Here is a 288,358-nt window from a genome sequence, read left to right as displayed (position 1 = left end):
CGTCGGGATTTTTAACAAAATGGAGATTTGCGGGTACCTAATATTAAACTACAACTCCTTCACGGAAGGAGACTACCAGGGACGCAGTATCATTGTGCATTACCGTAACACTCTTGGAGAAAGCTTTTAACGTGGATGACCTACAATTGTAGAGTAAAGATATATAATAAATTTATATGTCAAATCACAAGTCTGGGAGTAAACGAAATTACCGGTAACCACCTTATAGGTTTTATAATGTGTTTGGACCTGTGACTACGAGAAACTTAAATGTCTTCTTTGGCTGTGGGTCATGAGGATACAACATAAAACTGCAGAATAGATCTTTTTTTTTGACCCTGTGAAATATCGTTTAGGTGTATTAGAGTGTAACAAACAAAATTTACAATGCGCTCTCTTCGCTCTGTGTCAATCAAGTCCATGTGGTATCAGCTAACTAATAACTTAGAGAAAGACTGCTGTGTGGTTTTTAACAACATACTGCTGTTTGGCAACCGTGGTAATAAGAGTACTTGAAAACTGAATGGTGTACGGATAACCCTTCATGGACTCAAGACAGAGAAAAGCTTAAAAATTATGCTCTGTCGACATACAGTTTTAATTATATACTTTCAAACTACGAGGAGACTCTTAACACTAATTCCAACAAAGACAACATGAGTGTTACACACATGTGCTGTATGAAAGCAGGAGAACCATATTTCGTTCTCCGCAATATCGTCAAATAATTATATCGCCGAATTAGATCTGTTGCCCGCAAACAATGTTATCCCAGAAGTCCTATGAAAAAATTACGCCTTTAAATGCAGTTACTGTAGTGTGTATGCCAAAAAACAAACTGAAAATAGAAGAGATCGAAGCAAAAGAAAAAAAGAAACGAAAACTGGAGTATATGGTGAAGACAACTGCCAGAAAGGAAGAATAAAAACTGTAATTGCAAAAATAAAAAGCTACTGAAGGAATGCAGAAAAGTCTTGGATATTGCTTCAAACTCTGTGTACGGCCAAATCTGCTACGACCGGGTAATATAAAGTATCTGCATTTACTGAAAACAGCACTGATAGGTGGTCATATGTTGGAATCCTTCAGAGAAATGATGGCTTGGAGCATGTTTACTACATTAAAGAACAAACGAAAAATCTGTTTATAAATATTACTGCCTGGATCCGGTCACAAGGAATTGTTATACTGGATCAGGTCTGAATTTCGTGCACCTAGCAACAGAACTACCGTTTGCAGAGCTTAAAGCAAATGGAATAACAACATTTAATCATTTAATCGTTGCTGCAGAAACATTTAGTTTACAGAATCCTTCTGCTGATAACGGAGACACTTTATAGCACACTTCGCTGTGCTACGTCACTTAATAAACTAATTCTTCGCCTCTCACTGGATTTTGCTAGTGTATTTTACGTCTACAAGTAGGGTAACTTTGAACCTCTTTATGTCGAAGACGGTTAAAGATATCAAGAAAATTTCAAGATTTTTCGAGATCTGGAACGTAGGAATATATCTTAAAAATGACACTCATGTGCCATGCACAATCGGGAATCTGCAACTCGGTTTGGTACCCGAAAACGAAGCTTTCGGGGTGTTTCTCGACAATGGGTAAAGATTTTTGAAAACAGGAAGTTAGAACGCGTAGAAAAATTCCTAGAGAATATAATGTTAAAATTTGACCAATTTTCTACAGTTATTTATTATTTACGTTTCGTCTCACACCTGATTGCAACAGGGTATTTTACGTGTACATGTAAGGTAAATTTGAAGCTCCTTATCTTGTAAACGGATAAAGATATCAATAAAATTTTCAAGTTTATGCGATGTCGGTATCTTAGGAATACATCGTAAAAATTTCAGACTTTTGCTGTGGATACCCGTCTTGGAATGTGCAGCTCTGTTTTGGTACGAAATAATGGTAGAATGACTTTTTTCTTGTTTTCTAAGGAACCGCAGATGAAATGATGGTACCTCCATAAGCCCCTTGAGGCCTATCATAGATCACTTCAAATACAAAAGGAATACACCGATTTGCTGCATTCGTCTTAGCAGGATAAAGTACGTAATGTTCGTGTGTTCGTACGCCACCCCTTTACTGTAGGATAGTGATACTAAGCCCATCCATCTGATGAAAGAAATGGTTCAAATGCCTCTGAGCACTGTGGGACTTAATATCTAAGGTCATCAGCCCCTAGAACTTAGAAATACTTAAAACTAACTAACCTAAGGACGGCACATACATCCATGCCCGATTCGAACCTGCGACCGTAGCGGTCAAGCAGTTCCAAACTGAAGCGCCTAGAACCGTTCGGCCACGACGGCCGGCCATGTGATGAGTTTTGGAGCATATTAGGTGGCACATGTTGTTCTATGCATACTGATACCATCCCAGCTTTGTGATGGGATTGAAGAGTTCCTAGAAAATACAACAAATCTTCCCACACTCAACGAACAGAAACTTACTGATGGAAATCTCCAAGTGAACCCTAAAAAACTGTTACATCATTGTTCACTATATTTATAAATGACGTAGTGGATAAGAGCGGTTCCTCCTAAAGGCCTTTGGTAATTGATCATAGTCATAAGAAAATTTTAGTTACTAGCACAGAAATACACGGAAAGACCCACTAATGAAAGATGACACGATTGCAGAACACTCACTGGAAGCAATCAGATTCGTTAAATAGCCTATTTGCATATACAGCAGTTTAAAGTGGAATGTGTGCTGGCATATGCTGGCACCAGCACACCATGCAGCATAGAGATCACAAGAAGATCAATCGAGGCCAACGATAGACTCGCTAGAAACGCGCTGCCTACCCCCTCTCGGCCGCCAGTGTTTAGGATCGCCGTGTGAGTTCAAGCGTGTCCCTGATACGGAGTCGTAGCCACAGCCTGTAGCTTGGAATCAGGCAGCACATAGCGAACATAATAGTGCTCACAGCAGGCTTTGCACTTCAATAGTGAGGCTAAAGTGGACAATATAGGAGAGCTTGTACCACAGCACATGGAAGGTTAAGTTAATTAGCTCTTTGTTTATGTTAATAAAGAATCAAGTTAATAATAGGACACAGTTCATGTTATAGAACGAGGATACCGGCCACCAACCAACATCCTCTAAATGGTTCAAATAGCTCTGAGCGCTATGGGACTTAACATTTGAGGTCATCAGTCCCCTAGAACGTAGAACTACTTAAACCTAAGTACATCACACACATCCATGCCCGAGGAAGGATTCGAACCTGCGACCATAGCAGCACCCAGGTTCCAGATTGAGGCATCTAGAACCGCTCGACCACAGCGGACGGCCAACATCCTCTCCTTGCTTCCTATGGCACAGTTCCAGAGAGACAACGAGACGACATGACCTGGTAACAAAGATTCAAGAGAATGACCACATATAAGTAACCATAGAAATAGCAGCTGGCAGACTGAGGAATGTTCAAAAAAAGTCTAGACTACCCATGAAAGTTTGTATGCTTCCATATTACTTGTCTGTCTGGAACTGACAGATGAAACAGAGAAGATCTGATTATGAGTAGCGCGTTTCGTCACAGGTTTGTTTAGTTAATTGAGAGGTGTTTTGGAGTTGCTCACCCATCTCCTAAAAAGAGGTGTAGTACATCACGATGTGGTTTTCTGTTAAACTTCCAAGAGCATACGATTCTAGAAGAGATAACTAATACATACTGGATAGTTATAATTGAAGTAGAACTGAAAGGTGGTGTGAGTCTCCTCTCATATTTCCATCTTACTCTGAGTAATTCGATTTTCCTCACTTATTGCATGCGATGAAAAGTTGCTACACCTACACATGCGGACTTCCCAAGCAGCGTCTCTGTTCCCCCGGGTGGTCCGATGACAGGTGGGTACTGCTGAGCTTGAAAACGTTAAGCAAACAGCCTGTATCTCGTGGTCGTGCGGTAGCGTTCTCGCTTCCCACGCTAGGGTTCCCGGGTTCGATTCCCGGCGGGGTCAGGGATTTTCTCTGCCTCGTTATGGCTGGGTGTTGTGTGATGTCCTTAGGTTAGTTAGGTTTAAGTAGTGCTAAGTTCTTGGTGACTGGTGACCATAGATGATAAGTCCCATAGTGCTCAGAGCCATTTCAACCATTTTTTAAGCCGACAGGTGTGAAGGAGTCTAGCGGATGCTTTCCAGTCCCCGACATTACCATAAGAGCGGGCGCGACACGCCCACAGGGGCCTGACGGAGCGGCTCGGCTAGAGATTCCGTTACTTCGCAGAAACTTAGTGAAAACACTTTCTGGCGGGCTACCAGCGAGGTGTGGGAATGACTTGTGTTCCCAGGCAGTCTTGGCGAGCAAATTCCCGCGTTTTCTGGAAAATCATAACTGTGTTTGGCTTGCTCAGGGAATAGCTCCGTGACATAGCAAAATTGGCGCCAAGTATCTCCATTGGTGGAGTAGTAGCGCGTCGGCAATAGAGTGGAATTTTCTGCCGGTTTTCGAGTTGCTGATTGGCATGTTTTAACCATGGCCACTGTCGTGGGGGCGGGAATGTTCTGTGTTCGGCTTGTATGGGTGCTCTTCAGGGAGTCGGCTCTCGCCTTTCGGATGGATTAGATTACAAGACCGAGCTCTCGCTGCTCTGGACAGCCTGCCTTCCGTTGGCTGTATAATATACATTCACTTAATTGTAACTGTTTGGCGAAGTTGATGAAGTTTTGACTTAAAAGTAACTTTCCGAGTACAGTTGGCAATTCAGCGTTCTGCGTACAAGCGGCCTATGTTGTCCATCTTGAGCAGTTTTAGCTAAAGTTGACTGTATCGGAGTTACTGTGTGACTTCGCTTGTTAAAAACAATCACTGTACTTTCAGTGATTGTGTGGTGAGCCTTCTTCGTCTCCCCCAGAGGCGCATTTGTATTGATAGGAAATCTTTAGTCTGAAACAACCAGACCAGGATAAAAAGTTTTGGGCAATACTCCCCCCATGAAAAAAGGACCTTGCCGTTGGTGGGGAGGCTGCGTGCTTCAATGATACAGATAGCCATACCGTAGGTGCAACCACAATGGGGGGGGGGGGGGGGAGGGTATCTGTTGAGAGGCCAGACAAGCGTGTGGTTCCTGAAGAGGGGCAGGAGCCTTTTCAGTAGTTTCAGGGGCAGCAGTCTGGATGATTGACTGATCTGGCCTTGTAACACTAACCAAAATAGCCTTGCTGTTCTGGTACTGCGAACGGCTGAAAGCAAGGGGAAACTACAGCCACAATTGTTCCCGAGGGCATGCAGCTTTACTGTATGATTACATGATGATGGCGTCCTCTTGGGTAAAATATTCCGGAAGTAAAATAGTCCCCCATTCGGATCTCCGGGCGGGGACTACTCAAGAGGACGTCGTTATCAGGAGAAAGGAAACTGGCATTCTACGGATCGGAGGATGGAATGTCAGATCCCTTAATCGGGGCAGGTAGGTTAGAAAATGTAAAAAGGGAAATGGATAGGTTAAAGTTAGATATAGTAGGAATTAGTGAAGTTTGGTGGCACGAGGAACAAGACTTCTAGTCAGGTGAATACAGGGTTATAAATACAAAATCAAATAGGGGTAATGCAGGACTAGGTTTAATAATGAATAAAAAATAGGAGTGCTGGTAAGTTACCACAAACAGCATAGTGAACGCATTATTGTGGCCAAGATAGACACGAAGCCCACACCTACTACAGTAGTACAAGTTTATATGCCGACTAGCTCAGCAGACGACGAAGAAATTGATGAAATGTAAGATGAGATAAAAGAAATTAATCAGGTAGTGAAGGGAAACGAAAATTTAATAGTCATCGGTGACTGGAATTCGACAATAGGAAAAGGGAGAGAAGGAAACATAGTAGGTGAATATGGACTGGGGCTAAGAAATGAAAGAGGAAGCCGTCTGGTAGAATTTTGCACACAGCATAACTTAATCATAGCTAACACTTGGTTCAAGAATCATAAAAGGAAGCTGTATACATGGAAGAATCCTGGAGATACTAAAAGGTATCAGATAGATTACATAATGGTAAGACAGAGATTTAGGAACCAGGTTTTAAATTGTAGGACATTTCCAGGGGCAGGTGTGGACTCTGACCACAATCTATTCGGTATGAACTGTAGATTGAAACTGAAGAAACTGCAAAAAGGGGGGAATTTAAGGAGATGGGACCTGGATAAACTGACTAAACCTGAGGTTGTACAGAGTTTCAGGGACAGCATAAGGGAGCAACTGACAGGAATGGGGGAAAGAAATACAGTAGTAGAAGAATGGGTAGCTTTGAGGGATGCAGTAGTGAAGGCAGCAGAGGATCAAGTAGGTAAAAAGACGAGGGCTCGTAGAAATACTTGGGTAACAGAAGAAATATTGAATTTAATTGATGAAAGGAGAAAATATAAAAATGCAGTAAATGAAGCAGGCAAAAAGGAATACAAACGTCTCAAAAATGAGATCGTCAGGAAGTGCAAAACGGCTAAGCAGGCATGGCTACAGGACAGATTTAAGGATGTAGAGGCTTATCTCACTAGGGGTAAGATAGATACAGCCTACAGGAAAATTAAAGAGACCTTTAGAGAAAAGAGAGCCACTTGTATGAACATCAAGAGCTCAGATGGAAACCCAGTTCTAAGCAAAGAGGGGAAAGCAGAAAGGTGGAAGGAGCATATAGAGGGTCTATACAAGGGCGATGTACTTGAGGACAATATTATGGAAATGGAAGAGGATGTATATGAAGATGAAATGGGAGATACGTTACTGCGTGAAGAGTTTGATAGAGCACTGAAAAACCTGAGTCGAAACAAGGCTCTGGGAGTACACAAGATTCCATTAGAACTACTGACGGCCTTGGGAGAGCCAGTTCTGACAAAACTCTACCATCTGGTGAGCAAGACGTACGAAACAGGCGAAATACCCTCAGACTACAAGAAGAATATAATAATTCCAATCCAAAAGAAAGCAGGTGTTGTCAGTTGTGAAAATTACTGACCAATCAGTTTAATAAGTCACAGCTGCAAAATACTAACGCGAATTATTTACAGACGAGTGGAAATACTGGTAGAAGCCGACCTCGGGGAAGATCAGTTTGGGTTCCGTGGAAATGTTGGAACACGTGAGGCAATACTGACCTTACGACTTATCTTAGAAGAAAGATTACGGAAAGGCAATCCTACGTTTCTAGCATTTGTAGACTTAGAGAAAGCTTTTGACAATGTAGATTGGAATACTGTCTTTCAAATACTAAAGGAGGCAGGGGTAAAATACAGGTAGTGAAAGGTTATTTACAATTTGTACAGAAACCAGATGGCAGTTATAAGGGTCGAGGGGCATGAAAGGGAAGCAGTGGTTGGGAAGGGAGTGAGACAGGGTTGTAGCCTATCCCCAATGTTATTTAATCTGTATATTGAGCAAGCAGTAAAGGAAACCAAAGAAAAATTCGGAGTAGGTATTAAAATCCAGGGAGAAGAAATTTCATTTCTGAAAGCATTTGTATGGAGTGTAGGCATGTATGGAAGTGAAACATTGTCAGTAAATAGTTTGGACAAGAAGAGAAGAGAAGCTTTCGAAATGTGGTGCTACAGAAGAATGCTGAAGATTAGATGGGTAGATCACGTAACTAATGAGGAGTTATTGAATAGGATTGGGGAGAAGAGACGTTTGTGGCACAACTTGAGTAGATGAAGTGATCGGTTGGTAGGACATATCCTGAGGCATCAAGGGATCACAAATTTAGCATTGGAGGGCAGCGTGGAAGGTAAAAATCGTAGAGGGAGACCAAGAGATGAATACACTAAGCAGATTCAGAAGGATGTAGGTTGCAGTAGGTACTGGGAGATGAAGGAGCTTGCACAGGATAGAGTAGCATGGAGAGCTGCATCAAACCAGTCTCAGGACTGAAGACCACAACAACAACAACATACTCGCGACATTATCCTCACCACAACGAGACGTCGAAGCAACCAGCCATCGCCTCCGGTAGGCCAGTTGGCTGGGTGTTTCTCTTAAGATTTGAGTTGCAAGGAATTGGCTCCATATACCACTTGGTCATAAACGTCACAAGCTAGTTTATAGACAACTTCACCTTCACAACATTTATTTGAGTATCCAATTTGACGTATTGTAAATGTTTCATGTGCTTTGTTTATTATTTTGAGTTTAGCCATAGTAAATCAAATTGTTATTTTGGACAGAACTTCCATTCTGTGGATCGGTAAAGCAACCCTTTCTTTTCTCACTACGTAGAAGAAACTGTCCTTTATAAAATTGATTTCTATCAAATTAAATTATTGCAGGTGCCAAACACTTTTCTACTCCTCTTGCAGGGTCGATGACAGTCAGTTCGCGTTTCTTCTCAATCCATGTGCAGCAGCAAAAGTCGGAGTTAGAAAACGGGGGCTTAGTGCATCAATTCCATATGAAGATTCTAGAAGAATTTAGTGTTAAATACACTGCTAGCCCCGGCTCCTCGCAGAACTACTCACGTAGGTCCAGTTTGGGCTGTAATTATCGTGCGGCATTGAAACTTGTTATTTATGCTAACACATTAAAGCGGAAGTGATTTACATTTTTAAAAAAGTGCCAGTTTTCTCCACCATGTACAAATCTGGCGCTATGCACTATTTATATGATGGTACGACATCCATGTTTTCATTTTACCGCCTCGCGGAATGACCGCGCGGTTTGAGGCGCCATGTCACGGATTGTGCAGCCCCTCCCGCCGGAGGTTCAAGTCCTCCGTCAGGCATGAGCGTGTGTGCAGTCCTTAGCATAAGTTAAGTTAGTTTAAGTATTGTGTAAGTCTAGGGACCGATGGCCTCAGCAGTTTGGCCCCTTACAAATTCACACACAGAATTGTTCAAATGGTTCAAATGGCTCTAAGCACTATGGGACCTAACAACTGAGGTCATCAGTCCCCTAGACTTAGAACTACTTAAGACTAACTAACCTAAGGACATCACACACATCCATGCCCGAGGCAAGATTCGAACCTGCGACCGTAGCGGTCGCGCGGCTTCGGACTGAAGCGCCTAAAACCGCTCTGCCACAGCGCCCGGCACAGAATTGTCATTTTACCATCCATAAGGAAAGTTAACAGTATGGGAGACCGTGCGCTGTTACTGAAACTCTTTTTATATGAATGACGGCCATTACTGTGCTGCACTGAGAGAGTAAAGAGTGCCGATAGGTTGCTGTAACTGACCATACAGCACACGTGCCCAGAGTAGTGTTAGTGCACATGCCTGTCACGAGAGGTGTCCATCCCACGGTCAACAGTACTTTGGCAGTCTATTTGCCTGGTACCCGGACAAGGTCCAGACAGCGCAGTAGCTGAAACCTCATGGTTCGCAGCAACGGTTTGTAATTTCTCTTCGGTTTCTGGCGTGGATCAACGTTAATGATATGTAGACAGTAATATACTATGGAGTAACTTGGCACATTTTACACGAGAGGATGCAGTGAAATCACAGGACTCCGGCATTTAGGTTACTGTTCAACCGCTTGTTAAGGAGAAAGAGTCACTGCACTCGTTTTATGTGACGGTGTGGTGCGGAATCATAAAAAACCTTATTCACTGTCCGTTCTTCTTTGAAGGCAATCCTCCTAGAGGGTCTGTCAGGTGTATTATAATGCGTGCACGTTATCGGTACCTCCATTCACAGCATATGAGTCCTTTGGAAGGGTGCAACTGTGTGGTATTCTCAGTTTCCATTCAAGATGGGGCAAAACCTCATGTCACTCGACCAGTGAAAGATCTGCTTAATGAAACCTTCCACGAATGTGTTATCTCCAGAGGTTTTAAATGTGTGTGGCTTTCAAGATCACCTGCTCTGTGCCCATGTGACTTTCGGCTCTGGGAATATCTAAAAGATGCTTTCCCCGAGGACGCCCGATATGCAAAGTCCGGAACCGCGCGACTGCTACAGTCGCAGGTTCGAATCCTGCGTCGGGCATGGCTGTGTGTGACGTCCTTAGGTCAGTTAGGTTTAAGTAGTTCTAGGTTCTAGGGGACTAATGACCTCAGATGTTGAGTCCCATAGTGCTCAGAGAATTTTTTTTGATGAGTGATCTAAAAGCCAGTAGACACGAGCACGGTGTTCCAATTCCACCGGAACTGTTGCGAGCAGCTGTCCATCACGTCGTTTTAGGGGTGCAGCATCTCGTCGACGTCGATATTGAACAAGTTGTGGAAGTGATAGTCAGTAATAAAAAGAACATTATACCTTTATCATTTCTTTGAACTTTTCTGCCCACGCTCCATTCCTAATCCATTACATATGGAAACATGTCTCTAAGTCTTTCTTGCATTCTCAGCGCCAGATTTGCACCAGGTGGCCAAAATTGGAACTAACTTTTTTTTTACAACATAAATCGGCTTCGCATTGACGCATTAGAAGTTTCACCATGCTTCGGAGCCACACGATAGTTACAGCCTGCACTGGACCTTTGTGGGTAGGGGCACATGAACTATAACCATCCTGTAGCTCCCTCATACGCATATTACACGAGAACGCTGTTGTTGTTGTGGTTGTTGTTGTGGTCTTCTGTCCAGAGACTGGATTGATGCAGCTCTCCATGCTACTCTATCCTGTGCAGGCTTCTTTATCTCCCAGTGCCTACTGCAACCTACATCCTTCTGAATCTGCTTAGAGTATTCATCTGCTGGTCTCCCTCTACGATTTTTACCCTCCACGCTGCCTTCCAATACTAATTTAGTGATCCCTTGATGCCTTAGAACATGTCTTACCAACCGATCCCTTTTGCCAGTCAAGTTGTGCCACAAATTTCTCTTGTCTCCAGTGACGTTCAATTCCTCCTCATTAGTTGTGTGATCTACCCATCTAACATTCAGTATTCTTCTGTAGCACCACATTTCGAAAGCTTCTATTCTCTTCTTGTCTAAACTATTTATCGTCCACGTTTCACTTCCATATCTGCCTACACTCCATACAAATAGTTTCAGAAACAACTTCCTCACACTTAATTCTATACTCGATGTTAACAAATTTCTCTTCTTCAGAAACGATTTCCTTGCCATTGCCAGTCTACTCCGACCATCATCAGTTATATTGCTCCCCAAGTAGCACAAGTCATTTACTACTTTAAGCGTTTCATTCCCTAATCTAATTCCCGCAGCATCACCCAATTTAATTCGACTACATTCCATTATCCTCGTTTTGCTTTTGTTGATTTTCATCTTATATCCTCCTTTCAAGACAGTATCTACTCCGTTCAGCTGCTCTCCCAATTCCTTTGCTGTCTCCGACAGAATTACAATGTCATCGGAGAACCTCAAAGTTTTTATTTCTTCTCCATGGACTTTAATACCTACTCCGAATTTTTCTTTTGTTTCCTTCACTGCTTGCTCAATATACAGATTGAATAACATTGGGGAGAGGCTACAGCCCTGTCTCACTCCCTTCCCAACCACTGCTTCCCTTTCATGTCCCTCGATCCTTACAACTGCCATCTGGTTTCTGTAAAATTGTAAATAGCCTTTCGCTCCCTGTATTTTACCCTGCCACTTTCAGAATTTGAAAGAGAGTATTCCAGTCAACATTGCCAAAAGCTTTCTCTAAGTCTACACATGCTAGAAATGTAGGTTTGCCTTTCCGTAATCTTTCTTCTAAGATAAGTCGTAAGGTCAGTATAGCCTCACGTGTTCCAACATTTCTAGGGAATCCCCGAGGTCATGTTCTACCAGTTTTTCCACTCGTCTGTAAAGAATTCGCGTTAGTATTTTGCAGCCGTGACTTATTAAACTGATAGTTCAGTAATTTGCACATCTGTCAACACCTGCTTTCTTTGGGATTGGAATTATTATATTCTTCTTGAAGTCTCATACATCTTGCTCACTAGATAGTAGAGTTTTGTAAGGCCTGGCTCTCCCAAGTCTGTCAGTAGTTCTAATGGAATGTTGTCTACTCCCGTAGCCTTGTTTCGATTTAGGTCTTTCAGCGCTGCGAGAACACTATGAAGGTAAAATTAAAGCTCACCCGGATGCTTACCAGCTATCGTTCTACTGGCGAAACATTCGCGACTCCAATAGGAGCAGGGTGACAGGGTGTAATGGTACTTGAATTACGTAACCATTACGGCATCTCACCTCAACCTCCCGATACAAGCAATATTCTTCTGTGTTTCTGTAAAACAGTTAACAAATTTCTGTGACAACATTCAGATTTGATTTCGTTAATGTAGAGGTACTTCGACACTTAGAGAAACAAGCTTTGGTCGTCATGTTAAAAAGACGCAAATTGTAGTCAGTTTATGAAATGTGAACTTTAAGAGTGAGGAAGATTTTTCAAGTATGTTTTATACTGTGAACTGTTGTTTTGGAACGAGTTACGTGATATTGCAACAAAAGTAATAAAGAAGAAGTGTAACTTAAATTCGGAGTGCTGATTACCTTTTTACATCACCATTGTCCTAACTTGCAAAAGTTTAATCTTCAAGAATGATTTATGAAACACATCTATAAGACTTTTGAATATCGCAGAATAACACCTAGGCGTCTTCGTTTAGTCACCTGATGAAGACGCCGAGGTACGACGTCAAAATATTGTGTTAGAGAAATGCAGACCATCGGCAGTACACCTGATTCAATGAGATGTCCCAGAATCGCCGGGAAAGTCTAAGAAATTACAAAATTGAACGTGGTAAACTGTACATTTCACCTGCTTTCTCTGTTCAAAATTTGTCCAGTAACCTTCCGTGGGAGAGTGGTAACGAAATATTTCGCAGTTTGTTGACTTCCGCCTGATCAGGTAACCCGTTGGGGACCAGTGAGCAGTTTGCAGATTAGCTGGCTAACGTAGATTTCTAAAACGTTGGGAGGTAGCACTCTGGTTGAATCAGCGTGATTAGAGGAAGTCTTACGAACTCATCTAATATAAGTTCCTTTGCAGTTAGAATCTGTTAATTCAATAGTTCAATGTAGGGGATCGTTGCATTATTTAAATTCAGCCACCCGGAGAATAAACGCTCTCAGATGATGCATGCAGCCATGAGTTTCTACAATTCACATTTGCACGTGCCGATTTTTACCATTTTTAAATGTTTTTCGGAAACTGAACTGAAGGTGAACGACCACCTACAACAATACCATACCATTGTGTACTACATAAATTCTTGACCATTGCTTCCTGTGAACAGCTAGTTCACAACGAGGCCAGCGTGGGAAACACGAAAAGATGAGTGCCTAGTTTATCCATTACTTCAAGAAATGACATTATTAACTGTGCTCTAATGACACCTGCCACATAATACAACTTTGTTGTTGCCCGAAAATGCAATATTCAGCAGCGTGAGCAACACTACAATCATAATTAATTTTTGACCTTTGTTGTGGTAGGGTTGTTCGAAGGGGCACAGCAAACATCCTTAGTCGCACAAAATGGCTGGCGATGTTTATTTATCGAGAGAAAATAGCACTGTGTTGAATGTGGACCAAGCACATTTGGGAACATCGTGAAGAGTACAGGTACCGATAGTTGATGTTTGTCTGAACTACGAGGTGCATTCAAGTTCTAAGGCCTCCGATTTTTTTTTAATTAACTACTCACCCGAAATCGATGTAACTGGCGTTACTTCTTGACGTAATCGCCCTGCAGACGTACACATTTTCACAACGCTGACGCCATCATTTCATGGCAGCGGCGAAGGCTTCTTTAGGAGTCTGTTTTGACCACTGGAAAATCGCTGAGGCAGTAGAAGCACGGCTGGTGAATGTGCTGCCACAGAGAGTGTCTTTCATTGTTGAAAAAAGCCAAAAGTCATTAGGAGCCAGGTCAGGTGAGTAGGGAGCACGAGGAATCATTTCAAAGTTGTTATTACGAAGAAACTGTTGCGTAACGTTAGCTCGATGTGCGGGTGCGTCGTCTTGGTGGAACAGCACACGCGCAGCCCTTTTTGTTGCAGTGCAGGAAGGAATTTGGTCTTCAAAACATTTTCGTAGGATGCACCTGTCACTGTAGTGCCCTTTGGAACGCAATGGGTAAGGATTACACCCTCGCTGTCCCAGAACATGGACACCATCATTTTTTCAGCACTGGCGGTTACCTGAAATTTTTTTGGTGGCGGTGAATCTGTGTGCTTCCATTGAGCTGACTGGCGCTTTGTTTCTGGATTGAAAAATGGCATCCACATCTCGTCCATTGTCACAACCGACGAAAAGAAAGTCCCATTCATGCTGTCGTTGCCCGTCAACGTTGCTTGGCAACATGCCACACGGGCAGCCATGTGGTCGTCCGTCAGCATTCGTGGCACCCATCTGGATGACACTTTTCGCATTTTCAGGTCGTCATGCAGGATTGTGTGCACAAAACCCACAGAAATGCTAACTCTGGAGGCGATCTGTTCAACAGTCATTCGGCGATCCCCCAAAACAATTCTCTCCACTTTCTCGATCATGTCGTCAGACCGGCTTGTGCGAGCCCGAGGTTGTTTCGGTTTGTTGTCACACGATGTTCTGCCTTCATTAAACTGTCGCACCCACGAACGCACTTTCGACACGTCCATAACTCCATCACCACATGTCTCCTTCAACTGTCGATGAATTTCAATTGGTTTCACACCACGCAAATTCAGAAAACGAAGTATTTAAAACAGTTCTCATTCTCGCCGCTGACGGTAAAATTCCATCTGCAGTACGGTGCTGCCATCTCTGAGACGTATTGACAAATAACTCGGCCTCATTTTAAAACAATGCGCATGTTTCTATCTCTTTCCAGTCCGGAGAAAAAAAATCGGAGGCCTTAGAACTTGAATGCACCTCGTATTTAGTAGCTTGAGCAACACTACAATCATAGTTAATTTTTGACCTTTGTTGTGGTTGGGTTGTTAGAAGGGGCACACCGAACATCCTTAGCCGCACAAAATGGCTGGCGATGTTTACTTATCGAGAGCAAATAGTACTATATATACGAAGATAGTAACTTGTTCTCGAAAGAACAGTTATTGTTGATGACCGTGCAGCTTTTCCCTGGAATAAGTAAAGACTTACTGACAACCTCAGCTGCCGATAGGTGTTGTTGATATAACTCGATGTGAACAGCTGAAAATGTGTGCCCCGACGGGGACTCGAACCCGGTATTTCCTGCTTACATGTCAGACATCTGTGTCCTCGGTGGCTCAGATGGATAGAGCGTCTGCCATGTAACCAGGAGCTCCCGGGTTCGAGTCCCGGTCGGGGCACACATTTTCAGCTGTTCACATCGAGTTATATCAAAAACACCTGTCGGCAGCTGAGGTTGTCAGGTAGTCTTCATTTATAAGTAGTACTGAGTTGAATGTGGACCAAGCACATTTTAACATCTTGAAGAGTACAGGCACCGATAACTGATGATTGTGTGGGATTAGTGGAGCAGTTGAAGAGAGAGGTTGAGGTGTGAGTAATGCAGTAGGAAACGTGCGGTATGAAGTGTGGCGGCTCGGCCGTACATCGCCCCTGCGCGTCAGCGGGGGGCCGACCATTACTTGGCGACCGCGACAGGACGTCGTTAGCAGGTGGCGCGTCAGCTGATTACCGCCGGCAGCCGACGATCCAAGGCTGCCGCCTACCGGCTACCATGTACCATGTACGTGTCCTGTACGTGTGCGCGGCCGTGTACGAGCCCGGCGGCGCTAATATAAGCTGCGCTCGGCGGTAGCTCGTTATGACCTGCGCAACACGCCGGCTAAAGGCGCTACATCGGCGTCCGTCATGTGTACTGCGTATCTAATGCGCACCTCCGGTTTATACACAACTCTGGCTTTCGCCGCACACCAGAGGCGTTCCCTCTGCTCACCTGAAATTTTCCATAGATGGATAATGAGAGGCTGACTAATAGCAAGTGCAGTTATACAAGGCGTTTTTTTTTAAAAGTAAGTACCGTTTTGAAATTTAAAAAAGACGCGGTAAGATATCTCAATAAAATGGTTCAAATGGCTCTGAGCACTATGGGACTTATCATCTGAGGTCAACAGTCACCTAGAACTTAGAACTACTTAAACCTAACCAAACTAAGGACATCACACACATCCGTGCCCGAGGCAGACTGAAGCGCCTAGAACGCTCGGCCACTCTGTCCGGCTGTCGTTTACAGTATTGCATCATGTATCATATGGCCTTACTATATGTGGACATTATCCCCATGTCGATAGCATTTTAAAAATGCAAAAGAAAGTTTTGTGCTTAATTTGTAAGACAGGTCATTTGGAACATTTTCGTCCTGTCTTCACCAGTCTCAAAATAAAATACTTACTGATATATATATATATATATATATATATATATATATATATATATATATATATATATATATATATATGATGCAGGACTTCACATTAAAAATGACAAAACTTCTTGCCAGGGGGGAAGTTCATGACCACAATATTTGGGCTAAGACGAAGTTAGATACACGAGGCGTGTTTTTTTAAAAAAGTACCGTTTTGAAATTTAAAAAAAAGACGTGCTAAGATGTCGCAATAATTATATTTTTACATGAAAGCTTGTACCTTAATCTACGCACTGACGCCATTACAGTCTGATTCTTCCTTGTTTACGTCGTGTTCTGAGTGTTTAAGATGCCTCCGATAATCGTGAGTCCCACCGATTGTCAAGTGAAGGCTGTTATAAGATTTCTTAGTACTAAAGGCCTAAAATGGATCGATATTCATCGTGAGACCTGTGCAGATTACAGACGAAGCATTATGAGTGGTGGAATGGTAAGAAAGTGGGTGAGAGCATCTAAAGGCGGCCGCACAAATGCGCATGATGAACAACAGAGTGGGCGTCCTTCGGTCGTTAATGAAAGTTTGGTGCAGGAAGTGGATAATAAGGTGAGAGAAAACAGACGCTTTACGATTTCCTCCTTGCGGGATGACTTTCCTAATGTTTCTCTTAGTGTTTTGAATGGCATTGTGACCGAGCACTTTGAATTACCGAAAATTGTGCGCACATTGGCGGATGTGCACAAAACCAAACGTTTAGACAGTGCATTGTCTTTCCTTGAGCGGTGCCTCAACGAAGGTGATGATTTCTTAAGCCAAATTGTTACAGGTGATGAAACATGGGTAGCCTACTTCACACCAGTATCAAAGCAACAGTCCATGGAAGTTGAGAAAGGGTATCGTTTTGCTGCAAGACAATGTCCGTCCACATGTGGGGAATCAGACCTAAGATCTCATCACATTTTGTCGATAGGAAACTCTAGATCGCCAGCCGGAGTGGCCCAGCGGTTCTGGGCGCTGCAGTCTGGAACCGTGCGACTGCTGCGGTCGCAGGTTCGAATCCTGCTTCGGGCATGGATGTGTGTGATGTCCATAGGTTAGTTAGGTTTAAGTCGTTCTAGGGTCTAGGGGAGTGATGACCACAGCAGTTAAGTCCCGTAGTGCTCACAGCCGTCTGAACCATTTTTGAAACTCTAAATCATCCTCCGTAGAGCCTCGATCTTGCACCCAGTGACTACCATCTGTTCCTTGAAGATACACCTGGGCGGTGAGCGTCTTCAAGACGATGACGAAGTCAAAACATTGGTGATGCGTTGGTTAGCATGTCAGGGGGCAGACTTCTATGAGGAGGGTGTTCAAAAACTGGTACAACGTTATGACAAGTGCCTCAATATCGACGGAAATTATGTAGAAAACTAGATTAAGGCTTTCATGTAAAAATAAAATCATTGAGATATCTTAGAATGTCTTTTTTAATTTCAAAACGGTACTTAATTTAAAAACATGCCTCGTAGCAATTCCACTCCGCTTATTTGCAAACAAATGCTGTCAGTTAATAAAATTATCCTGGGTATGTGACCGCACTGTGAATGTGTAGTATTCGCCGACGTCTCGGCCACTATTGCAAGTTTCTTATGTCCATCCCTCTGTTTGAAAATTTAAGGGACTTCAGCCGCTCACTTATGTAATAAATTGGAACACCTTCAGGCATCCTTTCGAAGTTCCTTATTGTATGGCTACAGGCTTAGGTGCTTCAGGATACCACCATCAGGCCTTAACTAGCACTGAGGGGGCTAACTCCAGTCGTGTACACGATTCCATCAACGGCCAACAGCTATGAACTGGTTTTCGTAAACTGTAACAACGATGGTGTGTCTCCAAACATCGTGGTTGGAGCGCTACGCATGATCCCATGTTACGACGAATATCAGTAATGCTACGGTTCCTATCACCGTCTACGTCTACGTGATTACTCTGCTATTCACAATAAAGTGCATGGCAGAGGGTACAGTGAACCACCTTCAATTTGCCTCTCTACCGTTCCACTCTCGAAAGGCGCTCGGGAAAAACGAGCTCAGAAATTTTTACGTGCGAGCTCTGATTTCTCTTATTTTATGATGATGATCATTTCTCCCTATGTAGTTGGGTGCCAACAGAATGTTTTCTCAATCGGAGGAGTAAACTGGGGATTGAAATTTCATGAGAAGATCCCGTCGCAACGAAAAACGCCTTTGTTTTAATGGTTGCCACTCCAATTCATGTATCATTTCTGTTTTCACTATCTCCCCTATTTTGCTATAATACAAAACGAGCCGACCTTCTTTGAACCTTTTCGATATCATCCGTCAGTCCCACCTGATGCGGATCCCACACCGCACAGCAATACTCCAGAATAGGTTGGAAAGCGTGGTGTAAGCAGTCTCGTTAGTAGACCTGTTGCAACTTCTAAGTGTTCTGCCTATGAATCGCCGTCTTCGGTTTGCTCTACCCACAACATTATTTATGTGATCGTTCCAATATAGGGTAATTGTAAATGTAATCCCTAAGTTTTTCCTTGATTTTATAGCTGTCAGATTTGTGTATCGAAATTTAGCAGATTTCTTTTAGTACTCATATGAATAACTTCACACTTTTCTTTTCTTTATTCAGGGTCAACTGCCACTTTTCGCACCATACAGATATCTTATCTAAATCATTTTGCAATTAGATTTGGTCATCTGATGACTTTACAAGACGGTAAATGACAGAATCGTCTGCAAATAATCTAAGAGGACTATTCAGATTGTCTTCCATGTTTTTAATATAGAACAGGAGCAATGGAAATGATCTCCGAAAGTGTTTTTTATTATGAGAACTAATGTGTTCCCGAAACCTCGCAAAAAATGATCTCTCCGTGTGTCGCACATACAAACAACTGTGTTCACCACAATTCTATTTTTAAACACTCGTTCTATTATATTTGCCGTCGCTCATCTCAATTTTATGTCTTAACTTAGGCTTTAGCACATTGAAAGTTTTAATTGCAGGAACTACACTTGACTTCCGGACATGTCGTTCAGCTTTGTCCGATAGCTTTCCTGTATATGTCGTGGGAATGTATTTTAATTTAGGTTTTAGCTTTTCGCCTTGATCTGCAGTAACACTGCCTTCTTATCTATGCTTGACTCCTTGTTTAGTTTTACATAAAGATTTTCGACTAAGATATGAGAATAACCATTAGCTACAGCAATATGTTTAATGTTGCTAATTCCTAATCCACACTTTTGACATCCAATGGCAGCCTTAACATTCTGTTCAACATTGTGTTAAAATAAGCCGTCCTATAACTCAATGAGTGCCATGAAGAAGCGTAAATAATCACACCAATGTTCATCGATTTCCAAAATATGATGAAGGTATGGTTAGCATTCTGTTGCTTATTGGCGATATCCAAACGATTAATGGCACTATCTTTGTCCATTTGGAATTTAATCTGCTTTTTTATGCATTCTGTTCGAAGTTGTTGTATAATTCTGAACATCTACTTCACTACTTTTTATCAGGGCGATAATGTCATTTACGAAACGTTTAGAGTACATTGTTTTTTGTTAGAGATCACTGTTCTGACGAAAAAAGTTATTTTCTAAGTTGTTGATGAAGATGTCTGCTGTGGTCCCAGGCAGTCTGTTAACCATGGCCAATCCCTCATTTTAGAGGTAATCGTCAACCTGTGGCTACAGCTGGATGCGGCTAATCGGAAGGAGCTACCGGTCTACTTTGGACCCACTATCAAGGCTAGGAGTGATGACGCATAGGGATGATCGTTTGGCCAGTGTGCTTTATATATACAGGGTGGTCCATTGATTGTGACCCAGCCAAATATCTCACGAAATAACCGTCAAACGAAAAAACTACAAAGAACGAAACTTGACTAGCTTGAAGGGGGAAACCAGATGGCGCTATGGTTGGCCCGCTAAGTCAAACGTATATCAACTACGTTTTTAAAAATAGCAACCCCCATTTCTTATTATATATTCGTGTAGTACGTAAAGAAATATGAATGTTTTAGTTGGACCACTTTTTTTTGCTTTGTGATAGATGGCGCTGTAATAGTCACAAACATATGGCTCACAATTTTAGACGAACAGTCGGTAACAGGTAAGTTTTTTAAAATTAAAATACGAAACGTAGGTTATGGTTGAACATTTCATTTCGTTTGTTCCAGTGTGATACATTTACCTTTGTGAACTTATCATGTCTGAGAACGCATGCTGTTACTGCGTGATTACCTGTAAATACCACATTAATGCAATAAATGCTCAAAATGATATCCGTCAACCTCAATGCATTTGGAAATACGTGTAACGACATTCCTCTCAATAGCGAGTAGTTCGCCTTCCGTAATGTTCGCACATGCATTATCAATGCGCTGACGCATGTAGTTAGGCGTTGTCGGTGGATCACGATAGAAAATATACTTCTACTTTCCCCACAGAAAGAAATCCGAGGACGTCAGATCAGGTGAATGTGCGAGCCACGGTATGGTGATTCGACGACCAATCCACCTGTCATGAAATATGCTATTCAGTACCGCTTCAACCGCACGCGAGCTATGTGCCGGACATCCATGATGTTGGAAGTACATCGCCATTCTGTCATGCAGTGAAACATCTTGTAGTAACATTGGTACAACATTACGTAGGAAATCAGCATACATTGCACCATGTAGATTGCCATCGATAAAATGGGGGCCAATTATCCTTCCTCCCATAATGCTGCACCATACATTAACCCGCCAAGGTCGCTGACGTTCCACTTGTCGCAGCCATCGTGGATTCTTAGTTGCCCATAGTGCACATTATGCCGGTTTACGTTACCGCTGTTGATCAATCATCGCTAAATAGAACGCGTGCAAAAAATCTGTCATCGTTCCGTAATTTCTCTTGTGCCCAGTGGTAGAACTGTACTCGACGTTCAAAGTCGTCGCCATGCAATTCCTGGTGCATATAAATATGGTATGGGTGCAATAGATGTTGATGTAGCAATTCCAACACTGACATTTCTAAGATTCCCGATTTTGGTACAATTTTTCTACTATTGATGTGCGGATTAGCCGCGACAGCAGCTAAAACATCTACTTGGGCATCATCATATCATCATTTGTTGCAGTCGTGGTTGACATTTCACATGCTACTGAATACTTCGTGTTTGCTTAAAAAATGTAACTATCCGGCGAACGGTCCGGACGTTTGGATGATGTCGTCCAGGATACCGAGCAGCATATATCGCACACGCCCTTTGGGCATTTTGATCACAATAGCCACACATCAACACGATATCGACCTTTTCCGCAATTGGTAAACGGTCCATTTTAACACGGGCAACGTATCACGAAGCAAATACCGCCCGTACTGGCGGAATGTTACGTGATACCACGTACTTACACGTTTGTGACTATTACAGCGCGATCTATCAAAAACCGAAAAAAGTGATCCAACTAAAACATTCATATTTCTTTACGTACTACACGAATATGTAAAAAAGTAAGGGTTCCTATTTAAAAAAAGACGCAGTTGACATCCGTTTGACCTATGGCAGTGCCATCTAGTGGGCCAAGCATAGCGCCATCTGGTTTCCCCTTTCAAGCTAGACGAGTTTGTTTCTTTGCAGTTTTTTCGTTTGATGCTTATTTCGTGAGATGTTTGGTCGGGTCACTGTCAATGGACCAATATATATATATATATATATATTGGTCCGTGCAGCAACCCCCGTCGGAGCTTCGAGCTTCGAGTCGTCCGTCGGGCATGGGTTTATTTGTGTGTTGTCCACAGCGTAAGTTAGTTTAAGCTAAATTAAATAGTGTGTGGGCTTAGGCACCGATGACCTCAGCAGTTTGGTCCCCAAGACCTTACCACAAATTTCCAATATAGAGTGTGTACCCGTGTTGGCTACTTCATTGCAGCGAACTTTCTTAGCAATAAGTAATATCGAGGTTCGCTGTAAGATTCCTAAAATAGAGTGAGGCGCCGCTGTCAGAAGCACGGCGCTACTTCCCGCAGAGCTGTAAGGCGCCAGACCGGACCTGGGATGCGTGGTGGGGGAGACTGACAAAGTAGCAACAGCGGGCGCGACCGCGGGCCAGTGAAAGGCACGTAGCGTGTGGTGTGGCGTGGCGCGGCGTAGCGTGGGGGCGTGCATAATCGGCCGAGCCGCGAGGGTGCCCCGGGCTCACTCTATACTCAGCGGCGAGCAACTGGGACAATGATCTCCTCCTACCTTATGTACAGTCTAGCGGCACAGCATCAAGCCAGGAGAAGGACCACTGCCTTACACGTTTGAAGGACATCGTAATTACTCAAAAAGAGCTGCTGCAACGATGTCTCCTTTACTGTCGAGACTAGTTTCGATCAGAAGATCCCCTTCATTTAGCAGAAGTTAATACTCTTAAGAAAAAAGGAAATGGGACTCCTCCCTATCCTCACTTGCATGATGTAAGCTTCCACCACTGACTTCTCTGGCTATACAGTGTTATTCACCTTCCCTTACCACTGGGTTTTATGCAACCCGCATCGCTTTCAAATACCACGTGCAAGATTTTCACAGTCTCTCGCTAATTACATGCAAAGTAATAGTCCTACAGGTAAAATTATGTTTAACTTTTCGTACAAAATTTAATGTAGTTAAATTCTGTACTGGGAACATTTTCGCTACAGGCCAGGTTTTCAAGAAAACCATACAAAAGTGACGTTCAAATGCAGTTTTCCTGAATAATTCGAAAATGATAACTCGAGCGAGAATGTATCCCTGTACAAAATTTAACTACGCCGAATGTCCTACATAAAGGTCCTGTTCATTTTTTCTGTAGGACTAATAGTTTGCACATAGTGAGAGAACATATATGAGAATCTCACGTACAGTTTTTCTAGGTGCTGTGGGTTGCATAAAGCCGATCGGTAGGAGCAGCTGAGTCACTCTGTGTTTTGGTGGTTATTAACAGTCAAAAATTAAAGGCAGCTGGATGACCTTTGGTTGGGGATGGAGGACTCACACATGGGCAAAGAAGTGAAGGTTAACAGCTCTGACCATGTGCCTAGTGCCATTCACATGTCACTGTTTCGTTTTTGGTCCAGTTTCTGAGGTACTACAAATACACTCCTGGAAATTGAAATAAGAACACCGTGAATTCATTGTCCCAGGAAGCGGATACTTTATTGACACATTCCTGGGGTCAGATACATCACATGATCACACTGACAGAACCACAGGCACATAGACACAGGCAACAGAGCATGCACAATGTCGGCACTAGTACGGTGTATATCCACCTTTTGCAGCAATGCAGGCTGCTATTCTCCCATGGAGACGATCGTAGAGATGCTGGATGTAGTCCTGAGGAACGGCTTTCCATGCCATTTCCACCTGGCGCCTCAGTTGGACCAGCGTTCGTGCTGGACGTGCAGACCGCGTGAGACGACGCTTCATCCAGACCCAAACATCCTCAATGGGGGACAGATCCGGAGATCTTGCTGGCCAGAGTAGTTGACTTACACCTTCTAGAGCACGTTGGGTGGCACGGGATACATGCGGACGTGCATTGTCCTGTTGGAACAGCAAGTTCCCTTGCCGGTCTAGGAATGGTAGAACGATGGGTTCGATGACGGTTTGGATGTACCGTGCACTATTCAGTGTCCCCTCGACGATCACCAGAGGTGTACGGCCAGTGTAGGGGATCGCTCCCCACACCATGATGCCGGGTGTTGGCCCTGTGTGCCTCGGTCGTATGCGGTCCTGATTGTGGCGCTCACCTGCACGGCGCCAAACACGCATACGACCATCATTGGCACCAAGGCAGAAGCGACTCTCATCGCTGAAGACGACACGTCTCCATTCGTCCCTCCATTCACGCCTGTCGCGACACCACTGGAGGCGGGCTGCACGATGTTGGGGCGTGAGCGGAAGACGGCCTAACGGTGTGCGGGACGGTAGCCCAGCTTCATGGAGACGGTTGCCAATGGTCCTCGCCGATACCCCAGGAGCAACAGTGTCCCTAATTTGCTGGGACGTTCCTATTGTAGCACAAACAAATGTGAATATGGTACAGTTTCAGTAGTATTACAACCACATTGAAATACGATCCTATTGTATCATAAAAAAGTGAATATGTACTTGGCAGCGTTATGATTTAAAAGAAGGAAATTAGTTTTCCCATTTCTGTGGTAATGCCAAAGACATTTAATTCAAATCACCTTGACATATTCGCGCCTTTAATCCACCCTCAGAAATTTTATCCCTGCGAGAAAATCTTTTGTGGATGTTATACGTATGCTCCTTAGCTGTACGATATTATATGTTGTTTACTATAGCTGGCGAATCTTCTGGCTTTTGTACACAGGATCGGGGACTGTAATTTATAAATTCCAAACTGCAGAAGTGCCAAAGCCGTGCAAGAGCTCATTGCTCTGGGGAAGCAGTTTTAACTCGTAAAAACGAGGGAATATGTCAAGATGTTTTGATTTAAACGTCTTTGAAGCTGCGAGATTTACTAATTCCCTTCTGTAGACTTCTAAGTCTCCCCACGACGTATTTGCCTTTTCTTGTGCTGTATCAGGAGAATTTCTCATTGTTGTTCCCTACTTTTACTCTACCATAGTTAGACCCGCCATAGCCTGACAACCGACATAAATATCTATTGACTCGGTTGACCACTGATTCGATATGCAGTATGTGATCAGAAGTATCCCGACACTCTCAAAAACATACGTTATCCGTATTAGGTACATTGTTCTGCCAGGTACTGCCAGGTACTCCATACAAGCGACCTCAGTAGTCATTACACATCGGGAGAGAGTAGAATGGGGCGCTCCGCGGAACTCACGAACTTCGAACGTGGTCAGGTGATTGGGTGTCACTTTGGTCATACTTCTGTATGCGAGATGCACACACTCCTAAACATCCCTAGGACCACTGTTTCCGATGTGATAGTGAAGCAGAAACGTGAAGGGACACGTACAGCACAAAAGCGTACAGGCCGCCCTCGTCTGTTGACTGCATCAAGACTGCCGACTGTTGAAGAGGATCGTAATGTCTAATAGGCAGACGCCTATCGAGACCATCACACAGGAATTCCAGAATGCATCAGGATCCACTGAAAGTACTATGGCAGTTAGGTAGGAGTTGATAAAACTTGGATTTCGTGGTCGAGAAGCTGCTCATAAGCTACACATCACGCCGGTGAATGACAAACGACGCCTCGCTTCGTGTAAGGAGCGTAAACATTGGACGATTGAACAATAGGAAAACGTTGTGTGTAGTGACAAATCACGGTAGACAATGTGGCGATCCGATGGCAGCCTGTGGGTATGGCGAATGCCCGGTGAACGTCATCTGCCAGCGTGTCTAGTGCCAACAGTAAAATTCGCAGGAGGCGGTGTTTTCCATGGAGGAGGGTTGCACTCTTTGCTGTTTTGCGTGGCACTATAACGGCACAAGGCTACATTGACGTTGTAAGCACCTCCTGGCTTCCCACTGTCGAAGAGCAATTCGTGGATGGCGACTGTATCTTTCAACATAAACGAGCATCTGTTCATAGTGCATGGCCTGTTGCGGAGTGGTTACACGACAAAAACATCTCCGAAATGGACTGCCCTGCACAGAGTCCTGAGCTTAATCCTATAGGACACCTTTCGGATGTTTCGGATCGCCGACATCGAGCCAGGCCTCACTGACCGACATCGATAACTCACATCAGCGCAGGACACCGTCAACAACGGGTTGTCATTCCCCAAGAAACCTTCGAGTACCTGATAGAACGTATGCCTGCGAGAGTGGAAGCTGTCATCAAGGCTAAACAGGGGCAAACACCATACCGAATTCCAGAATTACGGATGGAGGGCGCTACGAACTTGTGAGTCTTTTTCAGCCAGGTGTCCGGATACTTTTGATCGCATATTGTAAGTTTTATTATTATCGTGGCAACAGAAGAAAAGCGTTCTGATGAAGCTACATTTTCGACAAAGACTTTAAACAATCGTGTCTCGACAATGGACAAAGATTATATGATTAAAAAATTTCATTTTGATTTTATCCATTTACCTACTTTCGTACAACGTTTCAACCGGTTCGTACAAGTTTAATGTATAGAACTGACGTGTTAAAAAGCCTCCCAGGACAAAGTGGTTTTACCACGTAAAACTTAGTAGACCAAGATCTTCTACAGCTGTGGATCAAATCAGAAGCATCAGTCTAGCTCCAGACCGGACTTATTGAAGGATGACTATCTTTGCACCTTAAGACCTATCGGCACTCATAGAAAAGGTACCATTAGCTGAGCATCAATGTTAGTCCTATTAAAATCTTTTGCAAAAGGAATTACTCGATTCGCATAATTTTCCTGGGTTCCAGCTCTGGTTCGTCGTTCAAACTTTGCTTTAAGTAGTGTAACATAGCCACAGTAAGACAGATGTTCTACTGGCTATACAAATGGCTGCTGGTCTGGGCTAAACCAAAAACTTTCTACCACGTATTCTTATCTCATTATAGACTGAGCAGCAAGATCAATCTCCCCCCCCACCCTCACAAAGCAAAAGCCATTCTACGTGCGACATTTCGATACACAATTGTTACGGAGTTTCCGTGTGTAACAGTAACTCGCTATTAGTTTGCTTTCTGAATGAACATTATTCTAACCAAATCGCAACTATGCGGCCTACATTATTTATGGGTCCTTAATTTAGTTACCGATATTATTATATCTTATGTTAACTTTGCATTTCGACAACTTCCTATCAGCCACACGATTTAACCAAAGGCTCACAAGTGTCTAATTTATGGCGTGTAATGCGACACGTGCGGTTCAAACCTTAGACGAATTTAACCCAAGACATTTCGACGAAGAGGAACCGGAAGTGAGCCCGAACGTCTTTGGGATGTTAGCTCGCTGGTTGTACCCTGGATCATGGGGTACTGGATGCTTGTGTTGTCCTCATCATTTCATTACCATATTCATCATTCGTGACAGTGGATGGATTGGATTGTGTAAAAAAATTGGACTGTCAAAATATTGGGACTTCGTACAGGGGCTGATGACCGCGCAGTTGAGCGCTGCACAAGCCGAACATGATAATAATAATAATAATAATAATAATAATAATAATCATCATCATCATCACCACCACCGTCATCACAGTCACAGCGGTCGACAACGCTCTTCACGTCGCCGGCGGAGCCGCTTAAATCGCCTTCAACCGCAGTGCCCTCTATCGGCTGGCCAGAGAAGTCGTACAATTTTCTGAAGAAATTTGGGCGAGCTTAATAACCATCGATACGTGCACTCGAATCGATCACTCCTAATGGAACAAAAAGAATTTATTGTTTTGTGTGAAATCACACCAAATACGCTTCCTTGCTGTCAAGCACGACTCCAGCTGGTTGTAATAGCAGAGGTCTCTGTACCTAGCAAATGCCCACCCGTCTAGTCGCTCTCTTTCTTACAAAAAGCAGAAAGTAATATACGACTAAGGATCACTCATTCTCGAATCACTCACTCGGAACATTTTCAAAGCTCAGCTCCGCCTCAAAGTGTTTACGACTCCAGTTCTACCCTCGCCAGTGGGACTGGACGGTTCCCAATTGTTGCTAGCCCCAAGTAGCGCTCCATAACGTTGTTCCGCGAGCCACATTGGGCCTCAGAGACCCGTACGCAATGTTTAATATCTTCCCTACTAGTAGCTATACAATCTACTTTTAGGAAATTTTATATATTTTCCTGATTTGTTAAGTCAGTCATGACACTGAAAAAAAAATTATAAAAATTTACTTATGTGGTTATTTTAAAGTGTTGGTGCACGTTTCCTCCCGTATGAGCCTCGCAGGCCCACACGGTTAGAAGCATTTTTTCAACAATCAGATGTCTGTCTGTGCAGCGTCTGTTACTCCATTGGCCATCGTTGACGCGCGCTGTTATCTTGCAGTGTTCAACAGTCCTCCTTCTGATAAACGCACGTCTATTCTGGTGCTTTATTTCATAACAGCTGTCTGTTCTACAAGCTGAAAATGTTATGGATAACGAGGACGACATGAGGAGATAAGGAAATTGTTGGAACAGTCTTCAGAGTCTTAAAACCCACGTAGTGAATGTGAATATTCCAGTGACGATGATAATGAGGTAAATGTCGCTGAAAACTCAGATGATGATGATCATGAAAAATCCCTTTGCGTAGATGGAGAACAACAGTTTAACGCAAATTCTGTTCAATATGACTTATTGTTTTCTCGTTATGGAAATGTAATACGGGCTACAGCTCTTCAGGCTCAAATTTGTGAGTTAACGAGCGTTTCGCTCTCATTTAAGTATAGGACTGAAAAAGTCAGCCTACAGGAATTGTGAAACGAACTCTGTATTAATGATGAGATTGTGAATGGTCGAACTGTGTCAAATGGATACGTGCTCGATTGTAATAGTAACTCATACGACCACTTACGCTATTAGTTTCCTTTCTGGATAAAAATTATTCTAACCAAATCGCAACTGTGTGCCCTACGTCATTTACGGGTCGTTAATTTAGTTCCCGATATTATTATTATTATTACTGTTACTGTATGCTACGAGGGGGGACCCAAAAGAAACCCGACTCCGAGGGTGCTGCCACTCGTAGACGTAGTGCAGAGTTCTCACGCTAGATGGTGTTAGTAGAGACCTTCATGAAAGAGCTGTGCAGACTGCGTCAGTGTAGAGCTGAACGTGCAAGGTGGTATTGTGTTTCTCTGACTGTTGGCTGGTTACCTCTGCGAAGTCGTTATGGTAACTAAAAAAAAAAAAAAAAAAAAAAAAAAAAACCGAAGAGTGTGTATGAAACCTTGTTTCCTGCTTAAAAAAAAACTGCAACGGAGACACACCAAATGCTCCAGGAAGCTTCCCAGGAGGACGCTATGAGCCACACACAGGTATTCGAGTGGTTTGGGCGCTTTAAACGTGGTGAGATGTGTGTTGAAGACCAAACTCGTTCAGGACGCCCTTCAACACCGCGAAATGAGGAGAACATTGAAAAGGTCCGCCAAAAGATCAACAAGGATCGTCGCCAAACGATCGACCAAATTTCAGCAGAGACAGGAATCAGTTGGAGCTCATGCCAGCGGATTTTGAGTGAGGAATTGCACATGAGACGTGTTGCTGCTAAATTTGTTCCGCGCCTTCTCACACAGGAGCAAAAAAACATCCGCATGAATGTGTGTCAGGACTTGAAAACAGAGACCGCACGTGATCCAAACTTCTTGAACGAAGTCATTACAGGGGATGGGAGTTGGTGTTACGGGTATGACCCAGAAACCGAGCAAGCGTCAAGCCAATGGAGGACTCCCAACTCTCCCAGATCAAAAAAGCAAGGCAAGTGAGGTCAAATGTGAAGACGATGATCATTGTCTTTTTTGATGTTCGTGGAATTGTGCATCTGGAATTCGTACCCCCTGGCCAGACTGTTAACCAGCACTTTTACTTGGATGTTTTAAGGCGTCTGCGAGACGATGTGAGGAGGAAACGCCGGGAACTTTGGCGACCAGGTGACTGGTTTTTGCACCACGACGACGCTCCAGCACACACGGCCTTACGAGTGACCCACTATTTGGCATCTCAGAGGTGGTCTGTCGTTCCCCACGCTCCGTATTCGCCGGATCTAGCCAAGTGCGACTTTTTCCTATTTCCACGAATGAAAAAAACGCTAAAAGGGGAGCGTTATGACGATGTAGAGGCAGTAAGAACAGCTTCGCAAAGGGCACTGGAAAGTATCGAACTTGAAGAGTTCCAAACATGCTTCCAACAGTGGGGAAAGAGACTTGACAAGTGCATCGCATGTAATGGAGAGTACTTTGTAGGTGATTGAAGTAATTTCGTAAAAAGGTTCATTAATAAATTTTTTATGACAACAATCCGGTTTCTTTTGGGTCCCCCCTCGTATGTTAACTTTGGATTTCGCAAACTTGCCATCAGCCAGACAGTTTAAGCAAAACGTCAAAGTGTCTAATTTAGGGCGTGTAATGCGACACGTGCGGTTCAACCCCTAGACGAGTTTGAGCCTAGACATTTCGACGAAGGCGAACGCACCTGAGCGCGAACATCTATGGCATGTTAGCTACCAAATTTCTGGTAGGTGGAGCAAAAAGGATGTGTGGAAAGAAGGCCAGGAACCCATTAGTTATTCGATTAGGAACTTCGATAATGAAGAATCTTGTTTTAAGTGGTTCTTTCGTGTACCCCTCCTTGACGAAGTGTGTATGTGAACCAATAAGGAAGGTCGAATCGCTTACGAGGGCTGGTTGGGTATAGATATGCATGAAATGAAAAATTTTCTTGGTGCTGTGATCCTGACTGGAGTTCACAGCTCAATAAATGAGGAAATCAGTCAGCTATGCGGTGATGTGGATGGCCCACGACTCTTCAATGAAATAACGTCTCGTAACGTCTTACATGCATTCTGAGGATGTTGCGCTTTGACAATGCAGCAGCCCGTCATAATTACAGGTCATGTGGCAAATTGAAACCAATCAGAGAAGTGTTTGAGCTGTGGTAAATTACCCTTGGGACGCCTACATTCTAGGATGAACAGTTGGACACATTTCTAGGTAGGTGTCCATTTCGACAATACATCAATTAAAACCTGATAAATACAGAATAAAGTTCCGGGCAGTTTGAGACAGTGCAACAAGCTTCTGCTGGAAGATGAAAGTGTGTTTGTGGAAACAGGAAGAAACCAGAACCGTGTGACTTGGAGAGAATGTTGTGAAAACACTGGTTATTGAACTTGAAAGATCTCTGCACCATGTCACACCTGATTATTTGTTTTACGTCTCTCGATTTAGCTGATTATGTGTTGCCACAAGATCAGACCGGCGCTGGTGTTCACATTAAGTACCATTACTTAAGAAAAGGTACTGCCGAAAACGACATGTTACTCTCGGCTGCACAATTTCAGGGTAGTTTTACAATTATGTGCTTTGTTTGATTATTGTTTCAGAAATATAAATTTCAACGGTACTGACGTCCCCAAAAACATTGTAATAGGGATGAGAACAAACAACCAGTTAAGACAGAGAGCGAAAATTTACTTCTGAATAATTTTTCGGTATTTCTTTGGTATCAGTTGTAATAGAAATTTTTATTTTTCATTGATAACCGGGTATTATATATATCAATTTTCCATAGCAATGTTGCTAAGATGTTTGCTAAAATGTTTAGGATGTAGTGTCAAAATGGACACCTACCTAGAAACGTAACCAACTGTTCATCCTAAAATGTTTAGTTTTTAAATAAAACTTAAAAAAAATACAAGTTCGACAGAAAGTTCTGTGGCGTCTAAAAGTTGGTTTTGTGTTGACTGGTATGGATATGGTTTCTAATGAAAGAAGTCCACTTAAGGATCAACTCATTATTGCAGTATTTATGAAGAGATTGACTGATTATTGAAATTTGAACTGAAACTTCCTGAATCATCCCCAAGGTTGTGGCTAAGCCATGTCTCCGCAATATCCTTTCTTTCATTCGTGCTAGTTCCGCATGGTTCGCAGTAGAGCTTCTGTAAAGTTTGGAAGGTAGGAGACGAGGTACTGGCGGAAGTAAAGCTGTGAGGACGGGGCGTGAGTCGTGTTTGCGTCGCTCAGTCGGTAGAGCACTTGCCCGTGAAAGGCAAAGGTCCCGAGTTCGAGTCTCGGTTCGGCACACAGTTTTAATCTGCCAGGAAGTTTCGTATCAGTGCACACTCCGCTGCAGAGTGAAAATCTAATTCTGGAAATTTGAACTATTTTCATGGGATTGTCCCTGGTAAACGTTATATTTTGCCTTCTATCTAAACTGTTCGTCTCCATTTTTGGAAAAAGTATGTTTTATTTTGCCACTATAATATCAACTGTATTTAAATACCCGTTACAAACTCAAGATACATATTTGACTAAAAACCAGATTTTATTCGAAGTAACACAAACGTTTGTAGTTTATGTATCATCTCTAGGAAATAATAGAAGAGAAAAAATTTTAGGAGAAAACTAAAAATTTGAAAACTTAACAGTTCATTCATATTTTACAACAAAAGCAGAAAGTTGGTAATTTGCTACTTTATCTACATAATATGCCTTTATATACCTGTACTTCTTGGAAACGAAATACATAATAGTTTCATCCTTTAGCACTGCCTATTCATAAAGCCCAAATAGTGGTAGGAACCTTGAGTTCAACATGATTTTTGGGCAGAGATTTGAAAAGATATTAGAATCGACAGGAGAATACTGGTGAATTTATTGTAGTATTCAACCCCTAATTACTTTTCGAGAAACTCAGGGAACGGTGTGACCGCAAAGTTTCCTTTTTTCACCTATTTTATTTGACATTTTGAGTCTATGTATCTTCAAATGTATGATAGAAAAGTTTGAGTGAGTCTTAGAATTTTTCAGTCTTTTCTTCGATGTCTAGTCTATTGCTGGAAATAATAGCTACATGAAACTTAAAATCCGTTATTTCAGAAACAGGTTATTTTGGTGGTTTCAACAATCAGGTTTAACTACAGATGACAAAAAACGGAATAACTGAAAACTGGTTGTTTAACCGGTAGTCGCCTTCCCTACATGGTACCAACGTTGAATTCGCACAAAAAAACAAATATGCCTGAGCACAGGCTACAAAGTCGGTAACTTTCAAGAACTTTCGAGCTTTTGGGCAGGTCATGCACTTTCCATACCATTGGGTGAGTTAGGTAATTCCTGGCTTACATCATCACAGACATCAAAATTTAGTGTTTAACAACCTAATAAGACACCATTCAAACAAGCTTCGCCAGTCCACTTCTTGGGAGGTGCATTCTTCTGCAGAATTTCTTAGCATCCGTTCGGAACACCGGCGCCGATTCCACTTTATTTCAGAGCTATTTCTATTCGGCAGCAGACGAGATCGTTAGGGTATCCACGGACCAGTTCGATTTGCATAATGTATTCAGAAGCGGCGCGGAAAAAGTCAGACATCTGTTCGGATCTGTTTATGCGAAGAAGCTTTAAAAAAAATTTAGGATATGAGAAGTATTCCCGACTAAATATCGTGTCGAGTTTTCATATGTTCCGTAGGGCGTGTGGCTACTGCCACGGCACTTCATTAATGTGAAGGACCTTTTAGTTTCAGTGTGAAGAGCTAGCAGTTTCAACGTAATATGCCGAACGTATCCGCTCTACACTCAAGTATTTATACGGAATATTTACTCGCAACATCGAAATGCCGACAGTTGGGCAGATCTCTTGCAACATCTGCAGACATAATCGTAAGTACACGGAGTGTATAATACGTGTGCAATGTTACGGACATATACATTTGATCAGATTCCTCATGACTATTTCATTTTATCAGATTATGTTTCTTCGGGAAAAGTATTTAGTATAATCCTGTACTAGCAGTTGTGGGAAATGTTTCTACTTTTCCAGGCTTCCTAAGGTTTACAGTGAGCCAGAACATTTTGTGGTTGTTCAAAGAAGTTATAACCAGTTATATTACGGATGTAGGATCCAAATGAATACTTCAAAATTCTGGTGATTGTGAATTAATCACTACAGTGAGACTACAGAACCTCAATAAAAGTAAATATCAGTTGAAAGAGAAATTAATAAGCTCTGCATTTTGATCCACACCAAAACAAAAAATATTGAATGTATCAGTGGTAATGTTGTAGCACCTTAACTTGTTGCTCACAAATAATGACTGAAGAAGAGAAAAATCTTTCGATTTTATAAGTTCGCTTAAAATTGCGGTAAAGTACAGTGATCGGTTTTTAACACGTTATACGGAATAATCAACAATCATCTTAGGAATTGAGAAGCCGTTTTGGTTATTTCATGTGACATCTCTATACAATAAATCATGAAACACTAGCAGGCCTTAAAATCCCATTAATGTGACAACTTACGTGGTTAAACCATAAGATTTAAGGTGCCTGGAAAATTGAACCTAACATTCACTGGTAGACCAAACTAATAAACCACTAAATTGTGGTACGTCAATGAATCAAAATGAGCCAATTCAAGTTTTGCAAGGGTTGGAACTTGCGCCAGCGAAGTGTAAAAAAATGGAAAGTAATATGACTGACATGTAATGCCTCATCCCATACCGAGAACAGATTGAAAGGATTTACGTAATAACAAACGAATATATTTTCAAGATGGCCGTGCATAAATATAATTCGTATTAGAACAGAGTATGTATCGCAAAAGAAAGAAAAGCAAGGTGCAGTGTTGAAACAACCAGAACTGATGCATTATACACTACTGGCCATTAAAATTGCTACAACACGAAGATGACATGCTACAGACGCGAAATTTAACCGACAGAAAGAAGATGCTGTGATATGCAAAAGATTAGCTTTTCAGAGGATGCACACAAGGTTGGCGCCGGTGGCGACACCTACTACGTGCTGACATGAGGAAAGTTTCCAACCGATTTCTCATTCACAAACAGCAGTCGACCGGGGTTGCCTGGTGAAACGTTGTTTTGGAGCCTCGTCTAAGGAGGAGAGAAATGCGTACCATCACGTTTCCGACTTTGATAAAGGTCGGATTGTAGCCTATCGCGATTGCGGTTTATCGTATCGCGACGTTGCTGCTCGCGTTGGTCGAGATCCAATGACTGTTAGCAGAATATGAAATCGGTGGGTCCTGGAGGGTAATACGGAACGCCGTGCTGGATCCTAACGGCCACGTATCTCTATCAGTCGAGATGACAGGCATCGTATCCGCACGGCTGTAGCGCATCGTGCAGGCACGTCTCGATCCTTGAGTCAACAGATGGGTACGTTTGCAAGACAACAACCATCTGCACGAACAGTTCGACGACGTTTGCAGCAGCATGGACTATTAACTCGGAGACCATGGCTGCTGTTACCCTTGACGATGCATCACAGACAGCAGCGCCTGCGATGGTGTACTCAACGACGAACCTGGTTCACGAATGGAAAAACGTCATTTTTTCGGATGAATCCATGTTCTATTTACAGCATCGTGATGGTCGCATCCGTGTTTGGCGACATCGCGGTGAACGCACATTGGAAGTATGTATTCGTCATAGCCATACTGGCATATCATCCGGCGTGATGGTATGGGGACGCATTGGTTACACATCTCGGTCACCTCTTGAGCACATTGGCGGCACTTTGAACAGTGGACGTTACATTTCAGATGTGTTACGACCCGTGGTTCCACCCTTCATTCGATACCTGCGAAACCCTACATTTCAGCAGGATAATACACGACCTATGTTGCAGGTCCTGTACGGGCCTTTCTGGATACAGAAAATGTTCAACTGCTGCCCTGGCCAGCACATTCTCCAGATCTCTCACCAATTGAATACGTCTGGTCAATGGTGGCCGAGCAACTGGCTCGTCACAATACGCTACTCACTACTCTTGATGGCTCGTCACAATACGCTACTCACTACTCTTGATGAACTGTGGTACCCTGTCGAAGCTGCATGGGCAGCTGTACCTGTAGACGCCATCCGAGCTGTGTTTGACTCAATGCCCAGGCGTATCAAAGCCGTTATTAGGGCCAGAGGTGGTTGTTCTGGGTACTGATTTCTCAGGATCTTTGCACCCAAATTGCGTGAGAATGTAATCACATGTCAGTTGTGGTGTAATATACAGTCCTGGAAATTGAAATAAGAACACCGTGAATTCATTGTCCCAGGAAGGGGAAACTTTATTGACACATTCCTGGGGTATGATACATCACATGATCACACTGACAGAACTACAGGCACATAGACACAGGCAACAGAGCATGTACAATGTCGGCACTAGTACAGTGTATATCCACCTTTCGCAGCAATGCAGGCTGCTATTCTCCCATGGAGACGATCGTAGAGATGCTGGATGTAGTCCTGTGGAACGGCTTGCCACGCCATTCCCACCTGGCGCGTCAGTTGGACCAGCGTTCGTGCTGGACGTGTAGACCGCGTGAGACGACGCTTCATCCAGTCCCAAACATGCTCAATGGGGGACAGATCCGGAGATCTTGCTGGCCAGGGTAGTTGACTTACACCTTCTAGAGCACGTTGGGTGGCACGGGATACACGCGGACGTGCATTGTCCTGTTGGAACAGCAAGTTCCCTTGCCGGTCTAGGAATGGTAGAACGATGGGTTCGATGACGATTTGGATGTACCGAGAGCTATTCAGTGTCCCCTCGACGATCACCAGAGGTATACGGCCAGTGTAGGAGATCGCTCCCCACACCATGATGCCGGGTGTTGGCCCTGTGTGTCTCGGTCGTATGCAGTCCTGATTGTGGCGCTCACCTGCACGGCGCCAAAAACGCATACGACCATCATTGGCACCAAGGCAGAAGCGAGTCTCATCGCTGAAGACGACACGTCTCCATTCGTCCCTCCATTCACGCCTGTCGCGACACCACTGGAGGCGGGCTGCACGATGTTGGGCCGTGAGCGGAAGACGGCCTAACGGTGTGCGGGACCGTAGCCCTGCTTCATGGAGACGGTTGCGAATGGTCCTCGCCGATACCCCACGAGCAACAGTGTCCCTAATTTTCTGGGAAGTGGCGGTGCGGTCCCCTACGGCACTGCGTAGGATCCTACGCTCTTGGCGTGCATCCATGCGTCACTGCGGTCCGGTCCCAGGTCGACGGGCACGTGCACCTTCCGCCGACCACTGGCGACAACATCGATGTACTGTGGAGACCTCACGCCCCACTTGTTCAGCAATTCGGCGGTACGTCCACCCGGCCTCCCGCATGCCCACTATACGCCCTCGCTCAAAGTCCGTCAACTGCACATACGGTTCACGTCCACGCTGTCGTGGCATGCTACCAGTGTTAAAGTCTGCGATGGAGCTCCGTATGCCACGGCAAACTGGCTGACACTGACGGCGGCGGTGCACAAATGCTGCACAGCTAGCGCCATTCGACGGCCAACACCGCGGTTCCTGGTGTGTCCGCTGTGCCGTGCGTGTGATCATTGCTTGTACAGCCCTCTCGCAGTGTCCGGAGCAAGTATGGTGGGTCTGACACACCGGTGTCAATGTGTTCTTTTTTCCATTTCCAGGAGTGTATTTGTCCAGTGAATACCCGTTTATCATCTGGATTTCTTCTTGGTGTAGCAATTTTAATGGTCAGTAGTGCACTTATTTTCAAGATAGAAATGCATAAAGATTTTCAGTATTAGGACAGAGAACGTAGCGTAGAACGTTACGGCGACCAGTGAAGAAGCTATTTTTCCGAAAGCGGGATGTTTACGTTGCTGGTTGTTTGTATGACAGTGTCTACGAGGATCGGACAGGATGGCATACTGGAGGGTACAGGTTGGCCGTGACTTACTGAGCAGGTACGAGACGATAGTGCAGTGCCTGTGTTATACAGAAATACGATGCAAAGCTCTTTCGGACATGCATGCACGTCCGAAGAAACTTTGGATCGCATTCCTGATTACCACATGTCCTGCAATATCGCATTTATCCGCCGACACCGGGAAAGAGACTTTCAACTGAAATGTCTTACCTGTACGTGAATACACGCAATGAATGTACGATGCGGAATGTACACACTTGGTTGAGGGTTCGAGTCCCGGTCTGGCGCAAATTTTAGCTGTTGGTTTCCATTATCTCCTGATGGCTGTCCAGATTCGCAACTGCGAATAAATTTAAGGTGTACTGAAGAGGTAGTTACCAGGAATACAGGCGCTAATTTCCTAGATTATTACCTAGAAGCTGGCTGTGGGGTGCGGGTGGGGGGATGCACAGTAGCTACCTGCCATGCACACACGTGTGACGAGGAAATTATCCAAAAAATGGCAGTACCAAAAAATAATCAGTGTATAGTAATGAAATTTAGGGAGTACGTTTATCTAGGTAACGTATTTAAATGATTAATATTGCAAGATCACAGGTTAATAGAAGCGTTAGATAAGCTATTGCGGATGTGAAATGCTGGTACATTAATAACCGCTGTAACCACAAGAATGCTGAATGCAAGCATGCAGATGTGCATGCATTGTGTTGTGCAGGTTCCGGATGTCAGTTTGTGGGATGGAGTTTCATGCCTGTCGCACTTGGTCAGTCAATACTGGGACGGTTAATACTGATTTTGGATGACGCTGGAGTTGTCACCCGATGATGTCCCTTATCTGCTCGATTTGTGACAGGTCTATTGATCGAACGTGACAGGGCAGCATGTCGACACTCTGTAGAATATATTGGGTTACAACAAAGGTATGTGGGCGAGGGTTACCCAGCAGGAAAACGTCTACTGAAATACTTTTCAAGAATGGCAGCACAACAGGTCGACTCACCAGACTGATGAACAAATTTGCAGTCAGGTGGTGCCGGATAACCGCGAGAGTGCTCCTGCTGTCCAGCAAAATCACACTCCAGACGACAGCTCCAGTGCAGCTCCAGTGTGAATACCATGAAGATAGGTTGGTTGCTGACCCCCAATTAGCCTCCTCCTGAAATATCATTGGCACCAGGGCAGATTCAGATTTCATCAGAAAACACAACAGACCTTCACCCTCTCCACAGCTCTCGTTTCACACCACTGAAGTCGCAAATGTTGGTGGTGTGGGATCAGTGGAATGCATTCTACAGAGCGCCTTGTTCTGAGATGTACTTGAAGTAACCGATTTGTAAGAGGTCGTTGTGTCACTGTGGTTCCAACTGCTGCTCAGATTGCTGCTACAGATGCAGTGCGATGCGACAGAGCCATACGCTGAATACGGCGGCACTCTCTCTCTCTCTCTCTCTCTCTCTCTCTCTCTCTCTCGATAATGCTATATGGCCGCCCGGAGCCCGGTCTTCTTGCTGTCGTACATTCCCGTGAACACTGCTGCCAGCAATCATGTACAGTGGCTACTTTTCTGACAAACCTTCCTGCAGTATCGCAGAAGGAACATTCAGCTTCTCGTAGCCCTACAACACGGCCTCGTTCAAACACAGTGAGGTGTTGATAATGGCGTCTTTGTCGCCTTAAACGTGTTCTTGACAACCGCCCACTCTTCACACCCAATCTCCGATGGTAACTAACGCTCATGACCGTCACAGCGTGTATTTAAAGCTAAACTGGTTTGCCTCCTCGTAATGAAACTACTTGCACCACTCTTATGCGACTGGCGCGAAATTTGAGTAGACATCATCTTTCACACGTAGAAACATGCCTACAAATTTCGTTTATGCCGCATAAGTCCTTCTTGGGGTTGCGATTTTTTTCCCCATCACTGTATGTTGCGAATCAGTACTGCTCTACAGTCAATACTACTTTTCAACAATATTGTCCTAAAATTCGCAGGAACTGAAGACCCTGTTATGTCGCTTTTTCTCCAAACCAACCAACCAACCTACAATTTACCCAGAAAATCTCTAAAGTCCCTTCTAGTTTGCTGCCGGATACTGAAATCAACTAGACTCGATATTTCGGTGATCCAACTCGTCGCCATCTTCAGGAGGAAGCTGCTTCTGCTGATGAGTCCCGCTGAGAACTGACGCAAGGCAGCCAATCGACGTCCTGTATAGTCCACCGTACCGAACATAGCGCATGCGCCGTCCATCACAGTTCTGCATCTACATCTACATCTACATCTTCTCGGTTACTCTGCAGTTCACACTTAAGTGCCTGGCAGAGGGTTCATCGAACCATTTTCATACTGCTTCTCTACCATTTGTAAGGGATCCGTAGGCACTTACAATAACTTTGCACTCGGCACAGGTCGATAGGGCGAACAATTGATTGTGACGTGTTGAGAGAGCGAGTCTCGGGATGCGCCAGAGTCGTTGGCGGGAATGGTGTGTGTGTGTGTGTGTGTGTGGAGGCCTTTATTGGAATACAGGGTTTTCAACCGTGAACGGTGTCACCATCGTCGTGGCTAGATCCCTAAATAATAAATGAGTACTGAGAAAGAGATGAAGTTCAAATGGTTCAAATGGCTCTGAGCACTATGGGACTCTACTACTGTGGTCATTAGTCCCCTAGAACTTAGAACTACTTAAATCTAACTAACCTAAGGACATCACACACATCCATGCCCGAGGCGGGATTCGAACCTGCGACCGTAGCAGTTGCACGGTTCCGGACTGCGCGCCTAGAACCGCATGGCCACCGCGGCAGGCGATTGGCCTTCCCCACAATATTGTCTATGTGGTCTTTCCAATTTAAGTTGATCCTAATTGTAATTTCTAGGGATTTAGTCGAATTGACATTAGATTTGTGCGATAGATCGGATGCCCAAAATTTATCGGATTTCTTTTAGTTCCCATGTGGATGACGTCGCACTCTTCTTTGTTTAGTCCCAATTGCCACTTTTCGCACCATACATACATTCTCTCTAGACCATTTTGTAATTGGAATTGATCGTCTGATGATTTTACAAGACGGTAAATTACAGCGTCATCTGCAAACAATCTAAGGGGGTTGCTCAGATTATCACCTGGATCATTTATATGCTCTCCAAGACTGGGCAGGTGGCGCCGCCCTTAGGAGAACACTGGCGACAACAGTAAATCGCAGTCACCGGCGATATTCGAATACTCGGGCTGGCCGCACCGAAGAACGTTCTGTTTTGATGCGGGATAATACAGGATTCCACGCCCTGGAAACCTATGGTCTGTGTTCATTAAATTATCCTCGAACCCAATTTCAATTGTTTCTTTGTAGACACTGTTCTAAAAACTAAAGTGTTAGCAACTACCACAGTTTATTCAAATTTCATACCGTGTTCCTCACTTAATGAGCTTCCTGCTCCTGCCGATTTTTCCGGCTGTTGCAGCCTCGTATGACGGCGATGTTCCACATACCTGTCATGAACTGTGCGAATCGGACGACCGATGTAAGCCTTCCCACATTGGCACGGAGTTTTGTATACACTGGGTTTCCTAAGCCCCGAATCACCTTTCACAGAGCACAGTAGTGCCCTAATCTTAGAAGGTGGACGGAACACACTGTTAAAGGTAAATTACTTAAAATTATTCTTATTTTAAACGATATACCCCAGCACAAGGGATGAAGGCCACTGATGAACACTACTGTCCATTAAAATTGTTACACCACGAAGATGACGTGCTACAGACGTGAAATTTAACTGACAGGAAGAAGATGCAGTGATATGCAAATGATTAGCTTTTCAGAGCATTCACACAAGGTTGGCGCTGGTGGCGAAACCTAAGACGTGCTGACATGAAGTTTCCAACGGATTTCTGATACACAAACAGCAGTTGACCGGTGTTACCTTGTGAAACGTTGATGTTATGCCTCGCGTAAGGAGGAGAAATGTGTACCATCACGTTTCTGACTTTGATAAAGATCGGATTGTAGCCTATCGCGATTGCGGTTTATTTTATCGCGACATTGCTGCTCGCGTTGGTCGAGATCCAATGCCTGTTAGCAGAATATGGAATCGGTGGGTTTAGGATGGTAATACGGAACGCCGTGCTGGATCCAACGGCCTCGTATCACTAGCAGTCGAGATGACAGGCATCTTATCCGCATGGCTGTAACGGATCGTGCAGCCACATCTCGATCCCTGAGTCAACAGATGGGGACGTTTGCAAGACAACAACCATTTGTACCAACAGTTCAACGACGTTTGCAGCAGCATGGACTGTCAGCTCGGAGAACATAACTGCGGTTAGCGTTGACGCTGCATCACAGACAAGAGCACCTGCGTAGGTGTACTCAGCGACGAACCTGGGTGCATGAATGGCAAAAAGTCATTTTTTCGGATGAATCCAGGTTCTGTTTACAGCATCATGATGGTCGCATCCGTGTTTGGCGACATCGCGGTGAATGCACATTGGAAGTGTGTATTCGTCATCGCCATACTGGCGAATCACACGGCGTGAGGGTTTGGGGTGCTATTGGTTACACGTCTCACTTTGACAGTGAACGTTACATTTTAGATGTGTTACGGCCCTTAGCTCTACCCTTTATTCTCCACATCTCTCACCAATTGAAAACATCTGGTGGCCGAGTAACTGGCTCGTCGCAATACGCCAGTCACTACTCTTGATGAACTGTGGTATCATGTTGAAGTTGCATGGCCAGCTCTACCTGTACACGCCATCCAGGCTCTCTTTAACTCATTGCCCAGGCGTACCAAGGCCGTTATTACGGCCAGAGATGGTTATTCTGGGTTCTGATTTCTCAGGATCTATACACACAAATTGCGTGAAAATGTAATCACTCGTTAGTTCTAGTACAATATATTTGTCCAATGAATACCGGTTTATCATCTGCATTTCTGCTTGGTGTAGCAATTTTAATGGCCAGTAGTGTATGTTCCTCTTCATGCACCTCTTGGTCCACACTCCATATCCCGACGAATCTGCTTGTCAGAGTAACCTTTTCCTTAAAAATCCTGAGGTATCTGGCATCAAATGGTTCGAATGGGCCTGAGCACTATGCGACTTGACTTCTGAGGTCATCAATCACCTAGAACTTAGAACTACTTAAACCTAACTAACCTAAGGACATCACACACATCCATACCCGAGGCAGGATTCGAACCCCGACCGTAGTGTTCGCTCGGTTTCAGACTGTAGCGCCTACAACCGCACGGCCACACCGGCCGGCATTTTGCATCGAAAGAACGGTCCTCGGTGCTGTCAGCCTGAGTATTCGAATAGAGTCCCTGAGTGCGATTTATCGGTGCCACCAGTGTTCTATTAAGGGCGGCGCCACTTGCCCAGTGTTGGAGGGCAGCAACTGTGACGGTTGGCGCATGCGCCGTGTACGGTACGGTGGTCTATACAGGGAGTCGATTGGCAGCCTGGCGTCCGTTCTCAGCGGGACTCATCAGCAGAAGCAGCTTCTTCCTGAAGATGGCGACCAGTTGGATCGCCGAAATATCGAACTGAGTTGATTTATGGGATCCGGCAGCAAACCCGAAGAGACTTTCAAGACTTATTACGCCGGGAAAGCCTACGATGTCACATCTGGAAAAGTCTCACTTGGCTGTTTTCTTACTGACTACGCGACCTTTGCGGATTTTAAGAAAACGCTGGCAAGTAGCATTTGCACAGTTTTGGAGAGGTGCCATAAACCAGAGTTGACACAGATGACGCAACGGACCGCCCGACACGCCGTGCCAGACAGGAAGGTGGACACCAGTGGCCGAAATCTGCGCCCTTGCCTCTCGGGCCGCCTCGCCGCCGGGTCCCAACCGCCGACTCCGATTGTGATCGGAGAGCGGCGACTGGCGGCGCGCAGCGGCGTGAAAGTGTCCGGCCGCTGGCTGCGTGAGTGACGGCTATTGTGCAACGCGCCGCTGCCCGCTACCGGGTAGGGCTGGCTACGCTACGCTAGGGTAGGGGACACTCATTACGGCAGGGCGCGGCTGCGGCCAGATAGGCATCTCTCCAGCCGGCAGCCACTGCTCCACTTCCCTTATCCGGACCTGGCAGCCGGCTGCCGTCGCTATGGCGACGCTCGCTCCCTCATTCAGTCACATATGGCACCCGCACGTCTCAAAAGCCACCCTCCCCACAGCGCCGGTACTCACTGTTGCATATTGGGATCTTCAACAGCGAGAGAAAAAAGCTTTTTACTTATTTTTATCACATCTTGTGACTGCTTTGACGCGGTCCGCTGCGTGTTCCTCTCATCTGCCTGCCTCTCCTCATACTAACACTTCCAGTTATGTCTTGAATTTACCCAAATCCCTGTCTTCCCCTACAGTATTTTCGCTAATACGACGTCTGTCCAGAATTTATCTGACTTTCAATGGTATCAGAGCTCCCACGGTCTCTGTTGTTGTAGACAGTGCGAGTAATGTAACGGATGATGATAAACAGAAGGACGAAATTATAATCATAGCTTCCAAAAACTCGTTTACGGTAGTGGACTGCAGCACCATTCCCCTTTAAATCATAGAACATTCGTACCAGGTCGGGTTGACAGAGGAGATAGAGAAGATCCAAATAAGAGAGGCGCGTTTCGTCACAGGGTTATTTGGTAAGCGTGACAGCGTTACGAGGATGTTTAGCAAAGATGTTTAGCATTCTTGGGATTGGGTGGTCGCAGTCTGACTGGGAATTTCAATTTATAACTGCTCGTCATTCGGCGAAGTTTGAACGTTTCCTTGGCTCAGTGTCTAATTCTAATTCTCGACGTTCTGTGATCAATCTCACGGAGAAAACGTTAGACGACGCAGCTTTGTCTGTGCTGGGGAAAGGTTTGAACTTCGCACCGACGCCTAAGAGTTTGCCAGTCGTTGATTTTATTAGTTCTGTTGGACAGGCTGTTTATAAACTACCTTCCGAGGCTGCCGAAGAGGTTAGGAGGAAAGTTTGTCGTGTGTTGACTGGCGCCCGTCCACCCAAGTGTAACATTACAGCAGCTGAGGCGGCTGCCTTACGTTCACTTAGAATGGATCCTGATATTGTTATTTTACGTGCGGACAAGGCTAACGCCACCCTTTTTTAGAACAAGCACGATTACATTCAAAAGATGCAGTGTCTACTTTCTGATTCGGCCTATCGGAAAATCGGTGCTCACCCTACTAGTAGTGATGAGACAAAGACAAATAACCTCCTGAAGAAAAGTTCTTTGTCACAGGAGACTATCAAGAGTCTTAATTCTTACTGTGCCTTACCACCCAGATTATATGGCCTCCCTAAGGTCCATAAAGCGGCTGTCCCGTTGAGGCCTATTGTTTCTAATATTGGTGCTCCGACATATCGTGTAGCTATACATCTTACTAGTTTGTTGAGCCCACTAGTAGGTAGGTGTGGACACCACATTAAGAACTCTGCAGATTTCTTACGTCGTTTGCAGGGATTGCGTTTGAATGACTCTGATATTTTAGTCAGCTTTGATGTGGTTTCTCTTTTCACTCGCGTTCCTCTCTCTGATTCGTTGCAGCTAATTGAGGTTAAGTTTGGTGTCGAGTTAACAAATTTGTTTCGACCTGTGCTGACTTCCACTTACTTTTCATTCAATGGTCAGTACTACGAACAGATTGATGGAGTTGCAATGGGAGGCCCGTTGTCACCTATTGTGGCCAATTTGTTTATGGAGGACTTTGATGAACGTGCATTGGAGTCAGCGACCTTGAAACCTGCGTGTTTTTTCAGATATTTAGACGATACTTTTGTTGTGTGGTCTCATGGTAGTGAGAATTTAAACCGGTTTTTGGAACATCTGTATTCAATCCACCCGAATATTCAGTTTACTATGGAAGTGGAAAAGGATGGATGCCTTCCCTTCCCTGATATGGTGGTCAAAAGGAAGACTGATGGTACGTTGGGACATTCTGTTTATAGGAAGCCTACCCACACTGACTTGCATCTGCGAGCTGATAGTTGTCACCATCCAGCTCAGCGTGAAGGAGTACTTCGCACCTTGGTTCACAGGGCCCACGTTATCTCAGAGCCTGAAAGTTTGGCAGCTGAGCTAGCACATCTCGAAGTCACCTTTCGTCAGAATGTTTATAGTGAGAGACAGATCAAACGTGCGTTGCGCCATCAGCCTTCTGTGCAGCTGGTGAGTGACGACAGCAACGAAGTGGCACCCAAGTCTACGGCCTTTTGCCTTACGCAGGAAGCGTTTCCAAAAGGATTGGCCGTAGTTTGCGGAAATATGATGTGAAATGTGTTTTTCGACCACCTTCTAAGATTAAGGTCCTGTTGGCCTCCGTAAAAGATGATCTTGGTTTGCTTAAGGCTGGGGTCTCTCGTATTCCTTGCAGTTGTGGCATGTCATACATTGGTCAGACAATCAGGACAGTGAAAGACCGGTTTACTGAACATAAGCGTCACACACACTTACAACAGCCGAGCAAATCCGCTTTTGCAGAACATTGCCTTGACACCGGTCATCCTATGGTATACAACAACACGGAGATTCTGGCTTGCACTTCAAACTATTGGGATGGTGTTATTAAGGAAGCTGTTGAAATGGTAGATTTTGTTTAAATGCTGCTTGGAATCCGGCTCTGTCTCTCATCAAAAAACAGAGGGACAGTATTAGTGCTACCTCACCTGTTCATTAATAGTAACCATCGATATTTCTGATGTTGGTTATCTTTGGTTGTGTTGACACTTGTTCTGTGTGTGGTGTCTTCCTTGTTTCTCCTCTATGAACCGAGGTATTAAATTTGCTTGCACATGTTCTCTTCCTTGCATTTGTGCCTTGAGAATGGCAGGGTGTGCTCCTGTCGAAATATCGGCGGTGTTCGACGACGTAACCCGGCAGCAAACCCGTAAGTTATTTGAACAAACGCAACACTATTCAACACTAATTTGAAGCGTGTGATTGCTCTGTGTTCTTAATTACGCTAGTAATCTGGAATGCTTCCGTTTCACTTTTGATCGGCAGGCTTCATACTTACAGTAATTACCATTTACTTTAAAAATGAAGCACTTTCGGAAATAACGCATTACGTGATTATTATCTTCCCCCATAACGAAAAAAGTCAGAAAGCCACCTGTGAACCATTGAAATGCTAATTTTTCTTTTCCGTTTTCATTATTTCAACCGAACGGCAATTAGTGGTTTTACATATACAGTTGTTGGTCTCAGCTGTGGTATAGGTCCGTTTTTGGATCGACTGCTGCAACATATGAAACGACGAAAAAACAGGATTTCGACAGAGCTGTAGATTAAAATTGAAAACGGTAATTATCAGATTCTAAGTAAAATCGATTAACCATAGATTAAACGAAAAAACAAAATTATTAATTCACTCACAGCATTCTTAAAAGCGATAATTATGCTGTATTTACAGAAAATTATCATTTTCATTCTTGAAATATACGTAACTGGAAATCTTAATAATGTAAAACATGTGTGTTTTAATTATGAAAAACCAAAGAAGAAATCGTTTGCCATTGCGGCAATATTCACCACATTGAGGGCTGCTGTTCTTCGTAAACTGAACAATTTAATGAATCCAAAATGAAATTTTCACTTTACAGCGGAGTGTGCGCTGATATGAAACTTCCTGGCAGATTACAACTGTGTGCTGGACCGAGTCTTGAACTCGGGACCTTTGCCTCTCGCGGGTAAGTGCTCTACCATCTGAGCTAACCAAGCACGACTCACGACCCGTCCCCACAGTTTCAAGGAAATCTGGACGGTAGGAGACGGGGCACTGGTGAATTGAAGCTGTGGGCTCCTTTCGCGAATCGTGGTTGGGTAGCTTAAACGGTAAAGCACTTACCCGCGAAAGGCAAAGGTCCCGAGTTTCAGTCTCAGTCCAGCACACAGTTTTAAATCTTCCAATGTAATGAATCATCCTTGCCGGTAACAATCCACCACCCCTTCCCTACCCTCCTTACGTGTGTTATAGGTGATTTAACTTTCAGGTCCTTTTTCGTATGAGTCACACACATACTACCACGTTATCCCACCAGTGTATGTGTGTGACTACTGACGACGACAATACTGTTATACCGCCACATTCATAACAGCGGCACGGGGAGCAAGGGGTGCCAGATGTGTTTCTTCCACGACGAACATTTTGGGGAACTTGGGAAACGTGTGGGGTACTCACCGGAAGCTGGCAGCCTGGTGCCGGTCCTGTCGTGGAGCTGGCGGATGATGCTGGAGAGGCGCCTGCAGCCCCTGCAACACGCACAGCACGTCTGTGAAGCAAGTGGTCTTCCTCGAGGGTCAAGCAAACGACAACAGCACAGTACGTCTGCGCCTGCCGTGCGTAATGTTTGTTAGCTGTAATCCTCGATTTTAATTCGCACTCAGATCTTACGATGAAATTACCGGTATAAATGTGCACAAGTGTTTTGTAATATTTCGACGATGAGATGTCGTTCAGCTAAGTCTAACATTTACTGACTTCATTCACCTTTGCACTTGAAAATATCTCTGGCGGCCGAAAACGCGATAGCGAAATAAATGAAAAATAAACACTTACAGTCAAACGATGGTAAAGATTTCCTCAAAAATGAAAATTGCCTGGTATCTCGTTTACGTAGGTCTCTAAATCACTTTTAAACCTCAGAATAGAATCCAGACGCATTTTTGGATAACGACTATGGAAAGGACGAAAGACAGACGATTCTTAATAACAGTTATTGGAAACAGGAACTGGGAATCTAAGAGGATGCAAAGCTCAATAAAGACTTACCTACAAAGGAAATTAATACTGCTATAACTACAGAAAACAAATTGAAAAAAATACGGTGTTTTACAACTTCTGATGATTATCCTAATTTGTGTGTTTCCCGTCGCTTCATAGTTGCTTTTATATTTATGAATATTTATTCCGTCTTTGCAACTAAATGAAAGGCAGTCTGGTTTGTGCCACAGGCGTTTCATTTATTTTATTTGCGAAGCTTGTTCGTTTTGTGTTCGCGATGTAGTCACAGTAATGTGACAACAGCCTATGTTTGACATCAACGTGCAGTAACCAGTCACAGACGGCAGTTGTTAACAATGCCAGTGGAGTGTGTGTAAAGCGTTTCAGGGGAACGCGGAAAACAACGCAATCGTGGTCGGAACGCAGAAACGGAACGAATTATTTGACGTCCAAACGGACACGATCATGGGCTTTCGGGTAAAATGTGGAAGCATTTCCGACATGACTATGTTCATAAACTGTTCGCGTGCCGTCGTGGTTAAAGTATACAGTGCATGGCAAAATGGCGATATCTAAAGCCGGCAACAAGGAAGCTGTGGTGCACCTCGGGCCATTGATTTCCGGAGTGAACAACGGCTGTGGACATGTGTACGTGCAAACAGGTGTGCAACTGGTAAGCAGCAGACCGCACAGAGGAACCAAGCGGCAACCAACAAAGTCCTCTCAGCGACCATTTAGCGAACCTTGCCGCGTGGGGTCTCTGAAACAGGCGTTTAGTTCTTGGACCGCTGCTGACTGCTGTTCATTGACGTTCACTGAGAAGAGAAACGGGGGCTTTTGAGATGACAGGTGGCCGATGTTGTCTACGGGGTGAAACGTGTCAAAGCAAACATCCTCTATGTGTAATGGTCTGGTGAATGTTTTCGTGACACTCTCTGGAAGATCTCGTCATCCTGGAACGCTCAGTGAATCAACGCAAGTATGCACCTGTTTTTTTTTTTTTTTTTTTTTTTTTGTTTTAGGGTGAAAGAACAGGTAGAGCCATACGCGCCCATTCGAAACTGTAGAACACGAAGGCAAAGAGAGGAGTTAAGAACGACTACACGTTCATCCAAACAGACGGAAGGTAAGACAGCTAAAAACAGGGACGTGGAGAAATTTTTATAAAACACTCTATAAAGAAACGTAGGTCCTGAACTGAAGATTAACTTCCTTCATCATATTGTTACGACGGATAAAAGTAATACGCTGTCGACAGTCCGCGCGTCGTTAGCTGAAATGGCCAATAACTCAGACGGCAAACACAAATGAGGAAGTAAGTGGTTAAAACAAATGGTATTCCGTCAGGAAATGGCGGACCGTCAAAGGTCGAGGGCAATCACCACAATGCGGTGGGGGAGCACCACTTAACAAATGGTAAAAAAAATGGTAAAAAGACAGTGTCCAATACGCAACATAGCTAAACTGACCTCCTCAAGGCTAGAGGGCCTAATGGAGGTCGTCCAAGCAGTTGGGAGAGGCTTAATAACCCGGAGCTTGTTCCTATGATGGGAGGACCAGTGGTGATGCCAGAGTGACACCACCTGCTGACAGGCGGCAACACAGATATAATCGGAGGGAATGTAAGAACTGGTGGGGTGAGGTACGAGGATTGCAGGCTTGGCAACAGCGTCAGCAGCCTCGTTTCCTGGCATATCAACGTGACTGGGAACCCACGTAAACATCACAGTGGTTCCATAAAGAATGAGCAAGTGACAGCTTTCGTGGACCTGTGGCACGAAGGGATGAACTGGAGCAGATGACGCAATTGAAAAGCCTGGCCGCCGGATGCACTGCATGGCCTGATACAGGGCGAAGAGCAATGCTGTAAATACTGATCAGTCTTGTGGAAGCCGATACCGTAAAATGGCGGTGGCAATGACGGTGGCAATGACGGGTGCACACCCGATACCACCGGCAGTATGAGAGCCATCACTTTACACAAAGGTAGTATTGCGAAGTTCTGTGCGAAGGTTATGGAACTGTAGGCGACAGAGCGAGGCTTGAGTACTGTCCCTAGGAAGCAAATGATGGCCAATGTGAACACGGGCCGGCGAACGAAGCCAAGGTGGTGAAGGGTTCACACCCATCGGGAAAGTGACAGGTAGATTTAGTTAAGCAGCCGGAGCAAGAGCCGAAAGCGAACTCCGGGATGTAGCAGAGAAGGGGGACGTGCCTCATACTGCCGATCCAAGGAGTCATAGAAGAAGGAGATACACGGTGGGTGGTCACGCATGGCATACAAACGTAATGCATATCTTCTAACGATAAAGTCATGGAAGTAGTTCGGCAGCTTCTGCACACAGACTCACAACTGGGCTGGTGTAAAAAGCGCCAGTGGCCAAACGGATGGCACGATGATGGATAGTCCTTGCACAACGCAAGAGGGACTGACGTGCAGGTGCATAAACGAAACACCCATAGTCCAGTTTCGAACGGACAAGGGACCGATACAAGCGGAGTAAGGTGCCTCGACCGGCTCCCCAGGAGGTACCACTGAGGACTCAATGACACTGAGCGACCGTATACAGCGGACCACCTGATAAGACAAGTGGGAGGACCAAGGAAGTTTCCTATCGAACATGAGCCTCAGGAATTTCGTAGTTTCAACGAACGGAGGATCAACATGCCAAAGTTGTAAAGACAGTGGAAGAAATTAATTGCGCCGCAAGAAATTCATACAAACGGTTTTGTCAGTGGAAAAACGTAAGTCATTGTCGACGGCTCATGAGTAAAGACGACCGAGAAAGCGCTGAAGACGCCGCTCAATGATACAGGTACGTGGATAACAGCAATAGATCGCAAAATCGTCAATGTAAATTGAGGTGGAGATGCCCAGTGGAAGATAGGCCATTATAGGGCTAATGGTGATGGAGAGAAGAGGACGCTCAGGCGGGACCCTGAGGCACACCGTTTTCCCGGTAAAGGTATTAGACAAGGCAGAACCCACATGTATCTTGAAAGGTCTGTCTTTTAAAAATTGTTGAAGGAAAGGATAAAATGGAAAAGTGCGTATGGCATCGTTGGCCGGGAGGCCCCATACGGGGGAGTTCGGCCGCCAAGTGCAGGTCTTATTTCATTCGACGCCACATTGGGCGACTTGCGCGCCGGTGATGAAGATGAAATGATGATGACAAGACAACACCCAGACCCCGAGAGGAGAAAATCTCCAAGCCGACCGGGAATCGAACCCGGGCCCACTTGCATTGGAGGCGAGCACGTTGCCACCCAGCTAAACAGGCGGACGAAGCAAAGGAGACACACGGCCACGGCAGCCTTAGATGTAGACAGTATGGAGGATACCAGTCCCACAGCAGGTGTCGTAGGCTTTCTCCAATTCGAAAAACACAAGCAGTCTGGGATTTCCACAGAAGACCATTCATGACATAGGTGGACAAAGTAACGAAATGGGCAACTGCAGAACGGCGCCCTCGAAATCCACACTGTGCAGTGGTTAGTAAATTGAAAGCTCGAGCCACCATACCATTTAGGTGAGGAGGGGAAAATGCGGACTGTAACATCTTTGAGCCAGGTAGTGAGGGGGAAGAGTTAAGTACGAACATCATCCCAGATTAGCGGAATTAAGCCCCTGTGAGGTGGAATGCCATCCTCGGGGGAAGGTCGAGGTAGACCGGGAAGAAGTACGCAGTTTTGTTTCCTGGAGGCAGAGTGCAAGTGGACGGTGTGATACTGAGAGCAGCCGTAAGTCCTCTTTGTTGGATTGAAGGCCACAAACGTTCCATTGGAGTAGAGTCATGATGAGGAAATATGAAGGTGTGTCACCTCGTCAGGTGCCGAGTGCCAGCCTTCGAAGACAGGACACAGAATGTCATTTTTTCCTATGAGGATAATTTAAACCGGTGGAAGTCGTATTACGCTCTTCAGTTGTTAGAGGCCGTATTACGATGTTCACTTGTTAGAGGACATATTACGCCCTTCAGTTGTTACAGGACGTATTACGCTCTTCAACTGTAGGCAACTGCTGTCCACCAGTGTAGTAGTGCATTGTCTGTAGAACTAATGGAGCGATACACCTGGATTGAGTACACTGACATGGTTGGTGCATAATACGTCGCGAACCACAACGGACGAGCTGCACAGCAGGTTTATCAACAACAATATCCTAATCTCCGTATCCCGCATCAGACGACCTTTGCTGCTGTGTACCAACGTCTGCGTGAGACCGGCTCATTTAGCAGATTACCTGGACAGGGGCGCCGTCGCACGGTAAGAACGCTGCAATTTGAGGAAGCTGTCTTGCAGCACGTGGAGCGGGATTCTTCAATCAGCACTCGTGCAATTGCACGTAACATGGGGACGAATCATACGAATGTAAGAACAGTTCTTCGAGAGCAATTGTTACGTCCATTTCACTTACAGTGTGTCCACAACCTGGAACCAGTTGATTATCCAGCCAGAGCACAGTTTTCGCAGTGGTACCTGGAACAGTGTGAAATGCATCCTACATTTCCATCGTCTGTGTTGTTTACCAATGAAGCATCGTTCGGGCGTAATGGAGTCTTCAACATACACAATTCGCATGTTTGGAGCGAGGATAACCCACAGTTACTAGCGCTCATCAAGTGCGGTTCTTTGTTAATGTGTGGGTCGGTGTTGTTGGGGACTGTTTAAATGGGCAGTATCTGCTACCTAGGCCATTAAATGGCAGGCACTATTACAATTTTCTCGCCAGAGCATTGCCAGGATTGCCGGAAGACGTCCCGCTCCCTACAAGACAACGCATGTGGTTCCAACATGACGGGGCGCCGGCACATTTCAGTCGTCGTGTGAGTCGACTCCTGGACCGATGTTTCCCAGAAACGTGGATTGACAGAGGTGGTCCTGTACCATGCTCGATCCCCAGATATGTCCCCTCTGGACTTTTTTGCGTGGGGAGAGATGCGCAACCTAGTTTACGCAACTCCTGTCGCTGCAGAAGAGGATCTGGTTGCCCGGATAGTAGCAGCAGCAGGAACAATTCAGGATACTCTTCGGGTTTCTGCCCGTGTCAGACAGAAGATGATCCGACGGTTTGTTTACGTGTCACTGGAGGCACTTTTGAAAATGTACTGTAATCATTAGGGAAATATATTTGTTTTGATGTCCTCTACAGTCTCCCAGAGTGTGCCGGTTCAAATACTTTTCACCCTGTATGAGGTCTACAGAGGCGTCGGCATTCTCCACTGTTTGTCAGCGGAGTCCAGGGAAGAAAAAACGCATGGAGGTCGGCCGGGCGAGCATATCACCTAGCGACACCGTCAAAGACGACCTCTGAGTCGGTAAAGGAGAAGACTGTTTCCCTTTGTCTGACTTCTTGGATCCTTTCCGGTCGGCAGAGGAAAACTCTGATGTTTGTTGGCTGGAGTGGCGTAGGAATTCTTCGAGGGGGTATTTCTACTGTCTTCTCCGGCCTGCCGGTTGCGTAGCAGGTAAATTCACTCTGTGGGGAGAAATTTTGTTGGCTTGTTGCACAGCTAGAGGAGGAGACGTGGATGCTACCATGATGTTGGGCGATTTCACAACCACGGTGCTAAATTTGAGGTTGCATGTCTCCTTCGTGGAGCGAGATGTGGCAAGAACAGTACTGTAGGTGCCAGATGGTAGAACGCAGGGTTTCTAACTAGCAGACAACTTGCGAGCGACCGGGTATGGCAGTTTCTCCTTCACCCGGATCTCCTGGACAGCCCGCTCATCGAGATACACAGGGACAATTGCGGGAGGAGGCGGCATGGTCACAATTGCTGTTGACACAGTGGGGAGAAGGAGGTGGAAATCGCCCTCGTGAGTATCCCTACCACAGGTTACTCATTTGGCTGGGTATCGACAGGGCTCTCGAAATTAGTTGTAAAGATGACAATGGTAGCTACGCATCGGGTTCGGAATGTACGGTCATACTGCAATAACTTCATAGCATGCCTTGGTCTTTGGCGGTAGGACCAATGTATCACACGTGAGAGAAAGATTGTATGCGGGCTCTAAGCATGCAGCTACTTTTTTCATCACCCAACGGACTGCAGTGACACCCTGATCAGAGAGGTACGTTTTGTTTTCTGCCTTGGTCAGACCATAGAGCAGCCTAGTGTAAATAACACCTGTTGAAGAGTTCAGCGTTCGATGGGCCTCGTCACGGCCAGGACAGCTGTGGAGGAGCGAAGCAGCAAGCAGTTGCTGTGCTTGAGAATCAGAAGCAGTCTCCGCAATCGAAGTACTATTCCGTAAACAGAGCAAAATTTCACAGGGCCAGAAAGTGCATCAACACCTTCCTGAATAATAAACACATTTACCGTAGCAAAGTACTGACTGTCTTCAGTACCTGAAACCATGAGGAACCGTGGTGCAGCTGGGAGGATCTTTGAACAGTTAACCTAATTCCGTTTACGTTTAGTAGACGTAAACTGAGGAAAAGATGTTTGGCTCATTCCGAGAAAATCCCCCATGATTGCCAGCGTCTCCGATGGCGCGCTCCTACCAACTGGTGGCTCCCTCTCACATCTCCCACACACCTGACATAGGGACCAATCGACAATTTAGAAAGGCAGTAGCTCAGGTAATCATTCTTCATTGGGCCTGGCCTTTACAAGGGGGTACATGCGAACCCCACTGGTCAACCTGCGCCTGGGAATTACGCGTTACCCAGTCACCTGCTACGCGTGGCCTTTCGGAGCGCACAGAGAGGAAGAAGAAAAAGAGGGACCTCAAATGCTGAAGAGGAGGAAGGATAGGAGAAGGGGAACAACGAAAAAGAAGGAACGAAAGACAATGGAGGGACTGTTCTGATGTCGGCAACTGGATCTGCACAGCACATTTCGAACGACATCCCAGACATCTTCCCCAGATGGGGGAAAAGAGTAAAAGGATAGACATGCAGCAAGGAGGGAAAAGATACTGCAAAGGCTGGGGACCCGTGGTAACAAAGCACGAACCCCTCAAAGAGCGGCGAGCCCTCTATGGGTCTCGGGGTCCATGTCAGCCCCTACACGCTGTTTGTTTTTCCTCGCCACGATGGCCTTTACCAGCGGGACAATGCAACGTGCACAAAGCTCACAGTGCACGTGCCTGGTTTGAAACCAGGATGAGCTTACCGTATTCCGCTGGCCACCGAACTACCCCAATTGATATCCAATACAGGATCTGCAGGACCTTCTCGATCAGGCTGATGGCGCCATGGATACTCAACGGCGGAACCTAGTGCTAGTCAACATGGGTCCACATTCCTGTCGGTACCTTCCAAAAGCTCACTAGTTCTATTCAAGCTCAATTCACAGCGATCAGCACAGCAGTAGGTGGTTGTTCATGTTTTTGACAGATGATGTCATTAATGTGACTGGACAGTGTTTATTTTAATTATAATACATAGCATTAAAGACAAATATCTCACTACATTGCACATTTTCTTTTTACTCTTGATTTTAGTTGAGAAACAACTTTTTCAGGCCAAGTGTCGTGAAATTACCATTTGGTACCACTTACAATTTCTGATGCTGTTAATCCATGTGTGTTTTCCTGGAGTTACATATTGCTGGTCTGTGTACACCAAATAGTCGAATTTCAGATTTTTTCGAACAAATTTCATTGAATATCTCTTTACACTTCTCACTGTGTGGTCCTTGTAATTACGTTGTGGTTGATTATTCGTCTTTCGTTCGTGTTGTGGTGTCTACATGTAGTTTAGTATCAGTTTCTCCTTTATATAAGTGCGTGTGTTTTTATATGTCAATAAGTGAATGTGTCTTCTGTCAGGGATTTCTCTCTCTCTCTCTCTCTCTCTCTCTCTCTCTCTCTCTCTCTCTCTCTGTGTGTGTGTGTGTGTGTGTGTGTGTGTGTGTGTGTGTGTGTGTGAGAGAGAGAGAGAGAGAGAGAGAGAGAGAGAGAGAGAGAGAGATTAATTTGTTACTTAGTTTGGTTATGTAATAAATGTATATTACTGTTTTAGTGATTAATGTGAACAGTGAATTGGTACTTCGTGCGGCTGGTCCCGGCGGAGGTTCGAGTCCTCCCTCGGGCATTGGTGTGTTTGTCCTTAGGATAATTTAGGTTAAGTAGTGTGTAAGCTTAGGCACTGATGACCTTAGCTGTTAAGTCCCATAAGATTTCACACACTTTTGAACATTTTGAACGGTTGGTAGTTTTATATACTTGGTGGCTGGCTCGTTATATGTGAATGTGTTCCTGTAAGTTAGAGTCATGTGTTGTAGTTGCTCATCCTAATAATTTTCATATCCTTTTCCACGTTAGACGGTCCATGTCCTTGTTTTATCAGTGCTCAGCAGAGGAGGAATGTCCATGTTCAATATATCTAGCTTTGAAATTTCTGCCTGTCATTCCCAGACAAGCTGATTTGCATCCTTCATATTCTGATGACTATATACCAGCTGCTTAGTATTTTTCTATTGGTGTTTGTAGATGTGACTTGAGAGTGTTTTTTGTAGTCTGTAAGCAATGCATAATCCTTCTTTCTTATGTTTATATATTTAAGCGTAAAATTTATTTGTGCTACTCACGTTATGAGTTTTCTGTGTGTTTGTGTATACTTCAAAGTCTGTGTTATCCGTGTCTTTTTGTGGTGTTGTTTTTTCTGCATGTTTTCATTTTTTGCCTGGCGTTGTGGTTGAGTATTTGTACTGTATGGATGTTATATCCATTGTTTTGCGCAATGAATTGTATTGTTCGTAATTCTCTTTCAAAGTTTTTTCAACTGAGTGGGAAGTTATTCAGTGTATGAAACACGTTTCGTAGTGCTGTCAGTTTTTTTTGCGAATGATGTGATGAGGCATGTATAATTGTCTCTGGTGCTGTCGGCTTTTTAAAGATGTCAAATTTCTGCGTATTCTGTCTCTCTTTAATGTTATATCGGAGATGTATAATCTATATTTTGTTTCTTTTTTCCACAGTGAATTGGATATTTGTAGGTATACTGTTAATCTCTACATGTAGTTTACCTATTTTCTCTCTGGGATTATCTACAGATCTGTAGCAGCAAACCATTTTTATCCCTACTTTGTGATAATTTTGTCAAGGATAATATTTTTGGGGTGGTCGATGAATATCTCTGCAAATATTGCAGATAACTTTTGTAAGTAATGTTATTTTTTAAACGAAGTACTTTCGGGGTTGATTACTTCAGGGATTTTGGTTATTTCTCTAATGTTATCTCTGCTGTAATCATGCATACACAGAAGCGCGCGCGCGCACACGCACACACACACACACACACACACACACACACACACACACACACAGACAAAAAGTCCCTTACAGAATAGTGCATTCACAGATATGCAGATACAGAAAGAACAAACAAATACTAAACTATATAAAGGCAAAGAAAAACGAACAAAAGATGAGTAATAAACCTATAGAGACAGTTGTCAACAGTATACGCTGCATACACAGACAATCACCACACAGTGGAAAGTATAGTAAAGAATTTAAATAAACATGTTCGTCGGAAATCGACTATCCGGAGTATGCAGGCCAGCTTCATGACGATACATATGTAATAATTACATTAGTAATCGTAAAAAAATACCAAATGCTAATTTAACCTCACGAAAATTGTGCTACAAAAATTTTTCTCATCTACAAAACAAGAGAATAAAAGAGTAATTTATAATGTAATATATAATGTAGTTATATGTTTGAAATTAACATACTTCATAATTTAAATATACACAAAACAAACATGTAATACAAGCTACTGAAGTTGTTTCAAAATTAAAAGAATCACAAAACTAATTGCCTTTTGTTTAGTTGCAAACACGAAATACATTTCCACAAACACAGAAATATGATTTACTTAAACTTTTTCCTTTCATTTTAATCTTCTGTTTGTATATTTACTACATCATTTGTAAGCAAAAATCATTTACTTTAGCACGAGCTGTCAAAACAACACAAACAAAATTCAAAAGGCTCTGAGCACTATAGGACTTGATTGCTGTGGTCATCACTCCCCTATAACTTAGAACTACGTAAACCTAATTAACCTAAAGACATCACACACATCCATGCACGAGGAAGGATTCGAACCTGCGACCGTAGCGGTCGCGCGGTTCCAGACTGTAGCGCCTAGAACCGCTCGACCACTGCGGCCAGCACAACACAAACAGTTAAATTTTTATATTAAAACAACTGCAAATATGTCGTCATGTTTATATGTATGACACCTTTTTCTCGGTTACCAACATTTCGTTACTTCCACACCCGTTTGTCCCCCACATCATGGCGCTAATGCAGTGTGTGTTTTTATACAGCCTAAGAGCTGAAACTGTGAAACGAAGAAAAAGTTTTAATAAATAACGGCCTAAGTGGAAATAAGCGGCTTTAATTTAATAAATTTGTATCTGTGGCAGTTACATTAAGGAAGATGTATAAAAAAGAACATACAGTGAACTTAAGAAATAATCCATACTGGATTTGAATGTAAAGAAAGAGCTACGATAGTAAATAGAAAATGGAAAATAGAATATTAAATTACACCATTGTAAAAGAAAGTTTTTTAAACCTATGGTTGAGAGTAGAGAGAGGAAACATTACACTAACAGCCGTATATGCCCAAGAAGAAACAAAATAATGGAGTGTGAACAATCCCATGACTATCTTAAATTGGTGGTAGGCCAATTTTATAATGGTTGTGGCTGGAGGTCTCAATGCTAGCGTAGGACACAAACTAATTCTAGTGGTAATAGGAAATAAATGGGAAACCACATGGAATAGTTAAAAGTTAAACATAATCTCGCTAACCTTTACGACCAACTATTTTTGGGGTCTATTATTAAGAGGAAAGCCGGGCTCATCCATATTATAAATATACTCTGGTTTATAAAACAAATCATATCTCTTTAAGATTTCTTCCAAATTCTGGAAATATTTACTTACTTTCGCTTTATTTAAGCCTTCAGCTCAGGCTCGAGAAAGACCCTCTGGTTTTGTCAAGCTATGCCTCTTAATAAATGCTGTAAACCAATCATAATATAATAACTAAAAGATTCAAGACGATAGTGTATGCTGTTTTCATCGGAATAACAATGAACGGAACAACTAGTCTATAGATAATTAGTTAGCCTGTAACAGATGTTGGAGAAAAGAACCTAAGAACTTTTACTTCCAATGTTGACTTTCAAAAGACTGTCGATAAAATAATTCGGGAGCAGCTGTGGAGCATAACGTAAAACAATGGATATCCGAAAAGTATGATCCACGTAATACAAAATATGTACAGAGAAGCGCGGCGTGTTAACCAGAGTACTCTGTACTGTTGAACTGCAAAGTCGGAGTCACTGTACCGGCGTTACAGTGGCTTCTATTGGACTTAGTGTTGCGCAAGCAACCGAGAGCACTTGCCGTGCAGAGCGCCAGAAATGAGTAAACGTACACTGTTTATATTTGAGGAAATGTTATTTACTCGTAATGCAAAACTAGTGTCAGAAAGCTCCAAGGGTGTTTTGAACCTAATTATAACTCGAAGTCGAATGAGTGGAACAAGTTACATCACCAACCCACATAACGGCAAATATTTTCTACTTAAATTCACCAAATGTAAGAGTAAGTACTGTTTCCGTGTATTATATAACTAGAAAAAGACTTCCGGAAAATCAAAATCTTACATCACACACGGAGGAATACTACAGCTTAATAGCTCGTACTTGAATCTGAACTGACATAAAAATCCAACTACACAACTAAGAGACCTGAAAATTCTAGTTCACTACTAAAAATCTTAAGGGCACATTAGTTTAGGCCAAAATCTCTCTCTCTCTCTCTCTCTCTCTCTCTCTCTCTCTCTCTCTCTCTCTCTCTCTCTCCTGAGTAGTTATACCTATAGATGAATATCATTTGCTTCCTAATTCCTTTCCCGTTTAACACTACGGCGTAATCAGAACTTGCTTGTCAGTTGGTCGTAATGTATAGTAAGATAACACGATCTTTGAATATTAACGACAGTGCGTAATTCCTATTAAACTTCGTTACCTATTGTTATTTATTCAAACTAACAAATTACTGACCTGGTTTATTTTCTGTTACTCTTTTCCCTCTCTGTTATGGTAACTAGCCGGAAATATCAAGCAGTGTTTCTCAACTGCGTATTTAATTTCATTATAACCAGAATTTACAGCCAATGAGCAAGAGCTGTTTTACATTCAAAGTGAAAACTTCCCTTTCTGTAGCACTTGCGGATTACCGTATTCTTCATAGGAACCTTTATCTTTTAGCAAATTCACAAATTCAATTACTAATTCTGATTTAGGTAAATTTTACAAATATTAACTGTCTTTCTAGCTGACTTTATCTATGTCAACCTCACATATTTAACGCAAATTCTCTGATAGTGATTTCAGAACTACCACATCCATTTACAACAAGAATAATTCTTTTATAGCGGTGCACACATATCCAGATGGAGGTCGTATCGGCCACACAAATTATAAAAGGGCAGTGCATTAACGGAGCTGTCATTTGTAGTCAGGTGATTCATGTGAAAGTGTTTAGGATGTGATTGTGGCTGCACGACGGGAATTGACAGTCTGAGAATGCGGGATTGTAGTTGGAGCTAGACGCATGGGACATCCCATCGTTGGGGAATACAGTATTCCGAGATCCACAGTGTCAAGACAGTGACGAGAATACTAAATTTCAGGCATTCCCTCTCCACGGACAGCACAGTGGCGACTGCCTTTGCCTTCACTTAACGACCGAGAGCAGTGGCGTTTGCTTAGAGTCAGTGCTAACAGACAAACACCACTGCGTGAAATCACGGCAGAAATCAATGTGGGCCGTACGACGAAAGTATCCATTAGGACAGAGCGGTGAAATCTGAAATTAATGATATGGCAGCAACCGACAGACGCGAGGGCCTTTGCTAACAACACGACATCATCCACAGCGCTTCCCCTGGGCTTGTGACCATATCGGGTTGGATCTTAGAGAACTGTAAAACCATGATCTGGTCAGATGAGACCAAATTTCGGTTGGTAGGAACATAACAATAGACGATCAACCTATAGAACAAGCTTCCACTTTTACATACCTGGACTGTTAAGCATTTTTAATTAAAGCAACGAAATAAAAAGGGTATTCCCGCATTTAGGCATATTTGGAACAATTTCTCGAACTCAAAAACGTGAAGTATGAGATGAGAGTGAACAGTTACAGCCTGGGTTTTGCACTGTTCCTACACATAATGTGAAATGTGGCGGTCTACCTAGTCAGCTGCAGGGTGCGTTGGTCAAAGGCAATGCTAACAGATCTGTCGGTCTCTAACTTTATCCTAAGAATGCGAGAATGCCCTGTGACTCACATCCACATAGAGAAAGATCGAAAGTTACTCACTGTGATAGAAGTACTAGAGATATGTACGTCAGTGTCTGGTATACTTTGGTGTATATGTTCGAGAATTAACAATGAAAGAAGATCATCTACTTACATTCGCGATGGTACTCGCAAAGTAGTGGAGCGGCTGTTTAACGACGATACAAAAATTGGTAAGCATGCTGCCGTGTAATTTGTCGGTGTCGAAATTACGATAAAATTGCTAAAATTGGTGGCACTATCAGCTGTGATGCTTATTATTTCAGTGTATTAAAATTCTTATGAAGGAACAGTACACGAACCCTCTTATGTGATTGATAGTCTGTTGGATGCGGTCGTCCTGTGGCATAAGTGATGGAACTTAACACCGTTCTGTGGAAGCCACTTCGATCACGAACCACCTGCTCCAATGAACCAATAACTGTATACTCGTATTTAATAGGATTGCCACATATTTTTTGCAATGCACTCACAAATTTCCTTTGGAGTGCAGAACCTGTATGCCGTTTGGAGATGTGTCGCAATGCAGTAGCAAAATCTTCATCCTTCCTCCATGACATGTATGATGTGTAATCTTCCTAATTGCCCGCGTCTCGTGGTTGTGCGGTAGCGTTCTCGCTTCCCACGCTCAGGTTCCCGGGTTCGATTCCCAGCGGGGTCAGGGATTTTCTCTGCCTCGTGATGGCTGGGTGTTGTGCGCTGTCCTTATGTTAGTTAGGTTTAAGTAGTTCTAAATTCTAGGGGACTGATGACCATAGATGTTAAGTCCCATAGTGCTCAGAGCCATTTGAACCATTTTTGAATCTTCCTAATTTTCCCAACAAGAAACACAATAGTAGCTGCTCATACTATGTCTCTTACTACCTCGTATTGCAGGGGAAACCTTCATTTTTCACTGACCTTACACACTGCACACAGTTGGCAAAGCTATGACAACATGTTCCCATTTCCACCTAGTGGTGAAAACGTGCACCTGTCGAATTAACTCAGCTCATCCTGTTTCCCCACTGGGTGCAGAAGGTCTTTGATATAGCGCTCTGCGACTTCCGTACAGGTGAGACTTAAATTGGAACGATCACATGGACTAAGCTACAGGGAGGGCGGGGCAGAGACCTAGGAGCAGTTACAAAAATGGTTCAAATGGCTCTGAGCACTATGGGACGGTCATCAGTCCCCTAGAACTTAGAACTACTTAAACCTAACTAACCTAAGGACATCACACAACACCCAGTGGGTGGCGGAGGGGTGGGTGGGGGTGGGTGGGCGTGGGTGGCGGAGAGGTGGCTGGGGGAGGGTGGGGGAGGGGTGGGGTGGGGAGGGGAGGTGTATGGAGGTGAGGGGAGGGGTGGGTTGGGTGCTGAGGGAAATGGAGGGGAGGGAGGGTTGCTGAGGGGAGTGGAGGGGAATGTTGTGAGGGGAGGGGAGGGGAGTGGAGGGGTGATGAGGTGAGGTGAGGTGAGGGGATGGGATGGGAGGAGAGGGGTTGGGATGGGATGGGAGGGGAGGCGAGGAGAGGAGACAGGACAGGATTGGAGGGGGGATGGGTGGGGGGACAGGAAGGGAGGGGAGGGGAGGGGAGGGGAGGGGAGGGAGAGGAGGGGAGGGGAGGGAGGCAGGCAGAGGAGCGGGCCTCAGTTTTATACAGTTTGTAATTGTACATCGAGGAGAATGCACATTCAACTACCATCCCCTTCGCAGCCTTTTAGGACAACAATTTTCCCCAGTACATGTGCTGCATTATGACTTATTCATTATGAGTGCTGCTTTTTTTTCATGACAATCTGAAGTTTGATTAGAACTGTGACGTATTTTTTTCTATCAGTTGCCGCAGCATGTACTGGCTTCCATTACCTAGGCTGCAGGATTGTTTTTGAGCAGGCACCTGTACCGAATTCTGATGTCAAACAGCGATGGATACTGTATGCTTACAGGTAATACACTTTTTAAGTTCTTCTCTGTCCAACACCAGCATTTCGTCGGTTGAATGCATTTCCCACCAAAAGAATAAAGATATTATCTTGCACCCCTGCCTTTTTCTCCATCAAATGAAGGAACGAGTTTTGGTGTGTCTGTCACAAGTTTCTAGTGGTACCGCGAAATTTTTTGGAGCAGGATAACACCAGTTGTATGGTGTTGCCAATTTTTGAGTTGTATTGCGCTTTTATGCCGTCCTTTTGTAGTGATATCCGTATAGTTGTGTAATTAGGTCCAATTTTTGTGATTAATTACGTAATTAGGATCGTTCTTTGCGTCAGTTTCCCGAGCAAAATAAATAAAGCACACCAACCTACCCTTCCTCTCCCGCATCTGGACAGTTTCCATGTGTTAGAGGGTGCACTTGGCCTTTCCACCCAGTGGAATCAAGGTTCGAGTCCCAGAAAGGGTACAGTCAATTTTAATTTCCTGTCAATTCCAATGTTATCCTTTCACCCTGAATTTTAATTCCACTCTCGAACCTTTCTTTTATTTCCATCTTGTTTCATCGATGTATGGATCCAACAGTAGGGGTGAAAGGCCTTACACGTTTTTTACCTGCGAAGTTCATTCTTGGTTTTCCAGTCTTATTGTTTGCTCTTGATTTTTGTACATACTGTATATTATCCAACATTTTGTATCACGTATCACTACTTTGCTGACGTTTTCGAACAGCTTGCATGACTTCACAGTTATATGCTTTTCCCAAGGCGACATATTTTATGAATATGTCCTGATCTTTCTAGTCTTGCTTTCACTATCAATCACAACGTGCAAACTACCTCTCTGGTACCTTTACCTGTCTTACAAACAAACTGATGGTCATCTAAGATCTTCAATTTTCTATACCATTACTCTGTATATTATTCTTTTGAGCAGCTTGGCTGCATGAGCTCTTAAGCTAATTGTGCGATAATTCTCGCACTTGTTGGTTCTTACAGTTCTCGAAATGGTGTAGATTATGTTTTTCCGAAAGTTTTATGCTACACCTGCTTTCTCATACAGTCCACTCTGTAACGTGAATAGACGTTCTGACGCTGTCTGTCAGAATGATTTTAGAAATTGCGATGGAATGTTATCCATCCCTTCTGTCTTATTTGATCTGAAGTCTTGGAAAGCTATTTTAAATTCTGATTTTAATACAGAGTCAGCTACTTCTTCCTGTCAGCTATCCCCCCCCCCCCCCTAACTGCCCACTCCTCTGAATTTGCAGAGGAATTCCCATTGCACTGTTATTGTTACTTCCTTTGCTTTCATTTTCACCAAAGGGTGGTTCCACTTTTCTTTATGCTGAGTCAGTCCTACCTTCAATCATTTCTTTTCCAATTGCTTCACATTTTTCAGCGTGCTCTGTCGGCTTTCTGGAGGGACGTTGTTCAAAAATGGTTCAAATGGCTCTGAGCACTACGGGACTTAACAGCTGAGGTCATCAGTCCCCTAGAAATTAGAACTACTTAAACCTAACTAACGTAAGGACATCACACACATTCATGCCCGAGGCAGGATTCGAACCTACGGCTGTAGGGGTCACGCGGTTCCAGACTGTAGCGCTTAGCTAATCCTTACCAAACTGTTAGACCAGTGGGGACAGCTTGGGCATAGAGTTCTATGTTAAATTCCAGCCCTGATATAGACTCTCCTCAGTTCAAGAAATCCATTTCATCTAGTCTGAGACAGGGATGTTGTTGTCCATACACCTCAAATTTCTCATGTGAAATATAAATTCCCCCTTTTATATGACTTATGTTTGGAGACAGGAGAAATCAGAGCATACATGCATTTTCACATCGCTAAAGTATCGTTATTTGTTGTGAAAATTCTGCACAAAAATATGGCATTTCGTCAGGAAAAAAAAACTGTCACATCCTGCATCACACGACTGGAATATTAAAATCATTTTTGGCTCATGGTGGATAGCACGCTCTGCCTTTGTCACAGGGTGCCTACATACTATCAAACTTTCTTAAGATAGCCAAATGCTTCATCACCTGTAAAGTCTCCTAAGGTAGCTAAATAGCAACACAGAAAAGTTGGAAATATCGGTTCAACACTACATATAACTTTCTAAATTTGTTAACAAAGCTGATTTTGTTACAATGATCGTCTCTCCGTGTATAGGTAGAATACTGAAATTCCCTTATATGAGCTCGTTGCAATGAAAAAAAAACTACTGACTAATACTCCAGATCATGAATCGTATCTGTGGTATTCTCATCCTTGCTTCTACCCACCTGGTGGCACGCCACTGATATGAAATAGATTGACTAATTAATTAAATTGATCGTGAGAATCCCTTTGCAGGATGAGTGATTTTTTTCCCTGGAGCCAGAGTACATCTGCCAGGTAACCATTTAAGATGCTTCTGTCACATCCCTAGGGGTTTCCCACAGCCTAGGTAGTCACTTCTTCCTAGAGTCCTCCATGCTGTATCTGTGCATATGGACTACATCCTGATTTCCAAGTGTAATCCGCTTATGATAAAAATAAAGTCCTTTGAGCCAAGCAATGTAATCAGATGTCTGCAACATAGCTATCAAACATTTGTCAAGGCTATTTAAGTAAAGTGATGCTGTTTGGTGCTCCTTCGCTTCACTAACAAAAGTGCTATTAAAACTACTTTCTTCCATGCGATATATGTGGATGTAGTTCCCCCTCTGACTTCTAAATGTAATTTTCCTATGATGAGAAAAGAAAGATACTCAGTAGTCCAGCGGTGCAATGGAACGAAATATGTGTCATTTAATTTCCAGATGTCTGTTAGGGTTATTTAATTACAGTGATGCTTTGTGTGGTACTCCCTCCCACAAATAACAAATGTTTCATAAAAACTAGAGTGTTCCATATCATATGCATGATTATAGACTCCATTCTTATTCTGAAAGGTAATATTCCCATGAAGAAAAAAATACCCATTGATCTTAAAGCGCCATGGAACCAGATGCATATGACTTAGGTCCCAAATGATGGTCAGGCCTATTTAAGTACATTAATGCTGTGTAGGGAGTAACTAACAAATTTTCTGTTAAACCTACTGTCTTCTGCACCATATACATCGTATACTGTCTTCTGAAATGTCCTTCCGTATCCCTGTCATTTAGTCAGGATCAAATTCGAAATAGTGTATTTCCACAGTTATAAATCAGAACTAAAAAACCAGGGTCTTTTTAACAGAGGGATGTTCCTATTACATTCATACAGAATTAGTAAAAGTGTTAGCAGGACTTCGAGTACGAGGGTACATGTTATTTCAAATGTCTGTGTATACGTGACCTTCGATATATTTAGTGCTACAATCTGTGTTGGAAATTTAATTAACTGACATCTTCCACTTTTGTAGTCCACTCTTCCTCAGTTGCGTGTAATATTACGGTATATTGATAAATTTTACTTATACCACACCAAAATACACACACTCACACACACACACACACACACATCACACCAAAACACACACACACACACACACACGCACACACACACACACACACACACACACACACACACACACACACACACACACACACACACAAATGTATACACGAACAGACCACAGATACTTCAATAGTTACACTCATACGTTTGCCAATAACATTCGATCTTTGGCAAAAACATTTGACAGTCGGCAACAGAAATCAAAACATTGCATTAAAACAAGCGTTCAGTGCATAGTGCTGTGGAATGTGAAAAAAACCGCAAACTGGCGTTCATAAGAAGAAGAAGAACACCAAAAATGCAACAGGAGCGCAATATGTAAGAAATTGTCCACGCAACCTGTAAGTACAGTTCAAAACATTACTACTTAATAGGAAATACCAACCACCAGAACTGTTTATAACCTCTAGGGACAGTGACAAAAATGTAAATAAAATAGTTAACAAATGTACATATTCCAGGCCACTGATGATGCCTTGCAGAAAATAAAGGCGAAACGCATATGGCACTAAAATTGTGTTTTATTCAGTTGCTGTCAGACGGTCCATAAGTAACATTTGTCAATATACCGTAATGTTAATTAACTGAGTTGAAAAATGTATGTGTGTGATTTTGGAACGTTTAAAATACGTTTTCTGACAAAGAAGCCATCATTTGACGTACACTTTCGACAACTTGTTCCCCTACCTTGTCTCTTGTAAACTGTCAAACAATTAATTTGATAGGGTAGTGCAAAGGGACTATTTCCAGAAATTTCTGATATCCCAGTTGTGACATCATACGAGTGGGCTATTTTACTGCTCAAATAAAGAGCACCACAACTCCACTTTAACCACCAATTTAATTAACGTTTAAATAAATAAACGATAAATTGCATGAATTTGCCACCCATTTCCTGTCTAGCAGATCAACACATACTTTTTCCCGCCAATCCACAATTGAGATTTGGAGGAGAAGTGGGTGATGAGAGTAGGGGGAACTGGGAGAGAAGAGAAGGAGTAGGGGTCTGCGGATTTCCTAGGACGAGGGCTAAGGATATTGTAGAGCGGAAGGTGCAGGGTGAAAAGTGGCTCAGAACTGAATTGAGGAGTGGGTGACAAAAATTGTCTCAGAATGAGCATCCCTTTTCAGTGGGGGTGAGGGAGGAGGATGGGGAGTTTCTGACGACTGATTATCACCAGAGGTAATAAATTAACCCCAAAGGGCTCATAAATCAGAATAACAGTAGTTTAAGGGGAGAGGGCACTAATTTGCCTCTTAATATATGCCTGCCTCTGAATGTATGTAACCTGCAGAAATAATATGTGCCACTAATGGCTATGTCCCCCTTCTCCTACTTATTTAATTCCCATGTGACTTGTCTTTCTGAATTGCCCTAAACCTCTTTGTTCTTACTTCTTTCGTGGATCAAGTGAAGTACTTCTCCTGTTACCCATGATTTCTTTGCAGTCACCTTCCATGCACCAATGTTTTTTTTCTTTCCAACTTCCGTGACCGTCCGTTTTAGAAACATTCATTCCCCTTCAACTGAACTGCCCACTGAGCAATTCATTTCGCAGTACCTACAGCCTCAGAGAACTTCATCCGTTTCTCTTCATTTCCTAGTACTTCTGCATACCACATCTTTGCCTATGTACTCTTCCTGCCCAGTATCTTAAACTTCAGCCTACTCATCATCTGATCCGAGTCTATACACCTGTATGATGATAATAACTGCCATATGGTCCCCACCTCAAATACACCTCAGTGAAGTACTGAGGTGTATTTGACTTTCGTGGCAGAATTAAGACCTGGATTCCCCATGTAACCAGATACAGAAATGTCACGAAGGAGTCGACGTCTTTATATTTGCCACCATCAGCTATAAGTAGGAAAATCTGCCGCCTTTCCATTTTAGCAACCGCCACTGCCCTGGGCAACCTTATTGTGTTCCCGGCTGCTAGCAGACTCTCTGAGTCCAACGTACAACTTATGCCCGCCTTCCGCCGCATCATGCTTGCGAATGGTCTTCAAAGGCGACGCATGTGGAAGTCGCATCCTCTCGTGGCGTGTCAAAGGAACTCGAAACACTCCAACTCGAAGTGCCACCGCTAGCTTACACAAAAATTTTGATAAAAATGTATTAGTTACCATTTCTGTGTTTTATCATCCCACTTTTTGCCATTTATTTTCTTTTTATGCCTCTAATTTTCTTGTAATGATCCCCTGTGTTCCCCACTCTGTTATTCTCTTCAACGTATTTTTACTGTTAATTTAAGAAGATATTCACGCCTCTTCTAGCTAAATTACGAAACTCTGCATTGAATGTAATCTATTCCTTTTGAATTTCGCTTTCCTTCGTTCTTCTGCAATTTGAAATGCCTTTGCTAATAACCATGTGTTTTTTTCGGAGACTGTGTGTTTCTGCTGCCTTCTGGACAACTACGCTACTTCTGTCTACGTCTACATTCATACTCCGTGCCACTGTCATTTACTCCCTTTTCTGTTCGAGTCGCGTATGGTCCGCGGGAAGAACGACTGTCTGAAAGCCTCCGTGCGCCCTCGAATCTCTCTAATTTTACATTCGTGATCTCCACGGGAGGTATAAGTAGGGGGAAGCAATATATTCGATACCTCACCCAGAAACGCACCCTCTCGAAACCTGGACAGCAAGCTACACCGCTATGCAGAGCGCCTCTTTTGCAGAGTCTGCCACTTGAGTTTGCTAAACATCTCCGTAACGCTATCACGCTTATCAAATAACCCTGTGACGAAACGCGCCGCTCTTCTTTGGATCTTCTCTATCTCCTCCGTCAACCCGATCTGGTACGGATCCCACACTGATGAGCAATACTCAAGTATAGGTCGAACGAGTGTTTTGTAAGCCACCTCCTTTGTTGATGGACTACATTTTCTAAGGACTCTCCCAATGAATCTCAACCTGGTACCCGCCTTACCAACAATTAATTTTATATGATCATTCCATTTGAAATAGTTCCGCACGCATACTCCCAGATATTTAACAGAAGTAACTGCTACCAGTGTTTGTTCCGCTATCACATAATCATATCTCCACAGCTCTTGTGCTTTACCACCTTCTAGCTGTAATGAAATAAATCTGTTTCTCACTTCTCGTGTGTCATCAGAAGATACGCTCTTATAGTCATATCTGTAAGATGGAACAGTTGTGGCTACTTTCCCCAATTTCAACCGGAACTGTGGAGTTAAGCTCTCGCGATATGATCTGCGATCAGCTGCAAGACTAGTTGTAGATGGGTGGACTGCACTCTTATACGTCTGATTACAAAATCGTCCATCAGTTTGATTCCGGTATTGGCCGTCTGGCGATGTCTAAGTGTATAATGGACGCTTGAATTGTTGGTACAGTTTGTTAGTAATAACCCGCGAATAATCTTGGCACAATTCTAAGAACCTGCTTTATTTGTTGTATCAAGGCCAGATCTTGTTATTAAACGGTCTACAATTTGATTCGCCATTTTGGCGTTCCAGTGTCTAACTTTTAACACAATTATTTTTGTCAACAACAGTAATTTTTGCAAATCTCAATAGAACTGGTCAACTATGTCCTCTTCAGAATCGGTGGTTGGAGCGTTAACGTGAAGACTGTGATATTAAGAGGTTGATCTTGAAATCTGGTGGACATCATCCTATCATTTTTATAGTTGCACCATATTACAGTTTCTGTTCCCCTGTTATTATGAAGGTTACTCCATTACTTCTGTTGTTCTCTTGTTCAGAATAGGATACCATATAGACACATCGGAAACAAATTATTCCATATAAGCCGACAGACAAATTCTACATTTCTCCGCACCTCCATCTTCCGATTGATTATGGGGCGACACCTGCTACTATATCTTTATGTACACCTTCAACCGTATTTATTGGTTTTATTTTATATGCAGTTAATATCATGGCTACATCGAACTGCCTTCAGGTCCGTCTATGATATTTGGTGATCATGTTTATATCAGGTAATGATTATAGATGTCGGCACAAGAAATTGACTTACGTATGGTGAACGTCGGTTCCTGCTTGTGGTGTGACCGGCGACAGCACATCAACTAACCGTATCCATAAGATCATCTGGTATCGTAGGGAAGGAAGTAAGATAGTGTAATGTAACGCTGGGATCGACTGCAAATAAAATAAGAGCTATATATTAAGTTGAAGGTGCCACACCTACTAAACAAAGAAATATAGACCTACCGGTGAAGAGAACCAGACATCGGTGGTCCAGTTTCTTTCTAGGTGGTCCCCTATTCACCTTCTTCGTGTACCCAAGTCCTCTGAACTACACCTGCTGTTCGCAATGAGCTCCCTCAGCTAAACTGATCCTGTAGACACGATTGCGTACTGATTAATACAGTCCTCTCAGATGTCGCTACAATGCAGCGCACAGTTCGACTACATTCTCCTTGGGGTCTCTACGAACCACACTTTGTAGCAGACAGTCATCAGCTGATGCTGATATATGAGCCAATCTTTCAGGTCTCACGATAACGGCTCACTGATCGAAGACAACGCTGCGGTTGAACACCAGTTCGCCAGGCAACTCATAGTGCTGGCAACTCTCATTGTCGTGAAGTGACACAGTGCACACAGTCTAAGCTTGGAATCACTCTTCAGTGAGAAAGCGATTTCCGATAAAATAAATAAAAACTACGAAAAAGTGGGGGTGGTGCAAAAACCTTTTGCGGGCAACTTACATTCAATTAATTACATGCGGAATACAACACGTAACGTAATTCGAGTGTTTCATTTCTGGTACAACATGCTGTGATCAGGATGGTGGAGGCAGGAATGCATTCCATCCTGCTGAAAGAATATTCGCGGAATTGCCTGGAACGTCACGTAGGAAAAATGGAACATCTAAATGAACCCGAATAGCGCAAATATCATTCTGTAGGGAAATTTCTGCTGATGTAACTCAAATGGGAAAATCGTGTCTAGACGCTGTGAGAGATCATGAGGGTAGGTACTGCCTGCACTAGGACTGAAGGAGGCGGAAGCTGCAGGCAAACAAAACCTAAAACCTAAAAGATCAATTTATTACATGTCACTTATTGACAGTAATGTGTAGGGGAAAATACTCAAGACTCCAGTAATTTGTTGGAACTGGAACCAGTAATTTTGTAGAACGGAATATGTTGATCAGTGTGTAGATTCAGAACCAAAAATTATGAATACTATGAAGCAATTACGTATATTATTTTCCCAGTCATGCGAATGAAAACAAGTTACTGGAATGCGTAATAGAAAGGGAGATTGCAGAGCGAAGGAGTGGAGGAAAACTGAGCAGAGACTACCTTAACGACGCCAAGGACTTCATAGCACGCACCACGGACGGTTATGAAAACTGACAAATTGATATTAATGCGGGTATCGAAGGAAAATGCAAAACTGTAAACTTTGGCGGCCGGTGTATGTATGTGTGTGTCATGCTGTACGCAGTTTCATCGGGTATCTAGCAAGAATAATAAACACAGGACTTGCAACCAGCGCATAAAGATTTTGAGAATTTACTCAATAGGACAATAACAACGCCTTGCAGAAAGGAGCGTGAGCAATATATACAGATGACAGCATTTGGGACAGACCGTGTAACTTCTGAAATTTTCCCAGCGTATTTCTTCTTCCAGTAATTTCCAGGTCTGCAGCCGGATCCCATCAACATTGTGGCACGATATTTCGGCCCAGAGACGTCCGGCCATCCTCAGGTGAGTAGACGAAGTACTGGAGAGACCTGATGCAGTCGTGGTATTTATAGCAAAATCCGCGCGTGCGAATCGAACTGGCGGTTTGCGGCGCATGCGTGAGGAGGTGACATGCGCGAGGCAGCCAAGTTGTGTGCGCTGCTCTCAGTGGTGAAGTACGAACAAAGTAATCGCTGAGTATCGACCGAGCACGTCGAATACGTTGTGACCACATCATTTTAATAATAGGATTCCAATTTTTATCAATGTGGAAGCCTCTGTCACGATTCATTAAATTACCAGCAAGAACTATTTCCACGGATTCTTTAATTACACAGTCCCAGAAGCTGGAAACAGGTGCTAAAATTTTGGTGTTGTCCTATTCCATTGAATGTCCCATGGAAATGCAATGTTCTGCCACTGCTGATTTTAAAGGTTGCCGCAGACGGGAGTGACTTTCGTGTTCTACGGTACGGCGCGGTACGTTTGTATCGAGACAGATTTCGAGAACGAAGGTGTCCCGACAGGAAAACGTTCGAAGCAATTGATCGGCGTCTTAGGGAGCACGGAACATTCCAGCCTATGACTCGCGACTGGGGAAGACCTAGAACGACGAGGACACCTGTAATGGACGAGACAATTCTTCGTGCAGTTGACGATAACCCTAATGTCAGCGTCAGTGACGTTGCTGCTGTACAAAGTAACGTTGACCACGTCACTGTATGGAGAGTGCTACGGGAGAACCAGTTGTTTCCGTACCATGTACAGTGTGTGCAGGCACTATCAGCAGCTGATTGGCCTCCACGGGTATACTTCTGCGAATGGTTCATCCAACAAAGTGTCAATCCTCATTTCAGTGCAAGTGTTTTCTTTACGGATGAGGCTTCATTCCAACGTGATCAAATTGTAAATTTTCACAATCAACACGTATGGGCTGACGAGAATCCGCACGCAGTTGTGCAATCACGTCATCAATACAGATTTTCTGTGAACGTTTGGGCAGGTAATGTTGGTGATGTCTTGATTGGGCCCCATTTTCTTCCACCTACGCTCAATGGAGCACGTTATCAGGATTTCATACGGGATACTCTACCTGTGCTGCTAGAACATGTGCCTTTCATGCACGATGGAGTTCCTGCACATTTCAGTCGAAGTGTTCGTACGCTTCTCAACAACAGATTCGGTGGCCGATGGATTGGTAGAGGCGGACCAATTCCATGGCCTCCACGGTCTCCTGACCTCAACCCTCTTGACTTTCATTTATGGGGGCATTTGAAAGCTCTTGTCTACACAACCCCGGTACCAAATATAGAGACTCTTCGTGCTCGTATTGTGGACGGCTGTGATACAATACGCCATTATCCAGGGCTGCATCAGCGCATCAGGGATTCCATGCGACGGAGGGAAGATCCATGTATCCTTGCTAACGGAGGACATTTTGAACATTACTTGTAACAAAGTGTTTGAAGTCACGCTGGTACGTCCTGTTGCTGTGTGTTTCCATTCCACGATTAATGTGATTTGAAGAGAAATAATAAAATGAGCTCTAACATGGAAATCAAGCGTTTCCGGACACAAGTCCACATTACATCTTTTCTTTATTTGTGTGTGAGGAATGTTTTCTGAAAGTTTGGCCGTACCTTTTTGTAACACCCTGTATAGGTAAAGCGACACGAACGGTCCAGAAACGCTGTGTAGAACACGAAAGTCACACCCGTCTGTGGCAACCTTTAAAATCAGCAGTGTCAGAACATTGCATTTCCATGGGACATTCAATGGAATACAATAACAAAAGAATTTTAGCACCGTTTCCAGCTTCTGGGACTCTGCAATTAAAGAACCCGTAGAAACACGTCTTTCTGACAATTTAGTGAATCGTAATAACGGCTTTTAAGTGGATAAAAATTGTAATCCAGTTATTAAAATTTAGCGGTCTCAACGGAATCGACATTCTTAGGCGATACTCAGCGATTGCTTTGTTCTTACTTCACCACTGAGGGCAGCACTCACAACTTGGCTGCCTCGCGCATGTCATCACCTAACGTATGCGCCGTATACGGCCAGTACGATTGGCACGCGCTGAATTCGCTATAAATACCATGACCGCATCAGGTCTCTTCAGTACCTCGTATACTCACCTGCGGATGGCTGGACGTCTCTGGGCCCAAGTATCGTGTCAGAATGTTGATGGGATCCGGCTGCAAACCCTAAAATTACTGCAAACAGACCGTGTAGTTGGGCTCAAAGAAACCAGTTAGAGTAACCGGCAAATCGCTCGACCTTTGAATAGGAGCGATGCCACTATTTGACGAAGTTGCCAGAAATGAGTAAACCATGGCCGAATGCAGCGTTGAGGAGGCGGCCGTCGACCTAGGGACCGAGAGAAGGTGAGGACCGAGCAATCGTCCACAGAGGTTCTCGGAGCCTCGGATTTGCCATTGTCATCTATCCGACGAGCGACCGGTGCTTCGGTGAACAGAAGGAGCGCTAAGAAGTGGCTTACAGTGACGGGGCTCAGTTCACGGTGACTCTTGCGCCGACCTCCATTGACCTCTGCGCACCAACAAGTGTGTTTGCAATGGTGTCGGGCACATTCAGCCTGGAATCTCATTGCCTGGAATAGAACTCTCTTCAGTGACAAGTCCTGTTTCGAGATGAGCCAGCACGGGCAGCAAGGTTTCCGGTTCTATTCCCGATTGCGAAATTTGGGAGGATTATGGGCCCTACCCTCCAAGGAGATCAATTTTTTACGATCTAAGGCGCCAGTTGAACAGAATTGCGGACGATACCCCTCAGAAGAACATCCAGCAACCTTATAAATCAGTGCCAAACTAAATAACTGCCTCGATCAGAAATCAAACAACGCGTCATTGACGTGATCTATTCGTGAAGCTCTTGCTCAAATCATTCAATTCCTCTGAAATTGTAATCATTTGCTTCTCTGAAGATGCGCATCACATTCAGACAACTCCTTCATGGTGCGTCGTTTAGTTTGATGGTCGGTATGGGGGTGAGGAGCAAACAGTGATCATCAGTCCCACAGGATTAGGGAAGGATGGGGAAGGAAGTCCGCGTGCCCTTTCGAAGGAACATTTGCCTGAATCGATTCAGGGAAATTACGGAAAACCTAAATCACGATGGCCAGACGCTGGTTTGAACCGTCGTCCTCCCGTTTACTTTATCTTAGAGTGTATGTCTACTCCACAATTCACACTTAAATGTTTGGCAGAAAGTTCATACAACGACTTCTACATTATTTTTCGACAACTACCCCATGAACCATGGACCTTGCCGTTGGTGGGGAGGCTTGCGTGCCTCAGCGATACAGATGGCCGTACCATAGGTGCAACCATAACGGAGGGGTATCTGTTGAGAGGCCAGACAAACGTGTGGTTCCTGAAGAAGGGCAGCAGCCTTTTCAGTAGTTGCAGGGGCAACAGTCTGGATGATTGACTGATCTGGCCTTGCAACATTAACCAAAACGGCCTTGCTGTGCTGGTACTGCGAACGGCTGAAAGCAAGGGGAAACTACAGCCGTAATTTTTCCCGAGGACATGCAGCTTTACTGTATGATTAAATGATGATGGCATCCTCTTGGGTAAAATATTCCGGAGGTAAAATAGTCCCCCATTCGGATCTCCGGGCGGGGACTACTCAGGAGGATGTCGTTATCAGGAGAAAGAAAACTGGCGTTCTACGGATCGGAGCGTGGAATGTCAGATCCCTTAATCGGGCAGGTAGGTTAGAAAATTTAAAAAGGGAAATGGATAGGTTAAAGTTAGATATAGTGGGAATTAGTGAAGTTCGGTGGCAGGAGGAACAAGACTTCTGGTCAGGTGAATACAGGGTTATAAACACAAAATCAAATAGGGGTAATGCAGGAGTAGGTTTAATAATGAATAGGAAAATAGGAATGCGGGTAAGCTACTACAAACAGCATAGTGAACGCATTATTGTGGCCAAGATAGATACGAAGCCCACATCTACTACAGTAGTACAAGTTTATATGCCAACTAGCTCTGCAGATGATGAAGAAATTGAAGAAATGTACGATGAAATAAAAGAAATTATTCAGATAGTGAAGGGAGACGAAAATTTAATAGTAATGGGTGACTGGAATTCGAGTGTAGGAAAAGGGAGAGAAGGAAACATAGTAGGTGATTATGGATTGGGGCTAAGAAATGAAAGAGGAAGCCGCCTAGTAGAATTTTGCACAGAGCACAACTTAATCATAGCTAACACTTGGTTTAAGAATCATGAAAGAAGGTTGTATACGTGGAAGAACCCTGGAGATACTAAAAGGTATCAGATAGATTATATAATGGTAAGACAGAGATTTAGGAACCAGGTTTTAAGCTGTAAGACATTTCCAGGGGCAGATGTGGACTCTGACCACAATCTATTGGTTATGACCTGTAGATTAAAACTGAAGAAACTGCAAAAATGTGGGAAATTAAGGAGATGGGACCTGGATAAACTGAAAGAACCAGAGGTTGTACAGAGTTTCAGAGAGAGCATAAGGGAACAATTGACAGGAATAGGGGAAAGAAATACAGTAGAAGAAGAATGGGTAGCTCTGAGGGATGTAGTAGTGAAGGCAGCAGAGGATAAAGTAGGTACAAAGACGAGGGCTGCTAGAAATCCTTGGGTAACAGAAGAAATATTGAATTTAATTGATGAAAGGAGAAAATATAAAAATGCAGTAAATGAAGCAGGCAAAAAGGAATACAAACGTCTCAAAAATGAGATCGACAGGAAGTGCAAAATGGCTAAACAGGGATGGCTAGAGGACAAATGTAAGGATGTAGAAGCTTATCTCACTAGGGGTAAGATAGATACTGCCTACAGGAAAATTAAAGAGACCTTTGGAGAGAAGAGAACCACGTGTATGAATATCAAGAGCTCAGATGGCAGCCCAGTTCTAAGCAAAGAAGGGAAGGTAGAAAGGTGGAAGGAGTATATAGAAGGTTTATACAAGGGCGATGTACTTGAGAACAATATTATGGAAATAGAAGAGGATGTAGATGAAGACAAAATGGGAGATACGATACTGCGTGTAGAGTTTGACAGAGCACTGAAAGACCTGAGTCGAAACAAGGCCCCCGGAGTAGACAACATTCCATTAGAACTACTGACGGCCTTGGGAGAGCCAGTCATGACAAAACTCTACCAGCTGGTGAGCAAGATGTATGAGACAGGCGAAATACCCTCAGACTTCAAGAAGAATATAATAATTCCAATCCCAAAGAAAGCAGGTGCTGACAGATGTGGAAATTACCGAACTATCAGTTTAATAAGCCACGGCTGCAAAATACTAACGCGAATTCTTTACAGACGAATGGAAAAACTGGTAGATGCAGACCTCGGGGAGGATCAGTTTGGATTCCGTCGAAATGTTGGAACACGTGAGGCAATACTGACCTTACGACTTATTTTAGAAGAAAGATTAAGAAAAGGCAAACCTACGTTTCTAGCATTTGTAGACTTAGAGAAAGCTTTTGACAATGTTGACTGGAATACTCTTTTTCAAATTCTAAAGGTGGCAGGGGTAAAATACAGGGAGCGAAAGGCTATTTATAATTTGTACAGAAACCAGATGGCAGTAATAAGAGTCGAGGGGCATGAAAGGGAAGCAGTGGTTGGGAAAGGAGTGAGACAGGGTTGTAGCCTCTCCCCGATGTTATTCAATCTGTATATTGAGCAAGCAGTAAAGGAAACAAAAGAAAAATTTGGAGTAGGTATTAAAATTCATGGAGACGAAGTAAAAACTTTGAGGTTCGCCGATGACATTGTAATTCTGTCAGAGACGGCAAAGGACTTGGAAGAGCAGTTGAACGGAATGGACAGTGTCTTGAAAGGAGGATATAAGATGAACATTAACAAAAGCAAAACGAGGATAATGGAATGTAGTCAAATTAAATCGGGTGATGCTGCGGGAATTAGATTAGGAAATGAGACACTTCAAGTAGTAAAGGAGTTTTGCTATTTAGGAAGTAAAATAACTGATGATGGTCGAAGTAGAGAGGATATAAAATGTAGACTGGCAATGGCAAGGAAAGCGTTTCTGAAGAAGAGAAATTTGTTAACATCGAATATAGATCTATGTATCAGGAAGTCGTTTCTGAAAGTATTTGTTTGGAGTGTAGCCATGTATGGAAGTGAAACATGGACGATAACTAGTTTGGACAAGAAGAGAATAGAAGCTTTCGAAATGTGGTGCTACAGAAGAATACTGAAGATAAGGTGGATAGATCACGTAACTAATGAGGAGGTATTGAATAGGATTGGGGAGAAGAGAAGTTTGTGGCACAACTTGACTAGAAGAAGGGATCGGTTGGTAGGACATGTTTTGAGGCATCAAGGGATCACAAATTTAGCATTGGAGGGCAGCGTGGAGGGTAAAAATCGTAGAGGGAGACCGAGAGATGAGTACACTAAGCAGATTCAGAAGGATGTAGGTTGCAGTAGGTACTGGGAGATGAAGCAGCTTGCACAGGATAGAGTAGCATGGAGAGCTGCATCAAACCAGTCTCAGGACTGAAGACAACAACAACAACAACAATCTGATATGTTGCTGTTGTTGTCTTCAGTCCTGAGACTGGTTTGATGCACCTCTCCATGCTACTCTATCCTGTGCAAGCTTCTTCATCTCCCAGTACCTACTGCAACCTACATCCTTCTGAATCTGCTTAGTGTATTCATCTCTTGGTCTCCCTCTACGATTTTTACTCTCAACGCTGCCCTCCAATGCTAAATTTGTGATCCCCTGATGCCTCAAAGCATGTCCTACTAACCGATCACTTCTTCTTGTCAAGTTGTGCCACAAACTCCTTTTCTCTCATATTCTATTCAATACCTCTTCATTAGTTACGTGATCTATCCACCTTATCTTCAGCATTCTTCTGTAGCACCACATTTTGAAAACTTCTATTCTCTTCTTGTCCAAACTAGTTATCGTCCATGTTTCACTTCCATACATGGCTACACTCCAAACAAATACTTTCAGAAACAACTTCCTGATACATAAATCTATATTCGATGTTAACAAATTTCTCTTCCTCAGAAACGCTTTCCTGGCCATTGCCAGTCTACATTTAATATCCTCTCTACTTCGACCATCATCAGTTATTTTACTTCTTAAATAGCAAAACTCCTTTACTACTTTAAGTGTCTCATTTCCTAATCTAATTCCCTCAGCATCACCCGATTTAATTTGACTACATTCCATTATCCTCGTTTTGCTTTTGTTGATGTTCATCTTATATCCTCCTTTCAAGACACTGTCCATTCCGTTCAATGAACACTGATTTCTCTTATTTCAATACGATGGAATTTTCTCCCACGTAGATGGTAATCTACAAAATACTTTCGCATTTGGAGCAGGAAGTTGGTGATACAAATTTTGTGACGAGGTCTTGATGCACGGAAAAGTGCCTTTCTTTTTTTTTATGATTGCCACGCCAGCGCAAGTATCATATCCGTGACTCATTCTACCCTACGTCATGATAATACAAAACGAGCTGCCGTTCTTGAGACGTTGGATGTCCCCCAGCAACCGTATCTGATAAGCATCTCACACCGCACCACACCACATCACTTAGCAGTACTATAGAAGAGGACGGACATGCGTAGTATAGTCAACTCCTTTACAAGATCTTTTGCATCTGCTAAGTGTTCTGCCTTTCCCACAACATTTTTTGTGTGAAGATTCCAGTTAAAGTTGTTCGTAATTGTAACCCGTAAGCCGGTCGGGGTGGCCGAGCGGTTCTAGGCGCTACCGTCTGGAACCGCGCGACCGCTACGGTCGCAGGGTCGAATCCTGCCTCGGGCATGGCTGTGTGTGATGTCCTTAGGTTATTTAGGTTTAAATAGTTCTACGTTATAGGGGACTGATGACCTCAGAGGTTAAGTCCCATAGTGCTCAGAGCCATTTGAAACATTTTGTAATCCGTAAGTATTTAGTTGAATCGACAACCTTGATATTTGCAAGGTTTATTGTGTGACTAACTACTTTTAGTACCCACGTGGATACCTCACACTTTGTATAGTCTTAGTTGCCACTTTTCGTACCATACATGTATCATGAGTTGATTATTTTCTAATCACACTGCTCTTGTGATGACCCTACTTGGTAGTAAACGACAGCATTATCTGCAAACAACCTAAGAGGTCTGCTTAGATTGCCTGCTAAATCGATTTTACAAGATTAAGAACAGCAGAGGGCCTATAACATTTCATTGAGAAACCCTAAACATAACCTGTTTCACAAGACGACTTACCTTTAATTATTACGAAGCGTGGCCTTACCAACAGGAAATCACAGATCCAATTTGCACAACTGAACGATACCCCACAGGCACCCAATTTGACGAGAATCCGCTAGTAAAGAACTGTGTTCCTCGAAAAATAGAAAGACGAAGATATCTCGGGATCTCATTATTGACAGCATTCATTACTTCGTCTCAATGAAGAACCAGTTATGCTTCACAAGAACGATATCTTCGAATACATGCTGGATATGTTTTAATGGCCTACTTCCCCACTATGAGCATGTCTGTACATTTAGTGGAGTCACGGGTGCCTTTAAAGTCTAGCTTCAAGCAAGTGAGAGACGTACAAAAGAATTGGACTATGACTTGTAACGATAAGAAAGCGAGTAGAACTGTGTTCATAGCAAGAATTAAGGAAGAAGTAGAATTGTGTTCATAGCAAGCGCTCAGTAACAGAACAAGGAACAGATGAGGCGCACCCACCTGGACTCAGATGAGGGTAGGTCCTTCGTAGAATCCTCATCAGGACTTGCCGAGTCGGTGCTGCCCTCTTCTCTCACTAATTCCTCGTCCTCCATGGCGCGGATCTGCGAAATGAAATCATGATCATAAGAGATGCATAAGAGGTTGGTGGAGTGACAAACTTGGTAGAAGGAAGAAACATGAATTGCATAGTGCGGTTTATCCCGTTGGAAGATGGAAGTCCTAAACTACGTAGCAAGTTGCTCCATATATGTATCACTGAAAATGAAAGAGTAAAAGAAATTTGCTTTAAAAAAAACTGGTAAAGAAATCTCCTTAATGGTCAGCCACATTCAACACCTCTAAAGACACCTTTCCACGGTAAATTTGTGCCTCCCTGATGCAGAACGAATGTGAGCCTGTTTGATGAGAGACATCAGCACTATGGACCGCCGATACATGTACACATATCATAGTTTCATTATCACCATTACAAGAACATCTCACACGCATATGTTTTAAAATTCTTGAAGGTAAAAGATGCAAAGGTTAAAAGGCGAGACTTGCTGTGAAAATTTTCATTTCCTAGGACTGTAGTGTAATCACACCCTCAGAATTTTGCAACAGTACATTTGGTTGGTGAATGTCGCAATTTGTCACAAATACTTTTTAAATATTTTATTTGGGTACCATAACCGTTTTCGAGATACCATGCCCATCTTCAGGTGGCTAATATTTTTGTTACAAGATGATTTGATTGACAGCAGATGGGCTACTCCACAATACGTCCCAGTAGATGGTCTCTGTGGTTTTCTAGCTCGGTGCGTATGTTCTTGAATACGATACGGCACACATATTGTAAATAAATTACTGTGAGACAAGAATATTATGGGCATGGTAGCCCTAAACTGGTTATGGCACTAAAATAAAACATTTAAAAAATATTAGGAGCTGGTTGCCACCAACTATCATAACGGCGGCGGAGTTCACAAGATCCAACATGGATAAAATACCAGTGCAATTCATTGTTGAGGAATCGTGAAGGGGACAATTTAGCAAGAAACTGACAATCAGATGAAACAATTTAAGTAATTACCATGAGCGAGTGATACCTCTATACAAATCTATATCGCTTTGGAAAAAGGAGATCTTGCGAAACTCAGCGCGACCTGTTTGTCCATGACAGCGCGCCACGGACAATACAAGAAGTATTTGATTCAGTTCTGCTCTCCCACCAATTACGGGGAAAAAACTCAAGCTGATCGAGTATCGGACCAGATTTGTGGCTGGATTCTGGACTTCACAGCGGACGGAACTCAACACGTCGTTCTCAACGGAGAAAACTCGGCAGATGTAAAGGTAACTTCACGAGTACCCGAAGAAAGTTTGATAGGGAAATTACTGTTTACAATTTGTATAACTGATCTAATGGATAACCTCGAAACCACCATGAGGCTCTTCGCAAATAATGAGGCTGTTTATAAGAATGTACAACTGAAGGAAGACTCGGTGAGGACAGATGGTTGGTGAAGGCTGACAGTTTAACCTGAACGTAAACAAATATAACAGCAATGAACAGTGAGAATAACAGATCAGATATGCAGGATATATTTGTTCTCTTTTGTGGGTCACGTAAGCATGCGAAAGTTGTAGGATGATTAAGGGATTTCGAAATAAAAGTGAAAACTAAGTGTAACAATTTTTTATTTTTCTCCTCTGAATGGACAGAACTCACATAAAAATTGAGAGAGAGATCAAAGCTGTCTAAGAACTCAATGGAAATTAGAGAAATTTATGATAACCCTGGGAGGGAGATACCAAATTTTATGGAAGACTACACGGAGAAAACGAAACAAAACTTGCTCATCGGTGCAGCTCGCAGTTTCAAACTTAACGAGACGAAAACCGGTAAAATTATTCAACTGGACAAAACAAGTTGGGTGGCAGAAAAAGCAGACTGCAGGCTGCTCAGAATGTGGATTGTGGTACGGAAATCGTGACACGCTTCTTCGAAATCAACTAGCAAGGGCCGATCACCACCAGACGTCGGACGGAAGACGAAGTACCCCGAAATTTAGTTTAGAAGCCTCAACTGAAAAAAAAAAATGTGGAGAGCGTGTCTCCATGTTGTTGCCAATGCGAAAAACAAGAATATCGCTAAATTGGCGAGGACATCCACAACTGTACGACTACATTATTAGTGATAAATCCCAGTAAACATTAACTACCTAGGAGTACTGATCTCAAACGTCCTAAAGTGGAATGATCATATCCCTCACACTCTATGAAACGCACCTCATAAGCCGAGACTCATAGGAAGAATGTTAAAGAAATGTAATTCATCGACGAAGGAAGTGGCCTGTAAAACTCTTAGTTGATTGATTCTTGAGTGCTGCCATCAGTCTGGGACCACTACTAAATAGCATTCACAGAAGAGGGAGACAATGTTATAACAGCAGTTTGACAGAAACGTGTGTCCAGAACATTTACTTTCTGTGTCTCAGTACCCAATAGAATCTTCACAGTTCAAACATTCTTTTAGAAAACGATCTTTCACGTCATTTTTAACACGTAACGGATGTATACAACGCTTACAGCTTGTCCATTGAACCTTTCATCGCCCGGATTTCTGTGAGCAAATGATTTAAGGTAATTAAGAATTTAGAACATTCTCAGCCTATCTTCTTCAGAATGAAGAACCTTCTTAGGAATACCTACTTCCGTACTGTATTTTATTTGAGGATTTTTTTCATATGATTTAGCTTGACTATGGGCTATATTATAGAAAATAATTTTTTACACAGAACGTCATTATCCCTCTTAAACAGTTTTCTTTTTTGTCTGTGCAAGCTTCTTGTTTACATTGTGACGCATATGTCATTTCCGTCAGCATTGCTTAAGTCATTTATCGTTAGTCTTCTGTTTTATTTTTTTCCATTAGTCAAATGGCCGGATTTCTTCAAGCGCTGGGTCGATTAAACGTCCAATTTTAATAGGTCATGATTTCACAGCACACGCCTACCTTTGTGTTCTTGAGCAACTGAATGTCCAACTTCAGCAATGAATCCACAGCCAACAACATTAGGACCAGGTTTTATCTATTACGTACGAAGGCAACTGTGAAAGTAATATTATATATATATATATATATATATATAATAGAAATCAAAAGCCGCATATATGTTACTGGATTAAAATCAGTGCAAGTCACCATTTGCTTACGTAAAAATTTGGTTGTATATGATTTACACTATGATTAGGAATGTACCTATCAAATAAGAAAACTTCCTTACATAAAGACCGTCAAGCAGGTTGGCCAACGTGCCCCTACTCGTTGGCCACGATGCCCTATTGCCATATTGGAATTATTTCAATTCGTTCAAGAAAAAGTTTTAAACATTCATCGCTGTAAGAAACGTCAAAATAATCCTTAAACTATGGACTTTAATTGTTGTACGCACGTCTTTGGTAACAGAGTAGTTTTCGAGTGCACAGCGAAATAACTTGAGTAAGCAAAATTTACTTTCACTAACAAGGAAACATAAAACAGGTGCGCATTCTCGCTCGACAGTTTAACTGCTTTGACGTGTTTGTGGAAGGACGGCGATATTGTTACTACCAACGTCCTTGGTAGGTAACGTATTCTGACGGCAGTTTAACAAAATATCAACCGGCCACCGTGACCTGATGGCCAATGTGTCCCGGCTCCCTTACTTAGCAAGAGAAGCTGGAACAATAAGTAATCCTGAGTAGATGTTTCCTAGTCAAGATGGATTTGTGGGCAGGCAGTGCAGCAGTTATATACGCAAACATCTTCCATCAACGTAGTTAATTTGATGCGTATTGGCTTATTTCTGTTGACACCTTATATCTGTTAATATTCAGAATATCCTCGGTGGAAAACTTTAATTATTAAGCACTACGGTCAACCAACAAGAAAGTGATCCGTGATTGGAGTAAAGTTAATGTCAACAATAAAGAGTGAGTGATGGACTGGCTTGAAATAACGCAGTTGTAAAACATTTCGACTAGAAGTCGTTGTCAGCTGCTCATAAATGTCTATTGCTTCGGGAGCACTAGCTTCAATAACGTGAATTAACATAATCCAAACAGCAAAATCGCTCAATCTTTGTCTCCAGTTTCTTCAAAATATCGTTAGTTAAATTACGGCTTTTGTATTACCACGAATGCACAAAGTAAAGGAGAACCAGTGTCCTCAGCATGATCACTTTCTCAACACACATTGTTATGTGAAAGGTACGTAAAATTCTGACACTGAAATAGGCTTAACAGCGCAAACTTAATTGTAATTTGAGGCGTTGTTAAAGCGGAACTATTGACCGGTAAACCGCAAAATGACTTGAAATGACGTAACATGCTTTAATAACATCAGTTTTTATCGATGGAAGTTCGTATTGACACTTAGAAGCAAATGAATATCGCTTGACAGTGGACAGTGTCACTGCAGAGATGTGTGTACCTGAAATGACTGCTGTAGGATCTCTGGAGTTTATGCTCGGTTTTCTCGTTGTTCGCATGTCTACATGAATACGCAATAAATAAAATTTCACTGGTTCAAAAGCGGGGTGGGATAGACCAGTCGAGTTAATTTAGTATTATGAACATGCGACGATTTCCAGAAGTAACTGTGGATGGCTGGTGAAACATACTCCTAAAGGTGCAGTCCGCCCATTTATTCTTCATATCAGCAACATTAAACTCTTCACGAATTCGAACCTCACATAGATTCCAGTGCAGTTCCTAACATAGTAAACACGACCTGTGGGTAGTTCACTGCCCTAAATGACGACAGTCTATTTCACTCGCAGTATTCTGCTTTATTCGTAACTGCTACGGAAAATAGATAATCATCGCTCCTCATATGTCTCTTCGAGACACTATTCACATATATTAAGTTTTCTAAAGGGCCGAAGCTGCTAAAATTATAACGAAGTTACGTAGATACAAACAAATACCTGTCACGCAATAAATAAAAATACTGAATCTACATAAGACACTGTACTATGTCTGTACGCCCAAAATCATTATAACCCAAGATAAGCAACTTTAATTGATTGAGATATATGGGACTTTCAAAAACACTGAAGTTTCAAATACTGTTCTACTGCTACGCTAACAGTGTCAGTAGCTGTGCTTTAATAAACTTAAATGTTTGTCATTTTCAACTTTTGTAGTCTTGTCTTCCTCAGTTGCGTGTAATATTACGGTATATTGATAATTATTACCTTATTGTTATTGTGTTTCATTCAGCTGCTGTCAGACTGTCCATAAAGTAATAATTATCAATATACCGTTAAACGATTGTATTCACACGTTTTACTGAAAAGTCAACACTTCCGAAGTGTCAAGTTTTAAGACGAATTCCGCAAGGGAAACCTTACGAAGTATAAGCTTCAGCGTTCTTTTTTTTTTTTTGTCAGCTTAAGGTTGTACTGAAACGATGGAATGAGGCTCTTAAAAATCGGGGAAAACGGTGATTTCGGGATATCGTCAGTGGCTAATAAGCCAGTCACTGCTTGAATTTGGAAAAAAAGTTATGAGCAATAGGAGTCTATGAATTAAGGTAAAAGTGGACACCCTCTTCCAGCCATCGGTCTGTCGAATCCACGAAACACATTACCCACTGTCAGACTTTCAGAAAAATCTCTATAAAATGTCGAAGATAGGGAAGACAGATAAGTGATATAACTATGTCACAATCAGCTTCACATCTCTTACATGTAAGTTACTGACAAGACTAAGATATAGAAGAAGGTAAAATAAAATTTAGGTCTATTATTTGGCGATCAGTACAGTTTTAGGAAATCTGGTGACATTGTTGTCTTCAGTGAAAATAAGGAAGAATTACAGGAGCTGTCGAATGGAACAATCAGTGCAATGAGTACATAATAGGGATTGACAGTAAGTTGAAGGAAGATGAAAGTAATTAGGAGTAGGACAAATTAGATACACGATGAACTTAATATCAAAACTGGTGATCACGGAGTAGGCGAGGTTGAAGAATTTTGCTGCTTTGGAAGCAAAATAACCCACGACGGACGAAGAAAGAAGAACGTAAGAAGCAGAATAGCAAAGGCAAAGACGACATTTCCGATCAAAAGCAATTTACTGCTACCAAACATCGGGCGTAAATTCAGAGAGAAATTACTGAGAAGACTGGGGCCGAGAGTTATGTGGAAACGAATCGTGGACTGAGGGGAAACCGAAGGAGAAGAAAAGCTAAGCGTTTGACATGTTTTGCTATAGATGGGTGGTGAAAATCAGGGGGACTGGTAAGGTAAAAAGTGAGGAGGGTGTATAGAGAATCGGCGAGATACCGAACATTTGCAAAATATAGACAAGAAGAAGGTGCAGAATGATACTATAAGCGTTAGAAGACTAGAGGGGGCTATAGGGAAATATAGAGACTAGAATATATCACACAAATAATTGAGGAATTTGGGGCAGGTGCTACTCTGAAATGAAGAGGCAGGAGCAGGAAAGAAATTCGTTGCAGGCCGCATAGAACTAGTCGGGAGATTGACTACCGGAGAAAAGATTGATGAGCACTAGTTTCTGGCTTGAGTCTCTCTGGTGTTTCATCTGTGAAGAATATACGACTGCTGAAGAAATCATCAAACAAACTCCCATAGGAAAAAAATGGTTCAAATGGCTCTGAGCACTATGGGACTTAACATCTATGGTCATCAGTCCCCTAGAACGTAGAACTATTTAAACCTAACTCACCTAAGGACATCACACAACACCCAGCTATCACAAGGCAGCCCCCATAGAAATAAAGCAGCAGTTAAGTGCGGATCTACGAACTGATGATCATATTTTGAACATGTATTTCCTCAGAAGTCATCAGATTGCCCATTTGTACACGGTTGGGTGGCAAATGTGAAGATCTGGGTTTCACTCTCATTAGACGAACACGACAAGCGCCATAACCTGATTTCCCAGAAACTGTGCTGAGTGGAAGAGGAATCAAAATAAGCGAAACCGCGCCTCTGCTTATCCATAGACACTCGACCGTTTCTGAGAAAACGACGGTCAAGGTTTTCTACGTAATTTGGATGCCTTTTAGCGCCTGAAATCTCAGCCGGAGTGGTCGCACAGAGGATAGCTACGCGGTCTCTCAGTTCCGCGCCTCCTATTTAAAGTACGATCATTATTTTTATTTATTTTATTTTTTCCATGTATCTACCATGGCCTTAGAAGGTTTATACACTAATGTTTCTTTTCAAGTTACGTTATGCAGGGGTGACATATCAATCGTAAGACTGCAGGTGTGTTTCACCATTTTTTTTAACATAATATTTGTGTGTATGCTACTTGTGACAGTACGTCACATAAATGGACATTTGGAGAAAGTTGGCGCTTACACAACTTTCCCACTAGAGCGCGCCCCACTAAGCACAACAGCGCAGGCGCAGCGCTCGTCCGCCTCTGCGCTACGAGATGGTGCTGCCTTAGAGACGGACCAAATTCTGCTTCCGCCGATCCGCGTATTAATATGTAACGCAGCCAATGAGATTGCTGCTGACGTAGAACCTTTTCTCCTCGCGCATCACACTCGCGCAGTGATACCGAAACGCGCGAGGTATTATAACAAGTAAACAGATGTCCGATTAGTCAGTCTGCACCAGTCTGTACCAGTCTATAGTCAAGTTTCAGTCTGCGCCTAATACGATTATCATATTCCTGTACATAGCTATGAAGAGAAATGTATAGCCAGTTTGTCAAGTATCAGAGATATGTGAGAATAAGATTAATGCACCAAGATCAAGGAACTTCAGATTGTCAATAGTAAACAGCATCCAGAATCAAGTTACGTAATGTCTACGATTTTTATTATTTTAATAAATATGTGTGAAAAATAATCAAGTTCTGTTTAAAGTTGGTCACCGTCAATCTACTACTCTAAGCGTGTAAGTGGCATTTCTATCGTCTGACCTAACAGCTGAAGATAAAAGCGCCACGATAAGACCACAAAACATACTGCTGACACTCGCCTACTTCGTTAGAACGACAAGTCAAATAATCTGATGGTGTGTACCGAAGGTCTCACAGTACGCACACCACATTTTTGTTGTGCGACTTGTGCATTATAAATTATTTCAAGACCGTATGTGTGCGCACTATGTATAAGAAGGATTACAAAAGTTAAATAATACCACAAAAAATCACAAACAGTGATGTGATATAAAAAAAGGAACATTTTTATCTGTGTAATGAAAATGAACATGGTCACAGACTGTTGCTTTATGGAAATCTCTCCTGTTTGGTTTCTTCTAGAGGTAGGCTGCCATTGTGTTGTTGTTGTGGTCTTCAGTCCTCAGACTGGTTTGATGCAGCTCTCCATGCTACTCTATCCTGTGCAAGCCTCTTCATCTCCCAGTACCCACTGCAACCTACATCCTTCTGAATCTGCGTAGTCTAGTCATCTCTTGGTCTTCCTCTACGATTTTTACCCTCCAAAATGCCCTCCAATACTAAGTTGGTGACCCCTTGATGCCTCAGAACATGTCCTACCAACCGATCCCTATTTCTGGTCAAGTTGTGCCACAAACTTCTCTTCTGCCCAGTCCTATTGAATACTTCCTCATTAGTATTGTGATCTACCCATCTAATCCTCAGTATTCTTCTGTAGCACCATATTTCTAAAGTACAATACGAGACTGGAATAGAAGGGAGAACCGATAGAGGTACTCAGGGTACCCTCCGCCACACACCGTCAGGTGGCTTGCGGAGTATGGATGTAGATGTAGATGTAGATGTATCGTAATCGCTGTCTTTCTGTTCAGTTTCCACCATCTACAGGTCCCTCTAGAATCATGGAAGTCATTTGCTGATATCTTAAGAGATGTCCCTTCTTGCCTCTCTTACCTTATCAGTCCATCTAATTTTCAACATTGTTCTTTAGCACCACATCTCAAATGTTTCTGTTCTTTTCCGGTTCTCCCACACTCTATGTCTCACTGCCATACGATGCTGTGCTCCAAACATATATTTTTGTTGTTGTTGTTGTGGTCTTCAGTCCTGAGACTGGTTTGATGCAGCTTCCATGCTATTCTATCCTGTGCAAGCTTCTTCATCTCCAAGTAACTACTGCAGCCTACATCCTTCTGAATCTGCTTAGTGTATTCATCTCTTGGTCTCCCTCTACGAGTTTTACCCTCCATACTGCCCTCCAATACTAAATTTGTGATCCCTTGATGCCCTATTAACATGTCCTATTAACCAATCCCTTCTTCTAGTCGACTTGTCCCACAAACTCCTCTTCTCCCCAACCCTATTCAATACCACCTCATTAGTTATGTGATCTACCCATCTAATCTTCAGCATTCTTCTGTAGCACCACATTTCGAAAGGTTCTATTTTTTGTTGTTCAAACTATTTATCGTCCATGTTTCACTCGGGAAAAATTACGGCCGTAGTTTCCCCTTGCTTTCAGCCGTTCGCAGTACCAGCACAGCAAGGCCGTTTTGGTTATCGTTACAAGGCCAGATCAGTCAATCATCCAGACTGTTGCCCCTGCAACTACTGAAGAGGCTGCTGCCCCTCTTCAGGAACCACACGTTTGTCTGGCCTCTCAACAGATACCCCTCCGTTGTGGTTGAACCTACGGTACGGCTATCTGTATCGCTAAGGCACGGAAGCCTCCCCACCAACGGCAAGGTCCATGGCTCATGGAGGGAGGACTGCCATTGTATCGCTGGATAATATTTAATGTAAGTTTGGTTGTAATTTAGTAAAATATACTAATAGTTGTTATTAGAAAGCGTGTATCATTGACTTAGCTGTAATAATATTAAATGTAAATGCGAGAGACTTCTCAGTTTTGATCTTTCGTTAATCTCGGTGTTAAAGACAGTAGTGATAAATTTCATTTACTAAAAGACATAACACTGAATGAGCTCAGTATGTTTCATTTTGGCCGCCTAACGGCAGATGAGATTCTTTCCAGCTTTGCCTCGCAAATAATGAACTAGAAATATTGAAAATCAGTATACTCAAAAAGCTCCACAATATCTCGGGTAATCATTGTGATATTTGGTACATAAATAACCAGCAACCCCTGAGACCCGTGTTAATAATTACAGTTTACATAAGAATGAGCATATTTTCTTTTCTAAACAGCAGCGCTCACGCAAACTATTTATTAGAAGGCGGTGAGTCGCACGTTGTGTTTCAAAAAAATATTATATCTATATCGTACGCACTTCGGGGCAGCCGATGTCAGTACGAGTGTTATCGCGGTATAAGTTAATTAAAAGTCTCATGCTAGCCCGCGATATTTAAAGCCACCCCAACCAAAATCATAAAAAATATAATTATAAAAACAAAATAATCATCCCGTGATAAGTTGACACACACACACACACACACACACACACACACACACACACACACACACATACCGTGATATACTTCCAGAGGTTACAATATTTTATAATTATCATATTCTAACCTAAGGGCATCACACACATCCATGCCCGAGACAAGATTCGAACCTGCGACCGTAGCTGTCACGCGGTTCAAGACTGAAGCACCTAGAACCGCTCGGCCACATCGGCCAGCGGCGAATAAGCGCAACTTTATTTCAGTATACACCGGAAAACTTTCTTGTAGTAATCTTCTAGGGCGATGAGTAGATAATGGAAAACAGTAGCGACAATAGGGTTTCGAAGACAGGACTGGAAAGTATGAAGCTGCAATGCCAGCCCGGACTAAGTATTTGTTCGCTAAAAGGCTCAGAAAGTTACTCGAAAACTTTAGCCGTCGAGTATTTACGTGTAACATGACCCATGTGTCAGCTTATTTTGACTCCTCTTCCACCGAGTGAAGTTTCTGGCAAATCGGAGTGTGGCACTTGCCATGTTCTCCTCGTCAGGCAAAACTGACTTGACGCTGCATCTGTGGTAAACACCAGACGACTGCTGAATTAGTGTCCGGAGCGACTGCATATTCGGGCAGACGCTCCACAGGAATGTAGAGACAGGGATAACTGGGATGACAGGTGATTTATTCGGGGAGACGCGGAGGCCCGCTAGAAGCCAGCCAGGCCCGTGCTGTTTCATTATATTTTTTTCCAATTCATTTGCCGGATGTACGATTAGTGGACGAATAGGCGGAACATTATTTCAGCATACATTGGAAAACTTTCTTGTAGTAATCTTCTGCGGCCATGGGTAGATAAATGGAAAACAGTAATGACAATAGCGTTTCGAACACAGGGCTGGAAATCATGAAGCTGCGATGCCAGCCCGGACGAAGTATTTGTTCGATAAGAGGCTGACAAAGTTACTCGAAAACTTTGGCCGTCATTTTCCCAGAAACGTGGAAGAATTGTAATAATAATCATCTTGGGTTCCAGTAATGTTGGGGGACGAATCCTTATGCATGATGTTTTATCTAAAATCAGGCATGATTCCTAAAATAAAACATCTCACCAAAAAAGTAAGCACTTGGCACGTCAAACGTCATTCTCTGATATGTACGATGTAGTTTTAATCGCCCCGCGTTTAAGTACGTTGTTTTGGTCATCAGACCTAAAGTTGGCTTCATACAGATCTCCAACCCTGTCTCTTGCCAGCTATGTTCTTCATTTCAGCGTAAATTCTGCGCCTTAGGCAGGGTAAACTTCAATAAAATCGACAAAGTGCATGTACGGATCCCTGACTGGAAATGTAGGAAAAAAGGTCCCATTAACATATATGCGGAAATGGACGGCGTGCGACCAACAGCTGATGGTCCTGGAACACAGTCGTATCTACGTCAACACAGATGTTCAAAGTGGCATCCATTGCTTGCAATCTTCGTATAATATGACCCATGTGTCGGCTCATTTTGACTCCTCTTCGACTGAGTGAAGTTTCTGGCGAATCGGGTTGTGGCACTTGCCACGTTCTCCTCGTCGGGCAAAACTGACTTGACACTGCATCTGTGGTTGCTGAATGAGTGTCCGGACCGACTGCATATTCGGGCAGACGCTCCACAGGAATGCAGAGACAGTGATGACTGGGATGACACGTGACTTATTCGGGGGACGCGCGGGCCCGTTAGAAGCCAGCCAGGCAGGCCGTGCTGCGGTGCGCCCGAGCCGAGGAATGCTCGCCGGGGAGGCCTTCCTTCTCACGCTCCGGGCTACCGCCGGCCGCTGCATCATTTATCACCGCCGCATTGTCCACTCGTCCGTGGCCCCGGCCGCCGTAATCACGCCGGCCGCGCGGACGTCCTGCCTGAATAGCGCCGCGTCTCTGACAGCCGCGCGCCTCCTACACCTGTCGTGACGTCACTCTCCGCCCACGGCGGCTCCGCAGCGTGTGGCCATTCCCTCCGTCATACTGTCTGGGTGATCACGATTCTTAAAATACTGCGTGCTATTTCGCAGCCGGCGAATACACCAAACGTTTGTACACCACTTGCAGAAGACATTTTCAGAATGGTGAGCCGCATCATTTCCTGACCGAGCCTCCGTCCTGGTCTTTTTCATGTTGTGTACGAAAGATGTGGTTTCAGGAATCCGGGGGTAGATGACTTACTCCGGCCTTGAAATGTGGACAAGCTTTGGCTAGAATGAGATTATCACTCTGCAGCGGAGTGTGCGCTAGTATGAAACTTTCCTGGCAGATGAATCTCTATATCAGCGCACACTCCGCTGCAGAGTGAAAATCTTATTCTGGAAACATCCTACCATTCTGTGCCTAAGCCATGTCTCCGCAATGTCCTTTATTTCAGGAGTGCTAGTTCTGCAAGTTTCGCAGGAGAGATTCTGTAAAGTTTGGAAGGTAGGAGCCGAGATACTGGCGGAAGTACATCTGTGAGGAAGGGGCGTCAGTCGTGCTTGGGTTGCTCACTTGGTAGAGCACTTGCCCGCGAAAGGCAAAGGTTGCGAGTTCTAATCTCGGTCCGGCAGACAGTTTTCGCTGCCAGGAAAGTTTCAAGTTTTTGCTAGTTATGCTAAGTACACTGATGAGACATAATGGGTACGACACGCGGAAAGTGTATAATCGAAGAAGAGTCAAATGAGAAATCATTCTACCACTGATTTTTTTTCACTTATTATTATTATTAAATCTTAGTCGTCAGTCCTCTGACTGGTTTGATGCGGCACACCACGAATTCCTCTCCTGTTTCAACTCTCTCACTCTGAATAGCATTGTAACACACGTCCGCAATTACTTCATGGTTCATGACGGTCGTGTGAAACCCAGCTCGCGCTATTCGTCCACGAGACTCAGAGGGCCTTAGACACGGATTCACAGGTAGATGCAGTGTTTCTTGACTTCCGCAAGGCGTTCGACACAGTTCCCCACAGTCGTTTAATGAACAAAGTAAGAGCATACGAACTATCAGATCAATTGTGTGATTGGATTGAAGAGTTCCTAGATAACAGAACGCAGCATGTCATTCTCAATGGAGAGAAGTCTTCCGAAGTAAGAGTGATTTCAGGTGTGCCGCAGGGGAGTGTCATAGGACCGTTGCTATTCACAATATACATAAATGACCTGGTGGATGACATCGGAAGTTCACTGAGGCTTTTTGCAGATGATGCTGTGGTGTATCGAGAGGTTGCAACAATGGAAAATTGTACTGAAATGCAGGAGGATCTGCAGCGAATTGACGCATGGTGCACAGAATGGCAATTGAATCTCAATATAGACAAGTGTAATGTGATGCGAATACATAGAAAGATAGGTCCCTTATCATTTAGCTACAAAATAGCAGGTCAGCAACTGGAAGCAGTTAATTCCATAAATTATCTGGGAGTACTCATTAGGAGTGATTTAAAATGGAATGATCATATAAAGTTGATCGTCGGTAAAGCAGATGCCAGACTGAGATTCATTGGAAGAATCCTAAGGAAATGCAATCCGACAACAAAGGAAGTAGGTTACAGTACGCTTGTTCGCCCACTGCTTGAATACTGCTCAACAGTGTGGGATCCGCACCAGGTAGGGTTGATAGAAGAGATAGAGAGGATCCAACGGAGAGCAGCGCGCTTCGTTACAGGATCATTTAGTAATTGCGCAAGCGTTACGGAGATGATAGATAAACTCCAGTGGAAGACTCTGCAGGAGAGACGCTCACTAGCCCGGTACGGGCTTTTGTTAAAGTTTCGAGAACATATCTTCACCGAAGAGTCAATCAGTATATTGCTCCCTCCTACGTATATCTCGCGAAGAGACCATGAGGATAAAATCAGAGAGATTAGAGCCAAACAGAAGCATACCGACAATCCTTCTTTCCACGTACAATACGAGACTGGAATAGAAGGGAGAACCGATAGAGGTACTCAGGGTACCCTCCGCCACACACCGTCAGGTGGCTTGCGGAGTATGGATGTAGATGTAGATGTAGATGTATCGTAATCGCTGTCTTTCTGTTCAGTTTCCACCATCTACAGGTCCCTCTAGAATCATGGAAGTCATTTGCTGATATCTTAAGAGATGTCCCTTCTTGCCTCTCTTACCTTATCAGTCCATCTAATTTTCAACATTGTTCTTTAGCACCACATCTCAAATGTTTCTGTTCTTTTCCGGTTCTCCCACACTCTATGTCTTACTGCCATACGATGCTGTGCTCCAAACATATATTTTTGTTGTTGTTGTTGTGGTCTTCAGTCCTGAGACTGGTTTGATGCAGCTTCCATGCTATTCTATCCTGTGCAAGCTTCTTCATCTCCAAGTAACTACTGCAGCCTACATCCTTCTGAATCTGCTTAGTGTATTCATCTCTTGGTCTCCCTCTACGAGTTTTACCCTCCATACTGCCCTCCAATACTAAATTTGTGATCCCTTGATGCCCTATTAACATGTCCTATTAACCAATCCCTTCTTCTAGTCGACTTGTCCCACAAACTCCTCTTCTCCCCAACCCTATTCAATACCACCTCATTAGTTATGTGATCTACCCATCTAATCTTCAGCATTCTTCTGTAGCACCACATTTCGAAAGGTTCTATTTTTTGTTGTTCAAACTATTTATCGTCCATGTTTCACTTCCATACATGGCTACACTCCATGCAAATCCTTCCAGAAACGACTTCCTGATACATAAATCTATACTCGATGTTAACAAATTTCTCTTCTTCAGAAACGCTTTCTTTGCCATTGCCAGTCCACATTTTATATCCTCTCTACTTCGACCATCACTAGTCATTTTGCTCCCCAAATAGCAAAACTCATTTATTACTTTACGTTTGTCATTTCCAAATCTAATACCCTCAGCATCACACAATTTAATTCGACTACATTCCACTATCCTCGTTTTGCTTTTGTTGATGTTCATCTTATACCCACCTTTCAAGACATTGTCCATTCCGTTCAACTGCTCTCGAACATTCTCAAAAATTTCGTCCTCAAATTAAGACCTATGTTTGATACTACTAGACTTCTCCTGGCAAAGAATGCTCTTTTAGCCAGTGGTAGGCTCCTTTTTGTCTCCTCCTCTCATGAAATTCTATATACTCGTACACGATATGTGTACTCCAACCATCGAATAACAACTGTCAATGTGACAGTTGTTGTTAGATAGTTGGAGCGCACACGTTATATGAGTAGTACAGTATTCCGTGAGACCAGTGAATGTGCATGTGCATGGTACCTATTTCCACAAGCCACTGGATAGTATATGACTGAAAACGACTGATTTTTAGTGATGAAACACCCTTTATTCTGGGGCTGTCCGAGGAAGGGTTAGGGTTTGGTGAATGCCATTACATAATGGATTACGGAGGAGATGGTGTTACGGTTTAGGGCTACTTCTCATAGTCAGGATGTGGTCCTCTCATTTCACTTAGTAAAACCTTAAATGCAGAAGGATAGGAACACACTTTACAGCACTGCGCAATGTGTACAGTACAGGAATATGAAACTTCCTGGCAGATTAAAATTGAGTACCGGACCGAGACTCGAAACGGGACCTTTGCCTTTGGCGGGCAAATGCTCTACCGTCAAGCACGACTCCTCCTCATTCTGGAAACATTTCCCAGGCCGTGGCTAAGCTATATCTCAGCAATATCCTTTCTTTCAGGAGTGCTAGTTCTGCAACGTTCGCAGGAGAGCTTCTGTAAACTTAAGAAGGTAGGAGACGAGGTACTGGCGGAAGTAAAGCTGTGAGGATGGGGCGTGAGTCGTGCTGGGGTAGCTCAGTTGGTAGAGCACTTGCCCGCGAAAGGCAAAGGTCCCGAGTTCGAGTCTCGGTCCAGCACACAGTTTTAATCCGCCAGGAAGATTTATATCAGCGCACGTTCCACTGCAGAGTGAAAATCTGATTCTGGAGTACAGGAATAGTTCTGAGACTATGATTGTTTCTATCAGTAGGACAGTGCACGCCGTAATGAAACGGCATCAATGAGGCATGGTATGTGGTAAATAACCTGTCCAGAACCTAATGGAACGTTTTTAGGATAAAACGTCGGCTTCGCCCCCAAACTCCACTGCCCAACATACTATCTTCTCTGTTTTCGACTCACGAGAAAGCATGAGCTGCCAATCTTCAAATGGTTCAAATGGCTCTAAGCACTATGGGACTTAACATCTGATGTGATCCGTCCCCTAGACTTGGAGCTAATGAAACTTAAGGAACCTAAGGACATCACACACGTCAATGCCCGAGGCAGACCGTAGTGCCAATCTTCCACAGCCATTCAGGAAGCTGTGTGAAAGTGTCTCCACCAGAGTTAAGGCTATCATAAATGGTGGGCAGGGCCCATATTAATGCCCATTAACAGGTCACTGGATACTTTCGATCCAACAGTCTAATCATAAATACAGTACAAACTGCACCACCAAACCTTCGCAGCAGCTAGATCACCCTTTCGAGAGAGAGAACGAAAGATCAAAAGCGAAGGCCAGTGAAGCATTAACTCCTCGTATCACCAAGAGGTGACGGGCAGCAGTGTCGCCGGCACCTGCTCTGACGGAGCAGCGCGGACACTTGAGCGGGTTGCAGAGAGCCGCGGTGGCTTCGCAGTCCATCCATCAGCGCGCGGCGACGCGGCCGGGGGCGGGCGGCCTTTGTGGAGGCTGCGCCGCCCACGCACAGTGGCCGCTGCCGCCTCCGCCACCGCCGCCGCCTTTCAGCGCTGACGCTGAGACCCAGGCTAATAACTCACGTCGTGACAGGCCGCGGGGCTCTGTGACCCCGCCTGTCATTAGCGACAGCATTCTGAGCATCGGAGGACCGTTAAGCCGCTGCAGGTGCCAATCCCACAACGCTGGTGGCCGCAGTGTCAGAAACCTACCACGGCGGCCTACCTCCTCATAATACAACCAGATGGCAGAAGTCATGGGATAGCGATATGCATAAATACACATGGCGTAAACAAGACTAAAAGGACAGTGCATTGGCGGAACTGTCATTCTTACTGAACTGACTCCTGTCAAAAGGTTTTCGGCATGACTATGGCCGCACGACGGTAATCAACAGACGTTGAATGCGGAATCGTAGCTGGAGATAGACGCAGAGGGCATTCCATCTTGGAAACAGTTAGAGAATTCAATATCTCAGATCCACACGTAATTTCAGGTAAGAAGACTCGTCACGGAAGACGCACTTGCCGAAGGCCTTCACTTAACGACCGAGAACAGCGTCGTCTGCATTGATTTGTTAGTGCAGACAAGCAACACTGGTGAGATACCAGCAGAAATCAATGTGGGACGTACGAAGGACGTGTCCGTTAGGACAGAGCGGTGAAGTTCGGCGTTAATGCGCTGTGCCAGCACACACGCGATGCGAGTGCCCTTGATAACAAAACAACATCGCCTGCAGCGCCTCTCTGTTGGATCCTAGACAACTGGAAAATCGTGGCTTAGTCAGATGAGTCTAGATTTCAGTTGATCTTAGGGTTCGAGTGTGACGCGCAACCCACCAAGCCATGGACACAAGATGTCAAAAAGGCACTGAGCAAGCTGGTGGTAGTTCCATACTGATGGGGGCTGTGTTACTCGTAATGGAATGGACTGGGTCCTCTTGTCCCACTGAACCTGTCATTAGCAATGGTTACGTTGGTCTATTTGGAGGAGACCTGCAGCCCTTCGTAATATTCATGTTTCCAAACAACGATGAAATTTGTATGGATGTCGATGTGTCATCTCATATGGTCACAATAGTTCGGATTGGTTTGAAGAACATTCTGGTCAGTTCGAGTAAATGTCACCCAGATAGCTTGAAATGATTCACATGTAACGTTTATTGGACATAATCAAGAGGCCAGTTAGTTTGGCTCTGAGCACTATGGGACTTAACATCTGAGGTCATCAGTCCCCTAGAACTTAGAACTACTTAAACCTCACTAACCTAAGGACATCACACACATCCATGCCCTAGGCAGGATTCGAACCTGCGACCGTAGCAGTAGCGCGGTTCCTGATCGAGCGCCTAGAACCGCTAGACCACTTTCGCAATAACTAAGGGCTATAGAGGCAGCGTGGCTCTATATTTCTGCAGGGGACTTCCAACGACTTGCTGAGTGCATGCCACGTCGATTTACTGCATTAAGCAGGGAGAAAGGAGGTCCGGCACGCTTTTGAGAGGTATCCCGTGGCTTCTGTCACCTCCGTGTTTAATTACTATTATTGCTTTTTTCTTGTGTCTTTTATATTCTTCGTACGTACATCTTCTAAATGCTATTTTTATGAATGTAATTTACACTACTCTGAAGATATACAAGGTGACCTACAGATGCGGAACCACTTTTCTAAAGCTAAAGGAGGTGGATAAACAGAAATATGTAGCACCAAGTTTCAAAAGCCTCTATGCTCTTCTTCTCAGAGCTGTTTCTCGTATATGTTTCACTTCTATACGTGGCTTCCCTCCTTACAGAGCCTTTCTGGAGAAATCCTCCTCATCGTTAAATCTTTATTCGATGTTAAAAAACACATCTACTACTTTGTGTGTCCCATTCCCGAAGCAGATTCCTTCAGGATCTCATGATTTAATTCGACCAAGTTCCATTATCCTTGTTCTACTGTTGTTGATGTTCATGTCATATCTTACTTTCAAGGCACTAACCATTCCGCTCAACTGCTTTTCAAAAGTTCTTTTCTGTCTCTGACAGAATTACGTTGTCATCAGAAAATCTCAAAGTTTCTATTTCTTCCTTCCTGTACTTCAATTTCACCTACAAATTTTTCTTTGGTTTCCTTTACTGCTTGCTCTATGTATATTTTGAATAACATCTGGTTCAAAAAATTTGTTCAAATGGCTCTGAGCACTGTGGGACTTGACATCTGATGTTATCAGTCTCCTAGAACTTAGAATTACTTAAACCTAAGTAATCTAAGGACATCACACACATCCATGCCCGAGGCAGGATTCGAACCTGCGACCATAGCAGTCGCGCGGTTCCAGACTGTAGTAACTAGAACCGCTCGGCCACTCTGGCCGTCATTATCATCGGGGATTGGCTACCACCCTGTGTCGCTCCCTTCTCAGCTATTTCTTCCCTCTTGTGTCATTCGACTCTTAAAACTGCCGCCTGGTTTCCACATAAGTTGTAAACAGCCTTTCGTTACCCTGCTGCCTTTAGGATAGGTGTTCGTTCTTTCCGTGCTCTATACGAGATTGGAATAATAGAGAATTGAGAAGGTGGTTCGATGAACCCTCTGCCAGGCACTTAAAAGTGATTTGCAGAGATGTAGATGTAGAGGTCAAGAATGAGATGTGATAAATAGAAAACCCGTGAGGCTATGTCGAAAACATTCTGTCATTTTGAAACTCCTATTTTGGATACAATTCGTACTTTTTATTTATTCATTTTTGTGTTTCTAAAAGATTCTGAGACTTCTTATTAATATAATGGAAGTATGATACGTAATATTCCATGAATCGTATATGTAAAAGTCCTCTCTCTTAGGATTTATATTTAAAAAAAATCTTTATTTTCAGAAAAAATGTTATTTATACATCTAGCCCACTGCCTTATGTGATTAGTGGGCCAAATAGTGATACAGAGATATAAGTTGCAGCTAATTCTAAGTCATATTTTAGTAACTAGTTAGTAGGTAAGCTATGAGGAGAAAGCAATGGGCAAAAGTTAATGTGTTAATCTACTACAAGCATGTAACCTTAAAATAGACTAGTCACTAAGTCCTACAGCGTTACAAATGTGTCAGCTGAATAGTATAAACCCACTTATAGAGCCTTGCTCATTGAGCTAACCCCAATGACCGTGCCCCCGACACTGGGCAGGCCAAGATGTTGATCGCTGCAGGTTTCTAAGGATAATGTCTAAAACTAAGTCCTACAACTAACTTATCCCAAGTTCAAATCAGGTGCGTTTTCCAAATCAGTAAGGTTGCACCCCACTCCCCCAAAATCCTGTGGCGCAGCGGATTCAGACTGAGGAAGTATCAAACTCTATTATTGTTTAGGTTGGTCTCTTGTTAGTGCTAATATAATTCTCTCAAATAGTCCTTTAAGACTTTCTGTGATACCGCGTTAGCCAGTTCATTGATGGTATGAAAAGTGTCGCGTTGTCTGAGCAGTCTATATGTGTCATTATGTGGTAGTTGGTCCCGCAGTACTGAGGCCACATCATTGAAAAGGGGGCACTCGTAGACTACATGGTCAGGAGTACCCTCCGGAACACCACAGTCACACGCAGGTGTCGTCTTTTTCCCGAATCGACATAGGTATGTCGAGTAGGGTCCATGTCCAGTGAGAAAGTGGATTAGTCCCCGGGTTGGATCGAAATATGACATTCCCACCCTTTCCCTGACATCTGGTAGGAGCTCAAAGGTTCGACGCCCTGTTTCTTCACTTTCCCACGAATGTTGCCATAGCAGAATCCCTTTTTGCCTGATCTCAACTTTATTTTCAGTTCTGCTACCTAGAATTTCCTCAGTTTTCTCCAAATTCCCCTTCTTTGCCCAGTGCCAAGCGGCCTGCTCCCGAATTTTGATATCCAAGGGGCAGAGCCCCATTATAACTAACAGGGCTCCTCCCGGTGTAGTCCTGTGTGCCCCCACTGATCTCAAAATCATATTTCTCTGCACTCTCCTCACTGTCATGGCGGGCACCACCCTCGTGAGCCTGTGAGGCCAGACTCTCGAGCCATAACCCACTATAGATGTGAGTATGCTATTGTGGTAAGGTTTGATGAGATGCGGTGGCAGATGAAATCGTTTGTGTCCATTGGAGATGAGGTTTTTGAGTACTTGTAGGACTCTTTGAGTTACGGTTTCGATGTGCCTACCGATGGACCACCTTTCATCAATGATGATACCGAAGTAGCAAGTCTCACGTCGCCTGAGAACTGGTGAACCGTCTATCCTGACAGTTGGATTGCGAACTAATTGTCCCTTTAGAAGAAGGTATGTGGACTTGGCCGGTGAAATTTTCATCTTTGTGTTACGGCACCAAAGTTGTAGTATTTGTATAGCTCTTTCAATCTTGGGCTCTAGTCTTCTCGGCTACGGCCACCGACCAGTAGGAGGAGGTCATCTGCGTAGGCTATCACCTCCAGCACTTCATCACTTTGCTGTAGTTTGTCCAGTAAGGGTTCCATGTGGATGTCCCAAAACAGGGGACCCAGTACGGAGCCCTGGGGACATCCTTTAGTGATAGTGTTTCTTACTCTTGTGCTAGTGGGTGATAGCCAGACCTCCCGATCTTCGCAATAGCTCCTCAGACACCCATATAGCGGCCCTGGACACTCCTTCTCCCATACACAGGAGAAGAGCGAAGGCCACCACAGGTTGTCGAAGGCGCCACTTATGTCCACCATGATGCCAACAACGTACTTGTACGGGGTAGAGCCGCAGACCTCGGCCGCCAGGGCGATTGCATCAGATGCCGATCGTCCAGGCCTGAAGCCGAACTGCCTGCTGCTCATCCCGCACAGCACTCGGTGCGCAGCCAGTCTGTCAGCCAGTAGTCTCTCCAGAACCTTCCAAAGCAGATCAAGCAGGCAGATAGGTCGGTAAGATTTTGTTTCTGCTGGGTCTTTGTCAGCTTTGCTCTCTTCCAGATTCGAGGGAACTTTTTCTGCCTAAGGCATTCATTGTACAGGTGAGTTAGAGGGGCGACTATCTGGGGGGCCAGGAATTGCACCACCTCCGCCACAATGCCGTCTGGCCCAGGAGCTTTCCCTCTCTTCAGGGAGTTTATATGGGCAGATACCTCTTCTTCAGAGAATGGGTAAACTGCCGTATCATTTTCATATACGTTGTTGTTGTTCTCACGCAACTGCCGTTGTTCGTCTGTCTCTCCATCCGCAGTGTCGTCAGGCAGTAGGGACTGGAGAAGGACTTCAGCAGTTTCCTGCCAAGACTCTGTCATCCCGTCCCCATGCCTGACGGTTGAGAGCTCCATCGGAGAGCGGATTTTTTCTCGGACAAGCTTGTAGGGGAGTCCCCATGGGTCTAAATGCTAGTCGGTTCAGAACAAAGTGTTCCCAACTTTTTGTTCTTACTTCACGTAGTTGTTTTTGGAAATTAGCTTCCCGGTAAAGCTGCAGCCATCTTTGTCTTTCTAGCCAGACGACACTGCGCTGGTAGTGCCTCCTGAACCTTCTGACCGACCGGCGCATCTCCTCTAGTTCAGCTGACCATGGTGACGGAGAGGCCGCCATGGCCCTCCTCCTGGTAGGTACGGCGGCTTTGACCGCTGGAGTTATTACTGTCACCAGTTCCTCGGCTCTGTTGTCTACGTCAATGTCCACGTGTCCGTCACCTTCTGATAATGGAGGAATGTCGCACTCCTTAGCAAGTCTTTCCCAGACGGCTCTTTTGTAATTGTATTGTACTTCCCACCCCATGGCCCAGCGGCTCTCCTTGTCTCCAATGCTGAAGGTGATGAGATTGTGATCACTGGTGGTGGCGTTCTCCACTACTTTCCACTGCTGCATGAGGTCCGCAGCATTAGGCGTAGCCAGGGTCACATCAATGTTTGTGCCTTGGCCACCTCCCGCCGCATAGGTCGGAGGGTTGCCTGGCTTGTTAGCCACCACCAGCTGCAAGGCCATGATGGCCTCTTCTGCCTTCTCTCCATTAGGGTCCCTTGTGCCGCTGTACCATAGGGGGGATTTGGCATTTATATCTGCAGTTATAATTGCTTTCCGCCCCCGCAACGCCGTGATAGCTGTGGTGAGGTGTGCCAAGTGTCTCTCGATGTCATCACCATATTGAAAATACATGTTGCTAAACACAATTGCTCCTGATGGAGACTGCAGCTCCACGACGTTGCAGTGGCTAGTTGTGAACTGTGTTAGGACTGTGGCCCTTATAAGGTTGTTGGTTATTATTATTGCCGATCTTGGGTCTTCCTCTCTGCTAACTACTTGCCAGGTCGCAGCTGTGAAAGCTATCTTCCCATTTAAGGAGTACGGCTCTTGCAGACAGACCACATCTAGTCTCCTCTCCTCCACTTCCTTCCGTAACTCCTGCATCACTAGTCTGCTGTTGTGAGTGTTAAGTTGGCCAATGGTGATTTCCGTCATGTAGTTATCTATGGGAAGTATGTATGGATTCTGTCATTAGGCCATGTCTTATTCCAGTCAAATGTGATGCGTCCATTTGCCAGAACTGCTTGTTGGTAAATTTCGTCCAGGTCGAATTTTTCGCCACGTCTTTCAAAAACTTTCTTTAGTAGGTCTCGCAGGGCTCCGAAGTCGGTGGGGAGATTCACTGACTTGAGTTGAATTCTCTCCACAGCCTCCATTACCGAGAAGGTGACTCTCCTACCATATTCATGTCCCACCTGAACCACATGTCTCAAGGCAGTGGTCAGGGTAGTCGGCTGCTCTAGTCTCGCCAGTTGCATAGTGAATTCAAGGTTAGGATAGACTCTGACTGGGTCGACTGGTGGCAGTCTCACGAGAGGATCTGTTGTGGCAGCTCATTCACTTGAACTGGTTATTTTGTTTTCCTTAACTGGTTCTTTTGTAGTTCTAGTCTCCTCTGTTGAGACTGCCACAGTCTCTAGTACAGGATGCCATTGCCGTAGGTCTTTAGTCGGCCTTGTTTCCCAACTTGGGGAGGAGGGGAGCATGACTGCAAGAGGCCTAGTTTGAGTCCCTCTATCCGTTGTGGTAGAGTCAGTTTGCGTGGCTATGTCATTGGTTTTAGTTGTGGCGCCCGTGAGCGACCTCAAGAATAACTTGAAGGCACTTGCCCTCATGGCATCCCTCCTCCTTTTGCTCGGGGATTTTCTTTTGGGCATCCTGTTGGCTTTAGCTTGATCTGCCATAGTCTATCCTTGAAATAAGTCTTTGTTCCAGGAGTCTGTAGGTGGGGCAGTTACGTCCTGTGGTGGCACAGGGTTTTTTACCCCGTCTCTTACAAGGGATGCAGACTGCTGCAACCCTACAGTCCTTCCTCACATGACCACCCTCGCCACATTTCGAGCAGGCCGACCCCCTGGTACAGTGTCTCAGAACGTGGTCGAGATCTCCACAATTGTGGCAACGCGATACAACCAAATAGTCACGTGTATTTATGGCGTGAAAGCCGATGTATAATTTGCCCATTGCTGTTACCTTTCTCCACATTTGAGCGGAGACCTCGGTGACGTGATGCACCACATCACGGTCCCGAGACCCCGTTTTGAATCTCAGATTGAAATTTCCTTTAAATTCTTCTTCTGTCATATCCTCAAAGTTTTATGCCTTTATAGCATTTTGCAGTTCCTCATTCGTCATAATCGGTGGTACATCATATAAGATGACCGACGGGTTCCTTTTCCTTGGTGGCTCGCATTTGACCACCGAGTTTAGTTTGGCATTGTTTAGTTAACTTTTCTTTGACCTCTTCCGATGCAACTTCGACGATTACCGAATTTTTACTTGCTTTGACTTTGTTGATTCTGATTTTATCTTTTGCTGGATTTATGGTGGTTGTGAGCAGCTCTTGTATCTTTTTGTATCTTTTCTACACTGGTGTCCTGACCAGGCAGGGTCCTTAGAAAGACCGTTGTGTCTGATCGTTTGGTGACTCTGGCAATGGTATCCTTAGTTGTTTGCGGTTTTGGTGGCGCTTGTGCGACCACTGCCGCCCAGGTCTTCACAGGTTGCTTCCTTAATCTTTCATTTTCTTTCGTTACTTCTTCGACGCGACCCTCAAGCTCAGACATCAAGAAAGCTCGCGATGGCGCACTCGAATCACTCGTCTCTGGTGTCGCCATATTGAACGAGTGATAAAAGAGGGGTGGGAGCCCGTCTCTTGCCCCGGACCGGCTACTCTGGAATGGGGGGGGGGGGGGGGGGACTTCTGCAGCTCGCCCACCGACCTCGCCCCTAGGTCAAGAGCACTCCAGAGCTGCTGGGTTCAGCGCGCCGTTTCCAGCGCACTGGTCCCCCTCGGTGACTCCGTCATCGGCGATTTCACGCGACGCACCCCGGCAACTGCACCCCGCACTCCGGAGAGGCGGATGCAACTCTCGCCCTTCGCCGCCTACTTGCCCGAGTTTCCACTCTCGGCCAGGGACCCACTCCTACTCAGGTGGCGGGCCGGTCCCCCAGGCGTTCGGCGGTCTGGACCCATCTGACCTGGCCCAGGCGATGTTACCACCACCTGGGTTTGGCAGAACACGCCCCGGTTACCCAGGGGCACGGCGAAGCACCCTTGCCGACACGCGCCGCGATCACACGCCGACAAACGAGATCGCCGGCATGCAGAGCACCTGTTGGTCTGTGCCCTGCGAAAGGAAGGGACTGGTGTTCGGTCCTTCGACACAGCTCCCCCTGTACCACGCACCCTTCGCTTTCGCATCGGGTTGGGTCGCAGCTCTTCCTTTTGTCGCAAGGCAAAATGCCGAGCTTAACGTCTGGCACCACGGGAAGGCGGAAAGAGCCACTTGGGAAGGAGACGCTGTGAGAGACGCATCACTACCCCTGCGAGGACTGCCGCGGCACGTCCGACTGGAAGCGATACGCCCCAGTGCGAGCCTCCGCGCCGAACGCGCCGTCAAGCGACCGACCTCACGCCACTCTCTTAGGATTGCGTTTGTTGGGTTTTGTGATCATGCTAGGGAATACAGACCAACAAATTGGATGATTACTTTCTTCGTCACTGTGTAATTCGATCATTAGTTCAAAAACCTTTCCAGATCGTGGAATACATAATTACATTACACATAATGCATATGATTGTGCGTATAAACGCCCACGTATATGTATGTATCTACGTACGCGCACGAGAGCGGGCGCACACGCACTACAGAAAGTGTAACAGTAATACTGCACCGAATGAAAGAGTTTTTCGCTTTATTTACGAGAGAGTTTGCACTTTTTGCACTTGGTAAATTTTACACTTTATTTCACTTTATTTCACATGTTCTAAAAATTGAACTACCGAGTAGAAGCAGTAATTAGTAAGTATGACCTTAAGCACGCCCGGTTGGCAGTGCAGTCAACCGCACAGCTTTCCGGGCGGGAAGAAACGTTTGGTCCCCGGCACGAATCCGCCCGGCGGACTTGTGTCGAGGTCCAGTGAACCGGCCAGTCTGTGGATGGTTTTTAGGCGGTTTTCCATCTGCCTCGGCGAATTCGGGCTGGTTCCCCAGATTCCGCCTCAGTTACACTATCTCGGCGATTGCTGCGCAAACGAGTTCTCCACGTACGCGTACACCAACATTACTCTACCACGCAAAATAGGGGCTAAACTCGTCTGGTGTGAGACGTTCTCTGAGGGGTCCACCGGTGGCGGAACCACACAATAACTCAGGGTTCGGCGTGGGGCAGCAGAAGGGTGAAGTGGACTGTGGTAGTCGTCGTGGGGTTGTGGACCACTGCGGCTGCGGCGGGGACGGAGCCTCTCCCTTTTTCTAGGACCACGCTTAACATACAATACTATACATACAAGAATGACCTTAGGGTTTTACTAAAAGGTGAAGATGATGAAATAATTTTTGTGTTATGCTTAAGTACTTTGCAAATTTCTATCATACTTTTTTCCAAAAGAAGTTTTAAACGCTAATGTTCTTCGTTTAATTTAATGGCTTTCAGAATGTGCCCAGACACCCATCTCAACAGTAGAAGGTAATTTCTGACGATAAGAACGTAACATCCAGCACCCGAGTGGAGGAAATCTCCGACCTGGCCGGGAATCGAACACTGGTCAGCATTCCACAGCGCAGCTACCGAGGCCGACTTCATATCCCGATTGGCTCGAATAGGTCTTAAAGTTTGTATTCTAACAATCTGCAAACAGAGTAACATGACTAGGTAATGGAAAAAGGAGGAAGTGAACCTTTTAATACAACTAACGTATTAATTTTACGCTCTTCCATTTTGGTGTCTGATTTGCGAGCCAGATACAGCCAAGAACGGTGATCGAGAGAGCTAGGATGGCAAGTCATCATGAGGAAACGTGTAACACTATCACTGCATCGCTGATTATATCAACATAGAGTGTGTATTACCAGTTATGGTATCGCGATGCGCCGGCCGGAGTGGCCGTGCGGTTCTAGGTGCTTTAGTCTGGAACCGCGTCGCCGCTACGGTCGCAGGTTCGAATCCTGCCTCGGACCTGGATGTGTGTGATGTCCTTAGGTTAGTTAGGTTTACGTAGTTCTAAGTTCTAGGGGACTGATGACCACAGATGTTAAGTCCCCTAGTGCTCAGAACCATTTGAACCATTTTTTTTTATTGCGATGCAGTAAATGTTACCCTCTGGGAGGATTTAAGTAAAACTGACCGTGAGTTACCTAATTGGTTTGGCTTATCGAACCTGAATATCAATGTTGCTTGAGGACATAGGAAGTGACAGACCCAATTGAGAAAATGTCTTAGCTAATCACGTTTACTCAAATGAAATAGAATACGGTCGCCAGCCTAATTAGGCATAGAAATATGAAACATTTCTGTTCAATAAACAGTAAATAGTTTTGATAGAAAAACAGAACCTAAACTTCTTTCTCGCAGAAGTGCAACGTACTCTTTTACAAGCAGGCAAGTAGTATAGTGGATATAACCAGTTTCAACAGGAAATGCAAATTCTCACAAACACATTTGACACTTTAGCACTCATCAACAGTAATTACTTTATCTGGCATAAGTTATTTCATCAACAATAAAAGTGGAAATTAATGTTAAACTAAAAGTGGACATGGACCTAGTTGTATTCCATAATGTTGTAATTGTTTTCATGAACGAGGGCACTCATAGCAACTTTATCTTCAGTAAGAAAAAAAAGTAGTTGGGGGCTCACAAGCTGATATTACACTTTTCATCACACAATGTACACAAAACAAAACATTAACCTCAAATGCATTTAGTATAGTGATTAATTAAGTAAATTTATGTTATTTGGGCAATTTAAAATGGGGACCCTTTATATTCACCATCTCCACAGTTTTATGAACAAACTACAGAAAGACCGGCTTGTGTGCCCGAGCGGTTCTAGGCGCTTCAGTCTGGAATCACGCGACCGCTACGGTCGCAGGTTCGAATACTGCCTCGGGCATGGATGTGTGTGATGCCCTTAGGTTGGTTAGGTTTAAGTAGTTCTAAGTTCTAGGGGACTGATGACCTCAAAAGTTAAGTCCCATAGCGCTCTGAGCCATTTGAACCAAACTACAGAAAGAAAACTTTGGAAAACTCTTTCACGATTTTCATTCTCCTTGTATGAATTTTATGGCAGTTAATGCAGAAGATCTTTCCAACAGGACTTTCAAATATGACTTTAAGATCATTTTCTTCTAACTAACCTCAAAATCGTTTTGTTTATTTATCACCAGCACAAACATTAATATCTTTAGACAGGATTAACTCAGTTAATTCTCGTAACACTGAAAGTTTGAACTAAGACGATTCAATTAGTCGGGAGGCTTTCATAAAAGCAACATTTACTTCCTCCCTCAACTTAAATACAATCCTCAGTAATTTTAGGCAACATTTTAGCACTCAGGTTTAAGAAAAAGTAATCAAACATTTGATTTTTCACCAGTTCTCACACTCAGGGTACTCGGAAATCACTGTTTAAGAGGAGTGAATGCTAAGAAGTATCTGATAGCCGTTTATCCGCCCGAGGCTTTTCCATAATAACTCCAAGCACTGAAAGCTTCACTCGGCACCTGCGCTATGTACTTTCCAGTTACTAGTTGCCGACTGTACGGTTGCTAGTCTCCGACTGACAATCGTTTCCACCTTTTCCTTTCGACCAATCACATCTTGCGAGCGCTAACTCACTTTCGTTTCAGAGGGGAAGCACACCAAGTTTTCATTTATACAATTAAAAAGTCCTAACAGTGAATTAACATATACATAGTCGTAAGTTCATACCTTTTACAAAATGCTTTCATTTACACATATTAGTAATTAAAAAAATACATATAATTAAAGTCATCCTCCTCCAAATAAGGCAAAGTTTTCTAACGGTGAAGGGAAAACATAGTGCATATCTTTCTACACCTTTACAGCTTATCAAAGATTACATACAGAAGAAAACATACTTTATATAAAGCATAATTAATCAGAAAAAAATATTTAGGATGTTAACTATGGTGTTACAAACGCTCCATGTGATGCATCAGATCCTTTCCGAGTGCGCAACAACCACAAAACAAACCACGTCCGACGTGCTTTAAAATAAGTAATTGTTTCCTTGTGAGGGCAGTTAAAGGGTTAAACGTTTCATTTCGATATCGATGGACTCTTATGCGTCATGTGAAGATAAGAGAAATCGCGACTTGTCCGAACACAGTATTTGCCAACAATCAGCTATTGTCGAGTTTCTATGTGTATTATTTGCCACATTTAAGACGTGCTACTTCATTTGCCACATTTAAGACGTGCTACTTCATTTGCCACATTTAAGACGTGCTACTTCATTTGCCACATTTAAGACGTGTTACTTCATTTGCCACTGTGAGCAACAGTTTTTTCCGACGTGCCCCACATCGGGGGTCCATTTCATGCAGTTTTCTATGCAATGTTGCAAAACCCATCGATACAACAGAGAGTGAGGAATGATGTTAGTTACCTATCTAGATCTCTTCCCCAATGAAGCACGCTAATTAAAGTGTGTACAATACAGTTAATGAGAGCTAACTTTTTTCGCTCAGCAATAGATCGGTTGGTAGGAGCAGTCACATAGTTTCCTTAATTAAGCACAGGGATGTCTAGCCATGAAATAAAAGTCAAGGATACGATAAGGTCTTGAGCTGTACAGCACAAGTTGATTTCGTTACCAACATTGCCAGGTAATTCAGTAATAGTTATTCCAGATAGAACGGCAATAATGATAAACACAAAACAAGATAAAATTGAAGTGATAAATGGTTGGTAAGGTCCAAGATGGCAAGCACGAGGTGGTGAGTTACGGTCTCCAATATACTAAATTTTAACTGACGTAAATCTGCGCCTCGAGAACAGTGATTGCATTGATGCTTGGAGTGTAAGTGAAGTTGTTATGTAACTGTGCCCGTCCCAGTGGCCATGTACAAGGTAACTGCGAAACTGTTGACGGTTATTAAATCATCGCAGTTTATACCGCCGTCACTGCCCGTAAATTTCACCATCGTTGGAGTGTGAATTCCCTGGCTGCGGGAGACGCTGACTGTTTGTTAAGTGCGGCTATGTGGGCACCACTGCTGCATCGCCATCGGACGATGTCTGATCCATGAGTCTGCCGGCGGAGTCTCCGTCTGGAGCGTGCGGTCGCAAGTGATACATGAAATTATATGGCTGTTTGGTGTCTGCCCTTTCGGGCTGTTGTCCGAAAGAACGCACACAACGCATTCATATAATTTGATTGGCCTGGCTGGGCAATGGATCCACCTTCTTCAGTGCGGAGCCACAAATACGTCCGGCCTCCTGTGGAAATCTCAGCGTAGTGAGCATACAGTGACACGGACAGGGATAGGTGGCGCTCGGTGGGAGTTTGGGTCGGCCGTGTGATGTACTAACATAGTTGGCGCAGTTGCGGTAACGTTGTGTCCCGGTTGGTGCAGTGATGAGATGTGTGTTCTTGCCTAAGAGACCAAATTGCTGACGTCATCGGTCCCTAGACTTACACACTACTTGAACTAACTTACGCTAAGAACAACAGACACACCCATGCCCGGGGGAGGTCTCGAACCACCGGTGGGAGGGGCTGCTCAATGCGTGACATGGCGCCTTAAACCGCGAAGCCACTCCGCGCGTCGATGCCGTAGTGGTTAACGCACCTGCCTAGTAATTAGGAGATCCGGAGTTCGAATAACAGTCAGGTATACATTTTCACTCGTCGCCGCTGCAGCAGACAGCACTGATCCCCTCCCTCTCGTTTCCTTTCGCCCCCTCTCCACCTTCAGTTTACATACACCCACAAAGTATTCCTGGTGTGTGCAGTACCTGAAGTGTCTGCACTTTAAGACGCGAAGTGACTCTGCTTCAAACATGGGCCGAAGTGTCTCCTCTACAAGGAAAGCCTGAAGTCGCTCTACTCAGAGCAGAATCCAAAGTGACGTGAAAAGCGCACAGTGCGAGAGTTCTGCGGACGTTTTCCGCGTTTCAGGCGGCTATTGGCAATCAGAAGGTAATATTTTTTTCTGTCAGTGAAAAGTTACGCAGACTCCACTGTACACCCACCAACGTAGAAAAATGCGGCCCTTCCAATTAAGTGTACTGAAACTCCTCTTCCAGATAATTGCCCCTAAGAATTTTACGTCATGGTAATCCACCAAATCGAGATGTCTTATAGACACATCAAAAAAGTTTTGCATCACCCCAGTTCCCAGAACTCCTGAAGATAGACGTTGAATGTCGATATTGTATCACAGGCACAGTCTCTTCGGCTGTTCAGAGATGTCACTAAACCCGCCCAAAGATGTAAACAACCATGCATGAGCAGCGCCATTTGGACAGAGGGGGTCCGACAGCCGATGAGTTCCAGTCATTCCACCAGGAAGGAGGTACACGGTTCGTGTCGTCTGTAGTTGAACCATGCCTAGACGGTCAGTACCATGCTTTGATCGCTTCCGCATTGTTACTTTATGTGAGGAAGGGCTCTCAACAAAGGAAGTGTCCAGGCGTCTCGGAGTGAACCAAAGCGATACTGTTTGGACATGGAGGAGATACAGAGAGACAGGAACTGTCGATGACATGCCTCGCTCAGGCCAAAATGCTACTACTGCCTAACCATTATCGCTTGGAGGAACCTTGTCAGCAACGCCACCACGTTGAATAACGCTATTCGTGCAGCCACAGGACGTCGTGATATGACTCAAACTGTGCGCAATAGGCTGCATGATGCGCAACGCCACTCCCGACGTCCATGGTGAGATCCATCTTTGCACCCACAACACCACGCAGCGCGGTACAGATGGGCCCAACAACATGCCGAATGGACCGCTCAGAACTGGAATCACGTTCTATGAGTGTTCTATGAGTGTCGCATATGCCTTCAGCTAGACAATCGTCGGAGACGTGTTTGGAGGCAACCCGCTCAGGGTGAACGCCTTAGACATGCTGTCCAGCGACTGCAGCAATATAGAGGTTCCCTGCTGTTTTGGGGTAGCATTATGTAGTACCGACATACGTCGCTGGTGGTCACGGAAGGCGCCGTAACGGCTATACGATACGTGAATGCCATCCTCCGACAGATGGTGAAACCATATCGGCAGCATATTGGTGAGGCATTCGTTTTCATGGACGACAATTCGTATCCCATCGTGCACATCTTATGGGTGACTTCCTTCAGGCTAACGACATCGCTCGACTAGAGTGGCCAGCATGTTCTCTGAACATGAACCCTATCGAACATGCCTGGGATCGATTAAAAAGGGCTGTTTATGGACGACGTGACCAACCAACAACTGTGAGGGATCTACGCCGAATCGCCATTGACGAGTGGGACAATCTGGACGAACAGTGCCTTGTTAAACTTGTGGATAGAAAGCGACGACGTATACAGACATGCATCAATGCAAGAGGACGTGCTACTGGGCATTTGAGCTACCGGCTTGTACAGCAGTCTGGACCACAACCTCTGAACGTCTCGCTGTATGGTGGTACAACATGTAATGTGTGGTTTTCATGAGCAATAAAAAAGGCGGAAATGATGTTTATGTTCATCTCTACTCCAGCTTCCAGAACTCTCGGATACGAGGTGATGAAATCTTCTTTTGATGTGTGTATTTGGCACCGTTTGTGCCCAGTTTCATAGCCTGGAACGTAAAAGGAGAAACAAGGAAAAAAAAGGGAAAAATGTTGGACTAGATGTCGTAGAGACAGCTGAAAGGTATGATCGCCATTCCCAGGGTCCGTCGTGTCTTTTGCAAAACTTTCGGACTGTGTACCTCTCCTAGAAAGTCTCCTCTTAATTACTGCTCAAAGAAAAAAAAATTGGCCATGGTATTCACCAAATCCTCTTCACGCCAGGCAAACGTTTGGTACACATTCTTAGCAAAAAATGTTGCGGAGTGCACCTAATTAACAACGTCCCTTTCGGCCGGAGTGGCCGAGCGGTTCTAGGCGCTACAGTCTGGAACTGCGCGACCACTACGGTGCCGCTTTTCAGTGTTACTTCAGCAACTGGTGGAGAGGGACCCGCATCTGCTCACAGCAACAATTCCTGTGGATCTGAAAACGACTGTCATTCACAATGCGTGACGCTCGTCTCCTGTATCTGTCATTTGGGGTATATTTGCGACAGTTGTTCAAATACCGTGTTACACTGCTGAATGTCGTATACCAGATCTTGCAGACACTGTGGACAATGTGTACTGATACACCACCAAATTGGACAGCTTCATAAATTGTATTGTCTTGTGCACGTCTTATCTCTTTTCTGTCACTCATTGATGTGTCTACGTTGGCTGATGCCACTGCGCTGATTGCATGTAACTGACTGGTACGTGTACACACCACGTGAGTGGCTCCTGTGCGGAGGGGTCACGTGACCAACCGGTACCAGTTATACGCCGTTTACAGTGCGCCAAAGAGACCGGTGTACTCTTTTGTGGTGGTCACTAATACACAGGTGCACATAACGTAAGGGCGAAAGTAAATTTCGCATGATGTTTCACTGTCAAGTGACATAGCTGGCTGACGCTTAGACCGTACATAGGAACAACTGTTACAGAAAAGGAAATGGCAATGAGACGAAAGAAATTACACTTTTATTCAGAGACAACACTTACACTGAACTCACTGCGTTTCATGATGGTCCTGTAAACGTTACAAATGGCGGGACATGTTTATTAATAGCTGTGATATTCGTCGTTACGTTTTGAACACCAACGTGGTATCCAGAAGTCCTCTGAATGATTGCGCGGTCCCTATGCCTGAAACTGTTTTTAGATCCCTTAACCCAACACTTAGATTAAGGGAAGGAAAATTTGCGTTTCTAGCATTTGTAGACTTAGAGAAAGCTTTTGACAATATTGACTGCAATACTCTCTTTCAAATTCTGAAGGTGGCAGGGGTAAAATACAGGGAGCGAAAGGCTATTTACAATTTGTACAGAAAGCAGATGGCAGTTATAAGAGTCGAGGAGCACGAAAGGGAAGCAGTGGTTGGTAGCCTATACCCGATGTTATTCACTCTGTATATTGAACAAGCAGTAAAGGAAACAAAAGAAAAATTCGGAGTAGGTGTTAAAGTCCATGGAGAAGAAATAAAAGCTTCCAGGTTCGCAGTGACATTGTAATTGTGTCAGAGACAGCAAAGGACTTGGAAGAGCAGTGTCTTGAAAGGAGGATATAAATTGAACATCAACAAAAGCAAAACGAGGATAATGGAATGTAGGCGACTTAAGTCATGTGATGCTGAGGGAATTATATTAGGAAATGAGGCACCTGAAGTAGTAAAGGTGTTTTTCTATTCGGGGAGCAAAATAACTGATGATGGTCGAAGCAGAGAGGATATAAAATGAAGACTGGCAATGGCAAAGAAAGCGTTTCTGAAGAAGAGAAATTTGTTAACATCGAGTATAGATTTAAGTGTCAGGAAGTACTTGTGTGGAGTTTACCCGTGTATGGAAGTGAAACACGGACGATAAATAGTTTGGAGAAGCAGAGAATAGAAGCTTTCGAAATGTGGTGCTACAGAAGACTACTAAAGATTAGATGGGTAGATCAGATAACTAATGAGGATGTATTGAATAGGATTAGGGAAAAGAGGTGTTTGTGGCACAACTTGACTAGAAGAAGGGATCGGTTGGTAGGACATGTTCTGAGACATCGAGAGATCACCCATTTAGTATTGGAGGGCAGCGTGGAGGATAAAAATCGTATAGGGAGATGAAGAGATGAATACACCAAGCAGATTCAGAAGGATGTAGGTTGCAGTAGGTACTGGGACACGAAGAAGCTTGCACAGAATAGAGCAGCATGGAGAGCTGCATCAAACCAGTCTCAGGACTGAGGACCACATCAACAACCTCACAGATACTGATAACAGGAATATGCTGATAGCATAAATTTGCCGTGAACTTATGATGCAATTGCCGTCGATGGTGTCTAATGTGGTGAGGATATACTCACCAAAACGAGTCCTCTAGCATGAGAACCACGGCTTTCAAGGGCTCTGACCGAGAACTTGGAGTGATCTCAAAAATGTGTTCAAATGTGTGTGAAATCTTATGGGACTTAACTGCTAAGGTCATCAGTCCCTAAGCTTACACAGTACTTAACTTTAATTATCCTAAGGACAAATACACACACCCATGTCAGAGGGAGGACTCGAACCTCCGCCGGAACCAGCCGCATTGTCCATGACTGTAGCGCTCAAGACCGCTCGGCTAATCCTGCACGGCTGGAGTGATCTCGACGGTCAGTAAGTCGACAAGCACTGCTAGGATGCTTCGGTGGTTCGGTTTCCGCGAGGGGACCGGAGGGCAGTGTTTACAACTGGCGTGTGGGTAGGTGTTCTTCCGCTGCTCCGACCCTTTATTTGTGATTTTTGTGGGCCAATTTATGTCAGACTGTTACCATTAATCGGCATATGCCCACAGCCAATAACAACTTGGAAGCAGTCACGTGTATGATGCTCCCTCGATAGCATCAGGGAGGTCACAGATGTGAAATTTCCGGTATCCAACAATAGTGAGGAGACTCATCATCATTATCGTACAGGCTTACCATCATCATCATCATCATCATCTTCTTCTTCTTCTTCTTCTTCTGTTTTTCAGTTCGTCATCCTCCTCCTGTTCCTCATCCTTTCCCACCAGCCTGAAGCCAATGATTGCTGGCACGACAACCCCCTATCCTATCCTCCATCATTCCCTACATCACGGAAGTGGATTGGTATCAGTAACCAGTATTAACCACGTTGTTTCTCCTATAGACGTTGTATTAAGTACTCTCATGCCTCTCCTCTTCTGTGTACCTTTTCGTTACAGACTCTCTGAACAAAGTGTGTTCTACAATTTCTTGCAGCATTAATTCAGAAAGCGTCAACGGTAACCGCAGCCACAGTCTCCGAGCTGATAGTTTATGCTGCTGCAAACTTCATCGAACTGTTGGTGCAGATGGTTGTTGTCTTGCAAACGTCCCCATCTGTTGACTCAAGGATCGAGACGTGGCTGCACGATCCGTTACAAAAGTCGTTCAAAATGGCTCTGAGCACTATGGGACTTAACTCCTGAGATCATCAGTCCCCTAGAACTTAGAACTACTTAAACCTTACTACCCTAAGGACATCAGACACATCCATGTCCGAGGCAGGATTCGAGGCTACGACAGTAGCGGTCGCGTGGCAGAAAGCCTGTAATCTTGTCCCTATACCTTCCCTTAATATCCTATAAATGCGTATGATTCGTTTGTACTGGTTTAAAAAATATTTCCCTGCGAGACACTGATGTTAATAGCGTTCTAGAGCAGCAGTTAAACTGTTAACGATATCACTAACTTAAGGAACCAGACGAGAGCGTGATGTTCCTTTTACCATATTTAACATGTACATACAAGTAGCCATCGCAAGACGGCAAAAAAATTGAAAGAAACTTTTTATGATAGGTGAAAACAACTTTCCGGCAGCTCCTTTTTATTCACTGTTCATATAATCATAAAGCAGTCCACAGGACGACACAATCTTTAAACTGCCAATTCCCGCGCTAAAGTAAACGGGGAGAGTCGCGTGTGATCACACGTGCCATGGAGCGCCGGTCACTATTGCATGCGCAGAGAGTAAGCGAAAAGGAAACAAGGGATTCCTGCTTTATCTGCTGCCGCTACATTAAATGCCGTGCCGAACAACATGAAAAGAAATAAATACTCATTACGGAGAAAAATTCATGAACAGGCGGCAACAGAGAGGAAGCTTGACATTTCTTCGAAAATAACTTCCTTTGCAGAACGAATACTTATTTCAGAACTAACTGAGAATAAGCGAGGATAATTATCGATTTCTACTGGATTTCTTCAACAGAAATTAAAAAGCAGAACACTATGACGTGTCTAGCAATTACTTCTTCGGAGACGTTTTTGGCTAAGATTCCATGCAGCTGGTGAACGGAAGTCTGTCAGAAACTATACTTTTGGTACTTTAACATCCTCACTGCCAGCACCTCTTCTGTTCCAGGCCTCAAAGACGTGTCTTCCTCGTCAGCAGTGTGAATATAGAAATTTTTTTTCTTTCTAATTTCCTCCAATTTTTTTCTGTTGCCTAAACTCTTTTAACGTACAGTTTATTTTGTTTAAAGCTTTATCAGATTTGTTCCTGATGTGATACTCTTTACTTCTGATGTCAAAACGACACGATATACGCTCATACCGTTCAATTACAACACTTGTGTTCTTTACAGCCGCGCGGCATTAGCCGAGCGGTCTTGGGTGCTGCACTCATGGACTGTGCGGCTGGTCCGGGCGGAGGTTCAAGTCCTCCCTCGGGCATGGGTGTGTGTGTTTGTCCTTAAGATAATTTAGGTTAAGTAGTGTGTAAGCTTAGGGACTGATGACCTTAGCAGTTAAGTCCCATAAGATTTCACACACTTTTTTTTTTTTTTTTGTTCTTTACACTAAGCTGCCTTACTTAACTCTGTTTCTTTTCGAACTCATTTCGTCAGTGCGCTAAAACTGGTGCGAGATGCACAGCTGCAGACGTCTTCACCACTTGAAAGCACATATGAATGAAGGTTTTGGCTTCTTGCACTCGTGTAATACGTGTGCACTTTTGCGCACGGTTGTCCCTTGCCTTTGCTTCCGCGCAGTAAGAAGCAGCAGTGTGGCTGCAGCGAGTTAGCCTGTCGACGCAGTTCCACGCGCTTTTGTGGTGGTCTAAAAGGACAGAGGAAATAGCTAACAGGTTAAATGAAACAACAAGTTTAATGTTACCAGTCACTGTTTATTTATCTCCATGACGCGTTGAAAAGGTTTAAACCTCCATCATCAGGTGGATTTACAAGTGTTAGTATGACATTTGTGTGTGTGTTGTGTAACGATTTTTTTGGAGGAACTTGTGGCACTGTCTAGTGGAGAATCAAAACACTATTTCAGAAGTTCCTAAAAAAAAATCTTAACATAACACAGTCACCCAAATGAAATGATAATTAAATGGACACCCTAGCTGCAAACAGGCCTTGATGTACTCCATTAGGGACATGTTCAAAATGTGTGCTCCGACCGGTACTCGAATCCGGGATCTCCCGCTTACATGGCAGACGCTCTATCCATCTTAGCTACCGAGGACACCTGCCCACTGGTGTCCTCACGACCGCTGCCAAACAAACTCAATTTCGCGAGGTCCACAACAGCTCAAACAATTTTATTTTTAACATTCATGCTTTCCATCTAAAAATTGAGCAGTAGCGATGTGCTGGCAATTACACTGTCCATTTACCGTTCGTAGTAATGACTCTCCGCTACATGACGCTGTTTCCCACCGGGGCTTAACAAAAGTGCATGTCCAACAGGTGCCGGTAAACCCCTGCCACCCTGGCAGCACCATTCACCCTTAAGTCAGAGGTCCGGATCATAGCCATTTAGCAGGGTAAAAGAAAACGCTATGCATCATCCCCACGGTGGGCAAATCTACTCGCCAGATGCTGTTCTCAACAGCGGTTAGGACGAGCCAAGGTCGCGTCCAAGAAAGATGTGTCACTGAAGTTATAGTACATGCAGTTAATTAGCTGAAATAGTTCGGCAATGCAAGCTAGTAAATTCTTCTTTTGTGTACTCATGGTATCTGCAATTACTATAAAGTTATTAAAGGTGTTTAAAATCCGTCTGTGAAACTACAAGAATGTACTCATTTCGTATTACTTATATGAAAAATCATCAAAGGTACGGTACGAAATATTTAAGTTTAAATTCAGTTATACTCTATTAGACCGATGGCCAGCATTTCTTAGATTGGTATCTTTACTCATGTAGTTCTTAAAACTCATGGAAACTATTCACAGCATCAGAAAGGTACTCACACAACAGTCCTTTAACAAACACAGTTCCTTGCTCCTACCAGTAAACTAGCCAAAACGATTTTCATTGGATACTGTACCTGAGTTAAGCAGAAGGCGTCTCTACCCTTTCTGCCACTCCACATAGAGCTCCCAACCTGTTTCTTCGTCCAGTGTACCCGTCTGCTGTCTTAATGCCTTGAAGCGTACCGTTAGAAAAATTATGAATTACTGTGCTGGTAAACTTCTACGTTATTTGATATAAAGTCAGCTAAGTAACACTAAACGAACTCAGACAGTTTTCTCTTTACTTATTAGTGGTTAGCACACTGACTCGTATTCGGGAGGACGGCGGTTCAATACCGTTTCCGGCCATCCTGATTTAGGTCTTCCGTGATTTCCCTAAATCGTTTCAGGCAGATGCCGGGATGCTTCCTTTGAAAGGGCACGGCCGATTTCCTTCCCAATCCTTCCCTAACCCGAGCTTGCGCTCCGTCTCTAATGACTTCGTTGTCGACGGGACGTTAAAAACTACCCACCACCTTTTTACTTATTCCGATCATTACTAAACTGACACACAATTTCATTTTTATCGGAACGCAATCTGACCTTCAATAATCCCTACAAAGGAATGGCCCTCACTAACAAAAACCTATACCTTCCATGAATCACTTACCTCACAAAAATCTTCTTTACTCTAACAACTCCAATACATTGAGCGCCAATACTGCCAGCTAAATAAAAGATTCTAATTACTGAAGACACTAACTACTGATAGGTAAAGTTAGCAAATGAAAGATTTTGATAGAGAACAAACAATGTGTTTACCTTAATAGCATTAAAAAATCATAATACATATATCCATCAATTCATGACATCCATCTTTACGAATTCCTTTTTCTGGCGGACTAACGTCCAGATCGTCCTTTCAAAATTCTGGCATCTCTCTCTCTCCACATCAACCACTGCTGGTGGCTCACCTCCAACTGCCCAACGCTATGCGCTGTTCACATTCAAGTGCCCAACACTACACAAGCGAATATTCCAACAATGAGTCCAACCAGCCACAGACTGCACACAGCACAGTCAGTGATCTTCATACAGAGTGCTACGTGGCGTTACCAACATAAAAACCGAAACAGCCTACTTACAACCTCTCCACACTCGTGAACCCACCCTTGTGTTGCCAACACCAGCCTAACATTAGCTGAAACCACTTTGGGCCATATTACACTGTATAATATCCTTGACTGGGTGCTGTGGAACTTTTATCAAATCCTTTTCATATAATTTAGAGCGTGTTCCTAGCTTTGATACGCATCTTCCTTCTAGTTGCCATACCACATACATATTCTTGGCCCCTTCACTTGTTTGATCATCTGTCTGATGTACAGTCATAGAGAGGTCTCAAATTGGTCAGTCGGCTTCCCTCTACCCCACAGTTGCTGTTATAGCCTTCCTCTGGACTCCCGAAATCTTACCTGCACATGGGAAGTAACACTTTGCAGGTACTGACCCATATCTGCTTGGTGTTTGCAAATAGCGTCCGAGTTCCCAGAGCCGCTGTGCTTCCGTAACTCTGGGTGACGTATAGACTTCGTAGCGAACATTGCTGAGAACGGCTTTTCCGGTCACTTGTACCTGACCTCATATGTGAGCGTGCCTTCCGTCTTCCCAGTGAGGTAGAAAAAATTGCACCATTCCCACTCTCACGTCGGAAACCATTGTTGCAGTTGTGGCCTTCAGTCCAGACACTGGTTTGATGCTGCTCTCCATGCTAATGTATCCTGTGCAAGCTTCTTCATCTCCCAGTAGCTACTGCAGCCTGCATCCTTCTGAATCTGTTTTGTGTATTAATCTCTTGGTCCCCCTCTCCGATTTTTAGCCTCTACGCTGCCCTCCAATACTAAACTGGTGATCCCTTGATACCTCAGAATATGTCCTACCAACCGATCGCTTCTTCTACTAAAGTTGGGCCACAAATTTCAACTCTCCCCAGTTCTATTCAGTATCTCCTCATTAGTTATGTGATCTACCCATCTAATCTTAAGCATTCTTCTGTAGCACCACACTTCGAAAGCTTCTATTCTCTTCTTGTCCAACTATTTATCGTCCACGTTCCACTTGCATACATGGCTACACTCCATACAAATACTTTCAGAAACGACTTCCTGACACTTAAATCTATACTCGATGTTAACAAATTTCTCTCCTTCAGAAACACTTTCCTTGCCATTGCCAGTCTACATTTCATAACCTCTCTACTGCGTCCATCATCAGTTATTTTTCTCCCCAAATAGCAAAACTCATTTACTACTTTAAGCGTCTCAATTCCTAATCTAATTCCCGCAGCATCACCCGATTTATTTCGACTACATTCCATCATCCTCGTTTTGCTTTTGTTGTTGTTCATCTTATATCCTCTTTTCAAGACACTATCCATTCCGTTCAACTGCTCTCCCAAGTCCTTTGCTGTCTCTGACACAATTACAATGTCATCGGCGAACCTCAAAGTTTTTATTTCTTCTCCATAGATTTTAATTCCTACTCCAAATTTTTCTTTCGTTTCCTTCACTGCTTGCTCAATATACAGATTGAATAACATCGGGGATAGGCTACAACACAGTCTCGCACCCTTCCCGACCACTGCTTCCCCTTTATGCCCCTCGACTCTTATAACTGTCATCTGGTTTCTGTACAAATTGTAAACAGCCTTTCTCTCCCTGTATTTTACCCCCTCCACCTTCAGAATATGAAAGAGAGAATTCCAATCAACATTGTCAAAAGCTTTCTCTAAGTCTACAAATGCTATAAACGTAGGCTTGCCTTTCCTTAATCTAATCTCTAAGATAAGTCGTCGGGTCAGTATGGCCTCAGGTGTTCTAACATTTCTACGGAATCCAAACTCATCTTCCCCGAGGTCGACTTCTACCAGTTTTTCCATTCTTCTGTAAAGAATTCGCGTTAGTATTTTGCAGCCATGACTTATTAAACTCATAGTTCGGTAATTTTTACATCTGTAAACACTTGGCTTCATTGGAATTGAAATTATTATATTCTTCTTGAAGTGTGAGCGTATTTCGCCTGTCTCATAGATCTTGCTCACCAGATGGTACAGTTTTGTCAGGACTGGCCCTCCCGAGGCTATCAGTAGTTCTAATGGAATGTTGTCTACTCCCGGGGCCTTGTTTCGACTTCTGTGCTCTGTGAAACTCTTCACGCAGTTTCATATCTGCCATTTCATCTTCTTCTACCTCCTCTTCTATTTCCACAATATTGTCCTCAAGAACATCGCCCTTGCATAGACCCTCTGTATAATCCTTCCACCTTTCTGCTTTGCGTTCTTTGCTTAGAACTGGGTTTCCATCTGAGCTCTTGATATTACTGCAAGTGGTTCTTTTTTTTCAGAGGTCTCTTTAATTTTCCTGTGGGCAGTATCTATCTTATTCCTAGTGATTCATTCTTCTACATGGTTACATTTGTCCTCTAACGAACCCTGCTTAGCCATTTTGCACTTCCTGACGATCTCATTTTTGAGATGTTTGTATTCCTTTTTGCCTGCTTCATTTACTGCATTTTTGTATTTTTTCCTTTCATCAATTAAATTCAATATCTCTTCTGTTACGCAAGGATTTATACTAGCCCTCGTCTTTTAACCTACTTGATCCTGTGATGCTTTCACTATTTAATCTCTCAAAGCTACCCATTCTTCTTCTACTGTATTTCTTTCCTCCATTCTTGTCAATCGTTCCCTAATTCTCTCCCTGAAAGTCTCTACAACCTCTGGTTCTTTCATTTTATCCAGGTCGCATCTCCTTAATTTCCCACCTTTTTGCGGTTTCTTCAGTCTTAATCTACAGTTCATTACCAATAGATTGTGGTCAGTGTCCACATCTGCCCCTGGAAATGTCTTATAGTTTGAAACCTGGATCCTAAATCTCTGTCTTACCATTATATAATCTGTCTGACACCTTCCAGTATCTCCAGGCTTCTTCAATGTATACAACCTTCTTTTATCTTGTACCTGACCTCATAGGTGAGCGTGCATTCCGCCTTTCCAGAGAGGCACAAAAATTTGCACCATTCCTACACTCGCGTCGGAAACCATCACCCAGGAAAATATTCTCCTTAATGCGAAGGTTGCACATTACCACTTCAAAGAACGATCACTACGGAGCTTACCGATACCTTCTGATTAAAGCCGTACTAAATGAGCAGTCACAGAGTGACGCGGTCGGTTTCGGTGTCGAAGTGTCTACTGGTCAGCCGCAGTGGCTGCGGACGCCGGCAGCTGAGCCAAGCCGAGGTGAGGCCAGGCCAGGGCAGGGTAGGGTAGGCGGCGTCAGGAGCCGGTAACGGCCGCGTCGGAACCCGGCTGCGCCTCCGTGATTTACGGCGGCCGCCTCTGTTGCTGCCGCCGCGGCCGGGGAGGCGTCTACGGCTTCATTAGCAGCGCCGGCTCAACAGGCGGCAGCCGTCCGCCTGCCTCCTCTCCTCCCCCAGCAGACAGCTGCTGCCCACGTGGACTCCGAAATTACCTCCTAATAGCTGCGATCCGTGACCGCCCCGGGCGTTTATTCAAACGACCTCTCGCCCTTGTGCTCCTCTGGTTCTCGCCTGTCTTACCTCTCTGTCTGTCTGTGTCTCTCTCTCTCTCACACCTTTGCTTTCCTTTTCTTGACTCTCACGACGCCGTGACAAACGCCGGCACAGGTGGCAGAGCGACTCTAGGCGCTACAGTCTGTAACCGTGCGATCGCTACGGTCGCAAGTTCGAATCTTGCCTCGGACATGGGTGTGTGATGTCCTTAGGTTAGTTAGGTTTAAGTAGTTCTAAGTTCTAGGACAATGGTGACCTCAGAAGTTAAGTCCCATAGTGCTCAGAGCCATTTGAACCAGTCACAGACACCGCATGCCGTCCACGCTACAAACTAGAATTCTTCTTTCTTCTTGTTCTTCTTTCACTGGTGCCGTGTCCCGCGCTGACGCAGTCGTCAATGTTAGGAACGGATTTGGCAAGGTTAGTGGGAAGGGGTGGCTGGGTGCCCTACCTGCCGCCACCCCGTACCCTCCAGGACGGAGTTAGCGTGTGTGTGTGTGTGTGTGTGTGTGTGTGTGTGGTTTGAGGTTTTCGGGCGCTAAACTGCGAGGTCACAGCGCCCAAACGCATAGAAACAGGAACACATGCGGTGAAGGGACAAAGACGGACAGCGAACAAGGAGAACGGCTAAAAGCCACAGACCTGACGCAGTTCCAAAACCTCACATACAGTGGCAAAACAAGAGGAGAAGAAACGCACTAAAAAATGAAAGGAAAAGAGAACAGAAATCCAAGTGAAACAAGTAGGTAGTCGTCACTGGTGGACCTCTTACCTAATACCTGGGTGAGCCAGTCACTATATGGGGGAGGGGTTTCCACTGGGAGCCGAACCGCACAATAACCCTGGGTTCGGCGTAGGGCGGCAGTGGGGTGGGTGGACTGCTGTGGCCTGTTGTGGGGTCGTGAACCACTGAGGAGTACGGCGGAACTCAGGCTCTCCATCGTTAGTAGCTCCCCGGTTTAATACAATACAACACAATGTGAAAATTCCGAACCTTCAGTTTAATGTCACCACTGCAAAATATAGATGGTTTAAGTGGCTCTTAGCACTATGGGACTTAACTTCTAATGTCATCAATCCCCTAGAACTTAGAACGACTTAAACCTAACTAACCTAACGACATCACACACATTCATGCCTGAGGCAGGATTCGAACCCACGACCGTAGTTGTAGCGCGGTTCCAGACTGTAGCGCCTTTAACTGCTTGGCCACCCCGGCCGGCTGCAAAATACTACTACAAATTCTTTACAGACCAATGGAAAAACTGGTAGAAGCGGACCTCGGGGAAGATCAGTTAAGTTCCATAGAAATGTTGGAACACGTGAGGCAATACCAACCCTACGAATTATCTCAGAAGATGCACTCCTGGAAATTGAAATAAGAACACCGTGAATTCATTGTCCCAGGAAGTGGAAACTTTATTGACACATTCCTGGGGTCAGATACATCACATGATCACACTGACAGAACCACAGGCACATAGACACAGCCAACAGAGCATGCACAATGTCGGCACTAGTGCAGTGTATATCCACCTTTCGCAGCAATGCAGGCTGCTATTCTCTCATGGAGACGATCGTAGAGATGCTGGATGTAGTCCTGTGGAACGGCTTGCCATGCCATTTCCACCTGGCGCCTCAGTTGGACCAGCGTTCGTGCTGGACGTGCAGACCGCGTGAGACGACGCTTCATCCAGTCCCAAACATGCTCAATGGGGGACAGAACCGGAGATCTTGCTGGCCAGGGTAGTTGACTTACACCTTCTAGAGCACGTTGGGTGGCACGCGATACATGCGGACGTGCATTGTCCTTTTTGAACAGCAAGTTCCTTTGCCGGTCTAGGAATGGTAGAACGATGGGTTCGATGACGGTTTGCACGTACCGTGCACTATTCAGTGTCCCCTCGACGATCACAAGAGGTGTACGGCCAGTGTAGGCGATCGCTCCCCACACCATGATGCCGGGTGTTGGCCCTGTGTGCCTCGGTCGTATGCAGTCCTGATTGTGGCGCTCACCTGCACGGCGCCAAACACGCATACGACCATCATTGGCACCAAGGCAGAAGCGACTCTCATCGCTGAAGACGACACGTCTCCATTCGTCCCTCCATTCACGCCTGTCGCGACACCACTGGAGGCGGGCTGCACGATGTTGGGGCGTGAGCGGATGACGGCCTAACGGTGTGCGGGTCCGTAGCCCAGCTTCATGGAGACGGTTGCGAATGGTCCTCGCCGATACAGGAGCAACAGTGTCCCTAATTTGCTGGGAAGTGGCGGTGCGGTCCCCTACGGCACTGCGTAGGATCCTACGGTTTTGGCGTGCATCCGTGCGTCGCTGCGGTCCGGTCCCAGGTAGACGGGCACGTCCACCTTCCGCCGACCACTGGCGACATCATCGATGTACTGTGGAGACCTCACGCCCCACGTGTTGAGCAATTCGGCGGTACGTCCACCCGGCCTCCCGCATGCCCACTATACGCCCTCGCTCAAAGTGCGTCAACTGCACATACGGTTCACGTCCACGCTGTCGCGGCATGCTACCAGTATTAAAGACTGCGATGGAGCTCCGTATGCCACGGCAAACTGGTTGACACTGACGGCGGCGGTGCACAAATGCTGCGCAGCTAGCGCCATTCGACGGCCAACACCGCGGTTCCTGGTGTGTCCGCTGTGCCGTGCGTGTGATCATTGCTTGTACAGCCCTATCGCAGTGTGCGGAGCAAGTATGGTGGGTCTGACACACCGGTGTCAATGTGTTCTTTTTTCCATTTCCAGGAGTGTAGATTAGGGAAACACGAACCTACGTTTCTAGCATTTGTAGACTTAGAGAAAGCTTTTGACAATGTTGACTGGAATACTCTCTTTCAATTTCTGAAGGTGGGGTTGTAACCAATTCCCGATGATATTCAATCTGCATACTGAGCAAGCAGTACAGGAAACAAAAGAAAAATTCGGAGTAGGAATTAAAATCTATGGAGAACAAACAAAAACTTTGAGATTTGCCTATGACATTGTAATTATGTCAGAGACAGCAAAGGTCCTGGAAGAGCAGTTTAACGGAATGGACAGTGTCTGGAAAGGAGGCTATAAGATGAACATCAACTAAAGCAAATCGATGGTTATGCAATGTAGTCGAATTAAATCAGGTAACGCTCAGGGAATTAAATTAGGGAGAGACTTAAAGTAGTGAATGAGTTTTGCTATTTGGGGAGCAAAATAACTGATAATGCTCCGAGTAGACTGGCAATGGCAAGAGAAGTGTTTCTGAAGAAGAGAAATTTGTTAACATCGAGTATAAATTTAAGTGTCAGTAAGTCTTTTCTCAAAGTATTTGTATGGAGTGCAGCCATGTATGGAAGTGAAACATAGACGATAAATAGTTTAGACAAGAAGAGAATAGAAGCTTTCGAAATGTGGTGCTAGAGAATGATGCTGAAGATTAGGTTGATAGATCAAGTAGCTAATGAGGAGGTACTGAACAGGACTGGGGAAAAGAGAATTTTGTGGCACAACTTGACTAAAAGAAGTTATCGATTGGTAGGACATATTCTGAGGCATCAAGAGATCGCCATTATAGTACTCAGTACCTGGGGTTTAAACGTCGTAGAGGTAGACCACGAGATTAGTACACTAAGCAGATTCAGAAGGACGTAGGGTACAGTAGGTACTGGGAGATGAAGAAGCTTGCACAGGATAGAGTAGCACGGAGAGCTGCATCAAACCAGTCTCTGGACTGAAGACAACAACAACAACAACAACAACAACGACTGTATTATGCGTGAAAGTTTACTTATGACAGTTAATACTCCCACAGTGTGATGCAATGGTTTATTTATTCTACTGTTCCGACTGTTTATTTTTATTCCGCGTAACTACAAATGGAGCAGAGCTGCTTCATCATGAGTGGTGTCTGTTCTGTCTTAACATGTCCGACAGAACATTACACCTCTCTATGCAAATGTACTGTATACGTTTGCTATTTTCAACTAACGAAAAGAAAGCAGATTGCCAAAATAACATTACTTGATATTTCGTTAAGTCCTCCTACGTATCAGTAAAATGTCCTCCCATATAACAGTTTCACAAGTAAACCGTTGAAGTGTGGTTGTAAATATTGCATGAAATCAGCGGAAGGAATCACTCACGAGTTACAAAATGTTACCTGTAGTCTAGCTAGAACAATGACTATGCGTAGGGAGTTAAGAAGGATGGAATATAATACTGTAACAGCTTCTCACAAGGAACATATACAGGATGATTCAGGAAGATATGAACATATTTTAATATGTTATTGTGCAAGTAAGACTAAAGAAAACACAAGCTGCGACATCGTCGCGAAAAAACAGTGACCCGTATATGTAATAAGTTTCCATTAATTTACGTGTATGGTCACAAATTTTTTGTTAACAGATTACCGGTTTCGGTCTTTAATGGCCATCATCAGATCTGCAGCAAAACTGGGGCAAACAAGTACACCCGCAAACTGTATACAGCTTAAGAACAATACATTGACCATAATCAAAAGTAGTACTAACAAAATTTATATGTGTGCGCCTTAGATATGAAGAGGCATACCTGTTTCATAAAAACAAAGTCCTAATGTACTGCAGCCATAGAGCCATCGTCAAATTCATATAAATAACATCACATGCAAGAGTCATGTTGTCAGTAGCCCTACTGTTCAAAACAAGCTGCCTACAGTAGCCACAAGATGTTTGTGTTGTAAATTCACCAAATGTCGCTAATTTCGGCGTACACTAATTTTCAGTAATTAATTGAAACAGCGAAAATAATGGGGGATACAATAGTTGAAGTCTCTGATAAGCTTATAGCGTATAAAAGGCATTACAGTAATAAAAAGCAATAAAAAGAAGAACACGACAAAAGTAATATTGTTAAAAAGAGGAAGATTTAAAAAAAAGTGGTTGATATGTGCTCTAGTGCCAATATTCTAGATAATGATATAAATATTAAACACCGTTGATAGTGCACCGGGTAATGTGAAACAACCGTGAAACAAATCGCTAAAGGACCCACAAAGGAAAGAAAACATAGTGGTGCACATAATCAGCGCCCTCTGTTAGCGCCAACGCCAGAATTCCGCACAAGTGGGAAGAGGTTGGAGGAAAGTGACCGGCAGAGGTTCCCTCGTACCCTGCGGCACTCCGTTGCAAGAAAAGAATGATAATATTCCGTAACACTGGATGACCCACATTATCTGATTAATGCAGTATATGAAATGAACAGAGAAGGATTGAAGGATTGGCTGCAGTAACTGTGACAAATATTATATCGGTCAAACAGGCCGCTCTTTTAAATTGAGGTATAAAGATCACTCAAAGCTACGAAACAAAACGGCTTTGGGACAGCATTTATCTGATACTGGTCATTCCATAAGGAATGTTGACAGTTGCATGCGTATTCTTCACAGAGTGGGAAGAAGTCGTGCTCTTAATTTGTTAGAGGAGCCTGAAATATGTAAAACAAAAAATAAAGAACCAACTAAACTGTGTAACTAGCAAAATGACTTTGTACCCAATGCCTACATTTACTTTATTTGACAATGTTTTACTCTAATCACTGCACTCCTCTGTTATTTATAGTGTGTTGATAAGTTCACCTAGTATTGAGTTCATCATATATTTACTTAGTTTTCATACGTTTTACGCATGACTCTAGTATGTTCTTGTTTCTTCTCTATGTGTCAGATGTTCTTTCACTAATACCAATTCATGTTAAACCAGATAAAAACAAAGCTCACAATACACACAGTTTCACAATACATTCAGAATAAATGTCCAAACTTTCTCCACCGAGCTGCATGTGTATGAACAAATTTAGCTGCATGTGTATGAACAGATTTTGTTGCTCGTTTTAATTTCACAGGTTTGTTCTTAATTTCGTCTATTGCATTCATAGTGCGAGCAAAAAATGCCTCACGTGTACTGAGTTTGTCCTCATAAACTATGTCTTTCAAAAATGGCTCAAATGGCTGTGAGCACTATGGGACTTAACGTCTGAGGTCATCAACCCCTAGAACTTAGAACTACTTAAACCTAACTAACCTAAGGACATCACACGCATCTATGTCCGAGACAGGATTCGAACCTGCGACCGTAGCGGTCGCGCAGTTCCAGTCTGAAGCGCCTAGAACCGCTCGGTCACACCGGCCGGCAACCTAAGTCTTTCATCCGTTCCCATACACAAAAATTCATTGATGTTGAATCGCGCGATCTGGGTGGGCACAGACGTGTAGCACCACGACCAATGAATTTCTGGGGAAATATTCATTTAAATGTGTAGTAATGGCGTTGGTGAAATGTGAAGTTGCGCCATCATCTTAAAAATACATTTGCAGTAGCGTAGCAAGTGGAACATCTTCGAGCAGATGGGGCATTTCTTCTTGAAGGAATTGTAAGTACGCCTCGCCAGTTAGACGTCCTGGAAAAATGAATGGTCCATTGAAGTGTGTAATGATTATACCACACCAGTCATTTGCGCTTAATCGCTGATGGCAGTTGCATTGCACTATTGCATGTGGATTTGCTTCAGACCATAAGTGCTCGTTATGTAAAGTGTTTATACTATCTCGAGTAAAATTTGCCTTATCAGTAAATAAAATACATTTGTGTAACAGACGATTAATATTTAACCAGTTGCACAACTCCATGCAAAGGGCAGGATCTCCTGGACGTAAACGATGCACTTCTTGTTTATGGTAAGGATACAGATTATTGCACTTCAGTGTGGGCCATACCTGAGATTGTGAAATGCCCAATAGTTCAGACATACATCGTGTACTGGTCCCCAGGCTACGTTGAACAGCATCCATAGTATCCATAGTATCCGTCTTCACATATCGAGCGCTCGTATTGATTATGAACGCTACGTGGAGAACCTGTATCCCGTAACATGCGAAATACTCTGCCAATGGTTCGTGCATTCGGAATCCTCCGAATATTCGCGATGTTCGTTAATTGCACCCACATCATTACCATCACATTTGCCATAAATAAACACCGTATCGGCGTATTCCTCTGTAGCAAATTTGAAAGGCATCCCTATTTGATAAGTAATCTACAAACTACAACAGATACTATGTGGTTTAACTTAAATTAACTGTTTTTATTATGTTCTGTCACTGAACAATACAGAAAACTAGCTCGTTTCAAGGTTAGGAAGCGACTGAAACAATTAACTAACAGTTGCCAACAATGACATAAACGTTCCTAGATTCTTAATGGAAAGTGAACAAATTTACTTGAAAAATAATCTTTACTTCTCTGAATGTTCTTGAAAACTACTGCAAAGATACGTCTGTGACATGCTTTATTAGGTTCACCAGGCCAATAACAACAAAATAAATGGAAATCATGCTTTGCTTTAACGTCGTACAGTTTCACGATGGCTTCATATTATCAAAGTTGTTAAATTTCAGGCAAAATCTCTTAATAGCTGACATTTTCGGACTACGTTTATATTAACTTTGTGCTTTAGTTTTACTTGTAGAAGAACATATTAAAACATATGCATATCACTCTGTATATGAGACAACTTTTGTGGACATTTCTGAAATGGACTGTCCTGTCCAGAGTCACGAACTGAACCCAACGGAACACGTTTGGCGTAAGTTAGGACGTCGATTTCACTCCAGACGTCTCTGGTTTCGGCTGAAGAATGGGCTGCCATTTCTCCACGATATTCAAACAACTCGCTAAAATTTTCAGCAGGAGAGTTAAAGCCGTCATAGAGGCGAGGTGTTAATGCTGTTGTTGTTGTTGTGGTCTTCAGTCCTGAAACTGGTTTGATGCAGCTCTCCATGCTACTCTATCCTGTGCAAGCTTCTTCATCTCCCACTACCTACTGCAACCTACATCCTTCTGAATCTGCTTTGTGTATTCATCTCTTGGTCTCCCTCTACGATTTTTACCTTCCACGCTGCCCTCCAGTACTAAATTGTTGATCCCTTGATGCCTCAAAACATGTTCTGCCAACCGATCCCTTCTTCTAGTCAAGTTGTGACACAAACTCCTCCTAAATCCTATTCAGTACCTCATTAGTTATGTGATCTACCTATCTAATATTCAGCATTCTTCTGTAGCACCACATTTCTAAAGCTTCTATTGTCTTCTTGTCCAAACTATTTATCGTCCACGTTTCACTTCCATACATGGCTACACTCCTTACAAAGACTTTCAGAAACGACTTCCCGACACTTAAATCTATACTCGATGTTAACAAATTTCTCTTCTTCAGAAATGCCTTGCTTGCCATTGACAGTCTACATTTGGTATCCTCTCTAGTTCGACTATCATCAGTTACTTTGCTCCCCAAATAGCAAAACTCCTTTACTACTTAAAGTGTCTCACTTCCTAATCTAATTTCCTCAGCATCACCCGATTTAATTCGACTACATTCCATTATCCTCGTTTTGCTTTTGTTGATGTTCATCTTATATCCTCCTTTCAAGACACTGTCCATTCCGTTCAACTGCTTTTCCAACTCCTTTACTGTCTCTGACAGAATTACAATGTCATCGGCAAAGCTCGAAGTTCCTTCACTGCTTGCTCAATATACAGATTGAATAACATCGGGGAGAGGCTACAACCCTGTCTCACTCCCTTCCGAACCACTGCTTCCCATACATGTCCTTCGACTCTTATAACTGCCATCTGCTTTCTGTACAAATTGTAAACAGCCTTTCGCTACCTGTATTTTACCCCAGCCACCTTCAGAATTTGAAAGAGAGTATTCCAGTCAACATTGTCAAAAACTTTCTCTAAGTTTACAAATGCTAGAAACGTAGGTTCGCCTTTCCTTAATCTAGCTTCTAAGATAAGTCGTCAGGTCAGTATTGCCTTCGTGTTCCAATATTCCTACGGAATCCAAACTGATCTTCCCCGAGGTCGGTTTCTACTAGTTTTTCCATTCGTCTGTAAAGAATTGGCGTTAGTATTTTGCAGCCGTGACTTATTAAACTAATAGTTCGATAATTTTCGCATCTGTCAACACCTGCTTTCTTTGGAATTGGAATTCTGATATTCTTCTGGAAGTCTGAGGGTATTTCGCCTGTCTCATACATCTTGCTCACCAGATGGTAGAGTTTTGTCAGAACTGGCTCTCCCAAGGCTGTCAGTAGTTCTAATGGAATGTTGTCTACGCCCGGGGCCTTGTTTTGACTCAGGTCTTTCAGTGTTAATACATACCATATTAATGTCAGCTGATAGTTTTCCGCCCACTGTGGGTCAGCTAGCTCTCGCCCTAAGGCGAGCGGGCGGCAGTTAGAACACGGTGAACTGTAGAGGCCGCTGTGGTGTCATGCATGCACTGTAGACTTGTCAATAGATAAGAAGACTTTTACCATGAAGTGAACACAGCTGCGAATTTGTGGAGGAAAGTGTCAATAACGGCCGGCCATATTTCCAAGAAAAGGGTGTTCCTTAATGCGCACTCTTTATTGAGCGCTCTTTCTCTGAATTTATGTTTTTTCGAGTAGTATAAACTTCTATTCCTTCATACATGGCCATAAAGTAGCATTTCTCTATTGTATGAAGAATTACGAGCTTCTTTCGATATTATACACCCTGTTACTATGTTGTATGCTGTGGGCTGCGACGGTGTATTTACTTCCTTTGTTTGTACTTTTTTTATTCTGTGGATTCCTTGTCTCGTGTTTTAAAATTCCTTCCCACCTTTTAGATTTTGTATAAACACTCGTTTTGAAAACGTCTTACGTTACATTAATTTCATGTATTAAAAGTAGAGAAACCAATATTACGCTTTCGATTTCTGAAGTTTATATGGAACCAGCTGCTTTTCAATTGGATTTGATTTATTGTACTATCAACTGGAAACTCATCATCAGATATAAATGTTACAGGAACGGTATATTCCAGCCCATATGCAACTACAAGCTAACGTCTCGGTGCTGTTGAAAAAACGAAACTTGGGGCTTAAGTTACCGAAATGTTTCCTTTTAGGAAAATCAAATTGCACTGCTTTGCAGTATCTGTGACAAACTATTTTTTCCAATGGTGTACACTTCAGCTCACACACACACACACACACACACACACACACACACACACACACACACACACACAGTATTTGTGTGCTTCAGGTTTCACAATGAAAGAACAGTGAACCTAGATACATAGAGAATGAAGTTGTTAGATATCACACTTTTTCCGATCGTGTACATTGACACTAGATACATTTAATCACCAAATAAAATATTTATGTACTTTGATAATGGATGCGAGTGATCATTTCAAGTTGCAGGTATATTCATATACATGTAATACTATAAAAAACTTACATTTTAGGAATGAGTGGAACATACATTACATAATTAAAGAGTCAATGCATCAACAGCATATTTGACAGACGTAGAAGACCTTGAAAAGCTGTAGGTGTGCACATGAAGTGAGAAAAGCAGTTAAATCTAAACTAACACGGTGAAATAATTATCACATGAATAAAGGAATGAAAGCGTTACAAAAAATATAAGTTATTCAGCACGATGAATATATCTTATTACTGTCTATTCTGAAGATAGTTTGGTGCCACAATATCTTAAAAATTCTGGAAGAAAACATTCTGTATTGAATCAGTTTGTAGGTACTGGATTTTGTGAACCGATATTAGGTTTTGAATGTAGATCTCTAACTTTCGAAGGAAACCCACCAGGTAACACGAACAGCTGTCACTGGTATCACCAATAGTGTTCAGGACGGGAAGTGTCTGACACAAAGTACGTCACTGTTCGTCTCCCAGAACGGATATAATCAATGTGTTACCACCGTATCTTAACAGTGCGCCGTCCTGCTTGGTGGCATTTACAGAATGCTGACCTGAAGAATATGTGAATACGAATTTCTTAGCAGTTTTTGGGAGGATGCAACTGATTTTGTTGGCTGCCTTTCTGCGTCACCTAGATAAAGGTCCTCCAGCTCACGAAAGAAATGAAACCGCTTTCACAGCGGAGGGTCCAGTACCAATAGAAGGGAAGTTGATGTTTTTGTCTGGGAATTTGTGGTCAGTTTTTTCATGGGAGACAAAAGATGCAGAGAGATTCTTTTGCGTTGATTATTACCTTGCAAGGGGCAAAGCTATTGGCTTCATCTACTACGCTGATATTCCGAACCAGTTGGATGAGAATCAACACGCGTAATGAAATATGGATTGGACGATACACAAAAAACTTATTTTTTTCGGTTGTTTGTTTGTGAGAAGAGGCCAACAACGAGGTTATCGGTCTCATAGGATTAGGTAAGGATGGGGAAGGAGGTCGACCGTGCCCTTTCAAAGGAACCATCCCGGCATTTGCCTGGAGCGATTTAGGGAAACAACGGAGAACCTAAATCAGGATGGCCGGACGGGGGATTGAACCGTCGTCCTTCCGAATGCGAGTCCAGTGTGCTAACCACTGCGCCACCTCACTCGGTATTTTTTTTTTCGGTAAAGTGCCTCTAACCACATAGATGTGTTATCTTTTTTCTTTTTGTCATCAGTCTACTGACTGGTTTGATGCGGCCCTCCACGAATTCCTTTCCTGTGCTAACCTCTTCACCTCAGAGTAGCAACATACGTCCTCAATTATTTGCTTGAAGTATTCCAATCTCTGTCTTCCTCTACAGTTTTTGCCCTCTACAGCTCCCTCTAGTACCATGGAAGTCATTCCCTCATGTCTTAGCAGATGTCATATCATCCTGTCCCTTCTCCTTACCAGTGTTTTCCACATATTCCTTTCCTCTATGATTCGGCTTAGAACCTCCTCATTCCTTACTTTATCAGTACACCTGATTTTCAACATTCGTCTATAGCACCACATCACAAATGCTTCGATTCTCTTCTGTTCCGATTTTCCCACAGTCCATGTTTCACTACCATACAATGCTGTACTCCAGACGTACATCCTCAGAAATTTCTTCCTCAAATTAAGGCCGGTATTTGATATTAGTAGACTTCTCTTGGCCAGAAATGCCTTTCTTGCCATAGCGAGTCTGCTTTTGATGTCCTCCTTGCTCCGTCCGTCATTGGTTATTTTACTGCCTAGGTAGCAGAATTCCTTAACATCATTGACTTCGTGACCATCAATCCTGATGTTAAGTTTCTAGCTCTTCTCATTTCTACTACTTCTCATTACCTTCGTCTTTCTCCGATTTACTCTCAAACCATACTGTGTACTCATTAGACTGTTCATTCCGTTCAGCAGATCATTTTATTCTTCTTCACTTTCACTCAGGATAGCAATGTCATCAGCGAATCGTATCATTGATATCCTTTCACCTTGTATTTTAATTCCACTCCTGAACCTTTCTTTTATTTCCATCATTGCTTCCTCGATGTACAGATTGTAGAGTAGGGGCGAAAGGCTACAGCCTTGTCTTACTCCCTTCTTAATACGAGCACTTCGTTCTTGATCGTCCACTCTTATTATTCCCTCTTGGTTGTTGTACATATTGTATATGACCCGTCTCTCCCTATAGCTTACCCCTACTTTTTTCAGAATCTTGAACAGCTTGCCCCATTTTATATCGTCGAACGCTTTTTCCAGGTCGACAAATCCTATGAACGTGTCTTGATTTTTCTTTAGCCTTGCTTCCATTATTAGCCGTAACGTCAGAATTGCCTCTCTCGTGGCTTTACTTTTCCTAAAGCCAAACTGATCGTCACCTAGCGCATTCTCAATTTTCTTTTCCATTCTTCTCTATATTATTCAAGTAAGCAGCTTACGTGCATGAGCTGTTAAGCTGATTGTGCGATAATTCTCGCACTTGTCAGCTCTTGCCGTCTTCGGAATTGGGTGGATGATGCTTTTCCGAAAGTCAGATGGTATGTCGCCAGACTCATATATTCTACATACCAACGTGAATAGTCGTTTTGTTGCCACTTCCCCTAATGATTTTAGAAATTCTGATGGAATGTTATCTACTGAAAAAAAAACCTTAAGATTCGTTGGACAAACTTGGTTTGACATCCGATGGTTTCCGATAATAGTAATATCTTTAACAAAAAGCAATGAGTCGTACACTTTTCAGACATGCGCACCATAAGTTAAACTACTACCGTGATAAACGCTGGGCGAAGTGCATTGAAGTAAAAGGGGAGTATGTCAGTAAGAAATCTTGCCGTCCAACGAAACACACGGTGCTTCATAGCCGGGTCAATAGGTTTTCATTAGCGCTCGCACACACCAAAATCAGACGCCACAGTTCTCAAGGAAACAATACGAAGTAGTTCCCTGCCGCTCCTCCGTCGGCGCATGTCCCATCCCCCGTCCCTCCTCCCCCGCCCACTGCAACAATCACAGTCTTTGTCAATGCAATACTGCCCCTGTAAATCTTTAAACATTCCTTTCGTTTAAAACAACACGACCATTCAGTCTTCCATAGTGCCAGCACTATGTGATAAAATGTATCTGGACACATGGCTCAAAATTACTTACAAGTTCGTGGCGACCTCCATCGGTAATGCTAGAATACAATATGTTGTTGGCCCACCCTTGCCGTTGATGAGAGCTCCCATTGTCACAGGCATACGTTCAATCAGGTGCTGGAAGGTTTCTCGGGGAATGGAAGTCCATTCTTCACGAAGTGCAGCACTGAAGTACTGGTTTCGATATCGGTCGGTGAGACTTGGATCGCAGTCAGCGTTGCAAAACATCCCAAAGGTGTTCTATAGGATTCAGGTCAGGACTCTGCGCAGGCCAGCCCATTAAAGGGATGTTATTGTCGTGTAACCACTCTGCCACAGGCCGTGCATTATGAACAACTGCTCGATCGTGTTGAAAGGGGCAATCGTCATCCCTGCATTCCTCTTCAACAATGGGAAGCAGAACGTGTTCAGAACATCAATGTAGGCCTGTGCTATGATAATGCCACAGAAAACAACAAGGGTGCAAGCCCCTTATATGAAAAACACGACCACACCGTAACACCACCGCCTCCGAATTTTAATGTTGGCACTACACACGCTGGCAGATGACGTCGATCGGGCATTCGCCATACCCACACCCTGCCATCGGATCACCACACAGCGTACTGTGATTAGTCACTCCACACAACGGTTTTTTACTGTTCAGTCGTCCAATGTTTACGCTCATTACACCAAACGAGGCGTCTTTTAGCATTTACCGGCGTGATATGTGGATTATGAGCAGCCGCTCGACCATGAAATCCAAGTTTTCTCATCTCCCGCTTAATTGTCACAGTACTTGCAGCGGATCCTGATGCAGTGGTCTGGATAGATGTGTGCGCATTTCACATTACCATCCTCTTCAACTGTCGCTGTTCTCTGTCAGTCAACAGACAAGGTCGGCCTTTACAGGGTAATCCATTGATCATCACCAGGCCAAATATCTCACGAAAGAAGCGTCAAACGAAAAAACTACAAACAACGAAACTTGTCTAGCTTGAAGGAGGAAACGAGATGGCGCTTTGGTTGGTCCGCTAGATGGCGCTTCAATAGGTTAAACGGATATCAACTGCGTTTTTTTTAAATTGGAACCCCCATTTTTATTACATATGCGTGTAGTACATGAAGAAACATGAATGTTTTACTTGGACCAATTTTTTCGCTTTGTGATAGATGGCGCTGTAGTAGTCACAAACGTATAAGCACTTGGCATCACGTAACATTCCGCCAGTGCGGTCGGTATTTGCTTTGTGATACATTACCCGTGTTAAAATGTACCGTTTACCAATTGCGGAAAAGGTCGATATCGTATTGATGTACGGCTGTTGTGATCAAAGTGCCCAACGGGCATGTGTTATGTATACTGCTCGGTATCCTGGACGACATCATCCAAGTGTCTGAAACTTTCGCCGGATAGTTACCTTATTTACGGAATCAGGAAGTGTTCAGCCACATGTGAAACGTCAAACACGACCTGCAAGAAATGATTATGCCAAAGTAGGTGTTTTGGCTGCTATCGCGGCTAATCCGCACATCAGTAGTAGACAAATAGCGCGAGAATCGGGAATCTCAAAAACGTCGGTGTTGAGAATGGTACATCAACATCTACTGCACCCGTACCATATTTGTATGCACCAGGAATTGCATGGCGACTACTTTGAACGTCGTGTACATTTCTGCCACTGGGCACAAGAGAAATTACGGGACGATGAGAATTTTTTTGCATGTGTCCTATTTAGCGACGAAGCGTCACTCACCAACAGCGGTAACGTAAACCGGCATAATATACACTATTGGGCGACGGAAAATCCACGATGGCTGCGACAAGTGGAGCATCAGCGACCTTGGTGGGTTAATGCATGGTGCGGCATTGTGGGAGGAAGGATACCTGGCCCCCATTTTATCGATGGGAAACTAAATGGTACAATGTATGCTGATTCCTACGTAATGTTCTAGCGATGTTACCACAAGATGTTTCACTGCATGACAGAATGGCGATGTAGTGCCAACATGATGCATGTCCGGCACATAGCTCGCGTGCGGTTGAAGCGGTGTTGAATAGCATATTTCATGACAGGTGGATTGGTCGTCGAAGCACCATACTATGGCCCGCACGTTCACCGGGTCTGACGTCCCCGGATTTCTTTCTATGGGGAAAGTTGAAGGATATTTGCTACCGTGATCCACCGACAACGCCTGACAACATGCGTCAGCGCATTGTCAATGCTTGTGCGAACATTACAGAAGGCGAACTACTCGCTGTTGAGAGGAATGTCGTTACTCGTATTGCCAAATGCATTGAGGTTGACGGAGATCGTTCTGACCATTTATTGCATTAATGTCGTATTTACAGGTAATCACGATGTAACAGCATGCGTTCTCAGAAATAATAAATTCACAAAGGTACATGTAGCACATTGGAACAACCGAACTGAAATGTTCAAACATACCTGCGTTCTGTATTTCAATTTAAAAAACCTGCCTGTTACCAACTGTTCGTCTAAAATTGTGAGCCATGTGTTTGTGACTATTACAGCGGCATCTATCACAAAACGAAAAAACTGGTCCAACTAAAACATTCATATTTCTTTACGTACTAAACGAGTATGTAATAAAAATGGGGGTTCCTATTTTAAAAAATGCAGTTTGACCTATGGCAGCGCGATCTAGCGGACCAGCCATAGCGCCAACTGGTTTCCCCCTTCAAGCTAGACAAGTTTCGTTCTTTGTAGTTTTTTCGTTTGACGCGTATTTGTGAGATATTTGGGCCGGTCATGATGAATGGACCATTCTGTGGCGTATGCATCCCTTCACCTCTCCACTTAACGATACAATCGGAAACAGTGGACCTAGGAATGTTTAGAAGTGTGTAAATCTCTGGTACAGACGTATGACACAAGTTATACCCAATAACCTGACCATGTTCGAAGTCGGTGAGTTCCGCGGAGCCTCCCATTCTGCTCTTTCACGATGCCTAATGACTACCGAGGCCGCTGACACGGACTAACTGCCAGTAGGTGGGAGAATAATGCACCTAATACGAAAAACGTATGTTTTTTGGGGATGTCCGGATACTTTTGATCACATAATGTATGTTCATATAGTACACAGACTATCATTTTCACTAGTTCATCGTCAACGTTTTAATAAGAACAGTGGTACAATGTAGCTTTGAATGTTATTAACCAACTTTTTACTAAGGTAATAGTTCGAGCTTCTTAAATATTTTTGTTCTTAATAATCACTGTCGTGACGTGGGACGCTGACAAAATACCACGTATGATCAAATAGAAGAGAACCAGGAAAAGAGACACCTGAAAATTAAGGACTACTGTTCGCACAACGTCGGTGGCCGGTAAGCGATGTGGGAGCCAACGCTTAACAGAGGACGGCTGTGCACTCACGTCCGAGTGTAGGCGTTCTGCAGATTGCATAAGATGAGTCTTAGGGACGGCGCAGAGGTTATAAACTGCATCTGCAATAATGTCCGGCGTAGCCATTACCGTAAGTGCCGGGTGGCACGAGCAAGTACTCACTACTTACCCTCGTGTCACTGCTTGAGTGTCGCACTAAAACCTTGAACTTGCTTCTCTTCTGAAACTAATTTCGCCATTACTCCTGGCATACCTATGAAGCGAGTTTATGATACAGACAGCATGGCCGTACCTGATAGTCTAACTATGGTGGTGCAAAACCAGAAGTTCGCTCGTAGCACCCGACTAATGGCTCATTGTTAGCGGAACCTACCGCTGTACGCACGAGAGTCACCGAGGGTGGGAACGCCAAAGACGTGCTCGTTTCAGTCTGTCTGCAGCATATTTACGTGCTTGACTGATTTATTCGCGAATTGGCTTCCATGGGAGAAAGGAAACGGAGAACAATCAGGCTCGTCAGCAGATTTGATGGCAAGATGGAGTAGAAGAACCGGTTCCTGTTTCGAAAACCGATGTTAAATCTTGGAATAACAGTTGACCAAGCTCAGGCATCTCCAGTATTTATACAAGTGTACTTAACTAGTAGATCTTTTTAAAAGTCATATTTGAGCACCGCTAAGAGCTCCTTGTGAAATAAATCTCTAATAAATACCGGTTTCCAACATGGGACCACCTTGAGGTATCACAGACCTGTGTCAGATTTTGTATGATCAGGGTTTTTGAGAAAACAGGGTGAGACTTCTAAGTAATGCCCGGAGTAAGAAAATGTTTTAAAGTTTTAATATATGAAAATTGCTAAAAGATCATAATATTTATATATGCCACATGATCAAAAGTATCCGGGCACCTCGCTGAAAATGACTTAAAAGTCCGTGGCGCCCTCCATCAGTAACGCTGGAATTCAGTATGGTGTTGGTCCACGGTTAGCCTTGACAACAGCTTCCACTCTCGCAGCATACCTTCAGTCAGATGCTGGAAGGTTTCTTGGGGAATGGCAGCCCATTCTTCATACGGTGCTGCACTGAGGAGAGGCAGTGATGTCGGTCGGCGAGGCCTGGCAAGAAGACGGCGCTCCAAAACATCCCAAAGGTGTTCTACAGGATTCAGGTCAGGACTCTGTGCAGGACAGTCCATTAAAGTAATGCTATGATCGTCTAACCACTCCGCCAAAGGCCGTGCTTTATGAACAGGTGCTAGATCGTGTTGAAAGATGCAATCTCCATCCCCGAATTGCTCTTCAACAATGGGAAGCAAATGTGCTTAAAACATCAATGTAGGCCTGTGCTATGATAATGCCACGCAAAACAAGAAGGGGTGCAAACCCCCTCCATGAAAAACACGACAACACCGTAACACCAACGCCTCCGAATTTTACTGCTGGCACTACACACGCTGGCAGATGACGTTCAGGGAGCATTCGCCATACACACACCCTACTTTCAGACCGCCGCATTACGTACCGTAATTCGTCACTCCACACAACGTTTTTCCACTCTTCAGTTGTCCAATGTTTACAATCCTTACACCAAGCGAGGCGTCCTTTAGCATTTACTGGCATGATGTGTGGCTTATGAGCAGCCGCTAGACCATGAAATCCAAGTTTTCTCACCTCCCGCCTAACTGTAGTGGTACTTGCAACGGATCCTGATGCAGTTTGTAACTCCTGTGTGGTGGTCTGAATAGATGTGTGCCTCTTACACATTACGACACTCTTTAACTGTCGGCGGTCTCCGTCAGTCAACAGACCGGGTGGGCCTGTACATTTCTGTGCTGTACGTTTATGAGTGTGGAAAGCTCGCATACAGACATATGACTCAAGTGACACCCAATCACCTGACCACATCGAAGTCCTTGAGTTCCACGGAGCTCCGCATTCTGCTCTTTCACCGTGTCTAGTGACTACTGAGGTCGCTGATAAGGAGTACTTGGCAGCACAATTCACCTAATATGAAAAACTTATGTTTTGTGGGTGTCCGGATATTTTGATTAAATTGTGTATTTTAGACAGGAAAATAAGAGAATACAAGGCGTCTATCCAATGAGTCGTCAGCCTCATATTCTCTGGTACTTCAGCAGATATTTGGAATTTCGTTTTTGGAGCTGCAAACGCCTCAGTCAACCAGTGCTCATGATCGCTTATGGGACGCTATGTGTCAACGGTAATTGCCGATTTGTTTCCCCCAACAAACAAAACGATTTTTAACCCATTGACTACCAGTTTTATTTTAAGTGATGTCTTAGTCAGGCGCAACTTCATGCAAAGAAGGTTCCCGCCGTTTAGTTTCCCAAGGGGGCTGTAGTAGCACACGCAGGATTATTCATAAATACCTCCAGCATTTCAGAAGACGATTGTGCAAAAACTACAACACATCAGAGGACAAAGCATCTCTCCAAGTTTGTAACGCACACTACAGGACCCCAGTATGAGCTTCGTGGGTGATGTGGCAAGCGTCAGATCGTGGATGCAACTCGTTGACACGATATGACCGCGAAGGTGCGCAAGCAGCCCGCTTTGCGAATCTGATAATTGAGTTGCCTATCTGCAGACGTGCACTAATTCAATGTGACAATATGCAGACGAGAATTAACAAAGCAACTTGAGGACAGCACAACCTACAAGTCTGTAACTATACGAAATCTGCGAACAATTAGCAGGCTTCCCTTTACCATTGGGACATTTGATACACTGCAGTAAAAAGCAGCAGTTCTCTGATAACCCGTAGTGCAATACGTACAGGGTGACAATTATCGAACTATATGAAAAAAAAACGTAAACTTGTTACAAACTACGACTATATGAAGAAAACGTAAAGTAGTTACAAACTACGGCGTGCACACACTTTATTCAACATGAAAACAGGACTCAAATATTCGTATTTAGGTTATGATATGTTCTACATACCTGCCATCATTATCGATTATGTGGCACAGACGAATTGCGAAATTCTGCATGACCCGCTGAAGTGTCGGTACATCGATGCTGTCGATTACCTCTTCAATGGCTGTTTTCCGCTCAGCAATTGTTTTGAGGTTATTGTTATATACCGTGCCTTCAATACAGTCCCACAAAAAGGAGTCGTACGTGTTCAGATGGCGGCCAATCAAGGCCCATGGAATTGACCTCTGGGCACCCCAAGGACAGAATGCTCCTCTAGGACATCAAACACGCTGCTGCTTCGATGGGTCGAGCTCCGTTTTGCATGAACCACATCCTGTCGGAATCGAGGGCACTTTGGATAATGGGGATGAAATCATCTTTCAAAGCCTTCGCGTACCGTTCGGTAGTCACAGTGGCATCACGGAATATCGCGCCGATTATTCCGTCACTGGGCGTTGCAGACCACACTGTTACCCGTTGAGGGAGAACAGACTTCTCGATCGCGAAATGTGGTTTCTCAGTCCCACAAATGCGCCAATTTTCCTAATTGACGAACCCATCCAAATGAAAGAGGGTTTGTCGCTAAACCAAACCATACAGCGCATACTAATTTCCATCATGCAGCGCGGCCAACGGTGCAGTATCAACTTCCTAACGCAAACTGTTCAGAAGCTACGACCATTTCATTTCATGCAGTTCAACAGTTGTCTCCCTGTACATCTCGATGGCAGTTAGAGGAAATTTTACTGCCCTTTCGAAAGGGCGCCCTCAAATTAGTCTAGGATAATATTCATTTTTCTCGATATATATTAACAGAGACTGCAAAACACAAATAATAGAATGCAATCCAGCAGTGACAAGCGCCGATCATGGTAGTGCCGTCGCTGCTAGGGCACTAGTTATTCTTCGAGTTTATGCTAGACTAAACTGAGAGCGCACAGTCAAATATGCACGTAAAATATCGATTTGAAAATCATTGTTTGTAATGGGAAACAAACCCGCTTTGCGTCGATACTGGACGTTGCATGAAGGATGTGATGAACACCTTTTGTTTGTGCCGATTCCAGCTACACAATGCAATAACGAAATTGCAGATATCTGCTGAAACACTGAAGGAAATGCAATTGATGAATTTCAGGAGAGACACCCTGTATAATTGACGATTATTTTAATATCGTTTTTGATTTTATAGGAGATATGACTCAACATAATAAATACTGCAATGCCCTGAACGAGCCAACAGTAGCGATCATAAAGCGGTTACTGCATCGATGATTTCAGCCGTAAATAGAAATATTAAAAAAAGGTAGGAAGATTTTTCTGTTTAGCAAAAGTGACAAAAAGCAGATTACAGAGTACCTGACGGCTCAACACAAAAGTTTTGTCTTAAGCACAGATAGGGTAGAGGATCAGTGGACAAAGTTCAAAACCATCGTACAATATGCGTTAGATGAGTATATGCCAAGCAAGATCGTATGAGATGGAAAAGAGCCACCGTGGTACAACAACCGAGTTAGAAAACTGCTGCGCAAGCAAAGGGAATTTCACAGCAAACATAAACATAGCCAAAGCCTTGCAGACAAACAAAAATTACGCGAAGCGAAATGTAGTGTGAGATGGGCTATGCGAGAGGCGTTCAATGAATTCGAAAGTAAAGTTCAATGTACTGACTTGGGAGAAAATCCTAAGAAATTTTGCTCTTATGTCAAAGCGGTAGGTGGATCAAAACAAAATGTCCAGACACTCTGTGACCAAAATGGTACTGAAACAGAGGATGACACACTAAAGGCCGAAATACTAAATGTTTTTGTTTCACAGAGGAAGAATGTACTGTAGTTCCTTCTGTAGATTGTCGCACACATGACAAAATGGTACATATCGAAATAGACGACAGAGGGATAGAGAAACAATTAAAATCACTCAAAAGAGGAAAGGCCGCTGGACCTGATGGGATACCACTTCGATTTTACACAGAGTACGTGAAGGAACTTGCCCCCCCCCCCCCTCCCTCCCGTTCTTGCAGCGCTGTACCGTAGGTCTCTAGAAGAGAGCAGCGTTCCAAAGTATTGGAAAAGGGCACAGGTCATCCCCGTTTTCAAGAAGGGACGTCGAACAGATGTGCAGAATTATAGACCTATATCTCTAACGTCGATCAGTTGTAGAATTTTGGAACACGTATTATGTTCGAATATAATGACTTTTCTGGAGGCTAGAAATCTACTCTGTAGGAATCAGCATGGGTTTCGAAAAAGACGGTCGTGTGAAACCCAGCTCGCGCTATTCGTCCACGAGACTCAGAGGGCCCTAGACACGGGTTCACAGGTAGATGCCGTGTTTCTTGACTTCCGCAAGGCGTTCGATACAGTTCCCCACAGTCGTTCAATGCACAAATTAAGAGCATATGGACTATCAGACCAATTGTGTGATTGGATTGAGGAGTTGCTAGATAACAGAACGCAGCTTATCAATCTCAATTGAGAAAAGTCTTCCGAAGTAAGAGTGATTTCAGGTGTGCCGCAGGGGAGTGTCATAGGACCGTTGCTATACATATACATGAATGACCTGGTGGATGACATCGGAAGTTTACTGAGGCTTTTTGCAGATGATGCTGTGGTGTATCGAGAGCTTGTAACAATAGAAAATTGTACTGAAATGCAGGAGGATCTGCAGCGAATTGACGCATGGTGCAGGGAATGGCAATTGAGTCTCAATGTAGACAAGTGTAATGTGCTGCGAATACATAGAAAGATAGATCCCTTATCATTTAGCTACAAAATAGCAGGTCAGCAACTGGAAGCAGTTAATTCCATAAATTATCTGGGAGTACGCATTAGGAGTGATTTAAAATCGAATGATCACATACAGTTGATCGTCGGTAAAGTAGACGCCAGACTGCGATTCATTCGAAGAATCCTAAGGAAATGCAATCCGAAAAGAAAGGAAGTAGGTTACAGTACGCTTGTTCGCCCACTGCTTGAATATTACTCAGCAGTGTGGGATTCGTACCAGATAGGGTTGATAGAAGAGATAGAGAAGATCCAACGGAGAGCAACGCGCTTCGTTACAGGATCATTTAGTAATCGCGAAAGCGTTACGGAGATGATAGATAAACTCCAGTGGAAGACTCTGCAGGAGAGACGCTCAGTAGCTCGGTACGGGCTTTTGTTAAAGTTTCGAGAACATACCTTCACCCAAGAGTCAAGCAGTATATTGCTCCATCCTACGTGTATCTCGCGAAGAGACCATGAGGATAAAATCAGAGAGATTAGAGCCCACACAGAAGCATACCGACAATCCTTCTTTCCACGAACAATACGAGACTGGAATAGAAGGGAGAACCGATAGAGGTACTCAAGGTACCCTCCGCCACACGCCGTCACGTGGCTTGCGGAGCATGGATGTAGATGTAGATGTAGATGTAGAATTCACAGTACAAACAGGTAATGAAGTCGTGTTATGGGACAGGAGATGTGCAGTTGATTTTGCAATTTTGCAACGTAGTAGCAGCGTCGTCTGTCGACAAAGCATTCGTATGGTGCTGGTTACTGATGGGGAGAGAGAGGAGAGGGGAAGGTACGGATGGACTAAAAGAGGGAGAGACACTGTACAGAAGGAGGGAGAAACCGCAAGAGACATCATCGGTTCCTGAACTCGGCACTGACGATAAGGAAAATTTTTGCTGTTAACAAAGTAACAGCACGTCACAGGAGTGCTAACAAAATGAGACATTTGTTAAAATTAATATCGCCTCCAAGTTGTGACTCTTGCCTCATTGACGAGGACGTTGTATAATGTAGATGTACTAATGGAATACAGTATATAAAATCATCCAAGAGCAGTCACACTGTACAATATTTCTTAAATTAGGATTATTTTCTCTTAGATTAGCTTGTAGATAAATATATAGATCTATCGTCAGTCGAATTTGGCATTTCACTTGTCTTTGCGAAAGGGTACAGTAACACTTGAGGTACTATTCTTAAGTATCATGCTGTTTATATACGGCCCGTTTCACCATTCGTGTAACATAGTTATCAAAGAAAAATCACCAAATACCCGCACGTTTTCACAAGTTGTTATTTTGTTTACATGACCAGTTTCGGCATCTCATCAATACCATCTTCAGGCCCCTGCATGTTAAAAACAACGAATATACGCGTAGTGTATGTCAAGGTATTCCACAGCAGATATTGCAGAAAATGAAGCGTAATAGTGAAAGACCTTAAAGTGTACAAAATGCAAGATGCACGGTTAAGAAGGGTGGCTGTGCACACAAAGTACAAAAATGCAGAATATGGACACTTAATGTTTAGTATCGAAACTTACTATTCTGACGTCACAGAGTTAAAATAAAACATGACAAACATTACAGAGAACATAAATTTAGAGATTAGAATCAACCTAGTTCTTAGGCAAAACTATTGTAATTAAAATTAAAAGGTCGCGATACAACCTATGGAGTGTAAGTAAGTGTGCATATCCATCACCTAAGTGATCACCACTAGTAATAAATCTGAATTAGCTGTCATAATATCCAAAAACTCAACCAAACGCAAAACCAAACGAAAGACAAATTAGTAAGTGAAGAACGGTAAACAAAAAACTTGCAAGGAATAGCGTTATATACTAAATCAAAACATGAAGACATATGATTTGGTGTCCCTTAAACACCAATTAATTGGTTGGAAAACACAGGCTGACAATTATTTAATTATATGAAATAAAATCATCGTAACTACTCAGCGGTTTGCCTTAGGTCGTTTAAACTGCACGGTTGGCCTGGGGGAATGATGGCAATCAGTATGGTTTGGTTTAGTGTCTAAGCCCACTTTCATTTGGATACGTTCGTCAATGAAGAAAATTGACGCATTATGGTGACTGAGAGTCCGCCTTTCTTTATCGAGAAGTCTCTTCACCCTCAACGGGTGTGCACTGTGGTGTGCAGTGTCCAGTCACAGAATAATCAGTGCGACATTCCTTGATGACACGGTGACTAACGAACGGTACGTGATGGCTTTTAGAAGATGATTTCATCTCCAGTATAAAAAGTGATCCCGATTTCGACAAGTTGTCGTTCAAGTACGACGAAGCTTGAGCCCATCAAAGCAGAAGAGTGTTTGATGGCCTGGAGGTGCACTTTGGAGAGCGCATTCTCGGCTCTGGGGTACCCAGGGTTCACTGACATGGGCCTGGATTGGCTGCCGCATTCTCCGGATCTCAACACATGCGATCTTTTTTTGTGGGGCTATATTAAAGACAAGGTGTACAGCAATAGCACCAAAAATTATTGCTGAGCTGAAAACAGCCATTCGGCAGGACATCGACAGCATCGATGTTCCGACACTTTAGTGTGTCATGAAGAACTTCGCTATTCGTCTGTGCCACATCATCGCCAATGATGGCGATGTCAAAACCTAAATATAAATATCTGTAGTGATGTTTAGAAGGTGAAGAAAGTGTGCCCACGCCATACTTTGTAACTAGCTTACGCTTCTGTCATACAGTTCAATAACTGTTACCCTGTACTAGGGTGGGAGAAACAAGGAACTCCAAATACCATGTTAATCAATGGAAGTCATCTGCAAATCTCAGTTGACTATGTAATTAGTATTGCTTTGGGAAAATAAGGTATTACATTATCGACATATGTATATAATGATGAAACCCATCTAAACAGGAACTAACCCATAGCAAGCCATATCACAAAAGGTACTGCGAGGACGGAACATGTTGAAAGTAAGGTGAATGTGCGAAAACCAACAAGATTACAAAGTATAAGCCCACTAGTTAAGGAATATACTGGAGCAAAATAGAGCAATATTTGTGAGCGAAAAAGGAGTTGTTAAACGACCTCATATTATAAACTAATCATGGAATGGAACAATGATTATGTCTTCTAAATATGGAGGAAATCAAGTCGATAAAACAACCAGTGTAGTAGCATGAGCCTACATATGCCAAAAGTCTCGAGACACACAGTAAAACTTCTGGTCCACAACAACAACACACAACATACATAGATCTCACATCATCATAAAATTCCCCATAAGATGTATGGCGAAGAAAAGGTCACATAGCTACAACTACATTAAACAAACCAAAACACAGCTCACGAAGTCTATTCAAAAAAGCCGCGCGGGGTAGACGCACGGTCTAGGCGGCTTGTCGCGGTTCTACCACCGTCGGAGGTTCGAGTCCCCCCTCGGGCATGGGTGTGTATGTGTGTGTGTGTGTGTGTGTGTGTGTGTGTGTGTGTGTGTGTGTGTGTGTGTGTTATCCTTAGCGTAAGTTAGGTTAAGTTAGTTTAAGTAGTGTGTAAGCGCAAGGACCGATGACCTCAGCAGTTTGATGCCATAGTCCTTTCCACAAATTTCCAATTTCCAAATTTCCAAATTTTCCAGTCAAGGAAACAATCACCCCACGTATGACTGGTGGAATGTATCATTTTGGGTCTAAAATGCAACAGGCTAAGAACGGTACGCAGACGAAGTGATTACAACAAATCAAACCATATGGCTACAGCGACAACCTCTCCATCCCAAATTCTAAGGAGAAATCAATATCATACGGAAAACCCCATCGTAGGGTGATTCTCATCCTTGAGTCATGGATATTTTATATTGAAAACTACACTCCTGGAAATTGAAATAAGAACACCGTGAATTCATTGCCCCAGGAAGGGGAAACTTTATTGACACATTCCTGGGGTCAGATACATCACATGATCACACTGACAGAACCACAGGCACATAGACACAGGCAACAGAGCATTCACAATGTCGGCACTAGTACAGTGTATATCCACCTTTCGCAGCAATGCAGGCTGCTATTCTCCCATGGAGACGATCGTAGAGACGCTGGATGTAGTCCTGTGGAACGGCTTGCCATGCCATTTCCACCTGGCGCCTCAGTTGGACCAGCGTTCGTGCTGGACGTGCAGACCGCGTGAGACGACGTTTCATCCAGTCCCAAACATGCTCAATGGGGGACAGATCCGGAGATCTTGCTGGCCAGGGTAGTTGACTTACACCTTCTAGAGCACGTTGGGTGGCACGGGATACATGCAGACGTGCATTGTCCTGTTGGAACAGCAAGTTCCCTTGCCGGTCTAGGAATGGTAGAACGATGGGTTCGATGACGGTTTGGATGTACCGTGCACTATTCAGTGTCCCCTCGACGATCACCAGAGGTGTACGGCCAGTGTATGAGATCGCTCCCCACACCATGATGCCGGGTGTTGGCCTGTGTGCCTAGGTCGTATGCAGTGCTGATTTTGGCGCTCACCTGCACGGTGCCAAACACGCATACGACCATCATTGGCACCAAGGCAGAAGCGACTCTCATCGCTGAAGACGACACGTCTCCATTCGTCCCTCCATTCACGCCTGTCGCGACACCACTGGAGGCGGGCTGCACGATGTTGGGGCGTGAGCGGAAGACGGCCTAACGGTGTGCGGGACCGTAGCCAAGCTTCATGGAGACGGTTGCGAATGGTCCTCGCCGATACCCCAGGAGCAACAGTGCCCCTAATTTGCTGGGAAGTGGCGGTGCGGTCCCCTACGGCACTGCGTAGGATCCTACGGTCTTGGCGTGCATCCGTGCGTCGCTGCGGTCCGGTCCCAGGTCGACGGGCACGTGCACCTTCCGCCGACCACTGGCGACAACATCGATGTATTGTGGAGACCACACGCCCCACGTGTTGAGCAATTCGGCATGCCCACTATACGTCCTCGCTCAAAGTCCGTCATCTGCACATACGGTTCACGTCCACGCTGTCGCGGCATCCTACCAGTGTTAAAGACTGCGATGGAGCTCCGTATGCCACGGCAAACTGGCTGACACTGACGGCGGCGGTGCACAAATACTGCGCAGCTAGCGCCATTCGACGGCCAACACCGCGGTTCCTGGTGTGTCCGCTGTGCCGTGCGTGTGATCATTGCTTGTACAGCCCTCTCGCAGTGTCCGGAGCAAGTATGGTGGGTCTGACACACCGGTGTCAATGTGTTCTTTTTTCCATTTCCAGGAGTGTATATAATATATAATAAAAAAGGCCGCACACTATTAAACAACTAATAAAAATAGTGCACGGTACATCCAAACCGTCATCGAACCCATCGTTCTACCAGTCCTAGACGGCAAGGGAACTTGCTGTCCCAACAGGACGATTCACGTCCGCATGTATCCCGTGCCACCCAACGTGCTCTAGAAGATGTAAGTCAACTACCTTTGCCAGCAAGATCTCCGGATCTGTCCCCCATTGAGCATGTTTGGGACTGGATGACGCGTCGTTTCACGCGGTCTGCACGTCCAGCACGAACGCTGGTCAACTGAGGCGCCAGGTGGAAATGGCATGGCAAGCCGTTCCACAGGACTACATCCAGCATCTCTACGATCGTCTCCATGGGAGAATAGCAGCCTGCATTGCTGCGAAAGGTGGATATACACTGTACTAGTGCCGACATTGCGCATGCTCTGTTGCCTGTGTCTATGTGCCTGTGGTTCTGTCAGTGTGATCATGTGATGTATCTGACCCCAGGAATGTGTCAATAAAGTTTCCCCTTCCTGGGACAATGAATTCACGGTTTTCTTATTTCAATTCCAGGAGTATATATATATATATATATATATATATATATATATATATATATATATATATATATGTGTGTGTGTGTGTGTGTGTGTGTGTGTGTGTGTGTGTCAAAATAGTTAGTTTCGATGCTAACCATAGGAGAAAGAATCACAAAGTAGAGTCATTAAGCATTTACGTTATTTTTAAGATGAAGAGACTTGTTAACCTAACGTCACAAAAACATCACTTTGTTTTAGACGATAAGCTGCACTGAAGTGACAAAAGTCATGGGATACTTCCTAATATCTTTGGCATAGTCCAATAAATCGACGTTTCATGGACTCAAGAAGTCGTAGGAAGACACCTGCAGAAATACTGAGCCATGCTGCCTCTACAGCCGTCCATAATTGCGAAAATATTACCAGAGCAGGATTTTGTGCACGAACTGAGCTCTCACCTATCGATTACGTCTCATAAATGTTCAGTGGGATTGCTGACGGGCTATCTGTGTGGACAAACGAGTCGCTCGATCTGTCCAGAATGTTCTTCGAACCAATTGCGAACAGCTGTGACGCGGTGACATAGCGCACTGTCATCCACAAGAATTTCGTGATTGAATGGGAACATGACGCCCGAGAATACCTGCTAATGGTCTCCAAGTAGCCGAATATTCAGAGGACCCTGTATACTACATGTATACACAGCCACAGCGAGCTTCCACAGTGCCCTGTCGATAACTTGGATCCGTGACTTCGTGTGGTCTGCGACACACACGGAACCTACCATCAGCTCTCACCAAATGAGTTCGGGACACATCTGGTGAGGTGACACTTTTCCAGCGGTATAGGGTCCAATCCATGTAGTCACGAGGGCAGGAGAGACGCTGGAGGGGATGTGCTGTCAGCGAAGGGGCAATTGCGTCCGACCTCTGCTGCCATAACCCATTAACGCCAAATTTCTCTACACTCTCCAAACGGATATGTTCGGCGTACGTCCCATATTGATTTCACCGGTTATTTCACGCAGTAAGGTTTGTCTGTTACCATGTACAGTTCTAACAAAGCTCAGTCCAGTATAGGTCGTCGGCCATTGCGTTGACGTGGTGAGAGGTAATGCCTGAAATGTGGTATTCTCGACATACTCTGGACACGGTGGATAAAGAAATACTGAATTTCCTAACGATTTTTGAAATGGAATGTGTCGTGCGACTATCTACAACGACTGTTCCTCGTTCAAACTGTCTTAATTCACGCCGTGATGCCATAATCACTCCGGAAACCCTTTCACCTGAGTCACCTGATGACAAATGACAGTCCGGTCAGTGGACTGTCCCTTTATACCTTCTGTACGCTATAATACCACAATCTGCATAAGGGCTTATTGCTATCCCACGACGTTCCTCACCTCAGTGTATATGGCGATGAAAAAAAGGTCCTACAGAACCTTGGTTTCTAGAAAAGAAGGGAGAGATCACAATAAATTTAAAGAATTTCATACCTAATTTTCGTTTACTTAATTGTTACATATTGAAGTTGTACTTTCCAGAGTTGAAGAGAATACGAACCAGTAATGATGACACGAATGTGCGAAAATGTGTTTGGCTAATAAAACATTAATTGTCTACTCAGTAAGTAGACCTTAATTCCCATAATTTAGTCCTAACTACGACTGCTGCCAGAGCTTTAAAACCTAACAATGATGAGATTGTTAGCGTTGTACGTTTTCCTGTTCAGAGGCCGAATCTTGGAATTAAAGTGTTATCGGAGTGGTACAAAGCAATGATCAATTACAGCATGTTGGAGTTATTGCTTATTAACTTTGTCTCTGAAGTCAATCCGAAGTTGACGACCATCAACAAAAATGATCTGACTTCCACCTTAATGCTGAGGTTAATCAGGATATTGCTCAATCATAGCAGTACCTAAAAGCCTGTGATCAGTAGATTTATACAATTATTATTTTGTTTAATTTTGTTCTTGCCGTCTTCAATCTGAAGACACTTTTAGTTCTTTTCATATTTATATAAATTAGATACTACATACACCTGCAATTATTTGCCACAGTCAAGCCTTCCTCTTCAACTACAAAAACCTCCCTCCCTCTACCGCGACAAAACCCCGCCACCTAAATTCCCTCCATTTATCAAATTAACTATTCCTTGATGTGTCCTATCAGTTCATGCTTTACTTTCTTCAAATTGAACCATAATATTTTGCTTCCCATTTGCATCCAGTATGTTTTCATTAGCTGTCTGTAACATGTAAATTTCTATTAGACGCTCGTATTCTGAAACATTTTTATGCTACTGCCGATCTGCGGAATCTATCCTCTTGACCTCTGACATAGTCGGTCATTTTGTTGCGCAAGTAGTGAAAACCATCCCCAAATTTTTCTATATGACAATCTAATCTATTTCTGTCATTACTGACTGATACAATTCGAACACATTCCACTGCCTTTGTTTTACTTTTGCTGATATTCATCTTACAACCTCTTTAAAAGGCATTGTTCACTGCGCTCACCTGATCTATCAATCTATTTGGTACCACTGATAGAATTACACATCGTTTAATCAACACCTTTAACATTTTAAAGCAAAAAGTTTTATATTTAATTTAGTTTTTGCAATTTTAGTGTCAGACACTCTCGTCTTAAACTCACGACGTCCCTCTCACTCATCTCCTCCTTGACTTCTCTTCCCTCTTCATTCCCCAAGTTCCATTTCATAATTATACTATTTTATGCCTTCTACAGCTTATATAAACATTTTTCTACATTTTTAATATTTTGGCGACAATTTTTACGTAATTATATACTTTTTAATAATTTTAGCTTGAGATTCTGTCTTGATAACCCATGACATCCCTACCCCACCCCTTCCTTGCTTCCTTTTCCCTTTCCCGATCACCCCCGCTCCATTTGTCCACTTTTCCTCAATAAAGGACACCTCTCCCCATCCCCGTTTCTCTCTCTCCTCTTCTCTACCCAACCTCCACCAAATATCAAAGTGAAACTTCGACCGCAGCCGAAAACACAGGATTGTGATACGACGTACTGACAGTCACGAGGGATAGCTGACGCAACTACGTTCTTAGATTCTACGTTTATGTGCAACTAGCTGACAAAGCCGGCATTGCCCGGGTATTAGTTTTGCCAATTTTCTATTACAAACTAAAACAAAAAATAACTGTGCTTTTTTAGTATCCTAAATATTTCATTTCCATTTATTTGTGAAAACACGTGTGAAATCATGGAACAGTCGTACAAAGAAATATGAGTAACGTAGATATCTTTAAATACAGTGTCCAAATGAAGTAACATGATCCTGGAAAGATTATGTACGCTGGGGGGATCTGGTTTGTGTGTCTACAACGCGATTTTGTAAACGTCTCTATAGCAATGCCAGTTCGTAGCTCTATAGACGGCTATCGTTTTTGCTTATAGCCGTTTGCATTTTAGCCGAATGCTGTCAAAATCGCAACCAGGTGCCAGGGACTTCCGTAAGTTGGCTTGGGCATACCAGTGTCTTAGTAGTAAGGAGTGAATGTATTAAAACTACACCTATGACATGACATTTTTCATGTATCTCAGTGTTTACAAGGACATAACTCCTGAAATAGGTGTGGTGCTTTTGTATGTGCATTTAGCTGGGTATTTAGGTACTGCCTGCGAAATTTATTGCGAATACAGTTAGTAGCACAGAAGCAATATATTTTAACTACATCCATTATTTGGCACTTCTTCACCAATCTTGTTGTATGTGACGTAATATTTCCTTAAATGTGAAAGACAGATGGTTCTTAATCCACAGCGTTTCCTGCCTGACTGTAAGGGACATATGTAGCCCGCCGGGTTGTACGTGCGGTCTAATGTACTGCTTTTCGGGAGAGAAGGCGTGCCGGTCCCCTGCACGAATCCGCCCACCGGATTAGTGTAGAGGTCCGGTGTGCCGGCCAGTCTGTAGAAAGTTTTTAAGGCAGTTTTCCAGTGAATGCGGGCTGGTTCCCCTTATTCCGCCTCAGTTACACTATGTTGGCGATTGCTGCGCAAAAATTGTCTCCACGTACGCGTACACCACAATTACTCTACCACGCAAACATTTGGGGTTACACTCGTCTTGTGTGAGACCTTCCCACGGGAGGTCCACTGGAGACCGAACCGCACCGTCACCCCGGATTCGCTGTGGGTCGGCGGTGGGGTGAATGGACTGCTGTAGCCTGCTGTGGGGTTGTGAACCCTGAGAGCTGCGTCGGGGACGAAGACTCTCCGTCCTTTTTAGGTCCCCAGTTCAATACAATACAATACATACAAAGGGATACATGTACCAAGTTTGGTTGAAATCGGTCCAGTGTTTTAGGGGGAGATGTGAAGCGTACATATACAGATACATACATATATTTCTTATAATATGTGTGGATTTTTTTCTACTTCTTGTGAAATGATAAGCAGTACATACTTAGTTTTACTATGTTGTAGATCTGAATATTACCCAGAGAGAAACATTTATGTATTTAAAAACGTACACATAAGACTGAAGAACTGTTTTACAATTGCAATGTTTTTATTTCTTCTTCCAGATCTTAATTCCCTTCCCATATTTCTCGTTGGCTTCCATTCCTGCTTGTTCGGTGTACATGTGGAATAACTTCGGGTACAGACCACCGCCCAGTTTAATTCCTTTCTTTAACTAATGCTTCTCTGTCATATCCTTTGATTCACATAGCGCATTCTGTCTAACGTGCAGGTTATAGAGAATACTTCTCTCTATTTTAACTATACTATGATCATAACATCAATGAGTGTATTTGCAGCCAACATTTTCAAAACTATATCCACACATGTCATTGCAAAATGGGCGTTCGTCTTTTTCTTACATCCTGCCTTTTAAGGCATGGTGTAACGTCAGCAATGCCTCGCGTGTTCCTACATTTCTTTCAAACCCCAAATAATTTATCAAATTTACATTCTGCTGTAAATGATTCGTATTAGTATTTTGCATCCATAACGTATTAAACTGATTATTTGGTATTATTCACGCTTGAGAACCTCTGCCTTCATTCATATTGTTATTATGATATTGTTCCTGAATCCTGAAGTTATATCGCCTTTGTCATACATATTGCTTATTGGGTGGAATAGAGGTACCATTTTGTGTTCTCTCAAGTAACTCAAGTATTTTGAGGGAATTTAGTTATTTCAGGTGCCTTGTTTCAAATTACATACCTCAATTGTGTGGCAGACTCATCTCGCTATATCTATCTCCATTCTTATCTCGATTTTCTTTCTTTTGACTTTCAATACAGTTGTAAAATACAAAACAAATAATTAAAGCTTCGAAATACTTCAGATGCCATTTTCAGAAGATTCTTGTAGCTTCAGCAGTATTCTCTAATTAGTTTTTCAGTGTGTGGAGCTGAGAAAACAGATTAAAGTCACGCAGAGTTACTGCGCTTGACACGTGTACACATAGCTAAATTCTGATAATCAACTTACTGCACGAGGCATCTAAGATAACAGCGATTGTGAGTCGCGCTGTAGGTGTTATCTAACGAAATGCGGTCATCGACATAAAGGTCATTGCTTCAGCATGAGAGGGCTAACTGAGGATTGATGTGCGGATGAAAATCCTGGGTCAAGATCGCTAAAGTTCCTTTATTGATTACTAGTTTCATTATGTAACCATGACTACATACTTTAATGAGTACCTCACAACAACAGTGATTCAGATCAACAGATTATGATGATGTGTAATGCTTGGTGTCTGATGTACACTGAATTCAGTAATAATTTATATTGATCTGAAGATACCGCCTCAGTGAGCTGAAACTAGTAACCAATAAAGGAATATTAGTTACCTAGACCTAGGATTTTTCCACTCATTTCAACATAACTGAAATCCGGTCTGACAACGTTCAATTACTGAAAATTGTACAACCTTACGCATTTCGGATGTGAAAACCAGCAAATCCAGGCATCTCTGAATAGAACTGCAACATTATGTGCAACTGGTCTTCCATTTTCACTGAAGAGCCAAAGAAACTGGTACACCTACTTAATACCGCGTAGGGCACCCACGAGCACGCACAAATGCCGCAAGACGATGTGGCGCGGACTCGACTAATGTCTGAAGTAGTGATGAAGGGAACTGACAGCACGAACCATGCAGGGCTGTCCATAAATCCGTAAGAGTACGAGGGGATGGAGAACACGTCTGAACAGTACGTTGCAAGGCATCCCAAATATGCTCAATAATGTTCATGTCTGGGGCCTCCGGTAGCCAGCGAAAGAGTTTAAACGCAGAAGAGTGTTCCTGGAGCCACTATGTAGCAATTTTGGAATTGTGGAGTGTCGCACTGGCCTGCTGGAATTGCCCAACTCCGTCGGAATGCACAATGGACGTGTGTGGTTGCTAGTGATCAGACAGGGTGATAGCGTACGTGTCACCTATCAGGACCATATCTAGACGTATCAGGGCACCCATATCACTCCAGTTGCACACGCCCACACCCTTACAGAGCCTCCAACAACTCGAACAGTCCCTCGCTGACATGCAGGGTCCATGGAGAGGTTATCTCCATACCCGTACACGCCCATCCGCTCGATACAATTGGAAACGAGACAAATCCGACCGGCGACATGTTTCCAGTCATCAACAGTCCAGTGTCGGTGTTGACAGGCCCAGGTGAGGCGTGAAGCTTTGTGTCGTGCAGTCATCAAGGGTACACGAGTGGGCTTTCGGCTCTGAAAGCCCATATCGATGATGTTTCGTTGAGTCTGTATGGCTGATCAAGTCCATCCCAAGGTACAATGTTTGTTCCTCAATGGTAATTCTGTGTTCCAAGAAGACAGGGTCCCTGTTCACACAGCTCGTATCGTCCACAACTGGTTTTGTGAGCACGAAGCCACCACAGTATTAGATCTCAATGTTACTCAGCCGTGTGGTTTACTTTTGAGCGAAGGGTGGGTGATCGCTATCTACCTCCGTCGTCATTGTCTGAAATTGCCACTATTTTGCAGGAAGAATGATAGAAGATTCCCTTGAAAACCACACAGAACCTGTATTTATCCATTCTGTGACGACTGAAAGCCGTTTTGAGTGCCACATATTCGTTTACTAACTATTTCAAATCGCGGCTAGTCGATAACGACCTCGGTTCCAGTGAAGGAATTACAAAAGCTCTGCAGTACCTCGTTATAAATGTATTGTTGCAGGGTTTAAGCTGTAGGGGGAGACGTTCATGAAACGCTAGGCTTACTCTGAAGTGACGTCAGAATGAGGTTTGTCTGTCCAGCTGCGCAGAAAGACGAACATGTCGCTGACACTAGGTTAAGTTGGGGCTGGATGGATCTTCAGAAATCGCAACGTATCAGCTAAAATATCAGGTAAATATTTTAGTCACAGAATTGTAAGCTATCCTCTTAGGTTTCTGTCTCAACATACCCTCGGAATCGGCAACATACTCTGAAACAAACACCCAAATATTTGTAACAACCAGGGAATATAAATATCAATAAAAATCATTGCTTGTCGTTTCACTCAAAGCAATTTCATCTTTCTGTTTTTAATCAGACAGAAGTCACAAAAGCGAAGAAACTCGTTTCTGATATAGAGCGTTGTTGTAAATAAGTAACATTGAATGTTTCACGACCTGCTTGATTTACATTAATAAGAAAGTCCCTGATTCTGTACAAACGTGAAGATGAAAAAAAAATAGCATATAACAAGACGCAAACCTTCATCCTACACCTCTGTAACTAGATGTCTCTAACCACAAATCTAAACTCTCAACAATATTACGCTCATCTTAGGGTTTCCCGGACGCTTTTAACGCCCATACATCATTAACTGAGTTTAATTATAAGAAATCATACCTATGGTGCCATAGTTGCGTTCTGTCTTCAATGTGCCGTGACCGCATAGAGTGACACGTCACTTCGACGTCACTTCACGATAAGAAATTCGTCTAACGATGAAATAACAACCTGGAATATTTTAATAAGCGTGGTATTTCCGGCCTTGAAAATTCAGCTTCTACAATGAAACTTTGTTTCAGATGCGGTTTAAAGGATTGCTGTATTTTCCTGTGCATTTCTGATCCATTTGAGTTGAACTAGATTTGTTCAAAATGCATCTAGAAAAAATTCGACAAATAGTCACTGTACGACAGTTTTTCTAAAGAACCAGATCACGTTTGAATAACTTACCTTGATGACGTTCTTAATATTCTAATTTTGCTGTAAAACAATCGATGGGGAGATTTCAGTTGTGGGTCCTGGTGTATTAGTTCTTGTGTTATCAACGTTCGATACCACACTTGTTAGAGGCTGCAGTTATCGACCGCGGTCTGTATTGGACCCTAAAGTCGCGACCAGCGCCTCTCCGCAGCTTGTATCAAGTTTCTAGCAAGCTCTCGTCTTCTCTTGTAGCATAGCATTCAGCTGATAGGAAGCAACCTCTAACAAGGCGTATGGCCTAAGCGAGGCCTCAATAGCTATTTGTTTATATACTACTGGCCATTAAAATTTGCTACACCAAGAAGAAATGCAGATGATAAACGGGTATTCATTGAACAAATATATTATACTAGAATTGACACGTGATTACATTTTCACGCAAGTTGGATGCATGGATCCTGAGAAATCAGTACCCAGAACAACCACCTCTGGCCGTAATAACGGACTTGATACTCCTAGGCATTGAGTCAAACAGAGCTTGGATGGCGTGTACAGGTACAGCTGCCCATGAGGCTCCAACACGATACCACAGTTCATAAAGAGTAGTAACTGACGTATTGTGACGAGCCAGTTGCTCGGGCACAATTGACCAGGCGCTTTCATTTGGTGAGAGATCTGGAGAATGTGCTGGCCAGGGCAGCAGTCGAACATTTTCTGTATCCAGAAAGGCCCGTACAGGACCTGCAACATGCGGTCGTGCATTATCCTGATGAAATGTAGGCATCGATTGAAGGGTAGAAGCATAGGTCGTAACACATCTGAAATGTAGCGTCCACTATTCAAATTGCGGTCAATGCGAACAAGTGGTGACGGAGACGTGTAACCAATGGCACCCCATACCATCACGCCGGGTGATACGCCAGTATGACGATGACGAATACACGCTTCCAACTCGCGTTCACCACGATGTCGCCAAACACAGATGCGACCATCATGATGCTGTAAACAGAGCCTGGATTCATCCGAAAAAATGACGTTTTGCCACTCGTGTACCCAGGTTCGTCGTCGAGTACACTATCGCAGGAGCTCTTGTCTGTGATGCAGCGTCAAGGGTAACTGCAGGCCCGGTCTCCGAGCTGATAGTCCATACTGCTGCAAACGTCGTCGAACTGTTCGTGCAGATGGTTGTTGGCTTGCAAACGTCCCTATCTGTTGGCTCAGGGATCGAGACGTGGCTGCACGATCCGTTACAGCCATGTGGATAAGATGCCTGTCCTCTCGAATGCTAGTGACCGAGGCCATTGGAATTCAGCACGGCGTTCCGTGTTACCCTCCAGAACCCACCGATTCTACATTCTGCTAACAGTCATTGAATCTCGACCAACGTGAGCAGCAATCGCGATAGGCTACAATCGGACGTTGATAAAAGTCGGAAACGTGATCGTACCCATTCTCCTCCTTACACCAGGCACCACAACAGCTTTTCTCCAGGCAGCGACGGTCAACTGCTGTTTGTGTATGAGAAATCGATTGGAATCTTTCCTCGTGTCAGCACGTTGTAGGTGTCGCCACCAGCGCCAACCTTCTGTGAATCCTCTGAAAAGCTAATCATTTGCATATCACAGCATGTACCTGTTGGTTAAATTTCGCGTCTGTAGTGCGTCATCTTCGTGGTGTAACAATTTTAATGGCCAGTAGTGTAATTATTTGTATGCAGCCAAGAAGAATCCTGTACAGCCAGTTAAGTACAATATGTATTATTTTTTATCAACGACTTCTTAGTCGTTGCAGATCCAGACCATGTAGGCAGTACCTTATCGACGTTACTGACACCCCTGCTGTGATTTGTATGTTTCTATTTAGCATTAACCACCAGTCAACACTGGCGATGACTCGTTCGTTGTCATCATAACAGTTCTGTTATTTCCTAATTTTGATCTGCCTATAAAGTAAAATCGTAGGGCATGGTAGGCTTGGAAACCCTGTGGAGCAAGTCCACAAGCCGGCCAGTGTGGCCGAGCGGTTCTAGGCGCTTCAGTATGGAACCGCGAGACTTCTACGGTCGCAGGTTTGAATCTCGCCTCGGGCATGGATGTGTGTGATGTCCTTAGGTTCATAAGGTTTTAGTAGTTCTATGTTCTATGGGACTGATGACCTCAGATGTTAAGTCCCATAGTGCTCCGAGCCATTTGAACCAATTTTGAACCAGACATGTAACTGAGAAGGGTTTTCTTCTTTCGCTCACTTTTGCTCCGTAACGTGTGAGAGTTGTGTCTTCGTAATACTTGAGTGTAGATGACAATAATCGGTTAATACACTGTACAGTGTCGTGTCACGTTTGAGTTGTTTTGCGTTGTTGAGAGTATGGAGAGGATGAAACCCGGTGCAGACACATAGTCTACTCGACACCAATAGCACCAACGGGGCTGCTGAGCTTAACGTTCCCATCCGACGGACAGATCACCATCAGCAGACACACTCCATGACATACCACGGAGAATTTCAGAATTTAGCTCAGGAACGTGGCGCAAAATCTTATCATCATGACCTGTACGCCTAATTCCCCTTTAATGGGAGCCAACATTATCAGGTGATGGAGTTTAGCGATAAGTTTTAGGACTACATAATAATATTTAAACTGTTTTGATAGCAAAAATACGTTATATTACAATTGATTACTAGTTTCGGTTACTAAACAGCCATCTTCAGATCACTCATGGTGAAAACTCTGTGTCTACGCAGACTTGAGCTACAACGCCATCGTCTGGTGCTATGTCTAGGAGCAAGTCACTAACAAGTAGGGTTCCAAAACACTGTTGGTTACACCAGAAAAGTACAGAGTGCTAGTCTGAACCATTCTCAACATGAAGTGTCCACATCCCTTTATGAATTGTAACTCTTCGGTACTAGCGGTGAAAATTTCTACCACTATCAGGATTCAAAACGGTTGCCTCCGAGCCGAACGCCATCGCTCAGGCATGCGTTAATGAGCTTGGCAAAGGTGATGGGTAACTGCCCAATAACACTGTAGTACACAATGTTTTTTAAACCACATCTACCCTGTTGTGTTTGTTGTGGTGTTGTCCTGAGATTGGTTTGATGCAGCTCTGCATGCTACTCTATCCTGTGCAAGCATCTTCTACATCTACATCTACATCTACATGACTACTCTGCAATTCACATTTAAGTGCTTGGCAGAGGATTCATCGAACCACAATCATACTATGTCTCTACTATTCCACTCACGAACAGCGAGCGGGAAAAACGAACACCTAAACCTTTCTGTTCGAGCTCTGATTTCTCTTATTTTATTTTGATGATCATTCCTACCTATGTAGGTTGGGCTCAACAAAATATTTTCGCATTCGGAAGAGAAAGTTGGTGACTGAAATTTCGTAAAAAGCTCTCGCCGCGACGAAAAACGTCTATGCTGTAATGACTTCCATCCCAACTCGTGTATCATATCTGCCACACTCTCTCCTCTATAACGCGATAATACAAAACGAGCTGCCCTTCTTTGCACCCTCTCGATGTCCTCCGTCAATCCCACCTGGTAAGGATCCCACACCGCGCAGCAATATTCTAACAGAGGACGAACGAGTGTAGTGTAAGCTGTCTCTTTAGTGGACTTGTTGCATCTTCTAAGTGTCCTGCCAATGAAACGCAACCTTTGGCTCGCCTTCCCGACAATATTATCTATGTGGTCCTTCCAACTGAAGTTGTTCGTAATTTTGACACCCAGGTACTTAGTTGAATTGACAGCCTTGAGAACTGTACTATTTATCGAGTAATCGAATTCCAACGGAGTTCTTTTGGAACTCATGTGGATCATCTCACACTTTTCGTTATTTAGCGTCAACTGCCACCTGACACACCATACAGCAATCTTTTCTAAATCGCTTTGCAGCTGATACTGGTCTTCGGATGACCTTACTAGACGGTAAATTACAGCATCATCTGCGAACAGTCTAAGAGAACTGCTCAGATTATCACCCAGGTCATTTATATAGATCAGGAACAGTAGAGGTCCCAGGACGCTTCCCTGGGGAACACCTGATATCACTTCAGTTTTACTCGATGATTTGCCGTCTATTACTACGAACTGCGACCTTCCTGACAGGAAATCACGAATCCAGTCGCACAACTGAGACGATACCCCATAGCTCCGCAGCTTGATTAGAAATCGCTTGTGAGGAACGGTGTCAAAAGCTTTCCGGAAATCTAGAAATACGGAATCAACTTGAGATCCCCTGTCGATAGCGGCCATTACTTCGTGCGAATAAAGAGCTAGCTGCGTTGCACAAGAGCGATGTTTTCTGAAGCCATGCTGATTACGTGTCAATAGATCGTTCTCCTCGAGGTGATTCATAATGTTTGAATACAGTATATGCTCCAAAACCCTACTGCAAACCGACGTCAATGATATAGGTCTGTAGTTAAATGGATTACTACTACTACCCTTCTTGAACACTGGTGCGACCTGCGCAATTTTCCAATCTGTAGGTACAGATCTATCGGTGAGCGAGCGGTTGTATATGAGTGCTAAGTAGGGAGCTATAGCATCAGCGTAATCTGAAAGGAACCTAATCGGTATACAATCTGGACCTGAAGACTTGCCCGTATCAAGCGATTTGAGTTGCTTCGCAACCCCTAAGGTATCTACTTCTAAGAAACTCATGCTAGCAGATGTTCGTGTTTCAAATTCTGGAATATTCCATTCGTCTTCCCTGGTGAAGGAATTTCGGAAAACTGCGTTCAGTAACTCCGCTTTAGCGGCACAGTCGTCGATAACAGTACCATCGGCACTGCGCAGCGAAGGTATTGACTGCGTCTTGCCGCTTGTGTACTTTACATACGACCAGAATTTCTTCGGATTTTCTACCAAATTTCGAGACAATGTTTCGTTGTGGAACCTATTAAAGGCATCTAGCATCGAAGTACGTGCCAAATTTCGCGCGTCTGTAAATTTTAGCCCATCTTCAGGATTTCGCGTTCTTCTGAACTTCGCATGCTTTTTCCGTTGCCTCTGCAACAGCGTTCGGACCTTTTTTGTGTACCACGGGGGATCCGTTCCATCTCTTACCAATTTATGAGGTATGAATATCTCAATTGCTGTTGCTACTATATCTTTGAATTTGAGCCACATCTCGTCTACATTCGCATAGTCAGTTCGGAAGGAATGGAAATTGTCTTTTAGGAAGGCTTCTAGTGGCACTTTATCCGCTTTTTTAAATAAAATTATTTTGCGTTTGTTTCTGATGGATTTGGAAGAAATGGTATTGAGCCTAGCTACAATGACCTTGTGATCACTAATCCCTGTATCAGTCATGATGCTCTCTATCAGCTCTGGATTGTTTGTGGCCAAGAGGTCAAGTATGTTTTCGCAACCATTTACAATTCGCGTGGGTTCGTGGACTAACTGCTCGAAATAATTTTCGGAGAATGCATTTAGGACAATCTCGGAAGACGTTTTCTTCCTACCACCGGTTTTGAACAAGTATTTTTGCCAACATACCGAGTGTAGGTTGAAGTCCCCACCAACTATAACCGTATGAGTGGGGTATTTATTTGTTACGAGACTCAAACTTTCTCTGAACTGTTCCGCAACTGTATCATCGGAGTCTGGGGGTCGGTAGAAGGAGCCAATTATTAACTTGATTCGGCTGTTAAGTATAAGCTCCACCCACACCAATTCGCACGGAGTATCTACTTCGACTTCACTACAAGATAAACCACTACTGCAACACTCCACCACAAATTCTGCCTAATCTATCTTTCCTGAACACCGTCTGAGACTTCGTAAAAATTTCTGCAGAACTTATTTCAGGCTTTAGCCAGCTTTCTGTACCTATAACGATATCAGCTTCTGTGCTTTCTATTAGCGCTTGAAGCTCAGGGACTTTTCCAGCGCAACTACAACAGTTTACAACTATAATTCCGACTGTTCCTTGATCCAAGCACGTCCTGTAATTGCCAAGCACCCTTTGACATTGCAGCCCATCCCGCACTTTCCCGAGGCCTTCTAACCTAAAAAACCGCCCAGTCCATGCCACACAGCCTCCGCTACCCGTGTAGCCGCCAGCTGAGTGTAGTGAACTCCTGACCTATTCAGCGGAACCCGAAACCCCACCACCCTATGGCGCAAGTCAAGGAATCTGCAGCCAATACGGTCGCAAAACCGTCTGAGCCACTGATTCAGACCCTCCACCCGGCTCTGCACCAAAGGTCCGCAGTCGGTTCTGTCAACGATGCTGCAGATGGTGAGCTCTGCCTTCATCTCGTAAGCAAGACCGGCAGCCTTCACCAAATCAGATAGCCGCTGGAATCCAGAGAGAATTTCCTCAGATCCAAAGCGACACACGTCATTATTGCCGACATGTGCCACCACCTGCAGCTGGCTGCACCCTGTGCTCTTCATGGCATCCGGAAGGACCCTTTCCACATCAGGAATGACTCCTCCCGGAATGCACACGGAGTGCACACTGGATTTCTTCCCCTCCTTAGCCGCCATATCCCTAAGGGGCCCCATTACGCGCCTAACATTGGAGCTCCCAACTACCAGTAAGCCCACCCTCTGCGATTGCCCGGACCTTGAAGGCTGAGAATGATCCTCTGAAAGAGGGCAGGCGGCTGCATCTGGCTCAGCCAGAGACAGTGCCTGAAACCGGTTTGTCAGACGCACCGGGGAGGCTTTCTGATCAGCCTCCGGGGACGCCTTTCGCTGCCTGCCACGCCTCAGAACGACCTCCCAATCAACCACAGGCGAGGGCTCAGCCCCACTGCGGGCAGCAACCGGGGCAACCACAGCGGCAGACCGATCTGGGGACAGACGGGACGAGGTTGACATCCCCGTGATACCCGAGTCCGGCTTCCCACAGTGGTGCCCATTGGCAACAGTAATCTCCCAATACCTACTGCCGCCTACATTCTTCTAAATCTGCTTAGCGTATTCATCTCTTGGTCTCCCTCTACGATTTTTACCCTCCACGTTGCCCTCCAATGCTAAATTAGGTTTAAGTAGTTCTAATTCTAGGGGACTGATGACCTTAGAAGTTAAGTCCCATAGTGCTCAGAGCAATTTGAACTTGGTGCGGCAGCTGTTTTGCCACACCGGAGCACAATACTCGGCTGCTGGACGATGTGCGCAAGGTACCTGCTGAAGCTCCCCAGGTCGTTCCACACAATTTCTGAATAATATATTTACCAGTTTTTATCTTCGCAGCAGTATTTTCAAGATATTTTCTATATGAGAAGGTGTGGTCAAGAGTGATACCAAGGTACTTAGGGTCCTTGTTATGGGAAAGAGTGTTTCTGTTAAGTATCACTCTGAGCTCCGCGTTAGCTTGTTTGTTTGTCAGATGGAATGTACATACTTCAGTTTTACTTGTACTGGATTTAAGTCGCCACTTTCTAAAATGTTGTTGTTGTGGTCTTCAGCCCTGATACTGGTTTGACGCAGCTGTCCATGCTACTCTATCCTCTGCCAGCTTCTTCATCTCCCAGTACGTACTGCAACCTATATCCTTCTGAATCTGTTTAGTGTCTTCGTCTCTCGGTCTCCCTCTACCATTTTTACCCTCCACGCTGCCCTCCAGTACTGAATTGGTGAACCCCTGATGCCTCAGAACATGTCCTACCAACCGATCCCTTCTTCTAGTCAAGTTGTGCCACAAACTCCTCTTCGCCCCAATTCTATTCAGTACCTCCTCATTAATTATGTGATCTGCCCATCTAATCTTCAGCATTCTTCTGTAGCACCGCATTTCGAAAGCTTCTATTCTCCTCTTGTCTAAACTATTTATCGTCCACGTTTCACTTCCATACATGGCTACACTCGATACAAATACTTTCAGAAACGACTTCCTGACACTTAAACCAATACTCGATGTTAACAAATTTCTCTGCTTCAGAAACGCTTTCCTTGCCATTGCCAGTCTACATTTTATATCCTCTCTACTTCGACCATTATCAGTTATTTTTCTCCCCAAGCAGCAAAACTCCTTTACTACTTTAAGTGTCTCATTTTCTAATCTAATTCCCTCAGCATCACCCTACAACTACAATACAGACCAAAACCAGACTGTACTCTCATTTCTGTACTAGTAATTGGGTGTATTTTGTCAAGACATGTAGTAACTGTTGTATAATGATTGAGAAGCTACCCGGTCCTGTCGCATTAACGTGACCACCTGTCAAATGCTTATATAACCATTTCTGGAACGCGGATATGCACGAAGAGAGTCAATGAGGTTGTTTAAGGTACCCTCAGGGATGTGAAGCCACGCCGACCCCAGTACCATGGACACGTGGGTTTCTCGGTTGAGTATCCATGGCGCGAACAGCCCGATCAAGGTGGTCCCTCATTTTGGACTGGATATAAGTCCCATGTGTATGGTGACCAGGGGACTACGGAAAACTCATCCTGGTGCCCTTCGAACTATGCAGGTACACTGCGAGCTGCGCGCCACGTTTTGCTGTCCTGCTGTTCGATGCCATCGTACTGAGGAAAGAAGAGATTTCGTTTAGGGGTGGACATGATGAACATGATGACGTTTGGTGTGTGGGGCGCTCAACTGCGCGGTTATCAGCGCCCATACAAATTCCCAACCATTGCTCAGCCCAATTTCACCACTTTCATGAATGATGATGAAATGACGAGGACAACACGAACACCCAGTCATCTCGAGGGAGGAGAAAATCCCTGGCCCCGCCGAGAATCGAATCCGGGAGCCCGTCTCTGGAAGCGAGAACGCGGCCGCGAGACCACCAGCTGCGGATGGGGTGGACATGGTCCTCAAGGATAGACGCATAATCATTTTCATCCATTGTGCCTTCCAGAATGACGAGATCAGCCAGGAAATGCCACGAAAATATTCCCCAGATCATAACGTTCCATCCTCCAGCCTGGGCACATCCTGCAGGCCGTACACGCCAACAGCCATCCGTCCAATGAAGCATAAGACACGATTGATCTGAAGAGGCCACCAGTCGCCGCTCAGTTGAGATTCAGTTGAAGTATTGGTGTGTAAGTTCCAGCCTTCGTTGCAGCGTGGGTGCATGAATCAGGCGCCTATTGCGGAGGTCGATACGCAGCAACGTTGACTGAATGTTCGTTGAGGAGACAACGATGGTTGCCTCTTAGTTCATCTAGACGGTCAGTTGCTTAAAAGCGTCACGTCTATTCGGTCATAGACATCGTCACAGCCGGCCGCGGTGGTCTCGCGGTTCTAGGCGCACAGTCCGGAACTGCGCGACCGATACGGTCGCAGGTTCGAATCCTGCCTCGGGAATGGATGTGTGTGATGTCCTTAGGTTAGTTAGGTTTAAGTAGATCTAAGTTCTAGGGGACTGATGACCACAGATGTTAAGTCCCATAGTGCTCAGAGCCATCTGAACCATTTGCACACAGCCTATGATCTCGCCCTTTGTACGTCAGATAAATCGCCCCTTTCCGCATTAAAGGAACAGCTGCACTGTTTTACGCGCCCCCTCCCCCCCCCCCCCAAAAAAAAACGTTTTATATACCCTCCACTATTGTGCTACCACCTTCCGTCTGTGAGTGGTTGTTGCAGTTCACATCGAACATCGGCGGCTATCACATTAATGTGAATGGACTATATAGACAGTAAAACATGCAGTATACGAGTATTAGTTGAAAACAGTATTGGTTGCAATTTTATTTTATTTTTATATATCAACTGGGAGTCACGTCCATCAAGAAAGTATTTACTGAGGTTAACGAAGGCGACCTTGGCCTGATGTACTCGACAATGCCCTTTACCTACATTGTCTACAGGATCGTCCTAAAAAATACCATGTTAAGATCAGCCTGAAGATGCCTAAATTTTGGAGGAACGCGTGGTTGATATATAAAAATTTAAAAATAATAATAATAATAATTCCATCCAACACTGTTTTCAACTAATACTATTAAACACTGGTTTTCTTATTCATGCCAGAGATGGATTGGAAGAATTTTTGCAGTATAAGCACCAGAAAATAAGAATTACACCGACACTCAGGGTTGGAACTCGCCACTTCGAGACCTCCAGTGCGCAATTCTACCCCCTACACCACGTGGAAAATAGTGGCACAAGGAGCTGGAGGAAGCTTGAAGTACATTTGATTACACTGTTGCCAAATTGCCGTTATTTGCCTTCCATTTTCTATCAAAATTATTCTTGTGATGAAATACTGTTACATACATTTTTGTGTTGCTAACAGTTAAGGAACACACTGAGACTTCCGAGTGCACGAATTTTCCCTCTGCATGTACAACTAAACGAATAACTGAGTAAATGCTTTATTACATGTCAGTACATAACAATGCGACCGATTGATACATATACAAGGTGATAAGAGAGAAACTGAAACGCTTATAAGGGAGTCTTAGGGGATGTTGTGCTGAGAAATAACTACACTACTGGCCATTAAAATTGCTACACCACAAAGATGACGTGCTAGAGACCCGAAATTTAACCGACAGGAAGAAGATGCTGTGATATGCAAATGATTAGCCTTTCAGAGCATTCACACAAGGCTGGCGCCGGTGGCGACACCTACAACGTGCTGACATGAGCAAAGTTTCCAATCGATTTCTCATACACAAACAGCAGCTGACCGGCGTTGCTTGGGGAAACGTTGTTATGATGCCTCGTGTAAGGAGGAGAAATGCGTACCATCACGTTTCAGACTATGATAAAGATCGGATTGTAGCCTACCGTGATTGCGGTTCATCGTATCGCTACACTGCTGCTCGCGTTGGTCGAGGTCTAATGCCTGTTAGCAGAATATGGAATCGGTGGGTTCAGGGGGGGTAATACGGAACGCCGTGCTGGATCCCAACGGTCCCGTATCACTAGCAGTCGAGATGACAGGCATCTTATCCGCATGGCTGTAACGGATCTTGTAGCTACGTCTCAAACCCTGAGTCAACAGGACGTTTGCAGGACAAGAACCATCTGCACGAACAGTTCGACGACGTTTGCAGCAGCATGGACTATCAGCTCAGAGACCACGGCTGCGGTTACCCTTGACGCTGCATCGTAGACAGGAGCGCCTGCGGTGGTGTACTCAACGACAAACCTGGGTGCACGAATAGCAAAACGTCATTTTTTCGGATGAATTACAGCATCGTGATGGTCGCATCCGTGTTTGGCGACATCGCGGTGAACGCACATTGGAATCGTGTATTCGTCATCGCCATACTGGCGTATCACCAGGCGTGATGGTATGAGGTGCCATTGGTTATACGTCTCGGTCACCTCTTGTTTACATTGACGGCACTTCGAACAGTAGAAGTTGCATTTCAGATGTATTACGACCCGTACCTCTTCCCTTCATTCGATCCCTGCGAAACCCTACATTTCAGCAGGATAATGCACAACCGCATGTTGCATGTCCTGTACGGGCCTTTCTGGATACAGAAAATGTTTGACTGCTGCCCTGGCCAGCACATTCTGCAGATCTCTCACCAACTGAAAACGTCTGGTAAATGGTGGCCGAGCAACTGGCTCGTCACAATACGCCAGTCACTACTCTTTATGAACTGTGGTATCGTGTTGAAGCTGCATGGGCAGCTGTACCTGTACACGCCATCCAAGCTCTGTTTGACTCAATGCCCAGGCGTATCAAAGCCGTTATTACGGCCAGAGGTGGCTGTCCTGGGCACTGATTTCTCAGGACCTACGCACCCAAATCGCGTGAAAATGTAATCACATGTCAGTTCTAGTATAATATATTTGTCCAATTAATACCCGTTAATCATCTGTATTTCTATTTGGTGTAGCAATTTTAATGGCCAGTAGTGTATTTAGAACAAGATAGGCATACGTCACACCGTTCACCCAGTTACTTAGCAACGAAATTCGCCTATTAGTTCGTTGTCAAGCGCTAATTCAAGCACCCTGCCAGAGTCTGTGTCGCCGTGTTCTTCGTTTGATTTTCTCAGACTGAACAAACATATCTTTCTCTCACGTGGCTTGATTTCCTCTCTTCCGAAACAGGCACATTTTAACTGGTAATGATTATTTAAACAAGTCTGCGTATTCCCACACGTCAGTACGCTCAAGACGTTGAATTAGTGTGCACAACCACCTGACTGGCTGACTTCAATGCTACATACCTAGGAAGCGGCGCAATGTATCGAATTTTTTTCGTAACAATTATTTCTCAGGACAACCATCCCTGCAACACCCTACAAGCTTTTCAGACTTTTACTGACCACCCTGTACAACTATATTTCGCAAACAACTCTACGGTGTATAGCGTAGGGTACTTCCTCTACCGCTATCAGTTAACCCCGTACCTATTCCATTCACAGAAGACGCGTGGGAAGAAGGGTTGTCTGTAAATCTCCATACTAGCTATAATTTCTTGGATTTTCTCGTTATGAGCATTTTGCAAGACGAGTGGAAGGAAGTAAAATATTACCCTACACTTCCCGAAACATACTCTCTCGAAATGTCAATACTGAACCCCTCAGTGTTACTCAAAGCCTCTCTTGTAGCGTCTGCCAATAGTATTCGTTGAGAAACTATGTAACGACCTCCCGTCGACTAAGCAATCCTGTGACGAAGGACGCCGCTTTTCATTGGATCTTGTCTATCTCTTCCATTAATCCAACCCTGCTAAGAGTCCCAAACTGAAAGGCAATGCTCATCAGTCTATTGAGCGAGTACTGTTTTGTAACCCCGTTCTTCTGTGCATGAATTACATTCCCTAAAGGCTCTTCCAATGAAACTCAGTTAGCATCTGCTTTTCCTACTATTTGCTTTATGTGGTTATTTCGCTTTAGGTCGGTCGAGAGGGCTACTCCCAGGTATGTTAGGTCATTACTGTCTCTACTGATATGTTACCAACAGTGTACGCAGACAGTAATGGGTTTCTTTGGTTATCTGGGCGCAGTATATCATGTTTATTTACGTTCAGAGTCAACTACCATTCCGTTTATCATCGTCAGTCGTCTACAGAACTTCCTGCTATGAGCTATTGTCTTCTGAAATAGTACAAATGGTTCAAATGGCTCTGAGCACTATGGGACTTAACTTTTGAGGTCATCAGTCCCCTAGAACGTAGAACTACTTAAACCTATCTAACGTAAGGACATCACTAACACCCATGCCCGAGGCAGGACTCGAACTTGCGACCGCAGCGGTCGCGCGGTTTGTGACTCTAGCGCCTAGAACCGCTCTGCCATTCCGGCCGGCCCTGAAATAGTGGTAGACAGTTGTGAACTTGACTAGTGCATAGCACGTATACATCAATCAACACTAGCAGTTTGAGGATAATTATGATTCTAGTTGTTGTCTGAGAAACAAGGAGTTCAAAGTTAAACAACAGTGTGTAGCCGGCCGGGGTGGCCAAGCGGTTCTAGGCGCTACACTCCGGAACCGCGTGACCGCTACGGTCGCAGGTTCGAATCCTGCCTCGGGCATGGATGTGTGTGATGTCTTTAGGTTAGTTAGGTTTAAGTAGGTCTAAGTTCTAGGAGACTAATGACCACAGCAGTTAAGTCCCATAGTGCTCAGAGCCATTTGAACCATTTGAACAGTGTGTATTTCTTTCGCAAATACGGTAGAAATATGGCCGTAATTACAGTGATGTTTGCGATTTGTTTGTGGAACGTTTCCCAAACATCCAACCTCCATCCCAAGAAGGCATTTTAAATCAAATTTAAGATTTGAATAGACTGGGTTGGCAGCGGAGCTACCTCGTTCAGGTAGACCTAAATCTGTTACTACGAAACAGAATCTTAATGCTGTTGCACCTTGTTTTGTGCAATCGCTGATTACATATCAAAGGAAAGTGTCTAAGGACTATGGAACAACAAGATTAAGCCTACGAATGTATAAAAAGCACTGAAATTGAGACCACACAGTCTTGCTTTACTTCAAGGGCTAAATGGAGATGATCTGGGCAGGCGAGTGGAGTTCTGCTAGTTGTACACAGTCCAACAAGAGTCCAGTACCAAGTTTTAATAAAGCACTTCTGTGAGCAACATAGTTACTTGTAAGGTTAATTGCAGCGTGAACAAATTACCGTGTCTACTAGGACTCCACGAATCCCCCTGTGGCGTTGGAGACGAACTTTCCTGGAGCGAGTCTATGGGTAGAGATTTTCAGCAGTGGGCTAATCGGGCCTTCCTTTTAACGGTACTATCAATTTAAAAATTACGGAGATGAGCTGCAATAAGTCTGGCTGGAAATGGAAAACAATCCTCTTTTTGGACATCTGTAGCTGGTTAATGGAAAGCTGATATGGCAACAAGCTGGAATACACTCACATTATGGAGTTATTGTGAGAGACTTTCGAAATGAAAACTTCTCTGAATGGACTGGCAAAGGGGTTTTATGGAACGGCCTCCTCGACGCCGTGGGCTTTTCCGTACGGGTAGACTAAAATCTGGGGTTTAGTCCGTCAAATTTAGTTATATCCAGCATCTAAAGAACGAATAAAGCCAAAATCTGAAAACCTACACTCCTGGAGGATAAGCGGTAAAATTTGCGAATCAGTGTTGAAAGGATGCATTGTTTGCTTAGAAAAGTATGGAAATTTCTGGGTTGATAAATAATATAAATTTTCAGTTGTTTAGTATTGTAGCATCAAAAACGTTTTTGGCTACTAACTTACGGTCCCCACTACAGATATTGCAAAAGGTAACAGCCGTGTCGCAGTTCCTTAAGGTACTTTATATATTACCTTTATATCATCGGTTTTGTTCCATAAAGAGCGACGTGTAGAGTTATGTTAACAAGAAAGCCCTGAATCCAGTCATTCTCCAATAGTCGGTAAGCTCGTTGTTTTTTCACTAAACGACAGCGCGGATCAGAGTCAAGTACTTTCCCGTAGTCATAGAATGTGGCGTCAAACTGGACGCCGATGTCTAAGGCCCTTTGAATCGCATGGACGATCATAATTAGCTGCGTTTCGCAAGATCTCTGATTCCGGAGAACGTATTGGGCATTCCAAATTAATTGGGGCGAGACGATTAAATTTTAACTGAACACGTTTTTACTGTGCTTGTAATATAGACAGTAGCTTAGAGAATATTAATAACTAATGTGTCATCCTTTTGCTTTGATGAGCATCTGATCACATTATGACACAGATTCTACCAGGTTGGCGTAAACGTTTCGTAATTCGTCGTCATGGAGCAACACTTTTACCACATTGAGTAACATGCATCTTTTGTTGAAGAATCCAGGACATCTTTTGACAACACTTCACAAATTATCGACGGGATTACGTCTGGTGAATTACCGGGTACTGAGCACATAAATATTGATTTCTTCCAAGACCCAGGGATATAACACGGGGCCAGATCATGATGACATGTTCCGCTACCAGATGCAAAGGTCTGTAGGAATGTCTCAATCCTACGCTTCAGTGATTCCATGTATTTGGTTGAATTCATCATGCCATCAAGTGGGGCTAATGCCCCGACAGAAATTTGCCGTTAAGAGACCTCAAAACAGTTTTTGGGGTGATATTAGAGTCTGTTCAAGATGCTTAGCTTTCACTGCCTCATGGGTGCTTCGATCACAACTCCAGCTCTGCAAACGTGAACAATAAAATGTGATTCATCACTGAAAATTCCAGTCGTTGGAGGTAGACCTTTATGTGTTGTGACCGAGACGACCTTTTTTCTTTATGGCTGGTATCAACAACTTCTTTCTTATTGATTTTTTGCCTTCTACCTCCAATCAGGAAACCCACACCATATCGTTGAAGAGTCAATTTAAACCGCACTAGCCAATAAATCTCTCTGAATGTCCTTACCTGTCTTGTGAGGATAAATACTACTATTCCTAAGCAGAGGTTTGTCAGTTCTGGGGATGGTTTCTCTTTTTCGACCACATCTGCCTTTTCGCATTGGAACAATAAAGCAGGAGCAATACTGCTCCAATAATTATTGAAACACTACATTTTCCCACAACAGCAACGGAGGCAATGTCCCCTATAGTAATAGATTTGTGCTCATTAAGAGCAACTACTTTTGCACGCTTCTTATGTGAAATGCCCATTTTGACACAGAAATAACACACGCTATTACTATGTAAGGTGTCAGGCAAATCCAACACCCTCCATGAAAACCCTGACATGATAAGCAAATCCAGTAGTATGTAATATAGCTCCGAATAAATCGTGACATTAAATTAACCAAAGTAATAAGAGTAACGAGTGAGCAAATGGAATATCACAGACTAACACAAGAATGCCTAAATGCATGTCATACCTTCCCACTGTGAGACAGACGCAGTTCCGAAGGGAGAAACGAGAACAGAAGCCGAGAGCAGAACCGTGTTAAGTTGGAAGGCTCTACGATAAGGGACGAACACCCACGTTGCTAGCTAACCGCTATGACCACCCCAGACGCAAGTTTTAGCGTGAGACTTTTTAGTGTCTCTGTTACGTTAGGACCACACCCCAGCCCATGTTAAAAGATAGAGCCCTCCAGAAGAACAGTATAGATCTTACGATAACCCTAACAGGACCACACCAGCTGCAAGCTTTAGCGTGAGACTTTTTCGCGTCTCTGTCACGTTGCAAACTTTAAAAACATTCCCCCACCACGAAAAGTATGACGTTTGTAATTGGATAGACAGAATTTTTGTAGGTGGAGCTTAAGGTTAACATTGAGACCCTGATTGGTCAGATGAAAACACAGCCAGATAGTTTTTTTTAAAACCAACTCCGGTAAATTGGAGTAGGAAGAAGTTAGGGGAGAGTAACTTCCGAGACAAAGAGGTTAGCGGAGCTGTGCTGTACGCCGCCCCCTGACGAACACCAACAACGTAATGAACGCACGCGATCCCGCATTTTTGAGCGCATAAAGCTTCACTTAGAAGTGAAGAAGTGTCATCTGTTACACCCCCTTTTTGCGTAATACTAGTGTCGATCGTCAATTTAAGCTCATGGTGTTCACATTTGCCACTTGAAATAAAAATCTGAAACGCGATGATTTTTCTGTTATCAGTTATTGAGAAGCCACAGCAGCCATTGTAATTTACGACAAGTTAGATAAGTAATTAAATATAATTGAGGGTTACTGTAGACCATTTTGATAGTTTTCTATTTTGTTAAACTTAATTTAAACGTAGATTATAGATGTGATACGCACAGGTCATCCTTCGATCCATTGTAGAACTTGGAAACCCATTCAGGGAATATTCGTTCACATTTTCGTTGAACACAGTTGGTTTTTACAATCCTGTATTAAAACACTTCCTTTTATCAACAGTGCAATTTATAAACAATGTTTTGTAAGTAGAATAAAATTTCCAATGGTAAACTTAACTGCTTTTTCGACGTTATTTTACCAGCTAACTGAAAATAGGAAAGCCTTGAACCCCTTCCACTAAATTTAGTTAGTATTAAAATTCTTTTACAGGGAGTGCAGTGGAGCTGACGCGGAAATCATTAAGTATTTACTTATATCATAGCTAGTCTCACTGAACTTTTCTGAATTCTACATGTCATGTGTGGTCTGACGTCTCCTTACCAACAACAGGTCCCAGGTTCAAACTAGTCAATTCCCTAAAAAACACGCTCAGAGCGTCGTTGCGCGAAAGTGATAGGGAGACAGGATATAGAACAAACAGACACCACGCAGAATGCTAGAACTATACGTACAAGCATTCATCTAAATTCGAGGGGACCTACAACTGTTACTCATAGTGAAACTAACAACTGTTTGTCAAGACTCCAACAATCTGATGGATAAAACTGGTTGCTGCCTCCTTGTAAAATATGAACTTGTCCCAATTAATTTACATAGTACAGTACACTACGGTGCAAAAGTCATGGGATACCTGCTAATATAGAGTCTGGCCTTTTTTCCCCAGTGTAGTTCAGCAACTCGATGTGATGTAGACTCAAAAAAGTCGTTGCAGGTATCCTGCAGAAATATTGTGACCTACTGCCACTATAGCAGTCGTTAATTGCATAAGTGTTGGCGGTGCAGGATTTTGTGTCCAAACTGACCTCTCGAGCATGTTTCATAAATGTTAGATGGGATTCATGTCAGTCGACCTGGGTGGCTAAACAATTCAGCTGAATTGTCCAGAATGTCTTTCAAATCAATAGTGAAGAAATGTGGCCTGGTAACAAGGCACATTGTCATCCACAAAAATTCCATCATTTTTTGAGAACATGAGTTCCATGAAACTCTGCAAATGGTCTCCAAGTAGTCAAATAACCAGAGGATACAGTGCATTCCATTTAAACACAGCCCAGACCAACTTGCACTGAGCCAAGTTGACAACTTGCACAGACCCCAAGTTGACAACTTGCACAGACCCCAAGTTGACAACTTGCACAGACCCCAAGTTGACAACTTGCACAGACCCCAAGTTGACAACTTGCACAGACCCCAAGTTGACAACTTGCACAGACCCCAAGTTGACAACTTGCACAGACCCCAAGTTGACAACTTGCACAGAACCCAAGTTGACAACTTGCACAGGCCCAAGTTGACAATTTGCACAGGCCCAAGTTAACAATTTGCACAGGCCCAAGTTGACAACTTGCACTGACCCAAGTTGACAATTTGCACAGACCTATGAACTGTATGCCAGACTCAAACCATAACATCAGCTCTTAGCAACTGAAATCTGGACTCATCTGACCAGGCCCCAGCTTTCCTTTTGGCAAGGATCTAACTGCTACACTCACGAGCTCAGCAGAGGTGCTGCAAGCAATGCTGTGCTCTTAGCAAAGGCACTACCGTCGGTCCGTCGGTCGTCTGCTGTTATAGCGAATTAACGTCATTTTCTTCACATTTTCCTAACGGATACGTTCGTCGTACTTCCCACATTGATATCTGCGGCTATCTGACACAGTCTTACTTGTCTGTTAGTACCGACTACTCTCTGTATACGACGCTGCTCTCTGGCTTGAAGTCAAAGCTGCTGGCCGCTGTGGTGTCCATAGTGATTGGTAGTGCCCGAGATTTGGTATGAGACGGTGGATCTCGGAATAGTGAATTCCCTAACGGTTTCCGAAATGGAATATCTCATACTCATCTCCAACTACCATTTCGCGTTCAAAGTCTGTTAACCCACACTGTGCGACCATAACCACGCTGGAGACCTTTTCGCATGAATCACCAGAGTAAAAACGTTAGCTCCGCCAGTGCACTGCCCTTTTATATCACGTGTACGCCTCACTATTGCCATCCGTATATGTGAATTTACCTATCCCATGACTTTTGTCACCTCAGTGTCATTGATCGTCCCTCAAGGGGGAACCAGTGCTCGGCAGGGAACACTGGCTGGCCGCACCTGGCGGTGCGAGTACGTGGCCGTGGCACGTGAGTGTATCGGGCCAGATACGTGACCCCGGCGGGCCTTGTTGAACCGGCTGATAAGATAGGCGGGCCTGGTGCGGCGAGGCGGCCAGGCACTGGACGGCTGAGACCGAACACGCCATACTTTGCTATACTACACTGTGCTGCGGGACGTCGGCTGGCCAGCGGGCTCTGCGGCCGACGGCATCCATCTCGTCTCGCGTCACCTGACTGTCTGAAAACGCGCCACTTGTTGTTGTTCTCCTCCTCCTCTTTCGTGCCTTTCCGTTTATCTATGTCTGCGCGTTATACGGGTTGAGACAATATTAGCGACAGTTGGTGGCCAGATGCCACAATGCCTCCCGCCACACCCACCCTTCCCTCCCTCGCTACGTTCCCCCTGGGACAGAAACTGTCTACCCCCTATGTCTGCGTCTAGTGTAAATCTCACACCCGCAAGTGAGAACGTTTTCTAAACGAGGCTGGACTTTGATACCAGTCCAATATTCACTTATCTGGATGCAGAAAACCGCCGAAAAGCCACATCCAAGTTGTACGGGACAACAGTCGTCGTTGTCGTCAATCCGCGACGCTGCTTTCGGCGCGGATGGCTTAGTCTCCCCGATTCCCGAAAACGGCGCACTAACCCACTCGGCCAGCCGGGCAGGCGACGCCAACATGTCTGAAATGTAGATATCATTCGCTGAAGCGAACGAGGAGAAGTGACAACCAAGCAGCTAGTCAAGTGGGTTTGCAGAGTCTGGTGACATGCCGTCAGACTTTCGGAAATGTACACTGCCCATTAATATTAATGGGACCACTTGTCAAAAGAGTGAAACCTTTTTCAACACCTTTGGTTGCTTTTCTAGTTTGAAAATATATATTTTGAGTGCAGTCTTACACGAAAACGTAACATGGACGATCTACAGTACAGACCATGAAACAATAAAAGATTTTTGAAATGTATAGTCTGGATATCTGACTGAATCGAGGAGAGGAGATCTTTATGGTTCAACGAAGAAAAGAACGAATAAGTTTGTAAATCACGTCCTCAGGCATCACAATAACGGATGGGAAGAGTATTTGGGGAAGAGGAGGAGGGGGGCTGGAGAGGTGTAAAATGGTAGAGGGTGACTAAATCTTGACTGTAGTTAGCAGGTTTAAGTGGATGTGGGTTGAAGTAGTATTTCAGAGATGAAATACTCGCACAAGATGGGGTACCGTGGTGAGTTGCAACAAACCGGTCTTCTGGGTGGTGATAACAACAAGAAAATGGAATCTTTGATATTTATTCCCACTGCTCCACTGGGATGTGTAACTGGAATACTCTGAAGTGATGGTTGTACAGATGAACTTACATGTGATAGGCTTGGGGTAAGGTGCGTTTTGATTGGCCGATTCAGCTGCCTATTCCAGAAAAATTAGCCCTCTTGTATCCATCGATAGTTTTGATAGGTATTGCTTCCGATTCTCCAAGACGGTAGATGTAGATTTCTCTTCCACCTAGTGCACAACTGATTCACTTAAATATATATATATATATATATATATATATATATATATATATATATATATATATATATATATATGTTAACTTTGTTGCATTGAATTTAACATACTTATTCCGACCGGTTTCTACTTTCAACTCTCATCCAGGGACTATACCAAATAAACAAAAACGAATATTCATAGTCATTAAATACTGGACTACATACATAAAGAGAATCGAAAAAAGTGGGCCTACATGAAAAAAAGCCTTACGAGTTTTCATTTCATATATCATGCTACAGACGAAAGCCATACTACAGGGCATATCATGACACACATGAACAGCAGTCAGCGAAATATTGTAACTCATTCAACTGAGGTACAGACACTGATCGTCAAGGGTACTTGTAGAACCACAGTAAACATATGGTGCCACAGCAAAGAGTAAACCTGTCGAAGATATTTCTTCACGTTGGGTCTTCTTAAGTACAATATATTTCACCATCGTTGCTTTTAACATTATAATTACTTGCCTCAGCTTATTTATAGAAGACAAGAAAGGACCCATGGTCCATGAAAGGTAACTCTGATCTGGCTTGAATGTACTTCAGTGGTTTGTAAAACAACTGTCCTTGGAGATAACGACCCTCCTAGTAGTCACAGTAACAGTCTTTTGAATCTCCTGTATGTAACTGAATATCTTAACTTTGAAAAAAATAATAAAACCGCTACACCTCTAGTAGAGTCAGGTCTGAAATATAAAAATTGCTTTCTAGATTGTTTATGCTTATGGCAGCTTCTGGACTGACTTTGGTCTTGTAAGGCCGTACTTTATGTTAATTGTTTTGATACTGATGTTTCCCCATAGTTTAATCATACGTAGCTATTGTTGTTGCTGTTGTGGTGGTGGTCTTCAGTCCAGAGACTGGTTTGATGCAGCTCACCATGCTACTCTATCCTGTGCAAAATGCTTCAGCTCCTAGTACCTACTGCAACCTACATCCTTCTGAACCTGCTTCGTGTATTCATCTCTTTGTCTCCCTCTACGATTTTTACCCTCCACGCTGCCCTCCTATACTAAATCAGTGATCCACTGATGCCTCAGAACGTGTCCTACCCACCGATCCCTTCTTCTAATCAGGTTGTGCCACAAATTCCTCTTCTCCCCAATTCTATTCAATAAATCCTCATTAAGTTATGTGAACTATCCATCTAATCTTATAAATCTGGTGTTCATTAAGTTTTTTTTTTACTTTTCACAATTGTTAAACTCTTGTTGTTAATGTTGGACATTTACTGTAGTGATTCAACGCATACAGATATGTTTAGTGACTCTATGCTGCTGTGTCTCCTTGATGATTGCCAAGATGTTTACTCTTGTTACATGTTTGTTATGTGTTTGTTAGTCTATATATGATAACAGTTAAAGATCCATGTAGCTCAAGTTATTTAATTAGACACACAATTCAGATACTTTTGTCTTACCATAACACTTTACCTTTTAGGTATATAAGGATGTACCTTGTCACGGAATTGTTATAATGTTAACATAAAAACAGTATTCACTTTCTTATACAATTTCTGTTAATGAGGTGAAATTACTGTTTTTACCTGGTATTCTGCATTTATAGATGTACTATCCTGTATGATGGTCACTCCTGGGAATAAGTCTAGGTACTTGCACAACGTGTTATTTGCTCTCTGATGAGAATATGGGATTTAGATGTTGTACATGCTAGAGAACCGGTGTAATTATAAACCTTCTGATATATTTATGTATGAATGTCTTTCATTATTCAAAAGCAACTGACGTTACTTGGTTCTTATGTATAATATTGTAAGCAGCAGACTTTCGTGACAAGTACTTAATACACTGGGGTATTTCACATGTATATTGGGTAATTCCCAGGCTAGTAGTAACGTATATTAGTCTGACACTACTGATGTTATATTGTACGTTAGATATTTTCATAATGATATGCTGCAAATCAAGTTTGTTTCGTGGTTTGTAATATCTTTGACAGATTGACTCTTTGCTGTGGCACCATAAGTTTACTGTGGTTCTACAAGTGCCTTTAATGAGGCACCATATTTCACTGATAGCTGTTGATGTGTGTCATAGTATGATCAGTAGTACGGCATTCGTCTGTAGCATTAGATTGGAAATGTAAAAGTAGTATTAGTTTTTGCTTTGTAAGAAATAGGCCTACTTCTTTTCTATGATCTTCGTGTGTAATGACTATGGAGTGTGTAGTTTTCGTCAGTAACACGCATTGTTCGTTTCTGTCTATGTGGTACAGTTCTTGGATGATAGCTGAAAACCGAAACCGGTCGGAACAAATGTATAAAATTCAGTACAGAAAAGTTAACATGCGTTTCCTGAAATATATTCACTCGGTAGATTGTCGCTAAAAAATGTTTGACCTGCTTAAGCAAATCGTATAGTAATATGAGGCTAAATGGTATTCCGTGAGAGGAATGTGAGTGCTGTGGCCGAGAAAAGTTTGTTTTTCTAATAAGGAATCTGACAGACGTACGTCGTAATCTGTTTTCATCACTTTTCCACTGCCAGGTAAGCTCAATAGAACTCCATAGTGAAATTTTAGCTGTCTTCACGAACTGGACATCAGTAAAGTTCGGGTTGGTTGTGAGTAAGCTTTCGCTGCTTAAGCCACTACAGAATGGAAACTACCGCACGGGTTCCCAACTTTAAAGGAATAGTGTTCAGACCAGAGGATTTGAATTTTTAGTAGTGTTACTGTCATGACTGCCGTTAGGCACCAGTACACGCACGGCGAGCAATGTTTGAAACACAAGCATCAGTGTGCGTCACAGCTGCAGTCAACATGGGTCTCGTAAAGGTGAGCAGAACTTTACAAGCAAAGATGTTTTATCAAAAGAACACCAACAACACTAAAATATAGACTACTTAAAGGAAGACAGAGACGTCCTCTTCCTGCGCTGGGCTGCAAGAACATTATTCGGAAGTTCGAAGTAACTGGCCTTTTGGGTAATTCTCCTGGGAGAGGCGACGGATAATTGGGCCATCAATTGCTGAAGAAGTTACTGTTGATACGGCTAATATTGCTGGACGCAATGCGCGATCTTCGAGCAGTGCACGAGTTTTGTAACGACAACTGAAAATTCATTGGTCCACCGTTCGAAAAGTGCTGCGAAAAATTGTGAAATGGTATCTCTAGGCGGTTCCACGCTGTCATCGGTGCAGATGCTCGTCGTACTCAGCAACGTGCGTAACGTAGTAGCCAACAAACACATCATCTGGAAATTAAAATGTGTTTCTTTCAGTATTTATTCGTTATTTATTTTCCGCATTTCCTTACAAATGTTTCCGCAAAGTTTCAGTATGCTGCCATCACTAATGTTCCAGGGAAGCCCTCTAAAGTAGCGAAAGTTTAATTACAACCATCCTGCATGTATCATGAAAGTTTTCGCGTGTTTTCCGGGATTATAATTACCTGATAAACAGCTCTAAATCCCCCGCGCCCGCGCTATTCAACGCATTCGGTCTATTGTTATTGTTTCGACTGGTTTGCGAGGCGAGCACTGATAGGGATCGAAAGATGACTAAACATCCACAGAGGAAAAAAAAAAACTTACGTTATAGTCCTAACATCCTTCCAAATTTGTTAGGAGTATACTTAAACAATATGCAATTTTAATTTAATTACTTGTATCGTTGCAAAATATGAGATACTCTAAAATACTCCAGACACATATTATTTACAGTAAGAACGTACCGTATGTTCCAAAACGCCGCACGAATCAACGGGATTTTCCGGTGCTCGTATCTCGCGTTCCGTTGGTGATAAAAAAGGTAAGGTCAAAGTGTGCTGGATACCCCGTGGGCTATGTATGCATTATTTGACTGACCAACAGAATGATTGTCTTTGTGCCACTTTCGACAGTACTGGGTCAACGTATGAGTATTAAACACTTCCTCCTGCTCAGGAAAATGGAACAAACCAGTTGATTCTTTTCATGTGGTCTACGGTGAGCTTGGTGGGAGTTAGAAACGCAGGATTAGTTCATGTGTAATTCCTAGAAAAATCCCAAAAATGTGATTTATATTAAATTTTCCCCGTTACCAGCGGACCAAAACCCAGCCTTCGATTCCAAAATGTCAAAGCAGAGAAAATAGGTTAAAGTTTTACCTTATGTTCCTAAGATCCTGCTTTCGAACAATATTAAAAATTTTCTTCATCTCTTTACCCATTTCCAAGACACAGACATATAAATTCGCTCTACTTATACACGAAAAACCCGGCATGCGATGAAATATAAATAAGAAATAAACGCAGAAAATTGCTCAGATTTTAACGGCATGTTCTCTAGGCCTTTATCTAGAAAGCTATCTCCCTGTTTTCAAAAATCTTTGCCCGTTATCATGATGCACTTCAGGAACTTCTTTTTTGAATACTAAAACCCAGCCGCGGATTGCGGCACGGGTATGCACAGCAAACTGCTTTAATTTTTACGAATTATTCCTAAGATAACTTTCGCGATCAACACTGAAAATCTGCTTCATATCGTAATCCGTTTCAGAGACGCAGAGGTTCAAAGCTACCCAACTTGAACACGTAAAACACGCACGTAAAATCCGGTTTGAGGCGAGGTCGTAGTTCATAAAGTGACGCAGCGCAGGAGATTTGCTGCTAAGTGTCTCCGTTATCATATGGGAACCACGTGATATATTACTGAAGCACTTGCAAAATAATTTTTTTTTTTACATACATAAATTCCGTGTGAGATATAAAATTATTTTTGCATTATTTCAATGTCAGATAAGTAAATTTTGCTAACCAATCCATTTCTTCTCATTTGAGTTACAAGCCCTGCATCAGTAACGAAAAGAAGGAAACCAGTGGCAAAATGATAATATCGAAGCAAAAAAAGTGCAAATATGTTCCTGTTTATTAAAAGAGTGACTGAAAGGTGGGGTATTAGCTGCCACATTCTACCGACCTCAGCACCTTTAAAAATTTACCCAAAAATTTGGGCATGAGAACATGTTTGCGCTTTTTTATGCTGAGAGAGAGAAAGTCAGTGGCAAAGAGACAGAAAAGTAATAAATACTGGAAGACCACAGACTGTTTCACAGAAAAAGCGAAGGAGACAATGGCAGTGTGAGAGAACGAGAGGGACACAGAGGCATTGAAACATAGTTGGCAGTGACAGAATTTTGTTAGAAAAAGCGTGAAAGAGACACTGCCACAGGAAGGGTGGGGGGCACGAGGGAGAATAAAGAGAAAGAGAAAATGAAAGTGGAGGTTAAAGTGCGAGAGAGCCATTGATACTGAGAGACAGAATATATGAATATAACAACGACGAAGAGAGAGGTAGCGAGAGTGAGAAGAAACAGTTGCAACAAGTATGAAGGAGTGAGACATTAACAGTAAGAGAGAGAGTGAGAGGGAAATAGTAACAGTGAGAAGAGATTATACTAGTAGAAAAACTAAGATGACTTTGGCTGTGACGCAGGAAATAATGATTGAGAGGCACGAAGTAATAATGACAATAAAGTGGCCTGAATGAGGAAATGATGAAAGACAGCTTTGAATCAATGGGTACGAGTGATTTACAGCGATGGACTAGCGGGTGTCAGTGAGTTACAATTACAAGAGCTTGTTGGGCTTTGAGATGGATTGCATGTTAAAGGAAGGCACGAATATGTTGACAAGGCAAAATAGTTGGGAAGCGAAGGTAGAATGAGATAGATGGTGCCCCTCTTTCCACTCAGAGTCTTTCAAGCAAACGGGAACACATTCGAATTGTTTGTGCTCCGATAGGTGCATTTTTTTGCTGGTGTTGTTATGCAGGTATCGTTTGATTCCGTCACGCGGTTAAGGTCAGTTATCGGTGCTTTTTTGAAGTGGTTAATCTGGGTCGACCTTGTACTACGTCACCAAGGTCTCGTAGTGATATTTCTTTGCACGCTCAGCGTTGCCGACCTGCATCCAGATGTCTGAGGATTCTACCCTACGAGACCGGGGAGTCATATGGGTACTTTTAGCATTGTGTCATCAAAATCTCCGAGAGGCTACACACTTCCGAGAACGTAAGTGTGAACACGACCGAAACGTTAGACGTAAAATACACTGTTTTTCGTTCCCATTTATTCACGTACCTGTTTGAAGCCCTTTCAGTCTTTTCCTATGTAAATAGCACAATGCTGACTTGTGGGGAAAGCTCGACTGTCATTTAAAGTGACTGCCTGTCCATTCTCTTTCTATTTCAAAGTTGTTCCTGTCCATGATAAAATGTTTCTGTATTTATTTATATTTGCCAGAACCCTATCTGATAATTTTCAGGTGGGTGTATTGGATACATCATACGGTTTGGTATGCAAACAGATGTAACATATGTGTTCTGACTGCGTTTGCCATCTTACATTACATCAAGGCTTAGTTACAATGTATGCACAACAAATGTACAGTAAAAGATAGCGAGATTACGAATAACAGACATGTAAAAGAATGTTACATATCTTCTGTTGCGATGTAACTTCCAAAATTTTGTATACTTACTCAAACTGTATACAGATTTCTCGATGTCAGCGGTTAAAAACTATTAATTGCCTATTTTTCCTTAACTGACTTAGGTAGCTTTGCAGGTTCGCCTCGAGAACTAGTTGTCAGTTCGCAATCTGGCTGTCTTGGGTAAGAGTTACATTATGCTACATAGAAGTACGTCTGCAAAACTATTTGGGTGGTATTCTTGCTATAAATCTCACTGCTCTTTTCTGAACTACAAATATTATTCTTAATTAGCCAATTTGTGCACTTTCATACGTATATGAATTGAGTAGGGCAAGTGCAGGCACGAGTCTACATTGTATTCTGAGAATCATAACTTTCACCGTTTTGCATATAAGCAGTATCTGCATGTTCATCTTAATACACAGGGCACCGGTGAGCCGAAACATTAGGACCACCTGCTTAATAGCTCGTTTTTCTGTCTTCAGAAAGAAATAAATCACTCACTCTGCGTATCAGGGGTCCGTCAGTTTCTTGGCACGCTTGCGGAGGTATGTGGCATTAGATGTCTACCCACGAACTCGGTCGCCGAGACATCAACGTAAGTTGACTATAATGCAACTCAAACCACTGTAGCACGGTTGTGGCTCCGGGACATGAATAATTACACTGCTGAAGTATGATATCACCATCGGTGAAGACACCAACCATGAATGAATACAGGTGGTTCACAGGTGTCAGCGTGTCTTCAATTACTGTCACAGGTCCCATACAAGAATAGGAGAATGTCTCCATGGGATAATACTGCCTTCACAGCACAGGTCCCATACAAGATCAGGAGCATGTCTCCCATGGCATGATACTGCTTTCACCAGCCTGCGTCTGTAGCGCGCTGCACGTTACGAGCTGCCGTCCATCTCGATTACGGGGTTTGTGGAGATTATAATCGACGTAGTGTAAAAAAACTGTGATTCACTGGAAGAGCTGACACGTTTCCATCGTTCGACGGTCGAATCCCGATGGTCCCGTGCCCACTGCACAATCTTAACAATGCCATTGGATGAACGTGCGAACACACGCGGATGGTCTTCTGCGGAGCTCCATGTTCAACAATGTACGATGAACGGGGTGCTCCGAAACGGTGTGCGAGAACCAGCATTGTGATCTTCCGACAGATACTACAGATCACATATCACAGATCACATTTGGGGATCGGTCGTTACTCACGTCCTATGTATAACCTATTAACCGTCCTTTTCAGGATCATCCAACTAGAGACGAGAAACACCGAGTTCGTATTATGCAGCTTAATACTGAAGTATTACCCTGAGCTACAAAGAGCACATCACTAAGCTTTCTCATAAAGTTGATGCAAGGAACAACATACTACACAAGCTCAATGGTACCACCTGGGGAACCTCTGAGGATTGTCTGCGTTTAACTGGCATAAGGCCTGTGTACTCTGCTGCCGAGTACTGTGTACCTGTATGGTTGGAAAGTGTACATGTGAAGGAGGTAGACACAGAACTGAGCGACACAATGCGCTGCACTACTGGTTCCATCAAATCAGCCCCATGCCACTGGTTACCTGTACTGAGTCACATCCCTCCACCGCACTTAAGGCGGAAACAAGCTCTACTGAGGGAGACCAAGAAAATCTCTGCATCGCCCTATCTACCACTGCACCAGGAATTCTGCCATCCTCCACAGCAATGACTGCGATCAAGAAGTCCAGTAAGTGTTACTTCTGGACAACTAATGACCGATGTTTTTTTGATCTAAATGAAAGCTGGAAGCATGAATGGTCAACCAAAATATTGGGAACAAGAGCCCGTCAATTTGATCCCACAAATAAGCCAAAAGGTTTTGACCTACCGAGGAACCTTTGGTGTAGCCTCAACAGGTTAAGGAGTGGACATGGATGTGGTGGCTACGTGAGGTACAAATGGGGCTGCATCAGTTCATCAATGTGTGAATGTAATCAAGAAGAGCAGACAATTGAACATCTCGTCCAACGCTGCCCACTTCATTCACACCCTCGAATTCCCGATGACTTGTTCACTCTCACGCCCAGCTTAATTAACTGGTAGAAAAACACGGACTTTAAGGTTTAATCTTGTCTTATATGTATATTGTATAAAATCATTTGCCTTATATCAGCTGTATATTGTATAAAATCACCATAATATTAAATAAATAAACTGTCCCCCTTTGCAGAGTCTCCGCAACTCAGTTTCTGTAAAGAATCATGGACGTCCAATCACTTAGGGTCTAGTGGTACTTTCACCGTCCTACTACATCTTTCCGTAGACGCTCACGAGAGTAGTACTTGAACATCTGAGCAGCTTCGCCGTTTTCGATACACTCATTCACAGGCTCTGCTTAATAATAATGTGCCCTTTGTTAAAATCGATTATCTCAATGGATTTTCCCATCTGCAGCTCATATTTTGCTGTGTTGATCTCCCGTCCGTGTCTGCTCCGCTTATTTACTGTCGTTACCGCGTCATGTACCCACAGCGCCATCATACGGCATCCAACGTCGCGATAGGCAATGGTCATAACGGTTTTAACGGTTTGTCTGATCAATGTATTTGCTCCACCTATGTCGAATGGTCATCTATAACATTTCCTACGGATTGTTGTTGCTTACTTCTTTAATGTCCTTTCTAATTATTTTACTATTTACATTACGCACTTCTCTCTGTTTGGCTTGAAACACTGCATGCAATTTTTTAGACAGATATATAAACGACTGTTTTGTGGCAGGTACTTATTTGCATTTTACGTATATAGGACTCATTTATTTTCAAGCTCCTTTGTTTCAGCTGCACAGATGATTATCTTGTCAACAGCATACGTTGCAGGTTTCGGGTTTATATCAGTTGGTAAATCCAGATGGAAACCGAGTTCTAAGCAAAGAAGGGAAAGCAGAAATGTGGAAGGAGTATATAGAGGGTCTATACAAAGGCGAAGTCCTTGAGGACAATATTATAGGAATGGAAGAGAACGAAGATGAGGATGAAATAGTGGATATGATAGTATGTGAAGATTTTGACAGAGCACTGAAAGACCTAAGTCGAAACAAGGCCCCGGGAGTAGACAACATTCCATTAGAACTACTGACCAGCCTTGGGAGATCCAGGGCTAACAAAACTCTACCATCTAGTGAGCAAGATGCATGAGACAGGCTAAATACTCTCAGACTTCAAGAAGAATATAATAATTCCAATGCCAAAGAAAGCAGGTGCTGACAGATATGAAAATTACCGAACTATCAGTTTAATAAGCCACAGCTGCAAAATACTAACAGGAATTCCTTAAAGACGGATGGAAAAACTAGTAGAACCCGACCCCGGGGTACATCAGTTTGGATTCAGTAGAAATTTTCGAACACGTGAGGCAATACTGACCCTACGACTTATCTTATGAAGTAGACTAAGGAAAGGCAAACCTACTTTTCTAGCAATTGTAGACTTAGAGAAAGCTTTCCACAATGTTGACTGGAATACTCTCTTTCAAATTCTAAAAGTGGCAGGGGTAAAATACAGGGAGCGAAAAGCTATTTACAATTTGTACAGAAACCAGATGGCAGTTATAAGAGTCGAGGGACATGAAAGGGAAGCAGTGGTTGGGAAGGGAGTGAGACAGGATTGTAGCCTTTCGACGATGTTATTCAATCTGTATATTGAGCAAGCAGTAAAGGAAACAACAGAAAAGTTGGAAGTATTAAAATCCATGGAGAAGGAATAAAAACTTTTAGGTTCGCCGATGACATTTCAATTCTGTCAGAGACATCAAAGGACTTGGAAGAGCACTTGAACGGAATGGACAGTGTCTTGAAAGGAGGGTATAGGGAGAACGTCAACAAAAGCAAAACGAGAATAACGGAATGTAGTCGAATTAAGTCGGGACATGATGAGGGAATTAGATTAGGAAATGAGACACTTAAAGTAGTAAAGGAGTTTTGCTATTTGGGGAGCAAAATAACTGATGATGGTGGAAGTAGGGAGGATATAAAATGTAGACTGGCAATGGCAAGGAAAGCGTTTCTGAAGAAGAGAAATTTGTTAACGTCGAGTATTGGTTTAAGTGCCAGGAAGTCGTTTCAGAAAGTATTTGTATGGAGTGTAGCCACGTATGGAAGTGAAACATGGACGATAAATAGTCTGGACAAGAATAGAATACAAGCGTTCAAAATGTAGTGCTACAGAAGAATGCTGAAGATTAGATTGGTGGATCACATAACTAATGAGGAGGCATTGAATGGAACTGGAGAGAAGAGATATTTGGGGCACAACTTGACTAGAAGAAGGGATCGGTTGGTAGAACATGTTCTGAGGCATCAATGGATCACCAATTTAGTATTGGAGGGCAGCGTGGAGGGTAAAAATCGTAGAGGGAGACCAAGAGATGAATACACGAAGCATATTCAGAAGAATGTAGGCTGCAGTAGGTACTGGGAGATGAAGAAGCTTGCATAGGATAGAGTGGCGTGGAGAGCTGCATCAAACCAGTCTCTGGACTGACGACTACAACAACAACAACAAATCCATTACGCGGAAGGTAAATAGTATTTGACGCCAGTGGACTCGACTGGGTGTCCTACATTCACTCTTATGCGAACGTTGCTTTCGGCGGCTCTCTTGTCCTCTTTTCGCGCTTTCGAAACCCGCCAACCACCTCCAGACAGCGTCACTCGATAAGAGGCGGCCGTTATCTGCGGCCGGCGGTCTACAGGTCGCGCGGCGCGTTATCTCTGGTCGTCGCCTGATTGACACACCTTCGACCCGTCTGTTTGCACGGCGGGCACCAGCCCAGACCGACTGCGGCGTCGCCTGCAGTGCCGAACGCACAGTACAGTCCGACCGAGACAAGCGGGGCTACCAGGACACGGTGCTACGTGTTGCAACTGCTTGCGATGCAGTCTTACCAGAGCGTCTTCGTTGCTCCTCGGCAGATGATAAAAACACTAGAATACTATTTTCACTCTGCAGCGGAGTGTGCGCTGATATAAGACTTCCTGGCAGATTAAAACTGTGTGCTGGACCGAGACTCGAACTCGGGTGCTTTGCCTTTCGAGGGCAACTGCTCCACCAACTGAGCTACCCATGCGCGAATCACGACCTGTCCTCACAGATTCAATCTGCCAGTAGACCACTTGCCCGCGAAAGGCAAAGGTCCTGAGTTCGAGTCTCGGTCCAGCACACAGTTTTAATCTGCCAAAAAATTTCGAGAAAAATACTGTTTCGTGCTTTCAAACTGTGGTACTTGAAATCTTGAATGGACGTAGTTTTTGGTGTACCGTAAGAATATCGCTGGAAGCTGAGTAATACGAATTTTCATTTTGGGTTTTTAAAACTCCGACTTCTGCAAAATACAACAATTTTCCTTTTTTTCCGTACCCAAAGTGTGTAATCATCAGTAGGTGTCATTTTATTTCTGCAAAATATACGAGCCCATTTCTTCCACCGTGTACAAACTCTAGGCACTGATCGGTGAGAGAATACGGAACAAAAAAGTCTGATGAAGTTAATGTCCGGAAATGCTTATTTTCCGTGCTATAGACCATTTATTCAATCGTACATTATTACTGACAGAGGACCCTCCATACTGTAAATCACAGATCCTGATGCGCTTCAAATATGTTGTAGACGGACACTTATTTCAAGAGATATGTCCTTACAAACACTGAGATACATGAAAAATGTCGCGTCATGGTTGTAGCTTTAATACATTCTTTCCTTACTACTAAGACACTGCTATGGCCAAGCCACCCGGCCGGAGTGGCCAAGCGGTTCTAGGCGCTACAGTCTGGAACTGCGCGACGGCTACGGTTGCAGGTTCGAATCCTGCCTCGGGCATGGATGTGTGTGATGTCCTTAGGTTAGTTAGGTTTAAGTAGTTCTAAGTTCTAGGGGACTGATGACCTGAGAAGTTAAGTCCCATAGTGCTCAGATCCATTTTTGAACCTGAGTACCCAGCTATCCGGCTTCTTAGCGACGGACCTTGGTTTTTGAGAAAATCTATTTTGAAGTTCATTGCGCGCTTTGTATACCCGTAACATTAGATGTATTCCGAGCAAGTCACCATAGCGCAGCGGCAAAGTTTCAGGGCTACCGCCCTGGAGGTACCGTGTTCGAATCCTGCTCCTATATGTTTTTTATGTATGCAAGAACCGTCCGGAAAATTTCGGCCTAACGTTCAAAGACGAATTAACTGGGAAATACAAAAATGTAGTCGTGTCCTACGCGAAATCATGAAACTGGCGTACAAATAAATTTTGCGTTCTGTAATTCTTCCGTACGTGGGACAGAATTTTTTTTTTGTAGGTTATCCATTCGTGCGGAGAGCAAACTATTCAACTTTATAAGATCATCTGTTCACTGATGCAAGGAAATCGAGCACCTGCACGCTAAAAGTGGTATCACCAAAGTGCACTCCTGCTGTGTTTATTTTTACCGATAGGTGAAAATCTTCACGAAAATCGTGCAGAATGCTCCCGAATTGATTAAAGACAATAGGGAGATCGTTTCTAGGGAAGATTCGATAAAATTACATTCGCTAATAGTACATCAATTCAGCGCACCAACTTTTGAAAGCATGCTTAGATACGCATGGTTCGTATCGAAATTAGAGGATGAAAGAAATTTTTAGGATGCAAAAGAACAGTGTTTACCGGTATCACTCACGAAGAAACCGTGCGCCTGCTTTCGTAAAATGCGCCTGGTGTTGCGAAAATTTGTGCTTCGGTTGTTTCTATGATAAGTATCATTGTGTCATATTGTTCTGGCACATCAAGCAAAGTGGACGATGAAAAATAAGATTGAGTAATATTGTATGACATCAGAAATTAATAACTGAATATATCTTTATAATTTCGAACACCTTACACTGTTTTTTTATATTCTTTGAAATAAAATTTAAATAAATCGGTCGATTCTGAAAAAAAAAAAACAAATTACACAAGCAAGCATCGAACGCGCTACCTCTAGCACGATAGACATGAGCCTTTACCGCTCCGCAATGCTGACGTGCTCGGAATACGTGTAATTTTATGAGTATACAAAGCGCGCAATGAACTTCAAAATTGATTTTCTCAAAAACCAAAGCCCGTCGCTAAAAAACCGGATAGGATCAGGGTAAGTGCCATTACAATATATTTCTAGCGAATCACAATCCGTGATTTACAGTATGGAAGTTCCCCTTGCGAGAAAGCGGTCTAATATGCGCTGACCACGCAGCCACAGATACAGTATACATCGTTTTCTCCTAGAGGGTGGTACTGTTCCTCATACGTCATTCTCTAGCGCCCTCTGTTCTGCCATAGTAATTGCTAATAATGTGTTCGATTCACTTCTCTTGCTAACTCACCAATGTAGTGGATGTGATACAGCGTTGTACACAATGGTTTCGTATTCCAATCGAGAGCTTTTCGACATGGTGTTTACTTACGAAAAGGCAAATGGTAATGCCTTACTAGGTTGTATCAGAAGACCTATCCCCGCTGACAGCAACCACAGCGTTTAATGTCTGCAACAGGGTTTCGCCGTTTGACTCAGACAGGGTCGTTTCAGGAAGCAGGAAATCATGAAGGAAGTATCCGAAATGTTCGGACCCCAGACTTAGCGAAAACTGTAACGCTGTGGAAGGCTACCGCTGTATCAGTAACAGGCAGTTGACCCGCCACAGGGTAAGACAGATTAACGTGTGGAACATTCTCCATGACAATTGTTGGTATCCTTACCACTTACAGCGCGTGAAGGGCTTAGTAGCAACAAACTTTCCACATCGGGAGCAGTTTCGTCACTGGTTTCTCCACCAGGCAGCCACGATTCCGGGATCTGTGCCATCCATCCTATTCACAGATGAGATCACCTTTACGCGGAATGGTGTCTTCAACTTTCATAACAGTCATCTGTGTACCGCATGGTATGGTGACAGCGAATTATCAGCATCGGAATCTGTGGGCCTGGATAATTCGCGACCGTACTTTGGGACAAGTCTTTCTTTAACGTCGCCTAACAGTTTGGAATTGAAACTTCCTGGCAGATTAAAACTGTGTGCCGGACCGAGACTCGGCCTCGGGACCTTTGCCTTTCGCGGACAAGTTTTCTACCAACTGAGCTACCGAAGCACGAACGCACCTATCCAATAGACAAAAATTCGGACCAAATCATAGTGACAAATAAATTGTGTAATATCGTTGAAACAACTGAACATCTCATGAGGGAAATACACCCGGATGTCGTCGAACATCATACCCAATTTAGAATGGTTACGCGAGCGATGGAAAACGAAACTGTCAACGACATCAACAAGATCGTTCAAGAGATGATTCCAGGGTGAAGATAAAATTTACATGTCAATCCACAGCACGACTGATGAAAATGAAACTGTATATTTCCTGCTGAACTATTAATTTCGTTTTAAGTTCCAGGAAGGCCGTTACACTGGTTCAGACTGAAGGTTGGTTCGCCATCAATTTCACTGCTGAATCTAAATTCACCTAAACTCTGTAATGATACAAGACTCCGTATCATACAAATGGAGAATAAAATTATCGAAGCCAGTATAATGAGTTGCAAAGAAAAAAAAAGCTGGTGCTGTTTATACCGTAAATATATTTAATTCAATTTCAGTTTAAGGCGATAGCAATTTACAGTATAGTTTGCTTACAGCAGGAGTATCGACGAAGCACAGGGCCGAAAATTCCGATGTTGTGGTGTTAACTCACGGAAATCGTGTTCTCCAAACAGCCAAATTTACTTCGCATGCCTACGAGTTGGAATCATGTCACAATTTGTTCATAACAATTCGCAGTAATGCGACCTTGTCGAGTACCCATGGGGCTCATGTAATAACACGGTATGGTTGCTTAAATTATCATCAAACTCCCGCCATGTTTCTATCTTGGGACGTAAACTTGGCCAGAAGTTGATACAGTGCGAAACAAGACTCATCCGACCAAATGACATACATCCGTCTCTCCACAGTGCACGTTTTATGGCTTCACCACCCAGTTTTCTTATTACGGGCATTTGCTTCACTCATGAGTGGTATTGCATTTCCAGCTGCTCTGCAGTTCTGTGCTCATGGAGCTCCCTTCGTGTCTTAGTGCTGGCAGGGTTCGCGAGTGTGACATTGAGTTCTGCAGTAACTTCAGCAGCTGTTGTCCTCTTCCTTTTCAGCACACTCCTTTTCGAAGACCCTCTGCCACGATCACACAAAACACCTCTGTATAAATCTTCGAGACCCATGAACCATGGACCTTGCGGCTGCTGGGGAGGCTTGCGTGCCTCAGCGATACAGATAGCCGTACCGTAGGTGCAACCACAACGGAGGGGTATCTGTTGAGAGGCCAGACAAACGTGTGGTTCCTGAAGAGGGGCAGCAACCATTTCAGTAGTTGCAGGTGCAACAGTCTGGATGATTAGCTGATCTGGACTTGTAACATTGACCAAATTGGCCTTACTGTGCTGGTACTGCGAACGGCTGAAAGCAAGGGGAAACTATAGCCATAATTTTTCCCTAGGGAATTCAGATGTACTGTGTGGTTAAATGATAATGGTGTCCTCTTATGCAAAATATTCCGGAGGTAAAAGAGGCCTCCATTCGGATCTCTGGGTGGGGACTACTTAGGGGAACGTCGTTATAAGGGGAACCAAAACTGCCTTTCTACGTATCTGAGCGTGGAATGTCAAATCTGTTAATGAGGTAGGTACGTAATAGAATTTAAAAAGGGAAATGGATAGGTTAAAGTTGGGTATAGTAGGTATTAGTGAAGTTTCGTGCCGGCCGGTGTGGCCGAGCAGTTCTTGGCGCTTCAGTCTGGAACCGACTTTGGTTTGTCGGGACAGGAGAATAAGAAAGGAAGCAAGCAAGCAGTATGTTTAGAAAGTGATGGGTACCTGATGTATGCCTGTAGACTGAAGCGACGAACGAAAATATTCACTACAGCTGGTATTCGAACCCGGGTCTCCTATTCACTAGACAAATGGGATAACCACTATATTATCCTGGCACCGTGACTTTGCACAAATTGCACGGATTACCCTAGTATGCCTCCCTCCTCAATCCTAATTCCCATGTACCATAGATGTCCGAGACTTGAAAAGTTCTCTGCAACCATGCAGTTTCGTGTGATTACTGCACCTATGCCTAAGACTGAAGCAGAATCCGTCCTGGCATGCTAATCCAATACAGTTCGATGGTGAAGTGCTTTTTCAATACAGTTGGGGAGCCTCTGCAATGCTGTTCGTGTTTTGCGGGAATTCCAAAGGGTTTGAGGTGTGACTGGGAATTTGGAGTGAAGAGGGAGGCGTGCAAGAGTAGTCTGTGCAGTTATGGAAAGCCACTGTGCAAAGGTGGCGTTGTGGTTAGCATATCCGCCTAGTTTCACAAGCTGCGACATGTCCGCCCAATAAAGCAGTGATCCAGGAACTGTAGAACGAATTTCTTTTATTTCCGCCAATAGTCACAAAACCTTTGGCCATTAGACTACAGATTTCGGTCCACATGATCATATTCAGATCTGCAGGAAAATACGGGAAATGAAATACAACTGTTGTTGTTGTTGTGGTCTTCTGTCCTGAGACTGGTTTGATGCAGCTCTCCATGCTACTCTATCCTGTGAAAGCTTCTTCATCTCCCAGTACCTACTGCAACCTACATCCTTCTGAATCTGCTCAGTGTATTGCTCTCTTGGTCTTCTTCTACGATTGTTACCCTCCACGCTGCCCTCCAGTAATAAACTGGTGATCCCTTGATGCCTCAGAACATGTCCTACCAACCGATGCCTTCTTCTGGTCAAGTTGTGCCACAAACTTCTCTTCTCCCCAATCCTATTCAAGACTTCCTCATTAGTTATGTGATCTACCCACCTAATCTTCAGCATTCTTCTGTAGCACCACATTTCAAAGGCTTCTATTCTCTGCTTGTCCAAACTATTTATCGTCCATGTTTTACTAGTGGACAGATTACATGTTAGAACAATAAAATATGCCTAAACGAAAAATTATTATTTTCATGGATGTGAAAGCATGCACTTAAAATATGACGAGGCTTACCTCTCCTAATACTCGTGTAATGAAGCCATAGTGGCGTCGTCAGAAAATAATCACAAAATCAGTTTAGCATTGTCGCACATATTAAAAATATCATTTAAAGTATGGCCACAGTTCATAACGAACTCCACTACAGTGACCACAAGATATGTTAGTGCCGTAAGCTCGTTAGATGTCGCTATTGCAAGTCTACACATATTCGTCAATTATGAAATTGTGCAGTATATAATAAATGAACAGTACAAAAGGTAATAGCGGGCTTGCAAAATGTATGTGTTATTACAGTGATAAAGTGTAATAATTAAAAACACGAGTTAAGTTAAATTTAATATTGTTAAAAAGGGAAATGGTTAAGTGATATACGATTCTGTTATTCTCATGTGGCCATTCGGGAAAAGAATAATTACATACATAAAAAAAGCTTATGGTGCTCATAACGCAGGGATGATAGAATAGGTACGGAAAGAAGCGAAAAGGATGAAAACAAAAGACTAAAGCAAGTAGTCAGTGACATCTGCTGGCACAGCCGCCAGAACGCAGGCACAGAACAGAAGTCGGAGGAACTGAACCACCAGAGGACGACATGCCGTTTCAAGAGAAGTACAGGGTGGCTGAAAAGTCTCTCCCTGATTACATAAATTGATAACTCAGGCTAGAAGTAAGATACGAATATGAAACTGGTGTCTAATTGTTTACAAGCTATCAAATTTATTGTCACACATCATTAAATTCCACATGAGCACCCTTGGTAGCACGTAGAACATCTAGGCGATATTCAGTTTCCGTCCACACATTAGCCGACATCACTGGAGGGATCGATTCAACGACTGTGGTTTTCCGTAGCCGCAGGTTTTCAAGATCTGGTACACGTGTTCCGTAGACCTCGTCCTTGACATAACCTCATAAAAAGAAGTCTAATGGGGTTACGTCAGGAGAGCGTAGAGGCCAAACCGTTGGCCCATCACGACCAATCCATCGCCCAGGAAAGGTCATATCGAGATAGGCACGGACGTCCAAACCCCAATGAGGCGGTGCACCGTCTTGTTGAAACAAGACATCGGGGTGATACTGAAGCAGCCGAGGAACAGCATACAGTTGCAACATGTCCAGATACACTGCAGATGTGATGGTAGCCTCAGCGAAGAAGAGTGGCCCGATAATTCGATCGTGCAATAGCGCGCACCAAACATTCAGCTTTGGACTGCCTCTGGTGCACTCCATGACCTGGCCAGGGGGTTGTGAACCCCAAATGCGCACATTATGGCGATTCACTATTTAAAATTTTTTGTGGGATCTAAAATTTAAAAACCTCTCTCACACCGGCCTGATTTAGCTTCACTGGTCAGGGTAGATAAAACATGCGTATGTTAAGGGATTTTTCATTCGAAAAGCTGGCTCATCACATTCACACAGTTTAATACTGTTCTATCCTGATTAAACTGAGCTTAACTTAAATTCAATAAGGCAGTGAAGCAATTTAGAAGTCTCGGTGCGACGGATAATTGTCTGTCGATCTCCTGAAAACATTTGTAATAATTATTAACTTTCGGTGATCACATGGGGAGGACCGGAGATCTGCTGATAAGACCGTGTTAGCCTATTTATTTGAAGTAACTGGATATCTTGAGCATACGAAACGGCAGGTTCGGCCAGTGTAAATACGACGGTCCCCACTGATGCCGTGCAACACAGCGTAGTAAGCAGACACTGTCAATAATAATCAGTTAAATAATACGCGAACACACTTACTTTAGTTTAGTTCATGTATTAAATTCCTTCTCATGCAGAATCCTATAAAGATGGCGACTAGCTCAACAATACATCCTCCTCCTTTCACGGCTAATCGGCAAGATCTCCTCATTCTTTTCATAAGAGAAAACAGATAGCAGAGAAGGTATTCCATGGAGTAAATAGATGCTCCAAGGAATAATAGGTCTTGAAACTACTTTTGCATTGATAATCATCGTATATTACAGTTTAGGAATCGGTAAGAGAAGAAGAGATATTTCGAGATATGTACTGAGTTATATAATTTATAAAATTTCTGAAAATATCGCGGAGAGACCGCTGCAAGAAATATTACAACTACTGGTGACAAAAAAAAAGGTCGCCTCGTCGGAAAAGGCAAATACTTGATAGCATTTCGACCGCAAAGTCATATTGAAGTGTACTGTCATTGGGCAAATATGGAAGTGGAAGTTTAGTGATGTGTGAGGAAAACCTCGATAGTTAGACACCAGTTTCATATTTGTATCTTACTTATGACCTGAGTTATCAATTTATGTAATCAGGGAAAGACTTTTCGGACATCCTGTTTTAATAAAATATTGTGACAGTCACTTAATAAGATTACGTTGTTAATTAAATGTATTACATAAGCAGAGAAGGGAGAATCAAAGGCGAGAGTGAGCAGGAGACCCGAGTTCGAATCTCGGACTTGGTGCAAATTTCCATTCGTCGCTTTAGTCCGAATAAATGCAGCATCGCTGTTTGAGATTTGAAAAAGTCTGTGGAACAATATAGTTTTATTTGATGGGTACTTATTGCTTCGGACAGGCCCAACAGTTCTTCATTACTATGGGGTCCGGGCGATCTGGAACTGGCCATGACACGAAAAGAATTGAAGGATGTCAGAGGAGAGAATTGACAGATATAAAGGAATGCGAGACCGAAGATGACGACATGACAAAGGAGCGATAAATTCCCTCTGTGAGCCGCGCCGCTGTGTGGCCGGGTCGCTAGCCAGACGAGTTCTCGGTGGCTCCGCTGAGAAGCGCGCTGCCGTCACGCGAGATGAAATGTAATTCGAAGCAACCGCTCGGTGTTACTAAATAGGCGTCAAATAAAGCGATGTAGCGCCGTCGGATGAGTCAATGCGAGAGGCCGCTAATGTGCCGGCTATGTAAATGAGCGACCGTCTTCTCTGTCAGACTCCTGACCCTCCCCTCCCCTCCCTCCCTCCCCCCTCCCTCCCCCCCCCCTCCTGCTCTTCTCCCGCAATCACTCTCCCGACATCCGCGCACCTCTCCACAGACCAGCGCACAGTGTTCTCGCTTCCGCACGCGGCACGTCGCAGGCGAAGCGCTCCCGAAACCAGTTTGGACGTGACTGCTCCCCCTCCCTCCCCCCTCGCTGACTTAGACGCGCTGCCAGCTTGATGCGATTACGCCGCGACAACCAATTACGGCAGGCGTCGTTGGTGTGTGTGTGTGTGTGTGTGTGTGTGTGTGTGTGTGTGTGTGTGTGGTGGAGGATATCGCGCGCGTTAATTGCTGAACCGGGCGTGACTCACCATGTTGCTACTGCTCCGGACAATTATCGTTAGGCGCTGGTGACACAGAGCAGCAGCCGGTAAAAAAAGACGAACACCCTAATGAGTGTGTGTGCTCTTGTGCTCTATGAGAGACGCCAGCCACTGTCTGCCTTGTCCAGCGCTTGCCGTTTTATTTTGTTTCTTTCCAAGTCAGTGTGGGTTCCCCTCCTCCCTTTTGTATCTCATACCATAATTCAGCTCTCAGTTTCTAAAAATTTAGGTGCCGGTAGGAACCTCTTCACCATGAAACCTTCTCCCACGAATCCCTCCTCATCACTAGCAACCCGCCCCTCCCAGCCACAAAAATCACAGGTTTCGAATTTTGAACACTTATGATAAAACTTACAATGAGGTCTTTTTTTTTTTTACCAAACACTGTTCTGAACGTCGGGTTTTTAAAACATGTTACGGTATATTGATAATTTTTACTTATGGACCGTCTGACAGCAACTGAATAAAACACAATTTTAGTGCCACACGCGTTTCGCCTTTATTTTCTGCAAGGCATCATCAGTGGCCTGGAATGTGTACATATGTTAGCTATTTAATTTACATTTTTGTCACTGTGCATATAGGTTATAAACAGTTCTGGTGGTTGATATTTCCTATTACGTAGTAAAGTTTTGAACTGTACTTACACGTTGCATGGACAATTTCTTACATATTACGTTCCCGTAGCATTTTTGGTGTTGTAAGAAATTGTCCACGCAACCTGTAAGTACAGTTCAAAACGTCACTACTTAATACGAAATACCAACCACCAGAACTGTTTGTAACCTATATGCACAGTGACAAAAATGTAAATTAAATAGCTAACATATGTAGAGATTCCAGGCCGCCGATGATGCCTTGCAGAAAATAAAGGAGAAACGCTTATGGCACTAAAATTGTGTTTTATTCAGTTGCTGTCAGTTGGTCCATAAGTAAAAATTATCAATATACCGTAATATTACACGCAACTGAGGAAGACAGGACTAACATTTTGAAGATTTTAAAACATGATTTCTTATAATCAAAACAATGAAACCATAAGATTTACTATAAGCAACAGGTGTTACCACATGTCCCCATAGCATCTACATCTACATCATTACTCTGCTGTCCACAATAAAGTGCCTGGCAGAGGGTTCAATGCACCACCTTCAAGCCGGCCGCGGTGTTCTCGCTGTTCTAGGCGCGCAGTCCGGAACCGTGCGACTGCTACGGTCCGAGGTTCGAATCCTGCCTCGGGCATGGATGTGTGTGATATCCTTAGGTTAGTTAGGTTTAAGTAGTTCTAAGTTCTAGGGGACTGATGACCACAGCAGTTGAGTCCCATAGTGCTCAGAGCCATGTGAACCACCTTTAAGCTGTCTCTTTACCGCTCCACTCTAAAACGGCACGCGGGAAAAGGAGCATTTAAATTTTTCTGTCCCGACCCTCATTTCTCTTATTTTATCGTGATGATCATTTCTCCATACGTAGGTGGGTGCAGTCAGAATGTTTTCGCAATCGGAGAAGAAAACTGGTATTTGAAAATTTCATCAGAAGATCCCGTCGCAACGAAAAACACCTTTGTTTTAATGACTGCCACTCCAATTCACGTATCATATCTATGACACTATCCCACTATTTCGCGAAAGTACAAAATGAGCTGCCCTTCTTTGTACTTTTTCGATGTCATCTGTCAGCCTCACTTGTTGCTGAAACTACCCGCACAGCAGTACTCCAGAATAGGGCGGACAAGCGTAGTGTAAGCAGTCTTTTTGGTAGACCTGTTGCACCTTCTTAGTGTTCTACAAAAGAATCGCAGTCTTTGGTTTGCTCTACCCACAATTACCTATGTGATCGTTCCAATTTAGGTTATTTGTAATTGTAATCCCTAAGTATTTAGTTGAATTTGCAGCCTTCAGGTTTGTGTGACTTATCGCGTAATCGAAATTTAGCTGATTTCTTTTAGTACTCATGTGAATAACTTCGCACTTTTCGTTATTCTGGGTCAGTTGTCACTTTTCGCAGCATACGGATTACTCTGCTCCGTAGTTCTGCTCGATACATATCGCCACAAGTTGGTAGTCTCCGTGAGTATGAGATCGTGTTTCAACTGTTGCCAGCCACACTGTTGAAACACTTTCCACTATACCTGCTCGGTGAACGTGTGTTAATTAATAATAAATGATTTTGCGATGAATGGTGAAGATATTCCTAGCTCATAGTGGTCACGTACGAGGGTGAGTCAAATGAAAACTTTAAATATTTTTTTAAAAAAATATTATTCATTGTGCAGAAGTGGTATAAACTGTATCACTTTTCAACATAATCTCCCCCGCGCTCAATGTAAGTCCTCCAACGCTTACAAAGTGCTTAAATTCCTTGAGAAAAAAATTCTTTTGGTAGTCCGCGCAGCCACTCATGCACCGCGTGGCGTACCTCTTCACCCTCATTCTTGTAATATTTCTGGCTTAGTCAGCCATCATATTAGCTCCAAGAAGCTGTTCCCAGAGCAGTGGAGATGCAAGAAGTAATAGACGACGAAATGTGGTGCGAGGTACCTGCAACAGATGTTAGATTCGGTACCATTCCCGTGAGAAAAACCACCTGCATAATGCTACTGCTCTGTGATTCGCTGCTGTGTTGGGAACAATGGCGCCAAAACGTTAAAGTATATTAATTATTATTAGTTAAACTACTCACTGGAATTACTTCACTTTTTAATATAAATATCTCTCAACAGCTGACTATCAATCAGTCATTTTAGAATTATTAAAAACAATTTAAATCAAGAACAAAAGACTGTCGAAATTGCAGACGAAGCACTTCCGAAGCGTTCGGGCCACGCCTTTTCTGTTACGGCGCGCGAAGTGTTTCGGGCTGTTCGTCACTCTGGATTAGGCAGTCGAGATGTACAGTCATGTTGTCTGTGGTAGGATGTGTTTGCCAGTATTCAGTATTAAAAGATTCACTCCGGTAGTCACGAGGCACAGACACGTGCCACAAATAGGGTGAAGGTACATTTTCGTAAACATTGTGTTTGATCATGTACTTTGCTGTATCAGAAAGTGTTGTATTAAGATCGTGTAGTCTTCTCGTGTGGCTGTATTTAAATATGCGACTGGCATCCCAAAGAAGCGGCACACTATTTCAGAATCTCGCTAAAAGTTAGTTTCAGCCTCAAGATACAGAACCTACGACCTGCGTGCTGTTTTCTGCGCTGGGGACATCAACTTGAAGACAGCAGGTTAGTGAACTATAACAGAACCTTCGTATGCCACACAGTGCAGTGGAAACTAGGCACCTCACGTGTACTGCATGCACAGAACAAATGTGCTCAGTGACACGTCACCTGCAGTAACGCAGAGGAGGTACATCTACATGACTACTCTGCAATTCACATTTAAGTGCTTGGCAGAGGGTTCATCGAACCACAATCATACTATCTCTCTACTATTCCACTCCCGAACAGCGAGCGGGAAAAACGAACACCTAAACCTTTCTGTTCGAGCTCTGATTTCTCTTATTTTATTTTGATGATCATTCCTACCTATGTAGGTTGGGCTCAACAAAATATTTTCGCATTCGGAAGAGAAAGTTGGTGACTGAAATTTCGTAAAAAGCTCTCGCCGCGACGAAAAACGTCTATGCTGTAATGACTTCCATCCCAACTCGTGTATCATATCTGCCACACTCTCTCCCCTATAACGCGATAATACAAAACGAGCTGCCCTTCTTTGCACCCTCTCGATGTCCTCCGTCAATCCCACCTGGTAAGGATCCCACACCGCGCAGCATGGTCGTTATTAACACGAACAATCAATTCATTCTTCCTTTCTTGCCGTATTCTTCATGCTGCAGTGTCATTCAGTGTCACTCGGCGGTTTTCCTTCACTGTGGCTTCAACTGCTGCAATGTTCTGTGGAGTCACAACTCGTTGTGCCTGACCTAGACGAGGAGCATCTTCCACTGAAGTCACACCATAAGCAAACTTCCTACTCCATCCGTAGATTTGCTGATGTGACAGACATGCATCACCGTTATGAATCTTCATTCGTCGATGAATTTCAATAGGTTTCACACCTTCACTACGCAAAAACCGAATAACAGAACGCTGTTCTTCCCTGGGTGCAAGTTCGGCGGCTATCTTGATAGTGATACTGCGACGGTATCTGTGCATCTGCACTATGCTGCCATCTACAGGCCATTCTGCACGCTGTTTGTAGCATGCTACCAACTTAGAGGATAACGGCGCGAAATTTCGATTTGTTATTACAGATTTAAGGTTTTCATTTGACTCACCCTTGTATAGTACCTAGTTCATGAAGAGCAAGGAAAACACGGAATAGCACGAGACACGGGGTTAAGTGTTTAGTTAGATGCAGTTGTCTTCTGAGCTTTGAGCTGCATTGCATCTGGATCGATTTAAGTTCATGTTCATTACTACAAATGAGCAACACGTTTGAACATTGAGCTACAGGCCGAAATTCAAATCTTAGATGGGCATCGCCTGCACACTGGTCTCTTAACACTGCCTCTGCCTTCACTACTGCCTTTCTGATGTCATCCAGCATTCCAAATACGTCCTGCTTCATTTGTTTCGACGACTCTTCGTTGCCGTCGAATTCTTCGAAAATATACGTTGCTGGTCGTTAAAGTTTCAACATCAAGAAGGATGAGGGAAAAAGCAACCTTTTACTTGTTGAGCGGATGCAGTACAGCAGGAAGAATGCATTATTAATTTTGGTGATTTGGAGGTACTGCAATGGTTGTCTGCGACATTAGGAGCGTGATTTGTGTTTCTGAATTGTGATAATGTGTGCAGATTCCGAAACTTACAGAATCCAGATGACTGAGTTCTGCTTTGTACTTCTCATGCACAACTGACCCCAACTTGTATTTTGATGCCGCTAGTAGTGGCCGCGCGGTTAGAGGCGCTATGTCACGGATTCCTCGCCCTCCCGACGGATGTTCGAGTCCTCCGTTGGACGTGTGTGTGTGTGTGTTGTTGTTGTTGTTGTTGTTGTTGTTGTTGTAAGCCTAAGTAAGTTTAAGTAGTGTGTATGTCTAGGGACGGACGACCTCAGCAGTTTAGTCCCTTAGCAATTCACGAACATTTCAACATATTTTCACTTTTGTGCCCTACCGCACACCGGTTAACCCAACACCACCTACTTTTCGTGTACCATCAGGAGGATGCATTAGAGATACCAAGGTCGCCCCTGGATTCCCAACCCCGAATAAACAAGACCAAGTCAGGATATTTCAATAATCACGCCCCAATTATATTTACTGATTTGTTTTTAGGAAGCACTAGTCAGATCTTACACAAACTATTTGCACTAAAACAAGCCGCGCAGTATCAGCAGAGCGGTCTCAGGCGCTGCAGTCATGGACTGTGCGGCTGGTCCGGGCGGAGGTTCGAGTCCTCCCTCGGGCACGTCTGTGTGTCGGTTTAAGAATTTCATTATTTGAACAAATCAGAAAAAAGGGACAATGAACGTATTTCAGCAACACTGCTATTAAGGTTGTGAGTATAAGCAGGAGTTATTGAACAAAAACAAAATGAACTTAATTAATTGATTGACGTATGTTTTTTAAAGCAGGGAAAGACGACTGAGGTAGTCTAACAGTTTTCCCACTGCTCATTCACGAAAGAATATGCCCTTCCCAATCAAAAATTAATATGCATTATAGTGTTAAAAATTGGCATACAAGTCTTGCGATCAACTGAATCATGACCAAAGCTGAGCAACGAGTCGACATAGAGATTTCCTACTCTGCTGAAGCTGAGATGTCCTATACTATGTACTCGTACAACATTCGTGCTGTGTTGTCGTGCCTGCATTTTCTGGTGTGATGGATCCACTAACACCCTGCTTGACGAGTTTATCTGTAAAGACACGTCAGGTAGTTGGAAGTGGAAATAAGAAATATCCTGCTCTCTGCTGAAATGAGTATCGAAAGATGACTGTTCTAATTTAAATTAATGAGAATCACGGTATGCAACCATTCCAAAGCAAACCCATCATTAAACTTCCAACAACCAAATTACAGGTTAATGAAAGTACTCTCGGTACGAAAAAAAATCAGATAGACAAGTCAGTAAAATATGTGATCCTGAGTGATACTGATATCGAACCTCAACTGAGGGTTAAGCTCTCCTGCTTGGACCAAAACTGCTCAGAAACTCTACATTCAGAAATATGAACTAAACGTTAGTCAAATTTCATATCTAAAGACAAAATATGATCTGAAATAGCAGGAGTATAAACATATGTCCGTGTAGCTGCCTAAATGAAGCGGCAGAATGTCACCCCGTAATTTCATTGGACCAAGAGACGTTATGCATGGTAGCACATCAAGGCTGAAGTTGTTCTGCAATCGCACGGGGTCAGTCAGATGACTGACTGATCTGCTGACTCTGAAAGCAATGCGGTCCTACCTTTCTCGTCTCAGAGTATTGGGAGTGATGAGAGAAGAATCAAGAGTAATGTGAAGGACAATAAAACAATTTAAAATCACAGATGGTAAACCGAGAGTGGTGGCGCAGTGGTTAGACACTGGACTCGCATTCGGGAGGACGACGGTTCAATTCCGCGTCCGGCCATCCTGATTAAAGTTTTCCGTAATTTCCCTAAATCGCTCCAGGCAAATGCCGGGATGGTTTCTTTCAAAGGGCACGGCCGACTTCCTTCCCTGTCCTTCCCTAATCCGATGAGACCGATGACCTCGCTGTCTGGTCTCCTCCCCGAAACAACCCTAACCCAACAGATGGTAAAACAGTCCATAGTAAAATCTGATGAAAGTCCAAATACGTAACAGTTATTGCGGATTTGGACTTTTACTCCATTTTAATGGAGACTGTTTTACCATCTGTGATTTTGAATTGTTTGATTGTCCTTCACAATACGTACAAGTTTTTGGCAGTGTTTGCCCAACCTATAAGGTTAGTTGTAGAATCAAGAATGTCGCGTATGTCTCCCGGTGGGAATTACGAAACCTGCGAAACCTGTACCCCCACAGCATTTTCATTTGTCAGTGCCAGCGACAAGCCAGAGCGTCGCCAGAGTCCCCTTGCTAAAAAAAAAAAAAAAAAAAAAAAAAAAAAGGGTATTCAAATGTGTGTGAAATCTTATGGGACTTAACTGCTAAGGTCATCAGTCCCTAAGCTTACACACTACTTAACCTAAATTATCCTAAGGACAAGGACAAAAACACACACACATCCATGCCCGAGGAAGGGCTTGATCCTCCGCCGGGACCGGCCAGACAGTCCATGACTGCAGCGCCTGAGACCGGTCGACTAATCCCGTGCGGCTCCTTGCTACCAAAAGAAAGAATGAGTCCCTAGTTCCATATTTCTGTCACAGATTGGGGACGTGACAGCCGCCCCTTTGATGTCACAACGTCTTCGCCAATAGGACGTGGGCTCTCAGCATGCCACCGGATTCCCACGCTACAGGAAAACATTTTAGAAGTCGGTGGCGTGTGGTATTTCTTTTGCGTCCCGTGTCCGCATATTTAAGATTCCCTTTTGCTGATGAAGTTGTATATCCTGCGAGCAGAGAGGGACGCCAATATCTGACACAGTGGTGGCATTAAAACGAAATGTGAACTCATGTTCCCTGTTCCACAAGCTCTGAAGCCACCTGTCCGCTAAGTAGGAAAAAAAAAAGTTCCGTCTGCCGCTGGTGCTCTGGAGAGGCGGCAGGCCGCACCGCGATATTCCTTTTATCGGGTGGCGGCGCCCTGCCGTAAACTCGCTTATAAATGTTTGGAATAAGTTAGTTCTGCTGCGTGTTATTTATAACACGAAAATTAATTAATACGAAAATGTTGGAAGTGCCACACTTTAATAATTCCAGTTAAAACTTTTTACAGTTCTGGCTCGATGTTACTGTTCCAAAACGAAGTGCACACACATGTAAAAGTTGAAATTGGTCGAGAAAGAGTAGGAACGCGCTGTGTAACCACTTGTCTTGAATTTTGTCACACATCAGTATGGAATTCCGTTCCTATCCTTGAAATCGTGGATAAGACTAGCATTTTATAAAATCACCTCATCTGTGACTACTGACGGTACTGTTAGCCGCCGAAAGCAAAACATATGCTTCCAGAATGAGATTTTCACTCTGCAGCGGAGTGTGCGCTGAAATGAAATTTACTGGCAGATTAAAACTGTGTGTCGGACCGAGACTCGAACTCGGGACCTATGCCTTTCGCGGGCAAGTGCTCTACCAGTTTTAATCTGCCAGGATGTTTCAAAACATTTGCTTTGTTGATGTTCCACAATTTTCGCGATTTTGGTTTTGGTGAACTTACACTGCAATGTTCATCTTTTGCGTACTAGCGTGCAAGGTGTCAAAAATTCTGCCAAGTAAAAAATTCCATGCGCTACGCTGGTTTAATCAAATATATAAGCTGACTTTGTATTTTACTTGTGTGAGATCGTTTGTCTCAGATATCTACGATATGAAATTTGAGATTCTAATATTATACTGTTAGCTCGCTTTCGCACAATATTTCATTTTTGAGTCACGAATTGTATCTATCACGTCATATTATGTACGCTCCTGGAAATTGAAATAAGAACACCGTGAATTCATTGTCCCAGGAAGGGGAAACTTCATTGACACATTCCTGGGGTCAGGTACATCACATGATCACACTGACAGAACCACAGGCACATAGACACAGGCAACAGAGCATGCACAATGTCGGCACTCGTACGTATATCCACCTTTCGCAGCAATGCAGGCTGCTATTCTTCCATGGAGACGATCGTAGAGATGCTGGATGTAGTCCTGTGGAACGGCTTGCCATGCCATTTCCACCTGGCGCCTCAGTTGGACCAGCGTTCGTGCTGGACGTGCAGACCGCGTGAGACGACGCTTCATCCAGTCCCAAACATGCTCAATGGGGGACAGATCCGGAGATCTTGCTGGCCAGGGTAGTTGACTTACACCTTCTACAGCACGATGGGTGGCACGGGATACATGCGGACGTGCATTGTCCTGTTGGAACAGCAAGTTCCCTTGCCGGTCTAGGAATGGTAGAACGATGGGTTCGATGACGGTTTGGATGTACCGAGCACTATGCAGTGTCCCGTCGACGATCACCAGAGGTGTACGGCCAGTGTAGGAGATCGCTCCCCACACCATGATGCCGGGTGTTGGCCCTGTGTGCCTCGGTCGTATGCAGTCCTGATTGTGGCGCTCACCTGCACGGCGCCAATCACGCATACGATCATCATTGGCACCAAGGCAGAAGCGACTCTCATCGCTGAAGACGACACGTCTCCATTCGTCCCTCCATTCACGCCTGGCGCGACACCACTGGAGGCACGATGTTAGGGCGTGAGTGGAAGACGGCCTAACGGTGTGCGGAACAGCAGCCCAGCTTCATGGAGACGGTTGCGAATGGTCCTCGCCGATACCCCAGGAGCAACACTGTCCCTAATTTGCTGGGAAGTGGCGGTGCGGTCCCCTACGGCACTGCGTAGGATCCTACGGTCATGGCGTGCATCCGTGCGTCGCTGCGGTCCGGTCCCAGGTCGACGGGCACGTGCACATTCCGCCGACCACTGGCGACAACATCGATGTACTGTGGAGACCTCACGCCCCACGTGTTGAGCAATTCGGCGGTACGTCCACCCGGCCTCCCGCATGCCCACCATACGCCCTCGCTCAAAGTCCGTCAACTGCACATACGGTTCACGTCCACGCTGTCGCGGCGTGCTACCAGTGTTAAAGACTGCGATGGAACTCCGTATGCCACGGCAAACTGGCTGGCACTGACGGCGGCGGTGCTCAAATGCTGCGCAGCTAGCGCCATTCGACGGCCAACAGCGCGGTTCCTGGTGTGTCCGCTGTGCCGCTCGTGTGATCTTTGCTTGTACAGCCCTCTCGCAGTGTCCGGAGCAAGTATGGTGGGTCTGAAACACCTGTGTCAAAGTGTTCTTTTTTCCATTTCCAGGAGTGTATTTTAAAGGATTTGAGACTGCCGCGAGAGATTCTGACTATATCGTCAACTGTAAATTTTGTAGTGAGCTTAGAACATTCTGGAAAGAGTATTCTCGGTCAAAAACAGTTGTTCTCCAATTTCACTGCATATCGATTGTGTCAAGCTTAACTCATGCGTTTCTTACATGGTATCTTGAAAGACATGGATCAGAGCAGTCAGATGAAGGAGTGTATTTGGCTCAGGGACGGTAGTACGCGTTTTATCGAAAGCACAATCGTTTGCCGTATCAAGCTGGACTGTAACTCTTGGTCAGGAGTGAGTAGTCGTAGGTAGCTGTTGTTCTACATTAGCGACCTTGCAGACGACATTAATAGTAACCTCAGACTTCTCGCAGATGACGTGCTTATAATAAAGTACAATCTGGACAAAAAAAATGCACAAATATTTTTCCAGATCTTGATAAGATTTCAAAGTGACGCAAAGACTGGCACTGTTTTAACGTCAGTGGCCAGTAAACCTGACGAATCTACCAAGAATTATTATCCTTAATGAAGACTACGCAGTCACAATAAATCACACTTCGATTTGATCGACTCATACAAATAGCTGGCTGTGACTATTTGCGGGTACATGAATTGGAACTACCAAATCAGATCCATTATAGACTAGGCAGGTGGCAGAAACGGTTGAGTCATACGGGGCGAAAGAGGTGGCGCAGTGGTTAGCACAGTGGACTCCTATTCGGGAGGACGAAGGTTCTAACCCGTGTCTTGCCATTGTGATTTAGGTTTTCCGTGATTTCCCTAAATCGCTTCATGTAAATGTCGCGATGGTTCCTTTGACAGGACACGGCCGACTATCTTTCCATCGTTCTCCAATCCGATGGGACCGATGACCTCACCGTTTGGTCCCCACACCCAAATAAACCAACCAACGATACGAGCAGTTTTCAGTAAGTAATGCAACACTTTGTTTCTGGACCAATTTCAGCTGAAAAAATTCGGAACTTCTTGTGGGACATCGTGGAATATTCCCGCTTCAGTCACTGTAGCTTCATGATGTTCCGATCGGTTGCTGCACTATACGTAGCTTTCAAAACGGCTTCTATAACGGTGTGAGGTAACGGGCAAGTTGTGACGGCCTGGAAATAGTGTATGTTCGGAGTTGGGGCGGCCGCACTGGACGGTCTTCAAAGCCGCGGCCCTTCAGCCGACCACGAGGTGCCTGCCGCACGTTGGCCGAAGCAAGAAGGGTCCAGCCCGACCACGTGGCTGGGAATTCCATGGCGACGCTGTGTAAATGAAAGAGACTTGTATGCCGAGAGTGCCAAAGATGGCGGACTTTGTGAAACCATCACGGCAGACATTTCACATTTTTTTATAGAAATTAATAGTAGCCAGATGACTCATGATACCTCAAAAGGAAACATGTACATTACTATTATTTGCACGAATTCTGATGGTGAAACAGATTATCAGTATGTATATAAGTTTAAAGGTCAGTATATGAGGTAAATTCTACAATTAACACCCAGCAACCAATTTCCAAAATTTAAACGCTTCACCCTATTTCGTCGATCGACGGGTCTATAGAACGCTCTTAATGTAAACCTGAATTGGTATGAATTACAGGCATGTAACTTAAATAGTTTTCCATACCTTCTCCAAACGTTGATTTGGAACAGTGTGCAGAGACTACCACCAATAGGAAGAGGGGCAAAACAGTAATAGTGACCTCCTCTCCACACAAAAATGATTCTGAAAATGAAGAAAAAGCCAGGAAAGAGAAGGAAGAAAAGAAACTCAAAACCAAAAGTTTTTGTGGATAACAGCCCCACGGGCCAAGTTTTAAATAAGGTTAAGAAGAAAAAAATGACAGTTGCAAGGATTTTAAAAAATGGCTCAAAAATAAAGTTTCTTCGACCTCATGAGGCGAAGAAGACCTAGACGGAGCATGCATATTTTCCAGCAGGCTATATTCACACACATCCGCAGCTCGTGATCTTGCGGTGGCTTTCTCGCTTCCCGCGCACGGGGTCCCGGGTTCTATTCCCGGCGTGAGCAGGTATTTTCCCTGCCTCGAGATGACTGGGTGGTGTTGTGTCGTCTTCATCACCATCATTCATCCCCATTACGGTCGGAGGAAGCCAACGGCAAACCACCTCCACTAGGACCTTGCCTCGTATAGCGGTGCGGGTCTCCCGCATCGTCCCCTACGCTCCTCAGAGTATGGGACCTTATCATCATCAACAACTTAAATAATACATTAGTTATTGGAGGTCAAAGTGGCCGATTACTATCGACTGCCTCAGGCCGTACGTTCCCCACAGTTGCACGAAGAAACAGGCGCAGCATGCTTACAAATATATTTATTCATCTATTTCTTTGTTTATATTCGGTATATACTATTCATGAAGAAATTGCTTAAATATTACCTGTGTTTTAGAAAGGACAGAGACGTTAGCCTACTGGCCTACCTTTTGTTACTATTGATTTGATATATGTTTATTTAATTTGTTTACGTATTTAATAATGTATGTTAGAGCGTGATTATGGTCCAGCCATGGAAATATATATTTAATTTCAAGTATTTAAATGTAAATCCAGTATTTCGTATGTGTTCATTATGTATGTGGGTGTACATTGGCTTGAGACATGGACGGGGCGCTCTAGCCAATCGGAGTGCTCGTTGATGGTGAGACTGTATGGAAGTGGGGGAGGGGGGGAGTTAGTTTCGGGGGAGGACGCGGGGGGCAGTTCTGCACGGTACGGCCCAGGATACATGAGGTGCTGGACGTGACGGCGCGATGGACGCAAAGTCAGCGGAGAGACTTGGGCAGTGGAGCAGTTTACGCGTGGTCGCGGAGGACAAATATTTCGGAGTGCCGGCTAGTGCTCTTGTGTGATTTCCGTGGCTTCTGCAGTGAAATCGTAGTGTGCGTTCAGAAGTGAATACCTCGCGAGCTACGCTGGTGTTCATAACTAATTATGTGAAGTAGGAATCTATTGTTTCCCTGTCATTCAACTTGTATTTTATTTAAGTGCTGGACCATCGACCCAATAAGTGTTTTGCAGAATTATACCGTATTCTCAAAATTACTTCTACTATCCTACTCACGATTTAAAGTTGTTAAGATAGTACCTGCAGACTTTATTTTCTTGCAACCTTGCATTTATAAATTTGTATGTTACATTCATAATTCGCAATTGCTGAGTGATAGAAACCTTCGACCATCCGATTCATGTGTGTATTCTTATCATATACTGTAGACTTAGCAGTATTTGGCCTTTAATGCGACAACTACGTATCCCAGCCCCTAGACAGCGAAACGAGCCAAAACTTTTAATATTGCAACGTTGAGTCGGAGGGTACGTAGTTCAGCGTCAAATCATTTAATTTCTTTTATTATTTTGAAAGCCAGCGCGGAGATATGTTCCAAGCAGAGTTCTGTCATTGAGTTGGTTCAAAAATTGTTCAAATTGCTCTGAGCACTATGGGACTTAACATCTGAGGTCATCATCAGTCCCCTAGAACTTCGAACTACTTAAACCTAACTAACCTAAGGACATCACACACATTCATGCCAGAGGCAGGATTGGAACCTGAAATCGTAGCAGCAGTGGTTCCGGACTGAAGCGCCTAGTAAATTCGTAAGTAGCGTTATCATTCCTCGGAACTTTCAACGCTGCTGCAACTGGTTGACGATATTCAGAAACTGACGTAACCCGCTATGTTTTGTAAACGACAGTAAGCAGGAACTTCTCGTTAGGGTAGCCTACGGGCACTCCTTCTTCAGACGCCATTGAGCTGCGGGGCAGCCCGTCTCTGTCTTAGAGCAGAACTCAGACGCTGGGGTTGAATTTGGAATTATCAGCAATTACTAGAGACATCTTCTGTGCTTGTAGACCATTAGAGTGGCAAGCATGGCGTGAGTATGACTTCACTTATCGTGCATCAGGGTCTTTTTTTGCTGGTGTAATTCTCGCAGCCGTCCAGCTGCACACGCTGTTCACATAGGCAACAGTACTGGTATTTGATTATACTTTTTGGGACTTATCTTTAACTAATTCCGAAATCACTGGTCATATTCGCGACCACAATTTTATATCGCTTCTAGCATATATCTGTCCAGCTCGGCTTACGTTATTGTACGTGTTCCCAATCCCTTCTTCGCTTCGTAACTGATTGTATTCTCGACACAGAGGGTAAAACATTTTTATGTCTTTTAGCAACAAATAGAATTGTTACAGTGACGATTACTGTCTTTTCGTAGTTTGATGATTCCCGTTAGCAGCATATCTTTGTGAAGTGCAGTACACATAATATCAAGCTTAATTTAGGCACCCCTGTTACCTGAACTAAATAAGCTGTTATCTGTTGTGCAACTTTCTTTTCGTTTATTTCCATGACCTTATTAGGTTTCATATAAAGATGGTTCCAGAATGAGATTTTCACTCTCAGCGGAGTGTGCGCGGATATGAAACTTCCTGACAGATTAAAACTGTGTGCCGGACCCAGACTCGAACTCGGGACCTTTGCTTTCGCGGGTCGGACCGAAAATATCCAGAAATACTTAGAGCAGCACGTCATTGTGGGTGGAAATTCTTCTACAGAGACTGAAGTAATCTCTGGTTCATCACCCACCGAAATGCAATAACGTCTTTTCTCAAGAGGTAGTGTTAATAACAATTTTAGGAGTTTCAAAGATGACGTACTTACCTTTGATGGAATTCTATGTGTAAAAAATAGTGGTATACTACCAGATTTTGACGAAGTATCTATCTGGCCAATAGCACTTAAAACAGATGCAAACCGTGTTCTTGACTGACGGTAATAAGTGTTATCATTTAACTTCAGGATTAATGAGGATAATTAAAGTTAATAACGTAATCCAATTTCATGGGAGTAACGGGATGTAAAGATGTGGAGAGGAACGACCGATCAACTTCAATTGTAAGTAGAGTAAATGTCAGATCACGATTCACTGATGAGATACAGAGAAGCTAATTTGTCTATAAAAGAGATTGCGTACAAAAGACATTTATGGCTCATAGTTTAATACTGCTCAGGTGCATGAGACCTATATCAGGTCGGAAAAACAAGGGGCACAGAGCGTATACAAAGAATGGCTTTGCGAATGAAGAAGGAAGGACGATTAAAGTTGAACGTTACGTCGATAGCACGGCCGTTAGAGAAGTGCACAGGCCCTTTCCAAAGGGCTATCGAGAGATCTATAAGACTGAACGGCTAAAAGGGTCGTTATTTCAGTTCAGGTTGCCTACATAAAGGCTTGCAGTGACCACAAAAATATTTTCAATACTTTGTGTAATTACTGAAAGAATAAAAAAATGTAAAACGATGTTCTTATCTGCTCATGTATCATCTTACATTGAACATTTGACACAAAAAGCCAGATATGAAAGTTATAAAACACTAAGCGATTTCCAACTGACTGCACTCGTAATTTCAAAAGTTTCCGAAGCTTTTTCTCGCTTGAACCTCCCACAAAATAATTAAAAGAACTTAATTCATTTCTTACCAAATTTTTTGCTGTTCATACAGTAAAACTTCAGAACCATGTATGACATTTAACTAATAATTTGCTACTAAATCTATTCGCAACACATTTTGCAGACAACTTTCATATATACTACTGAATATACATGCAAAGTTATATTGTTGTATGACACTTCGTTCATGACATATGATGTCATAAACATTGCGATGCATGAAAAACTAGCAGTTCATAAAACTGAGCGGAAATTATCCAGTCTATACTCACTCAGTTTTTGATAATTAATTCATTTTGCGACTTACAACAAACTTTCCGCATAATTTCAAACCTTTTAGAAATAGTTATAATTTACAGCCCACAGAAAAATGTAATTATGGTTCAAATGGCTCTGAGCACTATGGGACTTAACATCTGAGGTCATCAGTCCCCTAGAACTTAGAACTACTTCAACCTAACTAACCTAAGGACATCAAACAACACGCAGCCATCACGAGGCAGAGAAAATCCCTGACCCCGCCCGGAATCGAACCCGCGAACCCGGGAGTGGGAAGAGAGAACGCTACTACACGATCACGAGATGCGGGCCGTAATTATGGTTTTACGTCTTCGGACATATAGGTTTTACATGCTAACGTCCAACTTTTAACACATTAAGTCGTTTGTAAAATAATCAGACGTTTGAAGCTCTTATTTTTTAAAGATCCGGGAGTGCTGGGGGTTACTGGTTGATACACCAATTTAGTAATTATTAACTCTTTAAGTGGGTATTTCGGATATATCCGTACATGTTTCCCTCGTTCCCAGTGGGTTCTATGGACACATACGTGCGCAACGTTCTAAGATTTGTAGCTTCTGCCTGGTTTGATGCGGCCAGCCACGAATTCCTCTCCTGTGCCAACCTCTTCACCTCAGAGTAGCACTTGCAACCTACATCCTCATTTGTTTGCTGTCTTCCTCACCAGATCTTACTCTCTGGAACGCCCTGCGGTACCAAGGAAGTTATCACCTGATGTCGTAACAGACGTCCTATAACCCTGTACCTTCTTCTTGTCAGTGTTTTCCATATGTTCCTTCCCTCGCCGATTCTGCGGAGAACATCTTCATTCTTCATCTTATCAGTTGACCTAATTTTCAACATTCTGCTCTATCGCCACATTTCCAATGCATCTATTCTCTTTTGTTACGGTGTTCCCACAGTTCATGTCTCACTGCCATGCAATACTGTTCTCCAAATGAACACTCTCAGAAACTTCTTCCTCAAATTAACGCTTATGTTTGACACTAGCAGACTTCTCTTGGCCATGAATGGTCATTTTACCGGTGCTAGCCTGCTTTTTGTATCCTCTTTGCTCCGTCCCTCTTGGATTATACTGCTGCCTAGGTGACAGAATTCCTCAGATTCGTCTATTTCATGATCACCAGTTTTCATGCTAAAATTCTTGCTGGTCTCATTTCTGTTACTTCTCATTATATTCGTATTTCTTCTTTTCTTCTCAGTCCTTATTCTATACTCATAAAACTGTTCGTTCCAGTCAACAAATCCTGTAATTATTCTTCAATTTCACTGGGGATAGCAATGTCGTCAGCATTTCTTGTCATTGATATCCTTTCACGTTGAATTTTAATCCCACTCTCAAACCTTCTATTGTTTCTATCTTCTTCGATGTATAGATTGAACAGTAGGGGCGAAGAACCACATTCTTGTTTTACACAAATTTTTGCCCGAGCCCTTCGATCTTGGTCTTCCTGCCTTATTGTTACCTCTTGATCCCTGCTCAGATAGTACATTTCCCGTCTCTCCCTATCCCTTACTCTATTTTTCTCAGTATAGCACTATTTGACATAGTCGAAACCCCTTTCTCCGGTTGTACAAATCCCATGAACATCTCATGAATTTTCTTCTATCTTGCTTCCATTATGAATCGCAACATCAAAACTTCATCTCCTGTGTCTTTATTTTTCCTACAGCTAAACTGACCGCCATCTAACATATCTTCAGGGTTCTTTTCCATTCTTCTGAGTACTATTCTTGTCAGAAACATGGATGCATGAGATGGTAAGCTGATTGGGCGGTAATTCTCGCACTTGACGTCTTGCTATCTCCGGAATTGTGTGGATTATGATGATCCGAAAAATTGACGGTATATCGCCAGTCTCATACATCCTACACAAGGACTTGATTACTGGTTTTGTTCTGACTTCCCCCATTGATTTCACGAATTCCGATGGAATGTTATCTATCCGTACTGCCTTATTAGATCTTAAGTTGAGCAAATATCTTTCAAATTCTAATTCTAATACTGGATACTCAATCTCTTCCCTGTCTTCTCCTGTTTCCTCTTCTGTGACGCTAATACATAAGACCTCCCCCTCATGGAGGGCTTCAATGTACTCTTTCCACTAACCGATCTCTCGTCTACTTTTAATAGTGGTACTCCTATTGCACTCTTAATGTTACCAGCATTATCCAGTTTCTTCGAAGATTACACTCACTTCTCTGTATGCCCAGTCAGTGCTTCCGACGACAACTTCATTTTCGACGTCTTCAGATTTTTCATGGGACCATTTCGCCTTAACTTCCCTGCACTTCCTGTTTATTTAATTCCTAAATTACTTGTGTTTCTGTATTCCGTAACATCTCTGAACATGTTTCTGCGTCGTTCTTTCGTCGATCAGCTGAGGTATTTCTTCTGTTGAGCATGATTTCCTCGCTGTTACGTTCATCTTTCCAGTTTCTATGACTGCTCCTTGCAGAGATGACCATGCCTTCAACTGAACTGCCTATAGAGCTATTTTTTATCGCAGTGTCTATAGCTCCAGAGAGCATCAGGCGTATCATTTTTAAAATTTCAGAGCTAGCCCGGAGGTTTTAATTAATGAAGACGCCTACACTTTATTATCAATCATATCACTTTATTCCTTAATACTTCTGTATCCCACTTCTGTGTGCACTGCATCTCCCTAACAAGTCATTTAAATGTGAGCCTACTCTTTATTGTTACTAAATTGTTATGTGAGTCTATATATGCTCCTGGGTACACCTTACTATCATTTATGTGATTTCGGAATCTCTGCTGACCACGATGTAATCTAACTGGAATCTTCCCGTACCCCCGACCTCTTACAAGTACGCCTCATCTTCTTTTTACGTTCTTCTATTACTAGCTGAACTGTATTCCAGAACTCAGTTTTTATCCTCCCCCCCCCCCCCCCCCCACTTCTCATTCTTACAACAAAGCCTACGTTCTCCCGTAACCCTTTTTTCTTCTCCATTCCCTACAATCGCATTCCACTATCTCACGACTATTAGATTTTCTTCTCCGCTAACGTACTGACCTACCCTTTCACTAACGTGATATTGATTCCCTATCTTTTCATCTTCTACTTTCGATGTCGGCATGCATAACCTAACTATTGTCTGCGCTGGTTTGCTATCGCTGAACTGCTCACAGTAACTGACTCTCTGCCCTTAATTCCTATCCTACTCCCGTTATAACATTTTCTGCTGCTTTTGAAAGTACCGTACACCCATCTGATCAGAAATTCTTATCTTATTTCCATTGCACGTCACTGATCAATGCTATTATATGCCTATGCGTCTCCCTTTTCAGATTTTATAGCGTTCCTATGAAGTTAAGGCTTCTGACATTTCATGCCCTGATTCTTAGAACGTTACCATTTTGGTTGTTAATCAATCTTTTTTTTCATTATCACCTCCCTCTTGGTAGTCTCCTCCCGTAGAATCAAATTGGTGACTAGTCTGGAATCTTTTACCAATGGAGAGATCGTCATGTGACCTTTTGTATTAAAACCCACATGCGTTGTGGATACACTTTATGTTTCTCTAATAGAGTGATTACAACTGTCTTCTATATTCTCGTTCCACTGATTATAGCTGATTCTTCCGCCGTTTAGGGGCAGTTTCCCTCCCCAAAGAGCAAGACTGTGCCCTAACTTCTGCCCCCTCCTCCGCTCTGTTTGACAAGGCTGTTGTCAGAAAGAGGGCGACTTTTATGGTGAAAGTCTTCGGAGGTCATTGCTGATGATTTTTACTCAAAATCTAAGCAACTAACGGGTTAGCAAACGGGACCGAGAAAGTTTCAATTACGAATCAAATACGTCCCTCTTGGGCCACGGGCGCGCCCTCACTTAGATGTATACGATACTTAATCTGATTTATAACAGCCGTCATAATTCTGATGTAGGGCTTGTCTGAGGCCATAAGAATGACGTCACAAGCCACTAGATTAACAGCAGCAGCCTCGGCTCAAAGGGGGCACCTGGGCGATTGTGGTGTCAATCTCGGCGTGCTATAGACTAGTGGGAAGCAGATGCTTTGACGGTACAACAAGTGTTTATGTTCCTAAGATGAAGCTATACTGTTTTTGCTTAAGGTGAATTTGGCAGCACTGAGGCAACGAAACTTTCAGTGCATCTTATTCGTGCTATTGTTTGTGTACCAACAGTAGAAAAAGAAATCACATGAAGTCTTTGTTCGTTATCTGCAAAATCAAAAACACCTCAATGATCATGTGAAGCTGTGGATGTGCAACCTTGGACAACAAACGACCACTTATTTCTAGATATCGGGAAAGCATTTGCAGCGGCGCCCCACTGCAGGCTGTTAACGAAGATACGAGCATGTGGAATAACTTCACAGTATGTGAGTGGCTGGAAGATTTCTGAAGTAATAGAACCCAGTACGTTGTCTTCAACGGTGACTGTTTATCAGAGACAAGGTTATAGTCAGGAGTGCCCAGGGAAATGTGATAGCACCGCTGTTATTCTCTATCTACACAAATGATTTAGCGGACAAGGTGGGCAGCAACTTGCTGTTCTTTGCTGATGACGCTGTGGTGTGCGGTGAGGCGTCATAGTTGAGTGACTGTTCGAAGATACAAAAGGACTTACACAAAATTTCTAGTTGGTGTGATGAATGGTAGCTAGCTCTAAAAGTGGAAAAGTGTAAGTTAATGCAGATGAGTAGGAAAGGACAAACCTGTACAGTCATGTCGCTTAACGTTGCCAAGCGATATGGGATGGAACGAGAATGTGAGAACTGTGTTAGGGAAGGCGAATGTTAGACTTCGGTTTATTGGGGGAGTTTAAGGAAAGAGTGGTTCACCTGTAAAGGAGACCGCATATACGACGCTCGGGTGACATATTTCTGGCAACTGCTCTAATGTTTGGGATCCGTTTCAGGTCGGATTGAATGAAGACATAGAAGCAATTCAGAGATGAGCTGCTCGATTTGTTACGGTAGGTTCAAGCAATACGTGTAACGGTTATGCTTCGGGAACTCAAATGGAAATCCCTGGAAGAAAGACGGGCCACTTCCTTTTCCAGAAACATTATTGGAATATTTAGAGAACCTACATTTGAAGTTTACAGGCCACACTTACATACACTAATGGCCATTAAAGTCGCTACACCACGAAGATGACGTGCTACAGTCGAGGAATTTAACCGATAGGAAGATGCTGTGATATGTAAATGATTGGCTTTTCAGAGCATTTACGCAAGGCTGGCGCCGGTGGCGACACCTACAACGTGCGGACACGAGGAAAGTTTCCAGTCGATTTCTCATACACAAACAGCAGTTGACCGGCGTTGCCTGGTGAAACGTTGTGTATTGCCTCTTGTAAGGAGAGGAAATGCGTATCATCACGTTTCCGACTTTGATAAAAGTCGGATTGTAGCCTATCGTGATTGCGGTTTATCGTATCGCGATATTGCTGTTCGCGTTGGTCGAGATCCAATGACTGTTAGCAGAATATGGAATCGGTGGGTTCAGGAGGGTAATACGGAACGCCTCTGGTCAATGGTGGCCGAGCAACTGACTCGTCACAACACGCCAGTCACTGCTCTTGCTCAACTGTGGTATCGTGTTGAAGTTGCATGGACAGCTGTACCTGTACACGCCATCCAAGCTCTGTTTGACTCAATGTGCAGGCATATAAAGACCGTTATTACGGCCAGAGGTGGGTGTTCCGGGTACTGATTTCTTAGGATCTATGCACCTAAATTGCGTGAAAATGTAATCTCATGTCAGTTCTAGTAATATATATTCGTCCAATGAATACCCGTTTATCGTCTACATTTCTTCTTGGTGTAGCAATTTTAATGGCCAGTAGTGTACATTCCTCGTAAGAACCACTAAGATACGATGTGAGAAGTTAGGTCTCATTCGAAGTCATATATACAGCCGTTTGTTCTTCGCTCTATTTGCGAGTGGAGCAGGACAGAATATGAGTACCAACCGCGACACACCGTACCGTGGCTTGCGGAGTATCCATGTTGATGTATACGTAGGAGTGTATCACCAGGAGCTCTGGGTTAGGGAACGTGTTGGTCGGAGCTGGTAAAATAGAGCACCAAGAGGAGATGGTAAGAAGCAAATGTAACTTGTAACTTGTACACACCGTATGTGTAAAATAACTAGAGCTACAATTGCCTGTGAGAGGTAGAACGGCCACCAGAGCAAATTGCTGCTGCTCTTGTTTACTGTTTTTACCAGTCCTGATAGTATATACAAAGTACTGTGAACAGCGTTAGACATTAAATACCTGCAGAAGGACACGGGATGCAGAGTACTCGTGGAGACAGCGATATGAGCAAAAGCGTTTGAAGGGGCATTATGGAGGGGTTTGATTTGGCCGGCTGGTCGAATCATCCAGTACCCTGATTTGTGGACCATTTGCGTGTGACAGTGGCCTCATGGTAGACTGTACGGGAACGTGACAGAAGGTAAACTTGTCGTCACGATTCCGGTCGACCACATGTGACCAGCTTAAGGGAGAATCGCTGTTCTGTGTACGAAGCCTGTCGTAACGCGTCCAAATCTGTGTCGCCATCCGAGATGGCCTACCTAATATATTGTGCGTCATCCTGCACCACTGGTCGGAGGTTTGTAGCAGCAGCACTAGGGGATTGCCGACTGATGTCTAGAGGCCACTACAACCACAACACAAACGACGATGTTTGGAGTGGTGCCTTGGCCAGGGAGAGTAGACTGCTCATGAACAGGCTTCCGCTGTTTTCAGCAATGAATCACTGTTCTGTACTACCCTGGATGACGACCATCAGCGAGCATAGAGGGAGAGGTGCAGAGGTCCCATTCTTCCACGCAGCGCGGTGCTACGTTTGGCGTCTAGGTGTGGGGAGCCACAAGCCACGACCTAGGCTCGCGTCTGGTAGCGATTGCGGGACATCTGGCGGCAAAATGGTACGTCATAGAGATCCCGCTTGCTCATATGCTACCTTTTACGTGAGAGTATCATGGTGACATTTTCTAATAGGACACTGCTCGTCGACATAAGGAATGTATCTCCAGGAACTCTCTGAGTGATAATGAGCCATTCACGGGGCCAGTATCATTCCATGATCTTCTCTGATAGAACATGTGCTCCCCAAATAGCAAAACTCATTTACTACTTTAAGCGTCTCGTTTCCTAACCTAAACCCCTCACCATAACACGACCTAATTCGACTACATTCCATTATCCTCATTTTGCTTTTGTTGGTGTACATCTTATAATATTCTTTCAAGACACTGTCTATTCCATTCAATTGCTCTTCCAAGTCCTTTGCTGTCTCTGACAGAATTACAATGTCATTGGCGAACCTCAAACTTTTTATTTCTTCTCCATGGACTTTAATATCTACACTGAATTTTTCTTTTGTTTCCTTTACTGCTTGCTCAATATACAGGTTGAATAACATCGGGGAGAGGCTACAACCCTGTCTCACTCCCTTCCCAACCACTGCTTCCCTTTCATGTCCCTCGACACTTATAACTGCCATCTGGTTTCTGTACAAATTGTAAATAGCCTTTCGCTCCCTGTATTTTACCCCTGCCACCTTTAGAATTTGAAAGAGTATTCCAGTCAACATTGTCAAAACCTTTCCTTAATCTATTTTCTAAGATAAGTCGTAGGTTCAGTATTGCCTCACGTGTTCCAGCATTTCTACGGAATCCAAACTGATCTTCCCCGAGGTCGGCTTCTACCAGTTCTTCCATTCGTCTGTAAAGAATTCGCTTTAGTATTATGCAGCTGTGACTTATTAAACTGATAGTTCGGCAATATTCACATCCGTCAACATCAGCTTTCATTGGGATTGGGATTATTATATTGGAGATGATATAGCGGCTTTTTTCACCCTTCCAATCCGTATCACTGCATACATCGTATTGATAAGTGGGTTAATAAATTTGACTCGAATTTGTAATTACTGAAATAACATCTCAAGCCCTCCTTTGCTCCTCCACTCCTGGTGGTTTCACTTCTTTTGTCCGGCAGTATAACCAGGTAGCTCTCAGTAACCACACGTACGTTAGCCCGCGTCAGAACGACGATGATCGAGCAGTGGCCCCTGGCTGTGCCTCCTGGCTGCGGCTGCTGCTGCGGGCAGAAACACTTGCTGCTGCCGCTTCCGGTCCCTTATCGGCTGCCGGCCCTGATACGGTCCCATGGCGACTCCACGTGCCCTGCCCAACCCGGCAAAGAGTTCACAGAGGTGCGCTGCCCTCCTGACACATTGCGCACATACAGAGTGTGTGTCACTAGCTCCTCCGTGGCAAGGGCGAGACAGACTGTCAACAGCCCCTCACTCTAAGATTTCTCATAGATTCAGCTTTGTGATCTACGTCCCGCCGTCCTGATTTTCGTTTTCCGTGAATTTCTCTTAACAATTTCCCGTCAGTAGGTAACGCCGGAAATGCAAATCCTCCTATTTCCATCTATAGTACTGTAATTTTTTCCTTACCTCTCTTTCAAATTCTGAACTTGGCAGTTGTAAAATACAGGAAGCGAAAGGCTATTTATTAAAATCCATGGAGAAGAAATAAAAACTTGGAGGTTTGCCGATGACATTGTAATTCTGTCAGATACAGCAAAGGACATGGAAGAGCAGTTGAACGGAATGGACAGTGTCTTGAAAGGAGGATATAAGATGAACATCAACTAAAGAAAAACGAGGATGATGGAATGAAGTCGAAGTAAATCGTGTGGTGCTGAGGGAATTAGATTAACAAATGAGACACTTAAAGCAGTAAATGAGTTTTGCTATTTGGGCAGCAAAATAACTGATGATGGTCGAAGTAGAGAGGATATCAAATGTAGACTGGGAATGGAAATGAAAGCGTTTCTGAAGAAGAAAAATTGGTTAACATCGAGTATAGATTTAAGTGTCAGGAAGTCGTTTCTGAAAGTATTTGTATGGAGTGTAGCCATGTATGGAAGTGAAACATGGACGATAAATAGTTTCGACAAGAAGAGAGTAGAAGCTTTCGAAACGTGGTACTACAGAAGAGCCGGCCTCGGTGGTCTCGCGGTTCTAGGCGCGCAGTCCGGAACCGTGCGACTGCTACGGTCACAGGTTCGAATCCTGCCTCGGCCATGGATGTGTGCGATGTCCTTAGGTTAGTTAGATTTAAGTAGTTCTAAGTTCTAGGGGACTAATGACCACAGCAGTTGAGTCCCATAGTGCTCAGAGCCATTTGAACCTTTTTTTTTTTTTTTTTTTTTTTTTTTTTGCTACAGAAGAATGCTGAAGATTAGATGGGTAGATCACATAACTAATGAGGAGTTATTGAATAGGATTGTGGAGAAGTTTGTGGCACAACTTGACCAGAAGAAGGGATCGGTTAGTAGGACATGTTCTGAGGCATCGAGGGATCACCAATTTAGTATTGGAGGGCAGCGTGGAGGGTAAAAATCGTAGAGGGAGACCAAGAGATGAATACACTAAGCAGATTCAGAAGGATGTAGGTTGCAGTGGGTACTGGGAGATGAAGAAGCTTGCACAGGATAGAGTAGCATGGAGACCTGCATCAAACCAGTCTCGAGTTTAAAAAATGGCTCTGAGCACTACGGGACTTAACTTCTGAGGTCATCAGTCGCCTAGAACTCAGAACTAACTAAACCTAACTAACCAAGGACATCACACACATCCATGCCCGAGGCAGGATTGGAACCTGCGACCGCAGCGGTCGCTCGGTTCCAGACTGTAGCGCCTAGAACCGCACGGCCACTCCGGCCGGCGCAGTCTCAGGACTGAAGATCACAGCAACAACAACAGCTGAAGATATGACATTTCTGTGTCTTTATATATTGTAATTGCTTTACAATTTCTATATTTATGCGTTTAAGTCGATGTATAATTGGTTTGTTTTGTAAATATTATTTGTATATTTTACGTTGTGTCTTGCCTAGGGAAAACTATCTTATCGAAGGATTACATCTACATCTCTACATCTACATCTACATCCATACTCCGCAAGCCTCCTGACGGTGTGTGGCGGATGGTACCTTGAGTACCTCTATCGGTTCTTTCTTCTATTCCAGTCTCGTATTGTACGTGGAAAGAAGGATTGTCGGTATGCTTCTGTGTGGGCTCTAATCTCTCTGATTTTATCCTCATGGTCTCTTCGCGAGATATACGTAGGAGGGAGCAATATACTGCTTGACTCTTCGGTTAAGGTATGTTCTCGAAACTTTAACAAAAGCCCGTACCGAGCTACTGAGCGTCTCTCCTGCAGAGTCTTCCACTGGAGTTTATCTATCATCTCCGTAACGCTTTCGCGATTACTAAATGATCCTGTAGCGAAGCGCGTTGCTCTCCGTTGGATCTTGTCTATCTCTTCTATCAACCCTATCTGGTACGAATCCCACACTGCTGAGTAATATTCAAGCAGTGGGCGAACAAGCGTACTGTAACCTACTTCCTTTCTTTTCGGATTGCATTTCCTTAGGATTCTTCGAATGAATCGCAGTCTGGCGTCTACTTTACCGACGATCAACTGTATGTGATCATTCGATTTTAAATCACTCCTAATGCGTACTCCCAGATAATTTATGGCATTAACTGCTTCCAGTTGCTGACCTGCTATATTGTAGCTAAGTGATAAGGGATCTTTCTTCCTATGTATTCGCAGCACATTACACTTGTCTACATTGAGATTCAATTCCCATTCTCTGCACCATGCGTCAATTCGCTGCAGATCCTCCTGCATTTCAGTACAATTTTCCATTGTTACAACCTCTCGATATATCACAGAATCATCCGCAAAAAGCCTCAGTGAATTTTCGATGTCATCCACAAGGTCCTTTATGTATACTGTGAATAGCAACGGTCCTATGACACTCCCCTGCGGCACACCTGAAAACTCACTTCGGAAGAATTCTCTCCATTGAGAATGACATGCTGCGTTCTGTTATCTAGGAACTCTTCATCCAATCACACAATTGGTCTGATAGGCCATATGGTCTTACTTTGTTCATCAAACGACTTTGGGGAACTGTGTCAAACGCCTTGCGGAAGTCAAGAAACACGGAATCTACCTGTGAACCCGTGCCTAAGGCCCTCTGAGTCGCGTGGACGAATAGCGCAAGCTGGGTTTCAGACGACCGTCTCTTACGAAACCCATGTTGATTCCTACAGTGTAGATTTCTAGTCTCCAGTAAAGTCATTATACTCGAACATAATACGTGTTCCAAAATTCTACAACTGATCGACGTTAGAGATATAGGTCTATAGTTCTGCACATCTGTTCGACGTCCCTTCTTGAAAACGGGGATGACCTGTGCCCTTTTCCAATCCTTTGGAACGGTACGCTCTTGTAGAGACCTACGGTACACAGCTGCAAGAAGGGGGGCAAGTTCCTTCGCGTACTCTGTGTAAAATCGAACTGGTATCCCATCAGGTCCAACGACCTTTCCGCTTTTGAGCGATTTTAATTGTTTCTCTATCCCTCTGTCGTCTATTTCGATATCTACCATTTTGTCATGTGTGCGACAATCTAGAGAAGGAACTACAGTGCAGTCTTCCTCTGTGAAACAGCTTTAGGAAAGGACATTTAGTATTTCGGCCTTTAGTCTGTCACCCTCTGTTTCAGTACAGAGTGTCTGGACATTTTGCTTTGATCCACCTACCGCTTTCACATAAGACAAAAATTTCTTAGGATTTTCTGCCAAGTCAGTACATAGAACTTTACTTTCGAATTCATTGAACGCCTCTCGCATAGCCCTCCTCACACTACATTTTGCTTCGCGTAATTTTTGTTTGTCTTCAGGGCTTTGGCTATGTTTATGTTTGCTGTGAAGTTCCCTTTGCTTCCGCAGAAGTTTTCTAACTCGGTTGTTGTACCACGGTGGCTCTTTTCCATCTCTTACAATCTTGGTTTGCACATATTCATCTAACGCATATTGTACGATGGTGTTGAACTTTGTCCACTGATCCTCAACACTAGCTGTACTTGACACAAAACTTTTGTGTTGAGCCGTCAGGTGCTGAAATCTGCTTTTTGTCACTTTTGCTAAACAGAAATATCTTCGTACATCTTTTTAATATTTCTATTTACTGCTGAAATCATCGATGCAGTAACCTGTAATCGTGCAATAAAGGCTCTTTCTGTCTACATTTGTTGAATGTCAATTGCCACTCATTGCACCAAATGTCGACCCCCTCCAGGTACTTCTGCATTTCACTATAGTTTTCTAGCTTTACTACTTCTCTGTACATCTACGTCTACATGGATAATCTGCAAATCACATTTAAGTGCCTGGCAGAGGGTTCATCGAACCACCTTCACAATTTTCTATTATGCCAATCTCGTATAGCTCGCCGAAAGAACGAACGCCTATATCTTTCCGTACGAGCTCTAATTTCCCTTATTTTAACGTGGTGATCGTTCCTCCCTATGCAGGTCGGTGTCAACAAAAAAATTTTCGCATTCGGAGGAGAAAGTTGGTGATTGGAATTTCCTGAGAAGATTCCATCGCAACGAAAAACGCCTTTCGTTTAATGTAGTCCATCCCAAATCCTGTATCATTTCAGTGACACACACTCCCATATTTGGCGATAATACATGAAGGGCTGCCCTTCTTTGAACTTTTTCGATGTACTCCGTCAGTCCTAGCTGGTAAGGATCCCACACCGCGCAGCAGTATTCTAAACGAGGACGGACAAGACAGACTAAGACAGATCTTAATAGATCTGTTACATTTTCTAAGTGTACTGCCAATAAAACGCACTCTTTGGTTGGCCTTCCGCACAACATAGTGTGTGTTCCTTCCAATGTACGTTGTTCGTAATTGCAATTCCTAGGCATTTAGTTGAATTTACGGCGTTTATATTTGACTGATTTATCGTGTAACCGTAGTTTAACGGATTCCTTTTAGCACTCATGTGGATGACCTCACACTTTTAGTTATTTAGGGTCAAATGCAAATTTTCGCACCATTCACATATGTTTTGTAAATCGTTTCGCAATTTGTTTTGATCTTCTGATGACTTTATTAGTCGATAAACGACAGCGTCATCTGCAAAAACCCGAAGACGGCTGCTCAGATTGTCTCCTAAATCGTTTATATCGATAAGGAACAGGAAAGGGCCTATAACACTACCTTGGGGAACGCCAGAAATCACTTCTGTTTTACTCTATGGCTTTCCGTCAATGACTACGAACTGTGATCTCTCTGACAGGAAGTCAGAAATCCAGTCACGTAACTGAGACGATATTCCATAAGCATGCAGTTTCACTACAAGCCGCTTGTGTGGTACAGTGTCAAAAGCGTTCTGGAAATCCAGAAACATGGAATCGATCTGAAATACGTTGTCAATACATAACAGAACCATACGCGAAAAATCTCATTGAACTTGCTATGTTATCTACGAGGTCATTCATACATATTGTGAAAAGCAGTGGTCCTATAACGCTCCCTCGGGGCAGATCGGAAGTTACTTTTACGGCCTAAGACGTTTCCCCGATCAGAATAACTTGGTGCGTTCTATTTGCAAGACACTCTTGAATCCAGTCACACAACTGGTCTGACATTCCTCCGTACTTTTTTCACTAGGCAGCAGTGCCGAGCTGTATCAAATGCCTTCCCGAAGTCAAGGAACACGGCATCTACCTGACCGCCTGTACCTTTTGGTTTTGGGTCCCATAGACGAACAGAGCAAGCTCTGTTTCTGAGGATGTTTTCACAACCCACGTTGTTTCCTACAGAGAAAATTTTCGGTATTCAGAAATGTCGTTTACATCGTATAAAGTATTTTACATAATTCTGCAACAGACCGATGCCAGAGATAAAGGTCGTACAGGTTTGTGCGTCTGTAGGCGTCTATTCTTGTAAATGGAAATAATCTGTACTTTTTTCCAGTCACTAGGAACGCTTCGCTTCTCTGGAGACCAACGGAATACTCCTTTTCTAATAGCAGCAAGCGCTTTCGCGTATTATGTTTAGATTCGAACTGGTATCTCGTCAGGTCCATTGGCGTTCCCCTGCTAATCGATTTCAATGCTGTTTTATCCCTTGGTCACTAATTTCGATATTTGTTATCTTGCCGTTCGTGCGATGACTTAAAAAAACCTCGATTGTGTGAGCTTTCTCTGTGAAACTGTTTTGGAAAAAGACGTTTAGTGTCTCAGCGTCACCTGTAACATCCTCTGTTTCATTGTCAATATGCTCAGATAGTGCTAGACAAATGGTTTCGATCCATTTATTGATTTAACGTAGGACCAAAATTTCTTAGCATTTTCTATCAAGTCGGTATTTAGAATTTTACATTCGAATTATTGTAACCTCACGTATTGCTCTCCTTACTGTAATTCTGGTTTCATTTGTTTTTGTTTGTAAGTGAGTATATGGATACATTTAAATTTGAAGTGGAGCTATCTTTAGGTTTCACAGCTGTTTCTTGAAACGGTTGCAGAAATACAGTGGGTCCACCCCATCTCTAGTAATTTTAATCAGCACATACCTGTCTAAACCGTATTGTACGATGCTGTCCAACTTTCCTCGTTAACGGTCAACGTTGTCAGAGCAGGAGGTGAGATTATCGTGGTGACCTGTCAGATAATCTGAAAGCCGTCTCTTGTTGTTCTTGCTAAACAGAGCGTTCTTACATTTCTTTGTATTCCTATTCATAGCCGTATTCAGTGATGCTGTAACGATCTTAAGATCACTGATTTCCTGTTCTACGCTGAGTTGAAATGTTCGATTCTTTAATTGATTGCTCCAAGTAATTTTCTGATAAAGCATATAATAGCACTCGATTCTCTATTCCTACTAACCGTCTTGATCACTAGAGTCTCCCAGTCTATAAATGGTTAAGTTGAAAGCGCCGCATCTCCCAGTCTATAAATGGTTAAGTTGAAAGCGCCGCATAAAATTATAACATGGCTAGGAAGTTTACCCAGGTGTCGTCTGACGTTCCGCCATTACTGCTGCTGAAGCAGGGGGGGGGGGGGGGGCGTCTCTAACAGTATTAGATGACAACGGTTGACTCACTTTCGAGACTTAGCTTCACCCAAGCTATTTTTCATTAGATGTCATCGTATTTTTGTTGCTAGAAACACGCCTCCACCACCAGGTTCAAAATGGCTCTGAGCCCTATGAGACTCAACTGCTGAGGTCATAAGTCCCCTAGAACTTAGTACTACTTTAACCTAAGTAACCTAAGGACATCACACACATCCATTCCCGAGGCAGGATTCGAACCTGCGACCGTATCGGTCGCGCGGTTTCAGACTGAAGCGCCTAGAACCGCACGGCCACTTCGGCCGGCTCCACCACCAGGGTTCAACCTACCTTTGCCATACACATTCCAGTCAGAGTTTAGAATTTCGTTGCTCTTGTCATGAGGGTTGAGTCAGTTTTTGTCCCTAGCACTATGTGACCATTGGTACCCTTTATAATCTAGGCTATTTCAGGGGCTTTTCACAGAGCTTCTGCAGGTAAATAATGCTACACAAATACACTGACAAAAATCGCAACACCGAAAAATAAGTAATGTAGAGTAATGAAATTTCATGAATAAATTTATGTAGATAATATATTTAAACGATTAACGCTGCAAGGTGAAAAGTTAATTCATGAGCGAGATAAGCCACTGCGAATGTGAAATGATGCTACGCCAGTAACCAATGTAGCCACCATAATGTTGAATACGAGCAGGCAAACGTGCGTGAGTTGTGTTGTACGGGTGCGAGTTGTCAATTTGTGGGATGGAGTTCTATGCCTGTTGCACTTGGTCGGTCAATACAGGCACGGTTAACGTGGTTGCAGATGTTGATGGAGTTGCCCTCCGATGATGTCTCATTTGTGCTCGATTGGAGACAGATCTAGTGACCGTGCAGACCAAGGCAACATGTCTACACTCTGCAGAACAAAAAATGGTTCAAATGGCTCTAAGTACTATGGAGCTTAACATTTGAGGTCATCGGTCCCCTAGACTCAGAACTACTTAAACCTAACTAACCTAAGGATATCACACATATCCATGCCCGGGGCAGGATTAGAACCTGTGACCGCAGCAGCTGCGTGGTTCCGGACTAAAGCGCATAAAACCGCTCGGCCACAGCGGCTGGCCCCTGTAGAACACTTTACGTTACAACAGCGGCATGTGGACGAGCGTTATCCTTTTAGAAAACATCCCCTGGAACGCTGTTCGCGAATGGGAGCGCAACAAGTAGAACTAGCAGACTGACGCAGAGATGTACACTCAAGAATTCGTGGGATAACCGCACGAGTCCTCCTGTTGTCATACGAAATCGCAGCCCGGACGATAACTCCAGATGTTAGTCCAGAGTTCTAGGCTGCGAACAGGCTGGTTGCAGACGCTCGCCTGGACTCAGTCTAACCAACAGACGGCCATCACTGAGTGACGCAGAACCAGCATTCACCAGAGAAAACAAAATATCTCCACTCTACCTTCCAATTAGCTTTCGCCTGACACCACTGAAGTCGCAAATGGCGGTTCGGGGTCTGGGGAATGCACTATATAGGGCGTCTGGGTCGGAACTGTCCTCGAAGTAAACGATTTGTAACAGTTTGCCGTGTAACTGTGGGGCCAACTGCTGATCAGATTTCTGCTGCAGATGCAGTACAATGCTCTAGAGCCATTAGTGGAAAGCAATGACCTTCCCTCTTTGTAGAGCCATGTGGTAGTGCGTAACCGGTGTTCTTGAGACCGTACATTCTCGTGACCACCTCTGACTGCAATCCTGTATCATGGCCATATTCCTGGCAAGTCTTCCTGCAGTGTAGCAGAAGGATCAGCCAGCTTGTCGTAGCTGTATTACACGACCTCGTTCAAACTTAGTGATAATGGTGTTTCTGTCCTATTAGATTCATTCTCCACTAACATCAACTCACCACCTCCAATATGACAATCTTTATAGCGTGTATTTAAAGTAGCCCTCATTTGTTTCCTCATAGAGGCGATAACAGAGCCACTCTTACGTGATTGACGCGAAATTTTAGTTGACATCGCCTTTCAGATGTAAAAATACGCCTTTCTTTTGTGTTGCACAACTCCTCCTTGATTTTGAGATATTTTATCTGTCAGTGTACTTTATTTCTCCGATCTGCTACGGCGAATGTTACACTGCATAGACTCAGAACTCGTCTTTTCGTGTCTTTGATGAGATTTATCCATCCTAGAGCACCACTTGTGTATGCTACGTATACTCTGCTGCCCTCACAGCCGCTTTCTGCGCGTAATTCTTGCCTGACCAATTAAAGGAAGTCCTACGTTGCTCCACACGACCGCGGAGATAGAGAAACCTGGATCCAAGAACGTAACAGAATCGTCTGAGTCTCTGGTTTAAGCCTTCCACTGGGCTCCAAACCAGAGGACCGCGATTGGTTCTGGGCATAAGGCTACAGAAAGGTAACTCTGCTTCACCAAGTCATTCAGACGACTGTAGAAATCGAGGATAGCCTCTGAACCAGTGCCTCGGTCACGAAAAAAATGAAGTTCAAGAACACTTCCACCTAGGCAGCAAAATAACGAATGACGGAAGGAGCAAGGAGGACACCAAAAGCAGACTATCACTGGCAAAAAGGGCATTCCTGGCCAAGAGAGGTCTACTAGTACCAGACATAGGCCTTAATTTGAGGGACAAATGTCTGAGAATGTACGTATGGAGCACATTACTGTATGTTAGTGAAACATGGACTGTGGAAAAACCGGAAAAGAAAAGAATCGAAGCGTTTGAGATGTTGCGCTATAGTAGAATGTTTAAAGTTAGGTGGATTGATAAGGTAAGGAATGAGAAGGTCCTACGCAGATTCGGAGGGGAAAGAAATACTCGTAAAACACTGACAAGGAGAAGGGAGAAGTTTATAGGACATCTGTTAAGGCGTCAGAGAAGGACCTGCAGTGGGTAAAAACTGTAGAGGGAGACAAAGATTGGAGTACATACAGCAAATACTTGAGGACGTAGGTTGCACGTACTACTCTGAGATGAAGAGGTTGGCACGGGAGTGGAGTCAGTGGCGGGCCTCATCAAACCAGTCGGAAGACTGATGACTCAAAAAATTCCATGACCCTAGGCCATAACTGTTCGCGATTGGTTTGAGGAACGTTCTGGATATTTCGAGCGAATGATTTCGCCACTCACCCACATCGTCATCCTGAATACCATCGGATATTTAAGGGACGTAATCGAGAGCTCTGTTCGTGCACAAAATCCCCCAACGGCAACACTTAATACTTGCGGGTATAAAGGCAGCATGGCTTAGTATTTTGCAGGTAACTTCCAATGACTTATCAATTCCATGCAGAGTCAAGCTGCTGCATTACGCATGGAAAAAGGAGGTCCAACACAATATTAGCAGACGCCTGTAGAAATCCTTCTTTCCACGAACAATACGAGACTGGAATGGAAGGGAGAACCGATAGAGGTACTCAGGGTACCCTCCGCCACACACAGTCAGGTGGCTTGCGGAGTATGGATGTAGATGTAGATGTAGAGCAGACATCCCACGACTTTTGTCCTGGTACTGTATACACTGATCACTCTCATTCATGTGACCACCTGTCTTAAGCCTGAATAACCACAGTGCGCAGTTGTACCGCTCCTAGACGTGCAAGAAGAGCGTCATTGAGATTCTGAGAGGTAGCGACAGGGGTGTGGATCTGCTCAAAGGAGGCGGTCCCACAGAATTTCGGTTGGGTTTAAGTCCGGGCAGTTTGGCGACCAGGGGAGCACGGTAAATTCATTCTGATTCTCTTCGAACCATGTTTGTACGCTGCGAGGAAAAACAAACTGCATGTGGGGGTGGACACGGTCCCCAAGGACAGATGTATGCTTGTCCTGATCCACTGCGCCTTCTTATACAATAAGATCATCCAGATAATGCTACGAAGGTATTCTTCAGAAGATAACGTTCCCTTATGGGGGCTCCAGGCTTTGCTTTCAGACGTTTAAAAAAAATGGTTCAGATGCCTCTGAGCACTATGAGACTTGACTTCTGAGGTCATCAGTCCCCTAGAACTTAGAACTACTTAAACCTAACTAACCTAAGGACAGCACACAACACCCAGCCATCACGAGGCTGACCCCGCCGAGAATCGAACCCGGGAACCCGGGCGCGGATAGCGAGAACGCTACCGCACGACCACGAGATGCGGGCCAGACTGCACAACTGTCATATGTCGGATGGAGCATATAACGTGATTCATCGGAAAAGAGCACCTGTCGCTGCTGACTTGACGTCCAGCTGTGGTAGGGGCGTCCAGATTCCAGCCTTCCATGAATAGCAGTCAGGATGGGTGCATTGATCAGGCACCTGCTGCAGAGGCTCATCCGCATCAACGTTCGCTGAACGGTCGCTAAAGCCGGCGTTGAGCGTGCCGAGTTTCTGACGTCATACCATGGAATAGGACGTTCGGGAGTCTTTCCGAACGCGCAGAGCAACATCTGGCATGCCAGATACTCTGAGCGTGCGTCTGAGCGTTGACCAATTAGATGGCACAACGCCACCTACGTCACAAGCACGCCGGCTCCCTTCAGCACAGAGTTGTGAGGCGCCATATTGGCATTCATTTCAAGCTTATACGTATATATGACATTTATTAGCATCAGCGAATTGAGAATCACTGGAAAACCAGTTGTTAACGTGTGATTCGTTACACTGAAACATCATATTCGTGTCAAAAGAATTATTGTAGCTTGCGTGTTACGAGAGTAGGGTATTTGGAGGCAGCGATACACTGAAGATCCACCCAAAACGCATGGTTCTTGGTACAATTTGTTATAATTAAATTTCAATTAGTAACATATATACAATTAAGGTTTTCAGGACGGGTAAGATAAAATGACTACACGACAAGAGTGTGTTGTTGGTTTAGCGTCGCCGGCACGGAAGCTCAGCGTATTCGGTCAGAGAGCTGGTTGGCCTCTGTAATAAAAAGAAACACGGATGTTCGCAACGACTAAACACAACGACCAACAAGAAACAAAATGCTCCCCCTCCCCCCCCCCCAAAAAAAAGAAAAGCGCAATGAGCAGCGTCGCTGTTTCATACTGAGTTGTTTCTTGGGGCGGCGATTCGCGTCTTAACCCCTCCAAAGTTTTTTCCTGAGATTCGCGTTTTTATTAGATTCTGATACTTTATTATTAGTTTAATATAAATATATACCATAATATTTGATGTTATGTAAATAGAAGGCCGGGGTGACCGAGCGGTTCTAGGCGCTTCAGTCTGGAATTGCGCGACCACTACTGTCGCAGGTTCGAATCCTCCCTCGGGCATGGATGTGTGCGATGTTCTTAGGTTGGTTAGGTTTAAAAAGTGCTAAGTTCTAGGGGACTGATGACCTCAGATGTTAAGTCCCCTAGTGCTCAGAGCCATTTGTAAATATAAGTTCACCTTTTCTTGAGGGGTGACTTTCATCGATTGGCTTAATCTATAAGACAGCTTGCGCTACCTGTATAAATATATTTTGGGCCTTTTTCATTTACGCTTCGTAAATCGCATGTTTCAAAGAATCTGCTACTGGGTAGGAACAATGATCAAATAAGGCTGACCTTGGGGTTTTACTAAAATGTGGAAACGGTGAAATAATGTTTATCTTATGCGGTGTAGTATTCCAAATTTGTACCGCACTGTTTCTAATGGAACTTTTATAAACCTGTGTCCTTACTGATTTGACATGGTACATTCTTTTCGTGGACGATGGAGGAAATGTGCGTTTTGGTAGAGCTAACGTGGGAATTTTACGAACGCCCGTTGAGTAAACAGTGTGATTTACGAACTAGAAACATCCCGCAACTGCCGCTGGAGTGCGTTGCGATCGCGTATACCACGTTGGGGCCCACGTACCGTGTGCACAAGTCGCATCGCTCCTGAGCGTTCAGCAGCACGCTGAACTCGGCACGCTCAGCGTTAACGTTCGACAGCACGGCCCGTGTGGCGACGGCTTAAGCGGGCACTGTTGGTAGCTCCTTGGTCACTTGCGCTGTCAGTTGCCGAACAGTTGCACGTCTATTCGCGCGTACATATCTCTGCAGTCGTCGTTCACATCTGTCATCCATGGCCCGTCAGGCATCACATTTGGCTCGGCCCCGGTTTTGGATAGTACAGTTTTGCCACGCACGGCATACTTTAATCAAGGTGCCGCGCGAACAGTTTACAAAATTAGCGTTTCCGGAAATGCTGCCACCCTTGGCCTGAAAGCCAATGATAATGTCCTTTTGGGCGTCAGATGAATCAATCAGTTTCGGCATTGCGACAACGTCTGCACTGTTTCTCCGGTTTTTTATTTTTATTTTTGGCATGTTTTGACCAAAGATTGATTGCCTTTGGTGGTACTTCCTTGTGGAGTGGCAAGGTGTGAGAAATGGTTCCACTTTATAGTGTATTCGTTTGAACAGGGACTTGGGCTCTCTGTGGGTCCTTGAGTCCTTTGAGGGTGTTCTTTAGGTAGTCGTACGAGTGATGGACAGTAACTAAACTGAACAGCTGAAGATTATATCATCTTTGACGGTAATGTGCGGGTGCAACAATGGCTCGAGGCAACTTGTACTTGTGCCAACGTTGTGGTAGGGCCTGGCTTGCATTTCCCCGATAGTCGGATAATTTGTGAAAAAGACGAGTTGGCTGCTCTTTTATCTCCTCTGCGACGTATTTCTCTAGTCCTCGCCCACCTTGGAGCACCTAGACTCCATTTGAAACACCTTTGTTGTGATACACTACTGGCCCTTAAAATTGCTACACTTTGAAGAAATACATATGATAAACGGGCAAAATAGATTATACTAGAACTGACATGTGATTACTTTTTCATGCAATTTGGGTGTATAGATCCTGAGAATTCAGTACCCAGAACAACCACCTCTGGCCGTAATAACGGCTTTGATACGCCTCGGCATTGTGTCAAACAGAGCTTGGATGGCGTGTACAGGTACAGCTGCATATGCAGCTTCAACACGATACCACAGTTCACCAAGAGTAGTGACTGGCGTACTGTGACGAGCCAGTTGCTCGGCCACCATTGACCAGACGTTTTCAATTGGTGAGAGATCTGGAGAATGTGCTGGCCAGGGCAGCAGTCGAACATTTTCTGTATCCAGAGAGGCCCGTACAGGACCTGCAACATGCGGTCGTGCATTATCCTGCTGATATGTAGGTTTTCGCAGGGATCGAATGAAGGGTAGAGCCACGGGTCGTAACACATCTGAAATGTAACGTCCACTGTTAATGCGAACAAGAGGTGACCGAGCGTGTAACCAACGGCACTCCACACCACAACGCCGGGTGATACGCTAGTATGGCGATGACGAATACACGCTTCCAATGTGCGTTTACCGCGATGTCGTCAAACACGGATGCGACCATCTTGATGCTGTAAACAGCAGCTGGATTCATCCGGGAAAATGACGTTTTGCCATTCTGCAACAAGGTTCGTCGTTGAGTACACCATCGCAGGCGGCCCTGTCTGCGATGCAGAATCAAAGGTAACCGCAACCACGGTCTCCGAGCTGATAGTCCATGCTGCTGCAAACGTTGTCGAACTGTTCGTGCAGATGATTGTTGTCTTGCAAACGTCCCCATCTGTTGACTCAGGGATCGAGACGTGACTGCACGATCCGTTACAGCCATGCGGATAAGATGCCCGTCATCTCGACTGCTAGTGATACGAGGCCGTTGGGATTCAGAACGGCGTTCCGTATTGTCCTCCTGAGGGCACCGATTCCATATTCTGCTAACAGTCATTGGATGTCGACTAACGCGAGCAGCAATTTCGCGATACGATAGACCGCATTCGCGATAGGCTACTATCCGACCCTTATTAAAGTCGGAAACGTTCAAAATTCAAATGGCTCTGAGCACTATGGGACTTAACATCTGAGGTCGGAAACGTGATGATACGCATCTCGCCTCCTTACACGAGGCATCACAACAACGTTTCACCAGGCAAAGCCGGTCAACTCGTGTATGAGAAATCGGTTCAAACTTTCCTCATGTCAGCACGTTGTAGGTGTCGCCACTGGTACCAATCTTTTGTGAATGCTCCGAAAAGCTAATCATTTGCATAGCACATCATCTTGTTCCTGTCCGTTAAATTTCACGTCCGTAGCACGTCATCTTTGTGGTGTAGCAGTTTTAACGGCCAGTAGTGTAGTTACAAACTACGTATGTTAGGGTCACAAGTTGTTCCCCAAGACGTCGAGCCGTACAGCAGGGAGAGTTATACCATTACTCTATAAAGTTTTAGTTTCGTTGACGGGTTTAGATTCCTACTCGTAAAAAACGGCGTGAGTACCCGGATCATCTTCATAGTATTCAGTTTTCTATCGTGTATATATGGGGTAAAAGTTATCCCTTTATCCAGTATCACTCCCAGGTATTTTGTCGTCGTAGTCCAGGGTATTGGCTGTCCATTGAGGGCAGGTCGAGTCCGCAGTTCCTGCCGTTTCTTCATAAACAATATTGCTACAGTTTTAGTAGAGTTTAGGGTGATTATACTGCTCTTTCCCATTGTTCGGTGACGGCAAGTGGTTGCTGCATCCTGTTGACAAGTTGTTCGATGTTCCTTCCTGAGGTTAGGAAGGCTTTGTCATCGGCGTACAGACTGGCGGTGACGTGATGGATGGTGGGAATGTCTATAATATACTAATTAACCGGGCATGGTGATATCACCACTCCCTGTGGGATGCCAGTTGAGACAGTCTTCAGTGATAATTTCTTCCCATCTACTTGTACAATCAGACGCCTGGCCTTCAGAAATCTATCAATCAGCTTGATGTAACAGTCGGGGAGACGGGTATGATCGACTATTTTGACTATATGCTTGTCGCGCCACACCCGATCATATGCCTTTCGGTATGTAAGAAAACTCCAACTGTGGAGTTGCGTCTGTTCAGGATCTGTGCGATCCGAATCAGCTGAAGGTCAAACATTTTGTATATGGCTGCACCTTCAGAGATAGTGAATAGTTACAACTGGAAGAAAATAGCCCTCGGTCACTATTTTTAACGAATTAACCGGGTTTCAACACTGCTAGGAGTGTCTTCCTCATAATTTAAATCAAAGAATGGTCTATAACATGGTCACAGAATTATGACTGAAAACTTATGATACAGAATATAAGTAGTCCGTTTGCAACCTGTAACCGCGTAAGTACCTAACAGCCCTTAGTGGCTCGCCATCACAATTTTTTATCCTAAATATCTTTGTGACTAATGCCCTTTTGGCATATTTAGTATTTGATAAATGTCATATAAGTACTGCCAGTCTTTCACGATGATTCTGTATTTATACTCTGTATCATACGTTTTTAGTCATAATTCTGTGAGCATGTTACAGAGCATTCCTTGATTTAAATTCTGAGTAAGACACTCGTAGCAGTGTTGAAACCCGGTTAATTCGTTAAAAATAGTAACCGAGGGCTGTTTTCTTTCAACCGTGGCTGAAGCTCCGCCGATAACCGTGGCTGCAAGCCAAACTGTTCGTGGCGGATGGCGTTATTTTCTTCCAGATAGTCTTTGAGACGCTGTAGCAGCACCCGTTCCAGTATTTTGCCGAGTGTAGGCAACAGACTGCTTTCCGGAAACGCTTTATATACCCTGAACTGCTATTACTGACATCTCCCGCCTGTGAGTGGTTATTGCACATTTACTTCCAGCATAGGCTGTGGTCATATTAATGTGAATGGACCGTGTACACTGTCAAAGTGCTGTTGAAATGCCTAAAGCCTTCATAAGGTAGCTACACGACGACTGCATTTGAGTACCACGCATAATTTTTATTGCTCTCTTTTGTGGTATCAGTGCTTGCTTTCTAAATGATGGGTTACTCTAAAAAATTGTTCCATAAGGCATTATGTACATGCAAACGTGTTACGAAACATTTTGGTTTACTTGCAAGAGCAGCAATTATGGGAAGAGCAACAGCAGCCGAAGTTTAATGTTCAGCAGTTTGGTAATATTCTTCTTCCATTAGAAGTTGTCATCGGCATCATGAATTATCTCATGTTTACTGTCTGATGTTCACGTGTTGCATCAGCTGTTCGTATGGCTATTTGTTGCCCATAACTGAATATAATGTGTTTTATCAGAATTTAGTTAGAGCCGATTTTCAGGGAACTACTGACGCACTAAGAAAGACGTTCAGCTTTGTAGTACGAACGATGTTCTGCCGTAATCTGTTGGACAAAGTTCTCATACTGCAGCCATATTTGTACAAGATGTGCTCACTGACATAACTTGCTGACATTTGTCGGTTTTGTTTTTGCCCTAAATATATCAAAGTGAGCGGTTGACCTAAAGTAAGCTTTCACTCTAACGATATGGAATGTAGAACGAAATGTCAGAGTAAACAGGCTACTGCCCGCTTGAGAACGCTGCCATTAGAACTGCACACATATTTCTTTCCAGTAGCGAGACCTTATGGCACACTAGCAACGGGAGATCTGCAACTACTTCACATTTAGACGTTATGTCTGTGCTTGTCTTTACTTAAGACACTACTGACGTATCTCGACCAAATATCTGTTAATTATGTAATTTCGCCAGTTGCAGCTGACATTTTCATGGAACATTTTGAGTAAGAGGCATTAAGTAGTGCTCCTTTGAAGCCTTCTTGCTGGCTTCCCTATGTGGACGATACATTTGTTATATGGACATACAGCGAAGAACAACTACATGCGTTCCACAATTTCTTATATGGAATTCACCCCAAAATCAAATTTACATTGGAGGCTGAGAGCGATGTCGGTCTCCTGTTCCTAGATGTGTTGGTATACAGAAGGTCTGATAACACTCTAGGTCACAGAGTGTACAGAAAGTCGACTAACACAAACAGATATTTAGATGGCACCGCGCACCATCACCCAGCCCATAAGCAAGCAGTACTGAACACAGTCTTCACGTGCCTTTCGTATAAGCAATTACGACAACTTGGGATCGGAGTTACATTTTTTAAAGAGGACAATGAAAGCAAATGGGTATGATAGTTATTAAATCGACAGGTCTTTTAGGCGTAATAATTATAACGCTAATAAGAATGACTAGGAATCGCCTTCACACGCCGTTAGGTTATCGTTCCTTTCGGGCGTTACTGACCGCATAAGCAAAATTCTAAAGAAAATGGTATTCAGACATTTAGCATTAGTAAAAAAAAAAAAAAAAAAAAAAAAAAAAAAAAAAAAAAAAAAAAAAAAGAGATTTTTCCCGACGGAAAACGGAGGCACCTGATTGCAGGCGTCTATCAAGTGACATGTAGCTGCAGGAAAGTGTATACAGGGTGTTACAAAAAGGTACGGCCAAACTTTCAAGAAACGTTCCTCACACCCAAAGAAAGAAAATATGTTATGTGGACCTGTGTCCGGAAACGCTTCATTTCCATGTTAGAGCTCATGTTATTACTTCTCTTCAAATCACATCAATCGTGGAATGGAAACACACAGCAACAGAATGTACAAGCGTGACTTCAAACATTTTGTTCAAAATGTCCTCCGTTAGCGAGGATACAAGCATCTACCCTCCATCGCATGGAATCCCTGATGCGCTGATGGAGCCCTGGATAATGGCGTATTGTATCACAGCCGTCCACAATACGAGCAAGAAGAGTCTCTATATTTGGTACCGGGGTTGCGTAGACAAGAGCTTTCAAATGCCTCCATAAATGAAAGTCAAAAGGGTTCAGGTCAGGAGAGCGTGGAGGCATGGAATTGGTCCGCCTCTACCAATCCATCGGTCACCAAATCTGTTGTTGAGAAGCGTACGAACACTTTGACTGAAATGTGCAAGAGCTCCATCGTGCATGAACCACATGTTGTGTCGTACTTGTGAAGGCACATGTTCTAGCAGCACAGGTAGAGTATCGGGTATGACATCACGGCGGTGAGTCGAGGAAGTACTGTACATACTGATGAAACTAAAATGAGCTCTAAGATGGAAATTAAGCGTTTCCGGACACATGTCCACATAACATCTTTTCTTTATTTGTGTGTGAGGAATGTTTCCTGAAAGTTTGGCCGTACCTTTTTGTAACACCCTGTTTAGGCGAAAAGGGAAGAATTGTTAAGGAACTCATTAAGGAACACGAACGGCACATGCGGCTAAAACAAAGCGCAAAATCAGTAGCTGCAGAACATCATGAGAACTGTTGCTCTGACATCGATTTTAATAACGTACGTGCCGGCCAATGTGGCCGAGCGGTTCTAGGCGCTTCAGTCTGGAACCGCGCGACAACTACGGTCGCAGGTTCGAATCCTGCCTCGGGCATGGATGTGTATGATGTCCTTAGGTTAGTTAGGCTTAAGTAGTTCTAAGTTCTAGGGGGCTGATGACCTTAGATGTTAAGTCCCATAGTGCTCAGAGCCATTTGAACCAACCAATAACGTACGTGTACTGGCTAAGAAAACAAACATTTATAGAAGGAAAGTCCGAGAAGCGGTTGAAATTTCCTAGAATGCATGTCATTTCAATACAGAGGACGGCTATAGGCTTCCGGCATTGTGACTCCCCGCCATCAAGGAAGTAAATACGCGGCCGCGCTGTGTGAGCGGCATAAACAACGCGCTGCAAGTCACTTCGGCGGACAATAATATTTTATATTTTGGGTAAACAGTCTCTCTCTCTTGCTCTGTCCGTTTTGAATCTATCCAATGATGACGACCAACCAGTAGCAGTAGCAGGAATTTCAACCAATAACCCTTCTCCAGCGTAAGTGTGGAATAGTGCCTTTCTAGCCAATGACGCTGGCCCGCCAATGGTATCCACAGGAGGTGAGCTACTAACGCCCCTTCTTCTGCATCAGAGCCGGAATATTAGTCTATGACTATGGCACACCAATGGTAGCCATATGAACTTTAACCAATACTGTCACTTCTCCAGCACGAACGCGAGAAAAACCCCCGTTTATAAGAGGACGCGATACTCGTCTCTGACAGTATTGTAGCAGTAGAGGATATCGTAAGATCCCAGCAGAGGGCTGGAAACGTCGATCATTTCAGTAGAAACATGACGTGGCCTAATAACCCAGAAGTTTTTAACTTCAGTCCGTTAATTATTCCTCTGTACTACGGCTCTATCGTGCTTTCGTTCAATTTATGCTACATCTTATGGTGCGTGGTGAAGGGTACTTCGTACCATCGTTACTTCTTCACTTTCCCCTTCCAGTCGCTAACGGTTAGCGTAATGAACGATTATTGGTAAGCCTGTGTGTCAGATGGAATCTCTATAACTTTATCTTCATATTCTTATCGCGAAATATACGTAAGAGGGAAGTAATAAACAGGTTGCTTTTTTTCTAGGAAGGTAACAGTAAATCCTACCGTTGTGAAATGTAATGTCTGCCACTGGAGTCGTATGTACATCTCCGTGACGCTCCGGCTGTTACTAACTTAATCAGTACGAAAAGCGCTGCTCATCTTTAGATTTTCTCTGTTTCCTCTCTCGGTCCTCTTTGGTACGGATTCAAGACTGACGAGTACCATTCAAGTATTGATCGAAGGAGGGTTTTGTAAGCTTGGCGGGTGGACTACACTTCCTGTCAACTCTTCCAGCGAAACTCAGTCTGGCTTTTGCCTTACCTGCGGTTAATTTTGTGTGTTGCTAAGCCTTAAATCCCTCCGAACCCACATTCTTACATATTTTATGAATCTGACCGCTTCAAGTAATTGTTCTGCGATCTCCAATCCTACAATAAAGGGTCTTTCCATGTATTCTCAACAGTCCGCAGCTCGTGGTCGTGCGGTAGCGTTCTCGCTCCCGCGCCCGGGTTCCCGGGTTCGATTCCCGGCGGGGTCAGGGATTTTCTCTGCCTCGCGATGACTGGGTGTTGTGTGATGTCCTTACGTTAGTTAGGTTTAAGTAGTTCTAAGTTCTAGGGGACTGGTGACCATAGATGTTAAGTCCCATAGTGCTCAGAGCTATTTGAGCCATTTATTCGCAGCACGTTAGATTTGTTTATGTTGGGCGTCGACTGCTATTCCCTGCACGTAGCATTTTGATACAAATTTTTAGCGTCGCCGATTCAAATGGTTCAAACGGCTCTGAGCACTATGGGACGTAGCATCTGAGGTATCAGTCCCCTAGAACTTAGAACAAATTAAACATAACTAACCTAAGGACATCACACACATCCATGCCCGAGGCAGGATTCGAACCTGTGACCGTAGCGGTCACGCGGTTCCAGACTGTAGCGCCTAGAACCACTCGGCCACCCTTGCTGGCTCTGGCGAGAACCCAAAAAACGATCAATGAGTACGCCGCAAAATATAGGAACGATGCCATTATTTCATCAAAATCGAGAAACTTAGAAACAGCATTATACTTTTTTTTTACTGATGTAACGAAGCCCTATGTGCAGGACAACAAATTTCGTCGGAGGGTACAAACGAATTCACAATTATACTACGAGACGTTTCAAGATGAAGGATTTCCATTATGCAATATTAATGTGATCTCCCCATTCCCCCCTCCCCCCCCCCCCCCAATCACGCCACTAATGCTACTCTGTTATGTCTATTTTTATTACCTAGTAAGGGAATTGCACGGCTCTGATCTCACCGAGATAGAATAAGAAATAAGATACCGAGACAGCATTCTGCGCTGCGCCACCAACTATCCTCGTCAATAGAGGGAGGGATGATGCCTTGCTCGTGCTTTACTGCCGAACCGTGCGATGAGAGTTAAGCTTTTATTAACGCAAGTATATTTTACTATAAAAACTTTACCATGTCATTGTAACACGTTTATAACGCGTGCAAGATGTCGAGAAAATTACTATTTTCCTTTTTTGTTATGTAAATATCAACACAGCGGGTGTAAATCAAAAACTATAAAGTAATAAAAGTAGTTAACATTATATACGAAGTTGTCATGTACGCTTTACAATCCCTTCCTGAAATTGCTTTTTTTTTTAATCCTAAATTTTTAGTTGCCTTTCCTTTTGTGCCTTTCACGAAAATATTAATGCCCACTGTGTACTGAGCATTATTTCGCTTTATTTAAATGTAAGTAATGTAAAACTTGAAGATACACAAAAAAGGAGTTTTTGCCACAGGGACCACTACCCTCGGATTACTGTTCTGTACTCTTTCCCCTGCACGGGCCTTTAGATCGAAGCTACGCTATCATAAATGGCTCGTAACACGCCCTACTAGCACCAAAAATGCTATTTTTCTAAAGGCTTGATCATTTGGAGCAGCAACTTCTCTCACTTCCATTCCACGCAAACTCTTCTTCTTCTTCTTCTTCTTCTTCTTCTTCTTCTTCCTCTTCTTCTTCTTGCGTTACGCCCTCTGCAGGACCACGGGTAGCCCCTTCGTGGACTGCATTTTCCTCTTCTTCTCCCAGAACCTCTTCATTCTTTCTCTTCTTCTCTCCCGCTCTTCTTCCGAGATCTTCAGTGTCCGTTTCTACTGTCGGCTCCACTGGTGACACTCTTAATCTTTTCCTGTATTCTTCTCTGGCATTGATATCTGGCATTGATATCTGGCATATTGGTCGGTGTATATTTGTTCCTCCAATTAGCCTTTCCTTCGACCTTGATCCCCAATTCCAACCAGTCCTTCCGAATTTCAACAACCCATATGGTTGCTGTCTTTCCCGTTGTCCTCCCTGTTGTTTCCCACACTCTCTTCGTCATTCTGTCCATACTCATCCTAACTACATGTCCAGAAAACCTTGCCCTTTTGAGTCTGATTTCCCCGGATATTGTTCACATGTTCCGGTACAATTCCGCCCTAGTTCTTCGCATCCACCTCTCTCCACCTCTTTTGGGACCTAATATTTTTCTCAGTATTTTTCTCTCTTCTTTCTCTAGTTGTTCTGTCCATGACTTCCTAGTGTCATCGTCGGAGCAGCATACAATACTGCATTTCTCACCGTTGCCTTGTTGTGGCTTATCTTTGCCTCTGTGGACATATTCTTTTTATTGTATATCTCTCTTGTCATGCAGAAGGCTAACCTCATCTTCTTTATCCTCTCTGTTATTCCTTCCTGTTATAAATTCTCCCAGGTATTTAAATTTGTCCACATCAACTCATGCATACACAATTAATTTGGACGAAAACGATGACGAGTAGCAGTTATCCTGTTGAAAGTGATTTCAGAAGTGGACTAGTTGGAGCAAGAAATGCATCAGGGGTATTTCAGCCCTTTTAAAGCTTCCCAAGGCTACTGTTGGTGATGTGACTGTGAGGTAGAAACTCGAAGGAACAATCAAAATCAACACCAGGCAGAATTCGTGTACTGACGGGTAGGGACCCTGGAGTATTATGGTCGTCAACTATAAAAAAAATCGAATGAAACCACCGGACGGAATCAATCGTGAGTCCCACAGAGCTAGCAGCAGTTCAATTAGCATCGTAACTGTCCGTAGGGAGTTAAGAAGAATGGGGTACAATGGTTCCGGAACTCCTGTTAAACGATACATTTCCGTTAGTGTTAAGTGATGCTTGAAGTGGTTATAATGAGCGATGTCACCGGACAGTGAATGACTGGAAACGAGTGATATGCAGTGATGAATCATGCTGTATTTTGTGGCAACCCGAATGGAAGTGTTTCAGGTTTTCGACTGCCTGAGGAACGTGTGATGGTATCCAGCGATCTAACACCAACAGTGAAATACGAAGGAGGTGGTGTTACATGACGGGGTCGTTTTTTTGTGTTTAGAGTGTGGTCCCCTTTTTGCGCTTAAGGAAACGCTGCATGTGGAAGGATATGAACACATTTTTCAGCACTGTGCTGTGTGAAGCAGAGGAACGGATCTTAATAGATGACTGTATCAGCGTAACAATGCGTTCTGTCGTAAGGTAGCATTTGTGAGGCAATAACATTCCTGAAATGGACTGGTCTGCCCAAAGTCCAGACCAGAACTAAATGACATCTTTTGAATTAGTTAGAGCGTCTACCTAGTTCCAGACTCCAGAGTCCAACATCACTACCTTTTTCTGGCTTCAACTCTTAAGTAAGAATGGGCCCCCATTGCTCTGCAGACATTCACAAACCTCAGTGAAAGTTGTTGGATGTGAGGTCCGCCAGTTAAGCAAAACACTGTTTTTTCTCAGTACCCAAACATGTTTCGGCACCATTGTTCCTCATCAGTGGGCTTTCGTTTTTATTTAGCCCGTAATGTGAACATTTTTGTTAAATGATTATAGAATTATGTGGAAGTTTAGCTCAAACAATAGATCGTTTCTTTCTGTAAATACCTTTACATTCAACAAAAATGTTCACATTACAGAATAAATAAAAACGAAAACCCACTGATGATGGGACAGTGGTGCCGAAACATGTTTGGGTACTGAGAAAAAACTATGTTTTGCATAACTGTAGGACCTCACATCCAACAATTTTAACTGCAAACATGGCCAACACAATGAGCTGCAAATTAAAATGATGAACACTCAGTGAAAGTGTTCTCAGAACTTTTTAAGCCATAGTAAAGGCGAAGGGTGGACGGATTCTATATTAATTTCCACTAGTAGATGTCCAGGTAGTATTGATGGGATACTCCATACATTAACGTAGTACCCTAAGAAACAGAAGTGTAGCTTACTAAAACATTAACATAACGTATCTGGATAGAAGAGTCACCTAGTTGTCTGAAACTAATGTACAATCATTTAAAATTTTACTAATAAGTGTAACAGGATCTGCTACAGCAGGGGCAGCCAAGATTTCGGCTCCCTTTCATGGCCTGGCACGGGTGACATAGTGCTGAGCTTCGCTGCACATTTCCCACACAGCAACACCCCGCTGTCTGAGCGGAAAGGCGGGGAAGAGGCGGAAACCGCGATCGCACTGCTTTTAAATGGCGGTGCAGTTGAGTTGCATGCGACTTTGTTTTACATTTCACATTTCTCAACAACATAGATTACAAACAAAACAAATTTTTGGGTATTGTTCAATTTTTTTGGAACACTAAAGACCTAATTTTTATCTGGTACAAATTGTCGGCCTGCGAACAAAGGAAGGTCATTCACACAAATATGTCGGTCGAAATATTATAGCACTTTTGCAGCCTCATCATGGAGATACGAAAACTCTACCTGAGGAAAGCAATGGGAAGTTGTAACAGGATTTGTCATTGAAATGGGAGTAGCCATGTAGATGAATCAGTTACATCTGCACATGTACAGGGGCGTTTTCAGCTGAAAGACAAACGGTCTCGAAAACAGCCATCAAACAGTGTTCTAAAGACGATTAGGAATCTCTGTTTCTCGTCTTTGAAGGGCACGATGAACTCTTCAAACTCGCCTTGTCTTTAACGGTAGTGAGCTTAGCTAACTAGACTGAGTTTGGCAAAATGAGTTCCTTCTGCTGGAAGATATATTCTTTAAGTGCGTCCCCATCAAATCAGAAAGAAATTGTTCCTCACTCTGCAATATCGCAGTGTGCTCAGTGCGAAGTAAAATCCACTACAATACGAGGTCAGCTATGCATTCGGGATGTTGCTATTTTCGTTCCTGCGCTCCTCGTCTCTACTTCACGTAATTAGTTATGAACAACTGCAACATAGCTAAGGAGATATTCACTTCTGAACGCATACTACGTCTTCACTGTAGAAACCACGGAAATCTCACAAATGGACAAGTCGACACTACGAAATATTTCTCACGACCACGAGCGAACTGCTCCACTCTCCAAGTCTTCCCTGTGACTGTACGTCACTGCTTCCCCTCCAGCACCTCCTGCGTCCTCTGCGATCCGATGCTCCTCCCCCACTTCCATACAGTCTCCCCATTAAAGAGCGCTGTGATTGGCTAGAGCGCTCCCGCCATTTCTCCAAGTTAACACACACTCACAAACATATTGAAACACATACGAAATACTGGATTTACATTTATGTAACTTGGACTTATATAACTTGGTCTTAAATAAATATTCCTGTCGCTGGACTATAAACACGCTCTAACACACATTATTAAATACATAAACAAATCAAATATACATATATCAAATGAACAGAAACAAAAGCAGGCCAGTAGCCTAATGTCTCTGTGCTTTCTAAAACACAGTAAATATTTGACCAATTTCTTCATGAACAGTATATTTTGGATATAAACAAAGACATAGACGAATAAATATATTTATAAGCATGCTGCTACAGATTTTCGTGTAAATGTGGAGTACTTACAGCCAGATGTGATTAATACTAATTGGTCTCTCTGACCTCCAATAACTCAGATACTATTCAAGTTACATGCCTGTAATTCATACCAATTTACGTTTACACTAACAGCTTTCTAGAGACATGTCGATCGATGAAGTCGGATGAAACGTTTAGATTTTGGAAATTCGTTGCTGGGTGTTACTTGTATAATTTAGTCAGATACTAAACTGTACTAAACTGTTCTGAGAACACTTTCACTAAGTATTCATCATTTTGATTTGCAACTCATTGTGTTGGCCATGTTTGCAGTTAAAATTGTTGGATGTGAGGTCCTACAGTTACGCATAACATCGTTTTTTCTCAGTACCCAAACACGTTTCGGCACCAAAGATATTGAAAATGTGATTACACCATCAGAATCGTCGATCGAATAATAGTAATGTGTTTCTTTTTAAGGTATCATGATTCCTCTGGCTATTATTATTTTCTACATGAGCTGTGAAATGTATGCTATTATGCTATCACGAAGTCCGCCATCTTTGGCACTCCCGGCATACACATTTCCTTCATCGACACGAAGCATCAACACGGAATTCCCAGCCACGCGGTCGGCCTGGACCACGTGCTGCGGCTACCCCTCTTGCTCCAGCTAAAGTTCGGCGCCACGCGGTTGCTGATGAGTCCTGGCTTGACGATCGGCCCGTGGGGCCACGCCAACTCGGAACTTAAGACTATTTTCAGGGCGCCACAACTCGCCCGTTACCTCACAGCACAACGAGGCGGGACATAGTTTGTGGCGTCACCGATGAATGCATTTCTCCCAGGCTACTCTCTCCAGCAGCTAGGCACCCTGGTAATTGGCAACGCTGGGGCCAGCGCCATATTGGGTCTCTGTTCCTGCTTCCGACTCACTACATAAATTTGTAAGCTTTTAAACCGTCTTTGCCACTCCTTGATGTTCTGCACACACCCCAAAGCACATTCTACAGTCAGACATGGTAGAATGACTCTGCTGGATGGCACGTCACGCGATGTATTGCCACTTGCCACTACACAACCCCTGCACCATCCACCTTCTGCTATTCACATCATTATAAGGATTGGCAGTTTTCAAAAATTTCGAAATTTGTGGTAAGGACTATGTTCAAAATGGCTCTGAGCACTATGGGACTTAACATCTGAGGTCATCAGTCCCCTAGAACTACTTAAACCTAACTAACCTGAGGACATTACACACATCCATGCCCGAGGCAGGGTTCGAACCTGCGACTGTTGAGGTCATCGGCCCCTCTGCTTATGCACTACTTATTCTAACTTAAACTAACTTATGCAAAGGGCAACACACACACCCCTGTTCGAGGGAGGACTCGAACCTCCGACGGGGCATCTGCGCGAACCGTAACAAGACGCCTAAGACCGCACGGCTACCTCACGCAGAAGGCAGTTCTGAGACTGTTTGCACAACGGGTCGAATAGGTACTCATCTTTCTTCCTTTGACAGAGACACTAGTAACACGCACACTTTCAGGAGATCCAAAGTTTCAGATATACACGAATATAAACTTGCATACGAACAGAAACTATTCACGACACTAAAGGGAGTGTCATTCCGTTCGCCACTGCATAGAGGCTGACGCCAGAGGACACGTGCATGATGGTGTTGTCTTGTAAGAGGAAGTTTTGACAGACGCGCATGTGATTCTACGTCTGCTTCAAACAAATGTTTCGCAGTCGTCTGCACTAGAATGCCGGCTGGACTATCACTGTGTTCTACCAAAAGTACCGTTACGTAAATGGCTGGGTTACCGTCATTATTGATCCCGTTGGTAGGGAAAGAAACATGAATCAATGTATGAGAGACACACCGGGAGCCGAGGACTTCTTTGTTCTTTATTTGTGTTTTCCACATAATTATAACCTCACATCGTTCAGTGTTAGTCCATTCTGTCGTGTATACCCTTACAAAATCGAAATTGCATTTTATAAGTAAAAACAAACTAGCTGCTCGCGTGATTTATGAGCTTTCAAGCTATCAAAAAAATTTAGTTTTGATGCAAGTACAGGATACATCAACAACAACAAAAAATCTTTGTAATTATTGTTGTTATTTTGCACTAAGTAGAACGTTATTGATTAAGATCAAAGTCAAGGCTGCGGTAGTGCTCTCAAGGGTACTGTGTGAAGTCTCTTAAAACTTGACAAGCGTAACTACCTAATGAGGTCTTTTATGTATTTTACACATACTTCCGCTGTACTCAGTACTGTTTTATCTCAGTGCAACGGCCAGAGTTCTTAAAATATTGATAGCAGTGTTTGCATGGACGGCAGCTTGTATGTTTAACACTCGTTTCGCTAGCCAATATGAAAAAGCCTTAAACAAGGTGAATGCATTGCCGGTAGAATATATAATGATGGAGCCTGTTTTCCAACCTAGACTGTTTATCTCTTCACAACTGTATCGCTGGTGCCTGTACCATCCTGTCAAAATTTGAAAAAAAATCTAAATACAAGAGTTTCCCATCAGTACGAAAGTTGTTTGGCAATAACACAAAAAGTGTTTTATATAAGCTTGTCGAAGTACTAAAGCGATGTGTGATATGGTTTTGTTTATCATTATTTTAATTTTACCTTTTCATTTAGGAAATTGCGTTTTCTAGAGGTATATGGTAAATCTGTATTTTTTTACAGCATCCACCTGTATCACCTTACAAATCAAAAGTTTTGGAATAAAACCTTAACTAAGCAATGAAAATTTCAATCTTGCCATAAATTCTGTTAATTTTTAAGTAAGAGACAAGAGAACAACTATGTAAAACAAAAATGTCCCATGGCTCCGAAGACCTTAATGTATCCACAATTAGTTTCTAGACGGTTCATCGCCTCCAGTTTCTAGGTAAATCTAGTAAGACTCTAATGCATATGCAAAGAAAGCGATCCGAGATGACGCCCAATACGTATGTAACCTGCAAAGGACCCCGAAGAGCAGCTGAACGGAATGGACAGTGTATATACGATGAACATTAACAGAAACAAAACGACGATAATGGAATGTAGCCGAATTAAGTCGGGTGATGCTGAGGGAATTAGATTAGGAAATGAGACACTTAAAGTAGTAAATGAGTTTTGCTATTTGGGGACAAAAATAACTGATGATGGTCGGAGTAGAGAGGATATCAAATGTAGACTGGCAATGGTAAGGAAAGCGTTTCTGAAGAAGAGAAATTCGTTAACATTGAGTATAGAGTTAAGTGTCAGGATGACGTATCTGAAAGTATTTGTTGGAGAGTAGCCATATATGGAAGTGAAACGTGGACGATAAATAGGTTGGACAAGAAGAGAACAGAAGATTTCGAAATGAGGTGCTACAGAAGAATGCTGAAGATTAGATGGGTAGATCACATAACTAATGGGGATGTATTGAATAGGATTAGGGAAAAGAGGTGTTTGTGGCACAACTTGACTAGAAGAAGCGATCAGTTGGTAAGACATGTTCTGAGGCATCAAGGGATCACCAATTTAGTACTGGAGGGCAGCGCGGAGGGTAAAAATAGTAGAGGAAGACCAAGAGATGAATACACTAAGCAGATTCAGAAGTATGCAGGTTGCAGCAAGAACTGGGAGATGAAGAAACTTCCACAGGATAGAGTAGCATGGAGAGCTGCATCGAACCAGTCTCAGGATTGAAGACCACAACAACAACAACAGGTATGTAACACACTTAGCGTACAAGTAGTGCGGTTATAATCTTAATTGACCGAAGCTCCTAGGAGCACTACTGTAGTCAACGCTTACTTACGGTAACTGTTCTCCGTGAATCCTCGATGGATGGCCTTTTACGTTCTTACAGTGCATCGAAGTTGTATGCGGCTGCAGTAGTCAGCCGTCCAGAACGTACTTAACAGATGCAGGAGGGTTCCACAATTCACTGATCAAAACAGGAATTCACGAGCGATAAACACTGTCAGCAATTTGGTGCTAGGTCCATCTAGGTTCAAGACACCCCGAAAATGCAAGACAATTCAAAGGCTGTAAGTGTGCAACAGGATTACACGTGCGTGTTATGACTGTATCGTAGCGTAACTATTGGCAGGCACACACTGCTTAGCAAGCCACAGCGGCAGCCTTTACTGCGAACAGAGATGGCAAACTGAAAGGCATGTTCAGCATCACCTATAGCCCAATGAGTACCACACGCTAGTCACTAGCTCTACAAGCCTTCAGGATACACACATCGTGCCCACGTTGCAACAAAACAAGAAGCTGCAGATGTTACGTTCGTGCTGTGAACCAGTGTGGGATACGTTGAGTGGGGAGGGAGGCGACCGGCTGTTACCTGCACTTGGGGCGGAGGCTCTGCGATGTAGTGCGGTGTGGCGCGTCGGCTGCGGTGCCGGCTGTACAGCGAACACTGTGCGTACGTCACACGTCACCTGGCCGTCCGACGCGGTGACTCGCGGCCCACTGGCGACGCCGCCGGACGCGATACGCCGCGGCGCTCGCTTATCGTCGCCGCTATCGCCGCCTGCACGTCAAATCGTGGCGCCCAATCCGTGGCCGCAGGTCAGCACTGCGGGTTTCGCTCCCACCGCTCCAACAACCGAGTGAAGCGAACTGTTCTCTCACGTAAACACACGCTTGACATGCAGTTTACCTTCTCTCGCTGACTGTACCGGTAATGTAACTGATAATGATAAACAAAAGGCCGAAATTATAGACCTACGATGGAGGACTGCAGCTCCATTCCCCCTTTCAACTGTAACACCCCACCCGTCACTTATCTGGTTTTTGCGTGTGTTCACCGCAGCTAATTGACTAACAGATCAACAGAGAGTGCAAAACTGCCGCAATATCGGATAACGCAAAAAAGGAATAAGGCCCTGTGACTCCTGACTGAACTCCGGTGGCAGTGTTGACATTAATTGATTCAGAATTGATCACTTTTAATTAAAAAGGGGTGCACATTGATGATATATTCAGCTATTGAACACCAGATGCAAATGTTGAACATAAAATTAATTAAGAAAGTGACTTGGGATTTCAACTATTTGATTGAAAACAGATGCAGTCGATTAGCACAAATTTATTTTAACCCCCGACCTTCAATTATCACATTACAAGACTCTCCCATGAGGCAGCCGTAATAAATTGCGTTTACGTGGAGTTAAGCGAGATAAATGAAAAGTAATTTCTACCGACTGACCCAGGCGTAATGCGAAGTGCGAGGAAAATTCCCCAATACACAGCCTCAGAAACCCTCGTGCCAACTTTGCTGACGTGATCCAACAAACTAATCAGTGACTGGAGCGAGCGCAATATCACAGAATACAGCGTGGTGGGGCGGCGTCGTTGTGAGGACGTCGGCCGGCCTCGTGAACTGCAAGGCTGCGCTCGTCTATCCACTCCTAGCTACCTTGCTCAGTACATAGCTGAACCAAAACTTCCTATCTCCAAGCTCAATCGTTCCATTTGCTAAGTCCTAAACTGCAGAGATGCTCACTCTCTCTCAGGCAAACTGAGTAAAGAACGCCACGTCTGCACTCTAGGCAAGCTGGCAACAGAAGTCCGCTCTTCGCCTCGGTTTCCCCTCCAGCAAAATCACTTACGCCAATTGCAGCCCCAGTCGCGTTAATTGTGCGTCGCTTCCCAGCGCCGACCAATGCCTGCTCTGGGAAGTGAACAAATTCCCACAAAATTTCCTTTCCTCACAACTTCTGCTGTTTACCTCCTCCAAGGCCATCCATCAAGGTTACGTCTTCAGAAAACACCAAGTTTTCCGGAATTCTGACTCCCAGGGGAGTACTTCAGATTCCGTGGTCCTAAGTTCCCATCGGAGGCCAGCGTATTTCACGCTGGCGCTTTTCACCTGATTTACTTCAGATTCTGCGAACCTCAAATTCAGCATGAAGTTGCTATAGTCACGAACACGCATAATTTGGCCTCTGTTGACCGCTCCACCGTAGCTTTGCGCAACTTTCTCGCATGTTTCACTGAAAACGGGACGACGGACATTTATCAACAGGCGTACAAGTTCTCCATATGCTTCCCAGTACACCAAGATGGGGTCAACCACCCCCTCACTCTCACTCATCTTAAGGCAGCAGGAGGTCGCGCCCCATCACCGCTTTCTCAGAGCTTGAGCCTCCCTAAGCTGCCTCTCGTCTCTTCCCTTCGCCGCTCCCCAGCCAGCCACAATCAACTCTGAATACTTCCCTGGGATAAACTAGCCTCCAGTAAATCGACGCGTTTCCACAAAGTTTTCATGTCGTGTGAATTGCTTTACATCACCCGACATTAATTATTACAATACATCCTCCATAATATACCATCTACAAGGTTCATTGTGCCATGTCAGTCATTTTTGTTCAGCCCTGCTGTTCGCTCAACGTGAGTTCGATGATCTTTAATGACTTCATGTAAGGTGCATAGTTCTTGCCATCTTACACAATTATCGAACAAATGAAAGGATGGCTGACACAGTGGTTACGTGTATCTGGGACTGTAAAACAGTTAAGATCCTTAGACGCCAGAAAGGCATCTGGCCCAGACGGTATGCCAGTAAGATTTTATGTTGACTATGTTACAAATATAGCACCATTCTTATCCGTCATCTATCAGAGATCATGTCCCTATTCTCAGAAAAAGGCATGCGAAAAGGAACAAAATCTTCATTCTATAATGCCTTCGTTGCAGTGGAAGATGTGAAGTCAAGTGGACCGAGTAAATGTTTTGTCATTGATGGAGGGTACCTTATCCACAAAGTGACTTGGACTCGAAATGTTTGCTTCAAGTCAATAGCCCAAAGCTAAGTTTCTTACCAGCAACGTCATTTTGGATCTTAATTTGCTATTGTATTTGATGAGTATCCATGTGAGGGAGACAAATGTAGCACAAAGAGTGCTGAGAGGATTCGTCGGTCCAAAAAACATTCTTCGGTTGACATTGTGGTTCAATCAGAGATGGCGACCAAGTCCCTCAGGACAAGTCCTTGTACAACGAATGAAACAAGATGCGTTTGATCACATTTCTTAAAAAGGAATTTCTGGAGTGTAGCATTGAAGTGGACCAGGCACAAGAAAAATCATTGTAATATCTGCCATTTCAAGAACCAAAGATTTTGGAAATGTTGTCACTGTAGGAGAAGATGTTGATCTGCTTGTGCTCATGAGCGGTTTGGGGCAAGGCACTGAAGACTTATTTTTCTTAAAGCCAGGAAGAGAAGATGCAGAAGACAAGTGGTTTTCCACTGCACCTTACAAGTTTGACAGTGAATATATACTGTTCACTCACTCCTTTAGCGGATGTGATACAACATCCGCTTTTCTTTTTTTTTTTTGGTGAAGGAAAAATTAAGTGCCGCAATAATGTTGCGAAAAATGAACACCTAACCTCAGCGCTTTGCACGTTCAATAAACCAAATGCTACCTGTGAAGAAATAATAACAGCAGGAGAACAGGCTACTATCGCATTGTATAGTGGAGGTATCAGCAGTTCCCACACACTAGACCATTTGCGGTACCAGCTATTCGCCAAGTCTGCCACAAAAAGCAAACTGAATCTTGCACGATTGCCACCTACACAAGATGCTGCACAACATCATTCGTTGCGGACTTACCAACAAGTCCAAAGTTGGATGGGAAACTGGGAACCTCCTGAGAAATGGGGCTGGAATCACAGTGACCAATACACGTTATAATGGGCCAAGATCCAGCATCTGAAGCACTTCTTCACATTGTTTCATGCTCATGCAAGCTGAAATGTGGCGGAGCGTGCTCCTGCAGAAAAGCGGGTTTGAAATGTTCCTCAATTTGCAAGAAATGTATTGGGGTCAACTGTGAAAACGTGCCAATATTTTTGTATGAAGACAGTGAAGAAGATGTTATGGAGGATGTTGAAGAAACTGCTGGCGAAACCAACGAACTTACTTAGGCTGACTCGCTGTTTAAAGAAGAGGTCAATCTGGGATCAACTCTATGTACAGACCCTGAATCCGTCACTCAAGGTATTTCTAGTGACACTGAGGAACCTGGCCCATCAAAACGTTGGAAGTGATGCTCATATCTGTCTCAAGTGCGCTAAAGTGCGATATTACAAGTATTATACACCCAGAACTGTCAACATTTTTTGGTAACTGACAATGCATTTTAATTGTAATACAGCTACTTATTTTTAATGTCAACTGTATGGTTTTTATACACAAGAATTATTACCTTCCTAATTAGGTTGCCTATTGCAGCTAATAATAGTTTAGTTTCCTGAGACACTTTATTTTGTGTGCGTATGTTTGGATGTGTGTGTGTGTTTGTGTCTTAATGATATATTTTTATATTTATAGTTTTACAAATACCAGGGATGAGGTGGCCCTTAGTGAACTTCGGGGAGTGATGTAAGAATCACAATAGTTCGGTGCCCAGCAATCCTCATGTTGCATACACAGAAATTGAATACTTGAAAGTGAGGTGGTAAATTCCAACATATAACATGATGTATAATGTATTTATACTACACAAACAGAAACTGAAAAAAATAGTGTTCAAAAATAAGGTATCTTGCCACTATGCTCAAAATTTGGAAAATTTGTATTTTTTTAGGAGCTCTAGCGCCTTAAATATTGGGAGTAGAAAATAATGGCAAGAATCAAATTTGTAGAGAATTTTGTGCTTTTTAAAAAAGAAAATAGACGTTAAAGCGATAGGAGCAAAAAACTGAGATATTTTGAAAAAACTGAAAAAAGCCCGAAATCTTCCAAGTTTTTTGACTGCAGAAAGTTTTCCCAAGCGAAATTTTGTTGGCAAAACTCGGTTGTCTAATCTTTTCAACCATATGAACGAGTTGAAAAAGTAGGCTCTTCTACCCCACCTTTTGCAAGGTATATCTACTATTTGACTGGACTAACTGTAAAATAGCAACTGTGAGGCAACAATTTTTGGAGAATAACATTCCTGAAATGAACTGGCCTGCCAAGAGTCCCTCCCTGAACCCGCTGGAAGTCTTCAGGATGAATTAGAAAGTTGACTTTATGCAACACATCAGGGTCCGTCATAAGTGCCTTCTCTGATTTCGCCTCTAGAGAAAATACAGGCTGCCAGTCCTCCGCAGATGTTGAGACACAAGTATTCCCAGGAGAGTTCAAGTCGTTATACAGCTAACTGGCGGTAACATTGTAACCTCCCCCTTACTAACCGGCCTATCCTGCTTGCAATATAAAGTATGACCGTGGGTCGCGTGTATACCTAATGGAATTTTGCTAATTCGATAAGGCCATATATCCCAAATAAGTAATAGCGATAAGATCGGGGAAAGTGTACAACCGATCTTTGTGATAGAAAAGTCTACTAAAAGTAAAAAAGCAATTAAACTGAACAGGGCTACAATTTGGAAAAATGAAAATTATTTTGTGCATTCACTCACAAAGAATACTGGACAGAAAAGGGGTACCACTGATCATGAATCCAAAAGTTACACTAATGAACGAAAAGGAAATAATTACGGTCGCCAGCCCACTAGAGCGATTTACATCCAAAATCCTGTACAAGATGATGGGAAAGAGAAACATGTATTATTAAACACTGACGTGGCAACTGAAGGTTGTAACGTTCTTTGACACTAATTTTAAGTGAGTATGTGATGATAAAGAAAACTGAGAAGTCACTTTTACGTTAAGTTTGTCATTAAATTTTGAAAAAGGCAATCGAGTAATGATTTGAAAATATACACTTAAACTGTATGTTAGTGCTGATCTTCGTTATGTGAAAAATGACTTTCAGAGACCTCAACATAACGTCATCAAAGAAATTTAGAGGAAGGCAAGCACATTTTACTTTGCAGTTACTTAATTTTCAAATTGTATTTAATATTATTGTAGCGGCACCACAGTTAAAGATAGGGAAGTTAGATTTGGTGCAGTATTTCGAAGCACACAATTTACAGCCGGGTGCGGTCTGGATTACAGTAAGTTACGCTGACCAGCGGTTGAGAAGTGGAATGGAGGCCACAGGGGCCATCGAACTGCTGAAAAACATAAACACAGTGGTTCGCATGTCGCAAGCTATAGGAAGAAGGGGCCCTGATGCAACCATGGTGTGGGTCATACGTGACTCGGAGCGATGTGTTAGTGCCACAAAGCTAAGTATAAATAGGTATGGTTTTCTAATGAGATTCATTCAAGTGTCGCAGCTCTCCTGGACAGTTGGGCGTGTCACACTACCGGCGACACACGGCGACAGATGGGGTGACAGCGTCCCAGTACACTGCGGGTCGTTGGTTCGACCCTCTGAAGCCAACGCAGGGTCCACAGCCAGCCAGGGCGGGCCACTCTTTGGCTCGCTACCGCGGACAGTCATCTCAGCTCCCGACACATGATGGAGACTTGCAAGGCGAGGGCCGCAGGTTTGGATGCCGGAACGGGATCGGTCATTGCTACCACATTCCCAGCTACTCCAGGCGAGGAAGAAGCAGCAGTACTGCTGGCCTAAGGCTCCTGGAGGAGCAGTGCGGAGTCAACAGGGATCGTGGCCGCTGAGACGGCTGATAGCGCAGCCATCCTGACATAATTGGAACTCTGTACAAGGCCGGCCCGATGCAGTGTGTTGCACAGGCTGCTGGGGTGCTACCTCAGCAAAGCGGGGCCTGTGACGTGTACCGAGGTCAACGAAGCTCTGTTGTGGAAAAAATAAATCATTTGAAAAGCTCAGACGTCACAGGCCCCACATTTCTGAGGTAGCGCCCCAGTGGCCTGTGCAATGCACTGTGTCGAGTCGGCCTTGTACGCCAGTTGCAGAGTTCCAATTACGTCAGGATGGCTGCACTAGCAGCCGACTCGGAGGCCACCATCCCTGTTGACTCCGCACTGCTCCGCCGGAGGCCGTAGGCCAGACAGGCTGCTGCTTCTACCTCGGCTGCCATAGCTGGGAATGCGGCAGCAATGACCACTTCCATTCCGGCGTCCAAACCTGCAGCCCTCACATTTTAAATCTCCAGCGTGTGTTAGCAGCTGAGACGACTGTCCGTGGTAGTAAGCCAAAGAGTGACCTGCCCTGGCTGGCTGCGGACCCCACGTCGGCCTCAAAAGGTCGAACCAACGACCCACTGTGCACTGGGACGCTGTCGCTCCATCTGTTGCCATGTGTCGCCAGTAGTGTGACATACCCTGCGATATATGTTACAAAAAGGTACGGCCAAACTTTCAGGAAACATTCCTCACACACAAATAAAGAAAGGGTGTTATGTGGACATGTGTCCGGAAACGCTTAATTTCCATGTTAGAGCTCATTTTAGTTTCGTCAGTAAGTACTGTACTTCCTCGATTCACCTTCTAAACGTGCCCAGGTCGACTGCTAGTGATTTAATTGTGGAGTGAAAACGCGAAGAACAACATAATCTAAACCAAGACCAGGCAAGTAAGAGCTCATCTTATTAGTTCTCTTCAAATCACATTGCTCATGGAATGGAAGCATACAGCAACAGAACGTACCAGCGTGACTTCAAACACTTTGTTACAGGAAATGTTGAAAATGTCCTCCGTTAGCGAGGATACATGCATCCACCCTCCGTCGCATGGAATCCCTGATGCGCTGATGCAGCCCTGGAGAATGGCGTATTGTATCACAGCCTTCCACAATACGAGCACGAGGAGTCTCTACATTTGGTACCGGGGTTGTGTAGACAAGAGCTTTCAAATGCCCCCATAAATGAAAGTCAAGAGGGTTCAGATCAGGAGAACGTGGAGGCCATGGAATTGGCTCGCCTCTACCAATCCATCGGTCACCGAATCTGATGTATCTGATGTTCAGAAGCGTACGAACACTTCGACTGAAATGTGCAGAAGCTCCATCGTGCATGAACCACATGTTGTGTCGTACTTATAATCGCATATGTTCTAGCAGCACAGGTAGAGTATGCCGTATGAAATCATGATAACGTGCTCCATTGAGCGTACGTGGAAGAACATGGGGCCCAATCAAGACATCACCAACAATGCCTGCCCAAACTTTCACAGAAAATCTGTGTGGATGACGTGATTGCACAATTGCGTGCGGAATCCCGTCAGCCGACACATGTTGATTGTGAAAGTTTACAATTTGATCACGTTGGAATGAAGCCTCATCCGTAAAGAGAACATTTGCACCGAAATGAGGATTGACACTTTGTTGGATGAACCATTCGCAGAAGTGTACCTGTGGAAGCCAATCAGGTGCTGATAGTGCCTGCACACGCTGTACATGGTACGGAAAAAACTGATTCTCCCGTAGCACTTTCCATACAGTGACGTGGTCAACGTTACCTTGTACAGGAACAACTTCTCTAACGATGACATTAGGGTTATCGTCAACTGCACGAAGAATTGTCTCGTGCATTGCAGGTGTCCTCGTCGTTCTAGGTGTTCTCCAGTCGCGAGTCATAGGCTGGAATGTTCCGTGCTCCCTAAGACCTCGATCAATTGCTTCGAACGTCTTCCTGTCGGGACACCTTCGTTCTGGAAATATGTCTCAATACAAACGTACCGCGCCACGGCTGTTGCCCTGTGCCAATCCATACATCAAATGGGCATCTGCCAACTCCGCATTTGTAAAAATTGCACTGACTGCAAAACCACGTTCGTGATGAACACTAACCTGTTGATGCTACGTACTGATGTGCTTGATGCTAGTACTGTAGAGTAATGAGTCGCATGTCAACACAAGCACCGAAGTCAACATTGCCTTTCAATTGGGCCAACTGGCGGTGAATCGAGGAAGTACGGTACATACTGACGAAACTAAAATGAGCTTTAACATGGAAATTAAACGTTTCCCGACACATGTCCACATAACACCCTTTCTTTATTTGTGTGTGAGGAATGTTTCCTGAAAGTTTGGCCGTACCTTTTTGTAACACCCTATATATGTGTGTGTGTGTGTGTAAGGCATATAGGAAACTAAGGAGGGTCGTTGGGAACGACCCGGTTGGTGTTTCCACGAAAACAGAGCTGAAATAATGTAAATAAGTTATACAGAACTGCAACCATTCACTTTTTTGAATAATTATGTTTTATTCCATAAACCGGTTTTCGAACCTTTCATGTTCATCTTCAGATCGTTTCAGGAAGTTACATCATTACTGCTAGCATAATGCTGGGTGCTGGCTCTGTGACAAAAAGATGGGTCACACTTAAATGTGTGGCCATGATTATAGCTTATCTGTCGATAGAGATGTAAATTTAGTTTTTTACTTACTGCGACAGTATAGGCTGCTGTTTTCGGTTACTGTCCATCTGTCTGCCTCCATTTTGATGTCCAGTAGTTATATTAGTACACACACTTTCACACAAATTATATTAATTTGCACTCTGACAGCGATACTTTCCCAGCATTTAGCATGCGTTTTACAACTGTTGTTTGTAACAAAGATCTTGACAGAAAGATATGGCATAGGCCTACTTTGTACAGAGATTTATTAGCGTGCCTGTCCTAGGGAAGATTTCTCACCAAACTGCCAACCTCTTCAAGAAATGCAACATAAAAATAAATTTCTTCACCAACAACAAAATACAAAACAAAATCATACACAGAACCAAAACCAGTATACACAGTATCAAAAGTCGGGTGTGTACAACCTCATTTGCAACTCAGGTCCAAGCTTCTACATTGGACAAACTGGTAGAAGCTTCACAACAAGATTTAAAGAACAGATAGATGCACTCCGTCTTAACAACCTGAACAAGTCCTGCTTTGCCTCACATCTTGCCCAACACAATCATTCTGCAAACAACATAGAATAGAATCTCCAAATACTCCATTTTGCCAACAAAGGCCCAATATTTGAACTTCTTGAAGAGATTTAAATATTTATCTACACAAATACAGCACCTGAATACCTACTCAATGATCAAATTGAACTGAGAAACAAATCTTTCCTTCAGAATTTTGAATCTCTACTAGTTCAAGACAAGTAACCACTCAACGAACCCTGCACCGGCTCCCCATCCCCCCACTCACAAAGACCTCCGCCCCCCCCCCCCCCCCCCGTGCCTCGCTTTACATCTTAACTACACCGGTGTCAATGTAATATCCTACCACAGAATAAAACCTGTACTATATTTCTAAATGTTAAAGCCCTCTACTGCTAACATAAATTATTACTTTATATGTATATATATATATATATATATATATATATATATATATATATATATATATATATATATTAATTCTAACTGGAAGAAACAGTAGCTGCCTTTACCAATATTCCAGATCACTCTAATGTAAGAATAAAAATAAGTCAACTGTTAAAGAAGTTATGTTCATGATTTTTTAAATATAAAGTGTACAGCCATACAAACAGCTTTAGTCCATTGCCCATCATGATAATAAAAAAAAATTCTGTAAACTGCTCGCAATTACATATCTGTACAAAGTAGCCTATGCCATATCTTTCTGTCAAGTTGTTTGTTACAAGCAACAGTTGTAAAGCCCATGCTAAATTCTGGAAAAGTCTCGCTGTCACAATGTAGATTAATGTGTTGTTGTTACCTTCAGTCCTGAGACTGGTTTGATGAAGCTCTCCATGCTGCCATTCCTGTGCAAGCTTCTTCATCTCCCAGTACCTACTGTAACCTACAACCTTCTGAACGTGCTTAGTGTATTCATCTCTTTGTCTCCCTCTACGATTTTTACCCTCCAAGCTGCCCTCCAATGTTAAATTTGTGATCCCTTGCTTGATGCCTCAGAACATGTCCCATCTTCTTGTCAAGTAGTGTCAGAAACTCCTCTTCTCCCCAATTCTATTCAGTACCTCCTCATTTGTTATGTGATCTACTGATTTTATCTTCAGCATTCTTCTGTACCACCACATTTCGAAAGCTTCTATTCTCTTCTTGTCCAAACTATTTATCATCCATGTTTCACTTTCATACATGGCTACACTCCATACAAATACTTTCAGAAACGACTTCCTGACACTTAAATCTATACTCGATATTAACAAATTTCTCTTCTTCAGAAACGCTACAGCCCTGTCTCACTCCCTTCCCAACAACTGCTTCTCTTTCATGCCCCTCGACTCATAACTGCCATCTGGTTTCTGTACAAATTGTAAATAGCCTTTCGCTCCCTGTATTTTACCCCTGACACCTTTAGAATATGAAAGAGATTATTCCAGTCAACAGTGTCAAAAGCTTTCTCTAAGTTTACAAATGCTATAAACGTAGGTTTGCCTTTCCTTAATCTTTCTTCTAAGATAAGTCGTAAGGTCAGTATTGCCTCACGTGTTCCAACATTTCTACGGAATCCAAACGGATCTTCCCCGAGGTCGGCTTCTATCAGTTTATCCATTCGTCTATAAAGAATTCGTGTTAGTAGTTTGCAGCTGGGACTTATTAAACTGGTAGTTCGGTAATTTTCACATCTGTCAACACCTCCTTTCTTTCGGATTGGAATTATTATATTCTTCTTAAAGTCTGAGGGTATTTCGCCTGTCTCGTACATCTTGCTCACCAGATGGAAGAGTTTTGTCAGGACTGGCTCTCCCAAGGCCGTCAGTAGTTCTAATGGAATGTTGTCTACTCCCGGGGCCTTGTTTCGACTCAGGTCTTTCTGTGTCCTGTCAAACTATTCACGCAGTATCGTATCTCCCATTTCATCTTCATCTACATCCTCTTCCATTTCCATAATATGTACATCGCCCTTGTATAGACCCTCTATATACTCCTTCCACCTTTCTGCTTTTCCCTCTTTGCTTAGAACCGGGTTTCCATCTGAGCTCTTGATATTCATACAAGTGGTTCTCTTTTCTCCAAAGGTCTCTTTTATTTTCCTGTGGGCAGTATCTATCTTACCCCTAGTGAGATAAGCCTCTACATCCTTACATTTGCTCTCTAGCCATCCGTTCTTAGCCATTTTGCACTTCCTGTCGATCTCATTTTTGAGACGTTTGTATTCCTTTTTGCCTGCTTCATTTACTGCATTTTTATATATTCTTCTTTCATCAATTAAATTCAATATTTCTTCTGTTTCTCAAGTATTTCTACTAGCCCTCGACTTTTTACCTACTTGATCCTCTGCTGCCTTCACTACTTCATCCCTCAGAGCTACCCATTCTTCTTCTACTGTATTTCTTTTCCCTATTCCTGTCAATTGTTCCCTTATGCTCTCCCTGAAACTCTGTACAACCTCTGGTTTAGTCAGTTTATCCAGGTCCCATCTCCTTAAATTCCCACCTCTTTGCAATTTATTCAGTTTTAATCTACAGGTCATAACCAATAGATTGGGGCCAGAGTCCACATCTGCTCCTGGAAATGTCCTACAATTTAAAACCTGGTTCCTAAATCTCTGTCTTACCATTATATAATCTATCTGATACCTTTTAGTATCTCCAGGATTCTTCCATGTATACAACCTTCTTTTATGATTTTTGAACCAAGTTTTAGCTATGATTTAGTTATGCTCTGTGCAAAATTCTACCAGGCGGCTTCCTCTTTCATTTCTTAGCCCCAATCCATATTCACCTACTACGTTTCCTTCTCTCCCTTTTCCTACTGTCCAATTCCAGTCACCCATGACTAATTAATTTTCGTCTCCCTTCACTACCTGAATAATTTCCTTTATCTCATCATACATTTCTTCAATTTCTTCGTCATCTGCAGAGCTAGTTGGCATATAAACTTTCACTACTGTAGTAGGCATGGGCTTCGTATCTATCTTGGCCACAATAATGCGTTCACTATGCTGTTTGTAGTAGCTTACCCGCATTCCTATTTTCCCATTCATTATTAAACCTACTCCTGCATAACCCCTATTTGATTTTGTGTTTATAACCCTGTAGTCACCTCACCAGAAGTCTTGTTCCTCCTGCCACCGAACTTCACTAATACCCACTATATCTAACTTTAACCTATCCATTTCCCTTTTTAAATTTTCTAACCTACCTGCCCGATTAAGGGATCTGACATTCCACGCTCCGATCCGTAGAACGCCAGTTTTCTTTCTCCTGATAACGACATCCTCTTGAGTAGTCCCCGCCCGGAGATCCGAATGGGGGACTATTTTACCTACGGAATATTTTACCCAAGAGGACGGCAACATCATTTAATCATACAGTAAAGCTGCATGCCCTCGGGAAAAATTACGGCTGTAGTTTCCTCTTGCTTTCAGCCGTTCGCAGTACCAGCACGGCAAGGCCGTTTCGGTTATTGTCACAAGGCCAGGTCAGTCAATCATCCAGACTGTTGCCCCTGCAACTACTGAAAAGGCTGCTGCCCCTCTTCAGGAACCACACGCTTGTCTGGCCTTTCCACAGATACCCCTCCTTTGTGATGACCAATAAATGGAGACTACTGAGGAAGGAAAATGAAACATCCATTTTTACGAAATTTCAATCACCAACTTTCTCTTCCGAATGCGAAAATATTTTGTTGAGCACAACCTACATAGGTAGGAATGATCATCAAAATAAAATACGAGAAATCAGAGCTCGAACTGAAAGGTTTAGGTGTTCGTTTTTCCCGCGCGCTGTTAGGGAGTGGAATGGTAGAGAGATAGTATGGTTGTGGTTCGACGAACCCTCTGCCAAGCACTTAAAAGTGAATTGCAGCGTTGTCATGTAGATGTAGATGTAGATGACTTTGCTGATCACATAGTCAAGTGCATTTGTCTACTTCATAATATTGTCATTGACAGAGAAGGATGCAATGTTGAAGCTGAAAAGTTTTGTAACAATGCAGACAGCTGGTGCCACATTCAACAGAAACTCCACATTACGTTCGAAAACAGTCAGGAACACTTTAGTTGAATATTTAGTTTAAATGCAACTTAAAATAATTAAAAAACCTTTCAAAAATAAATTTTGGAATTGAAAGTACTTAGCTGTTTACTGTATTTTTGTGTATCTCATTTCACTGTAAATAAGAAAATAAAATTATAAAGGAAAATAGTTTATATTTGTGCGTACTATCTGAAACACACACCTTGGTTACTTCGTTCCATGATCTGGAAACTGCATCATTACTGTCATAGTAGCCGAATTTCTGATACCAAATTGATGGACACAAGTTAATGTCATGTATATGTTATTCTGCATTCATTAAAGTAAGAACGTCGCAAAAAGATGTCACAGACAGCTTATAGTAACGTGCCACAACATGACTTCAAAATTCATTGGCATTTGGTAGGGACTCATTGCCGTCCCTCAGTGACACTCATACCTGCCTCCGTTTACAAGTAAATGCGAACTATTCAGTGGCGACAATGCCGCGATCGCTGGCAAGCTATTGTTGTAAATGCATGTAAATACGGTAGATAAATAAATGAAAGAAAAGTAATTTCGCATGTATCATTATAATAAACGTAATTTTTCCTCACCGATTGTGAAATGTGAGGTAACATCTTAAAATAAATGTCGTGTGCAGTCACACTTGTGATGAAAGCAGAAGGGAGGCGTGTGATGCGTGTACTGCAGAAGCTGTAGTGCTGCTCCACAGGCTCGCGCCTGCGGTCTACTCGCGCCGGCAACATTAAACACTCGGGATGTCGCCGGCTCGGCTCCGGGAGGCTCAAGCCGGCCCGGCCGCCAGTGTGAACACCGCAATTCAGAACCACGTGTTTGATATCAAAGCGGGCGGCGGCCCTGCCAGGCTCTACTCGGCCCGGCCGCCAGTGAGAACGCAGCCTTCCGGCTGCGGTTCACTACACCTGGTGGCGGCCTAAGTCGTGCACAGGCCATCGGGCTTTGTAAGCACGTGTGAGAGATACGATTGACGTGACATTTCAACAGGTATCATAAATAATGACGATTAGTTGCCCATTGGAAACGAAACATTCATTGTCTCAAACGCAACGATATATTCACAAACGTTATATTTACCATCATAAGCAAACATACATTGATGAAAAAAAATGGCTCTGAGCACTATTTTACTTAACATCTGTGGTCATCAGTCCCCTAGAACTTAGATCTATTTAAACTTAAATAACCTAAGGACATCACACACATCCATGCCCCAGGCAGGATTCGAACCTGCGACCGTAGCAGTAGCGTACATTGATGAAATACATCTTAATAATATTATTCACAACAATGCAATGATCTAAGACTGTGCAATATTTTGTTCAAAATTTTCTGGCACCTGTTACCTTAGTACGTTGCAAACATACTGTATTTTCAAACGCAACGTCTTCACAATGACAGCTACACGAATGCAATGCAATATTTCGTTCAATATATTCTGGGACCTGTTACGTTTCTACGTTGCAAACATATTTTCAAACCCAACGTCTTCACAATGACAGGTACACGAATTCAATAGTCTTCGACTGTATGATATCTTTCAAAACAATCTGGCACATGTAATGCAACCCGGCACTTTTTGCATTTCCACGTTGTTTCGCCTCGTCGTTTACGCATTCTGTATCCTACACGAGCTCTCGCAGGATATACTTTTGATGGTGTTGGATCAGTATGTTTGGGAAAATGTGCCCAATGTTTAGCGTGCAATCTTTGTGGTATATCGCCAGATGCTAATCGTCCCTTCCGCCTATATTCCGATAAATGTGTAGTTTTCAACAATGATTCTGCAATGTGAATCCAATATTCTGCGGAGCTCTGTCGTTTGCCGCACTGTACACTAATGGCCATTAAAACTGCTACACCACGAAGATGGCATGCTACAGACGTGAAGTTTAACCGACAGGAAGAAGACGGTGTGATATGCAAATGAGTAGCTGGTGGCGCCACCTACAACGTGCTGACATGAGGAAAGTTTCCAACCGATTTCTCATACACAAAGAGCAGTTTACAGGCGTTGCCTGGTCAAACGTTGTTGTGATGCCTCGTGTAAGGAGGAGAAATGCGTACCACCAGTTTCCGACTTCGATAAAGGTCGGATTGTAGCCTGTCGCGGTTGCGGTTTATCGTATCGTGACATTGCTCGTCGCGTTGGTCGAGATCCAGTGACTGTTAGCACAATACGGAATCGGTGGGTTCAGGACGGGAATAGGGAACGCCGTGCTGGATCCCAACGGCCTCGTATCACTAGCAGTCGAGGATGACAGGCATCTTATCCACACGGCTGTAACGGACCGTGCAGCCACGTCTCGATACCTGAGTCAACGGGTGGGGACGTTTGCAAGACAACAACCATCTGCACGAACAATTCGACGACGTTTGCAGCAGCATGGACTATCAGCTCGGAGACCGTGGCTGCGGTTACCCTTGACGCTGCATCACAGACAGGATAACCTGCGATGGTTTACTCACGACGAACCTGGGTGCACGAATGGCAAAACAACATTTTTTCGGATGAAACCAGGTTCTGTTTACAGCATCATGATGGTCGCATCCGTGTTTTGTGACTTCGTGGTAAACGCACATTGGAAGCGTGTATTTTTTATCGCCATACTGGCGTATCACTCGGCGTGACGGTATGGGGTGCCATTGCTTACACGTCTCGGTCACCTCTTGTTCGCATTGACGGCACTTTGAACAGTGGACGTTAGATTTCAGATGTGTTGCGACCCGTGGCTCTGCTCTTTATTCGATCCCTGCGGAACCCTACATTTCAGCAGGATAATGCACGACCGCATGTTGCAGGGCCTTTCTGGATACAGAAAATGTTCGACTGCTGCCCTGGTCAATTCTCCAGATCTCTCACCAATTGAAAACATCTGGTCAACGGTGACCTAGCAACTGGCTCGTCACAATACGCCAGTCACTTCTCTTGATGAACTGTGGTATCGTGTTGAAGCTGCATGGGCAGTTGTACCTGTACACGCCATCCAAGCTCTGTTTGACTCAATGCCCAGCCGTATCAAGGCCGTTATTACGGCCAGAGATAGTTGTTCTGGGTACTGATTTCTCAGGATCTATGCATTAAAATTGCGTGAAAACGTAATCACAGGTTAGTTCCAGTATAATATATTTGTCCAATGAATACACGTTTATCATCTGCATTTCTTCTTGGTGTAGCAATTTTAATGGACGGTAGTGTATTTTGTAATACAAAATGTAGGTGTTAAATGAAGCAACATCAAATAGGTGAAAGAATATCTTGCGGTATCCTTTCATACACTTTCTCATCACAGGGAAGCATTGCGAACACCTGATCTTAGCGATCATTTCCAATCATGCCTCTACTGTATTAGAAGACACATTTCGCTTTCCACGGCGCATTGGGGAGAGGTGTGTCTATGGCAATCATTTCTGCTGTTGAATGTTTTCTGGAAAGCATGTAAACGGCTCGTATTTGGGCGTGTATGTTGTAGAGTCTGCACTGAATAGAGCAACTGTCTGGGGGTGCTGGTTGAAATCAAGCCAATTACTGTTTTTCTCCTTGTTCATATGGTTCGGCCCCTTTCCTTACACTGAATTTTGTTGCTCCTAAAAATAATTGGTAACCCCTGATGATTTATCTGTGTTCCTTCTAGTAATTTTGGAAGTCACATGTTCTGCTATCTTGCACCATGTGATGTTTTTTTCTTATTGTAAAACAGTTGTTTAATTCAGTAAGTGCCTCTGGGGTGATTTTCTAATATTTTCAAAGTTTAAAGAATTTGTTTCGATGTGATTTAAGAAAAAAAATGCAGTGCTATTATAGAAACTGAATTTTTAAAGACTTTGTTAACTTATTTGGGCCATTCCCATGGACTTTATTATTCGTACTACATTTTTAGCTTGGCCCCTCTGTCAAACATTTATAGTCTTAGTAATTTAAATTTTAGTGTCCGTGGTGTATAAATAAATAGATATTTTTAAAGATTATTTTCTGTATGTTCAGCACCTTAACACATCCAGATCCAACTCCCTACCATTTCATTCGCAACAGAGCATGGTCCTGATGGTGGCTTGGTTCTGATTACGTGTATTGGAGGGGAAATAAGTTTTTGGGAAGGTGTACTTCTTATTTTATTAGTTTTAGGTGATTCTGAGAGTGGAGTCGTCCATGGGCTGAAGAGCCGTTCTCGGCTATCATACCTAATGAAGGACCAGCTGCAGTACGAGTTTGGGATATGTGGTTTATCCATAGAAAGCGTCGTAGCTCAATATCACTGTTGAAACCTTTGGCGATGTAGGTGACCCCTGTGCTATATGCGGTAGTTTGCTGTCCAGTGTGCAGGCGAACACAGAACTTCTGCATTGCACAGAACTTCTGCACTGCAGTGTGCCCTAGCAGTCACAGGTCTTTCGGATTCAGGCACAATTGAACCATGAGAGTGACTGCGTTTAGAGTTCCCACACCAGTTCTGTAACAACCGATTCAAAACAAGCCCCTCTTAACTGAAAAGTTTAGCTGTAAAGTCACACAGTTAGAGATGGATGCGAGTTTGCGAAAATGACGGAAAACCTATCGGTGGGATAAAACAAGAGGGGTTGTGTTCTTGAATCAACTGCTCACAGTAGTGTCGAGACGAAGATGGCTGTGGGCCACTTTTTGTGCTGGTTGCCTACATTCAGGAGAAAATTATCACTACCCCTTAACCTATTGCTCTCATAATTGATTTATGACCACTGGGATTGATCAATGAGTCCCTGGGGATAATCTGTCCTCGTGAGAAATCCTCCTCCTCCATCCCTCTGGGAAATCCCCAATCTTCCCTAAGCTTCCCCAACTTCTGACTTGCTAATACGGGACACTTAATATCAAATTAATTGACTTATTAATTAAACTGATCAAATAATTACCCTCCTCCTTCTCGAATATCCTCCAGCCATCAACTCCCTTCTCCCAATTCTCTCCTCCCCTCTCCCATCAGAAAATTTGTGGGAGAAGCAGTGTGTACTGCACTGCTGGAGGGGAAGGATGTAAGACACTGTGTTCATTTATTTACTGTATTTATTTCTGAGGGTGTTGTACTGTCCTCCACAATTCCCTACGCCCTGCCTCCACTTTCCATGCCCATTTTTTCCTGATCGCATGCGAATATGTTCGCCTTGAAGTCTGAGGACCAACTGATCTAGTTCACAATAACGCCACCAGAGGGTGCTCAAAATTATTCTACAGCCGCCCCCATCCGTCTCCACTTTCCACTGTCCCTCACACCCACCTTCCACCGAATCCCCCGCCCCCACTATTTCCGATCGCATGCTTATATTTTCGCATCGAACTCTGAAGAAAGACGACTCAAGTCTGAATTACACCCACCAAACCATCACTCGTAAACAGGACACAATGCAACACATGCTCATGGAGTTGAGAAAAATCGCTGTAATAACTACCACAAAAACTGACCCCAAATACCTTCGCTGCGCAGTGCCGATGGTACTGTTATCGACGACTGTGCCGCTAAAGCGGAGTTATTGAACGCAGTTTTCCGAAATTCCTTCACCAGGGAAGACGAATGGAATATTCCAGAATTTGAAACACGAACATCTGCTAGCATGAGTTTCTTAGAAGTAGATACCTTAGGGGTTGCGAAGCAACTCAAATCGCTTGATACGGGCAAGTCTTCAGGTCCAGATTGTATACCGATTAGGTTCCTTTCAGATTACGCTGATACTATAGCTCCCTACTTAGCACTCATATACAACCGCTCGCTCACCGATAGATCTGTACCTACAGATTGGAAAATTGCGCAGGTCGCACCAGTGTTCAAGAAGGGTAGTAGGAGTAATCCATTTAACTACAGACCTATATCATTGACGTCGGTTTGCAGTAGGGTTTTGGAGCATATACTGTATTCAAACATTATGAATCACCTCGAAGAGAACGATCTATTGACACGTAATCAGCATGGCTTCAGAAAACATCGCTCTTGTGCAACGCAGCTAGCTCTTTATTCGCACGAAGTAATGGCCGCTATCGACAGGGGATCTCAAGTTGATTCCGTATTTCTAGATTTCCGGAAAGCTTTTGACACCGTTCCTCACAAGCGACTTCTAATCAAGCTGCGGAGCTATGGGGTATCGTCTCAGTTGTGCGACTGGATTCGTGATTTCCTGTCAGGAAGGTCGCAGTTCGTAGTAATAGACGGCAAATCATCGAGTAAAACTGAAGTGATATCAGGTGTTCCCCAGGGAAGCGTCCTGGGACCTCTACTGTTCCTGATCTATATAAATGACCTGGGTGACAATCTGAGCAGTTCTCTTAGACTGTTCGCAGATGATGCTGTAATTTACCGTCTAGTAAGGTCATCCGAAGACCAGTATCAGCTGCAAAGCGATTTAGAAAAGATTGCTGTATGGTGTGTCAGGTGGCAGTTGACGCTAAATAACGAAAAGTGTGAGATGATCCACATGAGTTCCAAAAGAACTCCGTTGGAATTCGATTACTCGATAAATAGTACAATTCTCAAGGCTGTCAATTCAACTAAGTACCTGGGTGTTAAAATTACGAACAACTTCAGTTGGAAGGACCACATAGATAATATTGTCGGGAAGGCGAGCCAAAGGTTGCGTTTCATTGGCAGGACACTTAGAAGATGCAACAAGTCCACTAAAGAGAGAGCTTACACTACACTCGTTCGTCCTCTGTTAGAATATTGCTGCGCGGTGTGGGATCCTTACCAGGTGGGATTGACGGAGGACATCGAGAGGGTGCAAAGAAGGGCAGCTCGTTTTGTATTATCGCGTTATAGAGGAGAGAGTGTGGCAGATATGATACACGAGTTGGGATGGAAGTCATTACAGCATAGACGTTTTTCGTCGCGGCGAGAGCTTTTTACGGAATTTCAGTCACCAACTTTCTCTTCCGAATGCGAAAATATTTTGTTGAGCCCAACCTACATAGGTAGGAATGATCATCAAAATAAAATAAGAGAAATCAGAGCTCGAACAGAAAGGTTTAGGTGTTCGTTTTTCCCGCTCGCTGTTCGGGAGTGGAATAGTAGAGAGATAGTATGATTGTGGTTCGATGAACCCTCTGCCAAGCACTTAAATGTGAATTGCAGAGTAGTCATGTAGATGTCATGTAGATGTAGAAAAGATCTCACCAGGTGAGAGTGGCAGCTGCTCCATGTGTCTTCACCGCGATGTGTGGATAGATACTAAGCAACTTAGAGACAGTCTTACGTCCCCTCCTACCTCATCTCCTCCATCACTCCCCGCCCCCCTTGTGTTCTATCCCGTCGCTGATGGTACAAAAAGACCTCCATCCACATCCACTGCGGATGCTCTGCTTTGGTCGGCGTTGGGTGTTATATATTTTTTCTGGTCTGCTGCTGAACCCGCCAGTAATTAGTGATTCTACTTTCTGAGGCTTCTTCTATCCTCTCGCTGATGGTACACTAAGAGATCAACCTGCTGGCGGTGGTGCCGCCAGCCAGTGCGTGAACTGCGGCGGTTCACACGCTGCAAACTCACGCAGTTGCAGCTACCGAATGGCAGCTCGCCGTGAGACCTCCGCTCCACGCCCAGCGGTGTCTGCAGCCAAGTCGCCCCCCCCCCCCCCTCCCCACCGTCCTGGTGAGGAGTGCGAGCCGCGCCGCCTCGAAGCCGCCACTGATCAAGCTGTGGCCAGCTTCCCAGCCACCTTTGCGGCAGAAAGGGCCGCACTAAAGGAGGAGCTCGTAGCTGTTCATCGCCAGCTCCAGCAGCTGCGTGACGAGCTGCGAGCTCTCAAGAAGACGCCGCCGGTTCCTGCCACCGCCCCTCCTGTGAGTCGGCCGGTAGGGGTCGACGCCGCCACCTCGCCGCCTGCAGCGATGCAGGAGGTGGCGCCCATGGAGACCGAAGCCGTGACGCCTGGGCCGCGCCCACTGCTGTGACAGCCGCAAGCACAGGCGCTACGGCACCGTCCGGCTCCTCTCACGCTAAGAAGCCACCAAGGAAGGTGAGACGGTGCCTACCATTGCCAGGAGTGCGTGACCTGCAGCCCGCCCTCGAGGCGATTGCGACGGCACTGCAGGATGGGTCCTGGGCCATCACGGACAACCTGTACCCCTCCACCCCACCAGACCAGCCTAAGTCTCCACTCCCCCACCGCCGGTACCGCTTCGGCCACTGGCGTTCCATCTGGGAGGAGGTGGTCACCCCGAAGGAGCTAGCCATCATCAACTCCCGCCCGGTGTACACGCCCCGAGACTGGGACACACTGTCCGCCGTCGCGGAAGCATGGCTGAAGGAAGAGTGCCGTTCTGGAAGGAAGCAGGAAGACGCCGAGGCCAGGGCAGCCCAGGAAGACATCGCACGCCAAAAACGCCAACGTTCCCAACTCCAGTAGCGCAACCACGAGAGGTCTTCACGAGACGGGGCGAGACTCATTGCCGACACCCATCGGCCGCCAACTTAGGTCGTTCGATTTCCTCTTCTCTTACTGTGTCCTCTAACTATCCTTTCATCTTTCCTCAAAAACAAAAACACACACACACACAAACGCATATGCACACCGTCATGCAGTTCCATGTCTCCATTTCACAACTCGCCGCACCGCCACGAGGAAGGCGAAGCACACCACCGCTAGAACTTCCTAATCACATCGACGGCCCACCCTCGCCTGTGCAGCGCCAGCGTCAGCGACGTCAGGCTGACAATAGTATACTGTTTCAGGTCTGCAGAAATCGTACGTATTCCTAAAAAATGCCGATCCCTGGAACAACATCGAAATACTTGACTGTTCATCATAGAATGGCCAACAGCAAGCTACGACGCACGGATATATCTTTCGGTGAGAGGAGGCAGCACTGGCCAGACGGGTGGATAGTGTGACGGGCTGTGCACCGACCGACAGCCACTGAGGCCGCTGCAGGCAGTCGCTATTCAATGCGCTAGTGGCGACCACACCCCGCTGCCACCTGTCAGCTTCATAGTCTGAGCACTCAAAATGAGTGTCTGAGGAAGTCACGAAAATGTTGGCGTTACATAAATTTCATAACCATAAATATCAATAATGAACATACATGTCGGAAAAAATAATAGCATTTTTACGCCCGACACCAAGCTACAATTTACATACCTCCCTCCTCCTTATTTCCTAACATCTAAATGAGTAAAACTAGTAACGCAGTCTGCGATACTGTTGTAGAATTTGGAGCTCTGTAACAATCATTATTGTCCAATTTTTCCACAATTTTACATTTTCTATGAATTTTACAATTTTACCACGTTTTTCCGCAATTTGAACGCATTTTAACTAATTACTCGAGTTCAAAAATACTGCTCTCAAAGACTTCTCATGTAAGTAAAACGCCCGATAGTGTCGATCTCACGATGTTATCAGTGAGTGACATTGCAGCATGGTTCTCAGTTTCTGTATCAGTACTAAACCACCCACTCAATTACTTTGCGGGTGCCTTATACATGTGGACATATCGTGATCACCCTTACACTGCCCACATCACATGACAGAAATACTGTTTTGTAGTGTGGGAGCACCAGAGAGGAGGTGCAAAAGCTGCATTCCTTAGCTGAAACACTTAACGAATTCGTTAAGATTTTATTACGATTAGCTGTCCCTCTCTATGTGGATAGGAGCCACAAAGTATTCTAGCATTCTTAGCTTAAAGTCGAAGACTGAAAGACCTCACTAACACCTTTTAAGATTATTACCACAACAAATGACTCATACCCATAGCGGCACTCTCTCCTCTATTTTGAAACGAACTGCCACTTCCTTGAACGTATCGGCTAAAGGATCATGATTGAAACTCCAGATAGTCTCTCTCTATGCATCTCGCATCTCTTCCTCTGTCTTTGTCTCCACTTTAATTTCGAAGTGACCAGGAACAGGGAGCGCTACGAGCGAGCTGAGTTCCACGTAATCAGTACGCTTCGATATTTTTCTTTTCTAAAGTTCATAACGTTTGGTTTATGTATGATGGAGGTCCCGACGGAACTAGTTGGATATATTTTATGTGAATCACTTGTGCTATGAATTCTGACGCTTTGTTCATACCAAGAAGGTATTGGAAAGAGAGCAATGATTGTAGAACATAAATACGCACTTCTCAGGTTGCACGGCTATGCACTTGAACATGCTGTAATGATAAAGTAGAGTGGTTTCCGCTATATACTGAAGCGCCAAAGAAACTGGTATAGCCATGCGATTCAAATACAGAGATACGTAAACAGAGGGAATACGGCGACGCTGTCGGCAACGCCTATGTAAGACAACAAATGTCTGCCGCATTTGTTAGATCGGTTACCGCTGCTGCAATAGCTGGTTATGAAGATTTAAGTGAGTTTGAACATGCTGTTACAGTCGGCGTACGAACGATGGGACACAGCATCTCCGAGGTAGCGATGAAGTGGGGATTTTCCCGTACGACCATTTCACGAGTGTACTGCGAATATCAGGATCAACGACGACTGAAAAGAATTGTTCAATGCGACCGAAGTGCAACCTTTCCTCAAATTGCTGCAGATTTCAAAGCTGGGCCATCAACAAGGGTCAGTGTGAGAACCATTCAACGAAAATCTTCGATATGGGCTTTCGGAGCCGAAATTCCACTCGTGTACCCTTGACGACTGCATTACACAAAGCTTAACACCTCGCCGGGACCCGTCGACACCAATATTGGACTGTTGATGACTGGAAATAAGTCGTCTGATCGGACGAGTCGCATTTCAAATTGCATCGAACTGTTGGACGTGGACAGGTATGGAGACAACCTAATGAATCTATGGACCGTGCAGGTCAGCAGTGGACTATTCATGCTGGTGGTGGCTCTGTAATGGCGAGGGGCGTGTGCAGTTGGAGTGATATGGGACCCCTGACACGTCTAGATACGACTCTGATAGGTGACACGTACGTAAGCACCCTGTCTGATCACCTGATCATCCATTCATGTCCATTGTGCATTCCGACGGACTTGGACAATTCCAACAGGACAATGCGACGCACCACACTTCGAGAATTGCTGTAGTGGCTCCATGAACACTCTTCTGAGTTTAAACTCTTTCACTGGCCACCAAACTCTCCAGTCATGAACGTTATTGAGCGTACCTAGAATACCTCGCAGCTTGCTATTCAGAAGAAATCTCCACCCCTTAGTACTCTTACGGATTTATGGACAGCCCTGGTGTATTCGTGGTGTCGATCCCTTCCAGCACTAGTTCAGACATTAGTCGAGTCCATGTCACCTCGTGCTTGCTAACGGTGGTTCTACACGAAGCTAGGCAGGTGTAACAGTCTCTTTGACTCTTCAATGTACTAGTCCTGTGTATTCCAACGCTGTCAACACTCCAATGCAGGAAATGTATTTCCAACACCTGACATACATTCACCGTGCGTTTTCTATCTCACTCACAATGGTGAGAAACGTTAAGATAATAAAACTACTACCTTCTACACCACGAAACAAAAACTTGGATTCTTTGTGACACTTCCACTAAATGACTATTCGGAGGTGTATAGCACCCACTGTTCATGTTCGATTACGGTTGGTAAATTATGCTATGCCCCATCAGTCCTATAGAACGATCGTCAGCAACGAAAATTGCGTGAAGCAACGTCATCTTATGAGGAAATAGACAAAGGCGTAGCAGTGGTGTTCGACATGTGAAATTGCACGCCCTGCTGCGCTAACTCCATGAGCAGAGCACATTCTCTCCCACGAGCAATGCATGTCAAGCAAATGTATACATAGGTATCCTACTATCTCACGTACCCCTGTCACTGATTTAGAAACACTGCAATTATGAAACGGAACACTTGATTTATGTCCAGGATGTGCTAGGAAATGAAGTATTTCTCACACATCTTCGTTCATCTAGAGAAGGGTGTCGTCATAGGTTTTGTATTGGTTTGATGAACACGATTCATCACACATGCATTGGAAGTCCTCTGTTGACCGTGGGACGGAGGTTCACTGTTGACGATTGCTGATAGAGGTCTAAATCACAACAGCATACACAATTGTATACGAGTCAAATACAGGTTGGACCACACAACTTATAAAGCCCAAGAGAACAGCGGAGATGGTTAAACGTGCGGTAAATGAGGTAACACAACATTTCCTTACATCTACCTACATCGTTACAATCCCTCTCAACCGATTACTGCATCTACTTTCTGTCATCCTCTAACGCAGATCTACATCTGTTCAGATGGAGATCGTTCCTTTTTCAAGAAAAGCAGCCAACATAGCAAGTCACTCATGTATTGCTATTACCTCAGTAGACACGCTGCAGAATGTTTTTAAAAACAATGCAGCAATTGTTCTGTAAGGAATTTGTCAGCAGACACCACATGGTTGTGATTGACATGAAGTACAGAGAAGCAGTTTCTAAATATTGTATGTCAGAGTTTGAAATACTTAAACAGTCGTCCACAGGGTCAAACACGCGAGCCATTCGATAACTGTGTATTTCAGTCCAGAAGATGGAAATGCAATGTTCTTTAGCTAAGGAGGAAGTAATGTTTGTCGTAGTTACATGTCCAGACACTTTACAGATATCTGTAAGGTGGTTGCCAGTTACTCTAAGGCCACACCTGGGCTTGTGATCTGACCTAGTCCGCACTTGCTGGTCATCCAATTTGAACTATCTATTCTAGCCAACTTACCGCCGTCCTTGAAAAATTATTGTTCATCTGGTTCCCACTGCTTCCATTTCGACATTTGTCGAACTCCACTTGCTGTCACACACTAGTTCCCGTGCGCAAGAATTTTTCTGCTCCAAGCAGACATGTAAGTACTCCCTCATTCTCCTGCAATTTTCTCGCATTTTGTCGTATTTTCTCGCATTTTATATGTATTTTCTGTCATTTATCATATTTTTACCGCTGTTGTGTCACTTCCGTTCATGTGATCACGACGTCACTTCTGGCCACATATTCTAAATTTCCTTGTGAATGTACTACAGTCAGCACCTAGCGAAACTGCGCCATTTCTCTCTCTCTCTCTCTCTCTCTCTCTCTCTCTCTCTCTCTCTCTCTCTGTGTGTGTGTGTGTGTGTGTGTGTGTGTGTGTGTGTGTGTGTGTGTGTGTTATAAAGAGCTTCTCTTTGACCTCTTTCTGTACTGTCATCGACAGACTAGAAGAGACCTGAAAAACCAGTGTCCTTACCTACGGTAGGAAAAGGGGGAATAGAGGAGAGACGGTAATGTGAGATGCAAGACTGATTCTAAGCTGTCCTGTCAGTATCAGCAGAATGAGGTGAACACACGTGCAGCTGCTACTACTGTCTTCTGGTGAGATCTTCTGTGGTCGGCGTTTGTTGTGTGTTATTATTTTTTTGTTACATTATTACTATGATTTTATTCAATTCCTAGTGTGTGTGTGTGTGTGTGTGTGTGTGTGTGTGTGTGTTTGTGTGCGTGTGATTGTGATTATGGCCTGTTGTTTACGAATAGTGATTTTTTTTTCTTTGTAGGGCAGTTTCGAGCATTCTCTGGTGGCAGTGTTGTGGACTAGAGCAGTTGGTCTTCAAATTTTGAGGTGAACACAAACATTTGAGATTCAAAAAGCATTGGGGGGGGGGGGGGGGGTAGTGGTTGAGGGAAAGTGGAGGAGGAAAGTAAAGGCAGAGGGGCTGCAGAGTGTGGAGGACATTGCAACACCCTCAGAAATAAATACACTACCTTACAGTCTCCCTCTTCAGCAGCTCAGCACAGATTGATTCGCTTTCACACCAGTTTCCAAATAGGTGAGGGGAGGGGAAGTAAGGGAGGGAAAAAGGAAATGAGGTATTTCTCAGGAGGGGGCAATTAGTCGATCAAACCAATTAATTGTTAATTATTTTGATATCAGACATGGGCTCACTTTGGTGGGAGGAGTGAGGGAGGGGAAAGGTTGGGTATTTGTCACAGGAGAGAGGGAGGGTGAAGGGGTCAGGATTTCTCAGAAGGATAAATTATTCCTAGGGGTCATAAACCAATCGTAGTGGTCATAAATCAATTAACAGAACAATAGGTTTAGGGGAGCGGGATAAATTCCCTCTTTATGTATGCTTGCGCTGAATGTATTCAACCCACATAGACAGAATGGTCCTGATCCTAATTTGTTTCAGTACTCAAGATGAAGGTATTAATTGTGAGAGGATGTGGAAACTGTTTAATACAGTACCTACCTTTTGACCAATAATACGGAGCATGGTTAAGTTATCAATAGAATTGAGAAGAGAAATTACAGGGTTTTTGTTGTTTGCTGTGTTTCAAAATCAGGCTGAAATTCTGCAAATTACCTTTTCAGTCAAATTTCAAATTACTTACCTCTTAACCTGTGATGAACTGAGCAGGATTGTAGCTGATGCCATTGATAAGGACGATTCGATGGTCAGTTTCTGTAGAATCCTACTAAGATAAATTGTCAAGTAGAATTAGGAGTGAGTTGGCCAGCCAACATTTCTATCGGGTCACGATTGCAGTGGGCACAAACAATCGAGTAGGAGTGTGGATCAATGGAAACGCGCCGCCTGGTCGTATGAAAGGTGTTCCTTGTTGCACCAGGGAGACTACTGTGTCCGTATAGACGGCCAGGGTGGCCGAGCGGTTCTAGGCGCTACAGTCTGGAATCGCGCTGCTGCTACGGCCGCAGGTTCGAATCCTGCCTCAGACATGGATGTGTGTGATGCCCTTAGCTTAGTTAGATTTAAGTAGTTCTAAGTTCTAGGGGGCTGATGACCTCAGAAGTAGAGTCCCAAAGTGCTCAGAGCCATTTTATTTTGTGTCCGGATATGCCATCATCCAGCTGAACGGCTTCTCGAAATATTCACTGCATCAAGGATACAGGAAGTATTTTGTTACGGGGCCAGTCACCTGATTTTGCGTGGGGTCTGTGCTAATAATGAACGTAGAGCTGAGGACTACGGAAACATCTTAGCGGACCAGCATCATTCTTTCCTTTTCTAGTTTTACCCGATGCCGATGGCTACTTCCAGATGCATTATAACCCATGTCAAATAGTCAGATTCGTGCTACAGGAGTTCGTGGAGCACGTTAGTGAACTAATGTTGTAGTTTTCGCCACCAAATTCGCCTCATCGGAGTCCGATGTCACAATTAGTACGCTATTGGATGCCAGCTCCACGCCACAAACTACCGGACCCTAATTTACTGGGATAAAGTCACTTGTGGGAAGACATCTAGCATCTTTCACTTCCAGAAACCTGCCAAGGACTTGTCGCGTCCATGCCATACAGTATCTCTGCTGTACAGCATTCTAAAGGTAGACTAATTGGATTTAACGAGGTGGCCATAGTATTTATACTCATCATATAAAAATGACTTTCTTTCAAGGAACTGACAATGTTTAGCGAGTATGGTAAGCAGATCCCGCCCGACTGGCCGAGCGGTCTAACGTACGGTTTTCCAGGCGGGAAGGAGCGCCTGCTCCCCGGCACGAATCCGCCCGGCGGATTCACGTACGCGTACACCACGCAAACATAGGGGTTACAGTCGTCTGGTGTTAGACGTTCCCTGGAGCACCGGGGGGGGGGGGGGGGGGGGGCACCGGGGGCCGAACCACACAATAACCCTGGGATCGGTGTGAGGTGGCGGAGGGGTGAAGTGGACTGCGGTAGTCGTCGTGGGGTTGTGGACCACTGCGGCTGAGGCGGGGACGAAGTCTCTCCGTCGTTTATAGTTCCCTGGTTAACATACAATACATACAATGGTAAGCAGATAGCAACGTACCCCCGAGTAGCAGCGGCTGGTCAGACACCTTCAGTCATGCAATTGTACAGATTATAGGTTAGGGCCACACATTACCTCAATAGCGTTAACGATTTGTGGGTATCAGTGAAGGAAGAAGGTAGGCAAGCAGTACAGAGTCTGAGTGGGCATCATTGGTAATGAATTACTGTCTGTGTTATGCTTGCTGGGCATCTAAGTGGATTTGAAGGTTGTACCAGGGGAGGAGGTTTAGCTATCAGAGAGACTGAAGCTCCAGTTGTGGAAAATAGTCAGTGGGGTGCATAGTTGGTTAAGTTTAATCTCCCACTATTTGTTACAGGAAGATTTTTTTTTACTACCAATTCTTATTTGATCAGTGCGCTAGGTGTAGCATTTGCATTTTTGGGAGCCTTTTTTGTGGCTTTTGTGTCCTTATGATACTAGCTCACGCTTCTTGGTTGCTGATTTGCGTGTGTTAGATATGTGTTGTGTAGCATGGTTGGCCGGCAACTACCCTAGAGCACAAGGGAGAGCTAGTAAGGTAAGAAGAAGAAGAAGAAGAAGAAGAAGAAGAAGAAGAAGAAGAAGAAGAAGAAAATACAGTAATGGACTCAAACATCCCAGAGCAAACAAACCAAGAACAACATGCATCAATCAAACAATCAGACGAAAACAAAATCTTAAGACAGCCACCTGAACAAGGACAAATAGAACATGAAGTGACACACATGTTAGATACAGAAGAAAAATTTCAGATGACATATATAGAATACAAAGACACAAATACAGACATTAGACCATTCTTGCATAGACCGCCAGATAACCCACAAGTCGAGACAACAATAACAACTATCAACACAATCATACACAAAAAAAATGAAAACACAACTATGGAAGAGTTACAACTACTGATTTATATAGGAGCACTCACTACACTAAATATACACACTAGCCAGAGATCAGAACCAACCAACACACAGAAGAAACCCACAAAACCTGCATGGCAACACAGGCTACAGATCAGAATAGAAAAACTGAGAAAAGACATCGGACAGCTAACACAATTCATAAGAAATGAAATATCAGACAAAAAACGAAAGAGATTAGGTAAAATCTCACAACAAGATGCGATAGAGCAATTAGATGAAAAGAAGCAAGAATTACATGCATTGGCCAAACGACTTAGGAGATACAAAAAAAGTGAAAATAGAAGGAAACAAAACCAAACATTTAACACGAACCAAAAGAAATTTTACCAGACAATAGATAACACACACATTAAAATATTGTAATTGTTTTTTGTGCCTTAGAGGCTGACACAATTTTCAGTTCCTGTCGGGCTTGTAAATAAGTTTTAGTATTACCGTAATGACTGCCCCAGAGTGATAACTCCCTCCCTCTCGTGTGAGGTGGAAATGGTGACAAGTTTTCTTGGGGGATGGTAAGGGGGGGGGGGCAGATTTGTACCTTGAACTTAAAATTTCGAGGCACACATTTCTTCTTGCAGCTATAGGTGGTTGCACCGACGCAGGTGAGACACTGATCTCGAACCAGAGGGCACGTTTGTCGACGTGCAGTCTGCAGCAGCGCCACTCTGAAACTTCTTCCATTGGTGCGACATTGCGGAAGGACACACGGCTGTACCGATGAACCCCGTCCACACCATCTGCAGGTCAGCGTCAAGGACACTGTGGAGGCG

General features: G+C 43.8%; 1 long non-coding RNA gene and 1 other non-coding gene across 2 annotated transcripts; one reads left to right on the top strand and one right to left on the bottom strand.

The window, feature by feature from the left end:
- Positions 1-47,674: 47,674 nt before the first annotated feature.
- On the bottom strand, positions 47,675-257,604 carry LOC126355820 (uncharacterized). The gene is made up of 3 exons (XR_007565539.1): positions 257,543-257,604; positions 81,416-81,519; positions 47,675-47,741 (listed from the first exon to the last, which is right to left on the bottom strand). It is a non-coding gene; the product is annotated as an uncharacterized LOC126355820 (long non-coding RNA).
- On the top strand, positions 97,543-97,615 carry Trnas-cga (transfer RNA serine (anticodon CGA)). Its single transcript has one exon. It is a non-coding gene; the product is annotated as a tRNA-Ser (tRNA).
- Positions 257,605-288,358: the final 30,754 nt, after the last annotated feature.

Source organism: Schistocerca gregaria, chromosome 3 (assembly GCF_023897955.1).
Source record: "Schistocerca gregaria isolate iqSchGreg1 chromosome 3, iqSchGreg1.2, whole genome shotgun sequence".
In the NCBI taxonomy this organism is placed as follows: Eukaryota; Metazoa; Arthropoda; class Insecta; order Orthoptera; family Acrididae; genus Schistocerca; species Schistocerca gregaria.
Note: the sequence above shows the minus strand (reverse complement) of the source record. Positions and strands in the feature narration are given on the sequence as shown.